Source organism: Rana temporaria, chromosome 1, assembly GCF_905171775.1.
Source record: "Rana temporaria chromosome 1, aRanTem1.1, whole genome shotgun sequence".
NCBI lineage: Eukaryota > Metazoa > Chordata > Amphibia > Anura > Ranidae > Rana > Rana temporaria.
Genome location: NC_053489.1, coordinates 510,649,977 through 510,938,334, shown reverse-complemented (window position 1 = coordinate 510,938,334; position 288,358 = coordinate 510,649,977). Strand labels below are relative to the sequence as shown.

Sequence of the window (288,358 nt, the reverse complement as noted above, 5' to 3'; positions counted from 1 at the left end):
TACAAGGAATGTAAACATCACTTGTAATAGAATAGGGCATGACAGGTCCTCTTTATGGAGAGATCTGGGGTTTAATAAGACTCCACATCTCTTCTCCAGGCTGGAAAGCCTGAGATAAAAAAAAAAACGATTTTGGCTTTCCAGTTAAGTACACAGCAGTATTTACAACTGTCAGGCCGGACATGACGTCATAATGTCGCGCCCAGGCCTCCGAGAGTCATAGAGCCTACTGGGGAACTTCCTCCTTCCTCCACCGGCGGATTCCTGGTAAAGCAAATCTTTTCCACGTGAGACAGTGGTAGAGCATATCACCCAAATGAAAGAGAATTGCTAAAGTGATGCCTTTTGTAAAGGTGCATGTGCATAAAGCACTATAAGCACAAAGAAGGGCATACAACCAGTATGCCAATATTATACAGTTCCAGGTTGGGGACAGGCAGGGCTCAAGTCCTGCGGGAACGCGTGGGAACGGAGTTCCTGCACTTTTTTCACAGCAGGAACTCAGTTCCCTTTGCAGGACTAGAGCAGCCGAGAGCAGCCAAGCCGCCCGAGCCAATCCTTCACTAAGCAGCGATGCCCAGCTCAAATCACTGTCAGGGGCAGGCGAACCTTAGTAATGCTTTATGTTACTGGCCGCTTCCTGTATATGGATTCATCGGGTAGTGTGCGGGTATTATGTCACTTCCTCGATGCCGCAATGTCTCCTGGGAGCTTTTGTCATTGTTCCCAGGAGACATTGCCGTGGTCTGCCGCAAGTTATCGCGGGATTTAGAAAGAACTTGCTTCTTTCTAAATCCTGCGATAACTCACGGCAGACCTCCGCAATGTCTCCTGTGAACAATGACAAAAGCTCCCAGGAGACATTGGGGCATCGAGGAAGTGACGGAATACCCGCACACTACCCGATGAATCCATATACAGGAAGCGGCCAGTAACATAAAGGATTATTAAGGTACAGTGAATCCAAAAATCCCCAAAACAAAACATGCGGTTTAGTAATTATGCATATGAGCGTATAATTTTTTATTTTTTTTGGTGGGGGAGTGGATCTTGAGTGGGAGTTCTCACACTTTTTTCCCCAGAACTTGACCTGGTGACAGGGTGTATGTGCATATATCCACAGAGAGTAAGTTCATGGCCAGGTGACAAGAGCCATTTGAGTTGGTAGAAAAAGTAGGTGAGGTCACTCATAAAGTACACCAATGTGGGAAGCCAAAGCCATACCAAATCTACCATATGAATCTGTTAAAATCCTGAAAGTGACAAAAGCTAGTACGGTAGCTGCTCTGGCTAAGCTAATCCCTCTGCAGGGATGGACTTACTTACAGTTACCTCCACTCTGTCCATGCCATAAACTCAGCAGACTAAAGAATCATGGCAAATTCTTTTCAGGACTGCAAACTCTAGCATTATTTGTATTTTTCCATTATATGGCCATATAGGCTTACTTGTCTATACCTATATATGGATATAACAAACAAAGCAAAAAAAAAAAAGAGAAGTGAACCAGGATGGAGACAGCGTATGAACGCAAAATTGATTATGTCTCCGGTTAGTGTTCTCTGAGTTGGGAAAAAAAAGAAAAAAGGACTACAAGGTCTTGCCAAGATAATTGCGCATGACATTGTCACAGAATCGAATGTAAAGATCATAGTAAAACCCTGAAGAATTCCCAAGGCACACAGGAAAACAGTGTCAGTGGAAGTTTGCAAAATTCTGGAACTCAATATCATTAAATCGTAGAGTAAATGTTTGAGCCCGATTGCGTTGATACCAAAGCCCAACGGGACTTTGTGGTTTTGTAAGAAAGTTTGTTAAAAAGCTCAATTAAGTATCAAAGTGTGATGCATATTAGATGCTCCAAGTAAACAAACTGACAGAGAGCTTGGGACTAGCCAGTACATTACCAAAAATAAAGAAAGGTTTGGAATGGGACTTTAAGGCCCCTTTCACACGGACGGATAGAATGGTGCTTTTAGCTGCAGATTTTCTAGTTTTCTACCACAGCCAAAAGCACACAATGCTTTCCTATGGCCCCATTCACACACAATGTTTAGCTGCGATTTTGTTGCATACGGTTTGGTGCAAATAGAAACAATTTAATTGAATGCGTCCAGGTGCGATTTAGCGCAGCTATATGCACTTAACCGCAGGTAATCGCAGTCTTTTGTGTCAACTGCGGATAGCAGCGTAAGAAAAAAAAAAAGAACAACGGGAAGCACATCATAATCCAAAAAAATAAAAAGGGTTGCCATGGAAATGACTACCGCAGCTAAACGCGGCCGCATGTAGCCGCACGTAATCGCAATGTACAAATGCAGCTAATCGCAGTGCCCAGAGCCTTGAATTTAACTGAAAATGTACATGCTTTTTTTTTTTTAATTGCGGCAAAACTGCCGTCCGTCTGAAAGGGGCCTTAAAGGGGTTTTCCACCTTTTTTTTAAGTTTATTAAAAGTCAGCAGCTACAAAAAGTGTAGCTGCTGGCTTTTAATAAACAGACACTTACCTGCTCCACGGCTCCAGCGACGCGCCGGCCGGGGCTCCGCTCCTCGCACCCCCTCGCCAGCCGGCGTCTTCATTCTTAGTGTGGGCACCCGGCAGTGACAGCTTTCGGCTTCACGGCCGGGTACCCACTGCGCATGCACGAGCGGCAGTGCGCATGCACGAGCGGCAGTGCGCATACGCGAGCGCCGTCCGATTGGACAGGCGCTCGCCTACAGGGAGGGGCTGTGAAAAGGTGATTAAGCTAATCGCCTTTCCAGCCCCTCGGGGGAAGGAGGAAGTGGGACAGGAAGTCCCCTTCTCCTGAAGCCCCCACTCCCCCTCCAAAAAAATTACATGCCAAATGTGGCATGTAAGGGGGGCGAGGAGTGGGTTAAGCGGAAGTTCCTTTTTAAGGTGGAACTCCGCTTTAAGGTGCATGAAAAAAACATAATTTATATCAAAAATAGGTTTTATTTATACAGAAATAGAAAAATATAGATAGAATATAAAATCCATCATACAATAAAATATAGTTTCAGGTATGCATACAGACAGGTTTCTCAACATTCTTCGTCATTTGATTTGGCTACTTCAGGAGTTTTTGTCAAGCACAACTGAAACAAAAAAGAAAATGAACAAAAACGAAAATATGCAAAAGTACTACACAAATATAAAACAAAATATCACAAAACATTGGTCACAAATGACTGGAAAGAGTCTACACCATAAACAAAAAGCTCAAAAAATATATAGGATAAAAATAAAAAATAAAATTACCTGTAAATAAAGATGGAAGCGCCTAAAAATATAATTTGAAAGCGGCGTCATTAAGAACACCTCAAAGATGGAGTCATGTGGTGGAGGGGAGGATACTGTCAACAAGCGCAAACACAAAAAATGCACGTTTTGGAGATGCTAGCAGAAGGCAGAGGACCGTCTAAAAAGGCAAAGAGGGTATGTCATGAATAAACACACAAAACTGGTGTCTCTAGAAACAAGCGCATAAGGCAGCAAAAAAAGTATATTACCACCTTAGACCTCACCAAAGACTACTGGCTACCTTTAACTATATAATTACACCTTAGAGGGTCACATCCAATATAGAAGACTGCTGTTTGGGTTGCATTCTGCCCCATCTACTTTTCAGAGGGCGATAGATAAAGCACCTTGCCTGCATTGGAAATACACCTTGGTGTACATGGACAACATTGTCATCTGTAGTACAGACTGGGAATCTTGTCTTCTGTCTTCTGTGTTGGACTCTAAAGAAGGAGGGTTGAAAAAGTATGCCATTGCGATAGAAGAGACCAGGTATCTTGGGTACATTATGGGTAGGGGTAGGGGTTTGGTGAAACCCCAGGTGAACAAGGTAGGGGCTGTTCAGGCTTTGCCAGGCCCTGTCACAAAGAAACAGGTCCAAGCCTTGCTGGACATGATTGGGTACTACCATTGGTTTGTCAGTTTGACAACGGGTAAGAAGTCAGTCATGGTCAAGTGGAATGACAAGGCTGAAGAGGCTTTTATGGAACTTAAAACAGTTTCTCCAGATTTTTCTAAGGAGTTTACTGTTCAAACAGATGCTTCCAGTGAAGGCGTAGGAGCTGTTTTGTCCAAAAGAGGTCATTGGGGAGGAACACCTAATTTCTTAGTAGAAAGTTGACAGTCGATGAGTTGATTAGAGAAATTAGGACATAGAGCAGTCATCCTCAAACTACGGCCCTCCAGCTGTTGCGGAACTACATGTCCCATGAGGCATTGTAAAACCCTGACATTCACAGACATGGCTAGGCATGATGGGAATTGTAGTTCCTGAACAACTGGAGGGCCGCAGTTTGAAGACCCCTGACATAGAGGAACGAGAGTGTCTAGACATTAGGTGGGCTCTAGACTCACTACACTTTTTATCCTTGGCAGGAAGTTTCATCTGGTGTTGCAAGGCTAACAAGATGGTTTTTCACATTACAAGAGTTCAAGTTTGTGGTAGAACACAGGCCAGGAAAGCAACACTAAAATGTGGATGCCCTCTGTAGGGTACACTGTAGGATGACCCACAGTGCGTCTGATACTGCCATGTGAAGGCGGGGGGGTGGCAATATGCACAGGACTCCAGCAATGAGTCCTGGATAGGTTATATATTTCCCCACTACCTGCTATTTGAGTTGTGGTCCCTTTAACCACTTCAGCTCCAAAAGATTTACCCCCTCATGACCAGGCCATTTTTTGGCACCTCGTTATTTTAACTGACAATTGCATAGTCGTTCGAAACTGTACCCAAATAAAACATATGTCCCTTTTTTCCTACAAATAGAGATTTATTTTCGTGGCATTTGATCACCTCTGTGTTTTTTAATTTTTGTGCTTTAAACAAAAAAGACTGACAATTTTGAGAAAGAAACTATATTTTTTACTCTCTGCTTTAAAAACACATCCAATATTTAAAAAAAAAAAAAATCGAATTTCTTGATTAATTAGGCCATATGTATTTTGCTACATATTTGTGGTGAAAAAAAAGTCCCAATAAGTGTATATGGATTGGTCTGGGAAAACATTATTTATTTATTTTTTTTACTAGTAAGGGGGCGATCAGCAACCTATAGCGAGACTGTGATATTGCGACGGACATATCGGAAACTAAGCGTCACTTTTTTGGGAATCAGTGACACTAATACAGAGATCGGTAATAAAAATATGCACTTTCACTGTACTGATGACACTGGCTGGGAAGGGGTTAACATCAAAGGCGATCAAATGGTTAACTGTTTGCCTGCCCAGTGTTTTACTACTGTGTGGGAGATGGTTTTACTTCTCTGCTAGAATAATTCTTACCCCCTTGCCGCCGCCCCAAATTCCCCCTCCCAACACAAATCCCATCCCCCACAATCTCCTCAAAGTGCCCCCCCTAGGGTTGCCACCTTTCTACTAGCCAAACCCAAACACTTTAGGGGCCTGAGACATCTTTGGGTTCCCCAAGGAGAGTAGTAATGTGGTGTGCATAGTGGGTGTAAACAAATTGCTCTTGCTGACATCATCGCCCTGCCCCCCAGTGTAGGGTGACCAGACATCCCCAGTTTCAGGGGACAGTCCCCTGATTGAGGACACTGTCCCCGGACCAGGTCTGTCCCTGGTTTTGTCCCCAGATTGGATTTAATAGGGGGCAGGGGCAATTTCAAAGACAATCAGTGCAGAATTAAAATAAAAAAAATTGAATTACACCCCCCCCCCCCCCGCTCCGCCGTGCCTACTAGTATAGGGGGTTGTATTTTTCCCATTACCTGTGCCCCTTTCTGATGATCATGTGCTGGTCAGACCGGTGGAAATATTTCTTCAGTTTCGGGCGCATGCCCATTTAGCTCCACTCGCATGTTCTTCCGCCTTGGCTCAAATCCTGGCCAGCCACCTGCCTATCTCCTTGCCTTCCCTGGCGGAGTGATCTTCCTCCGCTTCCCATCCAGTAGTAGCCGGGGCCCGGAGAGTGAGACTTGACAGGCTGTGAGGCGGGCGGCGATGGGCAGATAGTCGCTGATTGTTGCCATTACTAGTAAAGAAAAAATATGTCCCCTGATTTCATTTGAAAAATCTGGTCACCTTACCCCAGTGATACCAAACCTGCTTCCTGACAGCCGCCCACAGCTCCTGGATGGAAACAAATTTGTATGTGACTATCTTGGTTACTCAGGGAGCCACAGCCTGGTCTGAATAATGTATCCAGGTTTCAGTCCGCCTGAAACCTGAACACAAGATTCGAAACCCGGACTGTCTGGGCGAATCCTGGATGGGTGGCAACCCTAGCCCCCCCCCACATGATACCTCGGTGCCCAGGGCAGCTGTTCCTTCTGCCCACCCCTTGTCCCGGCCCTGAGTATAACTCCCTTTTTGTATTCAACAAATTTGCCAAAAAACTGCTAGGTCACTTTTATCCCAAACTTTGAGCAGTCTCTAAATAATGTCATATGTTTTACATGGGGGAAAAAATAGAATGCATCCTCCCAAAATTTATTGTGGATTTTTATCTAATTTCAAGCATTGATAGAAATCCCTGCACAGTGCACACAGAACAGCTCTCTATCTTCTAGTAATGTCTGAGATGCAGTCTACAGTTCGGTGCTCGTTTCCTCTTCCTTAGCCAGGAGTGACAAGTGATTGCCGAGTGGATCGCCCGCACTTGATTTCGCCATGTTGGTGTCACCGGTAACGAGGATTGTGAGAGGACCCGTCTCCAGAAGTGAGTGTCATATTGTTAGCTGTACCTGATGTCTAAGGAACCTCGTTTATAATAATACTAAGTGACAGGGTGATAAAATACACATACAGGCTCCCTGTGACCTCTACGCATGCAGCAGTCCTCCACGGATGTAGCCGTTATGCTCCGTGTATTGCCCGGGATTTCATAGGAGATCATTTATAGACTTAGTCCGGAGAAGGGGGTTTTATCTCTGCCGTAATTACACAGCCAAAGTGACCCAGATGACATTGGTCATTGGGAGCTGTAGGTAATGACTGATCTTCTCCACTAGGGGGCGTGTGTTCTTCAATAATAATACACAAGGAATGACATACAGGTCACTTTATTATCATTTGTCACCAGTCTGTGTAGTCTAATCCTGTACATAAATGTGGACTAAATGTGTGACTGTGGTTGGGAATGTGGGTTTACTTACTAGACCATGGGTGTCCAAACTTTTCACCTTCACGGGCCACATTGGAAGAAGAGGAATTGTCTTGGGCCACACATAACATACACTTATGCCGCGTACACGCGATTGGACATTCCGACAACAAAACCGTGGATTTTTTTTTCAGACGGAATGTTGGCTCAAACTTGTGTTGCATACACACGCTCACACAAATGTTGTCGGAACGCGGTGCCGCACAACACTGCGACGAGCCGAGGAAAATAAAGTTCAATGATTCTGAGCATGCGTAGGATTTTTGTGTGTCGGAATTTCAGACTTTTGTTGTCAGATAAAATTGAGAACCAGCTGTTAAACATTTTGTTGCCGGAATTCCCGACACCATATGTCCGATGAAGCCTACACACGGTCAGAATATCTGACCAAAAGCTCACATCTTACATTTGTTGTCGGAAATTCTGATCGCGTGTACGCGGCATAACAATAAGGATAGCTGATGAGCAGTTCCTCCTGCAGCTCTCAGTGGGTAGGTGCAGCCGCTGGGCCTGTTCACTCTGACAGGTTGCTGGCAGCCATACTTATTCGCAGCTCTCTACATAGCTAGCCATTACCTGCAGTGATTGCTGCTCGATGCACCTACCCGCTGAGCGCTACAGGAGGAACTGCCGCTACAATTTGCACCAGCCCTAATTGTCCACGTAAATGTAGGCTATATATGTGCTGTATGAGGGGGTTATGGGGGAGGGGAGCAGTTTAAATCTGGGGGTCTGCAGTCCACCCCAGCACCCCCCCCCAGATCTCTGGCCATGCAACATTTACTTACCTGGCACTCCTGTATTCCCTGCTGCTTGTGCTATTGCAAACATCTTGGCCCTGCATCCCTCCTTGTGTGCATTTGCATGGCTTGTCAATGTAGACTGCTGTGTTTGCACGGACTCCCTACAGATGTGCATTGCCTGTATTGGCCATCATGGCTCCAGTGCTTGCACAGCATCTCCGGTGTCTCTCCAGATGGGCCCAAGCTGCATACTAAACTCTCTGGGGCTGCGGGTTGAACACCCCTGTACTAAACTATTGCAGCTCCAATGGAGCTTATTTACTAAAGGAGTAGAGCATGTTCGCTTTACCATGCAAAGTTAGCGCCATGGAAATTCACAGTGCAAAGTGAGCATGCTCTACTTCGATTTAGAAAATCAACCCCACCATGTACTAACTAATAGCCGGATTTGTGAATCAAGCACTTCCCCGTAAAACTTGCGGCGGCGTAATGTAAATGCGATGCGTTACGCCGCCGCAGATCTACGTGAATCTGGCCCTTTATCTCTCCTGTAAGTTCAGTAACATTATTTGCCTCTAATGAAGTGTATCCCACTGCTTGCTCCTTTGTGTAGAAATATTACAGTTTTTTTATGTCACAATGTAGAGTATAAGATTTCCTATCATCTGTGCCCAGTCTTGCCACACAGAGTTAATCCAGCTCTGAGCAATCCTCTTTTATTGTTCAGTGAAAATTAACAGACTTCCAGATAAAAACCTGTCTAAATACAAAGTCCATTCCTCTCTCCTTGCTTTGAGTGACAGGTTATTTACATATCTAGCTTGGACATGTTTATCATATTTTATGTTTATCATAATATGAGGTGATCCACAGTTCATTGTATATTACCAGGATGTGTTATGTGGGGGAGGGGTGGATTTATCACTTTTTATACTGTGTATTTAGACAGGGTTTTATCTGGAAGTCTGTTAATTTTCACTGAACAATAAAAGAGGATTGCTCAGAGCTGGATTAACTCTGTGTGGCAAGACTGGGCACAGATGATAGGAAATCTTATACTCTACATTGTGACATAAAAAAAAAAAAAAATTGGGGTTTAGATCCACTTTAACATCTCTGCTAACATTTTAGCACATTGAAGAAGTCCCAACAACCGCCCACACTTTCTGGCCTCTTTCCCATTCAAAGTCTTTGTATTACTCTTACATAATGCAACATGTTCTGTGAGTGCTGGAGAAGAACATAAATGACAGGATACGATGTGGGCTTAGATTAATTTTAATATTAACAATAAAAAAATGCAAGACATGTAAAAGTTTTATGTTTTTAAACACATTTTGTTGGTTTTGTATTGCTGAAATAAAATAGTTAAAAGTCTTTCCTGCCATAGGGTGACAACACTCTGCCTTTGTCTTCCAGTTGAACTCTGGCGTTGTCACCCTGTGAGACAGGCTTCCATTGAAAGCTACATTTTCAACATATATATTTTTTTAAATGATTGTTGTCGCCATTAGAAAACCTGCCCTGAGTAATGCCCTATAGCAGTCGCTGGCATGCATGCATGTAGACATATGGCTGCAGTGAAATCTAACAACGGATAAAAAATAGAGAACAAATATTTTTTACATAAAAAATTAGGCCTCGTTTGTTACACAGTGCCTTTGCAAACGAAATGTCGTTTAGGTAGATGTTTAAATTTGCATACAGTGGGCCAGATTCACAGACATTTACGTTATGCTTCGGCGGCGTAACGTATCCCATTTACGTTACACCGCCGCAAGTTTACAGCGCAAGTGCCTGATTCACAAAGCTCTTACCTGTAAACTTGCGGCGGTGTAAAGTAAATCCGTCCGGCGCAAGCCCGCCTAATTCAAATGGGGAGGGCATTATTTAAATTAGGCGCGTTCCCGCGCCGAACGTACTGCGCATGCTCCGTCGGGAAAATTACCAGACGTGCATTGCGCTAAATGACGTCGCAAGGACGTCCTTGGTATCGACGTTAACGTAAATGGCGTCCAGCGCCATTCACGGACGACTTGCGCAAACGATGTGATTTTTCAAATTTCGACGCGGGAACGACGGCCATACTTAACATTGGCTAGTCCACCTAGAGGGCAGCCTTAGTTTTACGCGGCGTATCTCGACGGAAACAACGTAAAGTTAGAGCGACGGGTAAAGTGTACGTTCGTGGTTCGCCGTAACTAGTCATTTGCATATTCTACGCCGACCGCTATGGAATCGCCTCCTAGCGGCCGGCCTAGAATTGCATCCTAAGATCCGACGGTGTAAGTCAATTACACCTGTCGGATCTTAGGGCTATCTATGCGGAACTGATTCTATGAATCAGCCGCATAGATACGACAAGCGTATCTCAGAGATACAACGGCGTATCAGGAGATACGCCGTCGTATCTCTACTGTGAATCTGGCCCAGTGTTACTACATTTTTCTACTGTTTGAGTCGAGATAAATTATCTCTTCGCCATAGAACAGCTTGGCAACCGACACACTAGGTAAAATATTCTGGAACTGTTGGGGAATGTTGTAGAAACTAATAGTTTTGTGGCCAGCATGGTCCCAAGTTACACTCATATGATGCTATAAAGCCACTCTCATCAGTCGATGATCAGATATATCAGCAGCTTACTTTATTTCTTTCATTTCTTATTATTAGCTAGATGCAGCACACAAAGGCTCCAGGGATTTTAAATCCTAAGAAAATAATTTTATAAGATTTTGACACATTATTATCGTGTTCCAACTACCTTGGCACAAATTTACCCCTCTGTCGATGATGTCTGCTGGCGGGGCTGCGGCGAACAAATTTTGCTTTCCCACATAATGTGGGCGTGTCCTGCGATTCAGGCTTTCTGGATAGACTCAGATTGAGAAAACCCTGGACATAGCTGTTCTTTTGTCCCCAAAACACTTATGCCGCGTACACACGATCATTTTTCGGCATGACAAAAACATAGTTTTTCAAAAACGTCATTTAAAATTATCGTGTGTGGGCTACACATAATTTTTCAGGTTCTGAAAAACGACAAAAAAAAAATGGAACATGCTGCATTTTTTAACGTAGTTTTAAACTATGTCGTTTTTCGGGTTGTAAAATATGATCGTGTGGGGGCTAAAATGACGTAAAAACCCGCGCATGCTCAGAAGCAAGTTATGAGACGGGAGCGCTCGTTCTGGTAAAACTACCAATCATAATGGAGTAAGCACAATTATCACGCTGTAACAGACAGAAAAGTGCGAATCGTCTTTTACTAACACGGAATCAGCTAAAGCAGCCCAAAGGCGAATGGAACTTCCCCTTTATAGTTCCGTCGTACGTGTTGTACGTCACCGCGCTTTGCTAGATCATTTTTTTTAAAACGATGTTGTGTAGGCAACGTCGTTTTAATGATGAAGTTGGGAAAACGTCATGTTTTGGACATGCTGAAAAATGTTTTTTTTCATGCTATAAAATGATCGTGTGTACGCGGCATTACTCCTTCATATGCCGCTTAGCCAATACAAAGTTCCTTACTACATTTACTGAACGCTGCCAAACATGTAATTTCAATATATTGGAAGCAGGCATGGGTTTCTAGTTGTGAGGATTGGTTTAAGAAAGTGAACAAGATTATGGAGGCAGAGGAATGGGTAGCGACCTGCAGCCTAGGTTCACATGCGATCCGATTCCAGTGCGGGACAAAATGTGAATCCAGTGCAAGTTCAGCCATACATCTGTATGGCTGAACTCGCATTACACAGACATCGAATGCGATCGGCACCTCAGTGCGGGTGCGAATCACATGCAATGTCTGTGTTCGCACAAGTGGGAACCTAGGCTCAGGGATACTTTAGAGCAGTTCCATACGACTTGGGCGACTTGGCAAGAACATACAGTGACCTCAGACTATATTCCATCCAGCCTAGATGTTACCCTCCTGAAATTGGATGACCCCAACTTTGGATCATTCTCCTGATCTCTGAGTAGTGATCTCTATTTTTTTTTTACTGTTATTTTTTATCTCTGTCTGTATAATGTTGCTTGCCCGTGTGAGAGGTCTCGAGAACTGCAATGGTTATAAGAAGTGTCCACTACCCCTCTACACTCCCCTACTTCTCCCTCTCCTTTTTTTTTTTTTGGAGTGTTTATTTTTCTTATATTGCATGTGAGATATTTGCTGGGGAACCAATGCTCACTTTGTAGAAGATATTCGTAGGCGGCTGCTTAGGTGTCCCCTGGCTCGCAATGCACCATATCGTGGACACAAGGGTAACCCTCCCATGTGGTGTCCCCATCTTATGGTTCACCGATTATATCCCTGATTAATACAGTGGTTATTATGGCCTCACTTCCCTGCTGGGTTGGCCTATGACGAACATTGTCGTTTACAATTTTGCTGACTCCTGGTATGGTATCCTAGGCCAAGTCTGCAGGACATCTTGGAGTCTGCGGTGTTCCTTACTTCCCATTCTATACTATTTTCCTTTTTTTTTTTTTGTTCTATGTAAAAGTGATCAGTGATGTATGATGCGATTTTATTGTTCAATTGCTACGAGTAGTGGCCAACCCTGATCGCTCTGTACATGTTATGCATATGTTTGAAAACAAAATAAAGATTGTATTAAAAAAAAAATATATATATATATATATACACACATATTATAATTTAAAAAATATATTGGTGTGTGTTTTCACCCAACTTTCTCACGTTTCTGATTGGATTCAGTTGGGAAAAAGAGTGAATCTGGGGTAAATGTTGTGTGCATCTTATGCGGGCTCTATGAACCTTGTTTATTTGATATCATCGTACTTTCTGAACATCTTCTGCCAAGCATGAGTGCACATGTGAAGGATACGTCAAGTCCTTGATGCAATTAACATACATTTGTGTCATTTCAGTTTTTGCTCGGTCGATGTTTACAGCAAAAAGATACGACCCTTCAAGTCCAAACTGGTTTAATGTCAGCCTAGCGTTTGGAACTTCATTCGCTCTTTGGGCTCTCGTAAGTATTTAATGTTAATGTATCCATTTTCTGTATTTTATGGGGGGGGGGGACAGTATCTGGTGTTATGGTAGGCAAGAATTGGTAGATATACCACCATACGTGTCCTCGTCTGTGAAAATACAATAACTTAGACTTTCACTACAGGAGGGCTCCAATAAAATAAATCCTCACATCTTTGCACTTATGGCAGATTTGTTGAACTACCCTTCATGCAATGTCTTTTTGATCATGTGGCACCCCTCTTTTTTTCTGAAGCTACATCCACTTTCCCTGGAGATGTGTCAGGCCCCGTACACACGTCCGAGGAACTCAACGTGCCAAACAGATCGAGTTCCTCGTCGAGTTCTGTGTTGAAGCCGCAGAGGATCTCGGCAAGCCAACTTTCCTCATTGAACAACGAGGAAATAGAGAACATGTTCTCTATTTGGCCCGACGAGTTCCTCGTCAGCTTCCTCGGTGAAAAGTGTACACATGACCGAGTTTCTCGGCAGAATCCAGCTCCGATCGAGTTTCTGGCTGAATTCTGCCGAGAAACTCGGTCGTGTGTACGGGGCCTCAGTGTGTGAAAGTGGGTTACCTGTAGGGCTGCAACTAACGATTATTTTCATAATCGATTAGTTTCATAATCGATTAGTTGGCCGATTATTGTTTAGATTAATCGGATAATAGCCTTAAAAAAAAAAAATAGCATTTAAAAAAAAATTGGGGCCAATTTGTTGTTGGGCAGATTACAAAACACAAATTGCCCCAAAAACACATTACATGCTTTTCTGCAGCTTCTCCATTGAAGTATATTTAACCAAAAATAACAAAATGGCACAGTTTTGCGTTAAAAAGTCCTTGTTCTTTCCAAATACGCAGCAGCTGAAAAAAAAATCATGGATGTGAACGTGTCCCATAGCAAAACATGTAAATGAACTGTAGTGTGTTTCTGCAAAAAGCACCAAAAAACAGAGGTGTAACCCCAGGCCTGAGAGGTTTAGTAACATAATGGGGTTAAAAAAACTAAAATAAGTACAAAAAGAGCAAATAATTGCTACTGTAAGGGGTTAATTTTTTTACCGTGGGACAGTGAAAGTAATATTTACAGTAGCGATTTTCTTTTTTGTACTATAAAGGGCTAATTATTATTTTTTTTTTTAACCCCATTATGTTACTGGCCGATTAATCGATTGTGAAATTAATCGATTACAATTTTCATAATCGATTAGTTGTTTCGGCCCTAGTTACCTGTCATGACATATAGTGCATATGCACCAAGTTTAAGAACTAGTATTTTACGGTCCAAAAATAGCCACGATAAACAAAACCACAAACAATAGCCTCAGTAGCCACAAAGGCTACAAATAAATTTCGTGTAGGACCGAAACAATTAATCGATTATGAAATTAATCTATTGCTATTTTTATAATCCATTAATCAGCCAGTAACATAATGGGGTTAAAAAATAAATAAAATTATCCCTTTATGGTACAAAAAGAGCAAATTGCTACTGTAAATATTACTTTCAGTCCCACAGTAAAAAATGTACCCCTTAGAGCCGGTTCACACAGGGGCGGCACGACTTCGGGGGCGACTCGGCCAGGCGACCTGAAAACGACTTCCAAGGCGATTTGCAAAATGACTTCTGTATAGAAGTCAATGCAAATCGCCCCGAGTCGCCCCCGAAGTAGTACAAGAACCTTTTTCTAAGTCGGAGCGACTTGCGTCGCTCCTATTAGAACGGTTCTATTCACTACAATGGGACGCGACTTGTCAGGCGGCTGTGTCGCCTGACGAGTCGCGCCAGTGTGAACCGGGTCTTACAGTAGCAATTTGCTCTTTTTGTACAATTTTTTTTTTTTTTATGCCATTATGTTACTAAACATCTCGGCCCTGGGTTACACCTTTTTTGTTGCTTTTTGCAGAAACACACTACAGTTCTTTTACATGGTTTCTTATGGGACACATTCACATCTATGCTTTTTTCAGCTGCTGCATATTTGGAAAGTGCAAAATGGTGCCATTTCTTTTTTTTTTTTGGTTCAATATACTTCAATGGAGAGGCTGCAGAAACGCATTTATTGCGTTTTTGCAGCAATTTGTGTTTTTTTTAATCTGTCCAACAACAAATTGGGCCCAACAACAAGTAAAAATGCAAATTGCAAAGTTATTAACCGATTAATCGGCCAACTAATCCATTATGAAAATTATCGTTCGTTGCAGCCCTAATTTTGTGTGTACTTCAAATTGTGTTGTAAACCCATTGCCTTGTAAGGCTACATTCACACCGACGATTAGGACCAGGGTGAATTGTAGTGGCAGGAATCGGATCGGTGCGGCCACCCGCCCCATTCACCATAATGGCAGGTCGGCAGCGGATGCAGCTGTTCATGGCTCTCTGGATTACCTGTAGTGTTTGCTGCTGGACACACACAAAGTGAGTTCAGCGGTAATCACTGGCTGTGCTGATAGCAAGAATAGCTGTGGCTGCAAGCGAGCTGTCATTTTAGTGAGCGGGCTGGCAGCCGCACTTAGCCACGAAAATGCTTAAGGGTCCCTGCTTAGGATATCAAGGTCCAAAGAGTTTGATGCCGCTGACTAGTAAGGGTGCAGGCTGAGGAGTGGTCCATCCAGACCCAAAATGCAAAAATAGGAAAAGATAGCCCAGCTGCCGGCCCAAGTGGTTAGCAAGTAAAAGCAGCCTTCGCTCAATTCAACCATTCCATATTCCCAACATGTTTCACTCCGCCCCTGGGGCTTCATCGTGGAGATGTTCTCCACAAATAAGCCCCAGGTGCGAGGTGAAACATGTTGGGGATGTGCTCTGGATGAATTGAGCTGAGGCTGCTTTTACCTGCTAACAGCCCAGCCGCTGCACATTCCACCCTGCCCGAGTGATCTCTTCTTATTACTATAGCTGCTGAGAGCCATGGCAGGAAACTCAAAATCCTGCCGCTACAAGTCACACCAGCCATAATCGCCAGTGTGAATGTAGCATATTAGTGACATCATCACTGTGCTGTACACAGCCTGTGAAGAGAGCAGAGCTGTGGGAAAGATCTAGCAGGGGCACCCACTACAGGCTGCTTACAGAAAACTATAGGAGGGGTTGGAGATTACACCAGTAACATTGGTCTAGGACAGGGATATGCAATTAGCGGACCTACAGCTGTTCCACAACTACAAGTCCCATCATGCCTCTGGGTGTCATGCTTGTGGCTGTCAGAGTCTTGCTATGCCTCATGGGAATTGTAGTTCTGCAACAGCTGGAGGTCCGCTAATTGCAAATCCCTGGTCTAGGAGATGAAGAACGGCAATGACCGATATTGATACAGGAAACTCCTACAAGAGGCAAATTATAGGAGCTCCTATATGCTGGATTGTACTGTTCAGGGCCAATAAAGTAACATGACCTCATAACAGAATTCTCTGGGTACCTACTATGTAGACATGTTATCACTTTGTCAGCACATTTTTACTTTAACAGAAAATTATCCTCAACCGTGTATAAACAATGTAGTTATAAACCTAGTAAAATAAATAGTACTTCCCTTTTGTTACCTTTTTACAGCTATTCAAGCAGCACAGTGATGATGTTGCAGAATATAAAAAAAGAAATGGGTTGGAATAAACCAGTGATACCATGGTAAATTATAGGGTAAGTATAAATTAATGTATTGCATAACGTAATTATTGCCTACTGTTTCCATTGTATGTCCCCCCCCCCTTTTAAAACTACAATTTTGGTTAGTTATATGCAAATTTCGACTCTTTTAAGGCTTTAGAACCACTTTCAATAGGAATATTTCTACTTGTTAAATTTTAACAGATTAGTAAAAGTCATCTTTGAAAAATAATTAATATAATAGTAACCATAATTCATTAGTTGTATTTTCATATTTTCAGGGGTGTTGCTTTTAAAAAGGCAATAGATAACACATGGCACACTCTTTCAGCTTCCCTTTACTTCAAGTAAAGTCAAGATGTTCCTACTATTAGGTTCCTTGAACTATATGGGCAACATGCTGGTCTGTTGAATCCTGCCTAAATGTAACTTAGGATGTCCTATGGCAGTTCTGTCATTACTCTTACTTGTACATACACAAATAGAACTCCAAATGCAATCATTTCTGTGGCTGCACATGTTGTCATATTAGGCAAGATTCAAAACCATGTTGCAATTTATTGGGATATAAAGATAGTTTTTGGGGTGATTTTTTATTTATTTTTTGACCAACTAAATGCTGTTGCTTTTATTGTTACAGTTATATACATCTATCTGTAATCTCTTTCTATATCTTATTTTCTTGCAGATGACTAGAGCTCCTTGCTTTGATGGATTTGTATGATGTGCAGCCCATTTTGTTATTGTACTTTTCAATAAATACTAATATGTCCATTATGAATTATGATTACTTTTTTAAACAATGAGGTTGACATAAAAATCCACAATCAGGGTTTCTAAGGAAAAAAAACGATTTATACTCTTTAAAGGGTGGGTGGACTTTTTTTTTAAAACAAATTCCATTTCCCTTCGTGATATATTAGATGCCTTTCCTATCCTCTATCTTTTGGATCCTGCCCGTGTTACGGCCCCAAGCTCTTAACCCAGTATTGACTCACCCCGCAGCAGTTTGGGACTCCATTAAATACTTGGCCGATTTAATATAACCATAACTGGCACTTGTGCAGATATTGAACTGTTCTCTTTTCCCTCCTGGGATGAATAACCCCCTCAGAGCTTCCATTGGTTGAACATTCATGGATTTAGGACGGTGTGCTCCCTTCTGATGATGGGTGGGGTTTACTCACCCCCACGCCGCTTCCTGGTTGTTTTCGGGTTTACCGGAGCCGTCGGTAAACCTGGACTCAATCCGATGTGGACGATGGCTAGGCAGGAAGTCCAGTGAGGTCAAGATGGCCCCCGCTCTAAGCACCTGGAGGCCTGGAGCAACCTCTGACATCACTTCCAGTTCTCAGACATAAAGACATTTTTTTTGTTTTTTTTTTGTATTTTTTTTTAAGTCAGTGTCACAATTTTAAATGTTTTTTCTTTTAAAAATAAATGAGAGATCTGGGGTCTTTTTGACCTGTAAATCTTTTTAAAGCATCGCCTATGGAGATTTTGAAGTACCCTAGCTTGTGGCCATTTCATGAGCGAGCACAATTTTAGCATGACATGTTGGGTATCTATTTGCTCAGTGTAACAACGTGTTTCGCATTATACAAAAAATGGGCATAACTATTTGTATTTTTTTTTTTCCATTCATTAAAATTTATTTTTTCCCCAAAAATTGTGTTTAAAAAAAAAAAATCAATGGGCAAATACAGTGTGACATAAAATATTGCAATGATTGCCGTTTTATTCTCTAGGGTCTCTGCTAAAAAAAAAAAAAATATATATATATATATATATATATATATATATATATATATATATGTCCATATATATAATATTTGGGGGTTCTAAGTAATTTTCTAGCAAAAAATGCTAATTTAAAGTTGTAAACGGAAAGTTCCAGTCTTGTCAGCAAGTGGATAATAACCGATGAAAGAATCCATGGGAAGCGCTGCTACATCAACCGATCAAACATGCCCGATCTACACTAAGTGCGTGTTTGCTGCTGTAACGGCAGCCAGCTTTTCCGGTGAGTGTCCATTTCACAGGGGTGCGGTGGATGATTCTGGAGCACTGTACCGGATCACATCTTCACTTTCGAAAGTCACCACCAATTTTTTTATACACGTCTTTGCACTGGACGTTTTCACCAATAAGTTTATATTGCTCATCCTATCATGGGACTGTGCATTTAAATCTATATTTTTCACTACATTGTTTTTTTTTATTGTTGATTTCCATTCAAGATTGGACGTGTGTGTGTAAAAAAAAAAAATAGATATAGATATAGATATAGATATAGATATAGATATAGATATATATAGATATATATAGATATATATATATTTATTTTATTTTTTTTTCACTTTAACACTTTTTTGGACTTTATTTCAATGTGCTGTCACATTTCATCGCTGTTCATTAACTTTTGGCGCTACACACTTTTTCTTAAGATTATTTATAAGTTTGGTATATTGCTTATCTGTGTCGTCTGCCGCCCCACCACAGCGCAGAGGTGCATCTTTTTTTATTTCGATCAAACATGCCCCCTGTCAGGAGCACACATTAATTACTCATAGCTTCATGGCGAAAAAACAATTGATAGCGAGGGCATAGAAATTACCAGTACTTTGCTTCGATGAGGTTTAAGTGTTATGTACAAGGTATGATGATAAATGAAAAACGCACTCCTTTCTGTTTACTAAGCCAGACTAAGGGGCTATCCTCCCCCCCCCCCTTCTCATAGACGACCATAAGCTAGAAGAGGTCATTACACCACAATTTTTGGTGAACTGATCTGAGTTGATGACACATTATGTTCTGAGCTGCGGTTCAATTCATGATCTTCTCTTGTGATGTTCTCTGGAATGCTTTCCTAGGTTGAGACCAATGTGCCAACCATTCCTTTTTTCTATGGGTTCACTAAGTGCAGTTGTCTACTCTATAGGTCTCTGTGCTACGTACTGGCGAGCAGTGTTCCTCTAGTTATAACAATTGTACCTTCCTTTTTCATGTGTATGCAAAACGAAAACTTGTTGAATGGGCCTGACGGCTGTATTGTTTATGGGTTATATACTATCCTCTCGATTTAAAAACCAAGTGAAAGAAAAAAAATCCCATTTCTCTTTTGTTCATAGACGGTGTGACGGTATCAGTATGATATCCCCGTCAAAGATTCCCTTCTTCCATAAGAACATCACCCCAATATTCCACTAGGAGGAATATTCCTGAGATCGCCCATTAAGCCACACATTAGTCCAGGCTTACTGCTAGAACAAGACAGACTTTAATGTTATATCACACAGCTTATATGTCATTTCCAAAACTGTTACAATGACAAATCTCCGCCCCCTCACACTGGGGCTTCCATACAGATTATAGGCAGACACGACGGAGCCGAGTCTGAAAACACATTTTCTTTAGACAATGACATCAAGGATGATTACTAGTTGTACTGAATACATTAACTAGACCGCTCGACCCCGCATATAGAGAGATAATTACCACACTGGAGCAATCAGAATAATTAACACAAGCCACTTAAACACAGATCTCCTTCACACAACACAATAGATCAATTAACCTTTAGAAATAGTGAGGGGACATTAGCACGTCAATAACCTGTTAGCCGAGGACAGAATTACCCAGGGCAAGCAGGGAGAATTAGACTGAGACATATAGGCAAATGCATCACAATGGCCCCCCTTTTTCTCCCTGCTACGGCAAACCCGGTTGGACCTTCCCTGGTCCAGTAGGGTTGACGGGTTTAGAGCTTTTAGTCCGAGGTTAACTCCGTTTGGCGTGACTGACCTCCCTTGGCAACTGCTTCAGACTCAGGTATGCCACCGGGTCGTCAGATCACACGCCGGTCAGTCCCCAAGTCTTTGTGCGATCTGCAAAGTCACCAGAAGTCAGTGTGAAGACGGCGAATGGGTCTGTGCGCCGCCATCTAGGTGTCCCGCTATGGGAGGGGCAGGTTATGGCTCTGAAGTGACAGTCACAGGAGATTCATAAAAAGGAAAAGTTATATTTGTTGAAATGCTGTAGCACCGGTGCTCAGAGTTCGGGGGGGGGGGGATCAGGGCCCCATAGGGTCAGCCACCCTCTGCTCCCTCCGCAGCCGCCAGTTCTCCTCTTTGAGCTTCTCCAGCTCCATCTCCAGTTCATGGAGCCTGGGGGGGTCAGCCTGCTGTGACCTCAGGTGGTTGTTCTCCTCCTCCATGTGGCTTATGCACTCCTCCAGCTCCATGTACTCACGGATCAGCTCCTGCTTGCTCATGTCCTGCAGGCTCTCCACGTGGTCCTTCATCATCAGGAACTGGGTGGTGGTGTAAGGGGCCACCGGTGGGCCCTTGGCGAACATCTCGGCCCGCATCTGCGACGCCCGCTGCGACTCCCTCTCCTCCAGTCGCTTCTTCTCCTCCCAGGTCAGCTTGTTATACGGCTTCCAGGACCTCTTCTTCTTGGGGGGTAGCCGGCGGTGCCTCTTTCTGCCCCGCTCCCTCCAGGGCCCCTCCGGCTCAGGGCTGTCGCCCATGACCAGCTGACAATGGTGTTCCCTGTTGTCCGTAATACCAGATTGTACCGTGAGGACTTCGTAAATGGTGTCCAATGGTTCTTCCGGACCCAGCTCCTGGAGATCCCAAGCCGAGTCTACACAATGGGCTGCTGCTGGTGGGCGGTACCCAGGTTGAGACCAATTTGACCTGGTGTTGTCGTTCATGGGGCAATTCTGCTTGAAGTGACCCAGCTGTTTGCACCGGAAGCAGCGTTGTTCGTTGTCCTCCTGGCGTGGATAGCGAGGGCTAGATGTCATCGGTCTGTTAGGTGGTTGGTATCTAGCGGCTGGTGGGTGTGAGGGCGCCGTTGGTCGTGGAGGTTGTACCCGTGGTGTGACCTGGTTTGTCTTGCGAGTATCCGCATATTCATCTGTCAACTTCGCGGCCTCTGGTAGAGTCATGGGCCTGCGATCTCTCACCCAATCTTTGACATCCGTCTGGATGTGATTGTAAAATTGCTCCAGGAGCATTAGTTGCAAAATGTCCTCTGTGGTGGTGGCCTGGCTGCTGTTAACCCAGTTAGAGGCCGACAGGGACAACTGGCATGCCCATTCCGCGTAAGAGTCTTTCGTGGTTTTGCGTGAGTCCCTGAACTTCTGTCGGTGGGATTCTGGGGTTACTGCATAACGAGCCAGGAGCGCTTCTTTAACCCGGGCGTAGCTATGGATATCCTGATCTGGCACGGTCCGGAAAGCATCAGAAGCTTTGCCTGACAGTTTGCCTGACAATATTGCAACCCACTCTCCTCTAGCTATTCGGTGCAGGTTACATTGTCGCTCAAAATCTGCCAGGTAGTTATCAATCTCACAGTCCTTTTCATCAAAAGCTTTAAAATCGCTAAACGGGATCTTCCTTGTGTCTGCTGTGCTGTACTCACTGTTTGGAGGATGTGCGGCTGCTTGTTGGACTGCTGCCAGTTTTAACTGTAGCTCTGCGTCTCTTATTTGTTTAGCCTTCTGTAGTTCTGCGTCTCTTATTTGTTTATTTTCCTCCGCTAACAGGTCCATCACTTTCAGCACCACATCCGGCGTTGGGTTCGGGCCAAACCACGCTAGCTTCTCTCTCATTAGCTTGTTGGCTGGCGATTCCTCCTCCTGAATCACTGGTGTCTCCATCTCTTGTACTGCTGGCGTTGCTGCAATCCCGTCCTCCTGGTCTATCTCCATTGATTCTGCTATGATGACCCGCTTGGTTTTGTTGCTAGCAATCCTTCCACGAACTTCCAGTAGTTCTTCCAGTGTCTGCTTGGAATCCGGGTGTGAAGGGGAATAGAAGGGAAAATCCCACTGCTACCAACCAATTGTGACGGTATCGGTATGATATCCCCGTCAAAGATTCCCTTCTTCCATAAGAACATCACCCCAATATTCCACTAGGAGGAATATTCCTGAGATCGCCCATTAAGCCACACATTAGTTCAGGCTTACTGCTAGAACAAGACAGACTTTAATGTTATATCACACAGCTTATATGTCATTTCCAAAACTGTTACAATGACAAATCTCCGCCCCCTCACACTGGGGCTTCCATACAGATTATAGGCAGACACGACGGAGCCGAGTCTGAAAACACATTTTCTTTAGACAATGACATCAAGGACGCTGATTACTAGTTGTACTGAATACATTAACTAGACCGCTCGACCCCGCATATAGAGAGATAATTACCCTACTGGAGCAATCAGAATAATTAACACAAGCCACTTAAACACAGATCTCCTTCACACAACACAATAGATCAATTAACCTTTAGAAATAGTGAGGGGACATTAGCACGTCAATAACCTGTTAGCCGAGGACAGAATTACCCAGGGCAAGCAGGGAGAATTAGACTGAGACATATAGGCAAATGCATCACAGACGGACACAGCATTCTTTGACATTAGGTCTCCTGGTAGGAAGAAGCATAACCCTAAGGTCAATGAAGGCTGTGTCCGTCTATGAACTCAGAGAAATGGATTTTACGGTGAGTACAAAAATCCTATTTTCCTTTTGCCCACCCTATCAAAGTAACCATAGAAAATCAAGCTTCAGATGAAATCCCACATTTTCCAATGTAGAAGCCTCCCTTGTGCTGGGCTTTTTTACATCCTATGACACTCTGGATGCGATTTAATGATTTGTACTCAGTGGGCACAGCCATAAAGAATAATAGCCATCTCTGTGCTGAGAGAAATATGGACAGGGTTTTTTTATGACCTCCCTCTTTACATGCTGCTTGTTTCTGTCACTGTGATCCATTAGCCTCAATGCTTTCTAAGTCACTTAGTACAAGCACAGATAGCAGATCCTGTATGACAGTCTAAATAAGTAACAATGTAAAGTGATAAAAATAGCACTAATTCACACACACAAAAACGTTACAATCTGAAATGGTGAATACTACAAATTAATAACGTGTGTGTGTGTGTTTAAACCAATTGTTAAACATTTGCGTGTATATGCGTTAAACCAATTCAATATGCAATATCTATAAAGTGTTAGTGCTTAATATCAACTCTATGCAACATACTATAAAGTTGCTGAGATAAGGTGCGGGAAGAGATAAAAAAAAGTTTAAAAGATGATAAATAACAATATTAAAATAATAAACAAAAAATGCATAATAAGTCAAAATGAGTGAACAGTCTTTCGTATGTGATTATCACAATAAGCAAACTTAACCAATATGTGAATCCTTCACCGACCTCTCTCAATTGGACTCGCCAGATGAATAATTGGATATATCAACTGGAGGAGCACACTCTCCACAAATGGTCATCAATGACAGCCGAAGCCGATCTGTCCCTTGGCTCCTGGGTGGAGGCGTCGGCATCTTCAGTAAGGGAATCAGGAAGTGAAGCCTAGTGGCTTCACAGCATGCTTCCCTACTGCGCATGAGCGAGAAGCGCGTGCTCACTGGTTCCTGCTGTCTTCTGGGACCGGTGTGTTTCCCAGAAGATGGGGGGGCAGAGGAGGGGCCAGACATGGCATAGATTGCAACAGATTCCGCAGCGATCTATTGCCAGAAGTGGGAGCAAATGCCTGTATTAGACAGGTCTCTGCTCCCCACCCTGAAAGGTGCCAAATGTGACACCGGAGGGGGGGAGGAACCGGAAAAGCGGAAGTTACATTTTTGGTTGCAACTCTGCTTTAAAAAACTATTTGCATTCCACTCGCATTTGAAGAAGGCCTGCCCGACTCTAGGGAGTAACACGCTCAGCTCCAGACCTGTGATGGACTGCAAGTGTGAACTGGTAATCTTGATGTCCTCCAGTGTCCTGGCCCTGCTCTACGCCAGTTTCGTCGCGTGACGTCTTTAAGGAGGGACCCTCACACGACAAAACGGACACTGAGGACATTGCGATTGCCAGTTCACACTTGCAGTCCATGACAGGTCTGGATAATGAAGATTTGCTGCACAGCACAGGCAGGGTCAATTATGGTATTCGCAGCTGCTCAGCCCCTTTTATAAACCAAGAGAACTAAGCATAAAATTTCATTGCTGGAGGTGAACCTGCTTCTGGTCCATGTAAAGAGACAGCGCAGTTCTCCTAAGTACATAGATGATCACTCTTGGACACAAACCAGGAGTGATTATTTGTAACTGCGGGTTAATTGCTGGCTGTGTGATTACATCCGAGGGGGGACCTGCAGCAGCAGCAGCTGTCAGCCTGGCATTGCTTCATACAGGCTGCGTGACCTCAATTGTTCGCATCCACTTATACATCCAGCCACAGGAGTCCACTGAATTCATGCGGCAGCCAGAACATTTGCACTGTGTAAATGAGGCCATAGATCTTGTTTTCATATGAAGATGCACCTGGTGTGCACATGTATGTACAATAAGTATGTGTAGATTGGAGAGAAGATCTTTAGAGTGGAACTAAACCCTTCTATCCTTTGCAGCCCAGGAAGCTGCCATCTTGGCCTCTGTTTGATCTGCAGTTGCTGATCAGCAAGGCAAAAAAAATAACACGTTTTGCACTAAGCCAGCGCTTTGTTGTAACCTACCAAGTCATTCTAGCACACTGTAGTATATAGCCACAGAAACCCAGTAACCCACAGTGCGAATCAATCATTTATATATCTCATCCCCTCTTGTGAACCTCTATATGGGGTAGTAGGACAAGACTGGCATATTTGGGGATGGGAACTCCTTTTGTTTAAGCATCAAACTATTTTGTTTTAATGATTTGATTTTTGTGTTTAATGGGCTGGATTTTTCTTTGGAAACTGTTTTTGAATGATGATTTTAAAATTTGAGATTTACTGGACACAGGAGTGACACTGAGATTCCATGTTTGGATGTTCTACTAACATTTAGTCGTGGGGGAAGGTTGACGCCACTCTTTTGTAGGAAACCCCTTTCAGGGAATACTGTTTTGAAAGCGGATTCAGTGCCCTGGAGGCATACAATCACGGGTAGCCCGGTGGGACAGTTGCTGAAGATGCGCCAAGTCTGTTCCGATTAAACAAATTTAAGCCCTGGTTCACACCAGTGCAGCTTTAAAATCGTACTATTTTAAAGCTGCAGATCAGTGCGATTTTTTTTTTTTAGATCTCTAATTTCATTGCGGCTTGCGACTTCATTTGACAATAGTCAATGCAAGTCGCAATATCACAGAAAAGTGGTGCAGGAACCTTTTTCAAATCTGCTTGCGACTAGACTCATTACTATTTGAACAGTTCCATTGCCAAAAATAGGGTGCAACTTTTCATGTGATTTTTAAACTGTCAAATTGCATGACAAATTGCATTGATGTGAACAAGGGCTTAAAAAAAAAAGAAGCTGAAGGAATGTATAAATGTTTCTTCCAGCAAGGATATTCCGAACAAGTGGGAAGAGCATACAACATTGCCAGCACCGTGCAAAGAAGTAGATTGTTAGAAAAGCAGCAATTTAAGAATAGGAAGGAAATTAGTGTAACGGTCTTTTCTACTATGTACAGTTTGGAGATCTCAAAAATAAGAATTGTTGAAAGATACATCCCAGTCTCGTACAAAGACGAGGCGTGAGGTCGGTGTCATGACGAGCTGTCTTTTTGGGGCAATAATACCCAGGTTTTTTTGCATACCCGGTTATAGATCATGCTAGTTGGCTATGGATTAAAGCAATAGACCTTCTGGTGATTTTTTTTTTTTCCTGACCTGAAAGATAATGCTATAATGTGCTAGTATGCATCACATGTGAAACTTGCCTGTAAACGAAACCTTCCAGTGCTGTCGCTGCTGGTGGCCACTTTCATCTTCACCCGGTCTTCCTTTCGGGTCCGCGGACTCTTGCTGTGTGACTGGTCAGAGCCACAAAGACGTCACCCCTGTGCGTACGCTGGGGAGCCGCCATTCACGGCACAGGACCCTGAGCGCATGTGCCGATGATTTCATCGGCTGCATATAAACAGTAAATCTCTCCTAAACGGTGCACGTTTAGGAGATATTCACAGTATCCATAGGTAAGCCTTATAGCAGATTCAGATCCACAGTGAGTGGTAATGATAATTATCTGCTCTAAATATGCTGTGCAAAATGTGCGTCGTACAACTAAGTGACTGTGGGACCTCCTCCGTGATTACGATTATGACACCGTAAAGAAACATGATATGTGTGGGGCTTGGCATTTTAGCAAATGTCACAGAGGCGAAGTCGCAGCTATACAATTGCTGGGCATTGAGAAGGTGAATTTCCTCAAAAGAAAAGGTGATGCTTTTAGTTTATTGCATATACGGGAAGTACACTGGATCTTCCATCTAGGAACTAGGGGCCAGATTCACAGCGGAGATACGACGGAGTATCTCAGATACTCCGTCGTATCTCTCAGAGTATCTATGCGACTGATTCATAGAATCAGTTACGCATAGATATCCCTAAGATCCGACGGGTGTAATTGTTTTACACTGTCGGATCCTAGGATGCAGTACCGCGGCCGCCGCTGGGGTGAGTTCGCGTCGTAAACCAGCGACGGGTATGCAAATTAGGAGTTGCGGCGATCCACGACGGATTTTCGCGTTCGCTATGTCGCCGCTAGTCTAGTTTCCCGTCGCAAAGTTAGTCGTCGTTTTTGGTGCCTTAACTTTACACAGCACACGTATGTGCTGTATAAAGTATGGCCGTCGTTCCCGCGTCGAATTTTAAAATTTCACGTCGTTTGCGTAAGACGTCCGGGAATACGGAAGTACGCTAATCACGTCGCCGATCGAAAAAATGACGTCAGTTCGCGCAAAGCACGGCGGGAATTTCGAAACTGAGCATGCGCAGTAGGTCCGGCACGGGAGCGCGCCTAATTTAAATGGCACACGCCCCTTTAAATTCCGCGGGCTCACGCCGGAGGCCGCCGGCGTAATTTTTTACGCAAGTGCTTGGTGAATCAGGCACTTGCGATGAAAAATTGCGGCGGAGTAACGTATCTATGATACGTTACGCCGCCGCGATTCTACCTGAATCTGGCCCTAGGATCCCAAATGGGCTTAATTTTTCAAAGGCATTTGACACATTTTTATGAGTAGATCTATGGATCTATCGATATGGAGATGTGTAGTAATTGCCCAGTCGATCCCCTTTTCCTGGATGGACTTGGCTGTTCTTGTTTCTTCTCCCCCTCATTCTTTTTTGTGGGTTTTATGACTGTGGTAATAAATCTCATACGTGAAACATGAACAAAATATATTCCTTTTATAGCATAGGTCCCCAACCCCTGGGCCACAGACCGGTGGGTGTGTGGCCTTCTGGGAGCTAGGCTGTGCGGCAGGCAGAGCGAGTCGGCACTGCCACCCTCTGACCACCAGAAAGTGATCAAGGTGGAGCCAGGCCAGGGACAGGATCTCATGGAGCACTGTTAAGCCCCAGCCAGGCTGCAACCCCCCCAGCCCATGAGGTGACAAGGTGCTCCCCCAAGGTGCCAAGCATACATATTCGGCAGCACACCAAGAATCGTCAAACTACATACAAAAAAGTTTTAATAACAAAAAATCACATCACAAAGGTGCAACGTTTTGGAGTCGCGCAGGACCCCTTCCTCAGGCATGTGATCACATGCCTGAGGAAGACTCTGCGAGACTCTGAAACGTTGCACCTTTGTGATGTGATTTTTTGTTATTAAAACTTTTTTGTATGTAGTTTGACGATTCTTGGTGTGCTGGCCAATATGTACGCTTGTTGGATGTTTCCAGGATCCAACTGGTAATCACTGCAGCACCCACCATTTTTATGAGCCATTTCTACTAGGAATGTGTGTGATAGGAATATTGATCAGACCCCCCCCCCCCCCATGGTGAGAGTCTGCAACCACAAAGCGCAGTAACCACCCCCCCACCCCATCCTTGAGAGGGTTCCTGTGTGCTGTGTGGAGGGGGTGTTCCTTCCCTCCAATCGGCTCTCGGAGCTCACCTCAGTGAACTCTACAGAGTGTAACTTCGACTTTCTGTTCCCCCTTTTTTCTAACCGCTCGGACAAGCTTTAAAAATTCTGAACTTTGTATAACCTCAAGGCCAGTCGCTTCACTGGTTATATGTAAGGGTTTACATAGTATAGGTAAAATCTATTGGAATATAAATTCTATCCCTATAGATTAATGTTAGAGTACATACTATATATACTTTTCTTGTCCCAATTTTTTTTCCATATTTTTCCTTGTCTATATACAGTGCCTTGAAAAAGTATTCATACCCCTTGAAATGTTCCAACCAACAAATGTAAATTTATTTTTATTAGGATTTTATGTGCAAGACCAACACAAGGTGGCACATAATTGTGAAGTGGAAGGAAAATTCTAAATGGTTTCCAATTTATTTTTTATTTTTATTTTTTTACAAATGCATATGTGAAAAGTGTGGTGTACATTTGTATTCAGACCCCTGAATCAATACTTTTGTAGAACCACCTTTTGCTGCAATTACAGCTGCAAATCTTTTTTTGGGATGTCTCTACCAGCTTTGCACATCTAGAGTGTGACATTTTTGCCCATTCTTCTTTGCAAAATAGCCGAAGCTCTGTCAGATTGGGTGGAGAGTGTCTGTGAACAGCAATTTTCAAGTCTTGCCATAAATTCTCAATGGGATTTAAGTCTGGACTTTGACTGGGCCATTCTTTTTTTTTTTTAATTCTTTATTTTGTTAACAGCAATCCTAACAACATTAAGCACTAATACACAGTCACATGTCAATATTTCAAATTACAGTTTACATCCACTTCTCTGATTATTACATTCTTTACACCTATCCTCTTTACCACTGGTTATCCCTTAATTCTGAACAGCTCAACTATCACTCTATATTATTAGCACAAAAACATTTTACCTTCTGTCCGACTGAGCCCCCCCCCATTCTCAGCCACACCCTTCTTATCCTATGCTGTTTAAATATAAATAAAAACAAAAGCAGAGAGAAAAGAAAAGAAAAGGGAAAAAAAAAAAAAAAACAACAAGCAAAAAACAAACAAAAAAAAAACACCCTCCCCCTCCCCCTGAGGTCCGGTCCCCCCTCCCCCCCCCCCTTGCACCCCCTTATGGATTCTGTTTCTTATATTCCTCATATGGTGGACTGGGCCATTCTAACACATGAATATGCTTTGATCTAAACCATTCTATTGTAGCTCTGGCTGTATGTTTAGGGTTGTTGTCCTGTTGGAAAAGTGAACCTCCACCCCAGTCTGAAGTCTATTGCAGATCTAACATGTTTTCTTAACATTGCCCTGCATTTGGCTCCATCCATCTTCCCATCAACTCTGACCAGCTTCCCTATCCCTGCTGAAGAAAAGCATCCCCAAAACCTAATGCTGCCACCGCCATGTTTCACGGTGGGGATGGTGTGTTCAGGGTGGTGTGCAGTGTTAGTTTTCCGCCACACACATAGTTTTGCTTTTAGGCCAAAAAGTTCAATTCTGGTCTTATCTGACCACAACACCTTATTCCACATGTTTGCTGTGTCCCCCACCTGGTTTCTCGCAAACAGGACCTCTGTGCGTTCCTCACGATCCCCTTTCTCCCACCTGATCTGTGGATCTCTGCAGCTCCTCCAAAGTTACCATGGGTCTCTAGGCTGCTTCTCTGATTAATGCTCTCCTTACCCGGCCTGTCAGTTTAGGCGGTTGGCCATGTCTTGGTAGGTTTGCAGTTGTGCCATACTCTTTTCGATTTTCAGATGATGGATTGATTAGTGTTCCGTGAGATGTTCAAAGCTTGGGATATATATATATATATATATATATTATAACCTAACCCTGCTTTAGACTTCTCCACAACTTTATGACTGACCTGTCTGGTGTGTTACTTGGCCTTTGTGACGCTGTTTGTTTGTATAGGATCTCTAACAAACCGCTGAGGGCTTCACAGAACATCTGTATTTATACTGAGATTATATTGCACACATGTGGACTAATTTACTAATTAGGTGAGTTTTAAAGGCAATTGGTTCCACTAGATTTTAGTTAGGGGTATCGGAGTAAGGCCTGGTTCACATCTTTGCATTTTTCAGTGCAGTTTCAGTTTTGCAGAAACACACTACAGTCCATTTAACATGGTTTCCTATGGGTCACGTTCCCATCTGTGAATTTAATGAAAAGGGCCAGGGACTTTTTTCTATGTTTGTTTTTTTTGTTCCATAGACTTCAATAGATCAAAAACGTGCATCGAAAAAATAAAAATGCACCTGGAATATGCAAACCTGCATAGGTGTGAACCAGACCTAAAGGGGGCTGAATGCAAATGCATGCCACACTTTTCAGCTATTTATTGGAAACCCATTTATCATGTTCCTTCGACTTCACAATTATGTGCCACTTTGTGTTGGTCTATCACATAATATCCCAATAAAATAGATTTACACTTTTGGTTGTAACAAGACAAAATGTGGAACATTTCAAGGGGTATGAATACTTTTTCAAGGCACTGTAAATACCCTGTCTGTCAGCCATTTGATTACACAGCAACTTTACTTCCACTTTAAAGTGATCCTTAAGGAAATGTTACCTGCTTTGTGCAATTGCCCTGATCCTTTGTGGGGTTTTTTTTCGGGTTCCCAACTGGTCATTACTGGCTTCTCCCCATCATGGAGTACACTTGTATAGGCTCACTCCCGAGCCTCGGTCTGTGTGTTCAATATTACACAGCGCGGCTCAGCGCTGCCCCCACTCTCTCCTCATTGGCTGACTGGCTGTGATTAACTTTAGAACTATAGGTAGTGGATATTTATAGACTAATTTTTGGAAATAAAGGACATTGTTTAATGTTGGCTATCTCGCTTGCCACCCTCTGAAAAGAGATCCAGGCCACTTTTCAGAGAACAAACATTGATTTTCAGAGGGTGGCATAGCAGTTGCTGGCAGGTATTTACCTACTACTGAAACCTGGTTTTGTTTGTTTTTTATTTGCTGAATGGAAAATATTACATTGTGGGACTGAGTCATAACTGAGAGTCCAGCATTTGGTTTGCGGTTGTGGTTCAGCCCCACCAGTGGTGTTGGGAGCTGACCGGGGTTATAGCCCCCCGAATGGGCCCCCAAAAAGCCCTGAGTCTTGTATTGTTCAGAATTATTAGCCCCAAAGCCTGAGGTTGGCTGGGAACTTGGGGCTATACAGGGCCAAACAGGCCACCTGCCCTGGGGCGGATCCTGGTGGTGGACATGCTGTCTCTGAAGGGAAGGGGAGACGAGCGCTGCTGGATTACACAGAGCAGGAATCTCCCGCTTACCCAGCGTGGCGAAGTCCCGGATCCTATGATGGACGTCACACTGGTCCAATGCTGGGACGTGTGATATCCATAATAGGAGCCGGTCCAGGAGGCGGGACATAGTGTGACACTGCAGCCATGCCAGCTAAGGGGGAGATCCCCACTCTGTGTAAACCAGCTGCTCTCCTCTCCCCATGCACTTGCAGGGCTGGGCTGATGGGCACTAGAACGGCTGAGCTGCTGAGGCTGCATTGGTGGGCACTGGTGAGCCAGGCAGCAACCAGCAAGTGAGCCTAAACCCCCCCCAATATGCCGGTGTTCTATTGAGAAATGCCCTCCGTCGGAAAATGCCTTCAATGGGTCTGCACATGCGCAGTACGCAACATCACTCCAGCTGATACGTTGATAAGCTGGTGTGATGTCAACATGGCACATGCGTAGACCGTCGAAGGCAGTGTCCGCCCATTTGCTAAGCGCCGAGGAAAAATGTATTGCGCTATTGCGGGGCGGGTTTTGTGTGTGTGTTTTAACCCACCCTAAAGCCTCATATACAGGATCAGACTTCCATTGGACAAATCCGTGGATTTTGGTCTGAAGGGCGTTGGCCGTGAACTTGTTCTGCATATAGATGGCAGAACATTTTCAGCCAACATTCATGAAACTACGTGGTTTTTCAGCTCTTTAGCGCCACCCTTTGGGCAACTTCTGCTATTGCTGTCTGATGTTTAGCATTATTTTGGAGCATGCGTGTTTGTACTTTGGATTTTAGTCCGGATTTGTGTACACACGATCAGATGATCTGACGGAACACGTTTGTTGTCGGACAATTTGAGAGCATGAACACCCAACGTTTGTTGTTGGAAATTCCAACAATTGTCTGATGGAGCATACAGACAGTCGGATTATCTGACAAAACACGTCCGTCGGACAATTGTCGTCGGAATATCCGATCGTGTGTGCAAGGCTTTAGACACAAAATCTGCTGTTTAACATACTCAAGCCGCTGTTCTATCAGAAAGCCACTACCTATCAGAATATGCAATGGAAGTGCCATCTTGGTCTGCAGTAAGGGCCCTTTCACACTGGTGCGTTTTTGCGGTAAAAATAGCGCTATTAAAACGCTCCCCATGCCCCTCTCCATTGAAATGAATTAAAAACGTGGTAAAATCGCTGTGTTTTACCGCGATTTTAACGCTCCGTTTTTACCGCGTTTTTACATCGGTTTTTAATTCATTTCAATGGAGGGGGCATGGGGAGTATTGTATGGGCGTTTTAATAGCGCTATTTTTACAGCGAAAACGCGGGAAAAACGCACCAGTGTGAAAGGGCCCTAAGCCTAAAGTCAGAAGGCGGCAAGCGGACATTTTTGCACCCACTGAGTCTTGCATTTCACACTTATTAACAGTAAACTCGGCTTATATAGTGAAATGCAGTATTTGCAAGTCCATGTGACTGTTTTGATGTTTGAATTTTAAAAGCAGCAGCCAGCCTGCTGATCTCGCAGGTTTGTTAATCTGACAGAAGACCGCTGAGTTTAAATTTCACCATCAAAACAGTTTGACGCTAATCTAAATACTGTATTTCACTATATATGCTCAGTTTACTGGTTAAAAAAACGTGTGAAATGCAAGACTTCAGTGGCTGTAAAAAGATGTCCACTTGGTGACTTCAGGTTTATTGCGGACGAGCACGGGTGTACCAAGATGGCCGTGACAGAACGTCACTAATGCTGGCCATAAACTATACGAAAATTCGGCCGACATTCGGTCGTTAAGAAAGATCTTTCGTTTTTCGGACAGTTAATGGGCACCAAATCGATAATTGTTTGGAGGTTTTTGAGCCAAAAAAACCAAGGACAAGTTTGGAAATTTTCTGCTGAACGAACGATAAATCGGAAGGTTAATGTGTTTCCCGTCTGAACTTTCTGCACTAGGTATGTAAAAAAAAAGAACCATTTTTTTTTTTTTCTGTCCACTGAACGATTTATCGGTCATTACATGATGGCACTATCGTTTGCACTCACGAACGAACTTTCGAAAGTTCGTTCGGACGATTTTTCGTGGAGTGTATGGCCAGCATTAGGTTGCATTTTCTGATGTGTAGCAACTTTCTGATAGAACACCGCTGTGCAACAGATGGAAAACGCGCTTGTTCAATGCCGTCAAAACCTGCCCCGCAACAGTGAGGCAGAATCTGACCATTTTATTCTAAATTGCTGCATTTGTACATTTTGAAAGCCAATATAATGTAATAGTAGTGGTAAAAAAAAAAGCACTTGTGCATTTAATTTACCTTTTTTGGGGGTTAATTCTCCTTTTAAGGGGTGTGACAGAGGGCATGTCCTATGCCTACATACGTTTGCTGGTAGGTGTCCCTCATTCCCATCTGAAAATGTTGGGAGGAATGGTTATATTTACCTTCGGGCTGAAGCCCCCGGTCTTTTTCTCGCCTAGCAACACCTCTGAGCCCCACTGATCTCAATAGGCGTGTTTGACCGGTGGCGCGGGGCAGGTTAAAGCGGGAGTTCACCCATAAATGCTGTTTTTGCTCTTTTACCCTTAGATGTATGCTTATTTTGTCTAGGGGAATCGGCTAGTTGTTTTAAAATCCGAGCATTACTTACCGTTGTAGAGGGCGATCTTCTCCGCCCTCTACAAGGGCGTTCCTTCTTGATTGACAGTCTTCCGAGAGGCTTCCGACGGTCGCAACCATCGCGTCACGAGTAGCCGAAAGAAGCCGAACGTCGGTGCGGCTCTATACTGCGCCTGCGCACCGACGTTCGGCTACTTTCGGAAAATTGTGACGCGATGGATGCGACCGTCAGAAGCCTTTCGGAAGACTGTCAATCAAGAAGGAACGCCCAGTCCCGAAGCCCATACCCGGAAGTGGCAGAGAAGATCGCCCTCTACAACGGTAAGTAATGCTCGGATTTTAAAACAACTAACCGATTCCCCTAGACTAAATGAGCATGCATCTAAGGGGAAAAACAGCATTTTACCGGTGAACCTCTGCTTTAAAATTGCCCTGGCTCCCGCCACAGGTGTTCAGCCCTCATGAATGGTTACATTTTTCACCTGTTTTTACCATCCCTTGCTGCCAGTGTGAATGAGCCTTGATGCAAGCTTGCCAGCCATTGTAAACTTTTACAATAAGACAAGATGTTGGCTGTTCTCCATTTTCTCTTTCTAGAGACAAGCCTCTCCCGCCTCAGACCATGATTTCATGTAGTGGGAGGCTCCTCCCCCTGGGTGTGTACGTGCTGACCTGAATTCCTAGGTCGCTGTACATTGCGCGTGCGGAGCACATAGGGCGGTATGTCGGCCTCCAGGTTCCTCCACAGTGACCTTGGCTGAGGCTGCCAGAGTCCTGACATTTCCCGCTCTACCATTAGCCTGGCTTCCCTGTCACGGGTCTATCAATGCAGCAGCACATTCCTATGAAGGAAGGCAAGCATTGCTGGAACGTGTGAGGACTCTCACCATTCTATTAAACCAGAACAACCATTGATATGTATGGAAAGTGATATGTAGTGCACTGTATTATTATTTCTCACGATAGAAGTGAAGTATGACTAGGAACTACCCCTGCTTCACCTCACACACACGATAAAACAGGTGTAGAATACGCACGCGCACTGCGCACACCTCTCGGATTGCCAATAGAATAGAGCGGAGCACGTTTGGTGATAGGTGTAGTGGATTGGTCACGCCTCCGTGACGTCGCGTGCCCTTGTGCGATTTCTCCCCCCCCCCCCTTCTGTCAAGCCGCTGTCGCTGACAAGGTTGTGCCCGTTCAGTGATCCTCGGAGCTCTACACTGATATCATCAACCATGCTTTTGTGCAGGAGCGCCTGGCAGAGACTGGTCCCCCTCACCCAGCGGGCCACCACCGCCACCCTACTCCGCAATGGTGAGACACCTCAGCACTTCTTTTATCTCTACAGGAGCTTGTAAAGAACAGGCAGCGGGCGGGGCGTACTTTTAAGCTGTGTGTTCTCCATTACAGTGTGCGCTACCATAGGGAATAGATGGGATCTTCTGGGTATATATGGCCATACTGCTGTATTATTACCTGGGTGACCTGTATAATGGTGGGTGAGTCCTGAAGGAGCTTATCAAGGGCCTAATACACCCATAGATCTTCCAGCAAACATTCTTTGGTATATTCGATGACTGGACGGGTGTCGTTCGATCGTGTCGCTTGCGTTTAACCCACAAGTGATTGTTACTTCCTGAACGAAAACCCCTTACACCATTTGAAATTAATTTGAGAAAAATTTCCCATTCTGCTCCTTCTAATTTTCCCATCACTGTGGTCAAAAACGAATGTCGGTTTTTGATCATAACATTTAAATGAATTAAATCTATACATGTATGGTTAGGTGAAGAGAGCTGGCCATACCCATATAGATTTGGGGATTTTCATTTTGAGACCTTTAATTTGATTTTTTTCTTTCTAATCCGGGGGTCTCCAAACTTTCTAAACAAAGGGCTGGTTTACGGGCCTTCAGACTGTGGCCATTGGAAGTAGAAAATGCCTGGTGACTTGTCGTTATGGTTCCCCTATCCAGATGGTTCCTGTAAGGACTGCGCAGGCGCAATCCTTGCCAACGGAAATCTCCGAACCTCAGCCGGCATCCAGGCTCGTTCCTTAACATCCCCGTGGATTGAAGGATGTTAAAAAAAAAAAGAGCCAGGAGGCCGAGCGAGCGGAGCGAGCCGCCCGAGCAAAGCGAGGACGTGAGGCCGACTGGCCACTTTCCTCAAATTCCACGTCGCCCTGGATGCCGGCTGAGGTTGGGAGATTTCCGTCGGCAAGGATTGTGCCTGTGCAGTCCTTACAGGAACCATCTCGTTAGCCGGAACCATATTGGCAGATCACCGGCATCTGTAAGAGTGTAAACATTGCTCCAGTTTTTGGTGTCAGAGGAATTGTGCCTCATTGGGTGGGAAAATCATGTCCTGTTGACGGTGTCCAAGGGAGGATCCGTGCCCCGTCATCGGTGTCCAAGGGAGGATCCGTGCCCTGTCGTCGGTGTCCATGGGAGGATCCGTTGATGCTGTCCCTGGGAGGATCCGTGCCCCGTCGTCGCTGTCCCTGGGAGGATCCGTGCCCCGTCGTCGCTGTCCCTGGGAGGATCCGTGTCCCGTCGTCGATGTCCCTGGGAGGACCCGTGCCCCGTCGTCGCTGTCCCTGGGAGGATCCGTGTCCCGTCGTCGATGTCCCTGGGAGGATCCGTGCCCCGTCGTCGCTGTCCCTGGGAGGATCCGTTGATGGTATCCCTTGGAGGATCCGTGCCCCGTTGTCGGTGTTCCTGGGAGGATCTGTGCCCCGGTGTCCGTGGGAGGATCTGTGCCCCATCCTCGGTAACAGATGAGGAAATATTGCCCCACAGGCTTGATAAAAGCAAGCAAAGGGCCACAGTTTGGCGACCACTGTTCTAATCGTTAGTGGGGTCAGATCAACATTCGTTTTTGATCACGGTGATGGGAAAAAAACAAGGGAGCGGGATGGTTTTCACTCAGGAAGTTGGTTACATTTATTCCAAAATCGAATGATTAAAAACAAGCAATGTTTTTGAAGGACTTTAAATGTACAAAGAATGTTCTTACAAATATTCCCATTTTAATATCTCAATGTGTGTGGTCAGCCGTTCTGTATGTGGTATGGACATAGGAGATCAGCCCATGGGCGATCCTTCACCAAGTTCCCTTTAAATCTAGTTGTAGGATCAGGGTGACAGTGGATGACCCTGTGCTGGTAATAACTGTCATGTCCTCCTGGAGCAGCCCAGGCCTTGTGCTCTGGAATGAAATAAAGGGCCTAATCCTGTGTGATTTTATAAATAATGGAGATTAGCCATCTGCCCATTTAATGATCCTTCACCAGGTGCCAACAACGTCAGTTAGAAAACCCTGCAATCACCCATTCATTTATAATTCTACAAGGAGGATCAGGGGTGTCGGTGAGTGGCCCTGTACTGGTAATGACTTTCCTAGTTCCAGGGCTCATAGTGCAGTATGTTTACGATTGGAATAGCTCTGTAATTATGCATTCAGAGATCTGCGCTTTAGATAATGCATTGTATCCAGGAGACAGCCATGTGTGTGTTGTAGCTATTAGTGGACGTGGAGGTAGAGACTGGCAGATGATGACCTAGCAGACGAGTGAAGGTCACACATAGGAGGAAATGGAGATCGGAAGCTTTGTGGTGATTCATGGCGTCATGCAGTGCTGTGATGAGCAGAGAATATACTAGATGTGTTTGCAGAGGGATTTTTCTAGTGGTGCAATGTTGGAGGTGGGGTTTCCTGATGTAATATTCAATCTGAAGGAAGTTCTATTAATTTAAGCATTGCTTTACATGTCTGCCATATATAGCAATGACCTTTTGGGTTTTCCCAGTGATCTGTTTATGCAGGAGCATGTGTTTTCTGTGCAGACCTCACATCTGTGAACAGGATATCTGCTTTCTCTCTTTAGGCTGTTGACTGGTGAATGGGAGCTGCAACAGGATAATTTAATTTTCCTTTATCAACCAGCTTGGTGGAATGTTGCCAGATCTATAAATTGTGGAATGTTGCCAGATCTATAAATTGTGGAATGTTACTAGATCTATAAAAAAAAAAAAAAAGCCCTCCTCTACCTATCAAACCTACATGTAATATATTGTTACCTACTTGTTGGTTGTAGTGGCTTTTTTAGTTCACTTTTCAGGCAAAAAACATTTTCACCACATATAAGGGTTGATAAACTGCAATATATTACATTTTTGGTTTTGTGTTTTAATACGCCTTTAAGTTAGGGTGACCATACGTCCCCGGTTTCTGGGGACAGTCCCCGGATTTGTCCCCAGATTGGGCAACTTCAAAGACAGTCAGTCCAGAATTAAAACCGTGCATATTTCTAGCACTGATCACTGTATTGTCACTGGTTCCCACAAAGTGTCACACAGTCCAGCTATGAGTCGCTGATTGCCGCCATTACTAGTAAAAAAAAAAATGTCACCGGATTTCATTTTAAAAATCTGGTCACCTTACTTTAAGTACAATCCAGCAGAAATGGTAACGGTCTGTGTCAGTAGAGACGGCAAACAAATACTCTTGCGCATTAGTGTGATGGCCGGGTGATTGATGACTCAAGGGATAGTGTTTTGGCCTTGCTGCTTTCCTGGATGGGGATATCCTTGTCACAGAAAAGATAAAAAGAAAAGGGCGCACCAGCCTTGTGCATTATCCCAAGATAATTTATTAATAATAAAAAAAAAAAATTGTAAAATACTTCTCACAAACGTGATGAATAAAAAGCTTGTAAAGACCACTTGGATGTGGCAATCGCCAATGTAAGGAACATTCTTCCTCACAGAGCCGACAGTCTCCAGAAAGCAGAGCAGGCCTCAGAACCACTGCTGACTGACGCGTTTTGCTTCCTCAGAGCCATCATAAATTATCTTGGGATAATGCACAAGGCTGGTGTGCCCCCCCCCCCCTTTTTTTTTTTTTTTTATAATTTCTGAGACTGGAGACATGTATTATGGCAGGGGCGACCTGTCCATTAAAGGCGCATGGGCGCTGCCCCCCCCCCCCCCATCCATGCGTCCAGTCCCTTGCAGAACGTCCGATGCATGATTTCCAATGGGGATGGGTTTTTGTTTTTTTAAGCACCTGATTAGAACCAGAAGCTTTAATAGGCTTCAAAATGGGGTGGCCTCCGGACGCAGAGAATTGCGAACCGAGCCCACCCAGGTGTGTTACATTAGTGAATGGATATTCGCTATTGCAACACTGATCCTCCGCTTGGCCAATCAAGAAGTGGGTTTTGAGACCCATCACTCGATTGGCTGAGAGGGCAGGCGATCCTATTGGATGCCTAGGAGAAGACGCATGGCGGAACCCGCCATGATGGAGGAGAGAACACAGGAGCCGCTGCCCGATGCCTGCCACCTGGGGTAAGTGCCGACAGCTGGCAGGGGGGAGCTGCTGCCAGCCGCTTGGGGGTTTGGAGGAAGGTTGTTTTCCGCCATCCCCTCCCCAAAAAAAAACTACCAGCCGCCACTTGATTAAGGTATGAGCAAACATGCCTATATATTGTTGGACTTTGAAACCATCCCATAAACCAGGGCTCGACAAATCCCGGTCGCCATGGCGACTAGAAATAGCGTCCTGGCGACTTGGAAGGTGGGCGCCATCTGGTGGTGGCCGATGGTATTACAAGTTAAGCATTACAAGTTAAAGTGGGAGTTCACCCGAAAAAAAAATTTTAACATTAGATTGATGCTCATTTTGTCAAGGGGAATCGGGTGTTTTTTTAAAATCGAAGCAGTACTTGCCGTTTTAGAGAGCGATCTTCTCCGTCGCTTCCGGGTATGGGTCTTCGGGACTGGGCATTCCTATTTGATTGACAGTCTTCCGACAGGCTTCCTACGGTCGCATACATCGCGTCACGAGTAGCCGAAAGAAGCCGAACGTCGGTGCGGCTCTATACGGCGCCTGCGCACCGACGTTCGGCTACTTTCGGAAAATCGTGACGCGATGTATGCGACAGTCGGAAGCCTGTCAGAAGCCTGTCAATCAAATAGGAACGCCCAGTCCCGCAGCCCATACCCGGAAGCGGCGGAGAAGATCGCTCTCTAAAACGAACTTGCCTGTCTAGTAAATTCAGCGTTGTCTGGTGTAAACTGCCGTTTCATCCCCACACTCCATGCCGTGTGCCGCCCTCTTATCTTCTGGTGTAATTGGGAGGCTGCCTGTCTTTTCCAGGTTTCCTTGATCCGGCCACCTGATATGTGTAGCTAGCGGCATTGCAGCAGAGATTGACCCAAAGCACCCCGGGGTGTGTGACTTTAGTGTCTCAGGAGGCTTGGGGTACAGTGTCATTCTCCGCTATGTAATAAACCCCAGAGTGCAGGGCAAGGGCCTGCAGATAATATCCCTAACTAAAAATAGGATTGGAGTAGGGAGGGATAAGCGTTGGGTCCTAGATAGGGGTACATGTCACGTTATGAAGTCAAGCAATGCAGATGTGAATAGATACTGTTTGTATGATCACCTGGATGTACAGTGTAATGAAAGATCACTAATAGGATAGCCGGCTCTCATAGAAAATGAAATTCCCCCCCCCATCCCTCTGGAAGGAGAATGAAGTGTGTGCTGGTTACTAAATATCTAAACATAGATACAAAGTAAATGGTCCCAGATGGCTGCTGTACTGATGATGGGCTGTCCCAAGGACAGGAAGGGATGGCATAGCTGTATGATAGGAGAAAAAAACCGACAACAAAAGTATATTTAGTAGGAGAAAGGGGGATAGGGCATTATACAGTTTTCTTGTACAATTGTCCTTTTTATTTACCAAAACCATGTAATATGAGGTCAAATCTAAACAACACTTTCAGTTTGTATCCAATGATGCAGGCCCTTTGCACTACATAGCTGATGGTAAATCAAGAAATGTGTTGTAAAGACACAATCACTGCCAGCCCCTCTGCTAGGATAGCATGTACTATATGTATGCCTTTAAAAAAAAAAACAACAACTTTTAAATACCTCATTGCTCCTCGCCAATCAGCAGTCACGTGATCGCCCATTGCTCTCTTCCTCTGATGGTGGGGGAGCAATAAGGTATTTAGAAGAAGAAGAAGAAAAAAGATATACATTGTATACTACATGTTATCTTAGCAGAGGGGCTGGCAGTGATTGTGAGCACTAATCTTTATGCTGCTCAGAACAGTGCTAGGAGGGGAAGGGCGGCTCTCACACACAGCTGACGGGCAGGGAGGGGGGAGAGGAGAACAGGGCAGGGCTGCAGATAACGGAGGCATGTAAACTCACCACAATGTCAGGGCTCAGCAGTCATGATAAACTGGTCCGTTTATTGGGGGGAGGGCAGAACTAGGCAGGATCAGCCAGGTATTTTAGGTGATGGAAGGGGCCAAATTGCACAAGCACTGCACTGTTATTCATGCTTTAACCACTTCTGGACCGCCCACCACATATATACTGTGGCAGGGCGGCCCGGCTAGGCAAAATTGTGTACCTGTACATAATTTTGTGTGCGTACACGCGCTGCTCCCACTGTGATTGGACACAGCGGGTCAAGCGACCACTATGGCCGCCGCGACCTGCTGATCGTTCTGTGGACAGATAGCAGCAGTGTGTTTATGTAAACAAGGCAAACTGCTGGCCTGTCAGGGAGCAAAAGAGAGATCTTGTGTTTCAGCTGGGCTAAAACAGGGTATTTTTTCTTCCAGTGTATCTGACCCCACACAGTTAGAAAGTACCTCCCAGGCACACGCTTAACCCTTTGATCGCCCCTAGTGTTAACCCCTTCCCTGCCAGTGTCATTTATATTGTGACAGTGCATTTTGTAGCACTGATCACTGTATTGGTATCGCTTGTCTCCAAAAAGTGTCACCTAGTGTGGTTGGGGTTATAAAGGAAAACATTTTTTTCCCTAAATAGCTTTCTTTACCTTAGTGCAGTCCTCCTTCACTTACTTCATCCTTCGATTTTGCTTTTAAATGTCCTTATTTCTTCTAAAAAATCCTCACTTCCTGTTCTTCTGTCTGTAACTCCACACAGTAATGCAAGGCTTTCTCCCTGTCGTGGAGAAAGCCTCTTGAGGCGGGAGGGGGCGAGCAGGAGTGTCAGGACGCCCACTAACACACAGCTCCTTTCTCTATCTGCAAAGTAGAGTGTCCTGACACTACTGCTCGCCCCCTCAAGAGGCTTTCTGCACACCAGGGAGAAAGCCTTGCATTACTGTGTGGAGTTAGACAGAAGAACAGGAAGTGAGGGTTTCTTAAAAGAAAAAAGGACATTTAAAAGCAAAATAGAAGGATGAGGTAAGTGAAGGAGGACTGCACTAAGGTAAAGAAAGTTATTTAGGGGGGGGGGGGGGGGAATCCTTTAGAACCCCTTTTTAAACTGATGATTTTTTTTTATTGGAAATGTTTTATAGCAGAAAGTAAAAGATTGTGTTTTTGTATTCAAAATTATCAGTCTTTTTTTGTTTATAGCGCAAAAAATAAAAACCACAGAGGTGATCAAATACCACCAAAAGAAAGCTCTATTTGTGGGGGGGAAAAGGATATACATTTTATTTGGGTACAATGTTGTACGACGCACAATTGTCAGTTAAAGTAATGCAGTGCCTTATCGCAAAAAATGGCCTGGTCAGGAAGAGGGTTAACCTTCCAGAGCTGAAGTGGTTAAAGGAACAGGATCTTTTTTTTTTTCGGGTAATAAAGCTTTAAGAACCCCTCTCACATGTTTATTGTTCTATGCCTTTCTCCCCCAGTGACACCTGCTCAGAAATGAGGCAGGGAGGGGGGCGGTGAGGATAAAAAAAAAACGGCATAAACTTGGCGCGTTCTGACTCGTTATGATGGAAATGAACAAATCTTTTTGATTTGAGCTTTAATTTGAACAAGTATGCAGAATGGAAGCTCAGACTTTTCACACTTTACTGGCTGCGTGTTTGTTTCAGGTCTGATGCCTAGTACTCCCGATGAGAAAATAGAGCGAAAAATACCGCATTCCAAGCGATCGTATAATAATCTGATCTTTAGTGCACCGCTTTTGAGAGCTGATCAAGACCGTTCATGCTGAGAGCTGGTTCACACTACCACGACCTGGGGGGGGGGCGACTTCATGGAAGTGAATGAGAGCCGTCTTAATGTACACTACTGAAGTCGCTCCAACTTCAGAAAAGGTTCTTGTACTACTTCAAGGCGACTTGTAGGCAACTTGTACCCATTGATTTCAATGGAAGTCGCCTCCAAGTCAGATCCCCTGTCTTAACTGAAGCAACTTTACAGGAAGAGAAACTACCGTATTTATCGGGGTATAGCGCGCTCACCCCTAAAGTTGCCCCGAATTCCTGTGGAAAATTTTTTTTTTGTACTTACAGTTTTGGTGTCTTGCGCGGCGTCCATCGGCAGCCTCGTCGGGTCCGGCGTCCTTCTGCGGCGTCCTCCCCGCTCGTTTCCCGCGCCAAGTTTGAATACTGCGCCGACATATACAGAGCGCAGTACACTCGCGTATCGTCGGGCAAGCTCGGCAACTCTCGCGCTGTACGTCCAGGACGTCAGCGCGAGAGGACCCAAGACTGCCCGACAATACACGAGTGTACTGCGCTCGGTATATGTCGGCGCAGTATTCAAACTTGGCGTGGGAAAGCGGGTATCGGCGTATACCACGCACCCACGATTTTGCCCTCATTTTCAGGGCAAAAAAGTGCGCGGTATACACCGAAGAATATGGTAGTTTTCTCAGGCAAACTCCTCCCTCTCACAGAGCTGATTATTGTTTGATTGGCCACTGGCAAAGTCTCCTGTCCTGGAGGCGATTTGAAGTCGCCTTGCAAAGTCGCGCCCAGGGTCGCGTTGCCCCTGTGTGAACCGGCTCTGAATTTTTTTCTCGTATGATACCAGAACAAACGGTTTTCGTCCAAAAAATAAAATAAAGATAAAATAATCAAAAGACCCGCATGCTCGGAAATGCAATACATCAATACATTACATCACTTCCAAAGTTTTCTTCTGTCGTATGAGAATTTTCATAACTAGTAACCTATTATTTTTTTATATAAGACTAGCATAGAAAAACTGACGTTTATTTATCCGATATTCTCATTGTGTGTACCAGGCTAGTCCATAAATAATAGGATCATTCCTGGAGCCTGTACCTTTAAATCTCATCCAGCAGTGGTAGGTTACATATGTCTATGCTCACAGGTCCCCTTTCAGCAATGCAGTAACCTATAGCAACCACTGAGATTGGGTTATCGCACGGTTTTGCAGCTTCCGGTGCATACATAGGAAAGCCATTCAGGAAGTCATGTGTTAGGCTGGGTTCACACTACGATTTTCCCGTCCGTCAGCCGCATACGATTTCAGTATTGAAAACGTACGGGCCCGGACAGGAAAACGTATAGATAGACAATGCATTGCAAATCGTATGCACTCAGATGCATCCGGGTGCATACGATTTGCTGGCAAAACGTTTTTTAAACGTACGCAAAACCGTGTTCAACCACGGTTTTGCGGTCGTTTTTAAAACAGTATGGCAAACGCATACGTTTTCCTTTAACATTAATGTCAATGGAAAACGCACATATGTGCGGTGCCATACGTTCCCGTCCGTTTCAGCCGCATACTGTTTTTCATATAAATCGTATGCGGCTGACGGACGGGAAAACCGTAGTGTGAACCCAGCTTTAGTAGAGTGTGGCTTGTTTATTTCTTGATTAAACATTTCCTGACCCTTGACTCTTAAAGTGAGATGTCGGAGGCATGGGCTGATTTTTGTGACAGTCTGTTTAGAGTTGATCGTAACGGCAAAAGCTAAAATTATATTTATATTCAAATGCTTTATGGAATCACAGCATGTAGGATGAATAAAATCAGTTTGAATACTAGCGTGACTTCCAACATGATGGGCTTCAAGGTTTATAATGGGCATGATCTCTAGAGCTTCAAGTACAGGCTGATGTGATATTTCAGAGCTCTAAATATAATGGTGACAACATGTATAGGATAAGCTTGGCAGTGTTGCAATAATGGCAGTGGGAATTACAGAATGTGACACCTCTTTAATGAAAGGTGTGTGTTTCTGCAGCGTTTCAAGATCTTTTGTCAAGAAAAGTCAATTTATTCCTTTAGCAATGTGAGACGTATTCTGTGTTGCTGACAAGCTGTCATTAATACAGTCAGGATTATCATACGTGTGACCTCCACAATGATACACAGTGGGGTTGGACACTAACAAATAAAATGTTCTGCTGATATAGTATGATCTGAGCTTTATATTGGGTGGGTAGAGGGGACTGGAGTCCAGCTGTGAATATTTAATACTATTATCATCAAGGTACTTGCCTCCCATTAATTTCAATGGGCAGGGGCGCTTTAGGAGCGGTGTGTTCTTTCAGGCGATTATTTTAGCGCTAAAGCGCCTGAAAAAAGCCCAAGTGTGAAAGCGGTCTAACAGAAGTTGATGCAGTACAAGGAACACATCCTACTGAGCGTAAGTTGTGCTGTCCCTTGTGCTAATTTTTATTGTTTGATTTTGGCTGCATTTTGACTTTAAAGTGGGAGTTCCGGCCACAATTTCACTTTTTATATAGAAATACCCCTGTAATACACAAGCCTAATGTATTCTAATAAAGTTAGCCTGTAAACTAAGGTCTGTTTTGTTAGGTTGTTACAGCATTTAGACACTTTATAAAATAGAAATTGACTGGGGCCATCTTAAGTGTGGGCATCATGAAGCCAGACTGTATGACTTCCTGGATTTCAGCCTTGCAGATCTCGCACGTGCTCAGTGCTGCACAAGCAGTGTCAGATCAGGTTCAGCACCTGTGCTGTCCAAGTCACATGATTCTTTGAGACTGGGGAATGCACAGACTCCTGGAAAGTTACACCCACTACATTCCCAGGAGTCTGTGCGGTGTAGGTTAGGAAGCATTAAGCACCTAGGTGCAGGAAGTGGGAAGATTAACTATTCTGCCTAGCAACAACACTTTGAAGGCATCTAAAAAAATATATATTTTTCGTAAAGGACTAATGACATTTTTTTAAAACTACTGATGTAATGTTATATTTATGGGTGGAACTCCACTTTAACTACAGTATTCTAGTATCATGCCTGTGCACACTTTATGATTGATGTTTGTGTGTTTCTGTCCTCTTTACAGCACCTGTTCGTCAGATGTCAGCGGGCAGTGTGCCAGGCTCTTCTGGTGAAGCTCTGCCTTACTACCTGTTCGTTGCTGTATCTTTAGCTGGTGGAGTAGCATATGTAAGTATTTTCTCTCTGACGGGTTTGCTTATTTGGTATCTCAGAGAAGTCACTGCTAATTAAAAGTTAAAGCCTATCTCTAGGAAAAACCTACTACTCTAGCTACATTGTTGCTGATTCTTGTTTCTGTTGTAGGCATACCATACTGTCTCCAGAGACAGAGCCCGCTCTCATGACCGCCATGAATACATTGAAACGCAACTGAAACCCAAGCTAGGCTCAATTGGAGGTAAGATCAAACTCTTAAATACAGATAAGCTGTGCTGTGGTAGTTTTTGCAATTTGTCAGAGCATTTCTTTTATGTAGTGTTAGGGTGGATTGGATGCTCTTAAAGTGATATTAAAGGTTTGATTTTTTTTTTTAAATAACAAACATTATACTTGCCTGCTCTGTGCAGTGGTTTTTCACAGAGCAGCCCCAATCCTCCTCTTCTTGAGTCCCCCGCTGGCGCTCCTGGCCCCTCCCTCTTGCCTAGTGTGCCCCAAGTAGCTCTCTATGTGGGGAACCCGAGCAGGCTCGCTCCCAAGCTGCTGTTTTGTGTGTCCATTCACATACAGAGTGTGGCTCACTCTCAACTCATTGGCTGAGATTGACAGTAGAAGGTGCGACCACTACCATCTCAGTCAATGAGGGAGAGACCCCGGAGACCCAAGGCATATTGCTATATCAAGATCGGGCTGGGGGTGCTGCTGCACGCAGAAGGTTTTTTCCCAGTAAAAAAACTTGAGCCTTTACAACCACTTGTTTGTGTCCCCAGATTCACCCCTTAATTTATCCTTGCGACAATTGTCACCAAGACAAAAATGGGTGGGGGGTGGGGGGCTTTTAATCAAATTTGCCAACCGCGCAATAGGTGAGAACCTCCTTCAATGGAAACGCCTATTCTTTGGACTAGTCTCCAATATGGGAATTACAATTCACTTTGGAGAATTTTTTATTTATTTATTCCCTGTTTCAAGTCCAACATAGGAAATTAAGGGAAATTCCACCAGCAGGACAGGGACAGGAAAAAATGTACTTGATAGTGGTTTAACCCATCCCCACTCATCTAAAATAAATAAAAATTGGGGCCTTTACATAATAAACCAAACATTTTTTATATATTCTCACGACAAGTTGCTGCCCATTGTTTTCAATGGCACCCGCTCAGCTCAGTGCAACTTGGTGGCAACAAATTTGAAAAGGTGCCTGCACTACTTTGATACCACTTCATGCCAGAGAGTGTAAAGTCGGATCAAAGTCGCACTGCAAATCTTGTGACTGCGGAAGTGTAAATGTAGCCTAATAAAAAATTGGCTGTAATCTTGACTAAAACTACTCCCATGATCCAATATTTGAAAAATTAAAGGAATACTATCACTTGGTAAGACCTTTCAGTCTTTAGTATTCAAACTTCATTTTTATCAATGTTTTTCAATCTGCCTTTTTTTTTTGAGTAAGCATAAACTATGGTGAGAGACCTATAAATTTAAACATGAAGCGGGTTCTGAAAACTAGGGTACACCACTGCCTTGCCTTTTAGTTGATACCCCTTTGTATCCAGATGCTTTGAACTTATAGCCTGAAACTCTGGTCTGCCAATCTTGCCAAGTGCTGTGTTATCACAGTCCTGTTGAAGACCCTCTGTTACCATTATTCATTTGATATGACCGGTGTGTGTGCCGCCTCCTGTCTTGGTAAAGATGTAGTGTGAAATGTAATACTGTTGGCAAAGTAAAATTGCCCTGTTCAAGTTGATCTGATCACCAGACATTCGAGAGCATTCTTTTTCATTGTCGCAGTTGGCTGATCTGAAGAATTAATTTAGTAGCTTGTTACACTTGGGCAGAACAATCTCAGACAGGCCAGCAAGGTATGTTAGATGATCATAGGTTTCCAAAAATATTTTCAAATATCTGTCTCAAAACACACAGATCTTTCTAGAAAAAAAGGCTTAGCGTCTGCAGCAGTTCTGTGTTATGGGACACAAGTTAGTGGCCATCTCACATGGCACTGAATTGCATATCATGGTTGTAAAGCTAAAAGGATCTCACACACAGCAGCAGTATTAATTTTATAGATGAAAACATTTTCTTCATGACGAAAGTCCAATTCCATTTTCATCAACAAACGAAAACGGAACGAAAATGTGAGGGATGGACGTTTTACCCACATAAACTTCCTGTTTCCACAGAGCTCCGCCTGTAAAGGTAGCAACCATAGCGTGCCTAGTGGTGTGGTATGCTTGGCACTGTGCCACATTACAGGCCTCCCCGGACAACTGCCCAGAGCACTGTGTAGCACAGTGTTTCTCAGCTCAAGGCGCCCCAACAGGTCATGTTTTCAGGATTTCCCTCAGATGAAATGGCTATGTTAATTACTAAGGATTACTAAGGCAGTAAAACCTATCAAATCACCTGTGCAAAATAATGGTAAGCCTGATAACATGACCTCTTGGGGCGCCTTAAGGACTGGAGTTGAGAAACACTGGTGTAGCATTACAGGCCTTCTCAGATGACCATCCAGAGCACTATATCATTAACCACTTCCATACCGGGCACTTACGCACCTTCCTGCCCAAGCCAATTTTCAGCTTTCAGCACTGTCACACTTTGAATGATAATTGCGCGGTCGTGCTACACTGTACCCAAACAATTTTTTTTATCATTTTGTTCCCACAAATAGAGCTTTCTTTTGGTGGTATTTGATCACCTCTGCGGTTTTTATTTTTTGCGCTATAAACAAAAGAAGAGTGACAATTTAAAAAAAAAAACACTTTTTTACTTTTTTATTTAATAAATATCACAATTTTTTTTTAAAAAAACTTTTTTTCCTCAGTTTAGGCCGATACGTATTCTTCTACATATTTTTGGTAAAAAAAAATCGCAATGATCATATATTGATTGGTTTGCGCAAAAGTTAGAGCGTTTACAAAATAGGTGATAGATTTATGGCATTTTTATTTTATTAATTTTTTTACTAGTATTGGCGGCGATTTGCGATTTTTTTACTGTCACCGTGACATTGCGGCGAACACATCGGACACTTTTGACACGTTTTTGGCGCCATTCACATTTATACAGCGATTAATGCGATAAATATGCACTAATTACTGTATAAATGTGACTGGCATTCAAGGGGTTAACACTAGGGGGTGAGGGAGGGGTTAATATGTATACCTGTATTGTGTTCTAACTGTGGGGGAAGGGGGGTGACTGGGGGAGGTGACCGATCTGTGTCCCTATGTACAAGAGACACAGATCGGTCTCCTCTGTCCCCTGACAGGACATGGAGCTCTGTGTTTACACACAGAGCTCCACGTCACTGCTCTTTCGTTACCGATCGCTGGTACCTGGCGGACATCGCAACCGCCAGGCACGCGCATCGGCATCTCGGGGACGCGCCGGGCGCGCGCCGGCACGCTCGCGCGCCCCCCAGTGGCCGGAGGAATACAGGACGTCAATAGACGTCCTGTTGAGTTTTCAGAGTCACCGTGGAGCCGTCATTTGACGATGGCCCGGTACTCTGTACTGTGTAGCATTACGGCCTCTCGGACCACTGTCCAGAGTGTCTGTGCACTTTGTTAAAATGTTAATACCATAAATAACAGATTATTTTTACTCCAGGGATATAGAATGAGTTTGGAGATACATATAGGAGGGAGGGGTGGAAGGACGGGGTGGAGGAGGAGAACGTAGCCCACAGGGGGACAAATGGGTAAATTGGAAAGAGTTCAGAAAAACCTGGAGTTTCGCGGAAAATCTTAGAGAGCTATAGAAAGGTTAAGTAGAAATAGGTCTAAATTAGTAAAGACAGGGTAGTGGAGTCACGAGATGGTGGGGCGGGGGGGGGATAAGGGGGTGGGGAGGGGGGGAATGTTGGCTCAATCTATTTATTTTCTTACTTTTTTTTTCTTAAGTCTACTTACTCCTTATCAAAATTAATAAAAAAAAAAAAAGGGGGAAAAAGGAAAAGAGTAGACGATAAAAAAAAAAAAAAAAGAGCGTTTAGCATGCAAACTTAGAAAAAGTAATCATTTATCTGCATATGATGCTAAACTTCTACGGAGACGATGGGGGTCCATCTTCCATGAGAAAGTCGCCAAGAAAGTTAAGTCTGAGCGAAAGAAAGAAAAAAAAAAATGAGTTTGGAAATTCTAGAGAATTGCTTAAAGTTCAGCTTTTTTGTTTTTGTTTTGTACCAATATAGCATTCATGCATTTCTAAAAATAAAACAGTCTTCCATTCATTCTACACATGCTTACCTCACTCCCTTTAATGGATGTTTAAAAACACCTATCCATTACCTCTGCCTTACTTCCTGGACAGACGTTGGGTCATGACACAGGAAGAAGTTGACCAGCTGATCTCATTGGCACGCAACCAGCATCGTCTACCCTCACCTGGTCAACTCCTTTCTGTATCATGACCTAAAGACGATTCAGGAAATAAGGCAGAAGTAATGGGTAAGTGTTTTTAAAACGGCCATTAAGGTAGTGAGGTAAGCATGTGTAGAATAAATGGAAAGCTGTTTTTTATTTTTCTAAAAGTACATTAATGCTATATTGGTTTACTTTTTTTAAATCCATAATGACAACAGAAACTAGCCAAATGACCCTGATCAAAAGTTTACATACCCCAGTTTTTAATACCGTGTATTGCCCTTTTTAACATCACTGACAGCTTGAAGTCTTTTGTGGTATTTGTGGATGAGGCTCTTTATCTTCTCAGATGGTAAAGCTGACTATTCCTCTTAGCAAAAAGCCCCTAGTTCCTGTAAATTCTTGGGCTGTCTTGCATGAACTGCACGTTTTTAAAATCTCCCCAGAGTAGCTCAATAATATTGAGGTCAGGAGACTGAGATGGCCTCTCCTGAATTCTGCTGTAGCCAATGACAGGTCGACTTGGCCTTGTGTTTAGTATCATTATGTCATGTTGGAATGTCCAAGTACGTCCTGGCTGATGAATGCAAATGTTCCTCCTGTATTTTTTGATAACATACTGCATTCATCTTGCTATCAATTTTTACCAAATTTCCTGTGCCTTTTGTAGCTCAGACATCCCCAAAACATCAGCGATCCACCTCCGTGTTTCACAGTAGGAATGGCCTACCTTTCACCATAGGTCTTGTTGACTCCTCTCCAAATGTAGTGTTTATGGTTGTGGCCAAAAACCTCAATTTTGGTCTCATCACTCCAAATGACTTGCGTATTGTAAGCGGGATACTTTGTGGCATTTGCCTAGTATGTTTTCAGAGTGCTGTATTTCACCTGAAGTCATTTGTGCGTTTTTCTTTGTTTCCTAAACAATTTTCCTGGCAGTCGTAACTGATATTTTAGTTGGTCTACCTGACCGTGGTTTGGTTTCAACAGAACCTTTCATTTTCCACTTCTTGATTAGTTTGAACACTGCTGATTGGCATTCTCAATTCCTTGGATATCTTTTTATATCCATTTCCTGTTTTGTACAGTTCAACTACCTTTTCCCGCAGATCCTTTGACAATTCTTTTGCTTTCCTCAGTCAGACGCTAGAAGTGTCAGTGCAGTACTGGATGAAACATGCAAGGGTCTGTCAGGAGTCCAGAAACTCATTGACTTTTTATACACTCAATCACACACACACACTAATTACAAGCAAACAGATCACAGGTGAGGATGGTTATCTTTAATAGCCATCCAAATCCCTTTGTGTTAAATTGTGTGAATGTTACCAGACCAAAATCACCAGGGTATGTAAACTTTTGATCAGGGTCATTTGGGTAGTTTCTGTTGCCATTATGATTTAAAAAGCGTTTACACAGTTGATTGATAATAATGGCTTTAGCTAAACACTAACCATGAGTAAAAGAAACGTTATTATATATATATATAAAATTATTATTTATTTTTTACATTTAATGATATAGATAAACAGGACAAATGGAGAGAGTGAATCCTCCTAATGGGGACACAGAGCATTAAAATCTGACTGATGTTCTAATCCCTCTCCACTCTCTCCAAAATGAAAAAAAATAAAGTTTTACCTTTTTAGTTACACTTCAATATATTGCAAGGTCACGGTAATACAGCAGGCATGGCCAAACAGAATAAATTTTTATGAGCTGGTAGGGGATTTCATTCTGCACATTATTTCTTATTAAAGAGGAAGTAAAGCCTCCTAAGACAAAGGCATGAAGTACTCACCTGAGATTGAAGCCCCCACAGGCGCCCTCGTTCACCTCCACCGTCGCCGCCATGTCTCCCGGAGTGACTTCTGGGTATAGCGGCTCAAGCGCTGTGACTGGCCGGAGCTGCGATGACATCACTGCCGCGCATGTGTGTGCGGGAGCCGCCACTAACGTCATGACCCCATTCACTGACCGCGCGCTCAGTGCGCCTGCACCTTTGTCTACGGCACGCATTGCATCGTAGACATCAGTGCTGTCTTTTTTGCAAATATCTCCCAAACCATGTAGATTTAGGAGATATTTGTTGCACCTACAGGTGAGCCTTAATCTAGGCTTACCTGTAGGTATAAGTGGTCTGTAAGGGTTTACAACCACTTTAAATGGGTCAAATGCAAGACTATACTATATAATGGTAAAAAGTTCCAGCTGCCTTGCCCTATTCTTCAAGCTGTATGACTGTACAAGGCTGCTTGATGCATTCCCTGCCTACCTTGTGTACAATGTGTGCTGGATAGTGGAACAGGGACCTAGACTAGTTGTGACCAGGTCATCCTCCCTCCTAGACTTGTTCCAGATCCCCTTGCACATTAATGCTCTGTATTACAAATTACATGAGCTTATAATTCTGCAGAGTGTACCAATGGAGAGAGTTTGAATGGCAGAGCTGTGCTGGGAAGCTGCTGGTTACAAACGTTAATGCTTGCTCTTATGTGTAATTTTTTTGGTGGGGTGGGTGGAGGGAAGAATAGTCGGCTCTCATTGTGCCAGTCATCTGCTTTCCTTTGCTGCCATCATTTCTCTCCATCTCAGTTTTCTAACATTAGTAATAGGGGCAGCAGGGGCGTTGCTAGGTAGCAAAAAGACCAGGGGCTTCAGCCCGAAGCCCGAACCGGGGGGGGGGGGGGGGTTACACGGTGCGACTCACCTGACCTACGCGCGCGTGTGTCAGTACACACACTGACGTGTGTATGTATGTCAGTTACACACTCCATGAGATCAGCATGTAAGAAAGCTCTTAGGCACACTAGCATGTCGTTCAGGGTTGTTTCTGACACATGATCTACATACACCACTGACCAGACCTACTGACACTGACCTGACCTGTCCTACATACACTGGCCTGTCCTGTCCTACATACACTGACCTGCCCAACACTAACACTGACCTGTCCTGACCAACACTAACACTGACCTGTCCTGACCAACACTAACACTGACCTGTCCTGACCAACACTAACACTGACCTGTCCTGACCAACACTAACACTGACCTGTCCTGACCAACACTAACACTGACCTGTCCTGACCAACACTAACACTGACCTGTCCTGACCAACACTAACACTGACCTGTCCTACACTAACACTGACCTGTCCTGACCATCACTAACACTGACCTGTCCTGTCCAACACTAACACTGACCTGTCCAACACTAACACTAACACTGACCTGTCCAACACTAACACTAACACTGACCTGTCCAACACTAACACTGACCTGTCCTGTCCAACACTAACACTGACCTGTCCTGTCCAACACTAACACTGACCTGTCCTGTCCAACACTAACACTGACCTGTCCTGTCCAACACTAACACTGACCTGTCCTGTCCAACACTAACACTGACCTGTCCTGTCCAACACTAACACTAACCTGTCCTGTCCAACACTAACACTGACCTGTCCTGACCAACACTAACACTGACCTGTCCTGACCAACACTAACACTGACCTGTCCTGACCAACACTAACACTGACCTGTCCTGACCAACACTAACACTGACCTGTCCTGACCAACACTAACACTGACCTGTCCTGACCAACACTAACACTGACCTGTCCTGACCAACACTAACACTGACCTGTCCTGACCAACACTAACACTGACCTGTCCTGACCAACACTAACACTGACCTGTCCTGACTAACACTGACCTGTCCTGCCCAACACTAACACTGACCTGTCCTGCCCAACACTAACACTGACCTGTCCTGTCCTACACTAACACTGACCTGTCCCACATACACTGACCTGTCCTGTCCTACATACACTGACCTGTCCTGTCCTACATACACTGACCTGACCTGTCCTGTCCCACATACACTGACCTGTCCTGTCCCACATACACTGACCTGTCCTGTCCCACATACACTGACCTGTCCTGTCCCACATACACTGACCTGTCCTGTCCCACATACACTGACCTGTCCTGTCCCACATACACTGACCTGTCCTGTCCCACATACACTGACCTGTCCTGTCCCACATACACTGACCTGTCCTGTCCCACATACACTGACCTGTCCTGTCCCACATACACTGACCTGTCCTGTCCCACATACACTGACCTGTCCTGTCCCACATACACTGACCTGTCCTGTCCCACATACACTGACCTGTCCTGTCCCACATACACTGACCTGTCCTGTCCCACATACACTGACCTGTCCTGTCCCACATACACTGACCTGTCCTGTCCCACATACACTGACCTGTCCTGTCCCACATACACTGACCTGTCCCACATACACTGACCTGTCCCACATACACTGACCTGTCCCACATACACTGACCTGTCCCACATACACTGACCTGTCCTGTCCCACATACACTGACCTGTCCTGTCCCACATACACTGACCTGTCCTGTCCCACATACACTGACCTGTCCTGTCCCACATACACTGACCTGTCCTGTCCCACATACACTGACCTGTCCTGTCCCACATACACTGACCTGTCCTGTCCCACATACACTGACCTGACCTGTCCCACATACACTGACCTGACCTGTCCCACATACACTGACCTGACCTGTCCCACATACACTGACCTGTCCCACATACACTGACCTGTCCCACATACACTGACCTGTCCCACATACACTGACCTGTCCCACATACACTGACCTGTCCCACATACACTGACCTGTCCCACATACACTGACCTGTCCCACATACACTGACCTGACCTGTCCCACATACACTGACCTGACCTGTCCCACATACACTGACCTGACCTGTCCCACATACACTGACCTGACCTGTCCCACATACACTGACCTGACCTGTCCCACATACACTGACCTGTCCCACATACACTGACCTGTCCTGTCCCACATACACTGACCTGTCCCGTCCCACATACACTGACCTGTCCCGTCCCACATACACTGACCTGTCCCGTCCCACATACACTGACCCGTCCCACATACACTGACCCGTCCCACATACACTGACCTGTCCCACATACACTGACCTGTCCCACATACACTGACCTGTCCCACATACACTGACCTGTCCCACATACACTGACCTGTCCCACATACACTGACCTGTCCCACATACACTGACCTGTCCCACATACACTGACCTGTCCCACATACACTGACCTGTCCCACATACACTGACCTGTCCCACATACACTGACCTGTCCCACATACACTGACCTGTCCCACATACACTGACCTGTCCCACATACACTGACCTGTCCCACATACACTGACCTGTCCCACATACACTGACCTGTCCCACATACACTGACCTGTCCTGTCCAACACTAACACTGACCTGGCCTACACTAACACTGACCTGGCCTACACTAACACTGACCTGTCCTACACTAACACTGACCTGTCCTGACCAACATACACTAACACTGACCTGTCCTGACCAACATACACTAACACTGACCTGTCCTGACCAACATACACTAACACTGACCTGTCCTGACCAACATACACTGACCTGTCCTGACCTGACCTGCATACACTACACTGACCTGCATACACTACACTGACCTGACCTCACTGACCTGCATACACTACACTGACCTGACTACACTACACCGACTACACTAACCTGACCTGCATTGCATACACTGACCTGACTACACTACTTTTGCCGCCCCCCCCCCCCCCCCCAGCATGCACACACAGCGCCGCATAGTGCCGCAAAAATGACAGTAAAGTGCTGCTAAAATAGCTGGACCCCTTTTACATTACACAGCACTGCACCTCTGGACCCCTTTTACATTACACAGCACTCTGGACTCCTTTTACATTACACAGCACTCTGGACCCCTTTTACATTACACAGCACTCTGGACCCCTTTTACATTACACAGCACTCTGGACCCCTTTTACATTACACAGCACTCTGGACCCCTTTTACATTACACAGCACTCTGGACCCCTTTTACATTACACAGCACTCTGGACCCCTTTTACATTACACAGCACTCTGGACCCTTTTTACATTACACAGACAGCACCGCACCTCTGGACACCTTTAGATTTACACAGACAGCACCGCACCTCTGGACACCTTTTACATTACACAGACAGCACCGCACCTCTGGACCCCTTTTACATTACACAGACAGCACCGCACCTCTGGACACCTTTTACATTACACAGACAGCACCGCACCTCTGGACACCTTTAGATTTACACAGACAGCACCGCACCTCTGGACACCTTTTACATTACACAGACAGCACCGCACCTCTGGACTCCTTTTACATTACACAGACAGCACCGCACCTCTGGACTCCTTTTACATTACACAGACAGCACCGCACCTCTGGACCCCTTTTACATTACACAGACAGCACCGCACCTCTGGACACCTTTTACATTACACAGACAGCACCGCACCTCTGGACTCCTTTTACATTACACAGACAGCACCGCACCTCTGGACCCCTTTTACATTACACAGACAGCACTGCACCTCTGGACATCTTTTACATTAGACAGCAACACTCTGCACCACTAGACCCCTTTAGATTTACACAGACAGTCCCCCCCCAGCTCTGCCCTTTCCTACATTAACCATGCAGATGGAGAGAGACAGTGAGCAGCGCTGAACAGAGGGCAATCACCTGCTGGTTTACTTACTTTAGCAGCTCTCTACTCGGCACTGCTCACTGTCTCTCTCCCCTGCGGTACAGGAGAGAGTGATTTTTGCTTACCTTGGCTTGCTGCTTGGATTCTCCAGATGGAGAAAATCAAACTTGGCGCCGCCGCCGCGCTGTACACGTCATGGCATGATGGGTATCGTATCCCATACGGCCAATCAGCGCACCACAGAGGCACAGCGCCTCCCACTCCACCGCCCACCAATCGCTGCCTACTTCACTTGGGCTCCTGCGCCGTTATTCTGTTTTTTTCAGCCCTTCCGCCTGGTTGGCTGGTGTTCCCCGCCACTCCCACATCGAGGGAGACAGACAGTTCCACCAGCCAATCAGGCGGAAGGGCTGAAAAAAAAAACAGATAACAGCGCAGGAGCCCAAGTTAAGTGCCGTAAGATGTAAAAAAAATGTTCCCTGCTCGGCGGGACTCGGGGCTATGTGTGACATCCCTAATGGCCGAGACTCGGGGCTTTTCACAGACCCATTCGGGGCTCCAGCCTCCCCAGCCCAACCCTAACAACGCCCCTGAGGGGCAGTAAGGGGGGAGGGGGAGTCACCATTCCAAAATTTGCACTGAGCTTTGTACTTGGCTATGCCATTGATTATGGATGTTGTGTGAAGGATGCGTCTGCCCTGTACAGGACAGGAAGTTTTATGGGGGATACCCTGATCTCAAATATTGGTAGGTTCCAGGCTGCCTATTTTTAAATGTTGTTTTTTTTCCCAACAGATGATGCAGTCATTACTTAAATGTACATGATAGGCAATGTCTTATTGTAATTTTAATTTTGTTTTTTTGTTTTTCAATTCCCAATTTTCCTTTCGATCTTTTGCAGATGACAGTAAGTAGATTTCTTCTATTTAACTTTTTGTAATCTTTCCCATGTTATAGTACTTGCAAAATATATTTCTCTGGCCTGGTTTATTCCCACCTATAATAATCTATTGGAGCAGTTTACTGACCACAATGGCTTCAAAAACATTAGTTCTGGACGTTCATACAATCTGTTGAATTCCACCATAGGTGTTTGTATTGGTGAGCACCATATGGGTAGAATGGGACACCCGGGCCAAGCAGTATATTATGCCACCCTACCTATCACTGTTTTGAACAAGGTTGTCTTAGTAGCATTTTCGTTGACTTTTATGTTCCAGATATTACATTTTTGAAAACGAATATTTACCATGCAAATACATTATTAAACTTTACTCAAGGTCCTGGAACTTTATTTACTCAAATTAAATTTTTTACATAATTCTCAGACAAATATGCTTACCCTTGTTCACAACAGATGTGGTCTTGTTATGTGTTTTCTGTGACTGTGTGAAAGTGTTATCAGTGTCGGTTCAGTTCATTCTGGTTAGCTCTTAAAATATTTTTTTTGTTTTCCAAACTTTTTTTTTTTTTTTTGGCATGAGCATTACTTATTTGAACATTTTGCTCATGTTTCTTTTATTTTTCTCTAATTGTCATTTTTGCTTCTTACAATTTCCAGAATAAAGCCCAAGGGGATATCTACCTAAACTTGAAGTTATAACAACCAAAAAGGGACAGTCCATCATGCCGTGCAGCCTAACTAGTGATGATTTATAGTCGCACGCCAGTCCTTAAAGTCTCACTACCTTTAAATTGAGCTTTTTTTTTTTTATTATTATAATTTTTATTCTGAACGGTAATTCTGTTATACTGTTTCCACTAGTCCCCCCCCTTTTGCCACAAGAGGGGTCAGATACGGTTCTGAATTTATGTTAAAAACAAAAAAAACTTTTGTGGAATCTGTTAAATTTAAATGGATCCATTTAGGCTGATTGCTCTCATTACCTGTGTGTGTACATGACTGTCCAATAAAGAGACCACTATGAATGTTGTTTTGACTGACTGTCCTTTATTTTTTCCTACTTTTGATTGGGATTTCTGGATAGTGCTGCTCTTAACCTTAGTGGGGTCCCCTTTTCTTGAGGCGATTAAGTTGTCCTAACACTGAAGTGTGGGCTTTGTGTGTTGATGTAACTAACCTACTTTCCTTGCTTGCTTCCCTCATTGCACAAGGCTGCTTCCATTGTAGAAATGCTTAGTGTGAAAGCTATTGTAGATAAAGAGCGGACTGCTTCTGATGGTGTTTATTAGCATCACTTTATTCTTAGATCTGCTGTGATCTAGGCATAGAACTTTACAGAAATATCTGGTGTTCTGTCAAAGTATGAGCACATTGCCATGTATTTTTGTTAAAGAAGCTCTTTCCTGTTACATTGCCAAGCTTTATATCCAGTGAATTTAATGTTCACTGCATTCAGGTTTTTAACATTTTAATCCTATATGTACACAACAGTTCATGTTATGCAGCTCTAATGCACAGCCATTTTTATATTAAAAAAAAAATGACACGTTGATCATTATTGGTGGAAACCATAACATTATTATTACCCCTTGTGAATTTTTAGAGATCTTTTTATAATTACCGTATAAACCGAGTTTTTCAGCACATTTTTTTGTGTGCTGAAAATTGCCCCCCCCCCCCCCTCCTTGGCTTATACTCGAGTCACCTTTTTGTGCCTGATCTCCCAGACTTTGGGGCCCCACTCTTTCTCTACAAGTGTGCAAAGTTTGTTGTCCGGGAGACCCACGGCCGGGGAGCACCTATTTATTTATTTTTTCCAAAGCCGGGCCCCCCTTCCATAGACTTTTATGTTAAACAGTAATTTCTCTGGTGACTTTGGGGACCCAGTACCGGCCAGCCGTAGGTCCCCTGGACCCACTTGGCACACATGTGGCCCCATTTCTCCTATACAAGTGTGCAAAGTTTGTTGTCTGGGGAGCACCAATTTTTCAAAGCCGGGTACCCCTTCCATAGACTCCCGTGTTAAACGTCAGTCTAGTCATGGGCACAGTGAGGCATGGGCACAGTGAGGCATGCAGATGGACACCCTAGGCTCATACTCGAGTCAATACGTTTTGCCAATTTTTTTGTGGTAAAATTAGGTGCCTCTGCTTTTATATTTGTGTCGGCTTATACTCGAGTATATACGGTACATTTTTTTTGTGAGATGTCTGCATAGAACTACAGCTGGAGAATTCTCTTTAGGCAAATTTTATAAAAAAAATTGACTTTTAACTTTCCTTCCTGTCCCAAGAAAGCAACAGAAAAAGTGAGAGAAAATCTCTATTAGGGGAATTCCCCTCTTAGACAGTTGTCACAGAAACGGGTGTAAAAAAGGGAAGATTTCACCTCGCCTCTTGTTTTGGTGATGGCCCTAAAATTTGCATTTCCCATCCCCTTGTCTTGGTAGCAATGGTCATCAGAACAAATAAAACAAATACAACTCTACCTACTGGAGATGCAAATGGCAATAAGAATTTGGCAGGTTCTAAACCTTTCTTACTCTGAAAAAAAAAAAGTTTTGGCTATACATACTATAAAGCAAACCTCTGCTCTTGTATGGAAGAAAAATGATATACTGTGCACTTCTAGGTATTAGAAAGCATGTCACTCACTGCCCTACGTCCATTATGAGAACACTGGTAGTGTAAGAAAAACAGATGCTGCTCCAATTTGGTCAATTTTTGTCCACCAGGAAGTCGGATGCAAGGCAAGCTTGTCTTTGTAGGGTACCATAAGGTTGACAGATAACAGCGCACCAGAAGTAATGGCGGTATATTTTATTCTGATCAGTACTACCATCAGCATGATATAGCTCATGTATCGTGCTGTTGCCTTGATTTAAATTAAATGTACACTATATCGCTATTGGTGCTGGTATGCAGTCATCTATTATACTCTATATGAGGTCTCTGCTATTGGTGACTGGCCCCTCAGGCACCCAGTGCCATCACAAAAGAAAAGCCAAAGTTTAAAAAATATGGTGACATGGAGCTTGCACATAGATATCATTGCTCATTTTCAGTGGCTAAAGGGAGACGTGATAGAAAGGTGAGTTTGGGTTGCTCGGGTAAGAGGCGATCAAGGACACCTATTGCCTTTGTCTGGGCAAAACAATGGTATAGTGTCATACTGTAGTTCTAATGGGGATGGCAGATTTAGATTTCAGCACAAGGCCGAAAATCTTCTTGTATTTCTTTGGTACTTGGACCCCTTTCACACAAGCGGACCAATTCGACTCTGCCTGTCAGTTTTTCCAGGTGGACCTTCCATTCTCCTCTATGGAGCGACAGATGTTAACAGACATTTGTCTGTTTAGACGCAATGACCTCCTATCCGCTAAAAACAGACGCATGGGGATTGGATGGCAGATAAGCGGACACGTAAACTCCATCCACCTGCTCAGCAGGGATCAGCGCACAGATTCTCTGCTGAGCTAGCAGAGCCTGCCCTGGGTGTAAGGGGTCTAAGGTGCACAGATGTCATTGTTGGAATGTCTAGTTCTGCCTATCAGATGGGCCAATTACCAGGCTGACTTAAATGCAAACGCCACCTTAAGAGCACATTACAACCATATTTAAGATGCAACAATAAATAAATAAACTGCAAGTCCCGTTTGCCACCAGAGCGTAGGGACTTGTAGAACACAAGTTGGTTTTTTACTGCATTATTCCTCCAGCTCTCTAACCCAAAGTCTGCACCTCGATGTGGACATAGAGCTAGAGGAAGAGCCTGGCATTGCACCCACGATTCAAAGATCGTAGTTTCAATCAATGCTTTGCAGGCACATTTGCAAAAAATAAATACAGTAAATGTACATTTGATTATCTTAGAATATGTGCATTATTGTGCGTTTTTGTTTGTTTTTTTGCAAAAGGTGGACAATAAGCTAGCTGTACGCTTAATTTTCTCTTGTTCAGCAGTGGGCTGAGCATAAGAAAATCAACAAATTTCCCAATCCACGCTAAAAAGTGTGGATGAGGAATCTCCACTTGTAGCTATGCTATTCAGGCAGCTGCTGACCAGCCGGTGCATTGCCACGAAAGTAGTTTTGCAACAGCTTAAGGTCTGCTAATTGCATATCCCTGCTTTAAACCTATAATGTTTCTGTTGATATTCATTCATGCATGAAGGCGTGCGAGTGTTTTGCCTCCCTGAAGAATTCTAAACACCTGTATGTGTGAAATCACAAAGTATTGCATGATGATTCCCCAACCTATTCATCCATGTTGGCTGCACAATCTTTGCTACTAATACAGATGGAAAGCTCTTTGCTTTTATTTTACTGTACATGGCACACTTTTTTTCTTTTTCTTTTTTATATATATATAAAGGGTTGCAACCAGAATGCTGTATTATTGCCTGTTACTCTTGTCAGCCTTCTGTATCTCACACCTTTTGTCTCTCTGCTGTCTACCTTTACTGCAAAATGAAAGAATGAGCATACTGGGCTTGTGAAACTAAACCTACCACACACCAGTCTAAAGGCTTTGCATGTTCGCTCACAGCACTTTCAGCATAACTGCTTGAAGAGGGGTTATTTTAGGAAAAGAGTTTTCAAACCAGTTCCATATGGTTTGTGTTGGAATTATATTCCAGCCTCAGAACTGGTTTTATTTTCCCATGTGCTTCCTCTGGGGAAAAGGGAGACTGGGGGGGGGGGGGGGGGGTTTATTTCTAAAGATTCAAACAAAACATGTTGGATTACCCTACAGCATCAAGCTGTATGTTGCTGGTTTCTAATATTTAGATTGAGCCGGGAAGAATGTTCGAGATGAATACAATAAAAATTGAATAAAAACATATTTACAGCATGGGCCCACAGCTGCTCATATTTACACATACATTTTATTTCTACTAGTACGTTATTTTTCATACCCCTGTCTGTCTTAACATCACTACCATTTTACAATTATTATGTTACCTTCTTTACTAATAAGGAATGGATGGGTATATGTTTAGCCACTGGAGCGAGCTACTAAAATAAAAATATATATAAAAAAAATCAACTTCCAAGTTTTTGTTTCAAAGCCTAAGGCCCCTTTCAGATGTCCGCTCCGCCTGTCCGTTTTTACAAGTCCGTTAACGGACTTGTAATACATCCCTATGGGATCGCGTCCGTTAGCGGATGGAGCATCTGCTAGCGTCCGCGTCCGTCGGGATCCGGTTTTCCGAACGGAAGAAACCCTATTTTTCTTCCGTTCGGCGGAGCGGAACTGATGCAGACGGACAGACGGTCCGTCTGCATCAGGTTCCCCATAGGGGACAGCGGAGCAGAGACAGGGCGGTCCCTGCCTAGTGTGCGGGGACCGCCCTATCCTCCCACAGCTGAGCGGGGATCCCCGCTGAGCCGACGGAGACACACGGAGCGGACCCGGAAACGGTCCGCTCCGTGTGAAAGAGCCCTTACTGAACAAGCTGATGTTAGAAGCTGATTGGCTACCATGCACAGCTGCACCAGATTTTTCACTCTCCAGTTTTGGTAAATTGACCCCACTGTGTACAGCAAGCTTTAGGCTGGGTTCACACTACTACACTACTTTCATCCTACTTTGCTCTGCTACATTGGTCCTACATTTATCCTACATTGGTCCTGCATCCATCCTACTTTCATGAACAGGATACTACTTTGGTCCGACTTCAGTGATATTCAATGGGCCTGAAGTAGGATCAATGTAGGACCAAAAGTAGTACAGGGAGCATTTTCAAAGTCGGACCGACTTGTGTAGGACCAGTTTGTCGGACAAGTGTGAACCCAGCCTAAGCCCTGGTTCACACTGGTGTGATTCGACATGTCAAATCAGCAGCAATGGCACCGTCCTAATCGTTTCTGTACTTGCACAGAAAACTGCACAGTTGTCTCTGTAATCGCGCCTGAAATCGGGACTGACAGGCGGGAGTGAAATTGTGCGTGTTCAGCTTAATTCGCACAGCTGAATTCCCAAATTTACAAAATGCTTTTTTGAAAACTTTTAAGGTTTGTTTTGCCAGATTACTCTTCTAAATTTGAACACTTTATTCAATACTTCAAAAATTATACATATACCCAATTATTTCTGTATTTGCTTTTTCTTTTGTTGGTTGGGTGCACGGCATGATTATAGAAATGCAACACTTCTGGTCGTGTTGGATCCCATTATCTGCCACCACCCTGATTGTTTCCTTCACGCTTGCTTCCCCTTTGACAACCGATCTGTGGTGGATCACTTTTCAGAGGAGTTTGACAGATGGTTGCGAGGCGATATGCCTCCATCTCATCTCCTGTTTTAACCCCAAAATCCTGCATTTGCTTGCATTAGACTTGAATTGGTTGAGTTTGGGGGCAGTACTGTCTGTTGGATATCACCTGCGGTGTAGTTTTTGCTGTGCCATGTGTACCACCCTATCTGTTAGTTATTGTAGGTTGGGGTGCTGTAAGCTGCAGCTCAACTGCATATTCTTTCTACTGTCCTAGGCTGTAAGTGTGAACAAGGCCCTGAAAGACTCTTTGGCAGTGGTGGCTGGTGCCATGTTTTTTTATTTATTTTTTTTATTTATTTTTTTATTGCGAAGGGCTTGTTTGCCATAACAACAAAATCTTTGTTACAGTTTACAATCTGCAAGTAGTTCCCACTGTCTGTAGTTACTGCAACTACACGATGTGACTCCCGGGTCTCTTTGGAGCTGTGTGCAAGTAGGGTCCTACACTCTTTGGTAAACTGTCCCATGTAATAAACCCCCTTGGCTTCCAGATTTGGGCCTTAAAAGGTGACATATAGTGTTATAGGGGTTCCTATGTTCCGCTAGAAAACTGTAAGGCCCCGTACACACGTCCGAGGAACTCGACGTGCCAAACACATCGAGTTCAGTGTTGAACCTGCCGAGGATCTCGGCGGGCCAACTTTCCTCATTGAACAACGAGGAAATAGAGAACATGTTCTCTATTTGTCCCGACGAGTTCCTCGTCGGCTTCCTCGCTGAAAAGTGTACACACGACCAAGTTTATCGGCAGAATCCAGCTCCGATCGAGTTTCTGGCTGAATTCTGCCGAGAAACTCGGTCGTGTGTACGGGACCTAAGAGCATGAGCAGATATTGGAATGTGCAGGCTCTTTTAGACCTAATGTACACTGACCTCCCCAGGGTGCCGGCCGTGGAAAAACACTAACCAGTACCTTGGTTTACATGAGTTTTTGCTTCGCTTAGCGGTCTTTGGCCAGAGAGGGGTGGTTTCACCTCCCCTAAATGTGGCTGCTCCTAAACTCGGCTGAACGCCTACATGTAAATGAACACACAGATTTTTATTGAGTTGTGGTTAGGGTCTTTGGCAAAAAAAACGGCAAAAGCAGCAAGTGTACAGGAAGCCTTTAACTGTGTTCCCAGGTTTGCCAACAAAACGGCCAATTTTTTACTAATTTAGTGGAAAGCAAAGATCAATGAGTCTGCTACATGGTATATTAACTGATTTGCCATGTAACTTGAGTAATCTGTCATTTGTAGTTTTTATTTTACCATTGGTCTTAGGTTCCTTGTATATTCTAGTGTCTTGAAGTAACATTTTGAGTGTAGCCTAGAAAATGATAAAACAGTCTCCGACAATTATAACGATTTGTCATTTAGCCAGGGATTATTATTTTTTAATTTTTCAGCTGAAATGTGTCGGTAACCCTGTTCACTACCTCCAACTCTGGCCCTGTGCTCACCGCTCCCTCTGTCACTTGTAAACATAGAAGTTTACAAGTAACAGTGTACTTCTCCCTGAGGCTTCCACAGAACCCTCCCTACCCTCCACTAATTTGAGGCTGAGTCAAGGGAGACCAATCAATGTCCAGTGTGGGACTGTAGGACAATGAGCCTGTAGTGAGTAGCAGTCTCTCCAGATCCGTTCTTGCTGTACACAGGATGTGGAATGGTTGCCGCTCTCAGTGCTACCCCAGCTTTGTGTCCTGTAATGAGTATCTGCATTCTCAAATAGTACACTGTGTACCCCTGTCATCTGAAAAGTGATATCTCTTGGGGATGGGAGTGAAGGGCACTGTGTGTGTGTGTGTGTGGGGGGGGGGGGGGGGTGCTTACATAAGGGGGACTGAGGGTGCTGTATGGCCTTGTCTATGTCCTAGTCACTGATCTGGGGTGTTACGCCCAACTTCATATCGTCGCTGAGCACACAACATATTACTGTCCCCTTCTAGGACAGAGCAAATACCCCCCCCCCCCCATGTACCCCGTTTACCCCCTTCATGCCCCTATTTTCACCCAATGTCGTCGTCCTGACCTAGCCCTGCCACTCTGTGTTATGCACGCTGAACCCTGCCACTCTTTGTGTTGCACACTCCTGATTTTATTTAACAACCCCCTTTTAAGGCCTTCTTATTTTATCAAATTGACCACACATACCATTTGATGAGGTGCTCAGAATGCTCCAAACCACAGGTAGAAAAGGTTGGGGGGAGTTCCTGCACCTATTCTGGTAGTACCTAAGAGTCCTGCATTTAGTCAAAGTGTTTCTACTAATTTTCAAATGGTAAGAAGCTATCGATATGCACACGCTCTTCATTTTGCATAGGAACGTCTGTGCTCCTTGGATATATACTATATGTTATCTGTAGTGGAGCTGCATCCTCTTTACTGAAATCCTTTAAAAGGTGTGACAGTGGAAACCGGAGAAGTCTCTGAAATAACAGTGGAGGCTGTTGAAGCAGTCATAGAGGAAGCTATATTGGAAGAGGTCACTGAGGCCACTACGTCTATGGTGCAAGAGCAACCTGTAACTGAAGAGGAGGCCTCCTTGTCAACGTCAGAGGAGGAGCTAGCAGTGAACGCAGAGGTCTCACCAGAGCAAGGTTATGATCAGATATATCAAAATGCTTTCAATTGTGTATTTAAAAGACCAAAATGTAGCAACTTTTTTTTTGTCAGCAGAATATGTTTCTCTTCACCTCCTGTTCTGGTACCAACTCAAAAAATGTTCTTCCATCTCTACAACATTGGTCACCTCCCAGATACCTGTCAACCACTCTCTGAAAAGTGTTCCACCACGGTTCCCTTTTCAGAAGGGTAGCTAAGACTGCCACCAGTGTAAATGAGTAATACAAATTTGAACTAGCATATTGCACTCCCAAACCCTGCAACCCATGCATACCACACTCCTGAACTCTACCACTTTGTATTACGCACAATTAAACCCAGCCACTTAGCTTTACGCACTGCTGAACCCTGGCACTCTTTGTTTTATTTAACAGTGCCCCTTTTAGACCCTCCCATTGTACCAAATTGGCCACACCCACCATTTGATGCAGCTCACAGAATGTGCCACATCACAACTCCCCCACACAGGCGACAAGGGAAGGTTAAAGGGGGGGGGTCCTGCACCCATTCCCTGTGGTTGCAGGACCATGTGTCGCATCACAAGTCTTCTCCCACACTGGTGCCAGGGGGAGGGGGTTCCTGCACCTATTCCCTGACAAAAAAAAGTCCTGCATTTAGCCAAAGTGTTTCTCTGAAAAACAGGAGGAGCCAAATAGTCAAAAGCTATAGATATACTAAAGTTTTTCATTATGCATAGTTACATGTGTGCACTCCTTGGATATATGCTATATTCTGTAGTGGAGTTGTATCATCTTTACTAAAATCCTTTAAAAGGTGTGACCGTGGAAACCGGAGAAGTCTCTGAAACAACAGTGAAGGTTGTTGAAGCAGCCATAGAGGAAGCCATAGCAGAAGAGGTCACTGAACAGGAAGCTGCCCCCACTACATCTGTGGTGCAAAAGCAACCTGTTACTGAAGAGGAGGCCTCCTTGTCACCTTCAGAGGAGGAGCCAGCCGTGAACGCAGAGGCTTCTACAGAGCAAGGTTATGATCAGATAGAACAACATGCTTTCAGTTGTATATTTAATAGACCAAAAGGGAGCAACTTAGAGACATTGGCCCAGATCCACGTAGCGCGGCGCATTTGTAAGTTCGGCGTAGTGTATCTCGGATACACTACGCCGCCGTAACTTACTTTCCCGTATCCACAAAGAATTTGCGCCGTAAGTTACGGCGGCGTAGTGTAAATGTGTCGGCATAAGGGCGCGCAATTCAAATCACTAAGTTGTGGGCGTGTTTTATGTTAATACGTCTTGACCCCGTGTAAATGACGTTTTTTTTTAATGGCGCATGCGCCGTCCGTGGGGGTATCCCAGTGCGCATGCTCCAAATTAACCTGCAACAAGCCAATGCTTTTGACGTGAACGTAATTCTACGCAAAGCCCTATTCGCGAAAGTTTTACGTAAATGACGGACAATTCGACGCTAGCCCAACGTCCATACTTAACATTGGCTACGCCTCATATAGCAGGGGTAACTTTACGCCAGAAAAAGCCTCACGGAAACGACGTAAAAAAATGTGCTGGCCGGACGTACGTTTGTGGATTGGCGTATCTAGCTAATTTGCATACTCGATGCAGGAATTGACGGAAGCGCCACCTAGCGGCCAGCGTAAATATGCACCTTAGATCCGACGGCGTACTAAGACGTACGCCAGTCGGATCTAGCCCAGCTTCAGGCGTATCTTGTTTTGTGGATACAAAACAAAGATACGCCGGACCAACCTAGAAGTTACGCGGCGTATCAATAGATACGCCAGCGTAACTGCTTCGTGGATCTGGCCCACTCACTTTTAGGGTTTACATACATTTTTTTGGCAGCAGAATAGGTTTAGCTTCACCTCCTGTTCCAGTACCAACTCAAAAAATTTTCTTGCAGCTCTACCACATTGATCACCTTCTAGCTGCCTGTCAACCACTCTCTAAAAAGTGTTCCTCTGTTGGTCACTTTTCTGAAGGGTATCAAGGACTGCCACCAGTGTAAATGAACCATAAAAATTTGAACTGGCATAATGCTCTCCTAAACCCTGCAAGCCATGCTTAACACACTCCTGAACTCTACCACTCTGTATTACGCACAATTGAACCCAGCTAATCTGTTACACACTGCTGAACTCTGGCACTCTTTGTTTTATTTAACAGTGCCCCTTTGAGACCCTCCCATTGTATCAAATTGGCCACACCCACCATTTTATGCAGCTCACAGAATGTGCCACATTACAACTCCCCCACACTGGCGACAGGGGAAGGTTAAGGGGGGGGGGGGGGTCCTGCACCCATTCCCTGATGACAACAAAAAAGTCCTGCATTTAGCCAAAGTGTTTTTACTAAAACCAGGAGGAGCCAAATGGCCAAAAGCTATAGATATGCTCAAGCTCTTCATTTTGCATGGTTAGATGTGTGCGCTCCTTGGATAAATATTGTATGTATTCTGTAATGGAGCTGCATCTTTTATTACTCAAATCCTTTAAAAGGTGTGACAGTGGAAACTGGGAAAGTCTCTGAAACAACAGTGGAGGTTGTTGAAGCAGTCTTAGAGGAAGCCATAGCAGAAGAGGTCACTGAACAGGAAGCTGGTCCCACTGCGACTATGGTGCAAGAGCAACCTACTTTTGAAGAGGAGGCCTCCTTGTCACCTTCAGAGGAGGAGCCAGCAGTGAACGCAGAGGCTTCTATAGAGCAAGGTTATGATCATATATAACAAAATACTTTCAATGATGTATTTAATAGACCAAAAAGGAGCAACTTGGAGAAGCTCACTTTGAGGCCCCGTACTCACGACCAAACATGTCTGCTGAAACTGGTCCGCAGACCAGTTTCAGCAGACATGTTTGGCCGTGTGTTGGCCCAAGCGGACCATTTTCGGGCGGATCGGACAGGTTTCCAGCGGACAACTGTTTCCTGGACTTGCTTTAAAACAGTCCGCTGGAAACCTGTCCGCCCGGACATGTACGGTCCTCTGTACAGACCTACTGTACATGTCCTGCCGCCCGCCATCCCTCGCATGCGTCGAATGACTTCGACGCATGCGTGGAAGCATTTTAAAGGCGGGCCGCCCACGTCGCCGCGTCATTGTCTGCGGACTTCTGTTCGATGGTGTGTATAGCCATCGAACAGAAGTCCCCGGGCAGTCCCCGGCCAGACATTTCCGATGGAAACGGTCTGCAGACCGTTTTCATCGGACATGTCCTGCCGTGAGTACAAGGCCTTAGGGTTCATATACACTACTCTCCAATGTGAGGGGGTATCCACTCCTAAACATTTGTCAGCAGAATAGGTTTCTCCTCACCCCCTGTTTTGGTTATGACTCAAAGTTTTTTTTTTTACCACCTCTAGCTGCCTGTCAACCACCCTCTGAAAGTGCTCCAATGTAGATTGCTATTCAGAGGAGTGGCAAGGATTGCCACCAATGTAAATGAGCCCTAAATGTTTTAACTAGCGTAACACTCCTGAACCTCATGCGTAATACACTTCTGCTACTCTGTGTTTGACACATTCCTGAGCTCTGCCACTCCTGGACCCAACCACCCTGTGTGTTACACACTCCTGAACCCTGCCACCCTGTGTGTTAGGCACTCCTGAACCCCACTACCCTGTGTATTATGAACTGAACCCAGCCACTCTACATGTTTTGCACTCCTGAACCCCTCCACTCTGCGTGTTACCCACTCCTGCACCCAGCCACCCTGTGTATTACCCACTCCAGAACCCAGCCACCCTGTGTGTTTTTCACTCCTGAATTCAGCCGTTGTGTGTGTTACACACTCCTGAACCCAGCCACCCTGTGTGTTACACACTCCTGAACCCAGCCACCCTGTGTGTTACACACTCCTGAACCCAGCCACCCTGTGTGTTACACACTCCTGAACCCAGACACCCTGTGTGTTCCACACTTCCGAAACCCAGCCACCCTATGTGTTACACACTCCTAAACCCAGCCACCTTGTGTGTTACATCTCCTGAACCAAGCCACCCTGTGTGTTATGTACTCTTGAGCCCAGCCATGTTTTGTGTTAAGCACTCCTGAGCCCAGCCACCTTTTGTGTTACACACTCCTAGACCCAGCCACCTTTTGTGTTACACACGCTTGAACCCAGCCACCATGTATGTTACACACTTCTGAACCCTGCCACCATGTATGTTACTTCTGAACCCAGCCACCCTGTGTGTTTTTCACTCCTGAATCCAGCCGTTGTGTGTGTTACACACTCCTGAACCCAGCCACCCTGTGTGTTACACACTCCTGAACCCAGCCACCCTGTGTGTTACACACTCCTGAACCCAGCCACCCTGTGTGTTACACACTCCTAAACCCAGCCACCCTGTGTGTTACACACTTCCGAAACCCAGCCACCCTGTGTGTTACACACTCCTAAACCCAGCCACCCTGTGTGTTACATCTCCTGAACAAAGCCACCCTGTGTGTTATGTACTCCTGAGCCCAGCCATGTTTTGTGTTAAGCACTCCTGAGCCCAGCCACCTTTTGTGTTACACACTCCTAGACCCAGCCACCTTTTGTGTTACACACGCTTGAACCCAGCCACCATGTATGTTACACACTTCTGAACCCTGCCACCATGTATGTTACTTCTGAACCCTGCCATCCTGTGAGTTTTTCACTCCTGAATCCAGCCGTTGTGTGTGTTACACACTCCTGAACCCAGCCACCCTGTGTGTTACACACTCCTGAACCCAGCCACCCTGTGTGTTACACACTCCTGAACCCAGCCACCCTGTGTGTTACACACTCCTGAACCCAGCCACCCTGTGTGTTCCACACTTCCGAAACCCAGCCACCCTGTGTGTTACACACTCCTAAACCCAGCCACCCTGTGTGTTACATCTCCTGAACCAAGCCACCCTGTGTGTTATGTACTCCTGAGCCCAGCCATGTTTTGTGTTACACACTCCTAGACCCAGCCACCTTTTGTGTTACACACGCTTGAACCCAGTCACCATGTATGTTACACACTTCTGAACCCTGCCACCATGTATGTTACTTCTGAACCCTGCCATCCTGTGAGTTTCACACTTCTGAACCCAGCTAACCTTGGTGGTACATCTCCTGAACCCAGCCACCTTTTGTGTTACGCACTCCTGAACCCAGCCACCCTGTATGTTACGCACTCCTGAACCCTGTCACTCTGTGTGTTACGCACTCCTGAGCCCAGCCACCTTTTGTGTTGCACACTCCTGAATTCTGCCACTTTTTTTGTTACACACCAATGCTCATTTAACACTTTCACACTGTTGCTGTCTGGCCACACTCTTTATTTGACACAGTATGCAGAATGTGCCACATTACTACTCTCCTCTGTGGGGTGGGGTTGCGGCGGATATTTTGAGGGAGTTCCTGCACCTACGACCTAACAAAACAAAGTCCTGCATTTTGCCGAATTGTTTCTACTGAAAATAGTCAGATGCTAATAGATATGCTTAAGCTCTTCATTTTGCATACGTGTGTGTATATATGTGCGCTCCTTGGAATATATATGTATTTTGCAGTGGAGCTATATCAAATTTACTCAAATCCTTTAAAAGGTGCGACGGTGGAAACCGAGGAAGTCTCAGAAATAACTGTGGAGGCTGTTGAAGGAGTCATAGAAGAAGCTGTAGCAGAAGAGGTCACTGAACAGGAAGCTGTCCCCACTACATCTCTGGAGAAAGAGCAACCTGTTGCTGAGGAAGAGGCCACCTTGTCGCCTTCAGAGGAGGAACCAGCAGTGAGCGCAGTTGCCTCTACAGAGCAAGGTTATGATCAGTTACAGTATAACAAAATGCTTTCAATTGTGTATTTAACAGACCAAAAGGGAGAAAATTAGAGAAGTCCACTTTTAGAGTTTACTGTACATTTTATGACCTTTCAGGTTTGTTTGTTTTTGTTTTTTGCTATCTATGTACTGTCAGGGAGATTTCCCTTCATTTTCAGGCATACAGGAAGGAAGAGAAGAGCTCTCCAAAATGAGGGGATATCCACTCTTTGTCAGCAGAATAGGTTTTTCTTCACTTCACTCTGCTGACAACTCAAAAAAAAATGTTCTTTATGACAATGGTCACCAGGGCCAATAGAATGAATCTCCCCTGCAGGGACATAAAGAGCAATAAAAACTTGAAAAGGGTTCCAACTCTTCCACATTCTATTAAAAGATGATTTTTTTTTTTACTTTACATATACTTTAAAGGGACCTTAGTTAAAACTTAAAGTGGTTGTACAGGCATAATTGTTTTTTATCTTAACACACTCTATGCATTAAGATAAACAGCTTTATGTGTGAAGCAGCCCCACTCAACCCCCCTAATACCCTAATTCTTACTTGAGGTCCCTCTCTGTCCAGCGATATTCACAAGTGTCTCAGCCATCCGAGATTCTCCTTTCCTGGTTGGCTGAGACACAGCAGCGGCGCCATTGACTGCTGCTGCTGCCAATCAACGTCAGCCAGGCAATCAGGAGGGAAAGGGGGTGGGGCCAGGTCAGGGCTCAATGTCTGAATGGATACAGGGAGCTGTGACTCCACTCTGGTGTCCCCATAGCAAGCTGCTTGCTATGGTGCCACTAAACAGGAGAAAGGGGTCAGGAGCACAGAAGAGGCACCCGAGAAGAGGAGGATCTGGACTGCTCTGTGCAAATCCTCTGCAACAGAGCAGGTAAGTATGAAATTTGTGTTATTTTTATAGGAAAAAAAACAAGACTTTACAATCAATTTAACCTGATGTAGTGCTTTTCCTCTCAGGATGAACTCCTTAGGCCCCGTACACACGACCGGATCTATCCGCTGGGATTGATCCGCGGATCAGTTCCAGCAGATAGATCCGGTCGTGTGTACGTCCGAGCGGACATTTCCCAGCGGATAAAAATCCAGCCGACGGATTCCCAGCGGATAAAAATTTCTTAGCATGCTAAGAAATCTATCCGCTGGAATCCAGTCCAGCGGACTGATCCGGTCGTCTGTACAGACTCACCGGATCAGTCCGTCCGATCCCATCCCTCGCATGCGTCGTATTGATTCGACGCATGCGTGGAAGTATTTACCTTCCAGGGTCGCGCACGTCGCCGCGTCATCGTCGCGGCGATGGCGCGGCACGTCACCGCGGATGTATTCCGCGGGGATTTTGATCTGATGGTGTGTACAGCCATCAGATCAAAATCCGCCAGAGGATTTATCCGCTGGAAACGTTCCGGCGGAAATCCTCTCGTGTGTACAAGGCCTGAGGAACTCTACTTTTGTTGAGAAAAAAAAAAACAATCACTTCTGGGTTATCAATGTACATTGCAGGAATTTTACCAAACTTTGTGGCAGATTCCTACCTTTTATTGCTCTGAAGAAATAGCGGCTTGTTTTACCATGTCCTTTGCCGCCTGATTCTGAAAGGAAGAGTTTGCTTCATTATTACCGGCTGGTGTGCTCTCAATGTTCTAATGAAAAAAGCAGCAGTGTAAGCATCTCTTTTGGGGAGTGTCTCACCAAACTGAAATACCTATTGCAGGGGTGCCTAAAAAATTTACTTGTATCTTAGTGCAGACTTCTGGGAAGATCTGTAAGCCAATTAAATTTTCTCGGGGCATTCTGTACACCAGGTGCATATAGAATGCTTTCAGGTTGCCATAGTGCATAGGATTTTGCAAAAAATTAAGCGGCTGCATAATAAAAAACAAAAAGGAGACATGGCTTGTGTACAAATGGTATATGTTTTATTACTTTTTTATTTGCTATATTTTTTTTTCTCAAAAAAATGTTGACATACCCTTATAAATTAGTAATATCATGCAGTTTAAAGTGTAGTTCCACCCATAAATATAACATTACATCAGTAGTTTTAAAAAAATGTCATTAGTCCTTTAAGAATTTTTTTTTTTTTTTAGATGCCTTCAAAGTGTTGTTGCTAGGCAGAATAGTTAATCTTCCCTCTTCCTGCACCTAGGTGCTTAAGCTTCCTAACCTACACCGCACAGACTCCTGGAAATGTAGTGGGTGTAACTTTCCAGGAGTCTGTGCACTCCCCAGTCTCGAAGAATCATGTGACTTGGACAGTACAGGTGCTGAAACCTGATCTGAAACCTATTACACTGCTTGTGCAGCACTGAGCATGTGCGAGATCTGCAAGGCTGAAATCCAGGAAGTCATACAGTCTGGCTTCATGATGCCCATACTTAAGATGGCCCCAGTCAATTTCTATTTTATAAAGTGTCTAAATGCTGTAACAACCTAACAAAACGGACCTTAGTTTACAGACTAACTTTCCTAGAATACATTAAGCTTGTGTATTACAGGGGTATTTATATTTAAAAAGTGAAATTGTGGCCGGAACTCCGCTTTAATTAGAACTTTGCCTTTTCAAGAGTAAGTGGCAGAAAAAAGTTTTGCCAAAATTGATATTGTGATGTAAGGGATTGAAATATCTTGCTCTATAATTTGTATTATAATTGCGGTTGTTGAAGAATTTGTTATTCCAGTGGAATGACTTATGACTTATACCCCGTACACACAATCGTTTTACTATAACAGTGCACCATTTGTACCATAGTGGTTACAGTGTGAGTTTAGCACTATAAGAAACAATCTGTATACTTCAGCAAAATATTCTGTGTGCATATTTGCTTTTCCTTAATTATCATTGATCAGTCTTTGTAGGTTACAGATTCCTATATCCATTGTACAAATACATGTGGTCATGTGTCCTACCAGCTGTTAGGCACCTGCTGACTTTGCAAAGAGTACCGTCAGTCCCATTGAAACATTGGGACTGGTCACCAATATAGGGGGGTTTGGTGCAGGACTGATCAACAATCAAGGTCAAAAGAAACACTGCGCTGGTCACCAATATCTGGGGGTTAAGCGCACTTGTGGTAATATGTTTTTTTTTTTTTTTTTAACCTGTTGCATTGCCAAACTGCTTTTTTAACTTTGGTAATGGTCATTTTGGCCCTGAGTACAAGTATTGGAACTTTTGACTCAAAATAACAGCCAGTCAACTAGTATTTTCAAAAGGAGTGTTGAGCAGTGGCAGCCTCCCTATTTTTTCAGTACAGGAAAGCTAGAGAAAACTGAAAATCAAATGTATCATCTGGATAGACTATAAGTGATGTAAACACTTTTGTGGTTACTGTGCAAGCATATTCACTGCCTGGTGATACAGCGACTTCATTTGTGGACTGCCATTTCATTCATTTTATTGAGTCTACATTTTAGTACACATTTGGCTGGTTAGGAGCTCCTACCACACCATGGTTTGGACTTTTTTTTGTGTGTGTGTGTGTGTGTGTGTGTGTGTAACCTCATGACTACACATCCACAAAGCTATTTAGAGGCTGTATAAAAATAAACTGAATGTCACAGTTTTAAAAAGATCTGGTTGTTGTAACTGCACTTGTTCCACTGGGTACTGTATGTTGCACTCCATTGCACATCTGTGGTCTTATTTTGTTTATTACCGTTTTTTTTTAATGTAGTACTGACAATTTTATACAACCCTTTACATATATTGTGCATTCACATCAGCCCTCAGGGATCTTACAGTCTACGGCCCCTTCCTCCCATGCATACACATACTAGGGCCAATTAAACATTTAAACTCCATGCAGCTAGGATTTGAACCAATGACCCTAGTGCTGCAAGGTAGAAGTGCTAGCCACAAAGCCACAATGCTGCCCAGGGACAGCAAGTCTAATTTCTAAATTGTATTCTAGTAGTTTCAAAAAAGATGCCATAATATATATGGACAAGATTGTAGACCTGCACAAGGCTGGAATGGGCTACAAAACCATCAGCAAGAAGCTTTGTGAGAAGGAGACAACCATTGAAGCGATTATTCGCAAATGGAAGAAATACAAAATAACCATAAATCGCTCTGGGTCTGGAGCTCCAAGAGTTTGCCTCATGGGGTAAGGATAATCATGAGAAAAGTGAGGGATCAGCCCAGAACTACATGGGATGAGCTTGTAAATAATCTTAAAGCGGGGGTTCACCCTTAGAGGGCACTTTTCCCCCTTAGATTCCTGCTCGTTATTACTAGGGGAATCGGCTATTTATTTAAAAATATGTGCAGTACTTACCCGTTTACGAGACGCATCCTCTCCGTCGCTTCCGGGTATGGGCTTCGGGAATGGGCGTTCCTTCTTGATTGACAGGTTTCCGACGGTCGCATCCATCGCGTCACGATTTTCCGAAAGAAGCCGAACGTCGGTGCGCAGGCGCAGTATAGAGCCGCACCGACGTTCGGCTTCTTTCGGCTACGAGTGACGCGATGGATGCGACCGTCGGAAGCCTCTCGGAAGAATGTCAATCAAGAAGGAACGCCCGCTCCCGAAGACCATACCCGGAAGCGACGGAAGAAGATGCAGCTCGAAAACGGGTAAGTACTGCACCTATTTTAATACAAATAGCCGATTCCCCTAGACCGAACGAGCAGGAATCTAGGGGAAGAAAAAAAAAAATTTTAGAAATGGGTGAACTCCCGCTTTAAGGCAGTTGGGACCAAAGTCACCAAACAAACCATTTATAACACAATACGCCACCATGGATTGAAATGCTGCAACATTCACAAGGTCCCCCTCCTCATGAAGGCACATTTACAGGCCTGTCTGATGTTTGCCAACATCTAAATGATTCAGAGAAGGAGAGAAGGATTGGCAAAAAGTGCTGTGGTCAGATGCGACCAAAATGGTTTGTTTGGCATTAACTCGACTCAGCGTGTTTGGAGGAAGAAAAATGTTGACTATGACCCTAAGAACATCATCCCTACGATTAAGCACAGAGGTGGAAACTATTAGGTAGATTCAGGTAGAGTTAGGCCGGCTTATCAGTAGATAAGCCGGCCTAACTCAGAATCTACGCCGCCGTATGTTTAAGCGTATGCTCAAACAGATACGCTTAAACATATCTAAGATAGGATGGCTTGCGCCGTCCTATCTTAGATTGCAATTTTTCGGATGGCCGCTAGGTGGCGCTTCCATTGCGGCCGGCGTAGATTATGTAAATTAGTTTGTACGCCGATTCACGAACGTACGCCGGCCGCCGCAGTTGAATTACGTCATTTCCGTAAGGCCTTTGCAGGCCTAAAGTTATTCCAACTATGAGGTGGAATAACAATGTTAAAGTATGGCGGCCGTTCCCGCCGCGAGGTTCGAATTTTTTACGTCGTTTGCGTAAGTCGTCCGCGAATCGGGAGTTATGTCGTTTACGTCCACGTCGAAATCAATAGGCCCGTACGGCGTACTTAGCCGCAATGCGCCCTGGGAAATGTAGGCGCCCGGCGCATGCGCAGTGTGCAAAAAACGTCAAAAACGTGAGGTCAAGCCTCATTACCATGAAACACGCCCCCCCAACCCATTTGAATTAGGCGCCCTTACGCCCGCCCGTTTTAGGCTACGCCGCCGTAAATTAGCAGGTAAGTAGATTGAAAATCATTACTAGCCTAGCTACTTTACGGCAGCGTAGCCTAAACAGGCTACGCTACGCCGCCCTAAAGTTAATCCATTGTACCTGAATCTACCTACAAATGCTTTTGGGCTGTTTCTTTGCTGACAGTACAGGCTGACTTTGCCACATTGAGGGGCCAATGGACGGGGGCCATGTATTGTAAAATCTTGGATGAGAATCTTCTTCTCTTAGCCAGAACTCTGAAGATGGGTCGTGGATGGGTCTTCCAGCATGACAATGACCCAAAACACACCACCAAGGAGTGTCTCAAGAACAAGCACATTAAGGTCATGGAGTGGCTTAGCCAGTCTCCAGTTTTTAATCCTATCGATAATTTATGGAGGGAGCTGAAACTTCAAGTTGCCAAGTGACAGTCAAGAAACCTTAAAGATTTAGAGAAGATATGTAAAGAAGAGTGGACAAAAAATCCCTCCTGAGATGTGTGCAAACCTGGTAACTTAAGTACAAAAAATGTCTTACCTCTGTGCTTGCCAACAAGAATTTCTCCACCAAGCACTAAGTCATGTTTTGCTTGGGGATCAAATACTTATACTGAACTGCAACTCAATTTTTAAAATTTGTATGTTTTTTTTCTGGATTTTTGGTTGATATTCTATCTTTTAAAATACACCTATGATAAAAATGATAGACCCTTAATTTCTTTGTAAGTGGGCAAACATACAAAATCTGCAGAGGATCAAATAATTATTTTTCCCACTGAAGGTCCAGAAGTGTCCATATTGTGGTAAGGGTTTGGTTACACATAAATGTGTACATGTCAAACTGTCCCCATTCAAAAAGATGGGGTGTGGATCATTAATCAGACAGTTAAGATGCGTTCTCCATGATAGGTTTTTGTACGGTAATGCAAAATCTCTTCACTGTAAACAGACACTGCAACAAAATAGGAAGAGTTAAAAGGTTAGTTCACCTTGAAGGCCCCGTTTCATGCGACCATTCTGATCAGGTCCACCTGTCAGTTTTTCAGGCGGACCTGATCAGACAGTCCATTGACCTCTATAAACTGGTGGGTGTAAACAGACTTATGTCCGTTATACACCTGCCTACCTCCAATTCGGTCCGCTAAGAAAAAAATGAAAGGGGATCCGTCCTCCTCCATGTAGGTGGATTTGAGGTAGCTGGGTGTAAACGGACATTAGAGTCCATTTACACCTGGCCGTCGATAGAGCAGAGCAGGCTATGTCCATGTCCACTCTTCAGAAACTGAGCGGACACAGACCTGTCATCTGTCCGCTCTGCTCCGATCAGCAGGGGATCTGTAAATGGATCCCCTGCTGATCAGAACAGAGTCTGACCCATGTAAAGAGGGCATAATGGCCATTTTCCAAAAAATCCTCCATGCATTTCAGCATCCCTGGTTCATTACATATGACTCCTCTGTTCATATTGTTGTTTTTTTCCCCCCATTAGGCTATGTGCAGCATGACCAAAAAAAACTCTTTAGTAACTGATCCTCCTTAATGACAGAATGGACATTAGAACTGTGCCCCTAGTGGTCACTCTGGCTCATTCAAATACTGCACATGCGTAGTGCGTTCTCTCAGCCACTTTCAGCACTGAACTCTGCCAATGCTGCTGCAAAGGGAGCTCTGTAAACAAGCCTGACTCACCACTGGGGGTGCACTTCTAATGTCCAGCCCACCTACTGTACATACAATGGGATGGATGTATAGCCTCTGCAAACTGTATGAGATGTGCACAGCCCCAGGCCAACTTTATTCATTTGATTTAGTCCTGCCTGGTGATATCCACACACTGGAAACATGTGGTTGCTATGGTTACATTTTTATCATCTCTGTCTGGAACCTGTACCCCAGAAATCTGTCTCTTCAGCATTCTGGATGAGACTAGAACTTTTATTAAGAAAATAAATGCTGTTTATTACACGTAAGATGATAGTTATTAGGTCGATGCATTTGGCTGTTTCTACAATGTTAATATAATCGGTCAACCAAAACTCTCCTACGAGAAGATTATCTTTGATAATTGAAATCGTACATAAAATTTGGGAGGTCTGGAGTAAATCGGCTTCCCAGGGAGATGAACGATCAGCCTTAAATGTGCTATTTTTTGGTGATATTTGAAATGTTAGTAATTACCCTTGATTGGGAAGACATACAAGATGGAGAATGGTTTATTTGCATATATGCCATTTTGTTTATTAGATTGCTGTAATGTAAACCCTGTCAAGTCTCAATGTCTGTCAGTACTCGACTGATAATTATGTAGATCTGTCATGTATGCAACAGAGTATAAACAAGTTCTGCATTGAATTAACCCAGTCTGTCATAGCTTCCCTCCATCAGGGAGGCTAACTATCCTTGTACACATCAAGGATGCATATTTATATGCCCCCTCTTTCTAGCACATCAACGTTCTAATTATGTTTTGCTGTGGGCACAACACACTACCAGTCTGTACACCTGCTATTTGGCCTATCATCCACACCTCAATTGTTTACCAAGGTTTTGGCCTCGCTATGCTCTAAGCGTATTCCCATCGTGGGATACCCGGACAACCTCCCGTTAAGAGAATAGTCAGCTCACACTCTGGCCATTGATGTGATGCCGACTGTTCATATTCTAAAAAGGTTTGGTTGCTTTCTGAACCTTCAGATATCAGTGTCTTGTTCTAGACACAGCCCAAGCTAGAGTTTTTCTTCCCCAAGAAAACAACTTGACTTTCCATTGCCAAACTTAGACTCTACTTACTAGGAGCTGTCCAGCTTTGGAATTTTGCATGAGCGTTCTGGGCTTACTGGTAGCCTCTTTAAAGGCAGTTTAATTTGCTTAGTTCCACTCCAGACTCCTACAGCATAACATTCTGTCCGCATAGCAGTAGGAATAATATCCTCTCCCAAGCATTTTGGTTGTCCTGCAATGCTGAACACCTCATCCGTTGGGTTTTCTGATCAAGATCCAGTCAGACAACACCACAGCAGTGGTTTACATAAATTATCAAGGAGGAACTTGCTGTGGCAAGAGCGGTATAAAGGATTCTATCATGGGCAGACCTCCATGTTCCCTCATTGTCTGTTGTTCCCATTCCAGACATAGAAAGTTGAAAGGCAGACTACCTTAGCCTGAAGCACGTGGATCTGGGGGAAAGGTCATAGGCGTCATAGGTGGAGGATGCCACATGTGGACCTCCTGGCCATTCAGGTTCAACACCAAACTGAGCAGGTTTGTTTTCATGTAGAGTTGGTGGATGTAGTGGATGCTCTGGTGACTCCATGGTATCAGTGCGGCCTGATCTATGCCTTTCTTCCTCTGAAACACCTGTCTCATCTACTCTGCTGGATTAAAATGGAGAGCATTCCAGTAATCCTTATAACTGGCCCAGGTAGATGTGGTACTCCGACCTGATGAGTCTACTGACAGACACCACAGATCGATCAGATCTCCTGTCTCAAGGTCTGGTCCACTTTTTCCTATTATAAACATAGAAAGTTTTACCCGCAGGAAATACTCCATGGGACAAATCAGGCCTGGATCAACATTTTTCCCTGAGTATCATTAAGGACCAAATCTTGGATCTTACAATCATATTTCAAAGACTACTAGCCTCCTCCCATTCTTTTGTAAAACATTTCACAGGGTGTCTCTCATGTAGCTGCTATTATGCAACCCTTTGTGACCCTGTGTGGGATCTCAGTTTGGTTCTCACAAATCCTCAGAGACCTTCCTTTAAACCTAGTATAAACCTAATAGTAATATTCCCTTTTCCATTCTCACTCACAAATTTGTATTTCTTGTTGCCTTCACCTCTGAAAGATGTAGCTGAGCTGGCAGCCTTATCCTGCAAAGAACCCTTTTTGGTTTTACACAATGATAATATGGTATTGTCTTTTCAGCACGATTTTTATTTTTTTTTTGAAAAGCCTATGGCGTGTGTAACACCCCGCAAAAAACTCCACCCGGTGCAGAAAAAAATGTGCACACACATAGAGAGTGTTCACAAAAACGTGCAGACGGGTGCAACGTCAAGTGGTCCTCCTGTGAAGAAGGGACCCAAAACCCTGATCCCCCGGGGCGTTAGGCTCCAGACGGGGACTGAGGCACTGTGGTCCGAGCAACCGAAGCCGACACAGACCCAACTTCCTCGGAGGGACTGCCGAAACAGAACCCTCCCAGTACTAGGTGGGGCTCCCTTGAAGGTAGACCCCATGAGAGCAGGCGGGCTAAGCCAGAAGGCCATGTCCACCCACTCCCAAGACTTTCAGGGCTGGCCCGAGGACCGGCACCCTAATAGTCACACAGTGAACAAAACGTGCACAAACAAAAATAAGACAAAAATGTGACAAACATAGGCTTAAATAAAAGAAAGTGGGGGAAAGGGATAGTGAAGAGGAGAGTGAAAGAAGTGGTCATTGTGTTCAACAATGACCAGGCCCTCCGGGCCAGAAATAAAAATTCCTTCGGTCCTAGCCAAAAGGCCCGGCCCAGGAGGCAGTTGCTAAAAAAAAAAACGTGTATCTGGTGCAGTGACCGTGTCCCTCACACACAGTGATTCTCAGATACCCCTGGACTGTCACTCCAGGGGCACATGCACCATAGGCTTTTCGTTCCAAATCTAACCCCCCGACTGGCCAGTGCAGCCCTCCACCCCTGCCAGATATAGAGCCCTTCAAGGTTTTCTTGGGGAGAGCTGCCGCTCCAGTTAGCAGCCTCCACCAATACTAGCCTTTTTAGACCCCCCCGTCAACCCAGCGGATTTGCATGGTCCTGCCCCGTCTCATCCCAGGGCATTACCAGCTCCTCCAACCGGATCGCTGACAGAGATAGCACTTACACCAGCCGGCCAGAAGACCAGACTAGAACTCGGCAAAAAGACCAGACCAAGTCCAGCCACCCATCCTCACCAGGAGCACCCTTCCAGATGGCTCAGACTCGACCATTGGCCGGCCCCCAGTATCTACCGGGCAGCTTGGCATATTCCCTGCTGAAACCACCCTTCCAGGTGCAATGACATCATTGGATTGCATCCAATGGAGGTGCTTCAGCGCTCCTCTGACAACTGATAAGAACAAATACTACACCTGATCCTAGCCAAAAGGCCGAGAAGCGGCAGGGAAGACACCACGATCAGCACGGCCAGAGTGCAATGGCCGAGCCTCGCCCTGGGAGAACCACCTTCATGATCATGGTGTCTCCCCTGCCAGGTAAGTATCTTTTTACCATGATTAGGACATTGTTTCCATCTCCAGTTAATCAAAAGCAATTGTCCCTTCTCTATCTGGATGGATGTATTTTTTATTGAGTTTACCTCTTGGAAAACTGCTTTTATTAGAAAAAATGACTTTTTGTCATGTCTGATAGTCCTCATAAAGGAAAACCAGATTCTTGTTTGACTATTTCAAAGTAGGTAGGACAGCTCATTGTCCAAGTTCATGGGCTTAAGGATAAAATTCCACCTTTTTCTCTCAGGCAACTGTTTTCCAGATTTGCAAGGTTGTTACTCGGTGATGTATTTTCACATTTTGTAAGTATTATCAGGTTGATGTTATGGCCTGATTGTGGGCATCCTAATTCTCTCAGATTAATAGAATTATGTGTCTGTTAAGCCCCTGTACACATGGGCCGAACGTTGGGAGACATTGGCCGGTTAAAAAAAAAATGTCAGACATTTGGCGCGTGTGTATGTCCGTCTGTCCGACATAAGTCAGCCGTTTGGTCGGCTTCTGTCAGACGACCATGTTGGAAAACAAGCAGTGGACCAACTCCCGACCAGCGCTCTCAGACAATGGTGGCTTTGTCAGGATTAGCATAAGCATATGCTTTTACTTGTTGCATAATGTAAATTTTTTTTGAAGTTGAAGCTATAGTCTGAAAATATATTTTGACTCGTATGCCATACACAAGGGTGCTAGTGAACATTTCTCAGGGATTACCGTACTATGTGTTAAATTACCTTAGCTTCATTTGGCTTCACTGTGTCAGCTTGAATATGTCATCGTGCATTAAGAAAGGCTCTGTCATTGGCGGCTTGACAGGTTCTGACCTATTATCTGTGGTCGTTGGTGTGTGCTGATTGTTAATCAGTATGATTGCACAATTTTATTTGCACTGTTGCACATTTTGAACTAGTTTACTCTGACAGATATATTAGGTATTATTCTTCACAGGTTTTTTTTTTTTTTTGTCTCGTTTACTTAAATGGCCCACCAAATTATTTTGGCATTTTGCATTATAAATTAAAGGGTCACGCTACCTAAAAGTGGTATTTTGGTTATAGCCGTTGCCTCAAAGCTAGCTTCTTAAATCTTGGGGACTTCTCTGATCAAACCACTCTATAATTGTGGGGTTACCATGTCTCTAAAAAAAAAGGTTAGCCACCTTACCAGAGGAGCACTAAGCTGGTCTAGCTGGTAAATACGTTTAAAATGCTAAATATAAAACTTATGCGGCTCGTGGCCAAAGTAAAAAAAAAAGCTATAATTAATAAGAAAAGAGCATTTAAAAAATACAAAAATGAAGGAACACTATCATCATTTACCTTTTTGCTGCCAGGTCTGTACGTTGTATGGACCTGACAGCAGGTGGGGTTTCACACACAGGTGGGGTTTTGTGTGTAGAACTGACATGCACCCGCCTAAATGCTCACACACATCGGCACGGCTGCACCCGCCGTGTTTTCCGGGCTCCGCTTGCCCATCTGCGGCCTGAGACTGACATAGTGGGTGCCAGCGGGAGGAGGGAAGGAAGAAGAGCGGACACAAGTCTGCTCTCCTCCAATTCTTGCTGTGACCCAGAAAGCAATATCTATGACGTCACTTCTGGGTCAGCCTCTCAATGTCCCTGGGTAGCATATCCGTAAAGCAATGTTTTGCAATGCTATCTGCATTGCAATACATTTAGTGGAGCCCAGAGGAGACATTGGGTGTCTCATTAAAGAGAACCTGTAACCTAAAAATCATCACATAGTGGACTTTTTGTTCCCATGTGATGACATGTTTTTTTTTTTAAAGGGGTACTAAAGGTTCAATTAAAAAATATAAAAAAGTAAAAACAAACATGTCATACTTACCTCCACTGTGCAGCTCATTTTGCACAGAGTGGACCCGATCCTCGTCTTCTGGGGTCCCTCTGCGGCTGTCTCGGCTCCTCCCCGCATCAGCTAAACCCCCTGGGAGTCCTGTATTCGCCGTTCATAGCCACCAACTACAGGACTCAGCCCCGGCCACCGGCGCTCTCGTCATTGGGGTTGATTGTCAGCAGCACCAGCCAATGGCTGCGCTGCTATCAATCTATCCAATGAAGATCTGAGAAGCCAGCGTGTTCGACACAGGACTTTCGAGGGCTCAGGTAAGTAAACGGGGGGGGCCTGTAAGCATCGGATGTTTTTTCACCCTAATGCATAGGAAGCTTTACAACCCCTTTAGGTATTAAAAATATATAGTTTTGCAAAAAAATTAAGTTACACCCAAGCACATAAAATAATTAATGTTACATATCGTCGCACATGCCGAAGTGAGAGCAATAATTCTAGCACCACACCTTCTCCATAACACGAACAACCTATAGGGGTGTAACGAATCCTTGTCCTCAACAGAACTTTGTCCGCCATATATGCTTCCTTTGTCCAGAACCAGCACTATCCAAGGCTATTGGGAGTGTTGGGACCAGTGGCGGTTCGTCCATAGAGGGCGCTGGAGCGCCGCCCCCTCTGGCTCTCACCGCCACTGAGTCTAATAACATAGATTCATGCATTGCATGAATCTATGTTATTATCGCCGCTGCCGCTGTTCTATTCAGATGGTCGGCGCTCATGTCCGGCCATCTGAATAACGGCAGCTGGTTGGCTGTACGGAAGTGCCTATCAGAGCCAACGGCTTTTCCGAGTACAGCCCTCGGGTCCCGGAAGCTTATACAAGGAACGCACTAGGGATGCGCTCCTTGTATAAGACTGACAGGCGTCTCAGCCAATCGGGTTCACCGGTTCTGGTAACCGGGTAACCTGATTAGCTGAAGCGTCATCGAGGGCGGGAGAAGACATCGAGGGACGGTGGAAGCAGGTTGGCTGACCCCAAAGGGTAAGTGCCGGGCTGAAATGGGGAGGGGGCGTTTTACAGGGCACAGTGGCAAAATTTAACAGGGCACAGTGGCGAGTACAATTGATGGGCACAGTGGCGAGTACAATTGATGGGCACAGTGGTGACAACAATTGATGGGCACAGTGGTGACAACAATTGATGGGCACAGTGGTGACAACAATTGATGGGCACAGTGGTGACAACAATTGATGGGCACAGTAGTGACAACAATTGATGGGCACAGTGGTAACGTTTGATGGCATGGCATGGTGGCTGCGTTTAGCATGGCACAGTGGTGACAACAATTGGTGGGCACAGTGGTGACAATTGATGGGCACAGTGGTGACAATTGATAGCACAGTGGCTGCGTGTAATGGCATGGCACAGTGGTGACAGTTGATTGGCCCAGTGGCTGCGTTTGATGGCATGGCACAGTGGCGACAATTGATGGCACAGTGGCGACAATTGATGGCATGGCACAGTGGCTGTAATTGATGGGCCCAGTAGCTTAACAGGGTGTCTCCAACTTACAAGCCGACATCAATGCAGTGCTTCAAGATTTTTTAAAGTAACATTTTTAGGTCTTTTAAAATAACAAACAAGTTATTTTTACAATTTTTCTCTTCTTTGGTCCCCTGCCGGTGCTCCTGGCTAGTCCTCTTCTCAATGTGTGACCATAAGAAGCAGCTTTCTTTTGTGGCACACCTGCAGGCTCGATTCAGAGCCTTGCTACCTGCATCTATAGACACAAACAGCAAGGCTTGGACTGCCCCCCCCCCTTCTGCTCCCTCCTTACAGGATTTGACTGGCAGCAGCGGGAGGCAATGGCTCCCACTGCTCTTAGTAAAGCCTGTGAGAACAGGGAGAAAGGGAGAAAGCCCTCTACAGATGGGCACAGCACTGGGTTGAGAGTGGGCTCAGGTAAGTATAAGGGGGTGAGAGGACAATACACATACTAAAACATGTTTTACCTTTATGCAGGGAATGCATTAACCACTTAACCACCGGACCATATTGCTGGTCAAAGACCAGAGCACTTTTTGCGATTCGGAACTGCGTCGCTTTAACTGACAATTGTGCGGTTGTGCGACATGGCTCCCAAACAAAATTGGCGTCTTTTTCCCCCCACAAATAGACCTTTCTTTTGGTGGTATTTGATCACCTCACCGGTTTTTAGTTTTTGCACTATAAACAAAAATATAGCGACAATTTTGAAAAAAATAAATATTTTTTACTTTTTGCTATAATAAAAATCCCCCAAAAATATCTAAAAAAAAAAAAAAAAATTCCCTCAGTTTAGGCCGATACGTATTCTACATATTTTTCTTAAAAAAATAGCAATAAGCGTTTATTGATTGGTTTGCGCTAGGGTTGACCTGATACCACTTTTTTAAGACCGAGTACAAGTACCGATACTTTTTTCAAGTACTCGCCGATACCGAATACCGATACTTTTAATCTCATGTGACAGCGGCACATGTGTCAGTATGTTTTTTTTTTTTTTATCTCTAACAATTTGTTTTTAATTTTTTTTTTAAGAAAAATTGTTACAATTTTTTTTATTTATAATGCTTTCTTTTTTTTTAAGGGGGGGTGGACCGTGTCAGTGTGTTTTTTTTTTAATTTTTTTATTTTCTACAATAATTTTTTTTTATTCTTTTGTTTTTTTATTCTTTATATTTTAATTTATTTTTTCAGCCCTGTTGGGGGGGGGGGGCTTTGGTGAGATATCAGGGGTCTTAACAGACCTCTGACATCTTCCCTTTGAGACAGGGAAAGGGACTAAGGACACATGTTCCCCTGTCCCTTTCTCAGCAGCATCAGCTGCGCTGAAAATGAAAGGAGAGAAGACAGGTATAAAAGACAGCGTCTTCTCTTTATTCATAAACTGAAACATTTGTAAACACAGGTTACAATGTTTCAGTTATGTGAATAGACAGTCAGTGATCACTGACTTTGTCCATTCGGAGCAGTAAGGAGCCGGATTTACCGGCTCCTACCCCGCTCTACCCCGCTCTCCATCCTGACATTTCCAGTGGCTAGAGGAAAATGTGTACTTAGTCACAAATATTCCTATAAAACAATACTGATATTTTCCGAAATTTCGGAATATTCTGAACTGTCTGGTGCAGGCACATGTTGCTCCTGAAATTTAAATACTCTTATGCCGCTTACACACGACCGGTTTTTCCGTCAGAATAAACTCAGATGGGTTTTTCCGACGGAATTCCGCTCAAGCTGTCTTGCACACACACGGACACACCAAATTCCGACCGTCAAAAACGCAGTGACGTACAACACTACGACGAGCCTAGAAAGATGAAGTTCAGTGCTTCCGAGCATGTGTGTTTTTTGTCTCCATCGGAATTCCATACAGACGAGCAAAATTTTCGTCGGAAAAAAAGAGAACATGTTCTCTTTCTAAGTCCATCTGAATTTCCAACGGAAAAAGTCAGATGGGGCATACACATGGTCGGAAGATCTGATGAAAAAATTCCATCTGACTTTTTCCATCGAAAATTCCGACTGTGTGTACGCGGCATTAGAGCCCTTTCACACTGGCTACATGGCTGTGTCAGCGGTAAAGCGCCGCTAGCTTTAGCAGCGCTTTTAAACCTTGCTAGCGGCCAAATAAAGGGTTAAAAGCGCCGCTGCCTATTGATTTCAATGGGCATGGGCACCTTAGGAGCAGTGTATACACCGCTCCTAAAGCGCCCCTAAAATGCTGCTTGCAGGACTTTTTTAAACGTCCTGCGAGCACAGTGCCCCAGTGTGAAAGCACTCAGGCTTTTACACTGGGACTGCAGATGAGGCATTTTTCAGGCGCTTTACAGATGCTATTTTTAGCAGTAAAGTGCCTGAAAAACGCCTCCTGTGTGAAAGGAATCTTATTAAACTAGAGGAATCCAATGTGTTAGGACTTTTACATTTTTATAATCGTATATCATATACAGGTTTGTAGATTGATAAGATTCTAGTAAGCAAGCACAATCACTGTGCTACATTACTGTGTAGGAAACACGTATGTACTGTATATGTAATAAACAGATCTGGTTCCCCCTTGAACGTGTGATTACAAAACTATGGATAAAAATATGGTTGTTTACTCATTTAACACAAAAAGACCAAGATAACCAAGTACCATACATAGATTTTTTTTTGCAAATTGTAATACAATTGGAAATCTGTGTCTGACATTTATGATATTTAAGATCCGTTGCAGGAATGAATGTCTTCCTTATTCATCCAGCAGAACAAAAAAATGCTGAACCTGTAGCAGAGGCCGTAGCTGTAGAGACCTCTCCTGTGCTTGAAGCAAGTTCAGACAACATCCCGGAGGAGCTGAGCTCAGCAGCAGAAGACTGGTCAGAGCTCTCAGCTAGAAAACCAGAAGAGTCAGTTGAGATTTCAGATGCAGCACAAGGTGGGTGCAGTAAAGAAGCCAGTAGTAAAAACACCTTAGTTAGCCCAGGTCCTAATCTGTAATATACAAATGAAAAAGATATTTCCAGGAACCTAAACATAAACAGTCGGGGGTCTCAATCTGGCGGCCCTCCAGCTGTTGCAGAACTACAAGTCCCATCATGCCTCTGCCAGTGGTTGTCATGCTTGTAACTATCAGCCTTGCAATGCGTCATGGGACTTGTAGTTCTGCAACAGCTGGCGGGCTGCAAGTTTGAGACCCCTGTATGTAAGTATTTGATTTGTGCTTCAATAAATTAACAACTCGGCCTTAAAGAGGAGTTCCACCCAAAAATGGAACTTCCTCTTAACCCACTCCTCTCCCCCTTACATGCCACATTTGGCATTTAATTTTTTTGGGGGGGGAGTGGGGGCTTCAGGAGAAGGGGGACTTCCTGTCCCACTTCCTCCTTCCGCCGAGGGGCTGCAAAGGCGATACGCCATATCGCCTTTTGGCAGCCCCTCCCTGTAGGCGATCGCCTAGGACACGTGACAGGTCCTAGGCGATCGCCTGTCCAATCAAACAGCGCCGCGCGCGCATGCGCAGTGCCGCTCGCGCATGCGCAGTGGGTGCCCGGCCGTGAAGCCGAAAGCTGTCACGGCCGGGTGCCCACACTTAGGATGAAGATGCCGGCCGGGGAGGGGGGGAGAGGAGCGGAGCCCCGGCCGGCGCGTCGCTGGAACGCTGGAGCAGGAAAGTGTCAGTTTATTAAAAGCCAGCAGCTACACTTTTTGTAGCTGCTGACTTTTAATAAACTTAAAAAATGGGTGGAAAACCCCTTTAATTATAGGTCACAGTGAAATACCTGAAATTACACAGTGCTTAGTGCTATAGTAAATTTACTGCCAATACAATATATTAAAGTGTTAAACTGTACATTGTTTATGTTAATTCATTTAACTTTGTTACCTACAGAATGGTGCAAAAGTTTTAGACACAAAAAATGCTGTAAAGTGAGGATGCTTTCAAAGAATAGTTTTTAATTTATCAATTAACAAACGACAAACTGCATAAACGGAAAAAAACGAAATCTAATCAATATTTGATGCGTTCATCCTTTTCATTTAAAACAGCATAAACTCTACAAGGTACATTTGCACAGAGTTAAAGTCATATTAAAGGCTCCTATTTTTTCCCATAAAATAAAAAAGATGTTATACTTACCTGCTCTGTGCTACGGTATTGTACAGAGCAGTCTCTTACGTCGACTTCTGGAGTTCCCTGGTGGCGCTGTACGCTCCTCCTCTCCTGTGTGTGTTGCTAAAGCTAGACAGCAGCAGGAGCCACTGGCTCTCGTTACTCTCAGTCTGTCTTGTGAGAACAGGAAGATGTACCAGCGCTGCTGCAAACAGGCATAGTGCTGGACCAAGAGAGGACTCAGGTAAGTATATGGGAAGGCTATAGGCAAAACGATTTGTTTAGATCTACTGCGGATAGAGTGGTGAAGGTTTAGAACCCTAGAACCCTAGTGGACACTTTTTCCTCACACTTCCTGGATGGGAAGTGAAGAGAAATCTCCCTGAGGCCTCGTACACACGACCGTTTTCCTCGACAGAATCCATCAAGAAACTTGGTGGCAGAGCTTTTTTGCCGAGGAAAACGGTTGTGTGTATGTTTTTCATCGAGAAAACTGTCGTGGAACTCGATGAGAAAAAAAGAGAACAAGTTCTCTTTTTCCTCGACGGGAGTCTCAATTTCCTCGCCGTGTTCCTCGTCGGGCTGGTTTTCGACGAGAAACACGTTCGTGTGTATGCTTAGAAACCCGCAAATGCTCAGAAGGGTAGCGCCAGGGGAATCAAACTTCCCCTTTATAGTGCCATCGTACGTGTTTTACGTCACCGCGTTTGAGTACGACGAGATTTTGTCTTGACAGTGTGTACGCAAAGAAAGCTTGTCAAGATTCTCGACAAGCCTAACAAGGAACTCGTCGAGGAAAACGATGTTTCATTTACGACGAGTACCTCAGTCGTGTGTTCGAGGCCTGATGAGAAAAAATGGGCCAAAAAAATGACAACGGATTTAATTCTCAGGTAGTTGCTGGCTCAGCACTGCCTCCATTCACAAAACACCTTGTATTTGTTCAGTGAAGACAAGGCTTTCTCGGATTGGATCTTTACATCGCCCACCCTCCTCTCCCCTTTGCCTGATCAGGGAATGCCTTGTATTAATTAGCTTCTACAGCGGTCCCTCGGGTATGAGATATGCATTTTTACATTGGTTCAAGCTGGACCGACATAAGTGTGCAACTGAGATCAAACGTAAAGTTCATTTTTAAATCAAACAGAAACGGTTATGAAAGAGGGATGAAACTATGTGAGGTAAAGCCATGCTCTACTAATTTGTTGAAGACAGTTCAATGTGAAAAACTTTACACACTGAACACAACAAAAAGACACGGGGTGGTCTTACTGCATCAACAAGGAGATTGAGTGAGTGAATGAATAACTTGTATAGCGCTACAAATGCTAACTGAATCGCCTCAAAGCGCTTGGTATCCATTTCCTTCCATTTAGCCTTCAGAAAAGATGGGTCTTGAGTTTTTTCCTGAAGGCCTGGTGATTCTCTTCCGTTCGGATATTAGTTGGTAATGCGTTCCACAGTCGAGGTCCTTGGACTGCAAATCTTCGTTCTCATTTGCTCTTGTAACGGGCCTTGGGGATTTGTAGTAGATTTTGGTTAGCTGATCGGAGAACGCGATTTGGGGTTGTGGTATTATATTTTCTCACATAAATATTGGGGGGCGATTCCTTGTACACATTTGTGTGTCAGGCAGAGGGCCTTGAATGTGATTCGGTCTTTGACGGCAAACCAATGGAGGGACCTCAGGGAAGGGGTAATTGATTCCCAGGTTTTTTTTTCCTGTTACACGTGCCGCCGTGTTCGGGATGACTTGTAGACGGACAATCACAGACAGAACTTTTACAGAAGACAGGTACTTCCAGATGTGCTCTCCACGGTTTTCTGCAAGAGCACATAGAAACAAGGAATGTTGAGAAGCAAAAATGCAGCAGTCGCCCAAGGAAACTTAGTGGATCAGATTAAAGATGCATCATGCGGACTCCCGTTTGAGATCAGAAGATGCCGAGTGGCTCCCTCAGCTCATACCAGTGTCATCTTAAGAGCATTATAGGCCCCCGGGCAATACAGTGCACTGGGGCCCTGTCTACACAATCACGCACGAGAATTTACTGACAAAAATCATAAAATTTACTGGCAGAACCACATCTTTTACTGCCAGTGCAAAAAAAGTACCTAAAATTACAGTTTTCAGTGCCGAACAATGCAAATGTCAGTATTTAAACTATAAACATATACAGTAGCTAGTGCTATTAGCAATGTGTTTAAGTTAAACCCAGCCAGCACAGAGTTTCCTCTTACATCAGAGTCTGCAGAATTCCCCCTTACAGTGAAAGGGAACTCTTATGTAAAGGGGAACGCTGCAGATCATGATCTAAGGAGGGAACTCTGATGTGGAGGGGGGCTCTGGTGACCAGAGACCACCTTATATCAGAGTCCACTGCTTTCTCTTTCCCACTTACATCAGGGTCCGCAGACTGAGTTCCCCCTTGCATTGTAAGGGGGAATCCTGCAGACTCTGATGTAAAGGGGAACTCTGGTGACCAGAGACCACCTTCCGTAGAGTAAATACACTAAGGTAAGGGGGGTCACTAATATAGGAGGGGGAACCTTTATATCAGTGCCCCCTTACATTTTTGCATTCACTTCCCCCTTACATCAGCAACCCCCCGCACTCGTGGAGGATCGGATCTTCTCTGTGATTTCTGCAAACTGGGCATGGGCAGTTCTAACCCGTCACTCTCCACAATTTTTTACTGGAGTTGCTGGGCAGCCGGTGGGGCCCCCCAGGCAAGCGGGGCCCCTGGGCAACTGCCCAGTGTGCCCAATGGAAAAGATGGCCCTGGCTCATACCAGCCGATCTACAGTCTGGAGAAATCTGGTCAGAAGTGTTTCTCATGGAAGACTTGCGTCTAAAATGTGATACCTCTGATATTGAAAACACTGATGAGTCAAACTTTGAAAGATTTGACTGTAATTTAGGGCAGTTTATTCGGAGGTCTGGAAAGTGGTCCAAGGATGAGTGACCGCAATGATACAAAGAATAATACATAAAGGATCAATCATTCTTGGTACTGTTTTAAAGGAAAAGTTTAAACTTTTTTTTTTAATTCACTAGGTTGTTAATTGATATTAAAAAACTATTCATCGAATTATTTTTGAAAGCATCCTCATTTTACAGCATTTTCCACAAGTGCCTGAAGCCTTAGCACAGTACTGTATATTGGGAAGTTTTTGTGGGGAATGCAATGGTCTCATGTCATGAAAACTTGAAAATGTTTATTTTATTTTAGAGAGTGAAGAGGCTATAGAATCTGAAGTTGCTGCAAGTTCCTAAAGGTAAAATTCACTTTCTGCGACATGTTAGTTTCAATACAAAATACAATGCATGGATCTACCATTATGTCTTGAAAGCTTGTGCACCAATAGAAATGCGCAAGATCATCGCATACTCCCGAGTGGAAATTTTGTGTTACATCACAGAAGTGGATACTTAGGCCGTGTACAGACGACCAAACATGAACGATGAAAGCGGTCCGCCGGACCGTTTTCACCATACATGTCTGGCCGGGGATTTCTGTACGATGGCTGTACTAACCATCGTACAGAAATCCGCGCGTAAACAATACGCGGGGCGTGTCCGCGGTGTCGCCGCGACGATGACGCAGCGACGTGGGCGGGCCTGCCAGTTAAATGCTTCCACGCATGCGTCGAAGTCATTCGACGCATGCGAGGGATGGCGGGCGCTCGGACATGTACGTTAGGTCTGTACAGACGACCGAACATGTCCGAGCGGGCAGGATTCCAGCGGACTGTTTTAAAACAAGTCCAGGAATATTTGTCCGCTGGGAAAAGGCCCGGCGGGCAAATGTTTGCTGGAATCCTGCACGCTCGGGCTTACACACGACCGAACATGTCTGCTGAAACTGGCCCGCGGACCAGTTACAGCAGACATGTTTGGTCGTGTGTACGGGGCCTAAGTGTTTTAGAATAGAGGTGAATGTAATCAGTCTCCTGCGGGAACCTTTCATCTGCATTTTTTGTTAGCCTTGCAGGGTCGTCACAAGCCTGGGCTATTTAAACTAGCCATACAGTAGCTGAAAAATTGTTTGAAAATCTGTCATTTGGACTGTTCTTTCTTTTTTTCTTCCAGTTAATGGGCACAAATAGAAAATCAGTTTTGACTTTTCAGAGCCAAAAAATTGAAGGAACAGGTTGGAAAATTCTGCAGAACGAACGATAAATTGAAAGGTCAATGTGTTTCTCGCCCGTTAAAAATGTAACTGTTAGCACTGCGCATATGTTACAAAACGCACAAAAAATGTATTCATTTATGTCCATTGAATGATTTATTAATTGAAATTCGGTCATTATTGTTTGCTCTCAGGGCAAGTGTTCGTTATTTGAAAACAAGTTTAAACATTTTTTTGCATAGTGTTTGGACAGCATAAGGCTACTTTCACACTACTCCATTGCAAAAACTGTTTTTGTCATGTGAAAAAAAAGACAAACCGCGTTTTTGCCTAGTTTTTTATGTAGTTTCCATTCATTTCAATGGGGAGGTGCGTTTTTGTTGCATTTTTATTTATAGCAACAAACATGAACCAAAAATGCAGCAAGCAGGATTTTACAAAACGCAGCAGACCTGTAACTGATCAGTGTGAAGAGTTCCATAGACTTTTATGGTCATGATCGGCTCTCGAAAGCTGTGTACTTATAAATAGCTTATTGGACAATCACTCTGAATGCAGTGTTTTTCATCCAATTTTCTCATCGTGTGTACTAGGCATAAATGCTGGACATTCTATTAAAGGATTAGCACAGATGCTTCCAAGGCTGGATCACGGGAGCACGCCCGCAAAGACTTATCAGCATGCGAGCTCTCTCGCATTAATGTGGCGAGTTCTTGCGGGGAGGACCAGAGACAACCGACGAGGGACCCCAGAAGACGTGGATCAGGGCCACTCTGTGCAAAACGAACTGCACAGTGGAGGTAAGTGATCCCTGCAAGATCACTATTATCGGAGGCGGGAGAGGGTTTCCCCTCCCGCCGCTTTCCCGTGCCCTCCGCCACTTTCCCGTGCCCTCCGCTGCTTACCGAAGCCGTCGGTAGCGGCGGAGGTAATCGGGTCCTCTCTCATGCTGGATATGGAGATGAGTGAGGGGAAGATGGCCCCCACCCGTCTCCATACCATAGCAGGGCGGAAGCGATGTCAAAAACGCCCATAGCTTTTAAAGGGCCATTTTTTTGTAATTTTTTCAAATGACAACATTTTTATTTATTTTTTATTGCATTTTAGTGTAAATATGAGATCTTTTTGACCCCAGATCTCATATTTAGGAGTATCTGTCATACTTTTTTCGATTACAAGGGATGTTTATAGGAATAGGAATAAAAGTGGCCCAAATTTTTTTTTTTTTAAAACCGTGTCAAGATAAATAAAATAAAGTAAAATAAATACGATTTTTTTTTTAAGCGCCCCTTCCCGAAGAACTCACGCACAGAAGCGAACGCATATGAAAACGGTGTTTAAACCACACATGTGAGGTATCGATGCGATCGTTAGAGCGAGAGCAATAATTCTAGCCCTCTGTAACTTAAAACATGCAACCTGTAAAAAATGTAAAACGTCGCCTATGGAGATTTTTAAGGATAAAAGTTTGTCGCCATTCCACAGGCAGACACAATTTTGAAGCGTGACATGTTGGGTATCAATTTACTCGGTGTAACATTATCTTTCACAATTAAAAAAAATAATAAATTGGGCTAACTTTACTGTTGTCTTATTTTTTTATTCAAAATACGCAAATACAGGGTGACATAAAGGGGGTTATTAACGAAAGGCAAATCCACTTTGCCTAATGGGGACTTGAAATTGCACTAAAAGTGCACTTGGAAGTGCAGTCGCTGTAAATCTGAGGGGTAGATCTGAAATGAGGGGAAGCTCTGCTGATTTTATTATCCAATCATGTGCAAGCTAAAATACTGTTTTTTATTCTCCTTGCATGTCCCCCTCGGATCTACAGCGGCTGCACTTTCAGTGCAATTTCAAGTGGATTTGCTTTGTGTAAATAGCCTCCAATGCATCCTATATGTGAAACTCATCAATGTTATAAGTTTAAAGATATACCATTTAAACAAACCAATATAGAGTCCTAGGGCTGGATTCAGATACAATGGTGTATCTATCCGCCCAGCGTAACGTATCTTAGATACGTTACGCCGCTGTAACTTTGGGCGCAAGTTCCGTATTCAGAAAGAACTTGCGCCCTAAGTTACGGCGGCGTAACGTATGTGGGCAAGCGTAAGCCCGCCTAATTCAAATGGGGATGTTGTGGGCATGTTTTATTTAAATTTGACTTAACTCCGCGTATTTGACGTTTTTTGTGAACGGCGCATGCGCCGTTCGTGAAAAAATCCCAGTGCGCATGCTCGAAAATCCGCTGCAAAACGTCATTGCTTTCGACGTGAACGTAAATTACGTCCAGCCCTATTTGCGAACGACTTACGCAAACGACGTAAAATTTTCAAAATTCGACGCGGGAACGACGGCCAAACTTAACATAGGATACGCCGCACATACCCCTCATATAGCAGGGGTAACTTTACGCCGGAAAAAGCCTAACGCAAACTACGTGAAAAAAAAGCGTCGGGCGGTCGTTCGTTTCTGAATCGGCGTAAATACCTAATTTGCATATTCCTTGCGTAACTATACGGAAGCGCCACCTAGCGGCCAGCCTGAATATGCAGCCTAAGATACGACGGTGTAAGACACTTACACCAGTCGGATCTTAGGGATATCTATGCGTAACTGATTCTCTGAATCAGGCGCATAGATACGACAGGCCGCACTCAGAGATACGACGGCGTATCAGGAGATACGCCGTCGTATCTTGTTTCTGAATCCGGCCCCTAATGTGCAAATAGTGCATCAATAAAGTGCAGGTTTCTCTATGAAATACAGTATAGTGAAAAAAATTGCATACATAAGGTGAAAAGTGCAACTACAGTATATGCAAATTAAAGAAAAATACATAATGACATAAAATATCTGTATAAAAAAATCATTACAAATCAACAGTCAAAAAACAAAAACAGTCCATCAAGTGATCCAAAAAGCAGTGTAACATCCTTGTTGAGGGTGATTCTGTGCTTACTGAATGTGCCACCCAGTGTAATTCCCCACCAATCACACAATCACAATCACAATCACAATCACACAAAATGATAGGCTCCCTTTTAAAGCTATGTATACAATTTCCAGCTGTTGAATTAACTTGCTTGGAGTGGTTGGAGTTTAAGGTGGGAAATGGGCATGTCTACAAGCAATGATTAGGTTGAAAACTGTCAATATATAGAAAAACAGTTAAGTACGGTAGTAGGATGTGGAAAGCTCCACTGGGCTTATTACATAGACAGAACAATAGAGAATCTGAAAAATGTAAAGCATCCTTTTTATTCGATTTTTTGCATTCCTATGCTACCTGCCTCGCTTGGTAACTATAAAATTTCAATTGCCATTATCATCCTGTTATAAACCACAAAATCCTACCCTAGTTTTAGGGTCAAAGGCAGGGGTCTCAACTGGCGGCCCTCCAGCTGTTGCAAAACTATAAGTCCCATCATGCCGCTGCCTATGGGAGTAATGCTTGTAACTGTCAGCCTTGCAATGCCTCATGGGACTTGTAGTTTTGCAACAGCTGGATGGCCGCCAGTTTGAGACCCCTGGTCTAAGGTACCACTTTGTCAAGGATCATTCCCTACATTAGGGGTCCTGCTGTGTACCCTACCGCTAACCAATTTATTTTTCAGTTTGTGCTGTCTCAACCTCATACTTGTGTTTTCTCAATATTGTTTATTCTTTTACACAGACTGGAGAAATCGTTCCACACAAAAACAGTATAGTTCCTGAAATTCAGAATTTCCAAATCCCAGATACATCAAGATCACAATCCCGAACCCATCGTACAGTGCTGGCTGGTTGTTTCCTGTGATGTCACTGTTCACTTCCATTGGAATCACTGGTGTTATACTATAGTAGTTCTGTCTTTCTTATATATTGTTACTTGTATTGCTGGAAGAGAGGTTAAGGGTGATGTGGTACTAGTTTGTAAAATATATAACATGTTTTTACTGGTAAAGTATTGAATTATTTTTGATACCTTAAAAGAAATAAGTCCGTTTTCTATTGTTCGGGCATTTATTCATTTTAATGAGACACAATCTAGTTGATCCTGATTGTTGCCAAATCAAACAGTAGTCAACATTCAGAAAAAAGACTGGCTGTGTAGTACTCTATGCAAGTGTGCACATTAATCCTAGGGCCGAATGATATGTGATTAATGTGATAGGATAACGTTGATATGCAAAGAATAGTAACCCTTGGCAATCAATTGGTTTTACTTTCATCAGTATGGAACAGTCCAAATATAGAAGGGTAGTTGGTTTCTATGGGTTATTCCAGTCTGCACAATCAGGGCCGGCCTTAGGTGTTCAGGCGCTCTGTGCAAGCTAATCCTGTGGCGCCCCCCCCATCTTCACCCCTCGCTCCCAAGACATTGTGCAATTTGCCGCCCCCCTGAAAGTCCTGCCTGGTACATTGGTACCATCAGGTCCCATGTGATCATGTGAGCAACTGACTGCGACTTACATTCTGCGAGCTGTAAAGGCCGCACGGCGCCCCTGTTGCCCATGGCGCCCTGTGCGGCCGCACAGCTCGCACACCCCAAAGGCCGGCCCTGTGCACAATGTATCATTAAGTAAAATAATATTTAAAGCCATACCTACAATTGCACTACAAGGCTTCCCGTGTAGAAGAATCTGAATAATTCAATGAAACAAACCAGAAATGTGCTGCTGCTTCTTCTATTGCATGACAATCACAAAACAGACAACAAACCTCTTACTATGGAAGGTGGGGAAGTCTGGTGTTCTTGAAACTGCACAAAGCCTCAATTTTTAATGTGTTCTATAACTGGATTGCAAAAAAAACGTGAAAAACATTCCTACAGTGAGCGGAAACATTTATAGGATAGGTAAAGCTTTATGTAAATATATAGTAATATAACAAGGATGTATACATGTTTACAAGCAATAAGGTACATAAAGTACATTCACAAATGTATCACCTCAAACATCGGTGTAAAATTGATATTAGCTCTTACATTGATAGCTGCATTTTCCATCAACATATAAAAGTAATAACCGTTTTGAAAGGATAAGAATCAATATTTTGTACAGAGTATGCTGGGAATAGATCGTGGCTCGTTTGTCTGGCTGTATGGACACAGGCCATTCTTATGCCCACTGTGTACCCATGGAAAGTTTATATAAAAACAGGTGCATTGGTCTAATGCAGAGATCTCCAAACTTTCTAAACAAAGGGCCAGTTCTGATTTTAGACTTTAGAGGGGCCAGTGGGAGTAAAAAATGTCTTGGCGTCGATAAAAATGCCTCATCATTGGTGTCCGTGAGTTAAATAGTACTCCATTATTCGTGTCAGTGGGAGGAATAGTGCACCATCATTGGTGTCAGTGGGGGGGATTAATGCCCTGTCATTGCGGTCAGTGGGAGGAATAGTGCACCATCATTGGTGTCAGTGGGGGGATTAATGCCCCATCATTGGTGTCAGTGGGAGGAATAGTGCACCATCATTGGTGTCAGTGGGGGAATTAATGCCCTGTCATTGCGTTCAGTGGGAGGAATAGTGCACCATCATTGGTGTCAGTGGGGGGGATTAATGCCCCGTCATTGGTGTCAGTGAGAGGAATAGTGCACCATCATTGGTGTCAGTGGGGGAATTAATGCCCTGTCATTGTGGTCAGTGGGAGGAATAGTGCACCATCATTGGTGTCAGTGGGGGAATTAATGCCCTGTCATTGCGGTCAGTGGGAGGAATAGTGCACCATCATTGGTGTCAGTGGAATAAAGAGTGTCCTATCATTGGTGTCAGTGGGGGGATTAATGCCCCGTCATTGGGAGGAATAGTGCACCATCATTGGTGTCAGTGGGGGGATTAATGCCCCGTCATTGGTGTCAGTGGGAAGAACAGTGCCCCATCGTTGGTATCAGTGGCAAGAATTATTCTCAGTTGTTGGTGTCAGTGGAAAAATGATGCTCAATTGTTAATGTCAGTGCAAGGAATAGTGCCCCAACGGCCCCTGAACCACAGTTTGGAGACCACTGGTCTAATGTATGGCATAAAGCCTATGTCCTCACTTCAATAGCATGGCTAGACTTTTTACATATTGTGTCATCTGCACCCAAAAAAAAACTAATCTTTTGGATGCATCTTCCCCAAACTAATTGGCTCTGGATTAAAGCATTTAGCTTTCCAAGCCTTACACATTCTGTGGTGTTATTCAAATACTATGTCGTCGGGATGCATGTTAAGAGTTTGTATTTTTATTTTATTTTTCATTTAGATGTGAATGCCAAGTCACTTTAAGTGGCTTTCCTATACTGCTTATGGTGCTTTTGCTGTGTGAGGTGCGAACCACTTAACCTTCAGAGGGTTCTGGACATATCCTATGATAAACTGACCTTGTTTCACTGTGAATGGCTTTGTAGTCATTTTCCTACCTCACCCAATCGTGCTGTCATTCCATGTAGTTATCTGCCTTAACTGCCTGTAGTTATACTACATTAGTATCTACCCCAAATGGGTCAGCACTATAGAAGCTGTATGCAAGTGTAAGCTATTCCTAAATGTTACGCTATCTATACTAAACAGTATTTTCTCAGCAAAGATATTTCTTCTATGTGGCTCACTAAGGAAAATAAAAGCCTCTTTACACCTGTGTGTGTTTGTGTGAATTTTTTTTCTTATCAAGCATGATTTATTGGTTAAAAAGGGATTACAGAAGGCTATAAATGTTGCTTTACAATATTCAGCTATTTTTCACAAATTGGAATGGGCATGCGTTATTGCCATGACAATGGTGTCCTCTAGGGTCAAATTGTTCACCAGCAATTGCAGCCGAAAAGAATGGAATTTGGGGAATCCAGGTCATTCCTACCCCAAGGCAGGACTTCTTATTAGACATACACTTCTGGGGAAACATTGACCACAACAGCAAAATATACTTGTGAACAGCACTTCAGACTATAGTCTAGCACACACGGGACAAATGTCGGAATGACATTGACCAGTTCAATAAAAATAGTTTGACATTCGGCCCGTATGTATGGCAGCCGGTCTGACGAGTATGCTGGAAAACCTACAGCCGACCGGCTCCTGATCAGCGCTCTCAGCCAATGAGAGAGAGCGCCGATCGCAGTGTTCTGGCAGGGGGGCTGTTTCCAGTGGAGTGGAGAGATTGTTAGTACAGTGGATTGTTAGTACAGTGGCTCAGACCGGAACCGTCAGTCATTTTTCGTTCAACCCACTGGGTTGAACTAATAAAAACTAGTGGTATGTGCTAGGCTTTAGTCTGTGCTTGCCTGTGACTGTCAGGTACTACTGTAGGCTGCCAAGGATCTTACACCAACACCCATGACCAAGCACTGCAAAGAACGCAGCTGCACTCCAGCTTCCAGTATATCATACATACTGCAGTGACCTGAGTTTTACCGCACTGGAAGAATGCAGCTCATTGTAAGGCTACACTGAAAACAATTGTTTTCCGCGTATCCTGGTCACATCACAGTGCTGGTGCCACGTATGCATTTTAACCACTTCGGGACCGGCTCACACCGATATAAGTCGGCACTTTGAAGAGGAAAATCATGGTTATAACAGCAGCTAGCTACCATAACCCCAGTATCTTCTTCTTCGGTGAGTGGTCCGGTTTCAGATAAAAGTGGTCTCTGTGGCGGATTCGCCGCAAGATCACTTTTATCGGTGGCGGGACTTCCACCCATAGCTCTTAACCACTTCCAGACCGCCGCATGTATATGTACGTCGGCAGAATGGCACGTACAGGCACATTGGCGTACCTGTACGTCCCTGCCTAGACATGGCTCGCGCTACATGCGGCGGTCGGATTCCCGCGGGGAGCGATCCGGGACGACGGCGTGGCTATTCGTTTATAGCCTCTCTGTCGCGATCGCTCCCCGGAGCTGAAGAACGGGGAGAGCCGTATGTAAACACGGCTTCCCCGTGCGTCACTGTGGCGGCTGCATCGATCGAGTGATCCTTTTTATAGGGAGACTCGATCGATGACGTCAGTCCTACAGCCACACCCCCCTACAGTTGTAAACACACACTAGGTGAACACTAACTCCTACAGCGCCCCCTGTGGTTAACTCCCAAACTGCAACTGTCATTTTCACAATAAACAATGCAATTTAAATGCATTTTTTGCTGTGAAAATGACAATGGTCCCAAAAATGTGTCAAAATTGTCCGAAGTGTCCGCCATAATGTCGCAGTCACGAAAAAAAACACTGATCGCCGCCATTAGTAGTAAAAAAAATAAAATGAATAAAAATGCAATAAAACTATCCCCTATTTTGTAAACGCTGTAAATTTTGCGCAAACCAATCGATAAACGCTTATTGCGATATTTTTTTACCAAAAATAGGTAGAAGAATATTTATTATAGCAAAAAAGTAAAAAATATTGCATTTTTTTCAAAATTGTCGCTCTATTTTTGTTTATAGCGCAAAAAATAAAAACCGCAGAGGTGATCAAATACCACCAAAAGAAAGCTCTATTTGTGGGGAAAAAAGGACGCCAATTTTGTTTGGGAGCCACGTCGCACGACCGCGCAATTGTCTGTTAAAGCGACGCAGTGCCGAATTGTAAAAACCCCTTTGGTCATTTAGCAGCATATTGGTCCGGTCCTTAAAGGGGTTGTAAAGACAAAAATATTTTCCTCTTAAATTAAAGTCTGACAGTAGCTGATAAAGTAAAAAGTAATGTTTTGCATTATAACTAGTTTGATACCTGTTGAAATCGAGCTGTTATATTCACCTCCGTCACTCCTGAATCGTTATTCTCACTGACTTCCTGGTTTGCGGTGCGCATTCATTCTTGCTGCATCACGGCCTAATGGGAACTACAGTTCCCATTAGGCTTAGCCTCCATGCCTGTGAGGGATAAGAGAGCATCTTCACGCAGGGCTGTAGTCATAGGGAGGGGGTGAGCACATTCTGCTTTCCACCATGCAAAACGGCTCAGATGCTGGTGGAAAGCAAGAAGAGAAGAGACAGGAAAAAGGAAAATTTATTATCATACTTACCGTAATTTTCCTTTCCTGATGGACTCCATGGCAGCCTACGTGTGGGGTTAATCCCGCCTCCTCTCCATTGATAGGACCTCATACCCATAAAGGTTTACTCACCGCCCAGTACTGGTGTTCCGTAACTATCCCGACTCCATAATTTCAGGGTGGGAACTCCGTCTGCCATGGAGTCCATCAGGAAAGGAAAATTACGGTAAGTATGATAATAAATTTTCCTTTTTCCTGACTGACTCCATGGCAGCCTACGTGTGGGAAATAACTAGCCAGACCACACGGGTGGGTATGCTGAACAAAAAATAAATTTTAATTTGTCCCGTCAACTGACAAAACTGATAAACCAAAATTCACAGAGGAAAGAGATGCAGGCTCAACACAGTAATGAGACATAAAAGTATGTATAGAAGACCAAGAGGCCGCTCTGCAGATGACATCTGGAGCCACGTGACGAGCTGCCGCCCAGGAAGCTGCCATCCCTCTGGTAGAGTGAGCTGTCACCGCTTGCGGAGGAGCCAAGCCCTTCGCCCTGTAAGCCTGCTGAATTGTCTGAACGATCCAGGCCGCGATTGTTCTGGCAGAAGCCTTTTTCCCCTTGTTACTGCCTGAGTGCAGGATAAACAAATGATCTGAACGTCTAAAGGGGGACGTCATCTGGATGTATTCAGAAAGGATCTTGCCCATGTCTAGAGGGTGAGTCTCATTGGAATCCGAAGACCTGAAGGTAGGAAGGACAACTTCTTGATTCTCATGAAAGACAGAAGAAACTTTCGGATTTGAACCCAGCATGGGTATCAAAACCACCCGATCCGGGAAGAAGGTCAGGAATGGCTCTTTGTGACCAAGAGACCCAATCTCCGACACTCTTTTGGCCGAGGTGATAGCGACCAAGAATGCCACTTTAGCTGAAAAGTCCTTTATAGAGGACGGGGAAGGCCCCGACGTACTGAGTCCACTCAGAAAATCCAGGACTAGTGGGAGATCCCACTTGGGAAATCTTGGCTTCCTTTGAGGTTTCAACCTTGATGCCCCTCGAAAGAATTGTTTGACTAGTGGGTGTACTGCCCACGAAATTCCAGAGAAGGCCGACAGAGCCGAGATTTGAACTCTCAGTGAACTTACGGATAAGGGAAGATCTAACCCCGTTTGGAGAAAACTCAATACATCTTGGATTTCTGGATTCCTAAAGGACCTGCCTGAGACCGTAGAGAATTCCACAAATTTAGCCCAAATTCTTCCGTAGACTTTATTCGTGCTTGCCCTTCTCGAGCTCATCAGTGTGGAGATCACTCTAGAGGCGCAACCAAGGGATTCCAGCCTCTCCCTCTCAAGAACCAGACCGTCAGTTTCATCAGAGCCGGACAAGGGTGTAGGAGTGAACCCTGAGAGAGAAGGTCCGGTCTGACTGGTAGAGGTACTGGGTCCCGGTAGCTCAGTTGGACCAGGAGAGGGAACCATGGTCTGTTCGGCCAGTAGGGGGCCACTAGTGTCACCTCGACCTCTTCTGCTTGAAGTCTCTGTAGAAATCTCAGAATTACTGGGATCGGGGGAAAAGCATATGCTCTCTGAAAACTCCACCGATCCGTCAAGGCATCCGTCCCGATCGCCTGACTGCAATGACCTCTCGAGTAGAACTTCTCCATCTTGGTATTGTGCTGTGAAGCAAAAAGATCTACTTGGGGACTGACTCCCAGAGACAAGATCCATTGGAATGTTTGGATGTGGAGAGACCACTCGTTGATGTCCACCTGAGTGCGAGAAAGAAAGTCTGCCTGGGAGTTCTGTATTCCGGGAATAAAGACTGCTGTCAGGTTGACCAGGTTTTCCTGTGCCCACTTCATGATGGGTTCGACTTCCCGTAGAAGAGACGAACTCCGTGTCCCTCCTTGCCTCTTGACATAGGACACTGCTGTGGTATTGTCCATCCTCAACAGTACCGACTCTCCCTTCAGGAGTTGGGAGAAGGACTGGAGGGCACACCAGGCTGCTCGAAGCTCTAGGATGTTCGAGCCCGGATTGCGGAGGCGAGCATCCCATCTGCCCTGTGCCATGTTTGTACCACACAGGGCCCCCCAGCCGTAGCCACTGGCATCGGTCGTCACTGTGACCCAGGAGACCGGGGCAATGGAATGACAATTCCGTAGATTTTTTGGCTGGAGCCACCAAAAGAGGCTGTTCCTCATGGAAGTTGAGATGCGAATCTGCTGATTCTTGTTGCCTGACTTCCACTGCTTGAGGAAGCCGGACTGGAAGGGACGTAGTCTCCATAATGCCCATTTCACCATGGGGGTTGTGGAAACCATTGTTCCGATGATTTTTAGACACTGGAATGCCTTCAGGTGGTGGGTGTCTAACGCTCGAGAAATCCTCTCTTGAACCACAGGGATTTTATCCACCGGAAGAGAGATGGTTTTCTTCACTGTGTCGAACTGGGCTCCCAGATATACTAGGTATTGAGTTGGTTCCAAATGGCTTTTCGTTAGGTTCAGGAGCCAACCGAATTCGGACAGGATCGAGATTACCTGATCTCTTTGCGCTAAGAGCTGTGTCTTGTCCTGGGCTAGGACAAGGAGGTCGTCTAGATAATGATAAAGTCTTATCTTTTTCAGTCTGATAAAGGCCACCACTGCCAATAGGGTTTTGGTGAAGACTCGTGGTGAGGTTGTCAGCTCAAAGGGTAGGCACACGAATTGAAGGTGTTCTTGCCCAACGTGGAACCTGAGATATTTCTGTAGCTCGATTGCCACCGGAACGTGGAAATAAGCGTCCTTCAGATCTATCGAGATCATCCAATCGCCTGGCTGTATGGCTTGCTGGATTGTCGACAGAGTTTCCATCTTGAACCTTCTGTGTTTTATAAATTTGTTTAGATAGGTCAAATCTATGACTGGACGCCAAGCACCGCTTTTCTTCTGTACCAAGAAGAGGGGGGAGTATATTCCATGAAACTGTTCGTCCTTTGGGACGCATACTACTGCTCCTTGGGATTTGAGTAGATCCACATACGTTAGAAGGACCTGTCTCTGTTCCGCTGACTTTGGGAGAAGGGTGGAAATGAACCTTGGAAGAGGAATGCTGGAGAACGACCATGCGTGGCCTGATGTTATTGTTTTGATGACCCAAAAGTCTGTGATCGAGGCCGCCCAAACGTGCCGAAAGAGGAGCAGTCGAGCTCCCACCTGATCCGCTTGGGCGGGCGTTGTCTCAAAAGGACTTAGGCTGATCGCGTCCACTCGACGCTTGGCTAGAAAACGCTGGTTTGCAAAAGGATGCACGGCCTCTACCCCAGTTTCTTCTGAAGTTCCCGCCAGGTCTGTAGGCGCGAGCCTCTCTAGTGCGGTCCGGACTATACCTTCTGAATTGCAGTTTCTTCTTACCGGACTGACGCCTGTCCTGGGGGAGAAAACCCGATTTACCACCTGTAGCTTTAGAAATGGCGTCATCCAGCTTGTTGCCAAACAAGGATGATCCCTCAAAGGGAATCTTACACCAATTTTGTTTGGACGATGGGTCAGCGACCCAGGGGCGCAACCACAAGGCCCTTTTGGCTGTGACGGAGGACAGCATAATTCTTGCCAATAGGCGAATTAAATCAACGGATGCCTCCCCCAGAAAGGCAACTGCTAGTTTAAGTTCTGAAGTAGCAGAACTTCTGGCCAGCTCTTCAGAGACACCCTTAAGGAAGGAGTCCACATTTTCCGTCCAGGCCTCCATTGCTTTGGATAAAGCTGCCAAGGCCAAAGCAGGTTTGCAGGCTGTACCAGCCAGACCGTAGATTCTTTTGAGGTCTTGATCCATCCTCCTATCAAGACCGTCCTTGAAGGACACTGAATCAGCCAATGGCAGTGTAACATGTTTGGCCAGTCGTGTCACTGCTGCGTCTACCACAGGAATATTCTCCAGGTGTTTAACGTCATCTGCTTTGAAGGGATACAGTCTGGAGGCCTTGTTGGCCATAGAGGACCTCTTGTCCACTCTACTCCATTCTTCTTCAAAGATGCCCTTCAATTCTGTTAACAACGGAAAACTTGGGCGTTCCTTCCCCAGGCGTTTGAAATATTTCTTTTGCTTAGCTGGAGAAGTAGATTGCTCTTCCCACAAGAGAGCCTCTTTGATTGCTTTGATAAGTGGTGTCACTTGGGAGAAGTCGAACTCTAGACTCTCCTCATCGCTTTCCGGTTCACCCTCCTGGGAATCTAAAAAAAGCAGCGCGAGGCTGGGAAGGACCGGGATCCTCAAGGACCTCAATGGCCGGAGAACCAGACCTGACGGTACCGGTTTGACTTTGCGTGTGGGAGACATTCTCTCTCAAAGATTTTTGTACCACACGTTCCACAAGAGACTCGATACGACGATCTTCAGTCTCCTTTTCCCCAACCGCCAGGGCGTAGCATTGGTCACATAATGATTTGCCCTCCGGGACATAAGTATCACATCCCCAGCAAGCTCTGTGATCAGAGCGGCTTTCGTGGCGGTGGGAGCGGTGTCTGGAGGAGGAATGGGAACTTCTCCTCTGACGGGAAGATGTAGACGGAGATCTTCGTTTACTCTTTGATTTAGATTTAGAAGAGGAACGATGATGCGGCCTGGCAAGGTCTGCGGACTGGATAGCGGCATAAGGATCAGGACCGGAAGGGCTAAGGAAAAAATGAGACATATGTATAGGGGGAGTCAGATATAAAACATACAAAGTATGAATTCCACCCCTATGCCCCCCTCACCCGCACATACCTTGTGCGTGAGGGCTGGCCACCTGTAGACGGTGACTGGTCCGTGGTTTCTTGGACCTGCATAGTATTGTGATATATATATCCACAACTGAAGAGATCCTAAGATGCCAGATAAAAAATGACAATATAAGAGTACTGCCCCTTTAAGAAGAAAAAACATTTTAAAAATGCTATGCAAGAAAATAAATACATTTTAAAAATTAATTTAAAAAATTAATCTATGCAGCATTTAAAATACCAGCAAAGCATATAAGCATGTGGGATAACAGAGAGGATCTATGCCTATAGCATAGGCAGATCCCTCACTGACCTGGTAGAGTGTCACAGGATCAGCTGCTCGCCTGTCAGGAAGAACCCCAATGTACATAGGCGAGCAGCTGATTTTTAAATCCCCCGCCGATGACGTCAGACGCTGCCCACGTACGCGCCTGCGCAGTGGTGAATGGCTCAACGGCGCCTGCGCGGCCGCCGCGAGTCCCGTCCGACTGCGCATGCGCGAACCAAGCCTCGCTCTGGGATTGGGCACTGCGCATGCGCGAAGGGCTCTGGTGCTCACACCAGGAAGAGAACAAACGGCGCTGGAACGCAGAAGCGCTCCAGCCGCCATACAGGCAGAAAAACACACATGGAAACACACAACACATAGGTGACTGCCATGGAAATAGAGATGAGACCTTGCCAGCCAGGAAGTCCGGATCTTCAGCACACGCAGCTACTACCGCACAGCGGAGGGGAAGTTGCTGCAAAGCTCTCCACCCGCCCATGGCTGGGATCCGAGCTGCACCGCTTAAAGTGTGCCATCCTATTTCAAGTAAGTCCTTGTTTTGCACAATCTGAATTTCCTAAAGTTGGTCCATGGAGGAGGACAAAAAAGGAACACCAGTACTGGGCGGTGAGTAAACCTTTATGGGTATGAGGTCCTATCAATGGAGAGGAGGCGGGATTAACCCCACACGTAGGCTGCCATGGAGTCAGTCAGGAAATGGCATTTTCAAACCTGGATTACTGTATTTTGGAGGTCAAAAGGAAAAACGAGGTAAGTGATATTTAAATTCTCTAGCTTACAGCAATCAATTGATCTAATAAAAAACGAACCTTTAGTGTTCCTTTAAGTGGTTAAAGGGAATTTTTTAATTTTTGTTTGCATTTTAGTCCAAATATCTTTTTGACCCCAGATCTCATTGTAATGCCGCATACACACGATCGGGTTTCTCGGCCGTGAAAACACTGCCGAGAATCCCGACGGGAAAACCGAGGACTGGCTTGGTCCCTTTTCTCCGTGTACACACGGACGGTTTTCCCGACAGGTTTCTCTTGGTCGAAAAAACCGACCGTGTGTAGGCTCCCTAGCAGTGTTTCCCTATAGGAAAACTGCCGCGAAAAAAACTGCCGCGATTCACGACGAGAAAATTTAGAACATGTTCTAAATTTTCCCGTCGTGATTTTCGCCGGTTTTTCTCATCGGGAAAATTGCTTGAGAGTCTACACACGGCCGGTTTTCTCGTCCAAGAGAAAACATGACTGTTTTCCTGACGAGAAACTGATCGTGTGTACGCGGCATAGGAGTTCCTGTCATGCTTTTTTTCTATTAAAACATTTGAACATTTTTTTTTATTTTTTTTTTTAACAAACAGTTTAAAAATAAAAAGTTAAATAAGCTCCTGTGCAGAAGCGAACGCATACGCGAGTAGCGCCGCATATGAAAACGGTTTTCAAACCACACATGTGAGGTATTGCCGCGATCGTTAGAGTGAGAGCAATAATTTTAGCACTAGACCTCCTCTGTAACCCAAAACATACACCCTGTAGAATTTTTTAAACATTGCCTATGGAGATTTTTAGGGGGAAAGTTTGTCGCCATTCCACGAGCGTGTGCAATTTTGAAGCGTGACATCTCCACTGCTGTGCTATTGTGTTCTGATAACAGAGGGGCGCCCCCCTTGAACACACCAGTCATTTGCTAAAAGTGCTAATCGGGAGCTGGTCAGCAGACTGGATGACTGGCTTCTGTTGGACCTGCTGCCAAACACACAGGCCAAATGTCAGCCGGTTTCTATAGAACCGGCCGATGTCGCCTGACATTCGACCCGTGTGTACTAGGCTTAAAGCGGGAGTTCACCCAATTCATTTTTTTTTCTATTTTCCCCCTAGCTTCATGCTCGTTTTGTCTAGGGGAATCGGCTATTTGTTTTAAAATATGATCCGTACTTACCCATTTTCAAGATGCATCTTCTCTGTCGCTTCCGGGTATGGGTCTTCGGGAGCGGGAGTTCCTTCTTGATTGACAGTCTTCCGACGGTCGCATCCATCGCGTCACTCGTAGCCGAAAGAAGCCGAACGTCGATGCGGCTCTATACTGCGCCTGCGCACCGACGTTCGGCTTCTTTCGGAAAATCGTGACGCGATGGATGCGACCGTCGGAAGCCTCTCGGAAGACTGTCAATCAAGAAGGAACGCCCATTCCCGCAGCCCATACCCGGAAGCGGCGGAGAAGATGCATCTCGTAAACGGGTAAGTACGGATCATATTTTAAAACAAATAGCCGATTCCCCTAGACAAAACGAGCATGAAGCTAAGGGGAAAATGTGTTCGCTATGGGTGAACCTCCGCTTTAAGGATATAGAGTCTGTAACCCTACATTGTTCCTTTGTGTGTACAGCACAGAAAAAGCTACATTCATTTATGAGTGCAGCTCAGGGCCAAAGGGTCATATTTATTATGCTGCCTATGGTAAAACATGTGCAACAAACAAGCAATGCATAGGCACCAAAGTGCTCTCCGTCTAACAACGTGAACATGCTTGTGGAATCAGCTACTCCAGTGGAACTCCAGGAATTATCTATGCTCTTTAGAAGGTGTGTGTGGTTGAGAAGGCTAGCTGAACTGAATTGCAAATCTTTTGCCGCATACACACCATCACTTTATGTGATGAAAAAAAACGACACTTTCTGTGAAGTAAAAAATGACGTTTTTGAAACTTCAATTTTCAAAGACGAAGTTGCCTACACACCATCGTTTTCTCACAATGTTCTTGCAAAGTGAGGTTACGTTCCACCACGTTTTACCATTGAAGTAGCTTCTGGGCATGCGTGGATGAAAAAATGTCTTAGAAAACGACGTTTTTTGCTACACACGGTCAATTTCTGTGAAGTAAAAAGTGCACTTTTGAAAAACGACACATAAAATTGAAGCATGCTTCAATTTTTTTTGGTCGTTTTTTACAAGACATAAAACGACGTTTTCCCCCACACACAGTCAATTAAATTTTTTTTCATCACATAAAGTGATGGTGTGTACGGGGCATAAGAGTCAGTTAGGACAATTAACATACTGTATATTCACACCAGTTGTGCATTTTGTTACTTGCCTGGAGTTTACCCCAAAACCAGCATGTTACACCGACAGCATGACTACCCAAATTCATTCTATAGAATTTTTTAGACAGATAGAGCTTTCTAGAGCTCTCAGTGAAAGTTATAGAGACCACACACTGCCTGTTAGATTTCTGGAGGCTCTACAATGCCAAGACAGTCCAACCCCCCCCCCCCCCCCAAATGACCCCCCTTTGGAAAGCAGGCTCCCCAAGGTGTTTTCTTTAAAAAAAAAAAAAAGCATGAACATTTTGTGAATATCTGTTCTTGTGCTTTAACTTTCAGAAAATGTTATGAAATCACAGCAATCACAGCAAAAAATGAAATAGCATCTTGAATTCGGCAGGCGTTAGCTCCACTGAACTTGACCAAAGAAAGCCTATGGGGCCATCCTACAACCGCAAGCAACACATGTGTAGCTCTACCCCCTGCAGGAGCCTCCAGGCACACAGAATTTTCCACAGCACTCTTGAGTCAGAAAACAGTTCTTGCAGCTTTGTTTTTGTATTTTTATTAGGGGTATTGAACTTGGATGGGTTTAAGGGTATTATGGGATTCCCACTTGACATTAGTAGAAATTTTCTGTACAGTCTATTTACACATTCCGCGTCTCCTCCAGCACAACATTTGCTTGAGCACAACATTCCCAGGACCAGCTGACACACTGGTGATCTGACAATAGGGCTCATTCAGTTTTCCAAAAATTCCCTTTACAGGCAGGGACCGTGGGCCCCATTGGTAGTGTAGCAAAGTACTTGTGCCCATCTGTCCTCCTGTGGCTACTCATCCCAGCACCACCTCTTCAGGCACTGCCAGCCCACTTGGCTGCAGCTGCTTCCCTCTAGCCCTCTTGGCTAAGCTTCCACAGTCCTCCCAGACTGACTCTGCATCCATATCAGACTGCTCTCACCCAGTCCTCTCAAGCTGCCTCTCAATCATCCCCGACTGTATCACTCACCAGTCCACCTGGCTGTCTTCTCCTTGTAGATCTCCGGGACATGCTCACTGGCTCTCATGCCACTAGACAGGATTCCTCCTTGGGATATCAGAGGATCCCTCCTGCACCCAAGCTCCCCTGGCTCAAGGTCTCCCCCCCCCCCCCACAGACTAGGGGGTTACCCTCAAGGGCCCACCGACAGCTTCCTAGCTCTCCATCTCCAACTTCCACCCAAACTCTTCTCTAAGACTGGGCTCAACCTGATATTTGAGGGGGCCTGCCCCCTGCCAACCCATCTGTTGGGGATTGGTCAGGGCCCACATGAATACTACAGGCATCCCCTCCTAACCTCCTTCCCATTCTTCTGGAAGTTTCAGCAAGTTCCAGATGTAGGCAGAGGTTCCAGAGATGCTACCTGCTGAGTCATACCAGCCCTCCCTGGATCACTCACCTGACCCACAGGCTTGGCTACCAGCCAAACCTAAACATTTTACCTACTCAAAAAAAACAACCAACACTACTTATTCTACCACACTAGAGGGTGCTACACATGTGATTGCAGGAAACAGGAGTTAAATCTGGATTGCTCTCTGCACATGTGGACGTGCCCCACAGCCACAGCTAGAGTTGCCACCTCATCCCTTTAAAAAGGAACACATATGAATTACACAGGTTCTGAGGTTAATTTAATGCAGGTAAGGCACCAAATGAGTCTAATTACCACCTTAATTAGCCGCAGAACCTGTGTAATTAATATGTGTTCCTTTTTAAAGGGATGAGGTGGCAACCCTAGCCACAGCATACTTTTGGATGTAGTTTTATTTATCTCCAAGCAGAAAACCTTTGTAGTTCTAGGTGCTTAGTGCAGTCTTGAAATAAGGCCCCACACACATCTATGTGGGTTCAGGGCAAAGATGCAGACAGCAATGAGGAGGCTTTTGGTCTGCAAGAAGTAAACTAGACCTAATCTCCGGAACAGCCCATTTTCCCTAAGGATTCTTAGACATATATAGCGAGGGGTGGTAAAAACAGGTGGCTGAGCTGCAGTTTTTCAGCAGCAGGTTGTACACATGCCGTAGAAAATTTAACACAACATGCTGAGTTGACATGTTCCCCCCCCCCCTATCAAACTCGGTTATTAAAGTCAAAGAGGCTGCACCACAACTACAAGACAGTTGCGGTGCATTAGCCCCATTATAAACGAATGTTCAGCAAAAAAACATGTATTTAGGTGGTGGCAGGATTGCCTCCTAAAATGCCTGCATAGCAGCTCTCTCAAAAGCGATTCACTGCAAATCCTTTTTCAGAGTGTTGGCTAGTGTGAACCTAGCCTTAATGAATAGCTAGGTTGGGGGGGTTTACTATAGATTCGATCAGAAGGGGGATGGTGAATGCAAGTTTATTAACCGCTTGCCAACCAGCCGTCATCATTATACTGCGGCAAGGTGGCACAATCCTACGAATCGCCGTAGGTGTACGTCGGCGCGGGATCTTGCTTTTGTGGGCCCCCTTCCATTGGCTAGCGGGGGGAGCCAGTCATTGGTTGTTACCCGCAGTGACAGAACGGGGATCTGCCTGTGTAAATAAAGCAAATCTCTGTTCTGACAGGAGAGATCACACAGATCCTGTCTTTCTGCTAAGCAATCAAACTGCCCCCCATACAGTTGGAACACGCAGTGAGGGGACATATTTAACCCCTTGATCGGCCCTGATGTTAACCCCTTCCCTGCCAGTGTCATTCATGCAATAACAGTGCATATTTTTAGCACTGATTACTGACAAAAATGTCAATTAGGTGTCTGATCTGACCGCCCAATGTCGCAGTCCCGCAAGAAATAACTGATCGCCTCCATTACCAGTAAAAAAAAAAGATGGGTTTCACATAATGGAAACCCAAGAAATTACATTATAAATCAAGTGGGTTTGCACAAAATCTATATCTGTTTGTTTTGGGGCAGATATGGATGTATAGGTCTGGTGTGATCCTGCACACATATTTTAATGATGTATGCTGATGATGACTGACTAATGCGCTTTGTCAACAATTTGTGTAAAGGAGCCTACATAAAGTTGTAATTTCCTATTTTGTACCCTCCACATGCCCAACAATGTACAATAAGGTGACCAGATTTTTAAAATGAAATCCGGGGACATATTTTTTTTTATTAGTAATGGCGGCAATCAGCGACTCTCTGCCTGTCCCCGTCCGCCTCACAGCCTATCGAGTCTTACTCTCTGGGCCCCGGCTACTACTGGGTGGGGAGCGGAGGAAGATCACTCTGCCAGGGAAGGCAAGGAGATAAGCAAGCAGGTGGCTGGCCGGGACTTGAGCCAAAACAGAAGAACATGCGAGTGGAGCTGAATGGGCATGCACCCGAAACTGAACAAATATTCCCTCCGCTCCGACCAGTACATGATCATCAGAAAGGGGCACAGATAATGGGGGGAAAACATAAACTCCCCTATGCTAGTAGGAGCGGGGGGTGTAATTCATATTTTTTTTCTAATTCTGCACTGACCAGTGACGGCTGGTGCTCAACATTTTTGGGGGGGGCGCGAACAATTGCAGCCTCACTGTGCCCATCAAACGCAGCCACTGTGCCCATCAAATGCAGCCACTGTGCCCATCAAATGCAGCCACTGTGCCCATCAATTGTCGCCACTGTGCCATCAATTGTCGCCACTGGCCCATCAATTGTCACCACTGTGCCCATCAATTGTTGCCACTGTGCCATGCCATCAAACGCAGCCACTGTGCCATCAGTTGTCACCACTGTGCCATCATTTGTCACCACTGTGCCCATCAATTGTCACCACTGTGCCATGCCAAACGCAGCCACTGTGCCATCAATTGTTACCACTGTGCCATCATTTGATACCACTGTGCCATCAATTGTTACCACTGTGCCCATCAATTGTTACCACTGTGCCCAGCAATTGTAGCCACTGTGCCCAGCAATTGTAGCCACTGTACCCAGCAATTGTCGCCACTGTGCCCAGTAAAATGCTGCCACTGTGCCCTGTAAAATTCCCCCGCCTGGCACTTACCTTTCTGGGGTCAGCCGTGCTTTTAACGTCCCTCGATATCTTCCCCCGCCCCCGATGACGCTTCAGCCAATCAGGTTACCGGTAAATGTGGTGATAGTAAGATAGACGAAACAGACCTCTCCAGTTTCCGGGGGAGGGGGGGGGTGTCATACCTGATTTTAGGACACTGTCCCTGCCTGAAAATTTTTCCCCACTTTAACGGGGGTGTAAAGGTAAAAAACATCCCTAAATAGCTTCCTGTACCTTAGTGCAGTCCTCCTTCACTTACCTCATCCTTCCATTTTGCTTTTAAATGTCCTTATTTCTTCTGAGAAATCATCACTTCCTGTTCTTCTGTCTGTAACTCCACACAGTAATGCAAGGCTTTCTCCCTGGTGTGGAGTGTCGTCGTCGCCCCCCCCCCCCCCCCCCCTCCCTTGAAGGAAGGGGTAAGTGAAGGAGGACTGCACTAAGGTAAAGAAAGCTATTCAGGGGAAAAAAATGTACCTTTACAACCCCTTTAAGTGTGGTTTCCCCACATTAAGTATTCCCTTAAATCTGTGTCCCTGGCCCAGGAGTGCTTTCTAATGCTGGGGAAAGTTATCATTACAACCTGCCACTGACTACCAATGTTGGGGGTGGGGAACCAATGTTGAGCGGACAGCGGAGCTCTATGGTCTCTGGATTAGATTAGGTTAGATAGAGTAAAATATCTTCCAAAGGGGAACAGAGCAGACTGGGGAAATCCTGATAAGCAGCCTCAAGCACTCAGTAAATTAAGAACAAAATTGGTTTTCTAATTCTATGTATCATTGCACAAGGAGGATATTATGAAAAGATAGTGCAGTCCTTAATAGAATATATTTGATTTTGCTGTTACATAACATTGAAGTGCTGGCAAGCATATTTTAGGACACAATTTGCAATATAACATAACAGCCATAGCAAATCGACATTATTAAGTGAAGTGGTAAGCCCTCCTGAACTTCTCCTAATCTTGTGCAATTTGCTGCATGCCAAAGAGCCCCCCACTGCACCCTTCAGCTCTCCTCCTTCTTCCCACTGACACCAATGCAGTTGTATTTTTTTCTTCATTGCCAGCAATGCAGTGACATTCTTTCTTTCTACTGACATTGACGCAGGGCCTTGCTATGTTTCAGTCACACTCTTCTGCCCTAGTAATAGCATGGTAAAAGGGCTATTCTACTTTTGGGACACGCTTGTACCTGCAAAGACAGATCAAGACAGTGGGCACGGTCGGGGATTGGAGTTATGGTGCCATATTATGTCTGCTGAGTGCTGGGGCTTATTTCTGTCCCACACTACAAGCAGTGGCGTCACTAGGGTTGGTGGCACCTGGTGCGGTAAAATATGGTGTCCCCCCCCCCCCCCCCAAATAACAGTTTCCAAATATTTTTTACCCTACAGTTTGCTCTCTGTTCTCCTTTCTTCCCCTTTTCTCTCTCTCCCTATCCATCTTTCTTGTTCGTTCCATCCCTTCTTCTGTCTCTCCATTTTTCTTTGTCCCCTCCCCCCACCTCTCTTTCTCCAGGACCGGAATTCACATCTCAGGAGCCTATAGGGCAGTGATGGCAAACCTTGGCACCCCAGATGTTTTGGAACTACATTTCCCATGATGCTCATGCACTCTGCAGTGTAGTTGAGCATCATGGGAAATGTAGTTCCAAAACATCTGGGGTGCCAAGGTTCGCCATCACTGCTATAGGGCATGCAATAAAGTGACACCTAATGACACACCCATTATTTTAAAAAAAAGTAGATATCCTTACTATGTACGCTTGCATATCTTGGTGCCTCTAATTTCTAATTTGATTATTTTGTCTTTATAACTTGAATGTCTATCTCTTCTTACAAACCAATAAAATTTATGGAAATGTACATTCATTTTCCCTGCATTTTATTACAAGTCAGTGATAACCATCCAAGCTAGAACAGATCCCTGGCATTATATTATTTGAACACTAGATGGCAGCATGTTAGAGTTTATGAGCCTTTATGGGTCTCATCAAGCAGCTGCTCCACATCTCACTAAAGACGCTTATATGCGATAAAATAATATTTGTGATAGCAGCCAACTTTTACATTCCTTTGTTTTATGTAATACAGCATTGGAAATGACAGAATCTATGTTAAATATGTTTTAGACCATGCATTGGATGATTTTATTTGGTTGAAAAATGAATCCATGCACATCATCTGAAAAATGGCCATAAGGGTATTCATGATCAAGATCACATGCTGCATAATTTTGAAGGTATCAGATTTAATTTTCACATGACTGCTGATTAAACTGCAAAGGGTGAGATCATCAGATTTAGCAGAACTGAAAGTTCTGGGCATTGACTTTTCAGGTGTTCCAGGGATTATGCAGCTCTGGGATTCCAGGCATGTGATGCAGCTCTGTATTTTTCAATACCATACCATCAGGGGAAGTTCCGCTTGTCTGCCTCCTCCCCCCGCCTCATTTTTAGGTTTTGTCAGTTTATTTTTTTGGGGGGGAGGAGGTACCTGGTTTTGACAGATACCCACTCCCACTTCTAGTTGGATTGCTGCTGCAATCCAAGCGGAAGTCCCTCCCTTTCCTTCACCCATAGCTTTCTGGGACACGTCAATGGTCCCAGAAAGCTGTGGGACCATTTACAAAGTGCGGGACGGCTCACACATGAAGCCTCATGTGGTTACAGCCAGCTTCCCAAAGTAAACATGCCGAAGTGTCGGCTCAAGTACGGACCGCTCCGGATCCCTGGACAGGTAAGTGGGTGCCAAGCCAGGGACCAAGAGGGTCAGCAGGGGTGATGCTTGAAGAGTATCTGTGAGTGTCAAGCCAGGGACCCAGCAGGGAAGCGGTGGTGACACTTAAGGAAGATACTGAATGCTAACAGTGGAAGAGCTCAGGGGATCCAGTGGCTATTGGATCCGAAATCTAGTGAAAGACTGGGAGTTTGTTGAGTGAAGGTCCACAGTGACTGATTGTGGCGTAAACAGAGAACTGTGTGTGTTGCCAATAGTTGTATATACTACCGTTATTAACTACTACAAGACTGTTGCCATAGGAAACAGCACAGCAGTAGGGTGACCACGTGTCCCGGATTGCCCGGGACTGTCCCTTAATTAATGCTTGTGTCCCGTGTCCCGGACACACTCATTACGGGACAATACAGAGTCCCGGAATTGGCCTGGGCAGATCTAATGCCCCCTAAAATAGTCTTTGTATACATCCTCTCTGTCTCAGCCTGTGGTGGACCCCTAGCTGACAGAGAGTGAGACCCCTATTCACCACTGGCTCAGTGCCCAAACTGGTTGCTACCTGGCTGCCTCCCGCTTGGCGTGTAGCAACCAGTGACGTCAGAGCAGGAGAGATGCAGAGACCTATCACAGCGGAGGAGAGTTTAACTTCCTCCTCCGCGCCTTCTGTTAAGCTCCACCCACCTCCTCGTGTATGTTCTGGAGTCCAGCCAGGCAGAGGCATGCAGAAGAAACATCGGACTGTGAGACAGACTGCAGTGTAGAAACTAAGGCAAGTAACATTGCAAAGCACTGACCAGCAGATCCATCGGTGTAATAATCCTGTCAGCTCTCCCCCAGCAGTCAGAGTTCAGTAAGAAAGTGGAGTGTGTGTCTGCACAGGACACGCAGAGGCTTGCTCCAGGCTGAGTAAGATAAGGCAGATAAGGGTCGGCAGGAGAGGACACTGACACCCTGGATGGAAGGAGGAAACATCCTTAGATATCAGGGCAGGGTTCATGCTGGGACTTGTAATCCTTCACTTTTGGGGATGTGACTCCCCCCCAAAAGTGAAGAACTACAGGTCCCAGCATGAACCCCTCAGAGCTGAAGATGTTTCCTGCACACATGATAACTCCTCACACCCAGTCCTGTCCAGCTGCTCAATGTCTCTTCTCTCCCACTACTTGTTTGCCTCTCACTGCAGCCCCACTCCCTCCTCCTTCACTCTCAGCCTTTCATGTTCTGCCACCTTTTCACCTACTAGTCTTGTTACCCCCTCTGTATACCAAGCAATCCTCTCAGTAGTGGCTCATCAGCGACTATCACAACCTCAGAGTCCTGCCAGCATTCCATTCATTGCTCCTTCAAACTGCCAGAAATGTTTTAGTTACTCCGCTGCAGCGGTGTAACTACAGGGGGCGCCATTGCAACCCAGCCTCATACTCCAGGATGGTCCATGCAGCTTCCCTCTAAACCTGGATAAGAGGGGCGGCATATAGAGGAACCGATGCCCCCCATGTTCTTCTTGCAGCCACTGAATGCCTGCAGGAGGTAAAGGAGGAAAAGCGGGCATTCAGTGGCTGCAAGAAGAACATGGGGGGCATCAGTTTCTCTATATGCTGCCCCTCTTATCCAGTTTCCTTCTGCTGCCCACAGGTCCCTCAACACTCTCCCGGCTGATCTTCCCCAGTAACTTCTCTGCTCTCTCCCACCTCACCCCCCATTCACCAACCCCCTGCTGTCCTCTGGTCCCACCTGTGCTGTTCTCCAGTCCCCCATCATGTGCTGTTCTTCAGTCCCCCCTCCTGTGCTGTGCTCTGGTCCCACCTGTGCAGTCCTCCGGTCCCCCTCCTGTGCTGTTCTCCAGTCCCCCACCCGTGCTGTTCTCCAGTCCCCCACCCGTGCTGTTCTCCAGTCCCCCACCTGTGCTGTTCTCCAGTCCCCCACCTGTGCTGTTCTTCAGTCCCCCACCCGTGCTGTTCTCCAGTCCCCCACCTGTGCTGTTCTTCAGTCCCCCCCCCCTCCTGTGCTGTTCTCCAGTCCCCCACCTGTGCTGTTCTCCAGTCCCCCACCTGTGCTGTTCTCCAGTCCCCCACCCGTGCTGTTCTCCAGTCCCCCACCCGTGCTGTTCTCCAGTCCCCCACCCGTGCTGTTCTCCAGTCCCCCACCCGTGCTGTTCTCCAGTCCCCCACCCGTGCTGTTCTCCAGTCCCCCACCTGTGCTGTTCTTCAGTCCCCCCCCCCCTCCTGTGCTGTTCTCCAGTCCCCCACCTGTGCTGTTCTCCAGTCCCCCACCTGTGCTGTTCTCCAGTCCCCCACCCGTGCTGTTCTCCAGTCCCCCACCTGTGCTGTTCTCCAGTCCCCCACCCGTGCTGTTCTCCAGTCCCCCACCCGTGCTGTTCTCCAGTCCCCCACTCGTGCTGTTCTCCAGTCCCCCACCTGTGCTGTTCTCCAGTCCCCCACCTGTGCTGTTCTCCAGTCCCCCACCTGTGCTGTTCTCCAGTCCCCCACCCGTGCTGTTCTCCAGTCCCCCACCCGTGCTGTTCTCCAGTCCCCCACCCGTGCTGTTCTCCAGTCCCCCACCTGTGCTGTTCTCCAGTCCCCCACCCGTGCTGTTCTCCAGTCCCCCACCTGTGCTGTTCTCCAGTCCCCCACCTGTGCTGTTCTCCAGTCCCCCACCTGTGCTGTTCTCCAGTCCCCCACCTGTGCTGTTCTCCAGTCCCCCACCTGTGCTGTTCTTCAGTCCCCCACCTGTGCTGTTCTTCAGTCCCCCACCTGTGCTGTTCTCCAGTCCCCCACCTGTGCTGTTCTCCAGTCCCCCACCTGTGCTGTTCTCCAGTCCCCCACCTGTGCTGTTCTCCAGTCCCCCACCTGTGCTGTTCTTCAGTCCCCCACCTGTGCTGTTCTTCAGTCCCCCCCCTCCTGTGCTGTCCTCTGGTCCCACCCTGTGCTGTTCTTCATCCCCCCCCCCTCCTGTGCTGTTCCTGATTTGGAGGAACTGTCCCTCATTTAGAGCATTGTCCCTCTGCCCCTCTGTTCCTCTTTCCTCCTTGTGTGTCCCTCAAGGAGCCAATATAAGAGAATAGTAGTGGTAAAAAAGCACCTGTGGGTTTAACCAGTTTTTCTTTGTTTATAATTCTCCTACATATTTTTGCTAATAGGTGTCCTTAATTCCCATCTCAGAAAGTTGGGAGGTGTGCCTCTATCCATCCCACTGCCCCTCTGACTACTCTGTGCTCCGACCACTCAGTTGTTTTTCTTGATGCCTAGGGCCCACTTTTGATCTCGCACATGGGCCCGCTGATTTCATACGCCCCTGCCCCAAAAATCTGCAAAAAATGGGGGGGGGGGGGGTGTCCCTGAATGGCAGTTTGGAAATGTGGTCACCCTACACAGCAGTCCTACCTATACAGAAGTGGTGTCCGGCTGGAGGCCTTCATCTGTATAGCTGTCTACCTATAGAAGTCTCGGAGTCTGGTTATTATCATTGCATCTACTTAAAGCGGGGGTTCACCCTAAAAAAATATATTTTTTTGTCTACCATGCCATCCAGCATACTAGCGTGAGCTACAGTATGCCTTTATTTTTATTTTTTTAGCTGTACTCACAGTTTAATCCGTTAGTTAAGTTTCAGACTCCCCGCGGGGAGTAGGCGTTCCTATGAAGAGGGGAACATGATTGACGGCCAGCTATGGCGCGTCACCCTTTCCGGAAATAGCCGAAATAGGACTTGGCTCTTCACGGCACCTGCGCAGTCAGCTCCTAGTCTGTGCGCAGGCGCCGTATAGCGCTGTGAAGAGCCGAGTCCTACTCTGGCTATTTTCGGGAAGCGTGATGCGCCATAGCCGGCCGTCAATCATGTTGCCCTCTTCATAGGAACGCCTACTCCCCGCGGGGAGTCTGAAACGAAACTAATCGATTAAACTGTGAGTACAGCGCAAAAAAATAAATAAAGGCATACTGTAGCTCACGCTAGTATGCTGAATGGCATGGTAGAAAGTTGTATTTTAGGGTGAACCCCCGCTTTAAGGGGGTCCTGGCCCTAATCCTCTCTTCCACAGTTCTGTTCAAGAGACAATAAATCTTTTTGCATTCAAAACGTGTATAAAACAATTTTATCTTTCATTACACCCACCATGCCTTGTGACCCACTCTACACAGAAGGATGTTGGCTGTCCCTGACTCTGGAGGTCACCATTGGGCCTCAAGGGACTCAGGACTTTGCTACACTTAGGATAAAGTTCATAGGCGTGTGCCGGGTGTGCCCAGGCACACCCTAATCATCCTGTGCAGCACAGGTTCCCCCTACTACCCTGGCTCCCCCTCCTTCCCTCTGCAGCACGGCCGACTTCCCTCCTCTCCTGCCAGCTGTTGCTGGGGAGATGTTTTAGGATGAGTGAGGGAAGGGGCCGGTAAATATGTATTTACCAGCCCCTTCCCTTTCTGAATGAACATCATGAGTGATCGATAGTGTGTATTTGAGCTTTGGGGTGCACACCCTAATGCAATAGGCTGCGCACACCTATGATAAAGTTGTAGTTGCAGGAAAGGGGTGCTTTCTTTCCACTGACCACCAATGTAAAATTTAATTAGAGGTACCCTGAGATCTGAAAATTATTTTAAGGGTTTCTGTGGGGTAAAAAGGTTGAGAAATGCTGGTGTAGACACTCTAATACAGGAGGTGTGTTACTGGCTGGATCACCAGGTGAAAAAAAAAGCCTAAAAAAAGAAAGCTAGCATTGGTAAGTTGAAATAGATTAAATGTTTTGTTTTACCATTGTAGCGCTCACCCCCGAAGGAGCCGCTGGCTGATTTTGGGATCGGTCCTCTAAGTTACCCTGGCGGTGTCGAGGGGCGAAGGTCCAGACAGCCAATAAAAGGGTTTCAATGCTCTATTGTCCAGGCCCAACATGCCCAACATCAACATGTATTGGGAGGGTCAAGGTTGATGAAGGAAAGAGAAGAGAACATTGCGGTATCAGGCCTGGATATCAAATGGAGCAGTCAATACTGCTCTGTATAGTACCAATTTTTGCAACACGTCGCCACTCTACTTGGAGTGGGTAAAGTGCCTCCGGACAGACCCCTATAACAGGCCTGGCAGCCAAAGCGTCACTCTGAACTAGCTGGGAGGAACAGGTCTCTTTCACAGACCCGGCTCTAGGGCCTCTGCCACAGGCCAATTTCAATAAAGGACTTGGTTGAATAAAGAGAGCGAATCCTCCCAGTTGACTTTTTCTATATAGGCCCCCGGATGACAGCAAGCATACCTGTCAGTGGTCCGGATGCCCGATCCCAGACTGAGAATCTCTTAACAATTCATGGAACCCAGCAAAACACTGGGGTCCCTTTTCTCCTCAGGATGAGGTTCGATGCAGCTCTCAGCCTTGGCCAGGTGGGCCGCGCTGGCGGGGTCCATGGATGCGCGTACCCTGAAGGTGGATACCACACCTGGAACGGGGACCCCGCGAAGATTTTCGACACATGACCCCTGTCACAGATATACTCTCCCCCAGCATGCCCCGCGAGGGAAAACTCCTCCAATTGGCTGCTGGGGAAAACTTGCTCTGCCAGAACCCCTCTGGCGCCAACTGCCGGTAAGGGGTGGTATTGCACCCCTTGACCACAGACTGACCCAGTGGACATTTCTGGGATGACAGAAGTCCCAAATTTAGACAAACCACGAATGGGAGCAAAGTAACTCTCCCATTCCCACTAACTTTAGCGTAGTGCCCATGCTGAAAGCAAGGGAGCGCTACACCATTTTAAGATGATCTGTAGTGTTTAGGGTCAGTTCTGTTAAAGGGTTTGTAAAGGAATTTTTTTTTTTATCTTAATAGCTTCCTTTACCTTAACCACTTTGTTACCGGGCCTATTTTGGCACTTTTCTCCTTTATGTAAAAATCACAATTTTTTTGCTAGAAAATTAATCAGAACCCCCAAACATTATATATATTTTTTTTTAGCAGACACCCTAGGGAAAGAAAAGGCAGTCATTGCAACTTTTTTTCTCGCATGGTATTTGCGCAATAATTTTTCAAACGCCTTTTTTTAGGGAAAAAAACAGTTTCATGAATTAAAAAATAACAAAACAGTAAAGTTAGCCCAATTTTTTTGTATAATGTGAAAGACGATGTTATGCCGAGTAAATAGATACCTAACATGTCACGGAATACCTCCATACCTCATGGAATGGCGCCAAACTTCGGTACTTAAAAATCTCCATAGGCACTGCTTTAATTTTTTTTACAGGTTACTATTTTAGAGTTACAGAGTAGGTCTAGTGCTAGAATTGTTGCACACGTTCTAACGCACGCGATGATACCTCACATGTGGGGTTTGAACGGTGTTTACGTATGTGGGCGGGACTTGCATGCGCGTTCGCTTCTGCACGCGAGCGACCGGGACAGGGGCGTTTTAAAAAATTTTTTTTATTATTTATTTTATTTTTTTACTTCATTTTTTTATTTTTACACTTTTTTTTACATTTTTTTTTTTTGATCACTTTTATTCCTATTACAAGGAATGTAAACATCCCTTGTAATAGGAATCAGTGGGACAGGTCCTCTTTATGGAGAGAGGTGGGGTCAATAAGACCCCACATCTCTCCTACAGGCTTACAAGCATGAAATCGGTGAAAAAAATTTCACCGATTACATGCCGACAGCCGCGATAGCGGCTTTGTTTACTTCCGGGTACCAGGCGTGATGTCATAACGTCGCGCCCGGCCCTCCGACGGTCATAGAGATGACTGTGACCGTCTGGTCACCAGTCATCTCTATGGTTCACCAACGAGCGCCGGCCAATTCGCTCTCCGGGCCCCCGATGGCACGGGAGAGCCCGGAGAAGCACCGGATGGCGGCGGGAGGGGGGGACGTCCCCTCCCGCTGCCTAGAAGAACGATCGAGCGGCGGAACCGCCGCTTTGATCGTTCTTCTAGGTGCACAGAATCGCCAGCTGAAGACGGCGATATCTGAATGATGCCTGCAGCTGCAGGCATCATTCAGATATCACCGCTCAAAGTGGAGGACGTCCCACGGATCTGAAGTGGTTAATGCAGTGCTGTTTTCATGTCCTCATTGTTTGTTTTTGATCTCAAGTTGCTGTAATTCTTCTCTGATCTCCACACTTCCTGGTTGTCTGTTTCCTGATAACCACAGTACTGTGAGCTTTCTCTCTGTAGTCACTAACTTCAAGGAGGTGTGATTACTGTGTGTCTAAAACCCCTCAACACCAATCAGTTTCGTTTTACAAACCATCACTGCCCTGTATTGGCTCTGTGTCTCTGTACATCACAGAAGCAGGAAACAACATGCAAAAACGAAACTAAAACTGTAGGTACATTATATGATTGATTTTTATCTATTTTTAATCATTTTTAAAAGGAATCGGTCTCTATACCCTGTAAACAGTCATTTCAGCAAAAAAAAAAAAAAATTCCTTTACAACTCCTTTAAGTTTTGTCTATGTATAGGTGTAGCTTATAACTGCTGCTGAGCATCTTCCTTTGTTGCTGCTTTATTATTCTTCTGCAGTGTGGACAGGGTTTAAAGGGGTTGTAAACCCTCATGTTTTTTTCACCTTAACCACTTCCTGACCAGCCACCGTTGTTTTACGGCGGCAGGTCGGCTCCCCTGCGCGAGAGCACGTACTATAACGTCAGCTCTCGCGCAGGCCACTCGCCCCCGACCCTGTGCACGTGCCCGGTGGACGCGATCGCCGCCAGGCACCCGCGATTGCTCGTTACAGAGCGGGGACCGGGAGTTGTGTGTGTAAACACAGCTCCCGGTCCTGTCAGGGGGAGAAATGCTGATCTTCTGTTCATACAATGTATGAACAGAAGATCAGTCATTTCCCCTAGTGAGGTCACCCCCCCTACAGTTAGAACACACCCAGGGAACATACTTAACCCCTTCCCCGGCCCCCTAGTGTTAACCCCTTCACTGCCAGTGGCATTTTTATAGTAATCCAATGCATTTTTATAGCACTGATCGCTATAAAAATGCCAATGGTCCCAAAAATGTGTCAGAAATGTCCGCCATAATGTCGCAATACCGAAAAAAAATCGATGATCGCCGCCATTACTAGTAAAAAAAAAAATATTAATAAAAATGCCATAAAAATACCCCCTATTTTGTAAACGCTATAACTTTTGTGCAAACCAATCAATAAACGCTTATTGCGATTTTTTTTTTTGAGAAAAATATGTAGAAGAATACGTATCGGCCTAAACTGAGGAAAAAAAATTTTTTTTATATATTTTTGGGGGGATATTTATTATAGCAAAAAGTTAAAAATAATTTTTTTTTTCAAAATTGTCTCTCTATTTTTGTTTATAGCGCAAAAACTGAAAACCGTAGAGGTGATCAAATACCACCAAAAGAAATCTCTATTTGTGAGGAAAAAAGGGCGCTAATTTTGTTTGGAGCCACATTGCACGACTGCGCAATTGTCAGTTTAAGCGACGCAGTGCCGAATCGCAGAAAGTGCTCTGGTCTTTGACCAGCAATATGGTCCGGGGGTTAAGTGGTTAATGTTTCCTATGCATTAAGGCAAAGGTGTCCAAACTTTTTTCAAAGAGGGCCAGATTTGATGAAGTGAACATGCGTGAGGGCCGACCATTTTGCTTGAAATTTTTTTAATCATTAAAATTCGGTCTAAGTGTGTACGTCTGAGCACTAATACACTGCCCAACAAGACTTCTCTTGCCTTTGTGGCTGTGTGTGGTGAGGAGATGAGCTTGGGCGTGTTATTTGGATATACCATATTTATCGGTGTATAACATGCACCTTCACTTTAAAAAGCAAGTTTCAGACAAAAAAAATAAATACATTTAAATTAAGAACTGTGAAGCAAAATAAGGGTCAGTGCCCATGAATGCAGGCTAATCAGTGCCCATGAATGCAGCCTCACCATTGCCATAAACGCAGCCTCACCATTGCCATAAATGCAGCCTCTGAATGCAGCCTCACCATTGCCATCAGTGCAGCCTGATCGATGCCCATCTGCAGCCTTGGATGGGACAGGGAGGGGGTGGGACGAGCACCAACAGATTGCATACAGGAGAATCTCCTGTGTACACGGCAGCCTCTTTAATACAAAGTCAATAAATAAAGTATATATCTAAATTACCAGGGGGGCCACATTAAACCAGAACGCGGGCCGCATTTGGCCCCCGGGCCGGACTTTGGACATGCCTGCATTAAGGTGAAAAAGCGTCTGTCACTGACTGGCCCCCCAGCCCCCCCGCTTTATTCACCTGAAACTCGCCTATTTCCCCGCCAGAGATGCGCTCTTCCCCTCTGCCCCTTGTCTCGGCTCTTGATTGAATAGATTGATAGCAGCGCAGCCGGCTCTGGGGGAGGGGCCGAGTCCTACATTCAGCATTTATGGACGCCGAATGCTGGACTCAGGAGCGTACCTGCAAGGTAACCCCCAGGGAGAATGTTTCTCCTAGGGGGTTATACGATGCAGGGAGGAGCTACCAGAGATGCCGGGGGGGCCCAGAAGTCGAGGATCTGGGCCACTCTGTTCAAAACGAACTGCACAATGGAGGTAAATATGACATGTTTGTTATTTAAAAAAATAAAAAAACACAGTCTTACAATCAGGGTTACAGTTAGGGTTGCACCGATACCGTTTTTTCGGCGAGTACGAGTACTACCGTATTTATCGGCGTATACCGCACACTTTTTTCCCCTTAAAATAAGGGGAAAACCGTAGGTGCACGAAATACGCCGATACCCGCTTCCCGCGCTCAGTTTGAATGCCTGCGCCGACGTATACCGAGTGCAGTACACGCGGCTACATTCGGCCAGGCTCGGCTTCGCTCGTGCTCACGCATAAACGTCACAGAGCGTGAGCACGAGCGAAGCCGAGCCTGGCCGAATGTAGCCGAGAGTAGCCGAGAGTACTGCACTCGGTATACGTCGGCGATTCGACGGGGAGACAGCGCGGGAGAAGCCGGGAGGACACCACCGAAGCCGCAGACGGACGCCGGACCCGACGAGGCCGCTGATGGACGCCGCGCAAAACACCAAAACTGTAAGTACTAAAATGTTTTTTTTACAGGGATTGCGGGTCCACATTAGGGGTGCGCGCTATACGCCGGAGCGCGCAATACCCCGATAAATACGGTAATACTTTCGGTCAAGTACTCGCCGATAGAGAGTACTGAAACTTTGCGGTGTGATTTGCGATTTGAACAGAATTGCAGTGCGATTCCTGTCCGAATCACATACGATTTCTCCACCGCACCTGTGTGTTTGTATAGAAAGAGATTAAAGGGGTTGTAAACTTTTGTGTTTTTTCACCTTAATGCACCTTGCAGTGTCCCCCACCCCCAAACCTCCCCCCCCACGTTTTTACTTACCTGAGCCCCAAATTTTTGTGAGCACGTCCCCGCCATCGCTCTCTCCACGGCTTCCCGGGTATGATTGGATAGATTGATAACAGCATAGCCATTGGCTCCTGCTGCTGTCAATCAAAACCAATGACGTGGGCGCTGGGGCCGAGTCATACATTCTGTGGCTATGGCGCCGAATGAATGACTCGGGAGTGCGCCCGCAAGGTAACCCTCTTGGGAGAGAGCTTCCCAGAGGGGGTTATCAAATGCGGGGAGGAGCCGTGAAAGACGCTGTGGGACCCCAGAACAGGTGGATCGGGGCCACTCTGTGCAAAACGGTATGTAAACATCCCTTGTAGTAGAAAAAAAATGACAGGTCCTCTTAAATATGAGATCTGGGGTCAAAAAGAAACATTAAGTTCATATAGGGCATCCATGTGTGACTCTTGCGCGTTCCCACCCCAAAGCACTCTTGTCCCCATGTCGATAGGGACAAGGGCCTCTTCCCGACAATTGGTTGTCGGGGTCTGCGGGCGGGGGCTTATCGGAATCTAGGAGCCCCCTTTAATAAGGTGGCCCCTAGATGCCGGCCCCCCACCCTATGTGGATGACTATGGGGTACCCCTACCCATTCACCTGGGGGAAAAATGTTAAGTTAAAAAAACACACTACACAGGTTTATGAAGTAATTTATTAGTCAGCTGGGGGGTCTTCTGCCGGACCCCCCCCCCTTCTTCTTTAAGCTTTTTTTTACAAGGGGGGGGTAGGCCCGGTCTTCTCCGCCGTTTTCTGCGGGGGGGGGAGCCGGTCTTCTCTGTTCCCTCTTCTTCTGGGCTCCAGCACGGGGCCCAGTCTTCTCCTTCGCTGTCTTCTCTGTTCCCTCTTCTGCCGGGCTCCAGCGCGGGGCCCGGGCTTCTCCTTCGCTGTCTTCTCTGTTCTCTCTTCTGCCGGTCTCCAGTGCGGGGACCGGTCTTCTCCTTCGCTGTCTTCTCTGTTCCCTCTTCTGCCGGGCTCCATCGCGGAGCCCGGTCTTCTCCTCCGCTTTTTATCTCTGTTCCCTCTTCTACTGGGCTCCACCGCGGGGGCCGGTCTTCTCTTCTAGCGATGTTGACACAACGAGCTCTCCCGCTGTAATGCTGTGTGAGCGTTGCGCAAATACTTATATAGGCATGGGGCGTGGTCACCGGGTGATGCCACCCGGCGACCCCACCCTTTGTTACATCACATTCCCATCATGCCCCCGGAATCTGATGTAACAAGGGGTGGGGTTGCCGGGTGGTATTACCCGGTGACCACGCCCCATGCCTATATAAGTCGTTACGCAACGCTCACAGCGGGAGAGCTCGTTGTGTCAACATCGCTAGAAGAGAAGACCGGGCCCCCGTGATCTGTCATTTCCCCAAGTCAGTCTCACCCCCCTTCAGTTAGAACACAGGGAACATAATTAACCCCTTACTCGTCCCCTAGTGTTAACCCCCTTCCCTGCCAGTGGCATTTTTATAGTAATCAATGCATTTTTATAGCACTGATCGCTATAAAAATGCCAATGGTCCCAAAAATGTGTCAAAAGTGTCCGATGTGTCCGCCATAAGGTCGCAGTACCGATAAAAATCGCTGATCGCCGCCATTACTAGTAAAAAATTTATTTTGTAGACACTATAACTTTTACGCAAACCAATCAATAAACGCTTATTGCAATATTTTTATACGAAAAATATGTAGAAGAATACGTATCGGCCTAAACTGAGGAAAAATAATTTGTTTTATATATTTTTGGGGATATTTATTATAGCAAAAAGTAAAAAATATTTATTATTTTTCTAAATTGTCGCTCTATTTTTGTTTATAGCACAAAAAATAAAAACAACAGAGGTGATCAAATACCACCAAAAGAAAGCTCTATTTGTGGGAAAAAAAGGACGCCAATTTTGTTTGGAAGCCACGTCGTACGACCGCGCAATTGTCATTTAATGCGACACAGTGCTGAATCGCAAAAAGTGGCCCGGTCATTGACCAGCAATATGGTCCGGGGCTGAAGTGGTTAAAAAATAACAAAACAGTAAAGTTAGCCCAGTTTGTTGTGATAATGTGAAAGATGATGTTACACCGAGTAAATAGATACCTAACTTGTCACACTTTAATATTGCACACACTTATGGAATGGCGCCAAACTTCGGGACTTAAAAATCTCCATAGGCGACGCTTGTTTTTTTTTTACAGGTTACCAGTTTAGAGTTACAGAGGAGGTCTAGTGCAAACATTATTGCTTTCGCTCTAACGCACGCGTCAATACCTCACATGTGTGGTTTAAACTGCGTTTACATATGTGGGCGGGACTTACATGCATGTTCTCTTCTGAGTGCGAGCTACTAGGGACAGGGGCGTTTTAAATTTTTTTTTTTTTTTTTTACGTAATATTTTTTCTTTTTGCACTTTTTTTTTCCTTTTTTTGATCACTTTTATTCCTATTACAAGGAACCTAAACATCCCTTGTAATAGGAATAGTGTGTGACAGGTCCTCTTTATGGAGAGAGGCAGGGTCAATAAGACCACATATCTGTCCTCCAGGCTGGAAAGCATGAGATCGGGAAAAAAAAACCCCACTGATCTCATGAGTGCTTTCAGCCGCGATTGCAGCTTTGTTTATGTTTATGTTTTTAAATCTCTATGCTCCTCATTCGGCGGCGGACGATTCGTTCTCCGGGCCTCCGATGGCACAGGAGAGCCCGGAGAAGCACCGAATGGCGGTGGGAGGAATGGAGGAAGGAAAGAAAACATCCCCTGCGCGTCCCTGATCATCACCTGATTGAGTGTGACCTGTCTGTGTACCTGCGGTCACATCGTGACTGTCCACCACCAGTCTGCCTCTGATGTACCGCTCCGCCTCTGCTACAGCCAGCCAGCCTCTGCCTTTCTGCTCGGTGCTGCCTGTGCCCATACATCGCATAACCCCCTCCCCTCCATCATGGAGGCCGCTCTCTCTCTCTCCTGTGTTTTTCCTATTGCGGCAGCCAGCGCAAGATTTACAGTACCCTGTCGCCGAGAACCAGAGTGATGAGATCACGCTGAAAGTACAATAACGGCGGCAGGTACTGTATATCCTTTAGGTGGGACCAGGGCCCCCATACCCATCTCTAATTTTGTAGCATGCTGGATGATGTGATTCATTTTGGACAGGGCTTTGCCTCTGCATTTCTGGTGATCTGAGCATGCCCAGGGACTTAGATTTTTTGACGTTGCTTTTTGTGTGTGAACAGCACTTTGATGTTTCTGAGCATGATCATAGAGCGTGTTTTTTTGGGTTAGTAATTTAAGGACATTCTTAACAGGTGTACCCACTTTAAAGTTCAGTCTCTACATTGGGTGAACTTGTGTTTTGTGTGTTTCATGGGCTGTGCATGTGTTTTCAATTGCCTCATTAGCACACAAGCCTATGTTATATAAAGCTTGCATAGAGCAGTTGTTACCTGCCCTGAAAAGAGGCCAGCTGCCAAGATTATATTTGTGTGTCCTTATCGAATGTCTCCATAAAGAGGACCTATCACACACTATTCCTAATACAAGGGATGTTTATGTTCCTTGTAATAGGAATAAAAGTGATAAAAAAAAAAAGTGCAAAACTAAAAAAAAATCTGTAAAAAAAAAAAAAAAACGCCCCTGTCCCTAGTAGCTCGCACTCAGAAGCGAACGCGCATATGTAAACGCCGTTCAAATCACACATGTGAGGTATTGACGCGTGCATTAGAGCGAGAGAAATAATTCTAGCCCTAGACCTCCTCTGTATCTCTAAACTGGTAACCTGTGAAAAAAATTCAAGCATCGCCTATGGAGATTTTTAAGTCTCGAAGTTTGGCGCCATTCAATGAGTGTGTGCAATATTAAAAGCGTGACAAGTTAGGTATCTATTTACTCGGTGTAACATCGTCTTTCACATTATCCCTAAAAATTGGGCTAACTTTACTGCTTTGTTATTTTTTAATTCATGAAACCGTTTTTTAAAAAAAAAAAATGCAGTGGAGTTCCCCTAAAAATCCACACCAGACCCCTTATCTGATCATGCAACCTGGCCGGCCGCAGAAAAGAGGGGGGACGAGAGAGCGCCCCCCTCTCCTTAACCATACCAGGCCACATGCCCATAATATGGGGAGGGTGCTTTGGGGTCCCCCCCAAATCACCTTGTCCCCATGTTGATGGGGACAAGGGCCTCATCCCCACAACCCTGGCCGGTGGCGGGGGGCTTATCGGAATCTGGAAGACCCCTTTAACAAAGGGGACACCCAGATCCCGGCCCAACCCCTGTGTGAAATGGTAATTGGTACATTGTACCTCTACCATTTCACCAAAAAAGTGTCAAAAATGTAAAAAAAGACAATAGCCAGTTTTTAACAATACCTTTATTAATGTCTTCTTTCCGCGCTTCTTCTTCCATCTTCTTCTTTTCTGCTTTCATTCGGGTTTCTTCCTCCATTTTCTTCTTCCTCTGCTTCTTTCTTGGGTCTTCTCGTCCGCATCTTGCACCGGCTTCTTCCTCCATCTTCTTCTCCTTCTTTCGGTCTTCTCGTCCGCATCTTGCACGGCTTCTTCTTCCCCGGACGATCCGCTTCCAATTTAAGTTCCCGCTGTGTGATGCTCCTGTGACCCCGCCCCCCTCTGACGCACGTGTACCACATGGGGACTTTCTTATGACTTTCCCCGTGACGTCAGAGGGAAGCCGCGCAAGATGCGGACAAGACTTCATACTGCATACTCTCATCATACTGCAATGCAGAACAAAGATGCCAGGATTCCATTCTGCCACTTTATTCACAGTTTATGAGATTAACGCTAGTATTCACACAGATCTATGTATATATATATATATATATATATATATATATATATATATATATATTATATATATATATATATACTGATCCAAGGTAACGTTGTTGTGGCAACAGCAACCATTTGTTACCAGGTGTCTAATTAGTTTTTGCCCCTCTGGATTATAAACCCTACAGGGACACAGTGTGGATGTGTGTGGTGACAAAATTAGATGGTTAGCACCGCTGGGAGAGAGACATACTTGAGTGATAAAATGCTAGTTGTAAAGAACTAAGGGCCAGATTCACAGTAGAAATACGCTGGCGTATCTACTGATACTCCGGCGTATTTTCAAATTTGCCGCGTCGTATCTTTAGTTTGAGTTCTCAAACAAAGATACGACGGCTTTAGGCTTCGATCCGACAGTCGTACGGCTTCGTACGCCTTTGGATCGTAGGTGTAATACTTCGGCGTCTGCTGGGTGGAGTTCGCGTCGTTTTCCGCTTCGGGTATGCTAATTAGCTGTTTACGGCGATCAACGAAGGTACGCGCGTTCGTCGCATTCTCTTACGTCGTCGCTAGTTGGCTTTTCCCGGCGGATAGTTACGGCTGCTATTTCATGGCTTATATTTAGACTGCCCATGTTAAAGTATGGCCGTCGTTCCCGCGTCAAATTGAAATTTTTTAATTTTTTTGCGTAAGTCGTCCGTGAATAGGAAAGGACGTAACGCACGTCGCCGTTCAAAAGATTACGTCGGTGCGACGTCATTTCGCGCAAAGCACGGCGGAAAATTTCAAAACAGAGCATGCGCAGTACGTTCGGCGCGGGAACGCACCTAATTTAAATGATACACGCCCCATTTGAATTAGGCGGGCTTGCGCCGGAGGCATTTACGCTACGCCGCCGCAAGTTTACAGGCAAGTGCTTTGTGAATCAAGGACTTGCGCTTAAAACGTGCGGCGGTGTAACGTAAATGGGATACGTTAGACCGCCACAAATGTACCTGAATCTGGCCCTAAGTCGTTTGCATTGCATAAAGTACAATAGTAGAACATTAACAAAAAGACAAAAGAAATGTGGTACATTCAGTTACAAATATTTAAAAACAATTCTGCTAAGCAAGCAAATCAAAAAGGCTAATATAAAACGGAAAATAACTTGACATTATGATGGGAGAAAGATGCCCCAGGGCAGCATTTTTCAACCATTTTAAATCTGAAGGAACCTCTGAAATAACTATCAGGTCTCATAGAAGCCCTACCTTGTATTCATTGAAAAAAATACAATTCTACGATCAATGGCAATGTTGGCGAACCCTCAAGTGGTTAGTGTGCGGAGGGGAAGCAGCCTGCTCAGAACCCAATGAGAACACAGAAGATTGAAGCTACTGTATCACCGTAGTAGTGACAAAGAAGGTAGATTAATCTACAGCTCACAGCATCCGGAGCCATCCATCCACCGGTACCCAGGGAGCGGTCGTGAGGAGGACCAGGGGCCCACGTTACAGAGAGACTGATCACTGAAGGAAGGTTCCGGACTGAGGAAAACTAGCATAGCGAGGCCTTGTTTGCTGAGCGGGCACCTGCACATCAACATAGTTAATTGACTCGCAGGAGTGTGACTTTCATAGATTTCACTCGTGCTTGCTGGCGTCTGCAGCGCCGCAAACAGTGAAACACTGCCTCCTGAGAGCGATACGACGCCTCGGGAGAATTAGCGTTCAGTTTTATCACTAAATTTTGTGCATCAAGTGTTTACCCTTTTCTTCTACCCTGTTATTGGAATACAAATAAATAAGTGCACCAACAAAGCTAGCAAAAGATTAACTGACTCGTAAAATAACAGCCGCCCGTTCTCTCTATTCCCACAAGTTGTTACTACAGGACACGCACCAGTTGAACTGTCCACTAGGGGGGAGCCATACAGTTGGGAGACTTTTTTTTTTTTTTATATAACTGCTTGCATTGTGATTTTTGCTGTTTTTATGCGAAACCTGGTGGAGAGGTGTCCCAGTGCTGACGTCATTGCATTGAGAGATTCCTCCACCGTACTCTCGCTCAGATCAAGTCATTTGGGTCTGATTGCAGGGATATTCTGAACCAGCTGTATTTCATTGATAATTACAGAGAGCTGTATGTAATTAATGTTCTTTGTATAACCATTGTTCTATTATTTTGCCAAGTAAACACCTTAGCACTGGTTAAGGGCTCTTTCACACGGAGCGGACCGTTTCCGGGTCCGCTCCGTGTGTCTCCGTCGGCTCAGCGGGGATCCCTGCTCAGCTGTCGGCGGATAGGGCGGTCCCCGCACACAGTGCAGGGACCGCCCTGTCTCTGCTCCGCTGTCCCCTATGGGGAACCTGATGCAGACGGACCGTCTGTCCGTCTGCATCAGTTCCGCTCCGCTGAACGGAAGAAAAATAGGGTTTCTTCCGTTCGGAAAAGTGGATCCCGACGGACGCGGACGCTAGCGGATGCTCCATCCGCTAACGGACGCGTCCCCATAGGGATTCATTACAAGTCCGTTAACGGAGAGCTGCTGCTGCTGCTGCTGCGGGCTGGATCTGTGACACATGCAGTCACAGATCCAGCCATCGATCCCTCCCTGTGCAATACTCTGCAGTACCAGCCATACTCTGCAATGCCCCCACACTCTGCAATGCCCCCACACTCTGCAATGCCCCCACACTCTGCAATACCCCAAAATACTCTGCAATGCCCCCACACTCTGCAATGCCCCCACACTGTGCAATACCCCAAAATACTCTGCAATACCCCAAAATACTCTGCAATGCCCGCAATACCCCGCAATACTCCGCAATACTCCGCAATACCCCGCAATACCCCGCAATACTCCGCAATACTCCGCAATACCCCGCAATACTCCGCAATACCCCGCAATACTCCGCAATACCCCACAATACTCCGCAATACCCCGCAATACCCCACAATACTCCGCAATACCCCACAATACTCCGCAATACCCCACAAAACTGCGCAATACCCTGCAACGTCGTCTATGGGGATTTTTAAGTAGCGAAGTTTGGCGCCATTCCACGAGCGTGTGCAATTTTGAAGGGTGACATGTTGGGTATCTATTTACTCGGCGTAACTTCATCTTTCACATGTATGCAAAAGAGTGAAGAAAAAATACAAAATTTGCCAAATTGTATAACAGAAACAAAGAAAAATTATTTTTTTTTACAGAATTTTCAGTCTTTTTTCTTTTATAGCGCAAAAAATAAAAAACCCAACGGTGATTAAATACCACCAAAAGAAAGCTCTATTTGTGTGAAAAAAAGGACGAAAATTTCATTTGGGTACAGTGTTGTATGACTGAGTAATTGTCATTCAAATTGTGAGAGCACCGAAAGCTGAAAATTGGTCTGGTTATTAAGGGGGTTTACGTGCCTAGTGGTCAAGTGGTTAAGTAGTTTCATTTTTAAGTAACAGTTGGAGTCATATAAATAAAAAAATTATCTTTGAGCGAAACAAAATGCTTCTTCTTCTAATGTTCTCCGACCTCAGTACAGTGTCGTGGAAATTCTGACTGTTGAGAGAATCCAGTTTCCCTCCAAAAGTGCTCTGAGTCCCTCGGCAGACAGAATTTTGTTTTTTGCAAACTTTACAGGGAGCTGTTAAGTCCCGTACACACCATATGAAAATCGGAAGTAAAATTTCGTCCGGTGAACGATCTGCCGATTTTCGGATCGTTAGTACGGTGCTTTCGACAGCCGATTCTGTTTTTTCTTCAAACAGACAAAAGCTGGATGTGCAGACTATAAAATGATTTTCATACGTGAACTCAACGTCCGATTTTTGTTTAATCAGTACGGTTTTCGTATGAAACAAATCGTAAGCGGAAGACTACGCATGCTCAGAAACAAAAGAATACATACAAAACTATTCAACACATTATGTCACTTCTGAAGTTGTATTCTGTCGTATGACAATTTCAGGATGGTGAGTAACCTCTTCATTTTCGACGTGAGACTAGCATGCAACAAAAAAACATTCACAGATTTTCTATTTGTGCTCACTTGGAAAAATGTGTGAATCCTGGGTGAATGTTTGAATCTTTTTATTTTAAAACTGTATAAAGTTCTTTATAAAATGTAACTGTTGGAGCCAAGAAAATAAAATTATCTATAAGAGCCCTTTTACACTGGGGCAGTGCCGGAACTAGCCTTAAAGCGCAACTCGTTTTAGCGCCGATTTACCGATGTTGTAGTGGCGCTTTTCGGCCACTAGCAGGCACTTTTAACCCCAATGGGCAGGGGAGGTGTAAGTGTACACCGTGGGTATAAAACACTCCCGCACTGCCCCAAAGATGTTGCTTGCAGGACTTTTTTTTACCCGTCCTGTAAGTGCACCGCCCCAGTGTGAAAGCACTCAGGCTTTCACACTGGGGAGGCATGAAAGGCGGTTTTCAGGCGATATTTTTAGCGCTAAAACGCCTGAAAAGCACCCCAGTGTGAATGGGGTCTAACTGTGCGAGGAAAAGAAAATAAAGATCCTTTAGGGTTCTCCTCAACACTGCCCAGTGACAGGAGAGGATTTAAATATGAAAACCCGGGATCGCAAACAGCATCAAGGTTCCTTCCAAATGTGCTCCCAGTCCCTGGAAGACTAAGGCCGCGTACACACGATCGGTCAAAACCGATGAAAATGGACTGAAGGACCGTTTCATCGGTCCAAACCGATCATGTGTGGGCCCCATCGGTCAGTTATCCTTAGGTCAAAAAAAAAGAGAACTTGCTTTAAAATTGAACCGATGGACGCCTAACCGATAGGTCAAAACCGATCGTTAGTATGCAAAAGCATCGGTTAAAAATCTGCGCATGCTCAGAATCAAGTCGACGCATGCTTGGAAGCATTGAACTCGTTGTGTTTTACGTCACCGCGTTCTGACACGATCGGTTCATTAACCGATGGTGTGTAGGCACATCAGACCATCCTGCGGACCGTTGTCATCGGATGGACTGATCATGTGTACGCGGCCTAAGGCCACTTGTATACTGCAGCTCATTACTGATCCGCCCCGTGTGAAAGGGCCCTTACTCTTTGGGCCCCCGGCTACTACTGGATGGGGAGCAGAGGAAGATCACTCCACCAGGGAAGGCAAGGAGATAGGCAGGTGGCTGGCCAGGATTTGAATCAAGGCAGAAGAACATGCGAGCAAAGCTGAATGGGCATGCGCCCGAAACGGAAGAAATATTCCCTCCGCTCCGACCCGCACATGATCATCAGAAAGGGGCACAGATAATGGAAAAAATACAACCCCCCTATGCTAGTAGGCACGGCGGAGCGGGGGTGTGTAATTATATATTTTTTATTTTAATTCTGCATTGATTGTCTTTAAAATTGCCCCTGCCCCCTATTAAATCCAATCTGTGGACAAAACCAGGGTCAGACTTGGTCCGGGGACAGTGTCCTCAATCAGGGGACTGTCCCCTGAAACTGGGGATGTCTGGTCACCCTAAACCACAAGCTCCAGGGACAGCCTTGCTGGGTGTCCACAAAAAAGGCTGGGAGAGTGGGATCGTCTTCAGGAACAGCCCGGGATTTGGTGACCACTGGAAAATCGCCATTCGACCCTCAGGTTGAGAACCACTGCTCTATAGGAAGCTGTAGGAGTAATACAAATATTCTTTGTGAGGTAAGTGCGCTGCTAGTTTCTGGGTACGTGTATGGCCCGGTACACACGAGCAAACATGTACGATGAAAGCGTTTTCACAGTACATGCCTGCCAGAGGGCTTCTGTACGATGGTTGTACTAACCATCGTACAGAAGCCCGCGCGTAAACAATACGCGGGGCGTGTCCGCGTCGTCGCCGCGACGATGACGCGGCGATGACGCGGAGACGTGGGCGGGCCTGCCATTTAAAGGCTTCCACGCATGCGTCAAAGTCATTAGACGCATGCGAGGGACGGCGGGCGCTCGGACATGTACGGTAGGTCTGTACTGACGACCGTACATGTCCGAGCGGGCAGGATTCCAGCGGACGGTTTTAAAACACGTGCAGGAATATTTGCCCGCTGGGAAAAGGCCCGGCGGGCAAATGTTTGCTGGAATTCGGCCCGCTCGCGCCTACACACGACCAAACATGTATGCTGAAACTGGCCCGCAGACCAGTTTCAGCATACATGTTTGGTCGTGTGTACGGGGCCTATCAGACATTTTATTTAACAAACATTATAGGGATATGTTGGAGTCCTATAGATAATATTTTTTAATTTGGGAGTAATAACCATAATGGGCACATACAGTTTTTGGAGTAATATACATAATAACTCTATATGAGGTAAGTGTGTTCCACGTCATTTGGCAGACATTTGTGTCAGTACTGTTATTTAACAATTATATAGGGAGCTGTTGGAGTAATACAAACAATAACTATGTGAGGTAAGTGTGTTCCCAGTTCCTAGGTATGTGTCAGTTATTTTATTTTACAAACTTTATAGGGATATGTTGGAGTCCTATAAATAATATTTTTGGGGTAATGACCATAATAGACACATACAGCTGTTGGGTAATAAAAACATATTGACTATATGTGAGGTACGTGTGTTCCCAGTTCCAGGGCAGCTTTTTGTGTCAGTAATTTTATTTTACAAGCTCTATAGGTAACTGTTGGGTAATATACATAATGACTATATGTGAGGTAAGTGTGTTCCCAGTTCATGGGCAAACTTATGTGTGTCAGTAATTTTATTTGACTAACTCTATAGGGAACTGTTGGAGTAATATGCATATTGACTATATGTGAGGTAAGTGTGTTCCCAGTTCCTGGGCAAACTTATGTGTGTCAGTAATTTTATTTGACAAGCTCTATAGGGAACTGATGGAGTAATATACATACTGACTATATGTGAGGTAAGTATGTTCCCAGTTCCAGGGCAGACTTTTGTGCCAGTCATTTTCTTTTACAAGCTCTATAGGGAACTGTTGGGTAATATGCATAATGACTATAGGTGAGGTAAGTGTGTTCCCAGTTCCAGGGCAGACTTTAGTGCCAGTCATTTTATTTTACAAGCTCTATAGGGAACTGTTGGGTAATATGCATAATGACTATAGGTGAGGTAAGTGTGTTCCCAGTTCCAGGGCAGACTTTAGTGCCAGTCATTTTATTTTACAAGCTCTATAGGGAACTGTTGGGTAATATGCATAATGGCTATATGTGAGGTAAGTGTGTTCCAGGGGAGACTTGTGTGTCAGTAATTTTCTTGTACAAGCTATATAGGGAACTGTTGTGTAATATGTATAATGACTATATGTTAAGTAAGTGTGTTCCCAGTTCCTGGACAGACTTTTGTGTCAGTAATTTTCATTTACAAGCTCTATAGGGAACTGTTGGGTAATATGCATAATGACTATATGTGAGGTAAGTGTGTTCCCAGTTCCAGGGTAGACTTTTGTGTGTCAGTCATTTTCTTTTACAAGCTCTATAGGGAACTGTTGGAGTAATATACATAACGACTATATGTGAGGTAAGTGTGCTCCCAGTTCCAGGGCAGACTTTTGTGTGTCAGTAATTTTATTTGACACACGTTGTAGGGATATTGGAGTTGTGTGTAGATAATGACTTGTAAGTGTGCTGTGTGTGTCCATGGAGGGCACATGTAGAAAGAGAAGGAAGGTGTGTGAGGGGAGTGTAGACCGTACATGTGGTGTGTGTTCCTCCTCCATGTGAGCTCCCATTCCCCGGGCAGGCCGACTAGTGTTGTGTCAGCCATAGTCCCTCCCTCTCTCTCTGACACAGTCTCTGTGTGTATCTCCTCCATTCCCCCCTGTCATCCCCCCTCCCCTCCGGCTCTCTCTCTCATACACTGTGTGTGTTGTCACTGCTGCCACCCCCACTTCGCACAGCTCGGTGCCCGGGACATCGGAACGTACGATTCCACCCCAACCAAGGTAAGGGCGTCCAGCAATGGGCCCCGGGGGCCGCTCCTCCCCCTCCCGTGCTCCTCATTTACCACAAGGGGGGGGGGGGTGCACAGAGGGTACAAGAAGGGGGGGTCCCGGGCAGTAGACATGATGGCAGATGCCTTCGGTGAGGAGTGTGGGGTACGAGGGACAGGCATGTGTCCTCATAGCTCCCCTCTATGGGGATGGCTGTCTTGCCCTTTCACCCCGACACGCTTGGGAGGGCAGGACAGGGGTGAGGGGGTCCTCCATGGCGGTGCCGTGTGACCCTCAGTGGTGTGTGGAGAGGAGAGAAGCCCGGGTGGTGGTGGGGGCTGGCTCGGTGTCATCAGGGCCTACATGTTTGTTGTGGAAGGCAGTCCAGTGTGCATGGGAGGGAGGGGAGACTTCACCGATCCCTCCCCGGGTGTATGTGACGGGCCACTGCGGGCATGAGACCCCGATCACCAGGGGGCGGGGGGGCTTTGTGTTCAGGGATGAAGTTTGCTGTCACTTCTGCTGAAGGTCTACTTTCACTTATCAGCATGGAGGAGACACCCCTCACCATCATCGTCACCCCTGACAGGACTGAGCTGTGGACGGGGAGCCTGGATGTAAACAGAGCAGGAGAGAGGGCTCAGTGCTGGGGGGAGGCTGCATAATAAAAACAACAATAATAATATTAGTAGGTAGGTGGACGATGTGTGTGTTGACATCTCCAGCTCTGCAGACACAGATCTTCTCTAAGTGCTGGCTCGTATAATCCAGTGGTGGTTTACTTTCTTTATGGGGAGGGCTTCAAGTGTTTTCTTCAACACCATCAAAAGGCCACACATAAAATTCAGTGAATGTTCAGTGTGGGGGACAGCATACACAACACACAATGGAGATGCTCCAAGACTGCGGATAAAATACAAGAGATGATACAGAGACTTCAGACGTGATAAAAGGGATGGCTATAGACTGGGGTCAGGGCAGGGCCGGCCTTAGGTGTTCAGGCGCCCTGTGCGAGCTAATCCTGTAGTGCCCCCCATGTTCACCCCTCACCCCCTGGTCACCTAAACATATACAAAGAGGAGAAAAATATTTGTAACAAATAATTTGTTTTAATAACAGTTAATGTAAGTGCATGTGCAAACAATTACAATAATAAATAACTGGATAGACTGGTAACAATGATCCTCCTCCCCTTCTGTGTGTAGGCTGGCTATAAAAAGTAAATACTTTTTCTTTTTAATTTTTAACTGAAAAAGTCGATGCATGCAGGGCCAGGGGCTCAGTGTAACTTACCTTTCGGTGGACAAGTCAAGTGGTCCTTTGAACCACCAAATAAGCTCACAATCCCCAGTGCCCATCAGCGCAGCCACAGCAGTGCATAGGGATTAGAGAGGAGAGCAGCCGGATTACACAGAGCAGAGATCTCCCACTTACCCAGCGTGGCCACTCCCATGATGGACGGCATCAGTGTGCTGTCTATCATAGGAGCCAGTCCAGGAGGCGGGACTTTGTATGACAGTGGCCGCCAGGTAAGTGTGAGATCCCCGCTCTGAAATCTGGTGGCGCTCCCCCTCCGAGGCAGCCCAATAGGCACAAACCCTGGGTGCGCTCCCAAACCCTGGGCAGGGTAAATAGTGTGTATGGGGAGTAGATGGGATGTGCCAGCTCAGATGGTCCTTGCATGGCCTGGGGGTGTGAAGTGATGCTCCTGTCCTGGGGTCAAGTAAACTTGCAGCCCAAGCCAGTCATGTGGGTCCCAACTCCCTGGCGCGCCTTGCTGCCCAGGGGTGGACTGACTACACCCAGGGCCTCCAGACCAAATAAAGCAAGGGCCCCCTGTCAGGCCCTGCCTGTGACCCATTCCTGGCCAAATCATGACCCACGCATGGCCCCGCCCTTTCAATTTGTACAAATTACTACCTTTAAAAAAAAAAAAAAAACAGACTACAACAGAGTTTAATGGGACCCCCTCTTTGTGCCATGACTCTCACAAAGTAGAAATAAAATTGTAGCGCTACTCTTACCTTAACTATGGGTGCTGTAGCTGGCTCCCGCATCCTCTGTGGCTGGCTGGCTCCCGCCTCCTCTGTCGCTGGTTCCTGTGGGTGGTTAGCTGGCACCTGTTGGTGGCTGGCTGGCACCCTGCTGTGACTGTCTGGATCCCTGGTGTGGGTGGGTCACCGTGGGTGGATAATCACAGTGGCTGGTTTGCTCCTGTGGGTGGCTGGCTCCCTGCTGTGGGTGGGTCACCGTGGCTGGCTCCTCTGGGTGGTTGGCTGGCACCCTGTTGTGGCTGGCTGGTTTTCTGGTGTGGGTGGGTGGCTGGCTGGCACCCTGGCCCTGCTGTGGGTGGGTCACAGTGGGTGGCTGGCTTCTGTGGGTGGCTGCCTGTGGGTCAGTGGCTGGCTTACATGGTGCACCCTGCTGTGGGTGGGTGGCTGGCCTGGCTCCCTGCTGTCTGTCTGGCACAATGCACCCTGCTGCAGGTGGCTGGCCTGGCTCCCTGCTGTGGCTGACAAAGGGAAGATGGGCTGACAGAGGAGGGGTGTGCTGACAGAGGAGGGGTGTGCTGACAGAGGGGGTTGGGCTAACAGAGGGGAGCTGATAGAGGAGGGGTGGGCTGACAGAGGAGGGCTAACGAGAGTGGGCTGACATAGAGGAGGTGGGTTGACAAAGGGGGGGGGGGGCAGGCTGACATAGAGGAGGGGGGTTGACTGAGGAGGATGGCTGACAAAGAGAGGGCTGGGAGATGGGGATAGATGAGACTGAGAGACCTCACACAGCATCCCAGGCAGAGAGGCGGGACTTCAGCAAGTAGTCACGACCAGCCGTGCTTGGCTGCATCCACACGTGACCAGCTCTGCCGATCCATTTGCGCTCGCAACACAAATGCTCTGTGATTGGCCGAACAGGGTCATGTGCGGCCGCACGCTGTGGAATTCTGGGACTTGAAGTCATGATGCGAGCCTCACATCATGATTACAAGTTCGGGCCAATCACAGGGCGTTTGTGTGGCCTGCCTGCCGCCTACTGTACAGTGTCCCAGAATCATGCCACAGCATGCGGCCGTGCATCTGGCCGAATTCCTCAAAGAAAAACGGCAGAGCGGGCGTTTTGCATATAAGTTTTCACAGGTTGCCACTGCAGTCCTCTTCCACTCCCTTATGACGATATCACAGAGCTGGTGGATGTTAGAGACCTTGCGATCCTCCACCTTACGTTTGAGGATGCACCACAGATGCTGAATAGGGTTTAGGTCTGGAGAAATGGTTGGCCAGTCCATCACCTTTACCCTCAGCTTCTTTAGCAAGGCAGTGGTCGTCTTGGAGGTATGTTTGAGGTCGTTATCTTGTTGGAATACTGTCCTGCGGCCCAGTCTCCGAAGGGAGGGCACCATGCTCTGCTTTAGTATGTCACAGTATATGTTGGCATTCATGGTTCTCTCAATGAACTGTAGCTCCCCAGTGCCGGCAGCACTCATGTAGCCCCAGACCATGACACTCCCACCACCATGCTTGACTGTAGGCAAGAAACACTTGTCTTTGTGATCCTCTCCTGGTTGCCGCCACACACGCTTGACACCATCTGAACCAAATAAGTTTATCTTGGTCTCATCAGACCACAGGACATGGTTCCAGTAATCCATGTTCTTAGTCTGCTTGTCTTCAGTAAACTGCAGGCTTTCTTGTGCATCCTATTTAGAAGAGGCTTCCTTCTACATTGTACATACATATATTCTTTTCAAGAGCATGGGCATGATTATGTCCTCCCATCTTCTTTGCAGCTATAACGGTATCCAATCTTCTAGGCAGGCTTTTCACAAGATTTCTTTGCGTGTTTGTAGAAACTTGTGTCCATTCGTGCAACATAGCATTTGCGAGTTTAGGTACAGATGTTGGACAAGCAAACCAGGCTTGCAATTAGCATTTCAGCTCACCCCATAGGTGTTCAGTATAGTTGAGGTCAGAGCTCTGTGCGGGTCAGTCATGTTCCTCCTGACAAACTAGTCAAACCATGTCTTTATGGACTTGGCTTTGTGCACAGCTACACAGTCACACTGGAACAAAATAAGAGCCTTTCCCAAGCTGTTCCAAAATGGCTAAATCTCAAAACTAGGCCATGCCTGCAAAGAAAGTGTTTAACCACTTGCTGACGTGCTATAGCAAAATGACAGCTACAGCATGGTTGGCCAGTTCTGGGAAGGTGTCGTATGATCGTGCAGTGTGTGCTTCGCAGGAGGCACGATCACGGGAAGTCATCATATGCTTTCAGATTCAGCTGATCACAGATTGGGGTGAAGAGCCAATCACATCGGCTCTTTACCACGTGATCAGCTGTTTAATCACAGCTGATCACAATGTAAACACACAGTATTCCTTTCCTCATGCTGTGACAGCGTGAGGAGAAAAGAGAGCCAGTAAGGCCCCTTTCACACTGGGGCGGGAGGTGCGGTGGCGGTAAATAGGGGCGCTGTACCGTCGGAATTGCGACCGGTAGTGGTGCGGTTTTAACCCCCGCTAGCGGCCGGAAAAGGGTTAATACCGCCTGCAATGCGCCTCTGCAGAGGCATATAGCCGCGGGTTCCCATTGATTTCAATGGGAAAGAGAGGTGGAGGAGCGGTTTGCTCTGAATATTAAAAATGAATAAGCATTTTTGGTTTGTGGTGCTTGGATGCAGTGAAGACTCACTCTAAACCAATACACAGTGTATCAATCTGTCAACAGAACTATAATAAAAATAGAGTAAGCGAACCTCAAAAAATGCTTTTGGAATAATGAAGAATTCCAGGTTCGGATGCTTTATACATGGTTACTGTACATTGGTCCAGCTTGAACCAACTACATCTTTTAGACCCCTTTCGCACTGAGGCGCTTTGCAGGTGCTATAATCAGGGCCGTCTTAAAGCGGAGGTTCCGGGGCCAACCTTTTTTTTTTTTTTTTTTTTTTTGTGTGTGCATACAATGAGCTTTTAGATCACAAGTAGGTACTCACTTGTTCGGTGACAAAGAGCATCCCCCGTCCATTTTCTTAGATAAGATAAAGTTATAAAACCCGATGCTGGCATTTCCCATTTTGCTTGTGGACATTGTGAAGCCCACAAGCACTGACTTCCTGGAAGCGGTGAATGCACGGCTCCCGGCATTCACCGCTCTTTTCTGCGCATGAGCAGTGTTTACAGCGACCTGCGCCGTAAACTTCCTGGTTGCTATCCCAACGGGCGACGTCATTGAAAGTACACGCCCCGTTGTGATGGCATTCACTGGACGGCGTTCAGCATCGTCTCTTGGGAAGCATGACACCGTCCTCCCAGGAGACATTGCGGCGCTGGGGAAGAGTGGAGACGCCTACTCCCGCGGGAGAAAACCCCAGAAGTCAAACTTTAAACAGCGAATTCACGGTATTGTAAACAACTAAAAAAAAAATAATTTGGCTTATGTAGATGTATGTGGTGTGATGATCAGCATGATATAGTGTTGTAATTTAGGGTGAACCTCCGCTTTAATAGCATCATGGGCTCCTGGGCAAAATAATGCTCTGGGGCCCCTACAATAGAGGCAGCGCAGGTAAACAGACATCAAGTACAGTTGTATTCAAAATTATTCAACCCCCACTGAAATTGATTGTTTTGGCCAGTTTGACATTGATTTTGATCATTCAGTCATCCTGCTTACAATTTAATCAAAGAGGCACGTGTAGGTCAGACAAATATAACATAACATTTATAATGAAATAACCACAAATGTCTTTTCTGTGCTCACATCATTATCAGTTTTATTCAACCCCCAATTGACATTCAATCTTAGAACTTAGTACAACATCCTTTTACAGTTATAACAGCTTTTAAACTTGAAGCATAGCTTGACACAAGTTTCTTGCAGCGATCTACGGGTATCTTCGCCCATTCGTCATGGGCAAAAGCCTCCAGTTCAGTCACATTCTTAGGCTTGCGCACTGCAACTGCTTTCTTTAAGTCCCACCAGAGGTTCTCAATCGGATTTAAGTCTGGTGACTGCGATGGCCACTCCAAAATGTTCCAGCCTTTAATCTGCAACCATGCTCTAGTGGACTTGGAGGTATGCTTGGGATCATTGTCCTGTTGAAAGGTCCAACGTCTCCCAAGCCTCAGGTTTGTGACGGACTGCATCACATTGTCATCCAATATCTCCTGGTACTGAAGAGAATTCATGGTACCTTGCAGACGCTGAAGCTTCCCTGTACCTGCAGAAGCAAAACAGCCCCAAAGCATGATTGACCCCCCGCCATGCTTCACAGTAGGCAAGGTGTTCTTTTCATCATAGGCCTTGTTCTTCCTCCTCCAAACATAGCGTTGATCCATGGGCCCAAACACTTCTAATTTTGTTTCATCAGTCCACAGAACACAATCCCAAAACTTCTGTGGTTTGTCCACATGATTTTTGCATACTGCAGTCGACTCTTCTTATTCTTTGGAGACAGCAAGGGGGTGCGCCTGGGAGTTCTGGCATGGAGGCCTTCATTACGCAGTGTGCGCCGTATTGTCTGAGCAGAAACTTCAGTACCCACATCTGACAAATCTTTTCTCAGTTCCTCAGCAGTCACACAGGACTTTTCTCCACTCTACGCTTCAGGTAGCGCACAGCAGTCGAAGTCAGCATCTTCTTTCTGCCACAACCAGGTAGCGTTTCAACAGTGCCCTTTGCCTTGAATTTGCGAATGATGCTTCCTATGGTGTCTCTTGGTATGTTTAACATCTTTGCAATCTTCTTGTAGCCATTGCCCTTCCTGTGAAGAGTAATCACCTCTTCTCTTGTCTTCCCGGACCATTCTCTTGACTTCACCATGTTTGTAAAACACCAGTAAATGTCTAGAAGGAGCTGAGTATCACAGTCATTTTAAAGCTGCCTGATTGGTGCTTATTAGGCTTTATTGCTGCTCCCTGACATCCACAGGTGTTTTCAATACCTGATTGAAAACACTTCAATGAACCTCTGTTCTTCAGAGTGGTAGTCTTTAAGGGGTTGAATAATTGTGTAAATGAAGAATTCACAAAATAAACATTTACTACTGTATTACAAAACCAATTGATGTCATTTTAGTTGCATATGGTTCTTTAAGAAGTCCTTGTAGGATTCAATTCTGAATACAATTACAAATGTACACTAAATTCCCTAAAACCCTTTACAGCATTGGGGGGTTGAATAATTTTGAACACAACTGTAGGTAGTCGGCAGACCAGTGGAGCTTCCCCTTTTGGGTGGAGCTCCGCATTAACTACATGAACAATCATTCTGTACAGCAAAGAAACAGTGGGAAAATACAACATACATAAAGTAACCAAGCTGTCCTGTGCATATAATATATCTGCTAGATTGATACCTCCCCAGCACTCTGACCCCTCTACACCCTAGATATTCCCCCCCAGCACTGTTACCATATACCATAAGATACCCCTTGTATTGTGACCCCACTACATCCCTGATACCCCCTACACTGTGGCCTCTCTACATCCCTGATACCTCGAGCACTATAGCCACCCAAGATACCCCAAGCATTGCTACCCCCTATACACCCCAGATCCCCCCCTCAGCATTGTTTTCCCCCATGCACCCTTGATATCCCCCAGCACCATTATTCCATCCATGTAGTACCCACTTTTCCAGTGGAGATCCAGTGCATGTGAACTTTTGGCTATGTGCCCACCTCCAGCATTGGACTCACCAATACCAATCAAGCAGGCATTCCAAGCCCTTTGGTGCAAACAGTGCTGGACAGCTGGGCTCACCATGACAACATCCACAATGCTACTTCCGCAGGTGGGCTCTCAGTGCTCTCAGCAGCTCCCACTCCAGCTCCTACCACGCAGCCTTCATGTCCCGAGCATTTAAGCTGCATGGGGCAGGGTCAAAGCATCACTGGCGGCGTCATCAGATGTTTTTTTCACCTTAATGCATATATTGCAATAAGGTGAAAACATTTTTTTCTTTACAACTCCTTTCGTCAATTGACGGCGGCAAGGTAGCTCAGTTATTCTGACAGGTCGTCATATGACGTCCTCGTCTTTTAAGGCCGCTAGGGGGGGCGTGAACCCGTCGCGTTACTGGGAACACAATGCGCGTGCCCGGCGGCCGCGATGGCCGCCGGGCATCCGCGATTGCCCAGTAACTGAACATGACTGTGAATCTCTGTGTGTAAACACAGATTTCCAAGTCCTGTCAGGGAGAGGAGACCGATGCTGTGTCCCTTGTACATAGGGACACAGATCGGTCACCTCCCCCAGTCACCCCCCTACAGTTAGAACACTCACTAGGCTACACATTTAACCCCTTCCTTGCCCCCTAGTGTTAACCCCTTCCCTGCCAGTCACATTTACACAGTTATCAATGCATATTTATAGCACTGTTCACTGTATAAATGTGAATAGTCCCAAAAATGTGTCAAAAGTGTCCGATGTGTCCACTATAATGTCGCAGTCCCAATAAAAATTGCTGCCATTCCTAGTAAAAAAAAAATGATACAAAAAATCATAATTATGTCCCCTATTTTGTAGGCGCTATAACTTTTGCGCAAACCAGTCACTATACGCTTATTGCGACTTTTTTTTTTTTTTTTTACCAAAATTTTTCGCAAACCAGTCACTTATTGCGATTTTTTTAATTTTTATTTTTTTTTACCAAAAATATGTAGAAGAATACGTATCGGCCTAAACTGAGAATTTTTTTAAATGGGATATTTATTATAGCAAACAGTAAAAAATATTGTGTTTTTTTTTTCAAAATTTACGCTCTTTATTTGTTTATAGCCCAAAAAATAAAAACCGCACAGGCGTTAAAATACCACCAAAAGAAAGCTCTATTTGTGGGAAAAAAAGGACGCCAATTTTGTTTGGGAGCCACGTCGCACGACTGCGCAATTGTCAGTTAAAGCGACGCAGTGCCGGAAGCTGAAATTTCGCCTGGGCAGGAAGGGGGGTATATGTGCACAGTAAGCAAGTGGTTAAGGAAAAAGAAAACCCCTTCCCATTTCATGCTGACAGCCATGGCAGACCATGGAAGAAAAATGTCACAAGGCCTGAGAAAGAAAAAAAAATGTTTACACAAAAAAGGGGAAGGCTACAAGAAGATCATCAAAGCTTTACTTATCAGTCAGAATACTGTAGCAAATGTAATACAACAATTTAACAAAGGTGCTGTTCTTACAAATCATGGAGGTCATACAAAATACTAGATGAAGTAGTTTTTGCTTGGGGGTGTACTCATTTTGTATCAACTAATTTGAGTAAAACTGAAGATTTTGTAATCTAAACTATATTATTAATATTGCTTTCATGTAATGAGCTAAACAAATGTTCTATAACAATTTTGTCAACATTTTGGAAATTCTTCTTGTGTTCATTAAGATATTTATTAAATCCTACTTTTCAAATGTAGTGTAATCATTTATGCTGAGTACTGTATGTATATACCATACCTGGCCAATCCTCTGACAGCTGGCGAGCTCCACTTGCTCTGATGCATTTTGAAAAAAGGAGATCTGCTGCTCAGCACAGTCACTATTCAGACAATGCATTGCATTTTCTAAATGAATGCAAAGAGTTTTCTGTGTGGACAAGGTAGAGAGTGTGAGGTCACTGTCCCGCCTCTACACCTTGTCCAATCAGAGAACATATTGCATTTTTCAGAAAATGTAAAACCTTCTCTGAAAGGTGCCCATGCTGAGTGGCTGACCTGCTGTATTTTTATTTTAATTAGTGTCAGTTAATGTCAGTGGGCCGGATTCAGGTATAATTGCGCTTTTTTTACAGAGGCGCATGGCAACGTTTTTGTGCCTGGCGCAAGAGCGCGCAATTTAAATGATCCCGTAGGGGGCGAGAATCATTTAAATTAGGCGCATTCCCGCGCCGATCGTAGAGCGCATGCTCCGTCGGGAAACTTTCCCGACGTGCATTGCGGCAAATGACGTCGCAAGGACGTCATTTGCTTCAAAGTGAACGTGAATGGCGTACAGCTCCATTCACGATTCACTTACGCAAACTACGTAAAATTCTAATTTCGCGACGCGGGAACGACGGGTATACGTAACATGGGCTGCCCCTGCTAATAGCAGGGGCAGCCTTGCGCGAAAACCGCCGTACGTAAACGATGTAAATTCCGTACGCAGGGCTCGCGCAACGTTGTGAATCGGTGTTAGTATGCAATTTGCATACTATACGCTGAGCACAACGGGAACGCCACCTAGCGGCCATCGCAAGAATGCAGCCTAAGATATGCGGGCATAAGAGCCTTATGCCGCGCAGATCTTAGGCTGCAGTCTGCGTAACGAGGTTCCTGAATCAGGAGCACTCGTTACGCCGGGGTAGGTAAGCAATTGCCCTGTGTAACCTATGGTTACACAGGCGCAATTGCTTCTTGAATCCACCCCAGTGTCTTTTAGGTAGGACAAAAAAAGCAAAATGTGCATTATTGCTTCTGGGTTGTACTACAGGTACTAGACGATCTTTCCATAAAGAGTGCCTATTACTGTCACAAGGGATGTTTTCATTCCTTGTGACAGCAATAACTAAAAAAAAAAATGTTTTTATAAATTGACAGTGTAAACATTTTTAAATGTACAAAATATCGGTGGCCAAAATATCGGTATCTGGTTGCAATTGTCAGGAGCAGGAGACTTTATCTTGATATTTGTTACTATTTTGGCACAGTTTTTCTTTGATTAAAAAATAAATAAATAATAATCAACCAGGAGATATCTATAACTATTTACTACCAAATAAAAGCCCAATTTGTCCTGAAAAAATGTATAATTATTATTATTATACAGGATTTCTATAGCGCTAAACAGTTTACACATCGCTTTACAATATAAAAAGGGAGACAATACAGTTATAATACAATAAAATACAAGAAGATGTAGGGCCCTGCTCATAAGAGCTCACAATCTAATAGATCCACCTAGATACACAAAGTAGTTGTTATGATATGTACAGTTTTACCAACACATAAAATTGCAAAATTGTGCTTACGCTTTTAGATTTGTTTTACCCTTAGGTGTAAAGGGGTTAAAGAATATTTTTTATTTACTGACTTGTATATAAGCACCTAAATCTCCCGAGAAGCACACAATAAGTGCGTCCCTTTGGCCACAGGTTTGGGCCAGCAGTTTGGCGAATATAAGGTGCTTTGGCCGGTAGATTTGGGGTGATTTACTAAGGACCCATGCACACTGGGCTTATAAAAATGATTCTTCTACAGGAGCTTTGTGTTTTGAATGTAGAAGCAGCTTGATGTTATCATCAGTGTCTATACACATTAGGAGGTTTAGATGCATATTTTAAGCTTAGCATTTAGAGGCAGAAAAAAAAAAATCCTTCTGTTTTGCATTTTCGAGAGAAGATTTCTGGCAGAAAAAAAAATGCTAAATGCCTGTACAAAAAAGTGTTTTTCTGCCAAAACAACTGGTGTTTTTTTAAGCCCAGTATGCATTGACCCTTAAAGTGGTGAGAATACTTTCACAAAAAAATTGTATAAATATTCACTTAAAATATTCAATCATAAAAAGTAAACTTCCATTCAAATTGACTACCCAATCATTTGCAGATGAAAAAAGAAAACAGAAATTTGCTTTTCGAATGTATGGAAAATGGGAGTGAATATTTACACAATTTATTGTATGAAGATGCTCAAGTCTTTTTGTAGTTCAACTTTGTGGTATTCCAGGTTTAAAGATCCCCATGCAGCAAAGCCAATCAAAGTGGAAGATCGATTGCTTCCTTTACCAATAGACTCTGAGGCGCCGATGGCTGTGTACCAGCCTAGCTGGAAGGACTATGAGAGTCAGGGGTGTTCGCGCCAGCACGGCGCAACGGGAAGTGATGTCAGTGGGGAGCCCAGGAGACACTGGAAAGAAGCCACAGAGTGACAGGAGTGAAAAGCAAGCTATTCACATTGCTGTGATGATGTGTTTTGCACGCATACGCTTTGTCTAGGTCAGTGGTCTCCAAACTGCGGCCCGGGGGCCGGATGTGGCCCTTTGCTATGTTTTATCTGGCCCCTTGGGGCACCCTTCCACCATCGATGGGGCACCATTCCCCCTACTGACACCATCGACGGGGCACGATTCTACTATTGATACCAACAACGGAGCACTATTTCGCCCATTAAAACCAATGACAGGGCACTATTCCTCCCGCTAACACCAATGATGGAGCACCATTACCCCCACTGACACCATCAATAGGGCACTATTCTTCCACCGATACCCAGAATGGGGCACTATATCTTACATTAAAACCAATGATGGGGCATTATTCCCCCTACTGACACCATCAATGGAGCAATATTCTGATTTTGGAGCATTTTCTACTCCCACTGACCACAGTCCAGCCCCCCTCAAGTCTGAAGGACTGTAAACTGGCCCCTTGCTTAGAAAGTTTAGAGACCCCTGGTCTAGGTCAAGGACAAAATGTGTCTGTGACAGACCCAACCAGGACAGGGGCAAGCCTCCTTCCCACTGATCACAGCCCATGAAGAGAGCAGATCATTTTAGAATGATGGACAAGAATAGCTAAGAGTGTGGTTTAAACTACTTTAGACTACTTCTCTGAATAAGGACAATAAAGCTCCCCTTCTGGAGTGGATAGAAAGGTGTAATATCAATCTTACGAATGGTCAGAGGAAAGATGGTGTCCCTCCTGCAGACTAGGCAGCGTGCTATGGGGGCACCCAATCCAAGTCACAGATCCGTGTATCCATTCGGACACAGAGCCGTGGCCTGAGCCCCTTTCTCTTCTCATTGGCTAACTGACTTTGACAGGAGCGGATGTATTAAATCAGTAACAGGTTGTCAATACCGGAAACAACTTGTAGTAGATCAAGCATATATACTAAAATCACCTGTCTCATTAGGACATATGGGGCAAAAAAAATGGGAATCCTTATGGCTAAATCTGAGGGGCCATTGTGGGGGTTCTGTATGTTTTGTGTAGGATAAATAATTGAAACGATCGTTTGTAGGCACGTCCATCGGTAAAAAATCCACGCATGCTCAGAATCAAGTCGACGCATGCTTGGAAGCATTGAACTTCGTTTTTTTCAGCACGCCGTTGTGTTTTACGTCACCGCGTTCTGACACGATCGGCTTTTTTAACTGATGGTGTGTAGGCACATCAGACCATCAGTCAGCTTCATCGGATAACTGATGGAAAAATCCATCAGACCGTTTTCATCAGACTAACCTATTGTGTGTGTACAGGGCATTATTGTAATTGTTGAAAAAACTTTAGTATTGTTGTCAAAAACATAGTGAACATAAGTGATTCCTAATACCTTCAAATGCTCAAAAGTGGCAAGTTTGTTTATTTACAGCAAATTAGCATTTCCCTTGGGGGGGGGGGGGGTTAATGTATGTTATAGCCTGTACAGGATGATCAATTTTTTTAGTGTATTCCAGATTTTTTGCTTTATGAATAGCGCAATGGAGGGTTATAACAACGGTCACATTTTTTTTTTTTTGTCCCATTGTGGAAAATTCCTTTCACTTCCTCTCCCATAGCCTAACAGGAAGTGAGAAGGAATCCCTGCAATTCAAACGGAATTCCTTCGGGACCCCCAGGTCACCAGAACTAGTAACCTCATTGGAGGATTCCCCCTCCATTACTTTTCTGGGGATAACTCAAAATTTCAGATTTTCTTATACTTTCAGTAATATTGGTAAACAGCACAAATAGAGAGGGTGAATCTCCATAATGGGGGCACAGAGAGCAATAGGTGTTCTATTTCCTCCCCACTCTATCCAAAAGTTCGTTTTGGGTTTAGTTACACTTTTAAGAAGCAAGATAGAGGACAGGTATAAAACTATAAAGCAGAGGTAAGGGAGTCCAAGAATGTTCTACATCAGTGTGTGGATAGTCTCTCATCTGTATTGGAGAGCCCAGCTAAAAGCTGTAATTGTGTGGTTCTATAATATTACCAGGGGTTGGGGACCACCAAGCCTCCTTCATCAAGGGGACGTTGCTATTTGTTTCTAGCTTGACCCTCTTCCACACCCATTCACAAAATAGGGTTTCTCTAATCGTAAGCCTTTTTTGAATAGCCATACAAACACATTATATTGCAAAAAATTAGAGGCATCCAAGTAATTTCAGTAGATTTACATCCCCAACCACCGATAGCAGCAGACAACCCAGAAAATAAAAATCAGGGACGCGCTGGTCCCCCTGCTGCGAGCCGCTCCACAAACAGTGTGAACCCAGCCTAAAGGGTCTAAAGCACACTGACTTTATTCTATATACTAACCTTTGTGGCATGGGCTCATTTTACAATTATTTTTGTTTTGTTTACTTTGTGGATACATGAAAACAGAATTGGGCAAGCCATCTTCTTCCCCAAATATTCATATTTTTAATTAATTTTACAGTTGCTCAATTATGCTGAAGGTTCGCCTCACCCTCATGTGGACTTCCTTGTCGCAGACTTATTGGCAAGATATTGGACCAGCCTGCAGTTGTAGTGTCTGGTGAAAATGGAAGCAAAGTCACCACTATATCAATGAAGTAGGGTGAAAAGCCACACATGGTCGGCTGATTAGAGCAGCTATATTTATAGAGCTTTTGACACATTTTTAGCCAGGGAGGTGGCCCTTGAGAAAAGGGAATACTCTACCCCTAAAATATTGGGCATCTCTCCTGACACTTCACAACAGGTTTTAGGTTCTTAGCTTTCTTACTCTTGTACATTCTGCTTTTTTGTACTGATCCTTTATTGGTGGTTAAACAGCTGCATATGTCTGCCTCTCTCTCTGTCTCTGCACCTGATGTGGTTTGGAGTATGAAAAATCTATATCGATGTATACTGTGCATATGACATAACATTAGGTGTTAGAACATATTGAATGGTATAACTTTATTAAGATTATAAGTGTCTTCTACAGTATACTGTATCACATATTTTTACCTACAGTTAAGCCTATGCACCTGTGGTGCATACTAGCTCATTATGTATTATGCTTTTGCCTTTATAGGTTGTTTTTTTTTTTTTTTTTTTCTTCTGGGTATACAACCGCTTTTAAAGGGTTTGTTTTGCAGTTTGTTGTCTACAAATATTTTGTGCTTATTGTAAAATTTACCTGGAAGCAATTTTACAATTTTGTTAAAACTGTGGAAGGAGCACTTAAAGCGGATGTCCGCCGGAAAAAAATATATTAAAGCGGATGTGCCACTAAAAAAAATTATTAAAAGCCATCAGCTACAAATACTGCAGCTGCTGACTTTTAATATTGGGACACTTACCTGTCCTGGAGTCCAGCGCCGTCCGCAGCAGAGGACGAGCAATCGCTCGTCACTCTGCTGCTCCCCCCGCCATCCTCAGTGAGGGAACCAGGAAGTGAAGCGCTCCGGCTTCACTACCCGGTTCCCTACGGCGCATGCGCGAGTTGCGCTGCGCCACTGATTGGCTCCCGCTGTGCTCTGGGAGCCGAGTGTTCCCAGAGCACAATGGGGGGGCGGCGGGAGGTGACGTTCTGCCCGCAGAAAACCCGAATCTGTGTGGCCGGAAGTGGGTGCAAATACCTGTCTTTAGACAGGTTTCTGCACCCCCCTCCCCCCTGAAAGGTGTCAAATGTGACACCGGAGGGGGGGGAGGGTTCTGATCAGCGTGAGTTCCACTTTAGGGTGGAGCTCCGCTTTAAAAGCCAGCATCTACAAATACTGCAGCTTCTGACTTTTAATATTAGCACACTTACCTGTCCTGGAGTCCAGTGCCGTCGGCAGCAGAGGACGAGCGATCTGCCACTGCCCACTCAGAGAACCAGGAAGTGAAGCGCTCCGGCTTCACTGCCCGGTTCCCTACGGCGCATGCGCGCGAGTCGCGCTGCGCCATGCTGACTGGTTCCAGCTGTGTTCTGGGAGCTGTGTGTTTCCCAGAACACAACGGGGGGGCTGGGGGGGGGATCTGACGTCCTGCCCGCAGACTGTGTGGCCAGAAGTGGGTGCAAATACCTGCCTTTAGACAGGTATCTGCACCCCCTCCCCCTGAAAGGTGTCAAATGTGACACCGGCGGGGTGGAGGGTTTCGATGAGCGAAAGTTCCACTTTAGGGTGGAGCTCCGCTTTAAAGTTCTTTCACAGTCTGTGTTCTGTGCCTGATCTTTTGATATTTTAAGCCATTTTCACGCTGGTTCACTTAATACTTATATGTTAATGAAGGAGTTTTTCAATCGCTTTTGCGTAAAAAAAAAAAAATAAGTGCCTGAAAAGCTCAAGAAAATACTTCCATTTAAAGCGGTGGTTCCCCTAAAAATAAAATGTTAACATTGCCTTTCCCAAATAAATTAGGATTAGAATCGGCCGGTTTTATTAAAAAAAAAAGCTCCGTACATACCGTTTGTTAGATTCGTTCCCACCGCCACTTCCGGGTACGATGCTGGCGGTGGGCATTCCTAATTGATTGACAGGCATCCGACCGACGCATACATCGCGTCACGAGATGCCGAAAGAAGCCGAACGTCGGTGTTTCCGTTTCCGTTGCAGTGGAAAAATCCTGCTTGCAGCATTTTTTAAGCATGTTTGGGGAGTTTAAAAAAACTGCCCCAAAAATGGTCCTCCCCATTGAAATGAATGGGGATTGCATCAAAAACACCTCAAAAACTCCTTCACTAAGAGTTTTTGAGTCATATGTGACATGTCCTTTAAAAACCGCACCACAAAGCTGCAAAAACACTCCATTAATGCATACGCATTTTACTGGCAGTTTTGAAGCAAACTAGTGTCAAAGTGCCCTTAAGTATCTGGCAGAAAAGACTTGTACTCTATGAAAAAATATACCTATACTGGAAATGGCTATCATACAGTAGAAGGAATGTATCGCCAGGATGATAGAAAATACTATTATAAAATTAAGAATTCTTTGTTATGCACCACATTTATAAAAATCTGGTCCCAGTGTGACAAGAGAGCACTGAGAGAGCTCCATGATGTGACTTTGATAGGTTACATGACTGGACTTTTTTCACAGCTTCCTTATTTCTTCTTTTTTTGTTGTTGTAAAAAGCATAATTTTAAAGCACATCAGTGTTCTTAATAAATGTTCAGCTATGCTGCTGTTTTTTCAGTTAAGCAGGCCATAGATGGATTGAAAATTGCTTGATTTCCCCCATCAACACAGTAACTGTGTTGATCAGGTGATTTCCTTTCTAGCTTAGCCATTGTGTTCCCCCAGCAGTGGGGGAGCCACCCCCACTGGGGGAATACAGTGAGTACTGCTAGCAGCTATAAAAGGCCCCTAAAAATAATCGCATTTAAAATCTGACAGGCTGGTTGTACCAAAGTTAATCGATTTGATCAACTTGGTACATTCAGCCTGCCCATACATGCTTCGAACAGTCTATGGCCCATAAAATGACTAAATTTGTTATGATATTGATCTTGTTTAATCGTCTATACAGTGGCATTCAGATAGAGGGGGAGGGCTGGTACTGGGATGCAATCAGGACTCTATTGTTTTGCAGGGAGTGTGATTATTGAAGGGGAGAACAGAGGGACAACCCAGTGTGCTCCTTCATTGGCTGTATTGCTTAGTTGCAGGCTTTTCTGTAGAAAAGTTATGGGCCTATGGGTGCCTGAATAACACAACTAGCTAACAAGATTTAAAAATCATCTGTCATATAAAACTGGTATAATTGGCTATTAAGCTTCAAGCCACAGATTGGAAATGGTGGCCATTTTAAAAGTGCAGCACAGTGGCTTTCTGTGGGAGAAGCATTTGCACTGAGACTAAGTAGCAGTTACAATTCTGATAAAACTTTTTCTGCGTACACACGGTTGGACATTCCGACAAGAAAACCGTGTATTTTTTTTCAGACGAAATTTGGGCTCAAACTTGTGTTGCATACACACGGTCACACAAAATTCCGACCGTCAAGAACGCGGGTGATGTACAACACTACAACGATCCGAGAAAAATTAAGTTCAATGATTCGGAGAATGCATGTTTTTTTGGGCGTCAGAATTGCATACAGACGATTGAAATTTGCGACACAAACTTTTCCCGCCGGAAAAATTGAGAACCAGCTCTCAAATTTTTACTGTCTGAAATTCCGACAGAAAAAGTCCGATGGGGCCTACACGCGGTCGGAATTTCCGACCAAAAGCTCACATCAAACTTTTCCTGTCGGACATTCCGATCGTGTGTACGCAGCATTAGACAAGTATTAGTAGAATATTCAGTGGATATAAAAAGTCTACACACCCCTGTAAAAAAATGAGGCAAATCTAAAGCATTTCAGAAAGTTTTCCACCTTTAATGTGACCTATAAACTGTACAACTCAGTTGAGCAACAAATTGAAATCTTTTAGGGCCCATTCACACCTGAGCGTTTTGAAGCCTGAAGCTATAAAACTAGAGGGAAAAAAAATCTATTCTTCTCAATGGAGATGGTTCACATCTCCACTCCAAAATGCCTGAAGCTCAAACAAGTTGTGGACCCTTTTTTTGTCGCGCGAATCGGGCTGATTTGGGCGTTTTAAACGTTTGTATTCACATAGAAACTAATGGAAACGCTCGATTAAATCGCCTAGGGCGACAACGAGCGTTTATACGGGTGTTTTGTCGCTTTAATCTGTTCTGTGAAATAGAATATTCACCCAGGAAGAAGATAAAAAAAAATCTACAAACATAGCAACAAATGATGAAAGAGATGATCATTTTTTCTATTTGCTAAAATAAAAAACGACGAAGTTCAAAAACGTCGGACAACGTTGTATGCAAACGTGCAAATACGTGCGACAAAACGCCGGAAAAAACGCTCAAAAACGCTACGCTCAGGTGTGAATGGGGCCTAAATGTTCAGCATGGTACATCTTGACTTGGCAATATTTGTCCACTCTTCTTTTCAAAAACACTCGATCTGTCAGATTGTGAGGGCATCTCCTGTGCACAGCCCTCTTCAGATAACCCCACAGATTTTCAATTGGATTCAGGTCTGGGCTCTGGCTGAGCCCTTCCAAAACTTTAATCTTCTTCTAGTGAAGCCATTCCTTTGTTGATTTGGATGTATGTTTTGGATCGTTGTCATGCTGAAAGATGGAGTTCCTCTTCATGTTTAGCTTTCTAGTAGAAGCCTGAAAGTTTTGTGCTTTTTGGAGACTTCAGATGTGTTTTTGCAAAATTCAGCCAGGCCTGGATGTTTTCTTTGTAAGAAAAGGCTTCCATCTTGCCACTCTACCCCATAGCCTAGAAATAAGAAGAATATGGGAGATTGTTGTCACATGCACCACACAGCCAGTACTTGCCAGATAATCCTGCAGCTCCTTCAATGTTGCTGAAGGCCTCTTGGCAGCCTCCCTGACAAGTTTTCTTCTCGTCTTTTGATCAATTTTGGAGGGACGTCCAGTTCTTAGTAATGTCACTGTTGTGCCATATTTTCTCCACTTGATGATGACTGTCTTCACTGTGTTCCATGGTATATCTAATGCCTTGGAAATTCTTTTGTACCCTTCTGCTGACTGATACCTTTTAGCAATGAGATCCCTCTGATGCTTTGGAAGCTTTCTGCAGACCATGGCTTTTGCTGTACAATGCAACTAAGAAAATGTCAGGAAAGACCTACTAGAACAGTTGAACTTTATTTGGGGTTAATCAAAGCCACATTATATGATGGCAGGTGTGTACTGACTCCTATTTAACATGACTTTGAATAGGATTGCTTAATTTTGAACACAGGTACATCCCCGGTTATAAGAAGGTGTGCACACTTCTGCAACCACGTTGTTTAAGTTTTTTTAGCTTTAAAAGATTTCAGTTTGTTGTTTTGATTTCTACAGTTTATTGGTCACATTCAGAGCAGGTTCACACAGGGGCGACCTGGGATCCGACTTGAAGTCTCCCCAAGTCGTGCGGTTGAGAAAATCAATGGAAGTGAATGGAGCCGTTGCTCCGACTTCTTCAGAAAAGGTTCCTGTACTACTTCAATCCGACTTGTAGGAAACTTGTACCCATTGATTTCAATGGAAGTCGCCTCAGAAGTCGGATCACTGTCTTAACTGAAGCAACTTTCCAGGAAGATAACATACATTTCTCAGGCAAACCCCTCCCTCCCCCAGAGCTGATTGTTGTTTGATTGGCCACTGGAAAGTCTCCTGTCCTGGAGACGACTTGAAGTTGCCTTGTACTGTCCTGGAGGCAACTTGAAGTTGCCTGATGATTCATACTCAAGTCGTGTCCAAGTTGCCTCCCAAAGTCGTGCTGGAAGTCGTGTTGCCCTTGTGTGAACCGACTCTAAAGGTGGAAAAAGTTCTGAAATGATTTATCGATGTCTCTTTTTTTTTTTTTTTTACATCGCATAAACCTGCCATTTTAACGGGTATGTAGACTTTTTGTATCCGCTGTACAACAAACCCAAATATTTCACTATATTATCCCCCCACAGGCGATCCAAGATCAATTTAATTAGGACATTTTTTTATGGTGGTCGGAAGTTTGTTGTTGATCCATTCTGTTAAACTCTCCTTGATTTGGCAGACACATAGACATGCATATTTGTATGCTGCCAGCCTGCATGTCTATATATGTATCTGACAGCCTTGCACGGCTCTTTTCTCTAAAGGATATAAGCTACTTGAACCAGCCACCAGCTTTTCCTCAGTGAGGGACTTCTGAGTAGGGAGATGATGAGGTCTTTGGTTGCCCAAAGACAAGAGAGTATTTGGTGGCAGCTTTCTAACGTTTTATCTTTAAGCAGAAATTGAATTGCATCTACAAACGTAAGCAGAATAAAGGTTCCTGATATCATCTGTTTGCAGCTTGTAACCACTCACAGCTTAGTTGAGAAATAAGCCCTGCTATTGTACTGTGCATTATTGAATTTCTTGTTTATTTAAGTCATAGAGTAGGTAAGTAAAGTGAATTGAGAACTGATATCATGCGTAAAGCCTGTTCTTCTGCAGTTACAGAGAAGCAGCTGTAGTCCCGAGTGAGTGTACGGGTTGGAGCAGCAGCGTAGGAGAGGTTTCCGCTTTGGTGAGGTCAGTGCATTTCCTGCTGGCTTCCTGTCAGTTACTGTTTTTCCAGTTCAAGCTACATTGCAATGGAACTGTCAGTGGCAGTGCACTCAGCTCATTTACAAGCAGGATGAAGAGAGTGGATGTAAAGGACCAACCTAAATAGTTAGAGATTTTCTCAACTTTCCTGTCCTATTCATTTCATAATTTTTTTGTAAGGTTTTGGTAGAAGTGTGCATTATATGCTGATAATTATAAACATAATTTATAGGAGATCTGCAAAGGTGAAAATATCTGTGAGAGCAATCTCAGTTGCTATACAGTCTGCTGGCTGCCTACTAGTTCTGTATGGTAGTGGTTTTATTTATCAAACAGCTGCTGCACCACTGAGCTTTACTTAGGAAAGTGGCAGGGTCTGCATCTCTTTTAGATGTGATTTCCTTTTGGAGCATGGGATAACGGGGGCGCTGTAATTTTTATTTTATTTTTATATTACTGTACCCTTTTTAAAAAAAAAATTCCGATCAACTTTATTGCTTTTACAAAGGATGAGCAACATCCCTTGTAATAGCATGGGCCATGACAGGTCCTCTTTATGGAGAGATCTGGGGTCTATTAACCACTTGCCTACTGGGCACTTTCATATTTTTCCTGCCCAGGCCAATTTTCAGCTTTTAGCGCTGTCACACTTTGAATGACAATTGCACAGTCATGCAGCACTGTACCTATATAAAATTGTTATTTTTTTTTCTCACACAAATAGACTTTTTTTTTTTGGTGCCATTTAATCACCACTGGATTTTTATTTTTTTTTGCTAAAAAAGACCCAAAATTTTGAAGAAAAAAATGCTTCTCTTCGTTAGTGTTATAAAATTTTGTAAATTGTATTTTTTCTCCTTCACTGATGTGCGCTGATGAGGCGACACTTTGTGAGCACTAATGAGGAGGCACTTATAGGCAGCACTGATTGGCAGCACTGTTGGGGCTGCACTGATTTAAGGACACTTTCATACTTGCCGGTTACTGGCTCTCTCCTCTCCTCACGCTGTGACAGCAAGCTTAGAAGGGAAGTTTAAGGAAAATATGTTTAGGAGGGAAGTTTAAGGGAAAAAAACTTAAATTTTTTAAATGCCCATCAATGCAGCCTTATCAGTGTCCATCTGCTGCCTTGCCCAGCATCCATCTGCTGCCTTGCCCAGCATCCATCTGCTGCCTTGCCCAGCATCCATCTGCAGCCTTGCCCAGCGTCCATCTGCAGCCTTATAAGTGTCCATCTGCACCTTGCCCAAAATTGCAGCATTATGTATTTTAAAATTTAGCGCCGCTGAGATACACAGAGCCGGATGTCCTGTGTATTCGGCTTCTCTCGCAGTGCTGCCCAGTCACGCACATTGGCCCAGGTCCTATGACGGACACAACACCGGTCCAATGGCGGGACATAAAGGACTTGGAGGCCGGACAGGGCGTGACTGCGAGCGGAGCCGAGCCTAGCTAAGTACACAGTACACTCGGCTCAGTTCGGTCTATGTCGGCGGTGCTCCTCTTGCCCTCAGAGACAGTGGGGATAACATGCACCCACGATTTTCTTCTGATTTTAAGGGGAAAAAAGTGCATGTTATACGCCTATAAATACGGTAGATTAGTTGGAGTGTAATGTTACAGCCTTGTTCCAAAATTTATTCAATTATTTTCCTCAAAATTCTACAAACAATACCCCATAAGGAGTTTGTTGCAAATTTATAAAAAATAAAAAATGGAGCAAACCACATGCACATAAGGATTCACAGCCTTTGTGCAATACTTTGTTGAAGCACCTTTGGCACCAATTACAGCCTAAAGTTTTTTGAGTACGATGCTACAAGCTTGGCACACCTATTTTTGGCCAGTTTCGCCCATTCTTCTTTGCAGGTTGGATGGATAGCGTTGGTGGACAGGCATTTTCAGATTTCTCCAGAGATGTTCAATCGGTTTCAAGTCTGGGCTCAAGGACATTTAAGGACATTCACAGAGTTGTCCCGTAGCCACTTCTTTGTTATCTTGGCTGTGTGCTTAGGGTCTTGTCCTGTTGGAAGATTAACCTTCGCCCTAGTCTGATGTCCAGAGCGCTCTGGAGCAGGTTTTCATCAAGGATGTCTCTGTACATTGCTTCATTCATCTTTCCTTCAATCCTGACTAGTCTCCCAGTTCCTGCCTCTGAAAAACATCCCCAAAGCATGATGCTGCCACCACTATGCTTCACTGTAGGGATAATATTGGCAGGTGATGAGCGGTGCCTGGTTTCCCACAGACATAGCGCTTGCCATTCAAGCAAAAGAGTTTTAATCTTTGTTTCATCAGACTACAGAATTTTGTTTCTCATGGTCTAAGAGTCCTTCAGGTGCCTTTTGGCAAATTCCAGGCAGGCTATTATGTGCCTTTTATTGAGGAGTGTCTTCAACGTCATGCCACTCTACCATACAGGCCCAATTGGTGGATTGCTGCAGAGATGGTTGTTCTCCTCTCTCCACAGAGAAATGCTGGAGCTCTGTCAAAGTGACCATCGGGTTCTTGGTCACCTCTCTGATTTAAGGCCCTTCTCAACCGATCACTCAGATTGGCTGGGCAGCCTGCTCTAGGAGTCCTGGTGGTTCTAAAACTTTTTAATTTACAAATGATGGAGGCCACTGTGCTCATTGGGACCTTCAATGCTGCAGAACATTTTCTGTACCTTTCCACAGATTGTGCCTCAATACAATCCTGTCTTGGAGGTTTACAGAAAATTCCTTGGATTTCATGGCTTGGTTTGTGCTCTGACATGCACTGTTAACTGTGGGACCTTATATAGACAGGTATGTGCCTTTCCAAATCATGTTCAATCAGCTGAATTTAAAAAAGGTGGACTCCAATCAAGTTGTAGAAACATCTCAAGGATGATCAATGGAAACAGGATGCACCTGAGCTAAACTTTGAGTGTCATGGCAAAGGCTGGGTTCACACTACTACACTACTTTCATCCTACTTTGCTCTGCTACATCGGTCCTACATTTATCCTACATTGGTCCTACATCCATCCTACTTTCATGAACAGGATACTACTTTGGTCCGACTTCAATGATATTCAATGGGCCTGAAGTAGGATCAATGTAGGACCAAAAGTAGTACAGGGAGCATTTTCAAAGTCGGACCGACTTGTGTAGGACGCTACAAGACGCTCTCATAGGGAAACATTGAACACAGAGCAAAGTAGGATGAAAGTAGTGTAGTAGTGTGAACCCAGCCAAAGGCTGTGAATGCCTTTTTATGCACATGTGATATATATTTTTAATAAATTTGCAAAGATTTCAAACACTTGTTATACGTTGTCATTATGGGGTATTGTTTGTAGAATTTTGAGGAAAATAATGAATTTAATCCATTTTGGAATAAGGCTGTAACTTAACAAAATGTGGATAAAGTGAAGCACTGTGAATTCTTTCTGGATGCACTTTGTGTTGTGACTTATATCATGTATCTGTTTAGCAGTTTCAATGTTGTTTGGCTCTTGGGTTGATCCACTTCATATGTAAACAGCTGACAAAATAGAAATGCCACGTATATCAAAATACAGTATCTCACAAAAGTGAGTACACCCCTCACATTTTTGTAAATATTTTATTATACACTTTGCTACAATGTAAAGTAGTGAGTGTACAGCTTGTATAACAGTGTAAATTTGCTGTCCCCTCAAAATAACTCCACACACATCCATTAATGTCTAAGCGTCTTGCCCACAGTCAAGCATGGTGGTGGGGGTGTCACAGTCTGGGGCTGCACGAGTGCTGCTGGCACTGGGAGCTACAGTTCATTGAGGGAACCATGAATGCCAACATGTACTGTACTGTCACATACTGAAGCCTGGGCAGCAGGGCAGTATTCCAACATAACGTCCCCAAACAAACCTCCATTACTATCACTACCTTGCTAAAGAAGCTGAGGGTAAAGGTGATGGACTGGTCAAGCATGTCTCCAGAGCGAAACCCCATTGAGCATCTGTGGGGCATCCTCAAATGGAAGGTGAAGGAGCGCAAGGTCTCTAACATCCACCAGCTCTGTGATGTCGTCATGGAGGAGTGGAAAAGAACTCCAGTGGCAACCTGTGAAGCTCTGGTGAACTCCATGCCCAAGAAGGTTAAGGCAGTGCTGGAAAATTGCGGCCACACAAAATATTGACACTTTGGGCCCAATTTAGACATTTTCACTTGGGGGTGTACTCACTTTTGCTGCCAGAGGTTTAAACATTAATTGGCTGTGTGTTGAGTTATTTTGAGGGGACAGCAAATGTACACTGTTATACAAGCTGTGCACTCACTACTTTACATTGTAGCAAAGTGTCATTTCTTCAGTGTTCTCACATGAAAAGATATAATAAAATATTTAGAAAAAAGTGAGGGGTGTACTCACTTTTGTGAGATACGTATGATGCCAGCCATTTGATGGCTTGACAGTACGGTTAAGAGCACAAGCTACTGGTTATTATTTACAGCATTCTTTGTTTTGGGAAACAGTTTAATCGATGGGTTTAGTTGCGCTTTAAGGTAGAGCCATCCTCTTCATGTTTGTTGTATTTTGAGGCTCACATAGCAGGAAGCTTTTAGCTAAACAGGAAGATTACAGGTTGCCCAGCAACAGCATAGATAGGGAGTGGAAGAAAAAGCCATCCTCATACAAAGCTAGATGTGCAATATAAATGCCAATGGCATTCTCATACCACACTCCCTATTTACCACGTTAATTATGCACATCTGTCTGCTAAGTGCTGGAAGTAGGCCAGGCTTAAACAATGGCTCATATTGTAAATACAAAGAATCTTAACAGTCTTCATGAATGGTGATTTATTCTTCTTATGAAGTCTGTATAAGAGCACACAGTAGCGCCCGATACAGCAAGAGGGGACAGGTGTAAGTGTGTATATACAGTTAGGACCATAATATTTGAACACAGGCACAATTTTCATACTTTTGGCTCTGTATGCCACCAGAATAAAATTAAAACAAAACAATCCAAGTGAATTTGAAGTGCAGACTTTCAGCTTTAATGCAAGGGGTTGAATATAAATTTCAATATAATCTTAACCACTTGACAACCAGGCCAATTCTGTCACTTTGCTACATGTAAAAATCATAATTTCTTTGCTAGAAAATTAAACAGAACCCCTAAACATTACATATGAATACAATGGCGGTCATTGCAACTTTTTATCTCGCACGGTATTTGCGCAGCAATTTTTCAAACGCGTTTTTTTGGGGGGAAAAAAACAATTTCTTGCTTTAAAAGAAAATAAAGTTAGCCCAATTTTTTTGCATAATGTGAAAGATGAAGTTACGCTGAGTAAATAGATACCCAACATGTCACGCTTCAAAACTGCACACGCTCGTGGAATGGTGCCAAACTTCGGTACTTAAAAATCCCCATAGTCGACGCTTTAAATTTCTTTACTGGTTACATGTTTTGAGTTACAGAGGAGGTCTAGAGCTAGAATTATTGCTCTCGCTCCAACGTTCGCTGAGACACCTCACATGTGTGGTTTAAACACCGTTTTCATATGTGGGCGGGACTTACATATGTGTTTGCTTCTGCGTGCGAGCACACGGGGACAGGGGCACTTTAAAAATTTAAATTATTTTAATTGTTAATTTTACTTAATTTTTATTTTATTTTGACACTTAAAAAAAAAAAAAAAAAAATGTAAACATCCCTTAGGAATATGACATGATTGGACCTCTTCACAGTGAGATATGGGGTCAATAAGACCCCACATCTCACCTCTAGGCTGGGAAGCCTTAAAAAAAACCGCTTCCTAGCCAAACCTGCGCTGTTTTTTTGAATTAAGAGGTCGGGCGTGACATCATAACATTGCGCCCGGCCTCCGACAATCATAGAGACTCCGGCGACCAACTGGTCCGCCGGAAATCTCTATAGTCAAGAACCAGGGCCGGCGGATCCTGTCACCGACTCCCCGTTCGCACAGGTGAGTCGGTAGAAGCACCGGAGGGTGGTGGTAGGGGGGAGACATCCCCTTTCGCTGCCCGTAAGAACGATCAAGCGGCGGAACAGCCGCTATGATCGTTCCTGTGGTGTGCAGAATCGCCAGCAGAAACCGCACAAAGCCCACACCGTTTATTTACGGCGTGCGGTTGTTAAGTGGTTAAAGGGGTTGTAAAGGTAAAAAAAAAAAATTCCCTAAATAGCTTCCTTTACCTTAGTGCAGTCCTCCTTCACTTACCTAAGGGGTGCCCAACCAGTGGCCCGGGGGCCACATGTGGCCCGCGGAGCCCTCTGATGTGGCCCACGACCTCCTGCTCTGGGATGGAATAGAATAGAATACTGTTATTAAAGGTCAGTTTATTACTAAAATCACAGTATATATATATATATATATATATATATATATATACACAGCCCTCAAAATTTCCACTTGCCTGCTAGCATTTGGCGAGTGGATTTAAGCTGGGGGCGAGTGATGACAGGGCTGCATGACCAATGTCCCTTCAATCTGTGCCTACACTTAGAGCCCCGATGCGATTGGCGGCCGAAGAGGAAAGGTGCATGCTCGGGAAAAGTAGTCTGGTGAGCGGCCGAACACAGGCAGAGCAGTACACAGGTGCTCTCCTTACAATTCTCATTAAGCCATGGGACCTAACAGTATGACCTCTCTGAGCCTGCCCCCCTCCCCCCGACCAATGTAGCTGGAGAGCAGGGAGCAGGAAGTAATGAGTCAGGTGGAGGATTGCGAAAATTACCACTCCGGGTGTCCCAGGTAGGCAGTGCAGCGCTCACTGAAAGTTGCCTTGACATGAGAGTGGCAGCCTTCCAGTTTGTGCAGTTTTCTTCTCCTTGTGCTCTATGTAGGTGTCCAGCAGTTCAGCCTGAGCACTGTGAGCAGACTGGTCTCAATGTGTGCTGTGCAGGGGGTCAATGTGCGCTGTGCTATGGTGTCAACGGCTGTGCAGTTGTGTGGATCTCGGCGCTGGATTGTACTCCCTCCCGCTGTGCTGCAGATCCTCTCCTCACTGCCAGCCTGAATAAAAGGGGGAAGTGGGGACATGCAAGCGTGGAGCCGCACACACAGGCTCCTGATGATGAGATGAATAGGAGAGGGAGAGAGAGGATGGATGGATGGGAGTTGCAGAGGAGACAGCAAGAGAATGGGGAAGAGATCCAGTTCTAGTGCCCTGTCCCTCTGGTTTGCCCCCAGTGCCCTGTGCCTCTGGTCTGTCCCCAGTGCCCTGTCCAATTTTGTTAAAGTTGTTTTGGTAATATTTAATTGTGTAACTTGATTCTGCATAAAACATTTAACAGTGTCATTCCATGAGATAATCTACGAGGGAGTGTTTGGGGGCGCAATTAGGCGTGGAGCAGTGTATGAATTAGGTGGGGCAACTGGTGGCGAGTAACTCTTGAGGCCTGGCTAGTAGCTCAGGGCTTGAAATTTTGAGCACTGATCCGTAGGTGCAGAGCCATAGACTTCTATTATTACCTGCGAGTTTGGTGAGATTTCTGAAAGTGCACCTATCCTGCAGATTATAATCTAAATCTATTGCAAAGTGCAAGAAAGCCAAATGTACTCTGCGTTGTACCCGCGGTGTGCGTAAAGCGCAGCACATCAGTGTGAAAGCAGCCTTGGGCCCCTTTCACATGGTCAGTCCCGACAGTCCAACCAATTGGATCCTCCATTCACCTCTAAGTAGTGGCAGACATAAGCCTACTTGTGTTCTACCTCCAATACGATCCGCTAAAAAAAAGTATAGCAGAGCAGACACGGACATGCCATCCACCCGCTCCGCTCATTGTGGCCCGCGACCGGTTACCAAGTTGCTTAAGTGGCCCTCGCTCTTCAAAAGGTTGGTCACCCCTGACTTACCTCATTCTTTGATTTTGGTTTTAAATGTCCTTATTTCTTCTGAGAAATCCTCACTTCCTGTTCTTCTGTCTGTAACTCCACACAGTAATGCAAGGCTTTCTCCCTGGTGTGGAGTGTCATGCAGGAGAGTCCACTAACGCACTGCTCTTTTCTCTATCTGCAACGTAGAGAGTGTCCTGACTCTCCTGCTCGCCCCCTCCCCCCTCAAGGTAAAGGAAGCTCTTTAGGAAAAACATTTTTTACCTGTACAACCCCTTTAAATACAATGTTAATTTTTTTATATTTTGAGAATCATTTGCTGGTAATGACTGCCTGAAGTCTGGAACCCATGGACATTACTAAAGACTGGGTTTCCTCCTTTCTGATGATTTGCCAGGCTCTAACTGCGGCTGTCTTCAGTTGTTCTTTGTGGGTCTTTCTGTCTTTAGTTTTGCCTTCAGCAAGTGAAAAGCATGCTCAATTGGGTTGAGATCAGGTGATTGGTTCGGCCATTGCAGAATATTCCACTTCTTTTCCTTCAAAAGCTCCTGGGTTGCTTTGGATCATTTTCCATCTACTGTTAAGCGCCGTCCAATCAACTTTGCTGCATTTCGCTGGATCTAAGTTGAAAGTATATCTCTAAACACTGCAGAATTCATCCGGCTGCTTCTATCTTCTGTCACATCATCAATAAACACCAATTACCCAGTGCCACTGGAATCCATGCATGCCCATGCCATCACACTGCCTCCTCCATGTTTTACAGATAATGTTGTGTGCTTTGAATCATGAGCTGTTCCAAGCCTTTTTCACACTTTTTTTTTTTTCCCGCCATCCTGGTACAGATTAATCTTGCTTTCATCTGTCCAAAGAATGCTTCTGGCTTTTTTAAATGTTTTTTGGCAAAGTCTAATCTGGCTGTTCTTCAGGCTTATGAATGGTTTGCACCTTGTGGTGAACCCTCTGTATTTGCTCTCATGAAACCTTCTCTTGATTATAGACTTGACAATGATTCACCTCACTTCCTCCTCTTCACTTGTCTGGATGTTGTCAATGTGTTTTTCTTTACCATAGAGAGGATCCTGCGATCATCCACCACTGTTGTCTTCCATGGACATCCAGGCCTTTTTGTGTTGCTGAGCTCACCAGTGCGTTCTTCTTTCCTCAGAAAGAAACTGTACCAAACTGTTGATTTGGCCACTCCTAATGTTGCTGCTATGAAGCCTTACAATGGCCTGTTTGACTTGCATTGTACCCCTACCCATTCACCCCAAAAAAAGTGTCAAGAATGAAAACACAACACAGGTTTTTAAAGTGATTTATTAAGGCAGCTTTGGCATCTCTTCCGATTTTCTTCTCCCTCCGCTGATGTCTTCTTCCCCTCTCCGGTTGTTTTCCTCTCTGCACTGTTTTCTCCCTCTGTTCTTCCTCTGATGTCTCAACGCTCTCTCCTAGTGTAATGCCGGGGCCGCTGTGCGCTATTACTTATATAGGCATGGAGCGTGGCCACCCAGTGACATCATCCAGATGCCCCACCCCCTTGTGATGTCTTCGCCCCATCATGCCTGGTATTGTCGAGATCCCCGTTTATTGAAGTTGGAATGAATGTTGGACTTCAAGTCACAGGGCAAAGTCGGATCCACAGTCATACAACTGTTGTGTCGTGCCAGTTTGAACCTGGCCTAATTAATGAAGAAACAAAGGAGTAGCCCACATCTGGCCAGGAAACAGCTTTTGCTTCAATTGTCCAATTACTTTTGGTCCCTTAATAAGAGGGGGTGACTATTCTTAAGAGCTGTAATTCCTAAACCTTTTTTTCGGATTTGGATGTACATACCCTCAAACCTGAGAGTGTGTACTTTCAGCCCAAAATCCATTATATAACTATAGCTTGAATATAGTTAGTCAGGTTGAAAAAAGACAAGTTCAACCATAAAAAAAAAATCATACAATCAGATTTACCCACAGTTGATCCAGAGGAAGGTGAAGAACCCTAGCAGAGCATGATCCAATTTGCTACAGCAGGGGAAACAATTCCTTCCTGATCCCCCGAGAGGCAATCGGATTTTCCCTGGATCAACTTTACCTATAAATGTTAGTACCCAGTTATATTATATTATGTACATTTTAGGAAAGAATCCAGGCCTTTCTTAAAGCAATCTACTGAGCTGGCCAGAACCACCTCTGCAGGGAGTCTATACCTCTCTTAATACAAGAAAGGACTTTGCTCGCTTTGGAAACCGCAGTTTGGCATTGCATGCTATTAACAAAAAACCCCAGATCCTTCTCCACTATGGATTCCCCCAGTTGTACTCCCCCTAGTATGTATGATGCATACATATTCTTGGCCCCCAAGTGCATAACTTTACATTTATGAATGAATGAATGAATGAAAAACTTATAAAGCGCGGCGCATGCGAACTGAATCGCTTCTGGGCGCTAGTTGTTCGTGTCTCATGACATCAAAAGAGCAGAGTTTTGATCTGTCTTCTGAAAGTCAGGTGGTTTTCCTCCAAGCGAATGCTGGTTGGTAAAGCGTTCCATAGTCTAGGACCCTGAAAAGCAAACCTTCTTTCTCCTTTGGACTTGTATTTGGTTTTTGGTACCCTGACCAGATTTTGGTCGGTGGATCGCAGAACGCGATTCGAATTGTGAGGTTCTATCTTGTCGCAAAGATATTGCGGAGCCTTCCCATGGATGCACTTATGTGTCAGGCAGAGTGCTTTAAATGCGAGATTGGTGAGATTGATTCCCAACATTAAACCTCATCTGCCACATAGCCCAGTTAGACAGAGCATTGAGGTTGGCTTGTAAATTGGAGACATCCTGTAAGGATGTTATTCCATTGCATAGCTTAGACCCAATATCATTTATAAAGATTTTAAAAATTAAGGGTCCAAACACTGAACCTTGGGATACACCACTGATAACCTTAGACCACTCAGAGTAAGAATCATTAACCACTACACTCTGAATTCTGTGTCTTAGCCAGTTTTCTATCCATTTACAAACTGTTATTTCCAATCCTGTAGACTTTGCCTTAGGCCCCATACACACGATAGAATTTATCCGCAGATACGGTTCAGCGGACCGTATCCGCGGATAAATCCTCTCTAAGATTTCAGAGGATTTCAATGCGATGGCGTGTACACACCATCGCATTGAAATCCGCGCTGAAATCCTCTGCCGATGACGTGTCGCGCCGTCGCCGCTATTATGACGCGGCGACGGGCGCGACACTGTCATATAAGGAATTCCACGCATGCGTCTATTCATTACGGCGCGTGCGGGGAATCCCTTTGGACGGATGGATCCGGTAAGTCTGTACAGACGAGCGGATCCATCCGTTGGAATGGATTCCAGCAGATAGATATTCTGTGCATGTCGACAAATATTTATCTGCTGGAAATCCATTCCAGGGGAGATTTATCTGCGGATAGATATCCGACGGAGTGTACACACCATAGGATCTATCCGCAGAAACCCATTTGATGGGATTTATCTGCGGATAGATTCTATGGTGTGTATGGGGCCTAACACATGAGCCATGTGTGGAACTGTATTGGTCATTTGGCAGGCACTGGTTGGCATTGGCAGATGGCACTGGTTTGCATTGGCAGATGGCACTGGTTGGCATTGGCAGATGGCACTGGCAGGCATTGGCAGATGGCACTGGTTGGCATTGGCAGATGGCGGGATCCAGCAGCTATCTGGTCAATGATTGGGCTACATACACGTAATTTTGAGAATAATCGTCCGATGCCGATTTCTCCAAATATCGGCCAATATATCGGCCGGCTGATATATCGGTCGACCTCTACTCTCCAGTATCTTCCCAACTATAGAAGGTAAACTAACAGTTTATAGTTACTTGGTAAAGACTTTGTTCCCTGTTTAAGTATAGGCACCACATTGGTCCTGCACCAATCCAGTGGTACTATTCCTGTCATTGAGTCCCTAACAATTGGATACAATGGCTTTGAAATTACAGAGCTCAATTTTAGGATCTGTGGGTGGATGCCATCTGGTCCAGGTGCTTTATCCACCTTTATTCGGTCTCAATATTTCTGGACTATATCACTTTTGAGCCACTGTGGATCATTTGGGGCTGTGTCACTACCACCCCCATTATAAACATGAGCTCCCCCACGCACCATTGTATACACAGAGCTGAAGAAAGTATTTAATAAATTAGCCTTCTCTTTGTCCCCAGTCACCCACTCTAGATTATTTTGTAAAGGGCCTACATGCTCAGACTTGACCTTTTTACTATTAATATTTTTGAAGAATTTTTGGGGGTTTGTCCTACTATCTTTTGCAATCTGTCGTTCGTTTTTGAGTTTTTGTATCCTTGATTTCCTTTTTACATATTCTGTTATATTCTTTGTAACATGTAAATTACACTAGTGTTCCTTCATGTTTACACAGTAATCATTGCATTTTTATAGCACTGATCGCTCTATAATTGTCAATGGTCCCAAACATGTGTCAAAAGTGTCCGATATGTCCGCCATAATGTCGCAGTCCCAATAAAAATCGCTGATCACCGCCATTACTAGTAAAAAAAAAAATGAGTAATGAAAATGCCATAAATCTTTCCCCTATTTTGTAGACTATATATTTTGCGCAAAAAAACAATTTTGAAGCGTGACACGTTGGGTATCTATTTACTCAGCGTAACTTCATCTTTTACATTATGCAAAAAAATGCATTTGAAAAATTACTGCGCAAATACCATGCAAGCTAAAAAGTTGCAATGACCGCCATTGTGTTTTCTAGGGTCTCTGCTAAAAAAAACATATATAATGTTTGTGGGTTCTATGTAATTTTCCAGCAAAAAAAATATGATTTTTACATGTCAGAATTGGCCTGGTTGGCAAGTGGTTAAAAATTAGATCTCTCTGCGGACCATGGCTGTGCTTTTGGATGTGACTAAGAAAATTTCAGGAAAGACCTACTAGAACAGCTGGACTTTATTTGGGGTTAAAGTGGGAGTTCACCCAATTATGTTATTTTTTATGTTTTCCCCCTAGATGGATGCTCGTTTTGTCTAGGGGAATCGGCTATTTGTTTTAAAATATGATCCGTAATTACCGTTTTCGAGATGCATCTCCTCCGTCGCTTCCGGGTATGGGTCTTCGGGAGCGGGCGTTCCTTCTTGATTGACAGTCTTCCGAGAGGCTTCCGACGGTCGCATCCATCGCGTCACTAGTAGCCGAAAGAAGCCGAACGTCGGTGCGGCTCTATACTGCGCCTGCGCACCGACGTTCGGCTTCTTTCGGAAAATCGTGACGCGATGGATGCGACCGTCGGAAGCCTCTCGGAAGACTGTCAATCAAGAAGGAACGCCCAGTCCCGCAGCCCATACCCGGAAGCGGCGGAGAAAATGCATCTCGTAAACGGTAAGTACGGATCATATTTTAAAACAACTAGCCGATTCCCCTAGACAAAACGAGCATCCATCTAGGGGGAAATAGTGTCATGTGCGGGTGAACCTCCGCTTTAATCAGAGCCACTTCAAATGATGGCAGGTGTGTACTGACTCCTATTTACCATGAGTTTGAATGTGATTGCTTAAGGCCCCTTTCACACTTGTACGACTAGTCCCACAATTTGGGACTGCAAAGTAGCATGACAAGTCGTTACCCATGATTTCCAATGACAACCATTCATATTAGTATGACTTCAAGTCGTTCCGACTTCAAAGTAGTCCCTGCAGAGACATTCCTTGAAATCGCGGCAAAATCGTGGCCTCGAATCGCGTCAAAATCGCTGCCGCGAAATCGCGTGACTTTGAAGTCGCCTAAGTGTCAAAGGGGCCTTAGTCTGAACATGGCTACATCCCCAGTTATAAGAGGACGTGCACAATTATGCAACCACATTATTTTATTCTCTTGTTTTTACTTCGCTTCCCTAAAATATTTTAGTTTGCTTTTCTACTGAGTACAGTTTATAGGTCACATTAAGGCTACTTTCACACTGAGGTGCTATAGCCCTAAAAATAGCACCTGTAAAGCGCCTCTCCAAGGGCTTTCACACTGGAGCGGTGCGCTTGTAAGACAAAAAAAAAAAGTCCGGCAAGCAGCATCTTTAGGAGCGGTGTATACGGTGTAAGCGAAAACGCATATTTTACATATATGAGGGAAGTGTCAGAGTTGGCCTGGCAGGCAAGTGGGAAAAAAAAAATTACTTTTCATTTTGTCGGAGTATAGTACAAGTAACAGGCCTCGTTCCCCTCTGTTATGGCATTTTCCTCTTATTGCTTGCTAAAAAAAAACACTGGAGATTGCTAGGAGTGGGAAAGGTTATAGGAACATCCTAACAACTTTGAGCTCACCTGAAGGTGGCCTGTGGTCAACAAGATTTAAAGTAGCTGTGTATTTTTCTGGACACTAATGGCCCATACACACGATCCGAATATCGTACGAAAAATGTCGTCCGAGGAAGAATCGTAAGATAATCGGATCGTTGGTACAGAGCTTTCGAGAGCCGATCATGACAGTTCATCCGATATTATTTTATTGGACATGCACGAAAAATGTTCTCATACGGTACCAGATCCTACGATTTTCATTTAGTCAGTACAGTTGTCGTTCGAAAACACAATACAAATACATTACAGCACATGACATCACTTCAGATTTTTTTTTCTGACGTACAAGAATTTTCGTGACTTTAATAACCTATTTAATTTCTACTTGCGACTACGATCTGTCTGGGTAAGGCTGGGTTCACACTTGTGCGATGCGGGAACCCTGCAAATTCACTGCGGCTTCCCGCATCGCACCTGAATCACACCGCAGTTCACACTGCCATATGCAACTTGCCAGGGAGTGTCAATACATTGTTAATGACACCCCCATTTCAGCTCTCATATCGCACTGCGAACTGTCAGTTCAGACATGAATCGGATCGCATGGGTGTGAACACCCATGCGATCCGATTCTGGTGCGGAGCAAAAAAAGGGTCCTCTGCGAGTTTATTCTGAATGCAATGTGACTTCAGCCATACTATCTGTATGGCTGAAATCGCATCGCACGGACATTGCATGAGATTTGCGGTGCTGATATCTAAAAAAAAATGTACCTTTAATGCAAGGAATGCACTAAGGTAAAACATGTTTAGGCTTTAGAACCACTTTAAGGCTGCATTCACACCTGAGCGTATTTTCAGTGATTTTTGGCGCATTTTTTTACCATGATTTTACCGCGATTTTGTTAAGGTCACCAATGTAAAAGGCAAAAAAATGCCTGTAATCTGCCCCAAAGACACTCATGTTCTTAGGGCATTTTTCAGGTGTTTTGCTTGAGGTGACAAAACACTCAGATGTGAATAGATGCCATTGAAATGAATGGGATTTTGCTTGTTGGGCGTTTTTTCGGGTGTTTTGCAATCTGAAAACACTCGGGTGTGAATGCACCCTTAGGCAGTGTCAGTCTTGGCGGTCCCCAGCAGCGCACTGACTTGACTTGCATGTCACAACTCATCTGAGATTTGGGTGATTGGTTCTAGATTTGCTTTAAACTTTAAATCCTTTATTACAATTTCTTTAGCTTGGCACAAATGAATTACATACATGTAGTTATGTGTTATTGAGATTTACAGAAGGGAACAGCACTTGTAATCGGTTATTCAATCTGTCTGAGATTGCATAACAGAATCGTTGGATTGTATATAAGGCCTGTTAGACTTTGTGTTTGAGAATGCCAGCCTGACAGATTGTAGTGTTCTGCCCTTTGCTTCATTTCTACACTTAATTGTGGTTACTTGCCCAAAGTCTAGTTATTTTGTGTTATATGGCTGATGAATTAGTTCTGTTTGGCTGAGAAGTCTTATAATACATGTCAAACCGTTTTGAGTGGGTTGTTTGTTTGTGCTCTCTTTTTGTTATGTCCTGATGTCTTGCGGCACTGTTATTATAAACGTTTCCCAGTCGCAGTATTTTTTCCCATAGCAGCATAACAATGAGATGCTATTAGCTAGTTTAATTAATTAAATTTCTGAAACTTATTTCCATTAACAGGCCAGGAGTGCTGTAAATATCATTATAATTAGTCCTGGATATATGATATACTTTATTGAATATGCAGTTGTTTTTATACCTTGTATACCTTGTGACTTTTTAAAATCACTTTATTAGATAAGACTAGCATTAGGGTTCTGATAAAAAATGAAAATGGATAATGATTTTTTGCTGGTCATCGCATTGTTTAATACACGCTGTTCCTGCATTTTATGTGCTGTTTATAAACTGCAGGGGACAGTGTCTATTGGAGTATTGTCGGCGGCATGCTAGAGAGAACGCTCCGTGATGTAGAGCTTGGTCACATGACTGACAGATGATGTGACCTGGCTCTTCTCCTGGTATTTGCTTGCTTTGGAGTTCTGAAGATGAAGCGGAGGACTTGTTTATAAAACAAACTGCTTTTATATATGTGGAAGTGTATTGGTATAGCAGGGGCAAGTTCATACCACTGCTTTATAAATGGACCTCTCAGTGAATAATTGGTATTCTGTATGACTGAAAACTATAGTTAAAGTGGAGGTTCACACAAAAAGTGAACCTCTGCTTTTTGGATCCCTCCCCCCCTCCGGTGTCACATTTGGCACCTTTCAGGTGGTGAGGGGTGCAGAAACCTGTCTGAGACAGGTATTTGCACCACTTCCGGGTTCTGATCTCCGCAGGTAATCCAGCCTGTCGCGTCGCTGTTCCCAGGAGAGAGCGAGGACCAGTGACGGCGCGCTGCGATCCTCGCGCATACACAGTAGGGAATCGGACAGTGAAGCCGCAAGGCTTCACTTCCGGATTCCCTCACTGAGGATGGCGGCAGAAGCAGCCGAGGACCGAGCGATTGCTCAGCCTTGGCCGCTGACATGGCGGGCGCGCTGGACAGGTAAGTGTCCACTTTTTAAAAGTCAGCACCTGCCGTATTTGTAGCTGCTGGCTTTTAAAAAAGCGTAACCTCTGCTTTAATGGAGCTACTCCGCTAAAGGAAAAAAGCATAAAAACTTCACAAGGAAGGACTTATTTACATACGTTTATTTTACACTGAAAACAAGCAATGCTTGTTTAAAGCAACAAAAACATGAAACCTAATAAAGTCTGAGGAACCGTGGGTAAAACGCAGAACAGCAGTGTGAAACAGGCCTCACCTAAATGAAGGGTGCGTAGAGGGCTTTTGGAATTCTGCTTTCCAGGGTAAACACATTAACATTGTTTGATCTTTGTAAACCCATGAGCTTGTTTTTAGTTACATACCGTATATACTTGAGTATAAGCTGACCTGAATATAAGCCGAGGCACCTAATTTTGCCACAAAAAAATGGGAAAGCGTATTGACGCGAGTATAAGCCTAGGGTGTCCATGTGCATGCCTCACTGTGTCCATGACTAGACACGTTTAACATGGGAGTATATAGAAGGGGTGCCCGGATTTGAAAAATCGGTGCTCCCCGGTCTTAGTTCCCCTAGACATCAAACTTTGTACACTTATAGAGGGGAATTGAGGCTACATGTGCGCCAAGTTTCGGATCCTGGGGACCTACGGCCGGCCAGTACTGGGTCCCCAAATTTACCAGAGAAATTACCGTTTAACATGGGAGTCTATGGAAGGGGTGCCCGAATTTGAAAAATTGGTGCTCCCGGGCCGTAGGTCCCCTGGACAACAAACTTTGCACACTTATAGAGGAAGAGGGGCTATATGTGTGCCAAGATTGGGGTCCAGGGGACCAATGGCCGGCCGGTACCGGGTCCCCAAATTCCGGGAGCTCAGGCACAAAAAGGTGACTTGAGTATAAGCCGGGGGGGGGGGGGGGGGCATTTTCAGCACAAAAAAATGTGCTGAAAAACTCGGCTTATACTCGAGTATATACGGTATGTACATTTAACCACTTGAGACCTGCGCTGTAGACGAAAGACGTCCACAGCGCGGCTCTCAACTGCCGGGTGGACGTCCCTGGACGTCCTTTTATTTGCATTCCCCGCGTGCGCCGCGGGGAAAAACTGTGCCTGGCGGCCGCGATGTCCACCAGGTACTTGCGATCGGCAGTGACAGCAGCTCCATGCCCTGTCAGGGAGACAGGAGACCGATGCTGTGTCATTTGTACATAGGGACACAGAATCGGTCACCTCCCCCAGTCAGTCAGTCCCCTCCACACACAGTAAGAATCACACCCAGGGAATACATTTAACCCCTTCCTCGCCCCCTAGTGTTAACCCTTTCCCTGCCGGGCACATTTATACAGTAATTAGTGCATTGTTATAGCACTGATCGCTGTATAAATGTGAATGGTCCCAAAATGGTGTCAAAGGTGTCCGATATGTCTGCCGCAATATCGCAGGCCTGACAAAAAAAATCGCAGATCGCCGCCATTACTAGTAAAAAATAAAAAAAAAATCATAAATCTATCCCCTATTTTGTAGGTGCTATAACTTTTGCGCAAACCAATCAATATACGCTTATTGCGATTTTTTTTTTTTTTAACAAAAATATGTAAACGAATACGTATCGCCTTGAACTGAGGAAATTTTTTATTTTTTTTTTTAATTTGGGATATTATAACAAAAAGTAAAAAATATTGTGTTTTTTTTTTCAAAATTTGTTGTCTATTTATAGCGCAAAAAATTAAAATTGCAGAGATGATCAAATACCACCAAAAGAAAGCTCTATTTGTGGGAGAAAAATGATAAAAATATAATTTGGGTACAGTGTTGTATGACCGCGCAATTGTCATTCAAAATGCGTCAGCGCTGAAAATTGGTCTGGGCAGGAAGGGGGTTTAAGTGCCCAGTAATGAAGTGGTTAAAGAGAAGTGCCCTTTGTGCTCCTGGCTGCCCTCTGTCCCCCCCCCCCCCCTTCATACTCCGGCAGCCATAAACTTTTGGTGCTGCGGGAGTTAGTAAGATTAGTGCCAAAAGTGCTGACTATACCCACCCTTTTTGCTGCCCAACACCTCTGTACATAGAAACTGTACAATAGTTTCCAGTTCCACCAATGAAAAGCACTCTATGAATGGAAGACGGGTGGATAAATGAAAGCCCCCCCCCCCCCCCCTCCATTCATAGTTTTTTTGTTGATGAAAGCTGTGTGGCAGCTTCTGTGAATTAAGGAGGGGGTGGAAAGTGCAGGCATAGTCAGCACTGTTAACATGTGCCTGTAGTGGGTCTGGCAGATTTTATTCACTCACCCCTGTAGCACCAGAAGATTGTGTGTGTGTGTGTAGCATTAACATTTACTTAGATGCATCTGTTGTATCACGTACATTTACCAATAACTATGTAATGCTAGGGTCCTCTTTTTATACCAGGGCTCAACAAAATCCAGGCGCCCGGTCGCAATTGCGACAAGAAATAGTGACCTGGCGCACGGGGAAGCTTAGGCTTGCAGAAGGCCGCAAAGCCGCGGCCTTCATTACCTGGCAGCGCGGGCCCGCCACGATTGCGTGGCAGGGAAGGTGGGGGCGCATGTGTCTCTGTGCGCTCCCCCGCCGCGCGATCACGCGCTGGCCGGTAATTGAGGCCGCGACTTTGCAGCCTTCTGCAGGCCTAAGCTTCCTTCTGTGATCTTGTGGTGGCATTACAAGTTAAACAGAAATCCAGCATATCTAATGTGTTTTCACTACCATCTCCTTCCCTCTAATTAGAGCCCCCAAACATTATATAGAATAGAATAAGAGTAGAGGAGAGCCGATCGGCGGCTCTCCTGACGGGGGGTTCGCGCTGATTGTTTATCAGTGCAGCCCCCCCACGGATGCTAACACTGGACCACCAGGGAGTGCCCCCCGGTGCTCAATAGAGCAAAAATTGGCACAAAAAATAAAATAAAAAAATTAATTGAACACAATCGATGCCAATCGGTGCCCACAAATGGGCACTGACTGGCAACATGGGCACTGACTGAAATGATGCCCAGCAATGCCATCAGTGCCACCCAGTGCCACCCAGTGTCCATCAGTGCCACCCAGTGTCCATCAGTGCCACCTCTTAGTGCCCACCTATCAGTGCTGCCTATGAGTGCCCATCAGTGCCGCCTATGAGTGCCCATCAGTGCCGCCTATGAGTGCCCATCAGTGCCGCCTATGCGAGCCCATCAGTGCAGCATACCAGCGCCGCCCATCAGCGCCACCTCATTGGTGCCCATCAGTGCCACCTCATTGGTGCCCATCAGTGCCACCTCATTGGTGCCCATCAGTGCCACCTCATTGGTGCCCATCAGTGCCACCTCATTGGTGCCCATCAGTGCCACCTCATCGGTGCCCATCAGTGCCACCTCATCGGTGCCCATAATTGAAGAAAAAAATTACAAAAAAAATTTAACAGAAAAAAATAAAAACTTAATTTTTTTTCAAAAATTTCGGTATTTTTTAGTTGTTGCGCAAAAAATTAAAATCGCAGAGGTGACCAAATGCCACCAAAAAAAAGCTCTATTTGTGGGAACAAAATGATAAAAATTTCATTTTGGTACAGTGTAGCACGACCACGCAATTGTCATTCAAAGTGTGACAGTGCTGAAAGCTGAAAATTGGCTTGGGCAGGAAGTTGCGTAAGTGCCTGGTATGGAAGTGGTCAAAAAAAATAAGACAACAGTAAAGTCAGCGCATTTTTTTTTTTTTAATATCGTGAATAGGGGTGCAACGGATCAAAAAACTCACGGATCTGATCGATCCTCGGATCAGGAGTCACGGATCGGATCATTTTCGGATCAGCAAAAAAAAAAAAAAAAAAGATTTATGAAAAAAAGTCGGATTCAAGTCTGGGCTCTAGCTGGGCCAATGGCTCTATATGGTAATGTCCACCATTTCCCCCAACTCGTTACTGCAAGTCCACCATTGTCCCCCACTCATCATCATCACTACTGTTCCAGTCCAACATTGCCCCCACACTAGTAAACACTGTAATAATAGCCAGTTTAACATTGCCCCCACTAGTAATCACTGTAATATAATAGCCAGTCCAACATCCAACTCGCTGTACTTGCACTGTAATGTCCACCATTGTCCCCCACTCGTCATCACCATCACTGTTCCAGACCAGTCTAACATTGCCCCCACACTAGTAAACAGTAACACTGTAATAATAGCCATTTTTCCCACTGTAATAAATAGCCAACATTCAACTCACTGTACTCGGTTGCAGAACTTGCAGACAGTACGCGCTCTTGCAGATGCAGAATAGAAGATCCACGAGCAGAGGGAGGGGTGATGACGTCAGCGTGCACCGCCGCCGGGTGTACCAAGATGGCCGACCGCTCCGGAGCTAGGCCGAAGCCGCGGCCTTGCCTTGATGCGCTCTGCGGATCATATTCTGTGCCGATCCAAACAGGTCGGCCCGTTCGGATAATGGATCGGTCACGATCCGTTGCACCCCTAATCGTGAAAGATTATTTTACACTGTGTAAATTGATACCCAACATGTCACACTTCAAAATTGCGTCCGCTCGTGAAACGGCGTCAAACTTTTACCCTTCAAAATCTCCATAGGCGACGTTTTAAAAAATTATACAGGGGACGGGCGCGTTTTCTGGCTCTTAACTTTTTTAGCTGGCTCCTAGATTCCAAGCAAATTTGTCAAACCCGGTTTTATACTGTGCATGTTTATGATGATTATGGCTAGATCATAGTTTTAAAAAAAAATCATAGGTTTGATTGCACTCAGAAATTGATGCTTCTGTTATTTAGGAAAAGGTCAGTGCTACCTGCTTATGTGAATAATAGATTTGGCTTAATACACAAGTAATGTTTGATCTAAGTGAAAATCTAGTTAATGTTAAACAGATTTGTGTACTTTGCTCTCATTCACAGGGTTATTTTACAAGTATGCTGTGGAAGCAATTTATTTCTTAGAAACCTCAACAGGGTCACTTAAAGTGGATGTAAACCCAAAAAATTGTATTTATTTTTTTGATGTCACAATGTACAGTATAAGATTTCCTATCATCTGTGCCCAGTCTTGCCACACAGTTAATCCAGCTCTGAGCAATCCTCTTTTATTGTTCAGTGAAATAAAACGGACTTACAGAGAAAAACCAAAGTCCGTTCTGCCCCCTGCTGTGAGTGACAGGTTATTTGCATATCTCATGCACTAGCCTGGAGACAGGCATTATTTTTTAATTCCCACCCCCACTCCTTTTCTGAAGTCATGTGGTTACTTTTCTGGTTTTTGACTGGATGTTAGTGATCATAGCAGAATTCAGTGTAAGGAATACATAGGAAAAAATGCATGTTGGCAAGTGAAGTGTAAAGTTGGGCGGGCAGTCTACTGACATCATGACTCCAGCCACAAGCTCTAGACAACAGATCCACCCACAGAATCTGCAGTTTTTCAGGTTATAACAGACAGAGGGGAGACATTTTACAGGTAAGGATACATGCAGGAGGCATGTATATCCTTATAGATCAGCACTATGGCAGTACTTTATAATTGATGAGAGTGGGTTTACATCAACTTTAAAACAAAATCACATTTGTGTTTGCCAGCATTCTGAGCATCTCTTATCACAGAGAAAGGGTTCTGCGATGTAATCGCATATTACTGTCTTACTTTTTATTGTCAGGGAGCACTTACAGTGGTAATAAAGGTTTGGCGTTAAAAGAAGCTAAAAAAAAAAAAACATATCGTCATACTTGCCTGCTCTATGTAGTGGCTTTGCACAGAGCAAAACGGAACCTCTTCTTCTCGGGTCCCCGCGCTGGCACTCCTGGCTCCTTACCCTTGACCAGTTTCCCAATCTCGGACCACTTGCTATGGAAGGCACTGGTGCGTGCTCGCTCTCAAGTCATGGCTCGGCCCATTCCCGCTCTCTCCTCATTGGCTCACTGGCTGTGATTGACAACAACAGCCAATGACTCCTGGTGAGGAGAGGGAGTCCCAGGACAGCCGAGGCTCTCGTGCACATCGCTGGATAGAGAGGGAGCTCAGGTAAGTATTAGGGGGCTGTGGGGAGGCAGCACACACAAGTTTTGTTTTACCTTCATGCATAGAATGTATAAAGGTAAAATACATTCAGCCTGTGCAACCACTTTAGACTATCCAAAACAGATGCTTCAGTTTTGGGTGGAAGCCTTCTGGTTAAAGCTGGGTTCACACTTAAGCAAGGAGCGGCTTACAGCAGGGGTCCGGTGCATCTCCATTCACCATTTCAGGTCTGATTTCAGTCCGAATTGTTGGCTGAATTTGGACCTGAAATGGACCAGAAAACACATAGGCCATAGGAAATTCGCACCAGAGCCGCTCTGGAGATGTGTGAACCAACTCCATAGAAAGCCAGTAACAATCTCCTGACATGCAAATTGGATGCCGTGAAACCTGCATCCAATTTGCAATAGTGTGAAGCCAGCTTAAATCAGCTAGAGATTTCTTAGTGGAGTACCCACCTCTGTATACCAGCTAAAGTCATTACAAGGGTGTTCTATATTGTGTTGGGGTTTCCATTTATTTAAAGTCATATAGAATGCAGCAGGAGCAATAACAGTCACCTTGTTGCCTCGCATGGAGCGGCGGAGCCATCATTTTAATACAGGGTGCTTACCAATGGAGTTCCTCAGAGCTTAATAACATTGAAGAAATACCATAATCACTAGTTTCTGAAAAAATCTTTTTGAATTTTACCAAAATGTGGGTATTATATTGTGTTTATGTGCACTAAGATTCCTTGGTGCATATTTTTTTACAAAAAATTTGCATTTTGAAAATAATTGTGCAAATATGCGGCATTAAAAAGTTGCAACAACCAGCATTTTATTCTCCAGTATCTCTGCTTTCAAAAATATATATATAATGATTGGTGGTTCTACGTAATTTTCTAGCAAAAACAAAAATGAAGATTTATGTGATAAATATCAGAATTGGCTTGGGGGTAGTGGTTAAAGTGGATTTGCAGTATGAACTTATCCAGTGGTAAAAAATGTCACCTGTGTTAGCCAGCAGGGGAGAGGAAAGCGTGCTTGACCACGGCTGGAAAGCCTGGAGCAGTGATGTCTCCTATGGCCCGTCCGTTGTCGGCGCTCCCTCCTCTCTCCTGCAGCCACTGCTGACTGACACAAGTTGCCGGATCACGTGCCTGAACTGGAGCAGGCTGAAAATAGGTAAGTACACAAATCCTTTTTTTTTTTTACACAAGATAGTCAGCATAGGTGTTTGAGGGAGGGATTATTTTTAGGACTAGATAGTTTAATGCTGGAATTCCATTTTAAGGGTTCATTTACATGAGCATTAGTAGCCCAGGCCTGTGCTCTCTGTGTACACAATCTATTAAAGCAATATTTTTATGGTAAAGGATCTATTAAAACAATTACTCTTCAGTAAAATTGAATGTCTAGTCTGGCACTTTGATTTGTGTTACTGCTTTTCTGTCTACAGTAGTCAATCTATATTTTGTTTTTATTTTTTCTGTATAAGTAGCACATTAGAAATACCCTTGTTTTCCCTTCCAGGCTTAGTGTGAAGACCAGGAGTGGTGATTTCAGTGGCCAGCCCATTGTGTAGCCTTAGCTTACAGCTAGACTTGTGGGATGCAACATGACCTCGGCTGTGGTGGATAGTGGTGGCTCAGTGGGCAACTTTGCCAGCAATGGGGTTGAGAATCCAGAACAGGTGAGAAAACCATGTAAAGTGAATGAGTTATTAGCTACCACTGTATACTCATGCTGTAATGTATTTTTAAAAAGCTCAGAACATCCGTACACTTTTTCAGCATTTTTTAACCACAGGATATGTCTGTAATTGCACACCATGATTACTTTGATGCCTATAGCTTTATCCAGTAGCTTCAAAGTCTACATAGAACATAGTTTCCTTATTGCAGGAGTTTAGTTTTTGTGTAATCATTACTCGTGTAATTAAAACTCTGTCTTTTGCAAGTTCTTCGACATATATGCATACCAGCAGAAACAAAAATCTTTTGTTTCCCCTAGTTACTCAGCTCTCACACACTGGTAATTAAATCTAGTTAAAATCAAATGTACGTTTTGGTCTAGGGGAAATTGTCACTTGCAGTATCCCTTGATCCTCCAACTCCCGGTGCTCTTCTCTATTTTACATTTTGTGGGCTGACCCTCTGCATCCTCACTTACATTGCAGAACTGCTTGTCCTGCATAGTACATAATGACATCAGAGTGCCTGTCAGAATTGGTAATGGAAGTGACATTCCGTCGCCGCCATCTTGCTACACCCCGCACTCCACAATAGTAACTATACACCGAGAAGGGGCCAGGTGGACATCTTGTTACACCCACCGAAGTTTTGAATTTCACAGTTATTTTTAACAGGAAACAGAGCTTATAAGGTGAAATACAGTATTTAGAATTCCAACGGACTGTTTAGATGTTGAATTTTAAAAGCAGCTGCAAACTTGCTGATCTCACAGGTTTGCTAATCCTGACAGAACAGCGCTGCTTTTATAATTCAACATCTAAACAGTCCGATGGATTTCTAAATACTGTATTTCACCATATATGCTCAGTTTCCTTTTAAAAATAAGCGTGAAATGCAAAACTCAGATGGGTGTAACAAGGTGTCAGCTCACCTCCTTCTTGTTGTATCGTTACTGTAGAGGAGTGCGGGGTGTAGCAAAATGGCAGCGACGGAACAGCACTTCTGTTACCAATTCTCCTCAAACTCCTAAACAAAAATGGACATTTAACCCTTTCAATGCAGTGAGAACCCCACTGCAAAAGTAACTATTGATTCTACCCAGTGATCAGCTTTAATCTTCAGGAGTGACTTTTATTCTATTAGACAATCTAAGGATTCCAAGTTTGGGAGGCTTTGTTGGATAGATATCCATGGTAGTGGTCAGGAAGGGAGGGTTTTTAGGCAGAATCATTGATGCAGATGGAATGTTGGAGTCCAGTTATGCCTGCATATACGGTATATCAATCACATTTAACCTACTGTGCCTTGATAAAGTATTCATACCCCTTGAAATATTCCACATTTTGTCATGTTACAACCAAAAGCGTAAATGTATTTTATTGAGATTTTATGTGATGGACCAACACAAACTGGCACATAACTGTGAAGTGGAAGAAAAATTATAAATGGTTTTCAAAATGTTTTACAAAAAAATATCTAAAATGTGTGGCGTACATTTGTATTCAGCCCCCTTTACTCTAATACCCCTAACTAAAATCTAGTGGAGCCAATTGCCTTCAGAAGTCACCTAATTAGTAAATAAAGTCTACTTGTGTGTAATTTAATCTCAGTATAAATGCAGCTGTTCTGTTAAGCCCTTTAGAGGTTTGTTGGAGAACCTTAGTGAACAAATAGCATCATGATGGCCAAGGAACACACCAGCAGCTGGTCAGAGTTGATGGGAAGATGGATGGAGCCAAATGCAGGGCAATTTTAGAAGAAAACCTGTTCGAGTCTGCAAAAGACTCGAGACTGGGGTGGAGGTTCACCTTCCAGCAGGACAAGGACCCTAAACATACAGCCAGAGCTACAATAGAATAGCTTGGATCAAAGCACATTCATGTGTTAGAATTAGAATCACCCAGTCAAAGTCCAGACCTAAATCCAATTGAGAATCTGTGGCAAGACTTGAAAATTGCAGTTTACAGACACTCTCCATCCAATCTGACAGAGCTTGAGCTTGAATTTAGCACTCTCTCTCTAGATGTGCTAAGGTGGTAGAGACAGCTGTAATTGCAGCGACAGGTGGTTCTACAAAGTATTGACTGGGGGGGCTGAATACAAATGCACGCCACAATTTTTAGGTATGTATTTGTAAAAAAATTGGGAAACCATTTATCAATTTCCTTCCACATCACAAATATTTGCCACTTTGTGTTGGTCAATCACACAAAAAAATCCAATAAAATACATTTAACTTTCGGTTGTAACATGACAAACTGTGGAAAATTTCAAGGTGTATGAATACTTTCAAGGCACTGTATATCTGCATATAGCTTAATTTAGGTACACATGACAATCATATGCTATTTTTGATACTATAGTATTGTTGGGGGGGGGGGGGGAACAGCGTGACATACATGGGTACATCAGGTCTGATGTTTACATATTAAGTACATAAGTGTCTGAATATGGAACATTGTTTGCTGCCTATAGTAACTGGAAAGCTAATTTTATTTCACTAGGATGTATTTTAACTGTTTTTAATTGTTTTAGAAAATTTTCATTTCAATAAAACATATCCTTTAATCCGTATTTCTATTCAAGTTTTGGATGGAGTTTTAATTCCATCTTGTGCACAGGTAGAAAAGCTTTTTAGGACATGTCCCCCTATAACACTCTACCTCTCTTCATGAGTCCTCACTTGTTTGTCAGTGTCCTAAGGTGATGAACCTCTTCTACCTTATTAGGAAATAAGTCTTGGCTTGACTGTTTTTAGTATTCTACTTTGGGTTCTTCAAGTGGAATTCCACTCAAAAGTGGAACTTCCGCTTATTTGCTTTCTCGCCCCCTTTGATGCCACATTTGGCATCTTTCAGGAGGAAACGGGTACCTGTTTTTGATGGGTACCCTTCCCTACTTCCGGGAGACGGTGGCGTCCCTCTGAAGTTTGGCCCCCTCCTCCTTCCTCCTCTGCTTTGCCAGTTAGAAAGCGCTTTGCGCATGGGCAGTAGGGAACTGGCTGTGAAGCAGAAAGGCTTCACTGCTGGTTTCCCTTAGTGGAGATGGCAGCGGCAGCACCCGACAGCCAATCCAAAAATCGTCTGGGGTGCCAACATCGCAGGCTCCATGGACAGGTAAGTGTCCATATATTAAGTCAGAAGCTACAGTATTTGTAGCTGTCGACTTTTATTTTTTTTTTCCCCAGGCGGAACACCTCTTTAAGGCAACTTGGTTATCTTTTGTATTCCAATTCATCAATAAAAGCAATGCATCCAAAACAGTTAAAACCTTGGGAGCCATATCTGGACCCAATGCCATGGGGATAGCGTTCAATGTGTGTAGTTAGCCACATGGTGCTATACAGGTCCAAGGTTGTGGTCCATCCCTATGGAACCCAGACTCTGTAGACCCCTTCGGGGGTATGCCCACCATGATGGGCAAAGCTTGGAGCCTATATAGGAGCCAGTGACATGGACAGGTATGACAGGGTCACCCTGTTTCTCTGACCATTACTGTAGTCACACAGCAAGAATGAGACATGTCTGCGTTACTTGCTTTATACTATTATGTGAATATGATTAGTATGCATTCATACGTTAAGTCAGAGAACCACAAAATTTATCGCCACTTTTGGCTAGAGCTCTTTATACGGTACTTGGGTGTTTCCTTCTGACTAAGGATGAGCTCTGGCGTGTTCGCATAGAACACGTGCAGAGCCCGCCAGGAAGTGTGCACGGCGCTGTCCTAATCACAGCCAAGGAGACATTGTCCCGATGCTCGGCTGCAGAGATCGTGAAATGTCTCCCTGGCTGTTATTAGCGCAGTGCCGTGCACACTTCTTGGCGGGCTCTGCACGTGTTCTATGCGAACAAGCCAGAGCTCATCCTTACTTCTGACCTTTTGCCATGAGGACTTTGCTATAGGCTGGTTTTTATTGGGGTTGCTAAGTTCTCATTCCAAGACATGGTTACTGCATGTCCGCACCCTACTCCATGAGAATACCCTGGCAGAATAGGCGCCAAGGAACCGTGGCAAGAGCTCAGCCTGCAAAACACTCAACCCATTCAAATTGACAAAGTTTCTTTTACATTCATGCATGACCCTATTTTAACACCAATTTCTGTACTCGATTCTGGCTCTATTTCAGACATGCAACACACTTAACTAAGGCAGATTATTCTGCAACCGTGTCACAATTTTTCAGACAACAAATGGCTTTACTACAGTCATCACTGTTGAGGGCTAAAATGCCCCAGGCTCCTTCTCCACCCCCATTGTTTCTACCTCTACCTGAGTCAGATACGTATATGCCTGCACTAAAAGAAGTACATATTTACATAATAGGCGAGGTTGAAAAAAGACACAAGACCATAAAGTCCAACCAAGTCCAAAGTAGACATAGAGGTGTTGGTCTGTTGAACTAGATGGACTTGTGTCTTTTTTCAACCTGATTAACAAATGTAAAAGGTAAACAAAGAGGACCTGGAGGTAATATTAGAGGAGGCCAGTGAAGATTGCTCACCCCCAGGGCCCTATACATCTGATGTCATTCTTTCATGCTATATGCTCGCCCATGTTGATATGCTTACTTTGGCTGTGCGCAAAAGCCTCAGGACTATTGCGCTTGATTCTCTTCTGTCACGTAGTGCTCATTTGGGTCAAAGGAACTTGCTAAAACGACATTCCCTGTTCGTGAACAAATAGAGTGGGCAATCTAATGATTGGGTCAATCCAGAAAAGATTTTCATCCCTCTGAGAATCCTTGCCGAGATTTATCCAGTGGACTAAGAGTTCACAAAAAAATAATCTGTTCCAGCACTAGAGCCTGCTGTTTTAGTCAAACATCTCACTGTACCTATAGGATTCAAGGATTCTGCTGTCAGAAATATTTAAACACTCCTGAATGTGTCTTTACTCTCGCAGACCCAGCTCTGCAACATGCTATTGCTGTCATTTATATTTGTCAAACCACAGCTAATTGGACTTGATGCCCTAGAACAAGTCATGAGTAGAATCTTGTGGCTCAAAGCCTGGTCACCTGAAGCTGCCTGTAAAAGATGTCTCACAAAAATGCACTTTGAAGGAGGATGTCTTTACAATCACTTTAAGTTCCAAAGTTTTATATTGAATCCACAAGGTCAGTTATTGCCTTATTGCGACAAGGGTGAATACCTGGCATCCGTAGACATGTAAGACGCCTTACCCAATGCCATTTACCTACCTCATTAGGTAGATGCTCTGATTATTTTCTGGACTCTGTACAGACTAATTTATGCTGTTATTTCAGCCTAGACTGCACCACAAAATAGTCAAGAAACTGGTATGCCAAACTGGCCCACAAGAATCGGGTACTCGGTTTCTTCTGGTACACAGACATCCTCAGACTTCTAGCTGATGACCCCTGGCCCCTTCCAGACAGACCGGACTTGCTCTCTAAGGGCCTCCTATTCCATCCTGCTTCCCAGTCTATGGCTTTAACAGCAAGGCTTCAAGCCCAGGTCTTGAAGGACAGGGTCTTAAGTGTCAGGTTTTGGCCTTGTCCATTCTTTTCTAAAAATCCCTGGCTTTGCTTTCCTTTTGTAAAGACCTTTTTTTAAAAGGTGTTTCTTGGATCAAACCACCTTTTGTGCCCATCAGGGAACTCCCTTTAGGATGGTTCCTCCTGCAAGCTAGCCTTCTTGGTGGCAATGACATCTGTCAGACTTCTAGGAAGCCATTCCTCATTCTTCACAAAGAATAAGTAATTCTTGCTCACAGGACCCACCTTTTATTCCTAAGGTGGTGTCAGCCTTCCAACGCAATGAAGACCCAGTCCTTCCTTTGTTGTATCCTACTTCAAAGAACCCCAAAGGAGATTGCTCTTCACTGCCTGGATGTGGACAAAGCTTTCAGAATTTAACTCAAAGCTCCAAATTCTATAGGGAAGGCTGACTCCCTTTTTGGTCCTACCCTCAGGACCTCGCAAGGGACATCATAATCCCAAGAGCGTACACACTAAAGGGCAAAGCACCTCCTGCGCTATACATGCCCACTCTACCAGGGTAGGAGTTCACTGGCAATTCCGACATCAAGCCTCTGTTTCCCAGCTTTGTAAGGCTGCCATTTGGTTCTATGTTCATACTTTTTCAAAGTTCTAACCGTTGGATATTCAATCTTTTGTGGATGCAACATTCAGGCCCAAAGTGCTTGCAGTAACACTCAGAGTTGGGTCTGTTGGCCCTTGTTCTTGTTTGGCCCATTGCACAGTTCTGTTTGTCTTGTTGTAACCCACACATCTTAATTGTTGCTTGGGTATGTCCCAAGGTCTATGAATATCAAGCCTGTGTCCTGTACTGTGCATTTCAGGAAAAAAATAACTTTTTACTTGTCTGTAAATTACATACCTTGGGGTACAAAAGGGGGCACCTGCCCTCTTTTCCTGCATTTCTCTGTATTGCATGCTACAAAACTGAGAACCCATGGAGTGGGGTAGGGTTATAAGGAGATGTCTATGAGCCTCAAAATCTTTGACAGTGTTCACCTAAAGGTAGCAGCCTATCACCCAGGGTCTATGAATATCCAGCCTGTATCCTGTACTGTATATCAATATATGCAATTTACAGGTAAGTCAGAATTTCTTTTTTTTGTTTCTATGTATTATCTTTTTCTTTCCAGAGTATAAAAGTTTGTAATGAACAGTTGTGATATGGAACTGCAATGTAAAAAGGCAGTAAAAACGAATGTATTTGCATTATACTGAATGTTTTGTATTATTATTATTCGACTTATTTTGTATTATAGGTATTGTATTATTTATTTTGTGTTCTGCTTTTTCTGTCCAGTGTATAAAAGTTTGACAGGAGGAGTTGTGATATTGAATTGCAATGACAAAAGCCAGTGACATTTTTTTTTTTTTACTACTTTGAGGAAAAATTTCTCTCTCTAGTAAACAATACAAGAAAATGCTTTTGTAAATTGGCAAAATATCTATGAAGAAACATTTTCTGTCTTACTGTCTTGTCTTATTTACTCCGGTTGAGGATATGGTTTACATTCAAACATCATACACTTCCTTAAAGAGGAACTTCAGTCTATATCTAAAAAACCTGTAGCAGTAAAGTATATTGATATTTAGAATTCGGGGCTTAATATTAGAAAATATGCTGTATTTACAAGTGAAAGTGTTATTTATGCAGTGCTAAGCTATATTGTAATGGCGGCCATTTGCCAGATGCTAGATATTGGTACACTGCTCTGCCATCCTCAGCACCAGTAAAGTGACCTGCTCTTCTCCCTGCACCAGCTGTTGCTACATACAGTGAACTGCTCCTCACTCCCTGTGGCAGTGTTTCTCTGAGGAAGCCAGCTCACTCTCTTGCTTTTATCGCCTTCCGTGCAGACATGCCCCTTTTTGATGACTCATCTCTGTCTCACTGCCCCAAGACTCCTGGAATATGTGATGATGATATCCAAGGAGTCATCGGGACTAAAGCTTTGTCATTTTCTTAGGCGATCTAAGGAGATGGTACAAGGAGACACTGGATGAACCATTAAGGTGTTTTGAGCTAAAACAAAATATATATATCTTCTTTTTGATTATGTCACAATGACAGGAACTTTAAAAAAAGGGTGGAGGTTTGCTTTAAAAAACTGCTTGATATTTCCCTGGGTGGGTTTGGGGCCATGCACCTACACAGATGTCAAGTTGGAAGCAGCATTTTTGTCTGTGCAACTGCTGCATCCAAATTGACATGAATGAGACTGCCTGCATGGGGACGCATTGAAAACATGTGCAACTTCATGCAGGTAAACACGGCATGCCACAGTAGTATGCTTTAATATGCCCAGTGTGAATGGTGCCTAATAGAAACAAGTGTTCTTGTTTAATCCTTTTGGTAATCTCAGGCATAGTTTTATGAAAAATGTCACACTACTACTTAAAGGGTTTGTAAAGGAATTTTTTTGTTTATCTTAATAGCTTCCTTTACCTTAATGCAGTGCTGTTATCATGTCCTCATTGTTCGTTTTTGCTGTAATTCTTCTCTGATCTCCACACTTCCTGGTTGTCTGTTTCCTGATAACCACAGTACTGGGAGCTTTCTCTATGTGGTCACTTATCAAGGAGGTGTAATTACTGTGTGTCTAAAACCCCTCAGCACCAATCAGTTTCGTTTTCCAAACCATCACTGGCCCTGTATTGGCTCTGTGGCTCTGTACAGCCGAGAAGCAGGAAACATGCAAAAACAAAACTAGAAACTACAGGTACATTATATGATTGATTATTATCTATTTTTAATCGTTTTAAAAAGGAATCGGTTAAAGCGGTTGTAAACCGCATAAACTTTTTTTTTTTAAACCTGCAAGGCAAAAGGCATAATCAGCCAGTATGCACCGCATACTGGCTGATTATGAAATACTTACCTCGGAACGAGGTGAGGAACACTTACCTGGTTCACGCCGAGCGAGATGTCATCTTGCTCTGGCGTGTCTTCCAGGTATCGCCGTTCCAGCGCTGTGATTGGCTGGAGCGGCGATGACGTCACTCCCGCGCGCACGCTTTTAAAATTTGCATTTAAATTCGGCAAGGTCCGGCGGCTGCCGGTCCTTTAGCCGAGGATCCCCCCTGCACATGCCCCGCTGCAATCAGCGGCGCATTGCGGGGGGAATATCTCCTAAACCATACAGGTTTAGGAGATATTCTTGATACCTACAGGTGAGCCGTATTATAGGCTTACCTGTAGGTAAAAGTGACAAATAAGGGTTTACAACCACTTTAACTAAAACAATCATTTCAGAATTTTTTTTTTTTTATTTCCAACTCCTTTAACATTAAACCAGAATCCCTTTCTCGGACTCAACATAAGTTATTTATTTTGTTTATGATAGCTGCGAAACAGGTAATAGCTACCGCATGGAAATCACCTGTAGTACTGTTGTCAGAAGCCGAAAAGAGAATGAATCATTCATTCGTACATGCTAAATTAGAAGCGCTAGACATAAATTGTTGAAGAAATTCGACAGCATATGGAAACCCTGGACCGTATACTATACGCCAGACAATTTTGACTCGAGAGTTCTAATGTCACGGTATTGATGCCTTTTCATGGATACTAGTGAAAAAAAAATATGTCTACCTTCGGAATGTCCTATCCCTCCCCCCTCCCTCTTATTCTTAGTTTTTTGAAGTACCGATTTAACTTTCCCTTCCCTTTTCTTTTCTCAACTATTAAATATATATAGGTTGACTCTAATAGACTACAATACCTCTAAATAATACATGTGTACTACTAGTTTTCTTCCCTCTTATTACTATGGTATAATACTTCAACTCCTATAATAGTACAATTGTTATTGCATTAATTTGTATTTCAATTATGTATCATTTTTTTTTTTGTTATCATCTGATATACTGTAACTGTTGTTATCTATTATTCTAAAATAAAAACATTATACGGAAAAATGGCACACTGAGGCCCCATACACACCATAGAATCTATCCGCAGATAAATCCCATCGAATGGGTTTCAGCGGATAGATTCTATGGTGTGTACACTCCGGCGGATATTTATCCGCGGATATTTCCGAATTCCAGCAGATAGATATTTGTCGACATGCACAGAATATCTATCCGCTGGAATCGGATCCCACGGATGGATCCGCTGGTCTGTACAGACTCACCGGATCCATCCGTCCAAAGGGATTCCCCGCACGCATCGTAATGATTCGACGCATGCGTGGAATTCCTTATATGACAGTGTCGCGCACGTCGCCGCGTCATAATCGCGGCGACGGCGCGACACGTCATCGCCAGAGGATTTCCGCGCGGATTTCAATGCGATGGTGAGTACACTCCATCGCAGAGAAATCTGCGGAAATCTTTGAGAGGATTTATCCGTGGAAACGGTCCGCTGGACCGTATCCGCGGATAAATGCTCCCGTGTGTATGGGGCCTTATACCTTGTAGATCAGGATTATTGTGTGGGTTGCTGCAGCGCGCAGGGTTTGTGAATCTCCAGGTCAAAGATACAGTATTCAGGTATCTGTAAAAATAATTGGCTTTGGTAACTTTTACAGCCTCTTGTTGTTGGTTTATTGCTGTGTATGTAGAATAATAAGACCGAAATGCTTTCCCATATTTATGTGCCCTTTTGTGTGATTTACAGATGTTTTTTTAACAAAGACAATTTATTTATAGAACTTAACAGACTCTGAATTGACTCTCTTGGGAATTGTCTGATCCCACAGGAAGAAGTTCATGTCATCGAGTACCCTGCTGTCATTGTAGAACCAGTTCCCGGCGCACCTATGGAGGAGGGCTATGCTGCCCAGGTGCTAGTGTATGATGATGAGACCTTTATGATGCAAGATGTTGCAGACGAGCAAGAGATTGAGACGGAAACTGTGGAGATAGGTGGGTTTTACTTACACTGAAATTAATATACACATAAATCTCAGCAAATTGTAACAAAGGCATTCAAGCGGCAATGCCTAAATGAATTCTTAAAACATAAACAAATATGTAAAGAATGAACATTAACATATTCTAGAAGAAGCTGCACTGTCTAGAGTGCTAGCTTTACAAGTGTATAATCCACTAGGGGGTTGGTGAGATCTGTCTGCAGTGGATTCAACATACAAATATATTGATAAGACAGTTAAAACTGTAAATTAGGTTTACAGTAGACTAATGGCTAATATGCTGGGACTAGATGGGTGGGGTGGCCTTCTTACTGTGGGGTCTCTGGCAGCAAAAAAAAATCAAAAACTTCACCTAAAGCAAAACTACACTGCATCTGAGCACTACAAACCAAAAACACTAATTACCGTATTTTGCGCACCATCACACGCACCTGACCATAAGACGCACCTAGATTTTAGAGGAGGAAAAACAAGAAAAAAAAATTCTGTACCAAATGGTATACTAAAATATTTTCCAGTGCCCATGAAATGCCGAGTGACCATTGCCCATAGAAATGTCGAGTGACCATTGCCCAAAAGAAATGCCGAGTGACCATTGCCCAAAAGAAATGCCGAGTGACCATTGCCCAAAAGAAATGCAGAGTGACGATTGCTAAAAACACAGCCTTTACCTCATGTTATCACTTCCGCCTTCTTCTGCCTTTAGGAACCGGCCCGGAAGATCGTCTGGCACTGACGGGGGGTTTGGGAGTTTGTAATCTGCTCTCCTGCCTCTCTTGCGGTGGAGGTGACGGGAGGCGATGCGAGCGGCGGTGGGGGAGTGGTGCCATCGGCGGCGGGGGGCATTGCCAGCGGCGACGGGAGGCGATGCGAGTTGTGTGGGGGCGGTGCCATCGGCGGCGAGGGGGCGTTGCCAACGGCGGCAGGAGGCGATGCGAGTGGCGTAGAGGGGCGGTGCCATCGGCGTATTTGATCTTTAACAGGAAGGACTGAAATCAAAAAAAGTACATGCTCACAGCAACATAAACTTGTGAACAACCAGAATTGGGCAAACCGGATACAAATAAGACAAGGAACAGATATGTAAAGCCTGAGGCTTATAGCACTTAGTCACCAAGTGAAAGTTTGCATGTGTTACACCCAGAAATGGTTTACATAGAGATAATAGTTTATAACAACAAAAGACTGCAGCAGCAGTAGTAGACACAGATTTTAATCTGAATATCATATATCCATTTATGTAGGAGACCGTGTGATGCATAAACCATATGTGCCGCTAATCGATGTTTCCTGCGAACTCTTGTCCGACTCATCTAATACGTCCTGCCTCAACAAATCCTTGACAGGTTACTGTTGAGGACAACATTTTTTCAAAGACCCAGTGAAAAAATGTTTAAAGGCCCTCCTGAACCACTGGGCATTTTTGTTTATTTATTGCACAACATGTGCAGTTTATTGCTAGAAATTACTGTAAACCTACTTAAAACTATATACAGTATATTCTGAAAGCTGAAGCCCTAGGGAATAAAATGGTGGTAGTTGCAGTTTCTCTTTCGTTCATTGACGGACACAGCTCCTTTAATCTTGACCTTATGGTTATATACCTATGGTCAAGATTAAAGGAGCTGTGTCCGTCAATGAACTTCAGAGAAAAGGATTTTACGGTGAGTACAAAATTTTTTTGTTGCACAGTATTTGCAGAGTTATTTATCAAACATAGTTTCAGGAAAAATACACTAAAATGAATTTCGGTGGAAACAAGGACAATAATACACCCATTTTTGGGTAAAATATAAAAGATTGGGTTGAATTAAGTAAATATGTTAAACGTTAAACTTGCACACACCCTTGAAATTGCAAAAAAACATGCTACCAAAAATTCTTCAAAGTTGACCATTTAAAAGCCTTTACAGGTCATTAGTTTTAGCTGTAAACTGTAAGCCCTAGAATTATTGCTCTCACTCTGATTTCAGGACCATATATCACATCTGTGGTGCAATTGATGTTTGCATACACGTGCTTGCCTTACCCTTTTTATTTTACAGTATTACTATTATTTGTTTACAGGATTTATATAGCATCAACAGTTTACGCAGCTCTTTACAACATGAGGGCAGACAGCACAGTTACAATACAATTCAATACAGGAGGAATCGGAGGGTCCTATATATGGGGGGGGGGGGGGGTGCTGGGGTGACAGGGATGTGTTAAAAGTCAAGTGGTTAAAGCCTCTTTTGCTCTGAAGCGCTTGACCATGCAACAAATGATAGTTTCTATGACTAGTGCTTAGCACTCTGGGCCAACCTTGGCTTGCTTATGACGGATCCCTCAGTGCTCCCAAAATTGGAGCTCCCTCAGTTGCCTTGCCCTACAGTAATTGGTAACAAAATTCTCACCTGTCTCATAAGTGGAGATAGGCAGAATTCTCTGGCCTTGGAGCTGGTCTGCAGAGACCGCCTTTAGGAAATGTCTGGAAAGGATTCTGTTTAATGGTAAATGACTCTTGGAGAGGCCTTAAATCCCTTTTATTAAGGAAGTCCCGGGTGGAAAGAATTTACTCTTAACTAGTACTTGCTTAGTAGCTAAGATGTCCCCAGGAAACATCTGCTGCTTCTAGAATTCCAAAGATTTCCTTTCGTTCCTCCTAGACCATTTCTAAAGCCAAGTTCTCCACTTGGTTCTTTCTTTTACAAGTCCTGGATGTCAAAAACTAGTGAAGTCCTCCTGACATTGAAGGGGTACCCCCACTTTTACAAGTGGAGGACATATGTTGGCCTTTTTATGCAGCTGCCTGGCATTTCTGAGTTTTGGGTCTAGGACATAATGCCCCAAAAATACAGACTGGAATTTCGATCCCTGTCTCCCTCCTCGCCTTCCAACCTCCTCTGCTGCTCCAATGAGATAGTGGGCCCTTCAGGCTGCCTTGCAGCATCTTCACTCTTTGTGAATGGTTGTTCGAGGAACAATTTAAGAACTTTTATTCAAACTTTTTTACGGTCTCAAAGCCCAGTGGGGGCGTTCGCCCCGTTTAAGACCTGAAGATTCTTAACCCCTTCTTGCAGGTCCAAAAGTTTTGGATACAATTGGCCAAATCTGTAATTGCATTGTTGCAACAAGGGTGCAAGTGTTAATAGACATCAAGCATGCAGATTTTTATATACTCTTATTTTTAACCTGCATCAGCAGCTCCTTCAATTTGGGGCAATTTGAGCACTTGTAGTTTGTGGCTCTCCCTTTTTTCCAGCCCCCCCCCCTTCCCCCCAGGTTTTTACCAAAGTGCTTGCCTCTCAGAAAATCCATATTATCTAATATCTGGACTACCTGCTCCTGAAGAGGTTCTTTGCCCGAGCTCTCGTGGCTGATATCCAATGGACGATACAGACATTTTAGAGCTTCAGGTGGATCCTCAACCTCCAGAAGTCTGTGTTGGGTTCAACCAGTATCTAAGCCTAATCTTGGACCCGGCCAAGCCACTGAGCTTTCTTTGGTTGGATTTTGTATGAGAGTATCAAGTCTCATGGATACTTCGTTCAAGGCTTCAATGTTTTCCCAGATTCGCTCTAGGCCTCTGCAGCTCATTGTGCTGACTGTGTGGGACAAACACCTTGCATATGGGTCTGTTCCCCAAGACCAGGATATCACTGACCTGATGGCTGACCAACCCTGTGCTGTTAACCAAGACAGTTTTCACAACAAATGCCAGCCTGTCCTAGGAAAGGAAATGATCCATGTGCCGTGGACGTGACTTCCATCAGCATTTTCAATCCAAAGTCTATTTCTCCTGAGATGGACCAGCTTGCTTTAAGGACAATGGATGAGGGTCCAGCCGGACACCACCACAACTGGGGCTTACATCAGTCATCAGGGCAATGCTAGAAGTTTGCGGCAATTTGAAAAGCTGACCTAATTCTGACTTGGGCCAAAATAGATTCCACACCTTTTTTCACAGTCCACATTCTTGGAGTAAACAATTGACAAGCAGACTTTCTCTGTTGTCAGTGCCTGTACACAGGGGAATAGTCTTTTTACCCTTAAGTGTTCCAGGATGTCTGTCCCTGTTGAAGGATGCCAGACTTGTTGGGGCCTAATGATAGATATGATTTAAATTGAACTTCATATATACGAGCCAGGAACTCCAGGTCTGGTAGGCAGTCTCCTGTCTATAACGCAATCCTGCACTCAAATTTTCATTTGCATAATAATGTAATGATAATATGGCACACTTTTCTTGCCCACTTAGCAAAAGATCAGCATACCATAGATTTCCAGTGATGAGGAATCTCCGCACAATCAACCTATTACCTTTACTACTAGATGTGCCGACTGTGTGCGCTGTATAAAGTCTCAGATCCCAAAGCCAGGACCTCTGTCTCATCTGCTTGACTTTCTGCATGAAGGTCCCCCCACACTTTTTCAAGTGGAGCCTAACTTGTTCATCCTGCTGGTTCTCTTGTAATTTACCTCTTTGCAGCTGGGATGTTTGGGTTTCCCCCTGTAGCTTACACTGAAGACTTGTCTAAGGCATCTCCTTTACCTTCCCTTCCTCACCATTCCCTTCCTCACACCTAATTATGCATTTTTTTAGGTTGGTCTGAGTTTCTCACAATTTCTGATTCCTGATTTGATAGGAACCTGTTTTTCAGTATAGTATCCCACTTGACGTCACAATCCTTACTGCAGCGGAGTCGCTTTCTGTAATGAATTATTGCACCCCATGCGGTGCTTGATCCTCTCCTGAGCGACCTGTTGACCTACAAGCTTGATAAGAATCAGTTTTTTACTGCTTCTTTACATTGAAAAGAACCTTACTCTTAGTGTCCTCAAGCAGTCCTGGACCCTGATCACAGTGCTGACTCTTATGTCCACCCTGGTGCCTTTTCTTGGAATCCCCACTGTGGAACAATCATGGGACCTTTTCTGAAGTGAGTTGGTCTCCTAGATTTTTGATGTTCCTGCAATGTTGAGGCCCTGTCATCCTGTAATTTTTGTCCTTTTTAAAGGGGGTTTGGTGTTCCACCTGTTTTTTTTTTGTGAGCGGTTGGTTGGATCTTTCATTCACTGATTGAGACCCAAAGGTTCTTCTGGTAGTACTTTTTTCCCTTTTTAGTGATGCTATCTGTCCTAGTTGTGAGCACCAGGTTGAGCTCCTTTTTTAGGCATTGATACCTTCAGATACACAATAACAGATACATCCGTTATTGGCCTTATGAGCTGCTTGTTCACAAAAGTAGGGCATGACGGTTGGAGCCGGGGTTGTCCAAAGGTTTGTTTAATGTTTGTCTGCCAGTTTCCCATCCTCCCAAAGGTATAAACCAACAGTTTAAAAATTCTTACAATTCCTGTGCCCTTCAGTGGACTTCAAGAAAAATATTTTACAGTAAGTACAAAAATCGAATTTTGCCTTGTAATTTGTCCTTCCCCCTCTAATCTTAAAGCGTAAGCTCACCTTTACAGAACATCTGTGAGGTGAACTTACACTTACAAGGAATTGTCTCATAATTGGGCTTCTGCATTGTCGCCCTGTCAGAGGCACCCCAAGTGACTGTTTACCACTATTGCCAAGTGTGTGTGTGTGTGTGTGTGTGTGTATATACATTAAATATATATTTATATATATACACACACACACACACGGTCTGTCTGGGAAAAAGTCCAGCTTTTGTCAATATAACAATCTATGTAACCTGGCAACCAAGGAGAGTGGACTGAAATGCGCATGCGTTTTAAAACTGATCTAGGGCTTCCAAAAATGACTGTGTCTGAGATTTTGACGCAGTATCTTGGCATAGAATGTGTCTTTGCAAAATGTGTTCGTCAGCTTCCGCTATCAGAGCAGAAGGAATATCGTGCTGCAGTTGCTAATGACTTACTTCAAACTGCTACCAATGAACAAGGTTTCCTCAAGAAGGTAATAACTGAAGATTAATTGAGGATCAGCGATCTATGATCTGGGAACAAAAGTGTTTTAACCAGTGGAAGAGATTTTGGGAGAATTGTGAGAAGGCCCCCAAGGTGCCTACTTTGAAGGGAAATGATGTGCCATTGTTTTATGTACAATGTTTCTTGTATCTTCTTCAATAAATGTCTCTTTTTTTAATATTAGATGGCTGGAAACTTTACGGAATGACCTTGTGTGTTTATATACAGTACTGTGCAACAATTTTTGGCTGGTGTGATGAAATGATGAAATGCTGTAAAGTAAGAAAGCTTTCCAATATATATACAGTCGTATGCAAAAGTTTAGGAACCCCTGACAATTTCCAAGATTATCATTTATAAATATTTGGGTGTTTGGATCAGCAATTTCATTTTGATCTATCAAATAACTGAAGGTCACAGTAATTTTTCAGTAGTGAAATGAGGTTTATTGGATTAACAGAAAATGCGCAATATGCATCAAAACAAAATTAGACAGGTGCATAAGTTTGGGCACCCTTGTCATCTTGTTGATTTGAATACCTGTAACGACTTGGCACTGATTAATTGGAACACACAATTGGTTTGAGAGTGAGGCTGGGTTCACACTATACTACTCGACTTTCATCCTACTTTGCTCTGCGACATTGGTCCTACACTGATCCTACATTGGTCCTACATTTATCCTACATCCATCCGACTTTCATGAACAGGATACTACTTTGATCCGACTTTGCCCTGGACTTGAAGTCCGACTTTCAATGAGTGTGGATCCGACTTGGATCCTTGCCAATATCAGGCACTGTGTTTGATATGAATCTTGAGGGGGGAACTAGACGCCAAATTTTAACAAACAGCATACCAGGCCCATGGGTCTGGTGCGGATTTAAAGGAGAATCCCCTACGCCGAAAAAACAGCGCGGGGGGTCCCCCCAAAATCCATACCAGACCTGTATCCGAGCAGCAGCCCGGCCGGTCAGGAAAGGGGGTGGGGACGAGCGAGCGCCCCCCCTCAACCGTGCCAGGCCGCATGCCCTCAACATGGGGAGGTAGGTGCTGTGGCGCATGGGGGCTCCTTGGTTGTCGGGGTCTGCGGGCGGGGGGCTTATCGGAATCTGGGACCCCCCTTTAAGAAGGGGGCCCCCAGATACCGGCCCCCCACCCTAGGTGAATGAGTATGGGGTACATCGTACCCCTACCCATTCACCTGGAGGAAAAGTGTCAAAAAAATAAACACACTACACAGGTTTTTTAAATATTTTATTAGTCGGCTCCGGGGGTCTTCTTCCGACTTCTCTGCTCTCCCGGGGTCTTCTTCTGACTTCGGGGGTCTTCTTCTGTCTTCTCCGCTCTTTTCTTCTGCTCTCCGCGCTCCCAGGTTCTTCTCTCACTCTCCGGTGCCTTCTGCCGGGCTGCGCCGCCGCTGCTTTCTTCTTTGTAGCTCTTTTACTAGCGGCAGTGGCCAGCCCGGGCTTCCTCCGTCGTCTTCTTCCTCGTCGCCTTCTTCTTCTTCCCTCTTCCTTTCTTCCGGTGTTGACTCGACGCTCCCTCCCGCTGTAATGCCAGGTGCGCGGTGCGCAGCGATTTATATAGGCCTCTTATGACGTCACAGTCCCAGAATGCTCCGGGTGGTGACGTGAAGCCCCCTGCCCGCAGACCCCGACAGCCAAACGGCCAGGGTTGTCGGGAAGAGGCCCTGTCCTCATCAACATGGGGGCAGGGTGCTTTGGGGTGGGGGGGGGGAGCTCGCTCATGTTGAGGGCATGTGGCCTGGCACGGTTAAGGAGGGGGGGTCGCTCGCTCGTCCCCACCCCCTTTCCTGACCAGCCGGGCTGTTGCTCGGATACGGGTCTGGTATGGATTTTGGGGGGACCCCCACACTGTTTTTTCGGCGTAGAGGGTTCCCCTTTAAATCCACACCAGACCCATGGGCCTGGTATGCTCTTGGAGGGGAACCCATGCCGTTTTTTTTTGTTACAATTTGGCGTGGAGTTCCCCCTCAAGATCAGCAGAGTACAAGTTGCATGCCAAAGTCGGAGCGTGCAAGACTGCAATCCGACTTTGATCCTACTTTAATGATATTCAATGGAGTGAAGTAGGATCAAAGTCGGACCAAAGTAGTACAGGGAGCATTTGCAAAGTCGCTCCGACATGTGTCGGACCAGTTAAGACGGCTCCCATAGGGAAACATTAATTTTCACACGTCATGCGACATGAGCTCCCAATGTTGGAGCGTTTGTCGGACTAGTGTGAACTCGGCCTTAATTAAGCCTTGAACTTCATAGACAGGTGCATCCAATCATGAGAAAAGGTATTTAAGGTGGCCAATTGCAAGTTGCTGTTCTCTTTGACTCTCTTCTGAAGAGTGACAACATGGGGGGCCTCAAAACAACTCTCCAAATGACCTGAATCAAAGATTGTTCTACATGATGGTTTAGGGCAGGGGTCTCCTAACTGCGGCCCGAGGGCCAGATGTGGCCCTTTGCTAGCCTTTATCCGGCCCTTGGGGCACTATTCCTCCAACTGATATGAGATACTATTCCTCCCACTGACACCTGCAAGGGGGCACTATTTCTTCTACTGATATCAATGATGGCATACTATTCCTCCTACTGATAGGGGCTCTACTCCTTCTCCTACTGACCACCAACCCTGAGGCCATATTTATTCTCACTGGTGCTGGGCCTGGGACATTTTCTGCCCACGCTGGCCACAATCCGGCCCTCTTAAAGTCTGAAGGACAATAAACTGGCCCTTTGTTTGAAAAATTTGGAGACCCCTGGTTTAGGGGAAGGCTGCAAAAAGTTATCGCAGAGGTAAAAGCTGTCAGTGTCCACTGTGAGGAACATAGTGACGAAATAGAAGACCACAGGCACAGTTCTTGTTAAGGCCAGAAGTGGCAGGCACATCAATTATTGGAGAGGCGAAGGATGGTTAGAACGGTCAAGAACAGCCCACGGGCCACCTCCAAAGACCTACAGCATTAACTTGCTGCAGATGGTGTCACTGTGCATCCTTCGACAATTCCGCGCACTTTGCACAAGGAAAAGCTGTATGGGAGAGTGATGCTAAAGAAGCCTTTTCTGCACACACACGCCACAAACGGCGTCGCTTGAGGTATGCAAACCCCCCTTTTTGACAAGCCAGCTTAATTTTTGAATGAGATGCTGTGGACTGATGAAACAAAGATTGAGTTTTTTGGTCATAACAAGGGGCGTTATGCATGGCAGCAAAAGAACACAGCATTTCAAGAAAAACACTTGCTACCCACAGTAAAAGTTGGTGGAGGTTCCATCATGCTGTGGGGCTGTTTGGCCAGTGCCGGTACTGGGAATCTGGTTAAAGTTGAGGGTCGCATGTATTCCACTCAATATCCGCAGATTCTTGAGAATAATGTTGAGGAATCGGTCACAAAGTTGAAGTTACGCCGAGGCTGGATATTTCAACAAGACAATGACCCAAAACACTGCTCAAAATCTACTCGGGCATTTATGCAGAGGAATAAGTACAATGTTCTGGAATGGCCCTCCCAGTCCCCAGAACTGAATATCATTGAACATCTGTGGGGTGATTTGAAGCATGCTGTCCATGCTCGGCAACCATCAAACCTAACTGAACTGGAGATGTTTTGTAAGGAGGAATGGTCCAAAATACATTCATCCAGAATCCAGACACTCATTACAGGCTATAGGAAGCGTCTAGAGGCTGTTATTTCTGCTCTACTAAATATTGATGTGATTTTTCCGTTGGGGTGCCCAAATGTATGCACCTGTCTAATTTTGTTTTGATGCATATTGCGTATTTTCTGTTAATCCAAAAAACCTAATTTCACTACTGAAATATTACTGTGTTCTTCAGTTATTTGATAGATCAAAATGAAATTGATGATTCAAACACCCAAATATTTATAAATGATAATCATGGAAATTGTCAGGGGTTCCTAAACTTTTTCATATGACTGTATATATATTATTGTTTATCAATAAACAAGAAAAATCAAACAGAAAAAAAATCTAAATCAAATCCATATTTGGTGTGACTACACTTTGGCCTCAAACCAGCAACAATTCTTAGGCCCCTTTCAGACGTACGGACGAACGGTCCTTTTATTACAAGTCCGTTTAAGGACTTGTAATGGTTCCCTATGGGATTGCAGACGTTAGCGGATGATGCATCCGCTAAGGTCCGCAACCATCCGCGTCCGCAAAGATCCGCTTTTGCGGACAGAAGAAAACCCTATTTTTCTTCCGTCTGGCGGAACGGATCGGATGAATGCGGACACACGGTCCATATTCATCCGATTCCCCATAGGGGAGAGCGGAGGAGAGACAGGGCGGTCTCTGCACTGTGTGCGGGGACCTCCCTGTCCACCGACAGCTCAGCGGGGATCCCCGCTGAGCCGACGGACACACACGGATCGGATCAATTACGGATCCGCTCCGTGTGAAAGAGGCCTTACACTTGCACAAAGCAGGGATTTTGTAGGATCAGAGCCAGGTGAATGATTAACCAATTATACCAAGCAGGTGCTAGTGATCACCAATTTCATATGTAGGTTGAAACAGTCATTAACTGAAACAAACGGCTGTGAAGGAGGCTTAAAACTGGATTAGGAACAGGCAAACTCTGCTACTAAGGAGAGGTTGTGAACGACTGTTTCATGCCACATGTCATAGCAAGACTGAGCACAGCAACAAGACACAATGGGGTTGATTTACTAACGTGAAATCCACTCTGCACAGGTTTTGACTTCCGTTTCCTGGGGGAGGAGTCGTAGGCATGGCGGACTAGCGTCCTCGCTAGGATAGTCTAGCGGTTCCCGGAGGCACTCGCGAGCAGGAGAACGGCTTCCATAGCCCCCCCCACCCCTATTCGATCCCCCGGCAAGTGAGGTGAAGCTTACAGCGGAGGAAAGGATCGCTGGCGCAGCCGATGTCGCGGCGTGGTAGGAGCGGTGCGAAGTGCAGCAGAGGAGCACCCGCCCAGACAGGGCATTCCTACATCACGCGATACATGACAGTGCGGGGGGAGCAACAGAAACAGCACGAAGATTGCGGAGTGAGCAGGAGGACCTCACTCATTGAAAGCGCATCACCTGCTTCCCCAGCACCAGTGGCTTCTGTCTCCGCGGGAGTCTCCGATTCATCTGATTTACGATCAAAGGAGCCCAAGAAGACACCTGTAGGGCAATCTTCAAAGGCTACATGGAGTCAGGTGAGAAGTATCACACACATAGGAGGCTCTGCAGTGCCGACCGACGCTCAGATAAGACCATTGACAGTCGGGTACACCGCACAATATCCCACAGAGGCACACTTAATCCTGCTTCCCCCAGAAGAGCTCACAGCGGAGGCTACATATTCATTTAGTCAGTCCTCTGAGTTTCTAAGAGAGGCATTGTCACTACCCCTGACACTTGACATGGACCTTAATAATCAGGTGCAAATGGGGGAAAGGTCCTCCCAGAGGGAGACAAAGGCTGTAGGTGAATTACATACCTCTGGACTATTAAATAACATGTTGCATTCAGGGGTGGGAAGAGTTGGAGCCCCCTCCTGATAATAGGCAGATTAGCAGGCTTATCCAGGCACTTCCCACTAAGGAGGACATTCAACAAATTGTAGCTAACATCACTTCTGTAATGATGGGAGAAATTGATAAAGTGCGTATAAAAGTGGTGGAGGTGGAACAAAAAATAGAGAGGTGCGGGGAACAACAAGGCTCCATGGAGACCAGGTTGGCGGAGTTGGAAGAGAGAGTAATGTTCCAACACCGCCAACTGATCAGTCTCCAGCTGCAAGCAGAAGAGACAGATAACCGAAGCAGAAGAAATAATCTGCGCATAAAAGGAATACCGGAAAAACTTGAGGGTCTTGAACTGAAAACAGCCGTCACCTCAATATTGAACAAAATCTTGAAAAAAACACCTGAGACCTCAATGGAACTAGATCGCGTCCATAGAATTCCATCAGGGAGGTATCAAGATCAAATTAACCCCCGCGACGTGCTATGTAGAGTCCACTTTTACAGGGTAAAAGAAGAAATTCTTAGGATGGCCTGGAAGGAGGGGACAGCAGGGGTGATGGAGGAAGCGGTTATTGCGATATTCCCTGATCTCTGTCCACAAACTAAGAACAGAAGAAGGACATTAAAACCCCTATTAGATTATATACGAAAAAATGGGGCAACGTATCGGTGGGGGTTTCCCTTAGCGTTGATAGTGAAGAAAGATGGAGCGAGCTACTATTTAAGTGACCCCTCACAGCTCTTAATGTTTTTTCAATTTCTGGGTGCTGAACCAATAACTGTTCCTAACTGGCTGGACTTACCAAATTTGGGCGAAGGAAGATCATTTAATTGATAAGGACACGAATTCTTCTCTTTAGAAGAGAAGAAATCATATCGACATAATTTTTTCTTTTTTTTTTTTTTTTTTCTCTCCTCTTTTTTTTTTTTTTTTTTCTAGTATTTATTCATATATTTTTTTTTTGGGGGCCTATTGGCAATTGCATCTCCCATTTATATCTCTCTCCCAAAAAAAAAAAAGAAGAGCGAATTTCTCTTTTCTTCTCAATATGTAGCAAGGAAAGAGGGGGGAGGGGGTGGATGGGAGGGTGGAATTCAAACTCCTACAGAGCAATGGCTACTCAGTAGTATGATCTCTACTCTGTGATAGGACCGAAGGAACCCTGGGATTTCCCAGAAGAAAGTCGCACAGCAGCAGAACAGCACAGTAGCCCCTATAGGGTCAATACATATGTGTGCGGGAGGGGGCTAGGGTGGTCCCTACTTGTGGTTTCCCAGGTCTTTCAGCAGTTCTCCCCCCCGTGTTCATCGCCCTCCCCTCCTCTTTTTCTTTGTTTTCAGGGTCCCAGAGCACTACAGATAGACATGGTGGGCAAAGGTGTTGGACATAACTAGTAAACAACAAGTGTATAATTCCAGGATATAAAATGCTCAGAGGACATACAGAAGACCGACAGCTAACCCCTAATCAGTGTAAATTCCACAAGAACGGGGGGGAGGTGGTTCGGAATTTAAGGGGGGAGGATAAAGCAATGGAGGGAAAGGGGGGGGAAGGTGTGGGCGCATGGGACACGAAGAGAGTGATTTAGTAAACACTAAGTAAGCACGCAGATAAGTGCACAGGGGGAGGAATTCCCCCCCCCCTTTTTTTTTTTTTTTTTTTTTTTTTTTTTTAAGTTTTTTCTTTCGCCCCCCTTTTCTTTTTTTAGGGGGTGAAGAGATAAGGGCAAGGTCCCTAGCACCAAGTCACAGGCAGGAATGTGATTAATATCACGGAATAGTGATTTAGTTTGGGTATTGTTTTGGGGAGGGAATAGGGTACAGGGTACATTCTAGATGTGGAGATTTTTTTTTTTTTACTATGTTTTTTTTTTTTTTTTTTTTTCCTTTCTCTTTCTCCCAAAGCACGCCAAGAGGGGCACAATTATGGGTATAGGAGGTGGGGTGTTAGGGGGGGGGAGGGATGGGGTAGGGTAAAGGGGGGGCATTCCGAACTTGTACCTCAGTCGATAGTAGGGGAGGAAGGGAGGAAAGAGGGAGGGGTGGGCGGTTTGAGGGGGGAGAGATAGGGAACACTTTCAAGGACTCAATCAATGAGTGGAAGATTCATATAAGGTTGAAGGGTGGACATGGGAGAAGTGTAATTGACGAGGAACACGAGGGGGGTATTATAACTATAATTATAAAATATAAATAATACAAATAATAGGCCAGACAAGAAAGAGGATAGGGACGGACTGTGGTGAGGGCAGTGAGAGGGCACAAGATATCCGTAGTATAGAGTAAGGTAACTTCGAATTCATAATACATAATATATAATACATGCGTTTACTATAGTGCCTGTCGTCTTTTTTTTTTTTTTTTTTTTTTAGGAAGTAGGTGTCCAGTGTATAATAGCTGTATAACATATTGTATTCCTTAAGTGGCAGGCAGAGAACAAATACTAGTTGACAGTATTGATGTGACCTACTATGGTCTTAGCTACAGGGTTAAAGCGACGAAATAGAAGGGGGGGATGGGGGGTGGCTGTATAGAATAAAGAGGTAGAGTGCCGGACCGGGGATTGGGTGAGACTTTCCGCGGTGCTTTCACACTTTCCCCAATAAGCGTCTCTCCTCCATTTGGAGGGAAGTCGGAGACGCTGGGATTTTTTTTTTTTTTTTTTTTTGCCTCTCGGATATCTGGACGGAGGACTTGGATCCGAGTTATAGTGGGGGGGGGAGGGTTTTTTTTTTTTTTTTCTTCACTCTCCAGCTTGTTGTCGCCCCCGTGTCTCTCATTCCGCCTCCCTTTGAAATAGAGCTCCGAGGCCCTGGGAGAAAGGGATAGAGGCCGGGAAGTCGGGTATTTAAAGTTACTAAATAAAGCGCTTTGAAATGAATAGAATAAATATAACATCGTATAATGTGAAAGGGCTAAATATCCCAGAAAAAAGAACGAAATTACTGCTGGAATTAGGGAGATCAAAATCACAAATCGTGTTTATACAGGAGACACACTTTAGAAGAGACAAGATCCCAAAATGGAAGAACCAGAGATTCCCAGTGGTTTATATGGGGGCGTCCCAATCGTCGAAAGCAAACGGGGTAGCAATTTTATTAGCCAAAAATATAAAATGGAAAGAATCTAAGGTGGTGACAGATGAAGAAGGAAGGTTCCTGCTGATAAAGGGGACAATAAATGATCAACAGGTCACGTTGGTAAATATCTACCTTCCTAATACTGACCCAGTAGCTACTTTGAGTAAATTTGCAGAATTGATAAAAGAAAACAAAGAAGGAGCTCTGATACTAGGAGGAGATATGAATATGCTATTGGACCCTACTCTGGATTCTTCCAGGGGATCCTATGGCATATCCAACTCCAAACTGAGGCAAGCAAGAAATACGCTGTATGACCTACAGCTAGTAGATAGCTGGAGGTCTCAACATGCCCATGAAAGGGATTACAGTTTTTTCTCCCATAAACACAAAACCTATACACGAATTGATTATATTTTTTTAGATCGAGCAGTTTTGATGAATTTAAGGGAATCCTCAATTGGTTCAATCACAATCTCAGACCATGCCCCAGTCAGCTGTAGCGTTGACTGGGGAGTTCTAGGACCTAGGATCTGGAACTGGAGGATCAATGAATCTTTAATTAAAGACCCACACTATGAGGAGAGGATAAGCCAGGAAATAGCTTCATTTTTTGAAAGGAACAACGACGACGAAACATCCCCACTTTGTAAGTGGGAAGCACATAAATGTTATTTGAGGGGTATACTTATCTCAATGGGAGCCCATAGGAAGAGAAAATTAGGAGTAAAATTGGATACCTTGTTGGGGGAAATTAAGATAGCGGAAAATGAACATAAGAAAGAGCAAAAAATAACAAACGAGGATAGACTGATGTCCCTGAGAGAGAAGCTTAATCTATTACTGATGGACAAGGCGAAAGCCAAGTTGAATAGATGCAGAAGGGCGTATTATGAGTTCGGCAACAAACCTACTAAGATGCTAGCAAATGCTTTAAGAGAGTCAAGAGCCAGGAAACACATAGAGAAAATAAAAACACAGGGAGATAATTTAGTGAGTTCCTCACAATTAATAGCGAAAGCATTTAGAGATTATTACAAAGGCTTGTACCAACTAAATAACCAACCATCCGCAGAGGAAAGACAGAAGAGAGAAGAGAAAATAAAAGAATACGTAGAGAAATCAGGGATGCCCAGAATCCCAAGGGAAAGCATAGGGAGCATGGAGATCCCGATTACATTAGAAGAATGCCAAGAGGCATTAAAGGAAATGAAACCAGGTAAATCACCAGGGCCAGATGGATACACGCTTCTATATTACAAAACATTTCAGGACAAATTAATACCGAAATTCCTAGATGCCTTTAACTCACTGAAAGAAGGAGGCACGATGAGACGAGAAACAATAGGGGCCCATATAGCGGTCATTCCCAAAGAAGGAAAGGACCCGTCAGCATGTGCGAGTTATCGACCGATATCTTTGCTGAATATAGATCTAAAAATATTTTCAAAGATAATTGCTAACAGATTAGTACGATACATCCCTCCTCTCATACATCCGGACCAGGTAGGGTTTGTTCCTGGAAGGGAAGGGAGAGAGAACACGCAAAGAGTGCTAAGTACCATTTACTTGGCCCAATTTTATCATATGCCAGTAGCACTCATTTCAACAGACGCGGAGAAAGCCTTTGACAGGGTGGATTGGATATTCTTGAACGCAACTTTGAAATTCATAGGGCTTGGGGTGGGCATGCAGAATTGGATTTCCAGCCTTTACTCTTGCCCTTCTGCGAGAGTGAAGGTAAATGAGGCTCTTTCGGACTCATTCTCAATCTGGAACGGGACTAGACAAGGCTGCCCGCTCTCTCCGATTATTTTTATTTTAACACTGGAGCCACTGCTGAGGACAATTCGATCAAATCCAGATATAAGAGGTTTTCGGATCAAAGGAACTGAGTATAAAGTAGCGGCTTTCGCAGATGATCTTTTGTTCTCAGTGGTGGCTCCAGAATTATCACTGCCCCCCTTGATGAAGGAAATAGGGGAATTTGGAGACCTTTCTAATTTCAAGGTAAACTACGGCAAATCTGAGGCGATGGGGATAGAAGTAAACAAAAAAATAAAAGATCAACTAATAGTGAACTTCCCCTTCAAGTGGTCGGATTCCCACATACTGTATTTAGGGACAAAAATATCAAAAAACTTAAATAGAATTTTCGAGTTAAATTTCGCTCCGATAGCAAGGCAAATTAAATCTGACTTTATAAGATGGGAAAAAGAGACCTACTCTTGTTTTTGAAGGATTAGCAACCTAAAAATGAACGTGTTACCAAGACTACTTTACCTATTCCAAACCCTACCGGTAAAGATCCCTTCGAGCTTTCTTAGAGACTTAAGAGCTAGGTTCGCAAAGTTTATATGGGCAGGAAAAACGGCAAGATTACGCAGGGAAATTTTAACGTTACCCAAGGAGAGGGGAGGAGTGGGCTTTCCGGACCCAGTGGGATACTACGAAGCAACACATATGTCTAGGGTGGTAGAATGGTGTAATCGGGAGAATCATAGACCATTTTTAGGTTTAGAGCAAAAAATCACAATTATTCCGCTTGAAGGCATGATCTGGATACAAGAAGCAGAAATCCCAGGGGAGGTTAAGAAACATCCCACATTAGGCGCAACTTTACGTGTCATGAAAAACTTATTTAGGAGAACTAAGCTTGCGACAAACCAAAGCCCACTGACCCCGGTACTGGGAAATCCTAAATTTCAGCCAGGGTTGCTAGATCCACACTTTAAGACATTAAAAAGATTAGGCTGGAGTAGAGTAATACACTTTGAGGGTGATATTTCAAGGGCAAGAAGAGAGGAAAGGGATGAGGCAATAAGAAAAGAGTTAGACGTAATGAGACAAAATCAACTAAAGACGGCCATTAAAGCATTAAAAATAGGACCGCTCAGGGACCTTACAGGATTTGAGGAAATATGTTTGAAGGGTGAGGAGTTGAGACATGGCCTTTCAGTGATGTATAGCATTTGGGTGGAGACAGAAGCACCAAGGGATTTGCCGTTTATACGTACCTGGGAAAGAGAGTTGGAGGTCGTGTTTTCAGAGAATCAGATAAAAAAGATTTTTAACTTTACACATAAAGCCTCATTGGCGACCAGATATCAAGAGGGAGGGTATAAAATCCTAACCAGATGGTACAAAACTCCCGTAGCATTAAATCGGATATTCCCGGAAGTTTCAGACAGATGTTGGCGATGTGGTAAAGAGGAGGGCACAATGCTACATGTTTTTTGGTCCTGTGTAAAGTTAAAAGACTTTTGGAAAATGGTCAGGGATATAGTTAAAGATATCTTGGAGGTGGATCTGGGAACTGACCCGGCCACATACCTCTTATTGGATTTACCAATTTCGTTGGCCAGGTTTAAAAGGTCCCTGATTAGATACCTATTGGTTGCAGCAAGGGCATGTATTCCAATTCTATGGAAAAGTGCAAACACCCCAAATAAACAACAATGGCTAGGTAGAATATCAGAAATTCAACAGATGGAGAAACTTACCATGGGCATAAGAGAACAAGAACAGACTGATATGGACACCCTATATAAGATATAGAGAGGGAGATTTTTGAGAGAATAGGGAGGAGGGATGCACCGGCGACAATAACCTGGAGAGGTTCCCCTTTTTTTTGGGGTAGGGTGGATGGGAGGTGGGGGGGGGGGATATACCTATGGGTTATTCAGGAACTATAGTTATTACTGTAAATCTTTATAGAAAGAATTCAAGAAGCAGAGAAGCTGAATATATTGAGTTATGTAGTAACATATAGAAGCCATACTGTTGTGTAAATGTATTAACATGATGTGGATAACTTTGAAAAAATAATAAAATAGAGAATTTTGAAAAATCCACTCTGCACTACAAGTCCACTTGTAAATGCAGTCGCTGTAGGTTGCTGTGGATCTGAGGGGAAGCTCTGAAATAAGGCGAAGCTCTGAAGATTTTATCATCCAATCATGTGCAAGCAAAATTTATGTTTTTTATTTTCTTTGCATGTCCTCCTCAGATCTCCATTGACTGCACTTCCAAGTGCACTTTTCGTGCAAAGTGGATTTGCCTTTCGTAAATAACCCCCCAATGTAGTTCTAGCACGCATCAGCAATGTCTCTTAGGCAAATATTTCAAAGCAGACTGGGGTTTCAAAATGTGCTGTTGAAATATTTGGCTGTAACAGGGAGGCAGTTTGTTCGCTGGAGAGCGGTACAATGAGTGTCTACAGGCAACAGTGAAGCATGGAGAAGGTTCCTTGCAAGTTTGGGGCTGCATTTCTACAAATGGAGTTGAGATTTGTAGATTGGAGTTGAGATTATCAATGCTGATAATACTGGCAGATACCTATCCTGCGAGCCTGTGATTGGCTCCAAGTTTATTCTGCATCGGGTAAAAAACCACTCCAAACATACAGCCTATTAGCCGGATTCAGGAAGAGCGGCGCTTCTTTAGGTTGGCGTAGCGCATCCCATTTGCACTACGCCGACGTAACATAGTGAGGCAAGTACTGTATTCACAAAGCACTTGCCTCCTAAGTTATGTCGGCGTAGCGCAAATGGCCCGGCGTAACCCCGCCTAATTCAAATTAGGCAGGTAGGGGGCGTGCTCTCCATGTAAATTACCCGTGACCCCATGTAAATGAGGGCCGTTGGTACGGCGCATGCTCAGAATCACGTCGCAAAGACTCCTTGCTTTCGACGTGAACGTAACCTACGCCCAGCCCCATTTACGTACGCTTACGCAAACTACGTAAAATACGACGGCTGTTCCGTCGTCTATACCTTGCATGGGCTGCTCCATCTTTTTGGTGGTTTATCTTTACGCCGGAAAAACGCCTTATGTAAACGGCGTATTGGGCGCAAGTACGTTCGTGAATCGGCGTATATAGGTCATTTGCATATTCTAGGCGTAAATCAACGTACACGCCCCTAGCGGCCAGCGTAAATATGCAGCTAAGATACGACGGCGTAGGAGACTTACGCCGGTCATATCTTAGCAACAGAGAAGCGTATCTCAGACCGAGAATACGCTTAAAGATACGACGGCGCGGATTCGAACTTACGACGGCGTATCTACTGATACGCCGTCGTAAGTCTTACTGAATCCGGCTATATGTCTTTAAGACTATCTTCAGCGTTTTTGAACAAGAAGTGATAGTGTTGCCCCCACAAAGCCCTGATCTCAACATCATCAAGCCTGTCTGGTATTACATGAAGATAGAAGGATATGAGGGTTGTTCTCCAAGATGTTTGAAACAACCTACCTGCAGAGTTCCTTCAAAAACTGTGTGCAATTGTACCTAGAAGAATTGATGTTGTTTTGAAGACAAAGGGCGATCACACCAAATTATTGATTTGATTTGGATCTCTCTTCTGTTTATTTACTTTCTATTTAGTTAATTAATAAAAAAAAACGTATTAATACTTGCACAGTGGTGTAGTGGTTGGCACGTTCACCCAGCAACAAAAAGGGTCGCTAGTTGCAATCTCAACTACAACACCATCTGCCTGGAATTTGCATGTTCTCCCTGTGCTTGCATGGGTTTCCTCCGGGTACTCCGGTTTCCTTCTACTCTCTAAAGATATGTTGGTGTGTTAATCGGATCCTATCTAAATTGGCCCTAGTATATGTATGAATGTGTGTTAGGGACCTTAGGTTGTAAGCTCCTTGAGGGTAAGGGACTGATGTGAATGTACAATGTATATGTAAAGCGCAGCGTAAAGTGACGGCGCTATACAAGTACCTGAAATAAATAAACAAATGCTTCTATTTCAGAAAGCATTCTTAAGGTACATATAAAAGAGTAAATGCTATGCTATCACCAATAATTTATTTGTGAATAATAACCAATGTCTTTTATCTGGTGTGCTATGTGTTTTCAGCAATCATCTGTTACTCAGAAAAAAAACAACCAATCATAAACAATAAAACAGCATAATGACGCGTACACACGACCGTTGTTCGTGATTTGTTGCGATTTCTCTCAAAGCACTATAAAGGGGAAGTTCCATTCGAATGGCGCCACCCTTTGGGCTGCTTTTGCTAATTTCCCTGTCTCATAACTTGCTTTTGAGCATGCGCCTTTTTTCCACCTCGTAAAAGTGTACACACAACCATTTTTCAAGACGTGAAAAAGAACAACACGAAAAACGACGAGAAAAAATAGAGCAGGTTCTAAAAAAAAAATTCGGGCATTTTTCTCATCGAGGAAAAATGCTCTGGAGCATACACACGACCGTTTTTTCACAAACAATTTAAAAAATAATTTTCTCGTCATGAAAACCAGTGGTGTGTACGCGGCATAAGCCCATATAATTGTGAATTTAGTAGTCCCATACAACTTGTAATATATATTGTATTGTAAAATTATTATTTGATCCTCTGCAGTTTGCCACTTAAGCCGAAGGACCGTTTCATCTGTTAACCGATGAAGCTGACTGATGGTCCGATGTGCCTACACACCATCGGTTAAAAAACCGATCGTGCCAGAACGCGGTGACGTAAAACACACAACGTGCTGAAAAAAACGAAGTTCAATGCTTCCAAGCATGCATCGACTTGATTTTGAGCATGCGAGGCCTTTTGACCGATGCTTTTGCATACTAACCATAATTTTTGACCTATCGGTCAGGCGTCCATCGGTCAAATTTTAAAGCAAGTTCTATTTTTTTTGACCGAAGGATAACTGACCGATGGCGCCCACACACGATCGGTTTGGACCGATGAAACGGTCCTTCAGTCCGTTTTCATCGGTTTTGACTGATCGTGTGTACGTGACCTTACAGTTTACCACTTACAAAGCAATGAAGGGTCTATAATTGTTATCATCATAGGTGTATTTTAAATGCTAGAGACAGAATAACAACCAAAAATACAGAAAAAACACACAATACAAATGTTATAAAATGAGTTGCAGCTCAGTGAGTAAAATAAGTATTTGATCTTCAAGCAAAACATGACTTGGTACTTGAAGGAGAAACCCTTGTTGGCAAGCACAGAGGTAAGACGTTTCTTGCAGTTGATTACCAGGTTTGCACACTTCTCAAAGAGTTTTTTTTGTCTTTACTGTATACGCTGCCGAATATGTCAACAGTGCATGTGCTCTGAAGGAATGGCCATCCTTGTCATTTCTTCAGAGCCCTCTGCTGTGACCCACGTGCATGCACGGGAGTCACGTCATTGCGGGTCCAGCCACTCAGATCGCCGGAGCCCGCAAACCCAGAAGAAACATCAGGGAAGATATCGGCCATTTTAGCGGTGTGCAGGTGCCGCTGGAGGGCTTTGTTCTAAGGTGTTTCATAATGAGCTAGTATGCAATACACACTAGCTCAATATGCTTTTGTCTTGCAGTTTTTTTTTTTATTTATTGGGGTTTACAACCTCTTTAGGGTTTTTTGGCTGTCATTTGGCAACTCGAAGTTTCAGCTACCTCCAAAAAAATTCTATAGGATTAAAGTGGAAACAAAACCACTCTCATCCTTTCTAAACTACTGCCATGGTGCTGATTTATAACGATATACCGTATTTATCGGCGTATAACACGCACCCCAATTTAAGAGAAGTTTCAGGAAAAAATAAATAAAAAAATAAACCACTTGGAAGCAAAATAATGGTCAGTGTCCCTCTGCAGCCTGTGTGTCCCTCTGCAGCCTGTGTGTCCCTCTGCAGCCTGTGTGTCCCTCTGCTGCCTGTGTGTCCCTCTGCAGCCTGATGCCCATTTGCAGACTCACCATCTCCTTATACAGCCGTCATCTCCTGTTCACTCAGAGACGGCAGTCACATACACAGTCCTGCCTCCGCCATCAGTCCCTCTGCAGCCTGATGCCTGATGCCCATTTGTAGATTCACCATCTCCTCATACAGCCGTCATCTCCTGTTCACTCTGCGTCTGCAGTCACATACACAGTCCCGCCCCCGCCATCAGCATTGGACCAGCTCCTGTGATTGACAGAACACTGGTCCAATGCCGGTGGTGGAGGCAGGACTGTGTGTGTGACGTCAGAGCAGAGTAAACGGAAGATGACGGCTCAGTGAATTCCAGCGGCACTCATTCCCCTCCAAGTCCGAGGTGCACTATCGGTGTATAACACGCACCCGTGATTTTCCCCCTATTTTCAGGGGGGGAAAGTGCGTGTTATACGCTGATAAATACGGTACATGCCTTCTGCATGTATCCTTACCTGTCAAATGTCTCCCCTCTGTCTGTTATAAGAACTGAAAAACTGCAGATTCTGTGGGTGGATCTGTTGTCTGGAGCTCGGTGGGAGGAGTTGTGATGTCTGTAGACTGCCCCGCCCTCCTCTACACTCCCCTTGTCAACATGCATTTTTTCTTGTGTATTCCTTACACTAAATTCTGCTATGATCACTAACATCCAGTCAAAATCCAGAAAAGTAACCACATGACTTCAGAAAAGGAGTGGGTGTGGGAATTAAAAAATAATGCTGTCTCCAAGCTAGTGCATTAGATATGTAAATAACCTGTCACTCACAGCAAAGGGGCGGAACGGATCAAGGTTTTTCTCTGTTAGTCCGTTTATCTCACTGAACAGTAAGAGGATTGCTCAGAGCTGGATTAACTCTGTGTGGCAAGACTGAGCACAGATGATAGTAAATCTTTTACTCTACATTGTGACAGCAAAATAAAAAAAGGAAAATATTTGGGTTTACATCCACTTTAAGGTCTGGAGACTGGGGGCTGGGGGGGGGGAACTCTGCTCCATGAGAGGGGCGGAGTAACATCATGGCGCCGTAAGGTCTCAGGGCGCCAGCAGCAGCAGCTCATGTTCCTCTCCAGGCGGCTCAGATAAGGAGGATTAGGAGACCAAAACTGCCCTGAAATGCCGAGAATCTCCATTTGAACTGTCCTAGTAAGATTACCTGGTCCGACGGGTAGCGTGGGTGGCTGTGTACAGTGTACAGTGGAAGCCGGCAGTGGGAGATCCCGGCGCCCTCCGTACGGAGTATCGGAAGCTGGACCTGCATGCCTCCAGTGAGCCTCACGTGACTCGACGGCAGACGCAGTGACGGAGTGACGCGGGAGAGCAAGGAGGCGAGAGCAGAGGGAGCGGGAGCTCTGCAAGGATTGCAGCGTGTATCGTTACAGACGCTGCAGACGCCAGTGTGGACACCAAGCCCTGCTCTGCTGGGAGTAAGTCGGAAGGGAGCGGGTGATACAGGAGCCCGATAGACACCCGTAGACGGCCAGCAGAGCGGTCAGATCCCGCTACAGGTTAACCACCCACAGATCTCCATCAGAACGGAGGAAGGGCTCCCCCCCCCCATATCGCCGGCCTGTGGAAACTCCAGGAACAAGAGGGGAGGTGAGTGAAAAGCCAAGACGCTATGAGACTGACATTGCAGTGATAGTAAATTGAACTGGCTTTGGGGCTTTCTGTTTTTTTTGTTTTTCTTTTGGCCTCCCAAGCTGATCTGAGCTAATCTGAACCAATATATGGGTGATATTGTTCTGCTGAAGGGGGTTCATCGTGCTGATACCCTACTGTCTTGCTAAAAGGAGTGCACTGGAATAGGCTGGCTATAATCTCACATAAATGTATATCTAAGAATGCCTAGAAATATATAAAGCGTTGGAAAAAAAAAAAGGAAAGAAGAGAGAGGAGATCTGGTCCAAGGGGCCAACAGGACTGTTATAATTTAATTAAAATAAGGACTTCAAGATATGAGAGATAAAGTGAGATAAAGTGAGAGAAAACAGCAGCCCCGCGGATACTGGCTCAACCTGAATCCCCCAGAACCCCCCTAGGAGGTTTGGATTCAAGCTCTCGGAGGCCCCAGTCTCAGTTCCAGTCGATAAGGAACGGTGGGTGAAAGGGATAGTGGAATACGGATACTGAACAAGCACTAAGTTTTGTTTTCCATTTTTCTCCCCGCTCCATTCTTTTTTGCCCCAGACACAGGCCTAAAAATACAGGGGCAGTGTATCAGTCGGGGAGGGGCGGTGAGCTTATCATCGAACGTTATTAAAATCTCCATAAACAGGCTGTGGACAAAAGGGTAAAAATGGTTCGAAAGGCCCCAAAAAATGCGCAGGGGGGGAGCTCTGGCCGCAGCACAATGAGGTCATACCTTGTGTCTGAAGGACCAGATCAGATACTGGTCAGCCCCAAAGGAGATGGTGATAAGGGCATACCCGGGACCCCCGGGACACCCGTTAAAAATAAAGGACAAACCGAGGGGGGGACTCCAGGAAGAGAGAAGGAGAAAAACAAGGATCAATCCCCCGCGATAAAAAGCCAAAGTAAAGTACTGAAAACCCCCGAGAATCAACAAATACAATCTAGCTGGCTTCCTGATACTTCTCTCGGAGACACCCAAGCTCCACCAACTAGGCAGGATATGATGGACATGTCAGAAATGATATTACGCCTAGAAAGAACTATTAAAGGTGAAATGGGTGCAACGAGAAGAGACATTCAGAGTGTGCTTCAGAGAGTTGAAGGGATAGAGGAACAATTAGAGGAACATAGAAATGCAATAACGGAACTAAGAGATAGAGCGGACATGGACTGGATAGAAATAAGAAATGCGCGCTATAAACTAGAGGATCAAGAGAACCGTAGTAGACGAAAAAACCTGCGCATAAAAGGCCTCCCAGAAGAAGTCAAAGACCTAGAACTGGGGGAGGTGCTTAGAGGAATATTCAATACAGCTCTAAAAAGGGAGGCGACAGCCCCTATGCATTTTGAGCGGGTCCACAGAATACAAAAATTTTATAACACACAGAGAGATCTACCAAGGGACACCATAGTCAGATTCCTAGAATATAATCAAAAAGAACTGGTATCCCAAACTACAAGGAATTCGGCAACAATGGAGTATAAAGGGGTCAAGTTACTTTTGTTTTCAGATCTCTCGGCAGAGACATTGGCCCGAAAGAGGGCGTTGAAGCCATTAACCAGTCATCTACAATCAAAGGACATACCGTATAGATGGGGCTTCCCAGCCTGCTTGTCGGTTAAGAATATGGGGGTCTCAGCAGTTATCCGTTTCCCTGAAGACGTAAAAGAATTTTGCAAAAAGCTGAATATTCAGCCAATGCAAATAGATAACTGGGAAAAGAGGCCTCCAGCGTGGAGAAGATGGAGGGAACAGGAATGGAATAGGGCATAGACCATTTAGGCTTAGGTGGGCTAAAGGGAGAGCTCTCTAGAGTTCTGGGATGGGGGGTGGAGGGGGGGAAATGGGAGGTTGGGGGATAGGGATGGCTGGTTGTCAGGTATGTGGAAGGACTGCCCCCTGCTCCTGATCTCCCCCTCTACCCGCTCTCTTTGTAACAATAGCCTGCAGTAAGGTTAATACTCAGAGAGAGAATAGGGGATGCCGCCTGGGGAGGGGGGAAACAGGAGCTGACATGCTGTCCCTGGACCAGGACCCGTCCTGTTATAGACGGGGCCTGGAAAGTGGGGGGTCATAGTAGACGTCCCGAGGAAAGGCTATCTCGGCAAGCGGCCTGGATGGGCACTGACCGAGTGAGTCTTAGCATCGAGGCTCAATGCGTTGGGGGGGGGGGGGGGGGGGGGGGGGGGGGGGTATATGTTTTGTATGTGGTCTCGAGGTACTCCGATTAAGATGTGTGTGTTTAAAAGAACGAGCTTGAAGTTGAATCAGGAATATGGTTCGGTTGTTCTACAGCTGGAGAAAAGGTCCGGAGTCTCTCATGTCCTGTGGGGATATGATCTCCGAACCTCATTAAGGGGGGAACAAGTGAAAAATGATAAATGGGTGTTTTAAAAATGGTCACGTACAATGTACGAGGATTAAATAACCCCAGCAAGCGGTATCAGGTACTACAGGAGATGAAGAGACTCTCGGCCAACATAGTATTCCTCCAGGAAACCCACCTAAAAATAACCTCTAAAACTAGATTAAATTCTAAGGAATTCCCCACATGGATTCATAGCTATTCTCCTAATAAAAGAGCAAAGGGAGTCGCAATAGGGGTCGATAGAAACATACGGTTTTCCCTAGAAGCTACAGAAATAGACCCCGATGGAAGATACTTGTTTGTCAAGGGTACTATTCTGAATATGAGATATACATTGGTAAATGTGTATTGTCCTAATGTAAGGCCGGCTGTATATCTGAGAAAAATTCTGAATAAATTAGAGGGTTTTAGAGAAGGGATGGTGATCCTGGCAGGCGACCTAAACTTTGTATTTGACCCACTACTAGACACTCAACCCATCTCATTGAGATCGGAAGGGAAATATCTTAGAATGGTTAAACATAAACTACATCAAATGCAAATGGTGGAAGCCTGGAGAATCCTCCATCCAAAAGATAAGGACTACACATATTTCTCAGTGGTCCATGGGTCATACTCAAGGATTGACCATGTCCTACTAGATCATCGGCTGCTTGAAGGACTGATAAGGATGGAAATAAAATCTATAACACTGTCTGACCACGCCCCAGTGGTAATGTCCTTAGACTCAGGTGAGATCCCGGCTGGACATCCAGTGTGGAGATTAGATGAATCCCTAATAAATAATATCAAGACAGCCGATGGTCTAGAAAAGGACATAGGTACATTCTTCAAAGAAAACGATATTGAAAACATTGCACCAGCCACGCTTTGGGAAACGCACAAGGCATTTGTAAGAGGAAGGTTGATTGCAGAAAAGGTTAAGAGGAGGAAGATTAGGCAGGCACGGAAACAAACACTATTAGAAGAAATCCAGGCCCTTGAACGGGAGCATAAAGTAGTACAGGAAGAACAGGTCCTAAGGGTTCTAACTAGTAAGAGAGAAGAGCTCCGTGACCTCCTTGAGCAGGAAACTAAATGGATTTTTAACAATGTGAACAACAAATTTTATGCCCTTGGTAATAAACCGGGGAGACTGTTGGCAAGGACCATAAAACCAAGAAACATACAGAACTCTATCCTGAAAATAAAAGATAGAAATGGAGAAATGAGACATTCTACTAGCGAGATAACTAAAATATTTTATGATTATTACCAAAACCTATATAATGTCAACAAGGGGCAAGGGGATATAGAAGTCCAGAATAGAAGGGGGAAAATTAAACAATATCTAGAAAAGATTAAGACCCCTGGCCTAGCAGAGGAAGTAATAAATGACTTAGAAAAAGAAATAACAAAAGAGGAAATAAGTCAAGTGATTAAGAGTATCAAAATGGGGAAGAGCCCCGGCCCTGACGGGTTTACATCATTATATTATAAAAGGTTTGGGGGGATACTAGTACCATTTTTCCAGAAGTACATGAACTCAATAGGGGGGGGCATGGCAATGCGTAAGGAGGCTCTGAATGCTCACATAACTTTGATAGGGAAGGAAGATAAGGACCCCTCCTTGTGTGCCAGCTATAGGCCGATTTCTTTAATAAATGTGGATATAAAAATTTATTCAAAAATTCTTGCTGAGAGAATAAGACCGCTCTTAATAGGCCTTATAGATAATGACCAAGCAGGGTTTGTACCCGGGAGAGAAACGAGAGAAAACATTTTAAGAGTTATATTTTTGTTACAGAAAGCCAAAAAGAACAAAGAACCAGTAGTATTCCTGTCATTAGATGCCGAAAAGGCGTTTGACAGGTTAGAATGGGAATTTATGTTAGCAAACCTATCCCATATAGGATTTGGTTCAAGTATGCTCAGGTGGATAGGGGCTCTTTACTCGGAACCCTCTGCTCAGGTGAGGGTGAATGGCACCCTATCGGATAGCTTTTCACTGGGTAATGGGACCCGGCAGGGGTGTCCGCTTTCGCCTCTCCTATTCGTCCTTTCATTGGAGCCTTTATTGGAAACAATACGGATGAATCAGGATATAGAAGGGATAAAACTAGAGAGAAGGGAGCATAAGATATCCGCATTTGCGGATGACATGATGCTATTCGTATCGAACCCCAGGGAGACACTGCCTAAAATAATGATGGAATATGAACTGTATGGGGAGATCTCTAATCTTAAAATTAATAAAGATAAAACGGAGATATTAAGTATATCATTAAGCCCACAGGATCGTAGGGAACTTGAGGGGCTATATCCATTTAAATGGAAGCAAAGGAGGATGAAATATTTAGGTGTATACTTGTCCAGCATGGAAAGATATTTCTATGAGGACAATTATATACTATTATTGAATAAAGTAAGATCAGATTTAAAAGGATATAGTATAGACAGAGTATCATGGTGGGGAAGGGTGAGTACTATAAAAATGATGATTTTGCCGAAAGTTCTTTATATTTTTCAAACACTCCCGATAAAAATTCCAGAAACATATTTTAAAATCTTGGAAAAGATAATAGGAGGTTTCATATGGAGGGGAAAAAAGCCGCGTATAGCAGTGGAGACTCTGATTAGACCCAAAGAGGAAGGAGGAATACAGATGCCGGATTTCAGAAGGTACTATGAGGCAGCGGTAATGAGGAGGATTACAGACTGGGTGCAGGGTGAGGGTGGAAGCAAAAAAAAATGGGTAGAAGTTGAAGAAAGTCTAAGTAAAAAAGAGCTAGGGAATATAATATGGGTACCGAGGCAATATAGGGGATTACCCCTGGATACGCCTGTAATAACAAAAGAAACTTTTAGAATATGGGATAAGGTTTGTAAGAAAAATAAATTGCCCTATAATAGCCCGCTGCTGCCATTGACAGGTACGGACTACTTCCCGCCTGGTAAGGAGGGGGGATGGTACCGGAGGTGGTCAACCTCAGACACCCTAAGATTGAAGGATTTAATAAAAGGAAATGAAGTCTGTTCGGTGGGAGAACTCCAAGAGAAATATGGACAGTACCCAGGGGACAGGTGGAGACACAGACAAGTCCAACATTTTGTTAGCACTCTGTCGAAGCCCTTGCGAGCTATGAATGAACTAAATCAATGGGAAAAACTTATGACCCAAGGAAAATCTGGGAAAGGGGGAATATCAAGTATCTATAAGATGTTGACAACCAAGATAGAATTAGGGAAATTGAAAATAATAGAAAGTTGGGAAAAAGAACTTAATCAAACCATATCCAATAAGAAGAAGAGACAGGTATTAGAATATGTCCAGGCTACTACGATGGATGCAAAAGTAAAAGAAACTAATTATAAGTTACTCACTAAATGGTACTACGTACCGATTAAATTGCATAGAATGAATAGTGAGGCCTCCCCCTTATGCTGGAGAGAGTGTGGGATGGAGGGAACACATGCCCACATATGGTGGCAATGCCCCCTCATACAGGTATATTGGCGGGAGATATTAGGACTGATAAAAAAAATCAGCGGATATGCGATAAGATATGATCCATGGGAATGTTTGTTTCACACTACAAGTATGTCCAGGAAAAAGTATAGAGGTTCCTTGGTCCCGTTTCTTTTGAACGGAGCCAAGGCACTAATACCTAGGAACTGGAGGGAAAAAAAAGTACCCACGATAGGGGAATGGCTCCAAGAAATTGATAAAATGAAAGTGATGGAGGAGCTGTGGTCCTTTAAGGTAGAGTCTGGGCTAAGATATGAAATGATTTGGAGGAGATGGAGGGATTTCAGGGCTGGGGGGAGGGGGGGGAGGTGGGGGGAGGAGAGTCTGGAGGGGAATAGGGGAGACTGTTGGTGGGAAACCTCCTGTCCCCCCCCCTCTTATTTGTTTTTCCTTTTTTTTATTTTTTTCCTTCACCTGTTTTTTCCCTCTTCTCCCCTCTTATTTTTTATATTTAAGTAAATACACAATAAGGGGAATTAACCCCTTCACTCTTCACTAGTATTCTAGATGGACTCCTTTTTCTTCACAATCCCATCGTGTTTTTGTGCACTTAAGTAAATACATAGTAAGGGGAATTAACCCCTACTCCTCACTATATTTCAGTAAGATTTTGTGTTTTTTATTTATTTTTTATTTTTTTATTTTTTTCCCTTCCCTTTTACAATATAGAAGAAACTGCTCTTAGTTTATTTTCTTTCTCATGGGGTAGTATTTTTTTTTCTCCTCCCCTCTTTTTTTTTTTTTTTTTTTAGTGCACTCAAGTAATTACACAATAACGGGAATTAATCCCTACAAATTTCACTATATCTTAGATGGACTTAGTTTTTTTTTTTTTTTTGTTTGTTTATGTACACCTAAGTAAATACACAATAAGGGGAATTAACCCCTATAGTTTAACTATTTTTCCTTTTTCTTCTCTCCTTGTTCTTCATAATTCACTCTTGTTATTATATATTTAAGTAAATACACAATTAGGGGAATTAACCCCTAAATATCTCACTATATTTTAGTAGGACTTAATGTCTCTCATTGGGTTTTCACAGGGGAAAGTGTCCCCCTTATTTTTATTTTTTTTTTCTCTCTTGATTGTTGTGCACTTAAGTAAATACACAATAAGGGGAATTAACCCCCACATTTTTTTTTTTCTCTTTTCTCCTCCCTCTTCCTCTCGTTCTGTCTCTCCCCTCTCCCGCTGTCTCCTCTTTCTCTCTCTCTTTCCCTATGTTCCTCCCCCCCTCCACTCACTGTGGGTATAGGCATCTCCCATGGAGATGGAAAGGGAAGGATCGGCCCTGGGGCAGAACGTGATGGAGAAATCCAGTAGTAGAATGTAGTAGTGGTAGAAGAAGACACAGTGTTTATATTTGTCTTTTCTTCTTTTAATTAAAGGGGTACATACTGAGACCTTATATGTTAGTCTGTATATTGATTTTATGTTGTATTAATTGTATTGTTTTGTGAAAAAAAATGAATAAAAGTATTTGAAAAAAAAAAAAAAAAAAAGGTCTGGAGACTGGCAAGTCCACTCCATGACCTTAATGTGCTTCTTCATGAGCCTCTCCTTTGTTGCCTTGGCAGTATATTTTGTCACTGTCATGCTGGAAGACCTATTTACGACCCATCTTCAGTGGTCTGGAGGAGGGAATAAGGTTCTCGTAGATTTTACAATACATGGCCTCGTCCAATTGCCCCTCAATGCCGCAAAGTTGGCCTATACCTTTTAGCATAGAAAATAAGAGCCCAGAGCATAATGTTTCCACCTCCATGCTTGACTGTAGGGATGGTGATCTTGGGGTCATGGTCAGCATTTTTTTTCCTCCAAACATGGAGAGTCAAGTTAATACCAAAGAGCTCAATTTTGGTCTCGTCTGACCACAACACTTCCTCCCAATCCTTCTCGGAATCATTAGATGTCATTGGCAAACTTCAGACGGGCCTGTAAATATGTGTCTTCTTGAGGAGGGGGACCTTGTGGATGCTGCAGGATTTCAATCCATGGTTGCGTATTGTGTTACTAATGGTTACAACTGACTTGAGATCATTCACAAGCTCCTCCCCTGTAGTTCTGGGCTCAAAACTCACTTTTCTCATGATCATCCTTACCCCATGAGGCAAAATCTTGCATGGAGCTCCAGACTGAGGGCGATTGTTCACAAATGTAATAAATACAAAATAACCAATCGCTTCAACCGTTCCTTCTCACCAAGCTTCTTGATGATCTTGTAGCCCATTTCAGCCTTGTGCAGGTCTACAATCTTGTCTCTGACATATTTTAGAAGCTCGTTGGTCTTGCCCATTATGGTAAGGTTTGAATGGAAGAAAAAGATTCTGTGGACAGGTGTCTTTTATACACAGAACGAGTTGTCGTTGGGAGCACATTCTTAAATTGACAGGACTAATCTGTGTACCACATGAGCACATACTGTAGCCAGTCTGTGGGAGCCAGAAGTATTGTTGGTTGGGAATCAAATACTTATTTTACTCACTGAACTGCAACTCAATTTATAACATTTGTTTTATGGTTTATATTCTGTATCTATCATTTAAAATACACCTATGATAAAAATGTGTTTCTTTGAAAGTGGGCAAACTTACAAAATCTGTAGGGGTTCAAATAATTATTTTCCCCACTGTATGCCTCCCATGTAAGTGCTGCAATAATGTGCAAGTAGAAAACCCCTCCACCATGGTCAATATCTTATGTGCAAGCTCTCACCTCTCTGTTTTGACCCCCACAACAAAGGTCAATATATGCTCCAACTCCAGATGGGCTCCTTTCCTTCTTAATCTGCAAGGACTGTCACACTTGGAGAACCTCAGCAGCTCAGGTGGGTGGATAGATGATTCAGTATATTTACATTTTAAGAAACAATAAGAACCTATATAGTGCTCAGTGTCATTTTATTTAAAAAAAATAAAAAACATAAAAATAAAATGCCACTAACATGTAGTAAGACCAGACATGAGCGTGTATAGCTTTAAAAAATTCCCATCTGCGACCATCAGGGTAGATGCCGATGGATTGGATCCTTCCCTGTTATCTTTTGTATAGTCCGCTTGCTCTCTGTCCCCTAGTCCTTTTGTCGTAGTGAGGTCAGGGGGCCAGGCTGCACCATCACGTGAGAGACATTTATACTGTACTCTCTTGTGTGATGGCTCAGCCTGACCTCCTGACTATGTAAGTACCATGAAAGGCCTAGGAGTGTGGCCAAGGCATTGCTTCACGACACTGAGAGATGAGCAAATGGACAATGTAAGGTTATAGTGAAGGATCCAATCCATTGTCAACCACCCTGATGGTTGCAGATGGGAACTTTTTAAATCGAAAGACCTTTTTTTCTGGTCTTACTACATGTGAGCGGTTTTCAATTTTTATTTAATTTTTTTAATAAAATAACAGTGAGCACTATATAGGTTCTGGTTGTCTTTTACTATGTAAATACATGCTGAATTGTCCACCCACCTACCTGAGCTGCTGATAGTGTCAGAGTTGGTCAGAAACAATGGTATCCTCCATGCTGATAATACAGGCATAAACCTATCCATCATGCTATACCATCAGGGAGGCGTGTGATTGGCTCTAAGATTATTCTGCATCAGGTAAAAAACAACCCCAAACATACAGCCAATGTCAGTAAGACTATCTCCAGAGTTTTCGAACAAGAAGTCCTGGAAGTGATATATATATTGTGATATGGGGGTGTTTAACTCAAGTGGTAAATGCGTTTTTTAGCAAGTCCACAGCAGTCAGTTGTCAGGTTTGAGGGCACGGCAGCCCATTTTTATTAAAACGAAAAAAAAAAATAGGATTTCCCACGCAGTGGTGATTCTCCAGTAAAGTTCACATAACCAAAAATGCGAAGCCTCCTGGTTCCTATGCTTACTTTGCCTTGCAGTACCTGTTAAACCTGGCCCACTCCTGGCCTCAACAGGATTCTCCAGCCCACTGTCTCCCAGACTTCAGGGCTTCCTTTAGCCCTCTTGGACTTGCTAGTCACCTCAGGTCTACCAGCCTCCCAGTCCGTCAGGCACGAAGTCCCCCCTCACCAGGGATATAGTGTCACACAGACAGACAGCTTTCCACACACAGGACTGTCTTGAAACAGCAGACAGCTGCACACACTCCACCTTCCTCCACTCTCTGCTCTCACTAGCCCCTCGTTATATGGGCTGTGTGCACCTGGGAACACAACCTGCTGGCTATTCATAAGACCTGGACACAGGGTTGGAGATCCCATCCCACCCAAGTCTCTGCAGGATCTCCAAACTACACAGCCCCATTCGAACTTGGCAAAACCCGGAGAAAGCTGCCTGTAACGGGAGGGCCGTGGGACCCAGAAGCTCTTACACAGATAGAGCCAGGAAATAAGGGACATATGTTGGATTGTTTTGACATGGATCTGTAATCCACAATATATTCAAGAATGTCTGCAAGAGCTATTTACAGGTTGTTGATTCTGAACCCAACAGGTCAATAGAAGAGTGACTCATTAAATGTGGGAACATAGACTGTTAAGGTGGTTATTAAGTCTGTTACTGTCATGTAAATTAACCTTAGTCTGGCTTCTAAAATCTTTCATTGAGTTATGCTAATTGACACTGTATTGTGTGAAAGTTCTATTGATGATGTGTATTGTGAGTTAGCACAGTCTAAAGGTCAGATGTCTGACTTATGTCTACTAAAGGAATGTGTATTGTATAGCAGGTGAGAGAAGCCAGAGTCATGATGTCTGACTTGTCAGCTGTAGCTAATTAACTCATGTGGATTGTGTCAGACCTGGTGCCAGAAAGTCTGACTAAAATATGTGTATTGGGCTCATTGTATAATGTTGTGGGTGGAGTTGGGTCATTGTTCATTGTGGTTTCTAACTGTATATAAGAAGCCTGAGTTTCCCATTAAAGTGTCTATCCGTTTTGAGCCAGAGAACAGAGCTGTGTGTCTCGTTTCTGGGGAATCCATATGGGCCGTGTTCGTCTGCTGGATTGTGGAGTGTCGATAAGCTGTCGTGGGTTGGTGGAATGGAATATCGTAAACGGCGTTAACCCCTGAACGTTACAATTGTTGGCAAACAGTGGAATGATTCCCATCGCCAGAAGAACAGCTACAAGAGGACACAGGACAATGAAGGCACAGTAGGAATGGCTAAAGCTCTCTACCCTCAAGGACTTACTGGAGAACCGGGGCAGACCGGCCAGCAACTGTAAGAAGAGGGACATGATCACAGAACTAGTCCAAATGGATGGAGCTGAAAGACCCAACTTAATGGAAAGGCCCAGCGTAACAGACAGGACACCCGAGGAGGCAAGTTTTGATCGGCTGTTAAACTAAGACTGGAACACTATGGTCCTAACCCTCCACCGGAGATCATAGAGTTATAGCTGCTGTGGACGCAAATTGGCTACGGCAAAGAGGTTCTGCAGCAGCAGAAGTCACAGCAGCACCAACTGAAAGGAGAAATATACATTTTGCTGCTTTTAAGAATTTCATTGAAACTGAAGGGGAGATTGATGGTACCCATCAATCTCCCCTTGCCGATTTTGAATGGCAATGTGCCCTACACCGGGTGCCCATAGAGGAATGGGTTACCATTTTGTCTGGGAAATTGTCCGGCCGGGCCAGTGAAGCGTTCAGGGCCATCCCAGACGAGGATATTATAAACTATGGACTGGTAAAAGAAGCACTTTTGGCCAGGTATGCCGTCACACCAGAGGCATACCGGAGGCGGTTCCGAGAGACGAGCAAGCAGACTGGAGACTCATATACCGAGTGGGCATGCCGCCTACACCGCACTGCATCCCACTGGGTCGATGGATGCCAAGCAGAATCCGGGGAAGAGGTGCTGCAGGTGTTCCTGCTGGAGCACTTCTTTGACAAACTGTCCCTGGAAGTCAGAGAGTGGGTCCGGGACCAAAAACTTTTCTCCTTGTCTGAAGCAGCTCGCCTGGCGTATGAATACAGACGCCCGCAAACTGGATAACTCTGTGGTTAAGACAACAGCTCGGGTGGATTATCGATCAGTGGCACCCCCACTGGCTATTGCCTACAACCCCAGTCGGACCGTCCCACAGCATCACCTCCGGCGGCCACTTATCCTCAGCAGCCTAGGTTCAACTCCCAGGGCTACTCATAACACATCAAGTGTTTTGGGTGTAAACAGCTAGGACACAAAAAGCTAGACTGTCTGTCTGAATCCACCCAGGCAGTCAGTCATGGAGACAGCCAGAAAGGGGGAACCCCCACACATCAATGCCTGCGGCCCACTGCGTTGAGGAGGAAGAACATTGGGGCGTACTGCGCGAGGCAGATCCAATACAAGCAGCTAACCAGGACAACAGGCAGCAACACAGGCAGACTGTCTGGGTCAATGGAAAGGTAGCCAATGGGCTACGTGATACTGGCACCACCATGACCCTGCTACAGAAGAAACTCATCCCAGAGAGCCAGCACACCGGAGACACTGTAGCCATAAGAGTAGCGGGAGGCACCGTCTTCCGGCTACCCGTTGCCGGGTTCACTTGAATTGGGGGGTTGGTTCGGGACACGTGAATGTGGGGGTGATGAAGGATTTGCCAGCGGATGTACTACTGGGGAATGATTTGGCCCCCCCTCGTTTCTGCTTACGCCCCGATGAAGCCAACCCAGTGACTACCTGTGCCCAGACCCGTGTTGCTGGAACTAACCTGTTTGCTGCTGAGACCCGGGTAAGACTATCTTCCCCGACATTTACCTTAGATCAGGCACAATATCACAGTCTAAAATGGGAATATGACAAGTTGGCCAGTGAGAAATCGGAGATGCAACGACACTACGTCATGTATTATGAGATGTCCCGTGGCTTGAACATTGAAACAGACTGAAATTGTCAAAAGGTTAAATGGGATTTGCGCCCAGGTTGTGCCTTATCTCTCCCAAGAGCATCAGAAATGGGTTTTGGGAGCCATTGAGAGAGCAAAGCAAGTAACTGTTCCAGAACTAAATTCCATTATTCACCCTGCAACCTTACAACTTCACCATCAGCTACTGACCTGGTAAGCAAAATGGCAATGCTGATGGGTTGTCCAGGCATTAGAGGAATGGAACTATGGACTAACTTCAGAGTCAACCCATCTGGGGTCTCCTCCTGTGTTAGTCTCCTGCCGAAAGGGGAGACATGTAACAGGAGGGCCGTGGGACCCAGAAGCTCTTACACAGATTGAGCCAGGAAATAAGGGACATATGTTGGATTGTTTTAACATGGGTCTATAATCCACAATATATTCAAGAATGTCTGCAAGAGCTATTTACAGGTTGTTGATTCTGAACCCAACAGGTCAATAGAAGAGTGACTCATTCAATGTGGAAACATAGACTGTTAAGGTGTAATTAAGTCTGCTACTGTCATGTAAATTAACCTTAGTCTGGCTTCTAAGACCTTTCATTGAGTTATGCTACTTGATACTGTATTGTATGAAAGTTCTATTGATGATAGATGTGTATTGTGAGTTAGCACAGTCTAAAGGTCAGATGTCTGACTTATGTCTACTAAAGGAATGTGTATTGTATAGCAGGTGAGAGAAGCTGGAGCCATGATGTCTGACTTGTCAGCTGTAGCTAATTTAGCTCACGTGGATTGTGTCAGAAAGTCTAAAAAGATGTGTATTGGGCTCATTGTATAATATTGTGGGTGGAGTTGGGTCATTGTTCATTGTGGTTTCTAACTGTATATTAGAAGCCTGAGTTTCCCATTAAAGTGTCTATCCGTTTTGAACCAGAGAACAGAGCCTGGTGTCTCGTTTCTGCGGAATCCATATGGGCCGTGTTCTTCTGCTGGATTGTGGAGTGTCGATAAGCTGTCGTGGGTTGGTGGAATGGAATATCGTAAACGGCGTTAACCCCTGACCGTTACACTGCCAAAACAGTTTTCTCCGTTTCAAAGCCGTGCCCTGTAGTTCTGCAGTCTGCTGACTCTGATCCACATACATACGCTGCGCCCGGCGCAGATGTAAGATACGCTACGCCGCTGTAACTTGGCTTTGGTTTGAATCCTCAACGAATTTGCGCCGTAAGTTACGGCGGCGTAATGTATCTCTTGCAGCGTAAGGGCGCGGAATTCAAATTGGGCGGGTAGGGGGCGTGTTTCATTTAAATGAAGAGCGTTCCCGCGCCGAACGAACTGCACCTGCGCCGTCCGTAAAAACTCCCAGGGTGCACTGCTCCAAATGACGTAGCAAGGACGTCATTGTTTTCAATGTGAACGTAAATGGCATCCAGCCCCATTCACGGACGACTTAGGCAAACGACGTAAATTTTTCAAAATTAGATGCGGGAACGACGGCCATACTTAACATTGAGTACGCCACCATATAGCAGCTTTAGCTATACGCCGGAAAAAGCCGAACGCAAACGACTTGTGACGGTCGGTCGTACGTTCGTGGATCGTCGAAAATAGCTAATTTGCATACTCAACGCGGATTACGACGGGAACGCCACCTAGCGGACGCCGAAAAATTGCATCTAAGATCCGACGGCGTACGAAGATGTACGTCTGTCGGATCTAACACAGATGCCATCGTATCTTGTTTTGTGGATACCAAAACAAAGATACGACGCACAAAATTTAAAATTACGCGGGGATCTGCCCCTCTGTGGCCATTTTTCCGAGAATATGAATGATAACACAAAAACTTTTCTTTCACTCATGGTTAGTGTTTGGCTGAAGCCATTTATTATTAATCAACTGCAGTTATTCTTATTAGATTATAATCACAAATGAAACTACACAAATTACCCTATTCAAAAGTTTACATACCCTAGTTCTTAATACCGTGTATTGCCCCCTTTGACATCAATGACAGCTTGAAGTCAATTGTGGATGAGGCTCTTTATCTCCTCAGATGGTAAAGCTGCCCATTCCTCTCGGTAAAAGCTTCCAGTTCCTGTAAATTCTTGGGCTGCCTTACATGAGCTGCACGTTTGAGATCTCCCCAGAGTGGCTCAATAATATAGAGGTCAGAAGACTGAGATGGCCACTTCAGAACTGTCACTTTATTCTGCTGTAGCCAATGGCAGGTTGACTTGGGCTTGTGTTTTGGATCATGGTCATGTTGGAATGTCCAAGTACGTCCCATGCGCAGCTTCCTGGCTGATGAATGTAAATGTTCCTCCAGTATTTTTTGATAACCTACTGCATTTATCTTGCCAATAATTTTGACCAAATTTCCTGTGCCTTTGTAGCTCGCACATCCCAAAACATCAGCGATCCATCTCTGTACCTTTCACCATAGGCCTTGTTGACTCTTCAAATGTAGCGTTTATGGTTGTGGCCAAAAAGCTAAATTTTGGTCTTATCGCTCCAAATGATTTTGTGCCAGAAGGTTTGAGACTTGTCTCTGTGCTGTTTGGTGTATTGTAAGCGGGATACTTTGTGGCATTTGCGTAGTAATGGCTACTTGAAACGACCACACCACATATTTTCAGAGAGTCCTGTATTTCACCTGAAGTTATTTGTGGGTTTTTCTTTGCATCCTGAACAATTTTCATGGATGAAATTTTAGTTGGTCTACCTGACCGTGGTTTGGTTTCAACAGAACCCCTCATTTTCCACTTCTTGATTAGCGTTTGAACACTACTGATTGGCATTCTCAATTCCTTGGATATCTCTTTATATCCATTTCCTGTTTTATACAGTTTAACTACCCTTTTCCGCAGATCTTTTGACAAGTCTTTTTGCTTTCCCCATGACTCAGAATCCAGAAACGTCAGTGCAGCCCTGGATGAAAGATGCAAGTGTCTGTTAGGCTGGGTTCACACTACGATTTTCCCGTCCATCAGCCGCATACGATTTATATGAAAAAACGTATGCGGCTGAAACGGACGTAAACGTATGGAACCGCACATATGTGCGTTTTCCATTGACTTTAATGTTAAAAAAAAACGTATGCGTTTGCCATACGGTTTCAAAAACGGCAGCAAAACCGTGGTTGAACACGGTTTTGCGTACTGTTAAAAAACGTTTTGCCAGCAAATCGTACGCACCCGGATGCATCTGAGTGCATACGATTTGCAATGCATTGTCTATGTATGCGTTTCCCGTACGGGCCCGTACGTTTTCAATACTGAAATCGTATGCGGCTGACGGACAGGAAAATCGTAGTGTGAACCCAGCCTTAGGAGTCCAGAAATGCATTGACCTTTTATACAGACACACTAATTACAAGCAAACATATCACAGGTGAGGATGGTTACCTTTTCATAGCCATTCAAACCCCTTTGTGTCAACTTGTGTGCATGTTATCAGGCCATAATCGCCATGTAGACTTTTAAACAGTATGTAAACTTTTAAACTGTGTAATTTGGGTAGTTTGTTGTCATTTAAAAAGAGTAAAAACTATTGATTGATAATAAATGGCTTCAGCCAAACACTATCCATGAGTTAAAGAATTTTTTTTTATGTTATCATTCATATTCTCTGAAAAATGACCAAGAAAGCATAAATTCTGTAAACCTATGAGCACAACTGTATATACAATTTTTTGTTTAGCTAAACGAATGCAGTTGGAGTGTAGACCTGTCAGGTTTTAGGGGTTCAGGGTGTTCAGAATGGTAAGTACTAGGGTTGTCCCGACACCACTTTTTTAAGACAGAGTACAAGTACCGATACTTTTTTTCAGGTACTTACCGGATACCGATACTTTTAATTTAATCTCATGTGAAAGTGGCACGTGTCAGTATTGTGTTTTTTTTTTTTTTTACAATGCTTTCTTCTTTGGGGGGGGGGGCATGTGGGGACACTGTCGGTGTTTTTTTTTTATTATTCACAACAACCAACAAAAAATTATTTATTGCAATTTTTATTTTTTTTTATCGGCCCTGTTGGGGAGCTATGGTGAGATATCAGGGGTCTTAACAGACCTCTGACATCTCCCCTTTGAGACAGAGAAAGGGACTAGGGACACATATTCCCCAGTCCCTTTCTCAGCAGACTTGGCTGCACTGAAAATGAAAGGAGAGAAGACAGCGGCTTCTCTTCATTCATTAACTGAGACATTGGAATCACAGGAGGTTACAATGTTTCAGTTATGTGAATGGTCAGAGTCAGTGATCACTTTCAGATCACATTCAGAAAACCAAAGGAGCCGGGTTTTGCCAGCTCTCCACCCTGAGAGACCAAGGGGGACAGATGCACGGAGGGGGACAGATGCATGGAGCAGCATGGAGAAGGACGGATGGGGACTGGAGGAGGATAGGGGACAGTCAGCGGTGATCGTGTGTGGGAGAGAAGCACCAATCAGTGCTGAAAGCCGCGGCGGGGGGGTTTGAGAGAGAGAATCGGCTGTGGCTGTCAGACTTTTAAATCTATACAGGGTGATCAGTGCTTGTAACTCCTCCACAGCACTGATCACCCTGACTGCCCAGGTATCGGGTGAAGTATCGGAGCATTTGCCCCGAGTACAAGTACTCGGGCAAATGCTCGGTTTCGGTACCGATGCCGATACTAGTATCGGTATCGGGACAACCCTAGTAAGTACAATTAAAGTGGTTGTAAAGGCACACGATCCAGCGATGTCCACGAGAGCCATGCCTCTCTCGGGACTCGCACTCCTGATTGGCCTTTGTCAGCAGCTGGAGGCATTGGCTCTAATTGCTGTCAATCACTACCAGTGAGCCAATCAGAAGTCAGAAGGGGTGGGGCCAAGTCACGGCTCCATGTGTGAACGGACACACAGAGCCATGGGTCGGGAGTGTGCCTGCATAAATGCCCCAAAGCAAGCTTCTTGCTATGGGAGCACCCGGCAGGAGCCAGGAGCACGGGTGTGGAACCCAAGAAGAGGAGGATCCAGGCTGCTCTGTGCAAAACCACTGCACAGAGCAAGTAAGTATAACATGTTTGTTGTTTTTTTTATTTTTTTTAAACAAGGCTTTAATATTGTATTAAAGCGCTTTTGGTTGACTGCTTATTTACAGTTTTGAAAATTTGTGTTGTTTTATTCAAAGATTAATTCTCAGTTATTTGGGCACTATGGTTATTACTAATCAATCCTACCCATGCTGGCATAATTAAAGTTTTTCAGCTAACTTAACCACTGGAAGGTTTCACCCCCTTCATGATCAGGCCATTTTTTGCGATGGGCACTGCGTTGATTTAACTGAAAATTGCGCGTTCATGCGACGCTGTACCCAAACACAGTGGTCACACAAGTCCATTTCTTTCTCCACAAAGCAACCTTTTTTTTGTGGTATTTGATCACTTCTGCGGTTTTAATTTTTTGCGCTATCAACAAAAGTCTGACAATTTTGAAATAAAAAAAAATACTTTTTACTTTCTGCTATAAAACATATCAGTTAAAGAAATTTGATTTTAAATTTATTTTTTTATCAATTTAGGCTAATATGTATTCTCCTACATTGGTTAAAAAAAATTCAATAAGCGTATATTGATTGGTTTTCGCAAAAGTTATCACGTCAACAAACAATGTGATATTTATATGGCATTTTTATTTTTACTAGTTATGGCGGCGATCAGTGATTTTTAGTGGGACTACGACATGGCGGGGAACAGATCGGACACGAAGTGACACTTTATGGGGACCAGTGACACTAATACAGTGATTGGTGCTAAAAAAAATGCACTGTCACTGTACTGACACTGGCAGGGAAGGGGTTAACATAAGGAGGACAAAGGGTTAAGTGTGCTCTTAGGGGGTGATTTCTAGTGTGGGCAATGGCTTAACTGGAGGAAAACAGAAATCCATGTTTCTTAGCAGAAACACAAGACCTCCAATTTCCTCTTTGACAGAACGGCGGACTGCCATTCTACCTCTCCTGTGAACGATTGGCAGGTCTCGGCGGCCGATGGACCCACTGATTTGTTTCCGCTGTGCCCTAGACCCCAAAGAGGAAACAACGTACAGGAACCTTGTTGCGTGCAGCCATCCTGCCCTGCTGCAGTAAATGTGCAGTGGGCGGTCTGGAAGCAATAAATGTCCTTTTCATATTATCACTCTGTACACTACAGCACATACTGTGTGTTTTTGTGTATTGAAGTTTATTGCATTAGTAAACCCAATTCATTTTGTCAAGGCACCTCCAACATATGAAAACAAATTAAATGAAGGTCCAGTACCATTTTTTTTTTCAGAGCAATGCACTGAATTTGTATCTGTGCATTTCAGTGCACTTCAACATAGGTGCATTCTAGAGCACTGTAGATGTGTCATGGTGTGAACGAGCCCTTGGCCCCCCATTTAACCATTTCCTTGCATTACAAAGGTTTGACATATCTTAAGGAAATTGTACAGTGATTTCACAATTAAATTGTAACCTGCTTGGTCAGCTTAGGATGTATTGTCAGTGTGTAGATATAGTGGAGAGAATGCTAGTATAATACATAGATTGTAAAGGTTTCTGGTACAAATTATATGTTAAAGATGCAGTAAACCCTGATGCATATTAGCCCATTATGTGACACTTACCTGCAAAAGAATCCGGCAATGTCCCCACTGTCTCCTCTTCATTCCGGGGTGCGGACTCCGGCGCTGTGATTTGCCGGAGCCGCATTACGTCACTCCCGCGCATGCGCACGAGAGCCGCAATTCACGGCACAGGCTGGGGAAGAAACGGCACTTAGTTTCGGCATGTGCCGTTAACATTTGCGGTGGACTACAAGTTTAATATCTCCTAAACGGTGCACGTTTAGGAGATATTTCCACTACCTATAGGTAAGCCTTATGCTAGGCTTACCTATAGGTAGAAGTAGTGCTCCGGTTGGAAGTGGGAAACGCGTACAGTATCTGTCAAAACCAGGAACCCGCGAGGCAGGGGGGAGGAGGCAAACAAGCGGAGCGTCTCCATTTTGGGTGAGGTTCCGCTTTAAGTTCTGTGGATGATGATATTTTATTTCCCTCACATTTAATTGCCCTTGCAGGAGCATCAATCTCTTTCATCAATAATTTCAACATTAAAATCAATATCAAAAATAGAAAACCACAACACGTACATTTATCCCCAATTATTCTTACTCTATTGGTGTAGTTTATCCCCTCCATTTGCCCTCTCTGTCTGTAGGCCGTCATAGGATTCCTTATCCAACTTGCCCATATCTTTCCTTGTGTCCTCTATTGCAATATGCCTCTCTGTATAATGGTAGATTACTATTTACCACATTTTTCCAGTGGATCAATGAGGGGGCCTCAGCCTTTTTCCAGTTTAGCACTATTGTTTTCCTTGCATAGAAAAGCAATAAACCCACCTGTGTTCTTTTTACTGTTGAAACAATATCTTTTCCTATCAATCCTAATAGGTATATAGTCGCCTTCTGATCCTGTTGTTGCAATTACTCTCAGTACCTCCTTACAAAATATCGCTATCTTTGGACAAGTCCAAAATATATGTATAAAATTCCCCAGAGTGCCTACACATCTACCAACAATCCTCTGGGCTTGACGGAAATATCTTATGTAATTTATACGGCGTGTAATAACTTCTATGTGTTATCTTGAACTGTATCGGCCTATCACAAAGTGATATCAGTATCCGTTGTGAATTTCTCCAGATCTCCTTTACCAGTTCTGGAACATCTTTCCCAGCATTCCCTAAGTTTACTCATATCTGATGGTACTATCTTTAATAGGTGTGTATAGAGAACTGAAATTGCCTTCTTTTCGCATTTCTTCCTGATCGTTTATTTTAAATCTGATTCTAATATTTAAGGTATGCCATCAGGAAACTGGGCCGATAGGGCATGTGCCAGCTGTCTGTATCGAAAATTATAACTCTCTGGTATATTCTTGTCTTGTTTTATTTCTACGAATGAGGCAATTCTATCTTCCTTTATTACCTGCGATGACTTTTTAATTCCAAATTTGGTCAATGCCCCAGGCTCGAGCATGGAGTCCAGATGTGAGAGCTCTGGGTTCCTCCATAATGGAGTATTTGGGTATATCCTAGTACTTAATTGCCCCTCTTTTCCTAGCCCCACTTTCCATGTTTTGATTGTGGTTCATATTTAGATTTCAGCCCACGATATGGTAGTGTTTGAAGTGCTTCCACCAAGCCCACTACTGCAGCCTCTAACATTGTGGCAGGATTATTTTTATCCAGATTCAGCCATCCCCTTACTACTGCCAGCTAAGCCGCTAGGAAATATCCATATATATCTGGAAATGCCAGTCTCCCCTGTAGCGTTGGCTTCATAAGTGTGGCTATTTTGACGCTAGCTGTTTTGTTCTTCCATATAAACCTGGAGAACATACTTTGCAACTGCTGAAAAAAACTTTTTGGTAGCCATTGTGGGGAGTTTCTAAATAGATATATAACTTAGGAACAATCTTAATTTGTATTAAGTTGATACAACCCAGCAGGGATATAGGTAATGCCTCCCAGGCTCTTCATTTTTTCTTAACTTATTATACTACAGGCTCGAGGTTTAATGTTCGAAATTCTTCAGCTCGTCGAGATATTCTTATACCTAAATATTTAACTTCTGTTACCCATTTTAATGGTGTATTCACTGCTGCTGTTTCACGTGCGCCTTGATCTATCGTAAATAATATGGACTTATCCCAGTTTACTTTTAATCCCATGAACACCGAAAAATTATTCAGCAATTTCAGAGCTCCCATCTCTCAAAAACAACAACCTATCGTCGGCATATAATGCTACTCTTTCTTCTAGCTCCCCTATACGGAGCCCTTGCACGTTTGGAGAAGTCCTAAGTGCCTCTGCCACCGGCTCTATCGCTATCGCAAAAAGAGCCGGCGACAGGGGACATCCCTGTTTCGTGCCTCTATTAAACTGGAAAAAAGCTGAGTCTCCCCCCCCCCAGTTTAACTACTGACATGGGTTTATTGTATATAGTTTGAATCCTTTTAATGAAAACTATTGGGAAGCCCATCCGCCTGAGTATTTCCCACAAAAAGGGCCATTCTATGGTATCGAATGCCTTCTCTATGTCTAGTGAAGCCACTGTTCTCGATCCTTCATGTATATGGTGTGTATGTATGTTTGTATATAATCTCTGTACATTAATATCCGTTGTTCTCCTTGGCATAAAGCCTGTCTGGTCTGAATCTATAATAGTTTGTAATAGGGGTTGTAATCTTAATGTTATTATTTTAGTCAGTATCTTAAAACCTATATTTATTACTGCTATTGGCCTATGTGATGCACATCGTTTTGGATCCTTTGTTTCTTTATATATAAGTGTTATATGTGCCCGTTTCATTGAATCCGGCAGAATCCCCCCCCATTAGCCCACGAGTATCGTCTTTATCGGCGTATAACGCACACTTTTTTCCCCTTAAAATCAGGGGAAAATCGCGGGTGCGCGTTATATGCTGATCCCCGCTGTCTCTGAGCGCCAAAGACCGAGCTGAGTGTACTGCACACTCGGCTATGCTCAGCTCCGCCCGCAGCCACGTGAGAGGAGCCGAACACACCGGAAATCCGGCTCTGCACAGCTCAAAAGAGGCGCCAAACTCAAACATACAACGCTGCAACCCCCGGCAGACGGACACCGACAAGGCTGGACGGACCCTGCGCAAGGCCGCAGACGGACCCTGGACAAGGCCGCCGATGGACGCCGGGCAAGACAGCAGACGGACACCGACAAGGCTGAGCATTCAAAATTTACTTTTTTTCCTTAAACTTCCCTTCTAAGCTTGGGGTGCGCGTTATATGCCGGCGCGTGGTATACGCTGATAAATACAGTATATACTTCAAGTTTTGGAGCTACTATTATTCCATATTTTTTATAGAACTCCATGGGTATTCCCTCTGGGCCTGGCGATTTCTCCCCAGGGAACATATGTATTATCCTCATAACCTCTTCACTTGTGGATGATGATATATTTAAAGATGTTGTAAACCCATGAAAAAAAAAACTACAACACAAAGGCATAATGAGTTAGTATGCATAGCATACTAGCTCATTATGAAATGCTCACCTTAGATCGAAGCCCCGTAGCGGTCCCCATACACAGATGGATGGAGGAATCTCCCACTTTTTCCATTGGATTATAGAAAATCTGCAGATAATCTATAGGTGTATGGCCAGTCTAACACTTGGCAATACAAACATGGAAAATATCTTCCAGCAATGAATATATGTTTGTATCTACACAATAGGAAATAACAGAAAGTGTGTAGGACCAGACAAAAAAGTTTCTCCAAAATAAAAACAAGTCTGCGTCATATCTTGAGTTCAAACCATATATGTAGTCCCATGCTGGGATATATAGGGATATCATATATTGAGTTTAAACCAGATGGTGTTCTAGATTGAAGACTAAATATCCACCAGACCTCTCTTTCCAGCAGTTTGCGGTGGAAATCTCCACCCCTTGGTGTTTTTTTTTAACTTTTTCAAAACCACAAAATGAAAAAGATCCCATGTGACCAGAATGTTCATATTTAAAATGTCTGGAGACATTGGATAGACCCTTATGCTTAACATAGGAGGCCCCATGGAAATGCTCACGGATTCTGATTCTCATAGGTCTAGACGTACAGCCAACATACTGTAATTTACAAGATGTATTTTCTATTACGTAAATTATATTATTGCTGTTGCAGGTAACAAAATCCTTTTGACAAAGCCTCTGCCAGTCGCACAAGAGACAACAGCTTTGTGGATTCTGGCATGTTTATCACAAAAGCGGCAGGTGCAAGTGTTGCAGGGGTATGATCCCGTAGCACGCAGCCAGGTCCCTCCCTGTATGCCAAGATGAACAATACAAACTAGGGGACAAGACACTGCCCTGGGTACTGGCTCGTGGCTAGAAAATCTACATCCTGAAGAAATGTCAGATGCCAAATCCTGATCTATGTTTAGGATAGGTACAGTAAAGGTTTTGAAATGATATTTTTTACAGATCCAAAATCTGGGCAATATGTGGTCACAAAAGTGACAGGATTATATGCACCAGCACCATGGACAGAGCCCTACCCCCAATGTAATGCACCATCTAAAAGCTTAGATCTGTTCTTGGCAGCAACAATATGAATCGCTTTATCTGCCATCTTTTGTACCTACGCTCTCTGAGCCTATGTGTGTTGTTACTGTATTCCCTTTCAAAACTGGACTCTTCAGAGCGATTTTCATCTAGCGCTAATGCATTCACCAATGGGTATTGACTAAATGGTGTGTGTGCCGGGTGACAACTGCTCGCAAGAAGCAATCAGTTCCCAGCGTATTCCTTGTGGAATGTATATGTATGTGTATGTATCTCGCTACTACCTGCCATCACCCACAAGAACAATATCCCAAAAATTTATAGTATTGGCATTATGCTTAAATTATGCCCTAAATCGCTTCCTTTACCCTAGTGCAGTCCTCCTTCACTTACCTCATCCTTCAATTTTGCTTTTAAATGTCCTTTTTTTTCTTCTGAGAATCCCTCACTTCCTGTTCTTCGGTCTGTAACTACACGCAGTAATAGGAGGCTTTCTCCCTTGTGTGGAGAAAGCCTCTTGAGGGGGTGAGCAGGAGTGTCAGGATGCCCACTAACACACAGCCCCTTTCTCTATATGCAAAGTAGAGAGTGTCCTGACACTCCTGCTTGCCCCCCCCCCAAGAGGCTTTCTTCACACCAGGGAGAAAGCCTCGCATTACTGTGTGGAGTTAGACAGAAGAACAGCAAGTGAGGATTTCTCAGAAGAAATAAGGACATTTAAAAGCAAAATTGAAGGAGGACTGCACTAAGGTAAAGGAAGCTATTTAGGGAAAATACATTTTTCCTTTACAAACCCTCTAAACTCCAAATTGAGGGAATTGTTGTTCATGTGGTTTAGTCAAAGATTGTATGGCTCAGAACAGTGGGAAACAAAGTCTTACTTTGAAAGTTGGCAGTCAGGGTTTCCAAGCTGAGGTGTCCTCCCACACACCAATAGACAAACGGTCATCGAGTAAAAGAAGCAGCCGGCAACTCCTTTAAGGGGAACCCCTACCCATGCCCCTAATCTTATGTTTTTTTATTGGGTTATGCACAAAAAACGTATTTGCACCCAGCGATCCAGGGATGCTCTGTACTTCCATCTTTTCTGATGTCATCTGGGAGCTGACTGTCTCCTCTGGGCTTTGCAGCTGCCCTCTGATGACAAGCATCCAGTACATCATCGGTGTTCACTGCTGCAAGGCTCAAGGAAAGACAGTTGGACCCTAATCATTCATTTGTCATAGGGTACCCCAAGGCCTCCTGGGATGTGTGACGCAGGTATCCCAGGAGGCTGCAGGCGATTTAATACATCATTCTTACCTAGGCGTGAATCCAGAGAATGTGAGGGTTTATTGAAAAAGGATGGTATAAAAAATATCTTGTATAGGAGGAGGTAGAAGTGGAATGACAAAATGTGGGGGGGTGTGATGGTCCCCTTTTAACCGTGTGCCGACCCTATAATATATATAGGCAAGGCGGCTCTCCTGCGCAGGATTAGGTACCTAGTACGTGATCCTGAGCTTCTGGGTCTGGGGTGTGCCTCAGTGGGTCGGGCGGACTCTATGTCCGCCAGGACACAGGCAGAATGGTAGTCTGCCTATGTAAACAATGCAGACTGCTGTTCTGTCACTACAGAAGACATGGATCCTGTGTCTCTGTTAAAGGGGTTGTAAAGGTACAATTTTTTTTCCCCTAAATAGCTTCCTTTACCTTAGTGCAGTCCACCTTCACTTACTTCATCCTTCCATTTTGCTTTTAAATGTCCTTATTACTTCCTGTTCTTCTGTCTGTAACTACACACAGTAATGCAAGGCTTTCTCCCCGGTGTGGACTACAGGAGAGTCGGGACACTCTCTACATTGCAGATAGAGAAAGGAGCTGTGTGTTTAGTGGGCGTCCTGACTATGAAAAATAAATTGTACCTTTACCACCCCTTTAAGCAGGGGCACCAATCAATGCCTTTCCAAAGTACAAGCACCTCCCACAGAATCCCAAGCACAGGTAAGGCTCACAGTTAACCCCTTGATTGCAACTGATGTTAATTCCTTAACAGCTAGTGTCATTGGTACAGTGACGGTGCATATTTTCTAGCGCTGATCACTTTATTAGTGTCAGCGGTTCCCAAAAAAGGGTCACTTGGTTCCAATTTGTCCACCGCAATGTCGCAGTCCATTATATATCCCATAGTTTGGTTTGCTCAATACATTATGTGTTATAGCATCTACAATCAATATACACTTATTGGGATTTTTTTACCAAAAAATGTAGCAGAACACATATTGTGCTAAATTTATGAAGAGATTTGATTTTTTCCATTATTTTTTTTTTATTGGATATGTATTATAGTAAAAAATATTGTTTCTTTTATCAGTCATTTTTTGATTATAGCGCAAAAAATAAAAACTGAAGAGGTGATGAAATACCAAAAGAAAGCTTTATTTGTTGGAAAGAAAGGACATCAATTTTATTTGGGTACAGCGTTGCATGACTGGGAAATTGTCAGTTAAAATAACGCAGTGTTGTATCGCCAAAAAAAATGGCCTGGTCCTTAAGGGGGTAAACATTCTGGAGCTGAAGTGGTTAAAAGCATAATGTTTTTGTAAAACTTTTTTTCCCCCTATAAAGTGGGTGATTGGTGTGTAGGCAGAGTGTATCTGCTATTGGCCGGTGTGTGGATGTTGCTGTATGAGGAGGAGTGTGCTGTGTGCTGGTGAAGGGCAGCACTTCCTGTGTGTACGCGGAGGGATCAGGCGGCGGATACACACGGCTGGCAGTGTAGTGAGCGGCGGATTGCAGCCGTGCTCTTCCTGTAGTTGGCGGAAGGATCCGCGTTCCTCCTCCCCCCTCGCACTGTGTCTGTATCCCCGCTTCCTCCTCTACACTGCTGGGTCTCAATGTGAAGCACAAGCTACGGGATAAACATGGCGACTTCGCTGCATGAGGGATCCACCAATCAACTCGATCTGCTGATTAGAGCCGGTAAAGCGAGCCCGGGGCATGCATGCAATCGAGGGGAGGGGGGAGCAGGATTGCGGGCGGCTCCGGCGAGCATGCACGAGCACCCCGGCCCTGTGTGCAGGACACTAGCTGGGGTGTTAAGGGGGTGGGATGGAGGTGCGCACGTTGTGCTTGCAGGGAGCGATGGAGGCCACGTTAGGAAGTGTGATCACCTTGGCTGGACATGGGAGGAGGAGGATGAGGCCGACATGTGTGATGGGAGTGCAGCCTGCAGTGCTGCTGGGATTCTGAAACCAGGAAGTGTGTCAGATTGTTGTCTGTGCCACGCTGTCTGCATGATCGCTGGGCTCAGCTCTCTCCGGGCGGATTCTGAGGGCAGCACAGGGCTGGATCTCTTGTATACAGCTCATCACTGATCGCTGCACACTGGTGTCCTCCACTAATGTCACCCCGATCTCTGTTATCATTTGTACAATGCACATCCCACATCCCGTCTATGTGATCATCACCACGCATGACGTGCAGTGCGCCCGGGATGTTATTGTCCGTGTGTGTTTGTATACATGTCTGTCTAATCGAGGGGCTCATACTGATAAATCTGGCCTGCAGACCCTGATTGGTGTGTGTAGATTTAGGTATTGTCTGATTGTAATCGGGCTGTCATTGGGATCGCGACCTCTGATTAGTGTCACTTGCAGCGTTCTAATCCCATACATTTCTTTATGTAACGTATAGATGGGGGGGTTCGATAGCGGAAGCGTAGAGATCAAACGGGCTGAAGGGCTCGGATGATGGGCAGTCTCTGACAGCCAATCCGCTCCCGGGGATGGTTCGAAATCCGAGAGGTGGCCTATGAACGCTCGGCTTAGAGGCTGGGCTGAGGGCCAATGGGTGCTCAGGGCTGCTTTGATTGGCAGCGGAATGTGAGCTCACAATGCGGATGGAATTGGAGGGAAGAGGAGAGATGTAAACACGGAAGTGGTGGGCGGGGCTTCAGCACCTGAGACACTGCAGCTAGGCAGACACGTGAACGATGCACATTGTCGGTGTGTAATGCAACTAGATCGGCCTTTTGTGGAGCTTTCTTATTTATCCAATGAAAGAAAACCAAATGATGTCCCAATCATTGGGATCCTGATTATTATGCTGCACAAGTTATTGCTGTATGTGCTGTACTACTGTTTATTGGGATAGAGATAATCCGTACTCTGTGAGTGTAACGATTAGCTGATCTATATGTTGCTAGTGATTTTTGGCTGCAGCAGTTAAGGGAGTCGGTGACTTGGAAGAGTTGGAGCCATTGAATATGCGTGACAGCCAGGAACAAAACTATACCGATACATCAATGCCAAAGGTTTTCAGTAAAGTTTTTGTAAAGACACTAAAGTTATGCAGATATGCTGTCATTAAAGAAAATTTGTTTTTGCTAGAAATGAACAGGGGAAATACCCTTTTTTCTGACAATGCAGCCTTGTGCTGGCAAGCCCCATTTTATGGTGAGAAGCAGGAGGGGCGGAGATTAACTTGTGACATCAGTCGGCCAAGCACAGGGGGATCATGTGATCGCATAGCTGCAGTGTCAGAAAAGATATTTCCCCTATTCAATTCTAACAAACACTTACACATTCATTAATGGCAACATATCTGCACAGGTTTCCCTTTCTATGTGCTGCATTATGTAGATGACTAGGGGGGGAGGGGAGACTGTCAGAGAAGAGACTGTCAGAGGAGAGAGCAGGGCTGCGGCTGACGAGCACATAAACTGACCACGGTAGTCTGGGCTCAGCAGCCATGATTATCGTGGTCAGCAGAGGCAGGGGGACTCGGGACCTGGCAGGATCGACCATGTTTATTACCAGCTAGGAAGACAAATAATTGCATAAACACTTTAATGCCTTTAAAGAAACAGGACCTTTTTTTTTTTTTGTTTACAAACACTTTAACCTTCACTACCTTGCAGTATATTTTTGTATAACTGGGCTTGCTATAGTTTTTCCTCAGTGTATCAAAGGGTAAGTTTTTTTTTTTTTTTTTATTTATTTATTTTTTCCCCTTTTTAAATAGAATGGGTATTTTTCCCCTCCTCTTTTTAGGGTTGAAAATATATTTATTGGTAGCGTAACAAACAATACAAAGAAAAACAACATACAGTGTTGCATATTAGTGACAATCGTGAGCAGACATGTATATTGAGTCAGCCCAATGGCTATCGCCCACAGCATAACTCCTATCGCCTTATAGAAAATAACGAACATCAACGATCGTCCTTAGGAGCAAAAAAAATGACTCCTGTCAGGGGAGTTTCGTTGTTTCTAGTCAGATAGCGTATAAAAATTTTCAAGAAAATAATAAAGAAAGAGAGGAGGGGAGTGACCCAAAGGTGGCCGTGAGTAGGGAAAAAGGAAGAAGAAAGGAGAGATCGCAGGAAAGAGTTCCCCCTCTTTTTCAAGTGGAATGGGTATTTTATTTAATTTTTTTAAGTCTTCACACTCATATATTGTTTGGGGTTTTGTTTTAAATTGCAGCAGCGCTTCTTTTCCAGGTATGTATGACTTGGGCTGCATTCACAGTTCAGCGTTTTGAATCGTGGGCATATTTGTTGCAACTCTGCCCAATAGTAGTAGTAGTATTAATATTCAGGATTTATATAGCGCTAAAAAAGTTTGCGCATCGCTTTACAACATGGGGGCAGACAGTACAGTATCAATACAGGAGGGATCAGAGGGCCCTGCTCGTTAGAGCTTACAATCCAGAAGGGCATATAGTAGCTCCTGAACATTTTTGGGGGGACATGCACCGCATACTAGCTCATTATAAAATACTTACCTTGGAACAAAGCGCCCGTACCGCCTACCAGTCACCGCTGAGGGAGCTGACATGTTCCCTTGGCATTTCTTCTGGCTTAGGCCCCTTTCACACGGACGGCTTTTTTGCCGCAGTTAAAAGCACTTCAAATATTTTGTGAAATTCAAGGCTCCAGGCACTGCGATTAGCTGCATTTGTACATTGCAATTACATGCGGCTGCATTTAGCTGCGGTAGTCATTTCCATAGCAACCCTTTTTATTTATTTTTTGATTATAAAGTGCTTCCTTCCTGTTGTTCGTGTGTTCTTTTGTTTTTCTCACGCCGCTATCCGCAGTTGACAAAAAAGACTGCGATTACCTGCGGTTATGTGCATATAGCTGTGCTACATCACACCTGGACGCATTCTATTCGCACCAAACTGCATGTAACGAAATCGCAGGTAAATGCTGTGTGTGAATGGGGCCATAGGAGAACATTGTGTGCTTTTAGCTGCGGTAGAAAAATAGGAAATCCATAGCTAAAGGCACCATTCTATCCGTCTGTGTGAAAGGCCCCTTAGCGGCTCTGGCGCTGTGAGTGGCTGGAGCCGCGATGATGTCACGGGAGTCTTCGTTCCGGCTAAGGAGCTCTGAATTTGCAAGCTCTTGCGGCTCAGAAGTCAGCGGCTGCATGCAAGGTGAATATCTCCTAAACTGTACAGGTTTAGGAGATATTCATTTTACCTACAAGTAAGCCTTACCTTTTAGGTAAAAATGTGCAAGCTGGTATACAACTTCTTTTAAAAGCCTCAAATACTTTCTTGGCTTTACTGGTCCCAGTTAACTGTTTTATTACCTTTGCTGCTTCTGTATGGAACCTCCTATATTGTTCAAATATCGAAATTACAATGGTTATCTTTTGATACGTTGATATGCTTATTGCTTTGTTGCACTTTCACAGGTCTTTTAAATGCATAAATGTATTTGAAGCCATATAAAAATGAAAAGAGATATTGAACAAGATAAAAGGTGCTTAGAGATTGACCAGAAAGGTGAGCGCTTGTTATATTGTGTATCAGGAAAAGACCTGGTTGTGGGTACTCGTTAGGATACAGAGTCTTCAGTTGCTAGGCACTTCAAAATAAATAGTAAATAAAAGTAGTGAAACATCAAAGGGAAAACATGAAAACCTGCGCTGCAATGAGGTTTTAAATTGCAGATTTCAAGTATTGTGTTTAAGGGCCCTACTCCCCCTTTGTTTAAAAAAAAAATAAATACTATACTTACCTGCTGTATGCAATGGTTTTGCACAGAGCAGCTCTGATCCTCCTCTTCTGCAGTCCCCTGCTAAATTTCCTGGCCCGCCTCCCGCAGAGTGCTCACCATAGCAAGTGGCTTACTTTGAGGGGGAGGGGCCAGTGTCAATTACTGCTTTCTCAAGCCTGTGAGGAGTTTGCCTATGCTCCCATGCACATCACTGGACTGAGATTGGGCTCGGGTAAGTATAAGCGGGGGATGGGGCGGAGGAGCTGCATGCAGGTTCTTTACCTTGATGCATAGAATGCATTAAAGCAGAGATCTGCCAAAAAAATTAAGTCAGCAGCTACATAAAGTGTAGCTGCTGATTTTTAAAATCAGACACTCGCCTGTCCCACGGTTCAGTGAAGCGAGCGTACGAAGCCCCGCTCCTCTCCTTACTATGGACGCCTGGCTGTGGCACACACTGCGCATGCGCGAACCGCGCTGTGAATGGCCGGGCAATCGTCTAGGACCTGTGATGTGTCCCAGAAGATTCCCGGGAGGGGGGAGAGGTCAACTTCCTTCCGGCGCTGCGTAGCCCCGGGAGGAAGTGGGAGCTGGATGTCTCTAAAAAGGTTTTCAATCTCTTCTTTTTTTGTCTTTCTGTAGTGTTTTAGTGGTTTGTTTACACTCTGTGACATCACACGACTTGTAGAAATCTAACTGGGACAAGCTGAGCTAGGCATGCACCCTGAACTGCATCTTCCAAGAGACTTTCTCTGCACATGTGTGGGTAGGTTCTTAGGAATCGAGGCAGGAGTGCTGTTTTTTCTGAGAAATAAATCGGTCTATACCTATGGAAATGGGCATAGAGGGGTTAGGAATTGGAGGAGCTCTGTAGTCCAGCAGGCAGAATGACCACACTGGTTGGCTTAAACAGGAAGTTAGGAGCACCTTGCATTTTGTTGGATTAATGGGTATTTTTCTGTACTTGCAGGCATTTTACTTACAGCACATAATTGATGTTATATCAGTGTTACATTTTTAGGCTTTTCTCTTATCTCTGTAAAAAGGTCAGTAAAATTGTGTTGACAAAAGTTGGCTGCCTGAATATACAGTTTTTACATGTATATACTGACCACCCGTTGGAGCATTAAGCCTAGTACACACAATTTGATTGTTGGCCAACCGAGTCTCAGATTTTTGTCCAAATGTGTGTGCAAGGAACTTGTCTTGCATACTAATAGTACATAATTGTCGGCCAACAAACACGAACGTAGTGACGTTACTACAAGGAATTTCAGCTCTTGAGCGCCACCCTTTGGGCCCCTTCTGCTAATTTCGTATTTGGTGAGCATTGATTCCACGCATGCATGTTTGTACTTTTGTGTGATGAACTTGTGTACCGACGATACGAAAATCGGACAACAGACCGTCGTCCGGCAAAAATTTATTAGCGTGCCATCCAACATTTGTTCGAAAGTTATACAACAATTGTCAGAAGGAGCGTACCAACGGTCAGATTTTAGGACAACAGTCTGTCAACAGACAATCCCCTGGCAACAATCGGATTGTGTGTACGAGGCTTTAGGATAACCATAAAGAAATTACAATTTGTGTTCTCCTTTTAAATAGCCGTTATTTCCTGTTCTCACTTGCTAATATTGTTCAGTTTAACAGCTTCACAGCCACCCAATCGCACATTTACTTTAGCAGGACGGCTGCTCTGATCTGACACTTCTGGGTCTGGAGTGCTCGCCGCTGGCGACACGCTCTCGCTTTCATCACACAGAGGGAGCCCAGCAGCGGGTACCGTGGACTCAATCTCCACACCACCCCCCAATTGTTTAGTACATGGGCAGAATGGCAATCTGCCTTTGTAAACAAGGCAGACTGCCGTTCTGTCAGTAGAGAAGACATTGATCCTGTGTTTCTGCTAAGCAGGAACACAAATCTATGCCTTTTAGTGAAACCACTTACCACACAGTGAGTAAGCACTTGCTAGGAACACATTTTAACCCTTTAATCGCTCTGTTGTTAACGCCTTCCCTGCCAGTGTCTGGAACAGTGACAGATTTTTAGCACTGATCACTTTATAGGTGTCACTGATCCTGAAAGTGTCAAGTGTCCGATTTTGTCAACTACAATATCGCATTCCCATTATAAGTTGCTGAATCGCCGCTATTTACTAGTAAAAAATAAAAATATCCCATAGTTTGCAGACACTGTAACTTATGCCAAAGCCAATCAATATTCTTAACCCCTTGCCGACCGCTGCACGACTGTATACGTTGGCAGAATGGCACGGCTGGGCAGATCGCCGTATATTTACGTCGCCTCTAAGGCCCAGGGGTTGCGGGCGCGTGACTGCCGCGAGCTCTGTGAGTCTAGCCGTGGGTCCCATGGCCTCGATGTTCGCTGGGAGTCCCGCGATCGTCTCACGGAGAGGAAGAACGGGGAAATGCTAATGTAAACAAGCATTTCCCAGTTCTGCCTAGTGACAGGACACTGATCACAGATCCCTGTGATCGGGAGCGGTGATCAGTGTCATGTCACACCTAGCCCCCCCCACAGAACACATCCCTAGGTCACGCTTAACCCCTTTAGTACCCCGTACAGGTTAACCCCTTCACTGCCAGTCACATTTACACAGTAATCAGTGCATTTTCTATAGCACTGGTTGCTGTATAAATGTGAATGTTCCCAAAATAGCGCCAAAAGTGTCCGATGTGACCACCATAATGTCGCAGTCCTGATAAAAATCGCTGATCGCCGTTATTACTAATAATAATAATAATAAAAAAAAACTGTCCCCTATTTTGTAGACGCTATAAACTTTTGCGCAAACCAATCAAAAAACGTTTATTGCTATATATTATTTTTTTTTACAAAAATATGTAGAAGAATTGTCGCTCTGTTTTTGTTTATAGCGCAAAAAATAAAAATATGCAGAGGTGGTCAAGTACCACCAAAAAAAGCTCTATTTTTGGGAATAAAATTTTAATTTTGTTTGGGAGCCACGTCGCACGACCACGCAATTGTCAGTTAAAGCGACGCAGTGCCGAATTGCATAAAGTGGCCTGGTCTTTGGCCAGCCAAATGGTCCGGGGCTGAAGTGGTTAATGAAGAATTAAGATTTAACTTTTTTTTACTGGATGTGTTTTATCGCAGAAAATATTGAGGTTTTTTTCCCCAAATTGTCGCTCTTTTTTTGTTTAACGCAAAAATTTAAAACTGCAGATGCAATCAAATACTATGGAAAGAAAGCTCTATTTGTGGGGAAAAGGACATGTGCTTTAATTGTGTACAGAGTCGCATGACCGCACAATTGTCAGTAAAGTAACGCAGTGCAAAAAAAAATGACCTAGCCAGGAAGGGGGGTAAATCCTCCGGAGCTGAAATGGTTAAGTTCCGTCTGGTAGCTGAATAATCCTCTTCCTTTACCATTTAGTGAATGCAAATAGTTTGGTTTACTCTTGCTTCAAGCAAAATGTTCAGTCATAGCCCAAGGCTCCAAATTTCCACTGTCAACAGATTCCAGTACTCATTACCATTTGACAAGTCTCTTGGATACTGCATGGCTTTTTCTTATACTTCTCTTATTTTTTGTTATTACAAAGCATCAGTCACCTGTCATGATAAAAATCATTCTAAAAAAACTCTCGCCCTTTCTTATCTCACCTTCCTTAATGGCCCTTGGTGGTAATCTAGTGTGAGTGCTGTTTAGCAGCTAAGTGTAGTGTTGCTGTTGCTGAGATTTAGCTGGGCGGCTGATGCTACCTATACTTCCTAAGAATGCTAAGCCAACCTTATCACCATGTGTTGTCTATATCGGAAAACAAACAGTCACTACCCCCATTCTTTTCGTAGTATTGTACTTTCTCGCAAGCCTTTCTAATCACTGTATACATGTCAATGGAAATGCTTCAAATAACATGTCATAAGTTTCCTTTACAGGCTAAAGGAACTGTCCAGTTATAATATTGGATGTGATTGTGTACCTAGATGAATTTAAAGCTGCATTTGTGCAACAATGTTGTGTTGTATTGTGCAACATTGTTGTGGCCAGACGTCTCCCAACTTGTGAACCATATTCAGGTTTAATGTGTAGCAGCCAGTTTATAAGGCCCCTTTCACATGGGCATTCCGATCAGTTCTGCCTGTCAGTTTTTCAGGTGGACCTGATCAGAAGGTCAATGGCAATCCCATGAGCAGGTAGGTGAACAGTAAATGGACTTGTCTGTTTAAAAAAAAAAAAAAAGTTCAGTTCCGTGTTCTCTTTTGATAATTTGGATTGAAGGTAGCCTCATGTAAATGGACAATGGATTCTGTTTACACCCGGGCCACCCATAGAGCTCAGCGAGGTCATACGGTGTTCACTTTGCAGAAACTGAGAGGGTAACTATGGATGTGACATCTGTCTTGCTTGGCTCCGGTCATAAAGCATTTCCTTCCTGGAATCCATCCACCTTTAACTCGGGCATTCCTACAGGAGCGTGTGCTTAGCTGAGAAAACCAGTCCTGAAGACTCCAGTGATGTATGACAGTTGCATAGGCATGGAAACCATTAAGTAACTAAAATGTTTAAAAAAAATATATATATATATATTTTAAACCATACTTCGCTACTAATGGTGGCAGCCTAAGGATTAAAAATAGTGCTGACTGAGTGACGTTCTACTTTAAGTGGTGGTTTTGAGTCCAAGATGGTCCATATGAAAGACATTTCTTAAAGCAGTAATAAACTGCTGGAAAAAAAACTTCAAAAGACAATGGCATAATGTGCTAGTGTGCATTTCATACTAGCACATTACAAAATACTTGCCTTAGAATGACGCCCTCCCTCCCGCTCACAACTGAGAGGGCTTACATGTTCCCCTGGGCCTTTCTTCCAGGTCCGCAGGCTCTGACGCTGTGAGTGACTGAAGCCACGATGACGTCACTCGTGCACGTTGGAGCCCTCGGTTCCAGCAAGAAGCTCTGAAGATCCAGCACAGCGTGCCGGATTTTCGGTGAGCGAATTTGCCGCTGATGTCAGCAGCTGCATGCAGGGTGAATATCGTACAGGTTTAGGAGATATTCATTTTACCTACAGGTAAGCCTCATTATAAGCTTACCTGTAGGTAAAAATCACAAAGCAGGATTTACAACCGCTTTAACTTGGTACTGGCAGACCAAGCTTACCATTACTAACCTCTGCTACTGAAAAATGCTAATTGCCTGGCTATCGCGCTGATTCAATATTTTGAGTTCCTGTGCTGAAACAAATCTACAAAGGACTTCTGACTTCCCAGATCTCTATGCTTGTTCTGGGTCAGTGATGCAGAGTAATGAAACCAGGAGTGACTGCCCCCTTATTTTTCTGATTTACGTGTAAACCCCAACTAGGACACCATTTTGTTTGTTCTACCAATGTGTATCATTAACTTCTTAAAAAAAAAAAAAAAAAATTCCCGTCTATGTGCTGCTGATTTCCTTAAAGCTCTTGGCAGACGTGCTCTTCCTGTCCCAGTGGCAGCTGCTTCTCATTGCTCAGGATGGGTCAGAGTGAACTCTTCCTGATGGAGAGCATTAAAGCGGGAGAGATCATTGGCACACTATAACAGGTGGTGCCTGAATAAGAGTCTTCATGGCAGGAACAATTAGGTTTTACTATAACAAAAGCCGTGAATATAAAAATACTGAGTTATTTTTGATATTACATTAGCACTTTAGTGACAGAGTTTAGTGATCGGGTTTACATCTACTTAAAGCGGGGGTTCACCCAAAAAAAAATGTCAACATTAGATTCAGGCGAGATGTTAGAATCACAATCGGGTGTTTTTTTATTTTTTTTTAAATCGTCGCCGTACATACTGTTTTATAGATATATGTTCACCGCGGCTTCCGGGTATAATCTGCGGGACTGGGCGTTCCTAATTGATTGACATGCTTCCGACCGTTGCATACAGCGTGTCACGAGTTGCCGAACGTCAGTGCGCAGGCGCCTTATAGAGCTGACTCGCAGTCCGGCTTCTTTTGGCAACTCGTGACGCGCTGTATGCGACGGTCGGAAGCATGTCAATCAATTAGGAACGCCCAGTCCCACAGATTATACCCGGAAGCCGCGGTGAACATATATCTATAAAACGGTATGTACGGCAACGATAAAAAAAACAAAACACCTGATTGTGATTCTAACAACTCGCCTAAATGTAATGTTTAAAATGTTTTATTTGGGTGAACCCCCGCTTTAAAAGGTAATCAAATGTGCATTTCTTGTACCAGGAAGCATCTCAATGACCAGTATTATCATATGCAGATTATATTAATGAAAAAGGAGGAAATATTGGTTATTGAAACCTTATTCATATGAAAGCGCTATGTAGATCTGATGAGCACAGTGTAGTAAGAATTGTGTTCCAAAAAGGTCTCGCTGATCTCCGCATGCTCCATGTGAACCTTTTTGTCATCATCTGTAAATTCTTCAGGTGTAAAGTACTCGGTCTCAATATACCAATCGCTTTTACAGAGTGAACAGTGGACAGCGCAAAACACTCAGCATTATATGGCATGTTCTATTGAACCCACTCTAGTAAACAAATGTATTTTGATTGAATGGCTATGATGCACGGTTGCACTTTTTGCTGTATGACTCTCCATCTTGGCACTACCATATAATATATCTCATCTGACAGCCCTAGTGGAGCTAGACTCCTAAACACAATAAAAGATCAAGCAACCTTCATTGGTTATCCTGTGTAAACTGTTTACTGTATCCCAGTGATGTTTAACCTATAGTAAAGCTTTACAAAACACATTTGATTCAACTGCTGCCAGTTTATTGGGCGAGCGGGCACTTTAGAGGGTCTGTTTGTTTACTGAGCAGGTGGATGACGGGTCTATGTCTGCTCCACTTATGCAGAGCAGATACTGACACTATGGGCGGTCGACTGAACCTGAGGTTGACAGGTGACAATGGACACATGTTTGTTGACATCCACTGCTCCATAGAGAGCACTGGATGGTCCGATCAGGTCTGCTTAAAAAACTGACAGGTGGACCCGATCTTCCCTTGTGAAAGGGGCCTAAGGAGTGACTGAAATGCTACCTGCAGTGTGTTGTGGGGTTCTGTCACTTTCTCCCACACTTGTGTCAGCAGGAGAATGATTGATCATTAAACCTATGCTAAGCTTTTAATTATAAAAACCATCTCTGACATTGTATTTGGAACCGGATCGTACAAATGTAGTCTATAGAGTTCTTGTGTGGCAGCTTTGCTCATATGGCTTCAGATTTATGTTAGTTTTGCCTCTCCGTCTGGTAGTACTATTACTTTCCAGCAGTTGTAATTCATCTGTGTAGGGTCACAGGTTGTTTTAGTCCTGTGGCTTCTGCATCTTCTATAATATTTTAGTGCACAAAATACAAATCCCATGTGAGTTTTCCATACATATTTAATAATAAGGCATGTTGGATTTTACTTTAAGCTTCCTTTATTAGCACATTCATGACTCCTGCTCTCCTCGGTATGTTTCTGGCATGGTGATAGCCATAGAAACACCTACTAGTGACTGATTGCTGAGAGCAGACTTGCATATTCTTGGCAGTCTTCCAAATGTGGCCGCTCTTTGTAAAAGTCTTAACTGCTTATTGTCCTTTTGGAAGTGTGATATATTCAGTGCTCTCATCCAGATTCCCAGGGTTACTCATGGTTCCTAGTTGCTTCCAGTAACCCTTTCATTGCTGTGCGTTAATTTAGCTGGCTCTGTTTTTCCTGCAACTCGATCTAGAGAGCACTTGTATTTTGTTCTCATGTTATTGCTTTCAGCGCCCATAGTATAGCGAAAACTCGAGGAACGTGTAAATACTGCTTTCTAGCAGGAGACCTACACCTCCTGAGAACCATTTGTTGCTCAGATGATTTATTTTCTTGCATTTGTTCTTTAAGAAAAAAGGACACTTTGCTGCTACTAAATGAGTCGGGAATCTCCTCAGGGTAGATCGGCCTAACTGAAAAAAGTTTACAACTCTTCCAATAAAGGGGTGCCAAGGATAACTATCTTTTATATGCAAGTATATAAAAACCTTTTATAACCTATAGTCTGGTCCAGTTGTGTATGTAACAAAGAAAGTATAGCTCTCTATGCTTAAGAAAATAAACAATTCTATCCTCTTATCACACAATATGAAAAAAAGCACAGTAGCAAAAAATGATATCCTCAAAATGTCTGATAATGATCAGTCTCTTGTACCATACATTCTTCATGTGAAAAAGTTTCTTCTATGTCCATAAATAATCCACCTTTGGAACAAATACTGATGTGCCCATTGGGTGTCTTCTTGTCTGGTTTGTTGGGCCCCACAAAAAAATGGTGGTCAAAAATCAAAGGCTTGCATCCAAGGTCTCTCTTGTCATACTCCTCAGCAAAGGTGTCATAACGGGTGTATACAGGGAAACAAATCAAATATTGCAGACTGCAAACCACTTTGCTTATAAACATTGCATGTGCGCTCACATGGCAGAAATATACAAAAAAACTCAGCTGGTGTCCTGGCTCCGCCCTGCACGATATCACTGCCAGTCTGATGCGTTGTGCCCAAGTAACTAGGATCACTTAAAAAAAAAAAAAAAAATACAACTTAAAGTGGAGGTTCACCCGATTTTGTCCGATTCACTAGTCCCCCCGATGTACATAACGATTTGGCTATTCAAAAAAATTCTAAAAATCTCCATACCTTCTTTATGGCTGCTCGTCCAGGCACTTCCTGGTTCTAGGGTTGCGGGATTGGGCATGTCGCTTTGCACCGCAATGAATTTTGGGAGCGATCACGTGTGTCTCTGGACGATGACGAGACACTATTCTTTACAGCAGCCGGAGGAGAAATCTCGAGAGATTTCAAACGTCACATGACTGCACCGGGTCATTTGACGGTCATGTGACTGGGGTCGGATACAATTCGCCCATTGCACGTATGCAGTGTTGACGGCGCGGCTCGCCGTCACACTGCGCTTGCGCGGGATAGAGAGCGCATCCCGGAAGATCGTACAGGAGGGCTTCAGAGTGCCCGGAGTAAAGATGGCAAAGTCCATCACGAAATGTTATAAAATCTATTTTTGAGGGATATCGTCCTGCTAGCGGCTGCGACGATGAGACCGAGTACTATTTTCTTTGTACCACCAGCGTTACAAGAAAGTATTTAAAAAAAAAAAAGTTTTCCCGCGGAACTCCCGCTTTAAAACAGAACCCCTTGGAACTAACGTCATACTAGGTATTGCAGTAAATATCTTATATTGATGTGTGCTATTGTAATCTAACTTTATAGGAATGGTTACCGGAACTCTCCAAGCAGTGTTCATGGACAAACTGTGTCTTCATCAAAATTACAATATTATACTGTAGTTATGATTAGAAGCATCCTAAATATTTTTTAAGATTGTATTTAACGTTGGGGGGGGGGGGGGGCGAAGTTACCAGTCAGATGCTAATTTTAAAGACCCTGTCAGTCTATAAAAAGACTTGTAAAAAAATGTCAGATGCCTGTGTCCCCCACTGCATTTATATGGCTTCTTCCTCTGTCTGTGCAAGACTCGACATTGACCCAGTGCTCAGACAAAGAAATCGTAACACGTGGTGGGGGGCACAGGCATCGGACACATCTGGAAGTTTCACATGCTTTGAGTCTGGTGGAAGCTGCAGTACTAGAATAGAAGAAAGGTAGGTGACATGGGCCACCAGAATAGGGAGCAACAATGGCTCTTCTCTTGCATTGAATTCAGGTACATTTTTTTAGAGAGACTGATGGCTTTCTTGTTGAACTCCTGAATCAATGTCCAAAACTTATTTGGAGACAGTCTTTTTTCTAAGGATTGCTTGCAAGTATCTGGTATGTCTGCATTGCTGGTATTTAGTAACAAATGCCACTTGTGATTGTAAGCACTCCTAATCGCACAGAGAGCTGTTGATAAATTTCCCTGTGGGTGGGCACAGTTCTTAAAGCCATGTCGCACAAGCAATGTTGTCATCAGCAGCTAAACAGCAACAGTATCGCTAGAGAGAGCACTCTTATGCCCACATACTGGTTGCATAGGTTGCAAAATCTCATTCTTCAGTGAAGTAGTAACAATGAAACATAATTTTGCTGGTTCAGCCAGTGAGGGCAGCAACACTGTTGAAGAGCAGGTGAGTTCTCTCTCTCTGGTGATTTGCTGCCAAAGACAGGAATGCTAGTGTGAAATGGTCCTTAGTCTATTGTCTTGCAGAGTATTAAAGTTACTGCATGTGCATTGCTGTTAACATCAGCGAAGGATTGTGCAATGTCCCAGCAGATAAGTATCTGCACATGTATACTATATATGGCCAATTTTACATGTTTAATACCCACTTGGCATCCAGAAAGCTGCTCATCTTAAGTGAAAAAGTACTGCAACCATTTTCCAGATTTAAGAATCTTGTCTAGAGGATACCCAAAATTTAACTTTTAGAGATTCAGTGTCAAACTGTTCCCATGTCTTGTATCAGCCTAAGAAAGCAAGGTGCAGTTTTAGATGATCCTCCCTCAAAGCTCATGTAGGTTGGTGGTCTGTTAGGATTCCTGCTGTTCCCTTCTCTTGTTCAGAATGCAGAAGAAAGGGTCACCTAAAGATAGGCTCAGGCACTGCTGGCGGCAGACTTGGAATGGATCAGCTGCGAGCACATTCCCATAAATGGAAAGAGCAATTGGAGATGACACCTTGCTTCATGAGTGGGATGTGGAGCAGCAGGTGCTGCTGTGGCTTAGGGACACAAAAATGCTTGGCAGTGTGTGGCCAGTATACTGTGCGTTGCTCCCAATTCTCTCTCTCTCTCTCTCTTGCACGCTCTCTCTCACTCGCTCTCTCTCCCCTGCTTTGCATTATGTATAATGCATAAGTCCTCTTTAAATAGTAGCCAAGAGACAGTCAAAGATTGCATATTGGATGCCCTCTCTTTGCAAGTAAAAATATTAAAGTGATTGTAAAGGATTTTATTGGACAAGTCGAAGGCAGGCTAATGATGTCACAACATCTGACTTGGCCAATCAGTAGGAGCTTTGTATTCATCGATAGAATACATTGCTTGCTCCGCAGCAGCACTCAGTAGATTATTCTGTGTTCAGGAAGTCTTGGCTCGCACCTAGAAAACAGTGCGGTATGCTGTTTGTAGCCTGAGCTACATACAGTTTTTATAAGGCATATCTAGCAGCCTCACATGTTAGTGAGGGACAAACAAGCTATGTAAAGTGTGTGGAAAGATGGAATAATTCCATATGCGTTTTTTATTACAGGAAGGTTACAAAGCAAGTCATATCTGACTTGCATATTTGCATTTCTTTTTCTATATTTGGATTTAGGATAACGGTGACTTGGATTGTATTAGAACGTATCTGTATGAAGCAGATGTGAGCTATAAGTTGTAGCTGAGCTAGTAGCCAGATCCCTATTTTATGTGGGAATTGCTTAAATTGATACTAAACACAAACTGTTTAATTTTATATTATCAATTCTTTTTGTGTATATGGATGATGGCACGGTTTTATTTTTAATAAAAAAAATCCAGTATATCGATATACAGCTGACCCAGCCTGGCCAACATTGATGGGAGAAGCTTTGGACTACAAAGGAAAAATATCAAATGGTTTTTAATCATCATGCGAATATGTATTTGACCTCAAATCTTTATTTTTTTGTCCAAAAAAAATGGTGTAGACTATCTAGGGGGGGGTCTGCAAATCATAGGCTATTTCATGCTGTTCCAGCCTAGATCTATTGCTTGTATGTACTTAGAATTACAAGGTGATGCCTCCATCAATCAACATGTAATTACCCCCCCCCCCCCCCCATAGTTTTTAGCTGTTAAGTGGGCATGGAGGAGGAGGGGAGTGGGCTTTGTTTTACCCGGAGTGTATACACCCACATGTGTGACTCTATAGTCACGTGGGCTGCAAAGATGAGTATAGAGGATACATGAACAGCTTAAAGGAAAACTGAAACTTGAGCATGCTCAGTAGATGTGGCAATAGCTGCTCTACACAATCTCAGGCTTCAACAGGACACAGACAAGGAGGGAGGGACAGTGAACAGCGGGATCAACCAGTTTTTTTTTTTTTTTTTGCAGAATACGGGAAACAAATCCCACAGTGACAGAGTACGACTAGCATGTAATACAGCATGTACTGACAGTTTATAATGATGTGGGTTTAATGAAACATTAAACATTGTACATAACTGTTTTGAATGAAGACATGCATCTAGCTTTTATGCAGTTCAGTACCTCGGCATCTTTCATGGCTCACCAAAATAAAACAGAATGGTTGCCAGGACATGGATGTTGGCTAATGGGTATATGGTCAGATGAATGGATGCCACCAAGGAAAAGCTTTGCCTAGTCTCCAGTGGCTCCAGTGAAATGATTGGTTCTCCAATTCTACACTAGGCTCCTTGGTTTCTGGAGCACCTACTATAATCATTGAGACTAGCACTTTGGTGCACCTATGGAGAGGGAAAAATGTCTTTGAAGGGTGCAGTAGAATGAAGTAGAAAATGCTAAGTGTAATCGTTGGTTGGTAAAAAGTATTTCAATTAAATGAAACGCCTCCATTGATTTTATCGTAATGCCCAATTTTAGTCTTAAAACTATAGTCCAGAATGCATTGCAGTCACTCATGTGTATGTCTTTTTTTTTTTTTTTTTTTTTTTTTTTTTTTTACAGTTGAAGCATCCGTACACGGCAGCAATGTGCATTGCACCGACAAGACGATTGAGGCGGCAGAGGCTCTGCTACACATGGAGTCTCCCACCATTCTCCGGGACTCCAGGAGCCCAGGTATAACTCACTGTTCATATTCTATTTTCTAGCTTGTACACTTTTTTTTTTTCATACATATGTAAAAGGTGTTGAGTTCGATTTAACCACTTGAGATCTGCACTATAACCAAAATAAGCCAGTGACAGCTGATCATGTGATGTAAACAGAGCCGGCAATCGGCTATTCTCCTCACGCTGATGGCATGAGGAGGAAAAAAAATAGCCCATCACCGGTGGCTGTCAGAGGGACATCGGTCCCAATCAAGGAGATTGGGACCGATGCTCATCTGTGCCACCTGCCAGTGCACAACAGTGCTGCCTACCAGTGACCATCAGTGTCACCTACCGGTGCTGCCCATCAGTGTCCAATACCGGTGCTCATCAGCGCATATCGATGGAGAAAAATAACCTGTTTGCAAAATTTTATAACAAACTAAAAAGTATGATTTTTGATTTATTTTTCAATGGGTTAGTTTTTTTTTTTTTTTGTTAAGCAAAAAAATAAAAACCCCAGCGGTGATTAAATACCACCAAAAGAAAGCTCCATTTGTGTAAAAAAAAAAAAGATACAAATGTACTTTGGCTACAGCGGTGTATGACCGCGCAATTGTCATTCAAAGTGCGTCAGCGCTGAAAATTGGTCTGGGCAGGAGGGGGGTTTAAGTGCCAAGTAAGGAAGTGGTTAAATAACTTTATCCATATGCTATAATTTATTCATCTTCAGTTGCTGTAATATTTAGAATTTTATGTGCATAGGGACCCTATACATAATTGTTGAGCTTGGCTATTTCTTCTTGGCTCCTGACCCTCTAAAAATAGAACTACTTCATGTGGTTATTATAAGGTTTTTAGGCAGAGATGCTGTTTTATAGCAATGAAATACAAGGCTCCCTTGGGATGCTAATCTACAGTTTTTATATTTAGCACAGTACCTACCATTCCTGTAAAAAGAACATTAAATTAGAAATTTAGTTAAAGTGGAGGTTCACCCTAAAACAATTTTATATAACATTACATCCAGAACCTTCCGGGTTCTGATTCCCGCGGGACTGGGCATTCCTATTGAGAGCTTGGATGATTGACGTCTGGTGAAAAACTTCCCAAGGCGCGTCACCAGTTTTCCGTAAATAGCCGACCTGCGAGTTGGCGCTATACCGCGCCCGCCGTGTGGAGCTGACTGCGCAGGCGCCATACAGAGCCGACTTGCAGGTTGGCTATTTACGGAAAACTGGTGACACGCTTTATGCGCCATGGAAAGTTTTTCACCAGACGTCAATCATCTAAGCTCTCAATAGGAATGCCCAGTCCCACGGGAATCAGAGAAAATAACAAACGGTATGTACGGCGAAAAAAAAAAAAATGCCAGCCTACTGTACATGTCGTTAGTATGCTGGATGTAATGTTATATAATTGTTTTAGGGTGAACCTCCACTTTAACTGCTTCAATAATAATTTAAAATATGTGGTCACTAAAATAGGATGTTTATAAATCTCAAAACATTTACAGGTGGTTCAAAACTTCCGTTTATAAAACATGCATCCGGAAGATTCGTTATATTCACTACTTTAATTATTTCTTGCTCATGTATCTTAGGCCAGCCATACACAGTTCAGGTCTCGGGCGGGGTTCAGCAGGAACTGGCCAATATTTGAACCATGTATAGGCAGGCTGCATGTACCAAGTTTGAGCTATCGGCTTGGGTACAACCAGCCTGCCGCATTTTACATGCAATTATACCCCCACCCCCAGGGGAATGCAGTGGCTCAATGAGATTGATTTCCTTATCAACATTGTCTGTTGATAGGGGAATCAAGCAAATCTATTTCCCTGCAACCTTTGGAAATTCGCTCTGTGTATGGCCTGCGTTTTTGTTGGTCATCCCCACTAGCCAGCCAGGGATGTTTTTCATGGTCCGTTTTTCATTTTCTCGTGATGAATAAATAAATCTTTACTGTACTATAGTTGTATACTACACATATACGCTGTTCGCTGCTGAGATGATCATTTGGTTACAATAAACCACTTCCATCAATTAGATTTCAGGTCTGTGTAGAGGAAGAGGATTTGCTTTTCTAGTGATTTTGAACCTGATAAATTCTGTTTTTTTTTTTTGTTTATATAATAAATAAAAAAAACAGTGGTGATAAAATACCACCGAAGGACAGCTCTATTTATGTGAAAAAATGATATCAATTTAATTTTGTGTAGTGTTGCATGTAGGGTTGTCCCGATACCACTTTTTTAAGACCGAGTACAAGTGCCGATACCGAATACCGATACTTTTTTTTAATCTCATGTGGCAGCGGCCCATGTGTCGGTAGTTTTTTTTTATTTTTTTTTTATCTTTAACAATTTGTTTTTAATTTTTTACTTTTTTTTTTTTATAATGCTTTCTTTTTTTAAGGGAGTGGACCGTGTCAGTGTGTTTTTTTTTTTTTTTTTTTTTTTTTTTTTTCTACAATATTTTTTATTCTTTTTTTTTTTTTTGCCCTGTTGGGGGGCTTTGGTGAGATATCGGGGATCTTAACAGACCTCTGACATCTCCCCTTTTGAGACAGAGAAAGGGACTAGGGACACAGATTCCCCAGTCCCTTTCTCAGCAGCATCAGCTGCGCTGAAAATGAATGCAGAGAAGACAGCGTCTTCTCTTCATTCATAAACTGAAACATTGTAATCACAGTTTACAATGTTTCAGTTATGTGAATAGGCAGTCAGTGATCACTGACTCTGTCCATTCGGAGCAGTAAGGAGCCGGATTTACCGGCTCCTACCCCGCTCTCCATCCTGACAGTTTCAGGGGGTGGAGGAGGAGCACGGAAGGAGAGGGATACACGGCACAATACATGGAGGGAGAGAGAAACACGGCGGGGGACACGAAGGGAGGGAGACTGCAGAAAAACAGAGGGGAGCTGGAGGAGGACACGGGACAGTCAGCGGTGATCATGTGTGGGGGAGTTACAAGCACCGATCACCGCTGATTAGAGAGAGAACAGTAAAAGTATCGGGTGAAGCATCGGGAGCATTTGCCCAAGTACAAGTACTCGGGCAAATGCTTGGTATCGGTCCTGATACTAGTATCGGGAAAACCCTAGTTGCATGACCACGCAATTACCAGTTAAAGCGGAGTTCCACCCAAAAATGGAACTTCTGCTTTTCGGAACCCCCCCCCCCCCCCTCCGGTGTCACATTTGGCACCCTTCAGGGGGAGGGGGGTGCAGACACCTATATAAAACAGGTATTTGCACCACTTCCGGGTATTGACTTCTGCGGGAGTCACGCCTCTTCACGTCACCTCCGCCCGCTGTCTTCTGGAAAAAGCACTGTTCCCAGGAGAGAGCGGGACCAGTGACGGCGTGCCGCGCTACTCGTGCATGCTTCACTTCCTGATTCCCTCACCGAGCATGGCGGTGGCAGCATCTGAGAGACGAGCGTTTGCTCGTCCTTGTCTGCCGACATCGCAGGCACGCTGGACAGGTAAGCGTAAATTTTTTTAAAGTCAGCAGCTGCTGTATTTGTAGCGGTTGGCTTTTTAAAAAAAAAAAAAAAAAAAAATAATTTCAGGTGGACCTCCGCTTTAACCACTTTAGACCCGGACCAATATGCAGGTTAAGGACCTTGCCCCTTTTTGCGATTCGGCACTGCGTCGCTTTAACTGACAATTGTGCGATGTGGTTCCTAAACAAAATTGGCAGGTTTTTTTTTTTCCCACAAATTGAGCTTTCTTTTGTTGGTTATGGATCACCTCTGCGTTTTTTATTTTTTGCGCTATAAACCAAAATAGAGCGACAATTTTGAAAAAAATTCAATATTTTCTTTCTTTTTTTCTATAAATATATATCCCCAAAAAAGATATAATTTTTTTTTTCCCCCTCAGTTTAGGCCGATACGTATTCTACCTCTTCTTCTTGGTAAAAAAAAAAAAACGCAATAAGCGTTCAATGATTGGTTTGCACAAAATTTATAGCGTTTACAAAATAGGGGATTTTTTATTTTTTATTTTACTACTAATGGCGGTGATCAGCGATTTTTTTTTTTTTTTTTTTTTTCCCTTTCGTGACTGCGACATTATGGCGGACACATCGGACAATTTTGACAAATTTTTGGGACCATCGTCATTTTCACAGCAAAAAGTGCTATAAAAATGCATTGATTACTGTGAAAATGACAACTGCAGTTTTTAGGAGTTAACCACTAGGGGGCGATGTATGGGTTGCGTGTGACCTTGTATGTGTTTCTAACTGTAGGGGGGAGGGGCTGGACATGTGACATCATTGATCGTCTTTCCCTATATCAAGAAACAGACGATCAATGACACTGCCACTGTGAAGAACGGGGAAGGTGTGTTTACACACACCTCTCCCCGTTCTTCAGCTCTTGTGACCGATTGCGGGACACCGGCGGCAGTCGGGAATGCTAACTTTCACATTGGTTGTGCTCTCCACCAAACTGTTAAACCATCCAATGACTGATGTCATAACTGATCACATGTGCAGCATCATGGCAGTTGAAGATTAAACAGCGGCCAAGATGGCAGCTTCCTTGCCTGAAAATTATAGGAAGGTTTACTTCCACTTTAAAGGCGACGTACGTGCCTGTGCCATTCTGCCAACGTATATGTGCAGGAGGTGGTCCTTAAGTGGTAAAGTAGCCCAGTCCTGAATAATAAAAAAATAGCCTGGTCAAGGGGGTAAAATCTTCTGGAGGTGACGTTTGCTTTTGAAATTTATTGTGATTTAAATTGTTATGCATTATTTTTGATATCTACACAACCAGGATGTAGTAAAAACAAATATCACCCTTCATTCCTTCAAGCAGATTATTGTACTATACCTGTATAGTCCTAACATAATCTCTGGCTTTGGTGCATGTTTTGTTCTCTTTGGGTGAGATTTCACTTGTGTACTCGCAGTGAAAGGAACTTTTGTTTGGTTGGTACAGGTTCAGTTAAAGTGTTGACAATGCGATGGCGTAGCTTTTATGAATGTACCTCCCTGGAGTAGGTGGTATATAATGCTTAACCACTTCCAGACCTGCGCACGACGATGTACGTCCTATTTTTAAAGACGGATATCTCGGTAACGGCAGCAGCTGCTGTCACAACCGAGGTATCCATCTTTAGTGTGCGCGGTCTGGAATCCGATAATGGCGGTCTCCGCGGCGGATTCACCGCGAGATCGCCATTATCGGTGGCGGGAGAGGGGGCGCCGCTCTCCCGCGCCCTCCGCCGCTTACCGGAGCCGTCGGTAGCGGCGGAGGCGATCGGATGCTGTCGGCTGGTGAGCGGGGACGAGACTGAAGGAAAAATCTCCTTCGCCCGTCCCCATAGCTCGGCTGGGCGGAAGTGACGTCAAAACGTCAGTCCCGCCCAGCCTCTTAAAGAGACAAATTTTTTTTTTGGTCATTTGAAAAAATTACATTTTTTTTTTTTTTTTTTTTTTTCTTTCTATTTTTTGCATTTAAGCCCAAATATGAGATCTGAGGTCTTTTTGACCCCAGATCTCATATTTAAGAGGACCTGTCATGCTTTTTTCTATTACAAGGGATGTTTACATTCCTTGTAATAGGAATAAAAGTGATCATTTTTTTTTTTTTTTTTCAGTGTTAAAAATTCTAAAATAAATAAAAATAAATGCAAAAAGCAAAAAAAAAATTTTTTTAAAGCGCCCCGTCGAGCTCGCGCGTAGAAGCGAACGCATACGCGAGTAGCGCCGACATATGAAAACGGTATTCAAACCACACAAGTGAGGTATCGCCGCGATCGTTAGAGCGAGAGCAATAATTTTAGCCTTAGGCCTACTCTGTAACTCAAAAAATGCAACCTGTAGAATTTTTTAAACGTCGCCTATCAAGATTTTTAAGGGTAAAAGTTTGACGCCATGCCACGAGCGGGCGCAATTTTTAAGCGTGACATGTTGGGCATCATTTTACTCGGCGTAACATTATCTTTCAAAATATATAAAACAGTTGGGCCAAATTTATTGTCTTATTTTTTAATTCAAAAAAGTGAATTTTTTCCAAAAAAAGTGCGCTTGTAAGACTGCTGCGCAAATACGGTGTGACAAAAAGTATTGGAATGACCACTATTTTATTCTCTAGGGTGTTAGAAAAAAATATATAAAATGTTTGGGGGTTTTAAGTAATTTTCTAGCAGAAAAAACTGTTTTAGTCTTGCAAACACCGAATCTGAAAAACACCTAAGGTCTGGAAGTGGTTAATAATGGCAGGCTACAGATTGTGATCATGATGCCAGGACTTATTGAGGGGACTTGTTTGAAGTGCTGCTACACTTTTCCCTGCTTGGCAAAGGATCATGTTTCTAAATGGCCTGTTGATTGTCCACGTAACATTTGTAAATTCTGTGAGTGTGTACAGCCAGGGGGCAGGCAGCGGCTGCATCTATTACACCAGTACTCTGAGGACACTGCAAACCTTTGCTGTGGACTTATCCCATTACCTTTTCAGATTGTGAGAAACCCTGGCATGTTCTCTTGTTTTAGATAAGTTTTCTTCATGTTGGCTCATGCACTATTGAAATTAAAGAAAAACTCAAGACAAATCCCAGCTGGTGTAAATTTGTTTTGCGATTAAATGGAATCTATATTTAATTTAGAGTTTGACTTGTGTGAAAGTGATGACCTTAACTACTTCCCGCCTGGCCTATAGCAAAATGGCGGCCGGGTGGTGGTTTAATTGTTTTGACTGGGCGTCCTTATGACGTCATTCAGAACAAGGTACGCAACGATCGGTGGTGCGGTGTATAGCTCGGAAACACTACAGCTACGATCATGTTAAATGACATAGGCTCTTTACCATGTGATCAGCTGTGTCCAATTACAGCTGATCAGTGTTAATATGAAGTGCCGGTTTTCGGCATTCCTCTGCTCACGCTGACAGCGAGTGAGGAGAACCGATAAGCGACTTTCCTAACTGGGGATCTGCACTGATAACTAATCGGTGCATTGATTAACAGTGCAGCCCCACCAGTGATGTCTGTCAGTGCTGCAATTTGGTGCCGCCTCATCGGCGCACATCAGTGAAGGAGAAAAATTACTTATTTTACAACCTTTTGTAACAAAAACTTTTTTATTTATTTTTTCCCCAAAATTTTCAGTCTTATTTAGCAAACAAATTAAACTTGGTGGTCATTAAAATTCCACCAAAAGAAAGCACTGTCTGTCTAAAAAAAAAAATGAATAAATTGTCGGCACTGAAAGCTGAAAATTGGCCTGAGTAGGAAGGGGGTTTAACCACTTGCTTACTGGGCACATATACTCCCTTCCTGCCCAGGCGAAATTTCAGCTTTCGGCACTGTCACGATTTGAATGACAATTGCGTGGTCGTGCGACGTGGCTCCCAAACAAAATTGACAGCCTTTTATTTTTTTCCCCACAAATAGAGCTTTCTTTTGGTGGTAGTTGATCACCTGTGCGGATTCTATTTTTTGCGCTATAAACGTTATAACGCCTACAAAATAAAGGATAGAATTATTACTTTTATTTTTTTAATTTTTATATATATATATATATATATATATAATTTTTTTTTTTTTTACTAGTAATGGCGGTGATCTGCGATTTTTGTCACGACTGCGATATTACGAAAGAAACTGGTGATGCGCATTATGCGCCGGGAGGAAGCTTTTGTCATCACGTCAATCACTTAGTCTCTGAATAGGAATGCCCACTCCCGCTGGAGCCACTACCCAATCTGCAGCTGCTGTAATTTTCTGTAAAATGCAATATGGCTACCTGGTGGTGTTGTGTACAAAACGCCCCCCAGAAACATAATTTTTTGCTTGCGTGATTGGCTCACTGATTTTCACAGAAGTCTGCACTAAGATGCAAGTCAGATTTTTGGCATCCCTAGCGACAAAAATTGTATTTTTGGTGAGATACTCCCAATAGGAAATCATGTCTAAAGGGATGCAGGCCCAGCAGTTTTCCTCATCAGAGCCCTACAGATGCAGAAGCTGGTTGAGAATTATGAAACCACTCCCATTAGACTCGCTCAACTCTGGGTCATTGAATCCAGTGCTGTGCACATCTGCAGATCTGCTCTCCCCTCACTTGCGGGTCTCAATGATTTAGCCATTGGCTCCCGCAGCTGTCAATAAAACGGGTGGGGAGCGCAATTAAAACTGTGTCAATAGCTGAAGCCGCGGGGCTCAGGAACGAGCACGCACAAGTGCCCCAATGGGAAGCGGCTCCTTGTTGGGGCACGGAAAACAGATGAGCAAACGGTGCCAGCGAGGGACCCAAGAAGAAGAGGAGGTTCAGGGCCACTCTATTGCATAGGGCAGCTAAGTATAGAAATGTTAAAGAAAACAAAATACCTTTGCTACCACTTTTAGTGGAATGAAAGACAAAAGTCAGGGAGTATTATAATCCATGCATTTTTTTGCCACCTGTGTCCCAAAGGAGAGATTTACTTTCACTTCCTGTCCCATAACCAAAACAGGAAGTGATAGAATCCTTAGTTGTCACCATAACTAGTGTCTCCTTTGGAAGATTTACGCTATGTTCCTTTTCTGGTGACAATCCTAAATTTGGGTAATTTACTGTCAGTGAGAACAGAAAACGGGACAAATAAGGTGAATCTCTCTTAACGGGCACAGACCGCAAAATCTTGCAGAGGTTCTAACCAATCTTCACCCTATATTGGCAGTATTGCCAAAAATAAGGTAAATGCTTCTCTTCTCTTTTTTTTTATTTTTCTGGTACAAGTTGGAGAACACGATGAAGTTGAACTAGAGCTAGTACACAAAACAGGAGCCAGGCAATGGAATTTCCTTATTGCCCACTCACAAGGGTTTTGTAAGATACAGTGGGTTCCCTAAAGCAGGTTGGATTAGTGGGCACATTGTGTTAAAATATTCTTTTAGGGTTGAAAATATATTTATTGGTATTTCAGCATATTATACATAAAACAACATGAGGGGTCACTATCTGAAAGCAGTCACGGGGGTGTCTGAGTAAAGAGTCAGCCAAATGGCTATCGCTAAAATATTCGTTTAATGTTGCTGAGAAAATGTACACAAACTTTTCTTTCCCTACAGTGGAAGTGTATGTCCCGCAATGTGTGTCTACCCCAGAATTCATCCATGCTGCCATGAGGCCGGACGTTATTACAGAAACTGTGGTGGAAGTGTCCACTGAAGACTCTGAGCCAATGGATACTTCTCCCATTCCTATATCCCTCGATCTCGGAGAGCCAATGAAAAAAAAGAAAGGTAGTATCTGTTTTCGGTCTCCATTAAACCTTTTTGCCCAAAAATGCTGTTATTTTTGTTTCTGCTCTGAAAGGCTTAAAAAAAGAAATGGGGGCTGTCATTGTTCTTTTCATTATGAAAATGCTAGTTTCTTGGCTAACTGACTTCATTAATATTTACAATCATCCGTAACTGTTAATGCTTGATCAGCAGTGCTGCCAGGGAAGGAGAGATGAGCAACTGTTGTGATTCAATGAATGCATGGAGCCCTGGGAGAACTTTTTATTTATTTAATTTTCTTTTAATAGTTTTATTTATAAAAGCACCGTATTTGGTTTCTGCCCCCACCACCCTCTGCAGCTGCTTTTATGTTTTTATTGCCTTCATCTTAAACTGTATTGTACACTGCCCTGAGCTGGAACAGCAGATGTGCTGGCAGACACCGTACAGTATTTATGGTCCTCTGCATCTCTAGCTTGGGACAGCCATTATACTTTATAATGTCACATACACCTGATTGAAAAGCAGCAATAGAGCCATAAAGGCAATGTTCACTTTGTTGTTGAAAATAATAAAGTAATGCACACGATTTTGCAGGTAATATGCGTTTTTAATTATTTTCTTACCATGGAGCCTGCAAAATATCTACTCATCGCGGGTGCAATGTCAGGCTCCTGCAGGCGGCTATCTGCCCCGACCCCCATACAGGCAGACAGTTGGCTGCAGGAATTGTCAGTGAGCTACCAAGCCTCAAATGAGCACCAGGGTAGTAAGTTGAGAACTACAAGCTGTCTTCCGCAGTGAAAGACGAGATTTGTAGTACATTCATTAACAGATCCCTGTGAAAGATGCAGCTGTGTAGGCGGCTCCCCATACAGCTGTGCTGTTTTTAAATTGTGGAGGTTGGGGAAGGGGGGGGGGCATGTAAGGCTGCTGCATAGAAGAAAAATATAGAAGTTTCCATTGCTGACCACCTTCTAAAAATGCTATTTACCTAGCTGTTATCCTGATGCTCACCCCCCCCCCCCCCATGGAACAATTGTGCAGGTTTATATAGTCAGTGTCGTTAATGACTCGGTTTGTTGGTAGGTGGACATGCCAGGCAGCTAGCAACTGCAGAATTATCAATTTGCAGCCTCTGTTTTTTTTGTTTTTTTGTAAACATTTTCTTCTAAACCTAAAATTGGATGTAACCCTATCGGTGTAAAAAGAAAAGTGTGTTTTGTTTGGTTTTCCTTCTTCTCATTTTTGGGCTTATTCACATGGCGTTTTTATATACTATTTTGCAGCTGGTCGTAAACCAAAGGTGCAGCAACCCACGTTTGCCAATGGATCCCCAGAATTGGGCATAAAGAAGAAACCAAGAGAAGGCAAAGGTAACATCCTTTTTCCGTATCAGTTTTTTGAGACCTGACTTTTTATTGAACATCCCCCTACGCATTCACGTTAATATATGTGACACTATATATTAAATTTTCTTCTTCTTTTTTTTCTGGTGCTTTTTAAAAACTTTTATCAAGCAGTCAGAATATTCTCTACACACTGACTATTAAGCCAGCCCTAGATGAATCGAAGTTCAAAATTTCTCTTCGTCCATGAGGTAGGCTGGTTGTACTGAATACGATCCAACGATTGACTTCATTACAACCAGCCTGCCATTTTTTTTTTTTCATTCGATCACAGCAAGCAGTTCATATCCACCACCAGGGAAAATTATATTCTGATGGCAGGGAAAACCTCCCGCAGTCAGCATACAATCGCGCAGTGGGAGGCATTCCCATATAAACTTTGTTGATAGAGAAATTGAGTAATTTTCTTTTCTTCAATCAATGGTTGAAGGAAAGAAAATTGCGTAATGTATGGATTGTCTTACTGTAAAGGTGTATGATCTGTACATGTGAAGTTTGTCCAGGATTATGTTGTGCATTGTTGTGTGCTTTTGTGAGGCATTTACTGTAATATTCCCTTGCTTTGTCCACTTTCAGTTCTGTTTAGAAGCTGTATATGTTTTGATTTGCTGTTTGGATTTGTAGGCCTGTCTAGTCTACTGCTTGAAATCCCACAATGTAAGATTTCACTTAAACAAAACTCAACGCAAAACTTTTTTTTGTTTGTTTTTTTTTTGTTTGTTTTTTTGGGTAGAGTGTGGCTTAGTGATGACCTTTCTCAGGTTTTTATTGTTTTGTGTCCCTGGAGATATCTTGAAGGCTCCTCATAGCAGAAAAAACCTGACAAACGTAATCCTCCATTTTAAAAAAAGAGGTTTTGGCCTCTGTATGTAGAATGGAGATTTGAAAGAAAATAATATTTCTTTGACTTGGCCATTTCTATGGGTTTATTTTTCTATGGCTATAACTGCAATTAATATTTTAATGCATTCTTTTTAGGAAATACAACTTACCTCTGGGAGTTCCTGTTAGACCTTCTGCAAGATAAGAACACTTGCCCTAGATATATAAAGTGGACGCAGAGGGAGAAGGGAATCTTCAAGCTGGTGGACTCAAAAGCCGTTTCAAAACTTTGGGGGAAGCACAAGAACAAACCTGACATGAATTATGAGACTATGGGACGAGCCTTAAGGTGAGTGAGTGAGAAACTTGTATAGCGCAACACATGCAAACTGAATCGCCTCAGGGCGCTTGGTATCCATTTCCTGCTATATTTTGCCCTCAGAATAGATGGGTTTTAAGTCTTTTTCTTTCTGAAGGCCTGGTGATTCACTTCCGTTCGGATGCTGGTTGGTAGAGTGTTCCACAGTCTAGGTCCTTGGACTGCAAATCTTCGTTCTCCTTTGGAATTGTATCTGGCCTTGGGTATCTGGAGTAGATTTTGGTTAGTAGAACAGAGAACGCGATTGTGGTTGTGACATTTTAATTTTTCACATGGATATTGGGGCGCACTTCTTTGTACACATTTGTGCATCAGGCAGAGCGCCTTAAACATAATTCTGTCTTTTACAGGCAACCAATGAAGGGATCTAAGGGAGATTGATTCCCAGGTTTGTTTTCCTGTTACAAGTTGTGCCGCCGTATTCTGGACGACTTGTAGACAAGCAATTTGGTACTTTGGGAGTCCGAGGTAAAGGGCATTTGCATTGGCAAGTCTGGAGTTGATTATCGTTCCCACCATGACTGCTATGTCTTCTTTTGGGATAAAGGGAACGAGTCTACGTAGCAGGCGCAGCAGAAGGTGGAATCCGCTGACTACTGAACTTTATTTGTGCATCCATTGTCATGTCAGAGTCTAAAGTGATTCCGAGACTTTTGACTTTGGTGCTAGGGGTGACGGTTTGTCCCAAAATGGGCAGTGGTGTCCATGTAGTCATTGCAAGTCTCTTCCGGTTGGTGTGGAGCAGAAGAAGTTCTGTTTTTGAGCCCCCTGAGTTTAAGGTAACTCTCCGTTATCCAATTTTCTATCAGAGTAAGGCATTTCTCTAGTCCGAGATAATGATCCTTTTTATTGCTGATGCGAAAGTAGAGTTGGGTGTCATGCGCGTAGGAATGGTAGAGTAAATTCTGGTCACTGATGATTTCGAGGAGAGGGCGGAGATAGATATTGAATAGTACGGGCGACAAGGGTGACCCCTGAGGGACTCTGCCTGACACAATACGTTTTTCAGAAGTGAAAGGACCTAGTTCCACTATCTGTGATCGGTTTTCCAGAAAGGAGGCGAACCAACGTAGATTGGAGTCTGCTACTCTAGCTACTTCATTCAGCTAGGCGAGTCAGCAACAACTTATGGTCTACTGTATCAAAAGCTGCGCTCAGGTCCAACAGTACCAGAAGACAAGATTCTGCTTCGAGAGCGTCATCCCATATTTTGAGAAGTGCTGTTTCTGTTCCGTGACCAGGACGGAAACCCGATTTGAAGTGGATCCAGTAGTTTGTGGGTGTCTAAATGATGTTGTAGCTGTTGCACTACTGCTTTCTCCATTACTTTGGAGAGAATGTTTAGGCCTGTTATGGGTCGACGATGGTTAGGGTCTTTGGGGTCGAGGGTGTTTTTTTAGAATGGGTTTAATTATGCCTTGTTTCAGCGGAGTCGGCACCATGCCTTCCTTAAACGATTGGTTTATGAGGTGCGTGATGGCCGGTGCCACAATATCGGCACATTCTTTTAACAGTTTAGTGGGGATGATATCATTAGGCGCTGTGCTGTCTCGCAGGGTTCCAATGATGTTTTTGGTGGATTTTAGTCTGAATTTAATTGATTGCGTAATATATATTTGTGTAAATGTTGCCTTTTTGATTTACAGGGGAGTCGGTGGAGGTTCTCTTTTGCTGAATAGTTTCACGGATTTTTTTAATTTTGTTTATGAAATAATCCGATAATTCGTTGCAAAATTCTTGTGATTTAAAATTCAGAGCCTCTAGGCAGGCTGGGTTCATGGTCTAAGTTAAAGAGTTTGCGGGGACAGTTACGGGCTTTAGTGAGGATATTGGAGAAGTTATCTTTTTTTGCTTTAAAGATTTCTTTGATATTTCTTAGTAATTAGTTTGTAAATTGTGTGGTTTTCCTCTGTTGAGCTTTTTCTCCAGGCTGCTTCCGCTCTTCTGCTTTCTTGCTTCAACAACGTGAGCTCGTAGTTGAACCAACCGGAGTTGTTTTTCGGGATGATCGTTCTGCGTTTTGGAGCTACTATGTCTACTGTCTGTAGTAGAGCTTTGTTGATGGAGTTGAGTGTTTCCGCTGCTGTTTGACGTTGTTCTATTGTTTTTATTTTATTCCATAATGTAGTTTTGAATAGTTACGAGTGGAGCTTCTTCTGGGATTTTGTCCAGTGTGTTGTTAACGGGTTTGATGGTTTCTTTAAGAGAGCGTTTATAGTGATTTTGAATTTAATTGCATGGTGATCTGTCCATGGAAGGGGCTAATTTCCCAGTATGTTAAAGTGGAGGTTCACCCTAAAACAATTATCTAACATTACATCCAGCATACTAACGAAATGTACAGTATGCTGGTATTTTTTTTTTTTTTTTTCGCCGTACATACCGTTTTATTGTTGTTTTCCCCCCGGGTTCTGATTCCCGCAGAACTGGGAGTTCCTATTAAGGGGTTAGATGATTGACGTCTGGTGAAAAACTTCCCATGGCTCCTGTCTGTGTCACAACTCAAACTATCCGACACGTTTAATGTAAAAGGCCATCTGGCTATTTTATATGTCCAATTTTAAATAAACGTTCTTGCGCTATGGGCACCTTCTGTTTTTTGTTCCCGGATTCATTCCGAGTATGAGGCAACTACCCCAGATCCAGGTTTTTCCAACATGTGTGCAGGCACAATCCTACCAACGCTTTATGTGACTATCTTTTTAAGTAAAGAAGTCCTCTCCATGTGGTAAGCGCAATATATATTCTGAGCACTTCGTGTGAAGATGATAATTCTATCTTGGTGAAGGAACATATTATCACTTTGGAATAAGATATGAAAATTATCTGAAGCAGTCCTGCTGATTTTTGCACTTAACCTTTCTATTGGGACTTTCCATATATATTTTTATTATTTTTCCAGCAGACCTAATTAGCACATGGGTGGCACACCTATTGTTAACTCTAATTATGTGTATGTTTTAAAAGTGTTTTTTTTACTAGGTATGGTAAATAATTTTTATCCACTTAAATAGCGCCCTCCCTACACCCTTTTTACTCACTTCCGCTCATGCATGCGCAGAAGTGGCCAGACACTCGGACGCCATCTTGGGGATGGCTGTGGGACTACAGAGCCAAGAGAAACTCCCGCAAGTGCAAGAAAAAGGAAATGGGGACTGCTGCATATACTTTAAGTCTGTTTAAGGCTTGTATAATGCCAGGCAACATACCCCTGAGACCACCAGAGTGGGGTTCCTTCCATCTAGCATGTTTAGAGACTGTACAGGCAAGGGCTTCCATCCAGGAGAGGCTTGAACCTGGCTGGAGAGCGGTAAGGGTTACAGAGCTGTCCATTAGTCTTGACCAGGTGACCATGATGCAACAGGAAAGTTATTTTGTGTTTATCAATTTAATAAAATATAGCTCTCAATTGTGCTAAAAGAAGCCTTTGGTCATTTGAGTTCTCACAGCAGCAAATAGGCTGGATAAAGAGGTTTTCTCAACATTTTCAACACAGAGGAACCCTTGAAATAACTTTCTGGTCTTGGGGAACCCCTGCTGAAAGTCTACAACTCATGATACATTAGTGTGACAGTGGGAACAATGCTCCTTACACTTGTGGTGATTCGGTAGAATGACCCCCTTTCAGATGGCTAAAAAGATCATTGGTGTCAGTGGGAACTTATCTATGAGGCAGACATTGCCCATTGCTCAAGGAACCCCTAGCAACCTCTGGTGGGAACCCTAAGGTTCCACGGAAAGTTGGTTGAGAAACCTAGATCTATTAAACCTGGAGCTACATATAAATTTGCAGTGCTGTCTCTTCAGATAACCCATAGTGCCTTGGGAAATGTATTAAATTATCGATTTTTATTTTTATAATGGATAAAATAAAAAAAGATATAGCACAGTAAAGGAACAGCTAAAGTAACACAGTACATGCTTTCTCTCTAGTGATGCTACATCTGCAAGCTTCCTCTACACCGGTGACAACTTCACACAGTCATCTTCCAGGTTTAGCAGCCATCTTTGATTACCAGCATAGGTTGATGTAACTCCTGTGCATATGCTCATTAGTTGGTTTATTCCGGGACAAAGACCTGTTAATATTGTACACTGAGCTGAGCATGCTCAACCCAAGGTACCATATTTAGAGACTTGCTATGCAAAAGCTTGCATTGCTGAAATGAAATGATCACTGAAATGGACGCCTTCCTAATGGCAATTTTTTATTTATTTTTAAACTAAAGGTTCACTTTAATTTCATGTATATAGTTTAACTAAGGTAGGTATATACAGTGGGGATCGACAGTTTGGGCACCCCAGGTAAAAATTTGTATTAATGTGCATAACGAAGCCAAGGAAAGATGGAAAAATCTCCAAAAGGCATCAAATTACAGATTAGACATTTTTATAATATGTCAAAAAAAATTACAGAAAACAATAAAATGGTGTCTGCAAAAGTTTGGGCACCCTGCAGAATTTATAGCATGCACTGCCCCCTTTGCAAAGCTGAGACCTGCCAGTGTCATGGATTGTTCTCAATCGTCGTCTTGTTAGATCAGGTGATGTCAATCTCAAAGGTTTTAAATGCCCACACTCATCTAACCTTGCCCCAACAATCGGCACCATGGGTTCTTCTAAGCAGTTGTCTAGAAAACTGAAACTGAAAATAGTTGACGCTCACAAAGCTGGAGAAGGCTATAAGTTGATGGCAAAGCGTTTTCAGATGTCAATATCCTCTGTTCGGAATGTAATTAAGAAATGGCAGTCATTCGGAACAGTGGAAGTTAAAGCAAGATCTGAAAGACCAAGAAAAATATCAGACAGAACAGCTCGCAGGATTGTGAGAAAAGCAATTCAAAACCCACGTTTGACTGCACGATCCCTCCAGAAAGATCTGGCAGACACTGTAGTTGTGGAAAACCTCTTCTACGTCCTCAGCACAAAAATCAGCGTTTGAACTTTGCAAATGAACATATAGACAAGCCTGATGCATTTTGGAAACAAGTTCTGTGGACCGATGAGGTTAAAATAGAACTTTTTGTCCGGAATGAGCAAAGGTACATTTGGAGAAGGAAGGGCACAGAATTTAATGAAAAGAACCTCTGTCCAACTGTTAAGCATGGGGGTGGATCAATCTTGCTTTGGGGTTGTATTGCAGCCAGTGGCACAGGGAACATTTCACGAGTAGAAGGAAAAATGGATTCAAAAAAATTTCAGCAAATTTTGGATGGTAACTTGATGCCATCTGTGAAAAAGCTGAAGTTAAAGAGAGGATGGCTTCTACAAATGGATAATGATCCTAAACACACCTCAAAATCCATGGGGGATTACATCAAGAGGCGTAAACTGAAGGTTTTGCCATGGCCTTCACAATCTCCTGACCTCAACATAATTGAAAATTTATGGATAGACCTTAAAAGAGCAGTGCGTGACAGACAGCCCAGAAATCTCAAAGAACTGGAAGACTTTTGTAAGGAAGAATGGGCAAAGATACCTCAAACAAGAATTGAAAGACTCTTGGCTGGCTAAAAAAAGCGTTTACAAGCTGTGATGCTTGCCAAAGGGGGCAGTACAATATATGAGCTCTGCAGGGTGCCCAAACTTTTGCAGACGCCATTTTTTTTATTTTCTGTAATTTTAAAAGTGTAAATGATGGAAATAAAATCTAACTTTTTTTGACATATAATAATAATAATGTCTAATCTGTAATTTGATGCCTTTTGGAGATTTTTCCATCTTTCCTTGGCTTCGTTATGCACATTAATACAAATTTTTACCTGGGGTGCCCAAACTTTCGATCCCCACTGTATATATAATTTTAAATTTTTTTTGCTTTGCATGTTTTGTATATTTAGAGAGCTTATATTTTTCGTGTTTTTTTTTTTTTTTTTGTAGGTATTACTATCAAAGAGGAATTCTAGCAAAGGTGGAAGGTCAGCGATTGGTGTACCAGTTCAAGGAGATGCCCAAGAACATAGTGGTTATAGAGGATGAAAAGACTGAATCCTGCGTGGAAGAGCTGGTGTCTTCAGCAGATGACAAGTCTCTGGAGCGTGTATCTATGCCCACTGATGGAATTCTTAAAATGACAATGCCGTCTCGGCTGGAAAAAAGCCCCACCCAGCAAAATTCACCCAGGAAGCCTCGATTCGTCACCTTCACTTCTCCTGGAAGCGAGGCATCTCCAAACTCCCCTACCAGCACAACACCAACCCTAACGCAGAGGTCAGCTTTTATAAATTTCTGTTCTTGGCTTCTTTCTCACCCTTGTGAAAAAATTGCTAATTTTCCTCTTAAGGCTCTTTAGTTGTAAAGTCCTTTTTGTCCCCAGTTCAGTAGGGACATTATTATTATTATTATTATTATTATACAGGATTTATAATGCTCAGGTGCGTGATACACTTGGAGTTAACACATGTTTAGACACATTTATACACGTCAAGCATTTTCGACTAGTCCCCAGCAACCATCCATGTAAGCCTCTCCCGGTTTTGTGTGTGTATGTATAAAATCTATTATTTGTGTGTATGTATGTATGTATGTATGTATGTATGTATGTATGTTTGGGGGTTCCAAGTAAAAAAAAAAAAAATACTGATTTGAACTTGTAAGCAACCAGTGTCAGAAAAAGTTTAAGTCTTTAAGTGGTTAAACTCTCATCATTTACAGAGGAAGTTCTCTCCTTTTGATCTAAGAACAAAATGTGTTTTTTTTTTTAATCAGCTGTCAGAAGTGAGCAGAAATCACGGATCACCACCATTACTAGTAAAAAAAAAAAAAACAATTAAGAATAATAAAAATGCCATAAATCTATCCCCTATTATGTAGGCGCTATAACTTTTGTGCAAACCAAGCAATATATGCTTATTGTTTTTTTTTTTTTTTTTTTTTTTTCTTCAAAAAATATATAGCAGAATACAAATGTGTCCTAAATTGATGAAGAAATTTTAGATTTTTATTTTATTGGATATGTTTCATAGCATAATTTTTTTTTTTTTGTGCAGCTCTAGGTTGTAAGTATTAAAGTCCCATCAGTAGTATGTAATTTTAAAATGGATTCAGTAGGGAGTGTGCTAAAACATTGATACGATTTGACATTTTTACGCTGCTAAGTAATATGCTCATATATTTTTTTTTTTCTATTTTTGATCACAGACTTTATATATTTTTCTTTTTAACAGGACTGTCCGTGTTGCAATGCAAGTGCCTGTTATGATGACTTCCCTAGGACAGAAGATATCTACATTGGCCGTCCAGTCCATGAACCCTGGAAACCATTTGATAGCAAACACCAGCCCCACAACTGCTACAGCACCGAAGGTTGTCATCCAGACAATACCTACTATGATGTCATCTTCCACGGAAAGTGACAAATTCACGATGCAGCCTGCCAAAATCATTACTATCCCGACCACTCAGCTCACCCAGTGTCATCTGCAAACAAAGTCTAATCTGAGTGGTGCAGCGGGCTTGAATCTGTTGGGCACCCCACTGACTGTCCGAGCACTTACTCCTGTGTCAATTGCCCATGGCACTCCTGTTATGAGACTAGCAATGCCAGCGCAACAAGCCCGTTGCCAGACACCACCACGAGTCATCAGCACCCTTATTAAAGGACCTGACATGAAGCCAGACGGAGAAATGAAAACATTTCATTTGATGAAGGACGACAAAGCATCAGACGCAGGCAAAACAGTAACGCATGTGGTGGTTGTTAGTGCTCCTTCTTCTGGTCTTACCTTGCCAGTGACTGTCAAACAAGAAGGGACGGTGGTGTATGAAAAATGAGACATTCCACTTGTTGTGTTTTGGGTCAAACTGACAATAAAATAAACATTTTCTGGAGGGAAGGGAGAAGGTTCAAGTCCTGTGAGACTTTAAAGCAAGACGGACAATGTGTATATGCGGAGTTTAAAGGAAATTAACATTTTACTGGAGTTTTTGTCCACACGCTGATGGAATAATGCCTCCAACAACACACAAAATTACAGCTAAGGAAAACAAAAACTAAAAGGGACCAAAGCATTCATTAATACATAAATATATATATAAATATATTTTTTAGGTTACATTAAGTAAAAAAGTGGAACACTAAAACTACTTTTCAGAGTGGCCGTTTGTTTTCCCAAAGTAGAAACTCGAGATTAGGTCAATGTGGCAATTGTAAATTTAGATTTTTGTTTTCTAAATTTCTTTTTTTTAATGATGATTATTATTGCTTTATATTTACAATATATATAATTCCTTTTTAATACCAGCAATTTATACCACTGTGTACAAATGGCCCTCTCTTGACCGGTGCTATGTTAAAACCTCTGCAAGGCAAGTATGTGCAATGCGATGCATGCAGAGATTGAGAAGAGACTCCCGTTTAAGTTTGTGAAACGAAAAGTGCAAATGAGATTTGGGTTAACGGAAAGCAGATTTCATATGGAAGCCTTAGACTGAGTCAGTTTTTTTTTTTTTTTCTTGAAATAAGCTAATGGCTTGTTTTGTGTAAAGCAATCTTTTTATATATAAATATATTATAGAAATATGGAGGAAAATCTTGTACCTAGCACAGTATTGGCATAGAATTAACTGTAACATATTTTATATGGTAGATAAAAGTCTGACTTTTTTTTTTTTTTTAAATCTTTGTGGCTGAGATGGTCTGCAAGCATATTTTGAGCGCCTTTCATGCAACAGAGGGGTGAGATTGGGGGCACAACAGCAGCAGGCAAGCAAGTCTTTTATGGTAACATGCTTTTTGTCACACACAATTCATGCATACATTTCAATTTTTGCTATCGATTTGAAAAGGTCACTGCACGCATGAGTTCATATTTTTTAATTTTTTTATTTTTTTTTGGAGAGCAAGATGTTTGGAGCCTGTTATTTTGTTAGTTGAAGTTATGATGGGGACACTTTAGGGAGGGTTTGGGGATAAAGTACCAGTGTTCAGAATGAACTACAATAGTTTGTATATTCAACATTTGAAGTATATTCTATTTTGTTGTACTCTTGTTTCAAAGTGTATTCAAGTAGATTTTACTGCAATATAGAAAATGAATTTCATGGTGTCTCGTTTTTCCTTACTGAGCATCATCTTCTGTTTTTTTTTTTTTGTATACATATATTGCCCCGGCCTTAAAATGTATGTAACCCAAATATTGAAGTTCCATAAATAGCTCCCTTTTTAATTACTAAATATAGTAGTGCAATCCTTTTTTTTTTTTTTTTTTTTAATTATTCTTACCTGTTCATGTTGCAAGTTTCTGCTTTTTCTTTGGCCTTTTTTGTCATAGGTTGACAACTCTAACCACATGCCTCCAGTGTAGCTGTAGTAGTGTTGTCCTCCTGTGAGTGCTTTTAGCAAGCTACAGGCATCTGTGTCACATGATGTGCCTGATAGCTTCCCTGTTTTCAACGCTGTTCCATGCCCTTTGCACCTTTTATGCATTCCTTGACTGAGAGGCTTGCAGTCAGCACTCTATTGTTCCCTTGAGCAGTGTGATCTGCAACGCCACCATGTCCAGAGTTTCTTGCGCCTGTGGTGGTGAACTGCTAGGGACTGTAGCTTTTCCATGAAGTAATACATTTGATATCTTTTGGCTGTGTTCACATGATTGCGAAATGGATGCATGGTTCCTCACATTACAATTTGCATGTCAGGAGACTGTGACTGGCTATCAATGGAGCTGGTTCACACAGCTCTGTGACAGCTGTGGAGCAAGTTGTACAAGACGCCTGGACCGAAATCGGACCTGAAATTGTGAATGGGGATGTACCGGGCCCCCTGCTGTGAGCTGCTTTGCACGGCAGTGTGAACCCAGCCCTAATCGTGAAATACAGGACGGAGGCAGTTTATTCTTACACCATGGCTATAGGTGTGTACCTTCAGGTTATTGGTTACGACCAAAGCTTAAGAGTCCACACCCCCTGAGCGCGCCTCCCCTATAACCCTAACCCATTTCATGACTTCAGTTTTATGCTGGTGTCTGAAGGTAATGGAACTTTTTATTAGAGGTCGACCGATAGGGGTAATTCTCTGGCCAATGGCGATATTTAGAAATCGTAGCGGGCGATATGATACCGATTTTTTTTTTTAATTTATTTATTTATTTATTTTTTGCCCGATATGTTAGGCCGATTTATTTATTTTTTCCCGCCCTTCATCTCATAAAATCTAACAGTTAGACCCCTTTCACACTGGGGCGTTTTTCATGCGATTTTGGGCTAAAAATAGTGCCTGTAAAGTGCCTGAAAAAACGTCTCCCCTGCAGTCTGTGTGAAAGCCCGAGTGCTTTCACGCTGGGATATAAGCGTGCCACTAGAATAACAGTCCAGTGTGAAAGCAGCGGAGTTCCACTGAAAAAAAAAATTAAGTCAGCAGCTACAAATACTGCAGCTTTTGACTTTTAATATATGGACACTTACCTGTCCTGGGCGCACGCGATGTCGGCACCCAAAGCCGATCTCTCCCTCGGGTGCTGCTGCTGTTGCCGCCATCTTTGGTAAGGGAATCGGGAAGTGAAGCCTTGCAGCTTCACTTTCTGGTTCCCTACTGTGCATTTGCGAGTCGCGCTGCACGATCCCACTGGTCCCTGCTGTCTTCTGGGACCCATGTGTCTCCCAGAAGACAGCGAGGGCGGAGTAGGCTCCAGATGTGGCGTAGATCCCTGCTCACAAGGGAATTGGTGTTCTTGGTTTCAGTAGCCTCTGCAAGAGTTTCAGTGGTGGCAGATTTCTTTTGTATAGAGCCATACTTAATTATTCTTTACTTTCAAAGTATTTTATTTTCAAGAAATAATATAAAGACAAATCGCACTACATCTTAGTGTAATCAAGATACTTCCCGGAGAGATATAACAAAAAAAGGATAATCAACAACCAATAAGCGGATATAAACAGAAGAACAAGTAAAAAGGAAATGGGAAAAAATAACATCGGAGACACAAGAATATTGGTTAGGGTAGCTTAAGCATTAAATAA

At 44.1% G+C, this 288,358-nt stretch overlaps 2 protein-coding genes, 1 long non-coding RNA gene and 1 other non-coding gene across 9 annotated transcripts; 3 read left to right on the top strand and 1 right to left on the bottom strand.

Annotated features, from left to right (window-relative positions):
- The first annotated feature begins 6,596 nt into the window (after nucleotides 1-6,596).
- Nucleotides 6,597-17,281, top strand: LOC120919106. The gene is made up of 4 exons (XR_005744513.1): nucleotides 6,597-6,707; nucleotides 12,791-12,894; nucleotides 16,451-16,537; nucleotides 17,193-17,281. It is a non-coding gene; the product is annotated as an uncharacterized LOC120919106 (long non-coding RNA).
- Nucleotides 17,282-35,436: 18,155 nt separating this feature from the next.
- Nucleotides 35,437-99,473, top strand: LOC120919085 (mitochondria localized glutamic acid rich protein). Of its 4 annotated transcripts, none has more exons than XM_040331095.1 (11): nucleotides 35,437-35,608; nucleotides 46,394-46,497; nucleotides 46,633-46,726; nucleotides 58,390-58,395; nucleotides 67,055-67,252; nucleotides 68,052-68,261; nucleotides 69,751-69,960; nucleotides 72,819-73,028; nucleotides 90,001-90,171; nucleotides 94,581-94,626; nucleotides 99,160-99,473. In XM_040331095.1, the coding sequence occupies exons 1-10, from the start codon at nucleotides 35,530-35,532 to the stop codon at nucleotides 94,622-94,624; spliced, it is 1,326 nt and encodes a 441-aa protein (XP_040187029.1). In that variant the 5' UTR covers nucleotides 35,437-35,529; the 3' UTR covers nucleotides 94,625-94,626; nucleotides 99,160-99,473. The 4 variants fall into 4 exon arrangements, with proteins under 4 accessions (XP_040187029.1, XP_040187020.1, XP_040187038.1 ...); XM_040331086.1 differs by having other exon boundaries at nucleotides 89,998-90,171; XM_040331104.1 differs by lacking the exon at nucleotides 68,052-68,261 and having other exon boundaries at nucleotides 35,438-35,608; nucleotides 89,998-90,171.
- On the bottom strand, nucleotides 83,714-83,884 carry LOC120925630. The gene has a single exon (XR_005746859.1). It is a non-coding gene; the product is annotated as a U1 spliceosomal RNA (small nuclear RNA).
- Nucleotides 99,474-142,139: 42,666 nt separating the features above from the next.
- On the top strand, nucleotides 142,140-286,441 carry ELF2 (E74 like ETS transcription factor 2). 3 transcript variants are annotated; one of them, XM_040331054.1, is made up of 9 exons: nucleotides 142,140-142,343; nucleotides 187,589-187,748; nucleotides 197,956-198,121; nucleotides 265,486-265,599; nucleotides 274,637-274,810; nucleotides 276,079-276,165; nucleotides 277,177-277,369; nucleotides 283,280-283,609; nucleotides 284,566-286,441. In XM_040331054.1, exons 2-9 carry the CDS (start codon nucleotides 187,674-187,676, stop codon nucleotides 285,170-285,172), a joined length of 1,746 nt encoding a protein of 581 aa, XP_040186988.1. In that variant the 5' UTR covers nucleotides 142,140-142,343; nucleotides 187,589-187,673; the 3' UTR covers nucleotides 285,173-286,441. The 3 variants fall into 3 exon arrangements, with proteins under 3 accessions (XP_040186988.1, XP_040186997.1, XP_040187008.1); XM_040331063.1 differs by lacking the exons at nucleotides 142,140-142,343; nucleotides 187,589-187,748; nucleotides 197,956-198,121 and adding an exon at nucleotides 248,444-248,772; XM_040331074.1 differs by lacking the exons at nucleotides 142,140-142,343; nucleotides 187,589-187,748; nucleotides 197,956-198,121 and adding an exon at nucleotides 249,770-249,797.
- The last annotated feature ends 1,917 nt before the right edge of the window (nucleotides 286,442-288,358 follow it).

Excerpts from the sequence above, each read along its gene's own strand:
- LOC120919085 (XM_040331086.1), top strand. The coding sequence starts at position 35,530 with ATGCTTTTGTGCAGGAGCGCCTGGCAGAGACTGGTCCCCCTCACCCAG. Across the intron at positions 68,262-69,750 it reads AGAGGCTTCTACAGAGCAAG|GTGTGACAGTGGAAACTGGG; the intron begins GTTATGATCAGA and ends ATCCTTTAAAAG. Across the intron at positions 73,029-89,997 it reads AGTTGCCTCTACAGAGCAAG|CAGAACAAAAAAATGCTGAA; the intron begins GTTATGATCAGT and ends TTATTCATCCAG.
- ELF2 (XM_040331054.1), top strand. The coding sequence starts at position 187,674 with ATGACCTCGGCTGTGGTGGATAGTGGTGGCTCAGTGGGCAACTTTGCC. Across the intron at positions 198,122-265,485 it reads GACGGAAACTGTGGAGATAG|TTGAAGCATCCGTACACGGC; the intron begins GTGGGTTTTACT and ends TTTTTTTTACAG. Across the intron at positions 265,600-274,636 it reads CCGGGACTCCAGGAGCCCAG|TGGAAGTGTATGTCCCGCAA; the intron begins GTATAACTCACT and ends CTTTCCCTACAG.